We start from the raw sequence: 288,358 nt of genomic DNA, 5'->3' as shown, positions 1-288,358 counted from the left end.
CTCTGCTCTATTTATAAGCATACTTTGATCAGGTTTCTGTTACTCAGTTTTTTGTTGAAATCCATTAACTGCCAATGGGCCCCTATTTGTTGTAGATTTACACTTTTTAAACTTTTTTACCTTTTGAATGGAATCTTGGATGGGAGGGCATACATACTTGTGGGCCCAGTCCCCCATCTGGAACTGAAACTTATTAAAAAGATTATAAACTCTTTAATTAGAGAGTTTACTGCATTTATTTTGTATTATTCCTTTCTTATATGGTCTTCATCAATGTTCATTAACTAACACAACGACTTCTTAGCCCTTTTCCCACTTCTAATTCTAGCTCTTCAGACTAGTATGCTTAATTCCTAACTGCCTACCATCTGTAATGACATGTTTTTCCCTGGGGATATTTTGGATAGATCATCCTCAAAATTAGTATTTTGGTCTTAGAGAACTGCTGCCAATACCGGAGCCTCTTCTGCATTAACTTTGCCCAGCTTGTTACACTAATCCAGCTTCTGAGGTCCCCTGATATACTCATTGCTCTTTGTATGTTTAGGTACTTTAGATTGATTGCTGAGCGGGGCAGTTTTGTGAGCCTTCATCTGAAGCCTTCAGTTCACCCCTCTTCACAGGCCTCAGCTTTGAAGAATGGAGTCTTTGCACTTACACACACTCTTCCTGTTCTGCCTTGACCTATGCCGGGATAAGCAGAGATCTCATCAATTAGCTCTTCTCTGCAAGGTCTTCCACTACTTCTGTCTGTCTTCCATATCAAGCCTGGATGCAGCTGCTGCTGCTTAGAGCAGAGATGAAGAAAGTGTTCTGCATAAGTGGCTTCCTGAATGATGAGGGCCAGAATAAAGGTTTTCGATCAACCTCAGTCTAGTGTGTTTTATAATCTCGCTTTTGTTCCTACCCTGTGACTGCAGAGTCACCATACCTGGTCACAGACCTTCCTGATCTTCCGTGCCAGCCATTCTAACCTGCAGTCCTTTCATTAATTTTGTTCTTTTGTTTTTCCAGCACATCACCAGAAAGTGGTTCCAGAATTTATGGAACACCACTTGCCCTCAGGAGTTCAAATAAATATGGTCCTAGATTGAAAGCCAGTTAAATTTTTTTTAAGTTTTATTTATTGACATATCCACATACTCTATATTTCACCAATTTAAAGTGTATTTAGTATATTCACAAATAGGTACACCAATCACCACAGTCGATTTTAGAACATTTTCATATGAATGGAATCATGTAACAATGTGGTCTATTGTGTCTGGGTTTTTTCACTTTGATAATGTTTTTAAGGATTATCCATGCTGTATAGCATGTACTAGTACCTCATTTAAAAAAATTGTGGTAAATTGTACGTAAAGTAAAATTTACTTTTGTAGCAATTTTTAAGCATATAGTTCAGTGGCATTAAGTGCATTCACACTGTTGTGCAACTAACACCATCATCCATCTCCAGAACTTTAAAAATCTTCCCAAGCTGAAACTTCATACTCATTAAATAATCATTCCTCATTCCCTACATCGTGCAGTCCCTGGGTAAATTTTGGTTTGGAGGAAAGGTGTGGGTGACATCACAGGAAGGAGGCAGAGCACCTGGAAAGTAGCAGTTAAGGAAAGCAGCAGGAAGCCTTGGACCGTGGTTCTTAAGTATTACTGGGTCATGGACCATTTTTAAAATAGTCCATGGGATTTGCTCCCTAGAATGATGCACAGATGTTCAGTACTGTAACATTTAAAAAATAAGCTTTATTTTGGAGTAATACTAGATTTGCAGAAGACTTGCAAAGGTAGTAGAGAGAAGTCTTATATGCCCCTTACCTAGTTTCCCCATTGTTAACAACGTTACCAAGTACATTTGTCACAACGGAGAAACTGACATTTATAGGTTACTGTTAACTACAGTCTATTTGGATTTCACCATTTTCTTCATTAATATTCCTTTTCTATTCCCAGATCCAGTCCATGTAACTATATCATATTTACTTGTCATGTTGTCCCAGTCTTCACTGGTCTATGGCAGTTTCTTAGTCTTTCCTCATTTTTCATGACCTTGACAGCCTGAGTAGTGCTGGCTGGGTATTCTGTAGGATCTCCCTAACTGGGGATTGTCTTGTTTTTCTTGTAATTAGTTCTATAACGTTGCATATGATTTTGAGCATGAAACAGACCCCAGAGGCCCTTCTGTAGGCCTCCTATTATCATTGCCAATGGGAATTTAAAAGGACATCGTGGTCCATTTTCAAGATAAACTTCAGATTACAGTTTGCAGCTCAGTGGGGTGTGAAATCAAAGTGTGTTGCCACTAGCATTTTGAAGTAACAATGTTGAATTTAGTCAAGGTAAGTGTTGTAATTGTTTCATTTACACGTGTGTACATTAGGTTATTGTGTAAAATGTATATGGTAGGCAGAAAGGGAGGCCCCTATCACCTTCACCCTCTGGTGTTATGCCCCTGAATATGTTACATTACATGGCAGAAGAGATTTTGCAGGTATAAGTCATGTTACTAATCTGTTGACCTTCAAGTAGATTATACTGGATTGTTTGTGCAGGCCAGAGTAATTACGTGAGCTCTTAAAAACAGCTTTCCCCCAGCTGAGGGCGGAAGGGGCTGTCAGATTTAAGGCATGAAAAGGACAAGGCCTGTTGCTGGCTTTGAAGATGGAGTGGGGCATAAGGCAGGAAATGTGGGCAGATTTAGACACTGAGAGTGATGATCAACAGTGAGGAAACAGCCTCAGTCCCACAACCGCATGGAATGGAATTCTGCCAGTAGTCTGTCCAGTTGAATGTGGATTTTCCCCTCAAGCCTCCTCATAACAGCCGGGCTAGCTGACATATTCTGACACATTTGCTTTGGCCTTGTGAAACCCTGAGCAGAGAATCTAGTTAAGCCATACTGGACCTCTGGCCTGCAGAACTCTGAGGTAAATAAGTGTCTAAGCTGCTGAATTTGTCGTAAGTTATTATGGCAGCAATAGAAAACTAATATACTTCTTACTGAAAGTCAAGGTAAAAAAAAATCAGAAATACTGCTGTAGTGGAAAGGATCCTGGACGGGGGCCAGGAGACACCGGTTCTCATCCTGCTACTCATTACCTCCTATGATGTGTTAATCACTTACCCTTCCTGAGCTTTCTCTTACCAATTGAGTTATTTTAAAGTTTTTTCCACAGGACATATTTTTCTTTTGTGAACTTTATTTTTTTCAGCAAAATTTACCTATTTTAGTGTACAGCTCTGAACTTTAATAAATAACTAAAATCACCATCACAAGGTATAGAACAGTTACATCACCATAAAATTCCCTCATGCCACACCTTTGTAGTCAACCCATCCCACCAATAATGTCCCTGGAAACCAGTAATCTATTGTCCCTGTGATTTTGCCACCTCCAGAATGTCATATAAATCAAATCACACAGTATGTAGCTTTTTGAGTCTGGCTTCAATTTAGCATAAGGCATTTAAGGTTCATCCATGTTGCATGTTATCAGTAGTGTGTTCCTTTATATTGTTGAATAGTGTTTTGTTGTATGGGATGTAAGTACCACAATCTGTTTATCTGCCAATTGAAGGGCATTTGAGTTACTTCCGGTTTTTAGTGATTATGAATAATGCTACTGTAACATTTGCATATAGGTTTTTGTGTGAACATCACTTTTCGTTGTCTCTTGGGTATATAGGAGTGGGATTGCTGGATCTTATTGTAAGTGTATGTTTAATTATTAAAGAAAATGCCAACTGTTTTCCAAAGTGGCTGTACCATTTTGTACTTATACCAGCAGTGTTTAAGAATTTCAGTTGTTTTGCATCCATGTCAGCAGTTGGTATTAAAAATTTTAGCCATTATAATAGGTGTGTAGTGGTATCTCATTGTGGTTTTAATTTGCATTTACCAGATATGTATTATGTAAATATTTTCTCCCAGTTCCACACGACATTAAATTTTGAAAAAATCTTATACATGGTTCTTAGCTGCACTCAGCTCTGTTGGTGAGATGACTCAAATGAGGCACCTGTGCCTTCCAGGGGACGCCTCATTTTTCCACCTTTTGTATAAGCCCCTGTGGAGAAGCAGGGCTTCCTTTGTGGTCACCAACTCCTGTGCCCTTCTCTTGCCTCAGTGTCTATCAGTCATGGGCTAATGGATCAGAAAGAGACCAGGCATTCCCAGTATATCTGGCTGGGAGCACTAAAGTGGAATTTCCTGGTGGTATAGATCATGATTGGAGATGGGAAAAAGTAAGCTATTGAAATCTGATATTAACAGTATGAAGGACTAATATTCAAAAAGAATCAGAAAAAATTAGCTAAAAAATAGAAAACTGTACTATTTATTTATTTTGAGATGGAGTCTTGCTCTGTCGCCCAGGCTGGAGTGCAGTGGCATGATCTCAGCTCCTGCAACCTCCGCCTCCTGGGTTCAAGTGATTCTCCTGCCTCAGCCTCCCGAGTACCTAGGATTACAGGCGTGTGCCACCACACCCGGCTAATTTTTTGTATTTTTGGTAGAGACAGGGTTTCACCATGTTGGCCAGGCTGGTCTCAAACTCCTGACCTCAAGTGATCCACCTGCCTTGGCCTCCCAAAGTGTTGGGATTACAGACGTGAGCCACTGCGCTTGACCTAGGAAATTTAAAATGTGTTCTTGATTTCTTCGTTGTATCTGAACCAGGGATCTGACATTCCTCATTCAAGGCTTCATATCTCTGGACATCTTAACACTTAAAGCATTTTTTCTTTTTTTTCCCTAATTAGCTCAGAATGTTCTCTGTACCATCTTGTATTTTTTATACTGTTTAAAGTTTTGTGTTTCTTCCTCCTTCCTTTCCTGTAGGAATCTAGTTTCCCTCATCAGATCTACAAAATCTAGCTAACTTGGAATCTTCAAGAACAATGGATATGCTGTATGCATATCTGGATCAGGATGGTGAAGTAGATATGTCTCACAGTCTCTCTAATGCCTAATTTAATATATGAGAAATCCCCTCTCCCTCTCCCTCTCGCCCTCTCTCCCCCTCCCCCCTTCTTTCTTCGGTCTCCCTCTCCTTCTTTCTTTGGTCTCCCTCTGTTGCCGAGACTGGACTGCACTGCCGTGATCTCCGCTCGCTGCAACCTCCCTGCCTCGGGCTCCTGTGATTCTCCTGCCTCGGCCTGCCGAGTGCCTGGGATTGCAGGCGCGCGCTGCCACGCCTGACTGGTTTTTGTATTTTTGGTGGAGACGGGGTTTCGCCGTGTTGACCGGGCTGGTCTCCAGCTCCTGGCCTCGAATGATCTGCCCGCCTCGGCCTCCCGAGGTGCTGGGATTGCAGACGGAGTCTCGCTCACTCAGTGCTCAATGTTGCCCAGGCTGGAGTGCAGTGGCGTGATCTCAGCTCGCTACAACCTCCACCTCCCAGCCGCCTGCCTTGGCCTCTCAAAGTGCTAAGACTACAGCCTCTGCCCGGCCGCCACCCCGTCTAGGAAGTGAGGAGTGTCTCTGCCTGGCCGTCCATCATCTGGGATGTGAGGAGCCCCTCTGCCCGGCCGCCCCGTCTGGGAAGTGAGGAGCGCCTCTGCCCGGCCGCCATCCCCTATAGGAAGTGAGGAGCGTCTCTGCCTGGCCGCACATCGTCTGGGATGTGAGGAGGGCCTCTGCCCGGCTGCCCCGTCTGGGAGGTGAGGAGCGCCTAGGCCCAGCCACCCCATCTGGGAAGTGAGAAGCGCCTCTGCCCGGCTGCCACCCCGTCTGGGAGGAAGTGAGGAGCGCCTCTGCCTGGCTGCCCCGTCTGGGAAGTGAGGAGAGCCTCCACCTCGCCGCCCCGTCTGGGAAGTGAGGAGCGCCTCCGCCTGGCTGCCCCGTCTGGGAAGTGAGGAGCGCCTCTGCCCGGCCGCCCCGTCTGGGAGGTGAGGAGCGCCTCTGCCCGGCCGCCCAGTCTGGGAGGTGAGGAGCGCCGCTGCCCGGCCGCCACCCCGTCTGGGAGGAAGTGAGGAGCGCCTCTGCCCAGCCGCCCCATCTGGGAAGTGAGGAGCGCCTCTGCCCGGCCACCTCCTCTGGGAGGTGAGGAGAGCCTCTGCCCGGCCGCCACCCCGTCTGGGAGGAAGTGAGGAGCGCCTCTGCCCCGCTGCCCTGTCTGGGAGGTGTACCCAATAGCTCGGAAGAGACAGCGACCATCGAGAACGGGCCATGATGACGATGGCGGTTTTGTTGAAAAGAAAAGGGGGAAATTTGGGGAAAAGAAAGAGAGATCAGATTGTTACTGTGTCTGTGTAGAAAGAAGTAGGCATAGGAGACTCCATTTTGTTCTGTACTAGGAGAAATTCTTCTGCCTTGGGATGCTGTTGATCTATGGACTTGCCCCCAGCCCCCTGCTCTCTGAAACATGTGCTGTGTCAACTCAGGGTTAAATGGATTATGGGTGGTACAAGATGTGCTTTGTTAAACAGATGCTTGAAGGCAGCATGCTTGTTAAGAGTCATCACCACTCCCTAGTCTCAAGTACCCAGGGGCACAAACACTGCGGAAGGCTGCAGGGACCTCTGCCTAGGAAAACCAGAGACCTTTCTTCATGTGTTTATCTGCTGACCTTCTCTCCACTATTGTCCTATGACCCTGCCACATCCCTCTGTCCGAGAAACACCCAAGAACGATCAATAAATACTTAAAAAAAAAAAAAAGAGCAATCCCCGCCCCCCCCACCAAGTTCATACAAATTAGCGAAATATTTTGCTCCAGCAATCAAACAAGGAATGGGGCACGTTGCAGTACCACAGGCTTGAACAAGTGAATAAGGAATGACATGGAAGATTCTAGAATTGAGAGGAAGTGCATGACACAGAAAGGTTTCTAAACCCATCTGCCAGAAGTCATAACTATGAGTCACCCAAATCTTGAGCGTTTTTATACTCTCAGTCAGGAGGAAATTAAACCAAAGGGTTGGTAGCTTTTCCCTTTTTTGACTGTGGAGAAGTGGAAAGGGTTCCTGGGGAGAAATGGGTGAAGCAGATGGAGATGAACTCTTCAGTGGATGTGAGGGCTATAGGCTAAGCTAGAGGATGCATCTAGAGCTAAGGGGATGGAATGTAGCTCCAAGTAGGTGGAGTAAATCCTAGTACTGTGTGTTAAACCTCCAAGATGGCACACCTTCTAAGCTGAATCATCCCTCTCCACTCACCATACCTTCAGGCCAGGTATATAGAAATACATAGAAGCACCCTCAAACTGTAGCTCAGTTGAGAGCACTAATTGACCTCAGGTATAGTGGAAAGTAAAGTGGCTAAGAAAATGGATGATGGAGCCAGAATCCCTAGTTTCTTATCTGCTACTTAGGAGGCATTCGAGAAAGGAGACTGTGAGACATATCCACTTCACCATCAAGAGATTAAGTTACCGCCGGGCGCGGTGGATCACGCCCGTAATCCCAGCACTTTGGGAGGCCGAGGTGGGCGGATCACGAGGTCGGGATATTGAGACCAGTCTGGCCAATATGGTGAAACCCCGTCTCTACTAAAAATGCAAAAAATTAGCCGGGCGTGGTTGCGGGCGCCTGTAGTCCCAGCCACTCAGGAGGCTGAGGCAGGAGAATGGCGTGCACCCAGGAGGCGGAGCTTGCAGTGAGCCGAGATAGCGCCACTGCACTCCAGCCTGGGTGACAGAGCGAGACTCTGTGTCAAAAAAAAAAAAAAAGATTAAGTTACTTGAACAAGTTACTTAATTTCTTTGTGCTGAAACTTTCCAATCTGTAAAATGGGAATAGTGATAATACCTCAGGTTTCTTGTGAGGATTAAATGAGTTAATATATGGAAAGCTCTTAGAACAGCACCTGGCACATAGTAAGTGCCATATAGTTGTGTCAGGTAATATTGTTATTATTATATCACAGCAAAATGGAAAGACTGCCCAAACATGAGCAGAGTGAAAAGAAATAGCACAACTACATAATAAGCAAGAGCAAAACCAAAAAGTGTCCAAAAGGCAAGGAGCCCAGTCTAGAAGAAAGCATAGTCCAAGGTACAGAAGAAAATTCCTTCTGAGTGTTTGAATTACAGAATAGTAACATCATAAACTCAATGAAACGAGCCCAAAAGCTAACTATTACGTAAAGAAATGAAGGGGAGGTTGCAGACCTCACTTTTCATTGCCAGTCAATTTATACTCTCTAAAATGGAAACATGATTAAAAAAAAAGCTTGAATTTCTTTTTTTTCTTTTTCTGTTTTCTTTTTTTTTTGAGACGGAGTCTCGCTCTGTCACCAGGCTGTAGTGCAGTGGTGCAATCTCAGCTCACTACAACCACTGCCTCCCGGGTTTAAGCGATTCTCCTGCCTCAGCCTCCCGAGTAGCTGGGATTATGGGCACACACCACTATGCCCAGCTAATTTTTGTATTTTTATTAGAGACGGCGTTTCACCATGTTGGCCAGAATGGTCTCAATCTCTTGAACTTGTGATCCACCCGCCTCGGCCTCCTGAAGTGCTGCGATTACAGGCATGAGCCACCACGCCTGGCCTTAAAAATAGCTCGAATTTCTTAAATTTTTATAGTCTCTTAACCTTCAAGGAGTGTGTTCAGAAATCATTTTTCTCATGCCGAAGAAACATTCGAAGTCCAGCATGAAGTTCATTTTCACTTGGAGTTTTTCCTTCTGTTAAATTTTCGTAAAGGCAACTTTAGTGTTTTGTAATTAAAATAGCAGGTGTTGTATTATTTTATATAAATATTTCTGTTTACCTGTCTGCTCATTCTACCCATCTTTCTCCCATGGAAGTATGTGTAAAGTGATTTTTACTTAATCATGGTTATTTCTAGGTGATGCAATTTTTTTTAATCCTTTGTCTGTATTTTTTTCTGCATTGCTTAGTATATGATGCACATTGTCGTGATGTGAGGAGGGACCAGAAGAACTAGGAGGAGATTGGAAAAGTTTTGTGATACTGGTCTGGGACTAAACAGTAAATCTCTGAGCTGGCCCTGAGATTGCTTGTCCCAGTGTTGCCTATTGGTTTCCCAAAAGCGATCAAATCTCCCAATTTTCTGGAAGCCAGGTTACACTTTTTTTTCTCTGTGTTCTCTGGGACGTGGGAGGTGATAGCTCCTCTTGGACAATGATCCCTGTTCCATTACAGGAGTTAGAGCCCCAAAGGCAACAAGGATCTCACTTGTAGAGTGCTACAATATGCCAGGCATTCTCATGATGCGTTATTATTCCCACATCACAGAAGAGGAAGTAGGCTTGGAGATATTAAAAGAGTGAGCTTGAATGCTCACAAGTGCAACTTCCTCTTAAATGGTTCAGAATAAAAATTTCAGTGATAATATAGTATAGGTAATAAACAGAGTGAGAAATTAAGTGGTGGAGCCTAGCCTGAACTGTAATTCCATGATTCTACCCCCCTCATTCTCTAGGAATGACCTGCGTTCAGCCACAAATGTCTTCTAGGTTTTCTGCACAGACTGCATTGGGCCTAGATAGGTTGGGGAAAGTTGCCTTTTTGAGCCCGTAGCCTCATTGAAGAAGGCAGCATGCTGAGGCAGAAGGGGCATGGATTTGGAGTCAACAGACCAAAGTTAACTCTCACTCTGCTCTTTCCTAGCTGTTTAGCACTGGTGGGACACTCTGCTTTCTTGGTCCACTGTTTCTCTAAAACGAGGATGTAGACATGATAACGATAGAGGGTGTACTTGGAGCATCCATTGTTTTGGGCCCTGTGTTAAGCACTTGAGGTGCAAGATCTCATTTAAGTTTCCTGACAGCTCTGTGCAGAAGGTACTATTGTCTCCATTGTACAAATGAGAAAACTGAGGCTTAGACCTAAGGTCACATAGCAATTAGAGTTAGAGCTGGGATTTGAATCCAGCCAATGTGATTCCAGGGCTTATATTTTCAGCAAGCTACACTGTGATGGTCTCTAAGATCCCTGAAAGCTGTCAAAATGACGTTTCCAGACACGAGTAGGACTGACTGTGTGGGTGGTGCTGTGAGGGCTTACCACAAGGCAATATTGGACCACCTCTTCAATCCTTCATTGGTGGCAGTGGAGGAAGCAGCTAGCAGCCTGCTGGCCATACCTACTCCTTGATTTCTCTCCCCGGTTAGCAAATAACTTGAGGCCTTCAATTTAATTTCCTCTGAAGTCAGACTTCCTAAAAACAAAATCCACCCATTATCCCAGATCTCCATTTCTCCATGGAAAGTTACAAACATACAGAACTGGATAGTGGCCAATAATTAATCATGCTAATGACATGTCCTCTTTAGAGAGTGTGTGCATGTAAGTGTAAATACCTTTGTGTGTCTTGTCCATCCTCACCTAACCTTGTCCAAGGATGTGATGTACATGTTTTCATGTGTTAAAGACAACATTTGAAATGTTACTGCAATAAAACTAAACATCACCTATCCTATAAACCAGCAATTGCCTTAAGCACTTACTTAAGGAACATGAAAACATATATCCACTAAAAGAGTTATACATGGGCAGGGCACGGTGGCACAAACCTATAATCCCAGCACCTTGGGAGGCCGAGGCAGGAGGATCACTTGAGGCCAGGAGTTCAAGACCAGCCTGGGCAACGTGGTGAAACCCCATTTCTACTAAAAATACAAAAATTAGCCAGGCATGGTGGCACTCACCTGTAATCCCAGCTACTTGGGAGAGAGCCTGTGAGGCTAGAGGCAAGATGGAGTCAACCATGCCATATTTGTCTCACTGTTATAATATTTGCAAAGGCGATTTCAAAATCACGGTTAGGCTGTGATGATTTTAGAAATTTCCCCTGAGTTTTCTGAGAAATGACAATTACACTTTTCAATGGATTCTGGCCCAGAAGCCTCCCAGACTTTCTTCAAGCCACGTACAGAGTTTAATACACAGAGTTCTCATGTATCATTCACTACAAGGTATCTGAACCTCAGAAATGTATTGTCCCTGCTTGAAAAATTTCTTGTAGTGCAAAGGAAATGAGTGAGCATCTGCTCAGAATACCATAATCAAGAGCCTTCTGCTTCTAATAATATGCTCTAGTATGTAAGCTGTGGTGGGCTTTCCCCAAGAATTTGGAAGAAGAGGTAGGAAGATTGTCCCTTGAGAGTAGAACATTAAAATAAAGTGATTCAGCCTCAGACTCAACTTGACCTGATCAAATATATCTAAAAGAAGGCATCAGTAGTAGGGGACACTGGTCAGTGATGAAAGTGAGGAAGGAGTCCCAGAGACAAATGTTGCTAGGGCCTGTTCTGCACTACATGGGGTCGCTAGAGCCTTAGCCAGTGCCTCTGTGTATAGTGCTATGGTCCCATTGGCAAGACAGACATGTCAGCCTGTCCCATTCAGGTACCTTTAAACACTGCAACCATATATCCAACTTCCTTTGTTCTGAGCCCACCTTTCCCAAGCAACAGTTTGATGCTGACTTGGCTTCCCACGTAGCTCTGTCTGTAGGGAGAGAAGGTGCTTGTTATGGGAAGTTGGACTATTTGCATTCACTATGACATTGATTTCTCTTTGTGAATGAATGGGGCCATTTCTGGCTGTGATTTTTCAATCCTTGTTGCTTCACTGTGGGGAGATGAGAGGATGTGGTGGCCATATATACTTGGAATATTTCAGTCCTCATGAGTGATTCCACTTGTAGATTGCTGACTCGCCAAGCCACGGACAAGCAAGGGATACAGGCAAGGAATATGTTCTTAGAAAATTCTATACTACCAGAAAACACATACGTTAAAAGAAAATTTCCCACAGGAAGTGATATAGGAAGGAATTGAGGCATTTTGGTCACTCACACTTGGGAGACTGCAGACTGCATTATGCCCATATTCATAAAATTCTATAAATATTTCGATGCTTCAGATGAGTTGGGGGAGGAAGAAAGAGAAAGGAAAAGCTGTAGAATCAGGAGGAGATGATCTGGCCACATTGAGGGTGCGGGGCATCGTGGACCAGGTCCAAAATAATTGAAACACAAATGTCCAGTCTCAACACAAGACGGACAGCACTGCCACTCACTGGCTGTTGTGCTGAATTACCTGGCAATGACAGGGACGGTTTTCTGTATTAGTGTAAAGATTAATTTGTTGTAACAAATATGCCTAGAACATACTGGCTTAAATAAAGTAGAAGTTTATTTCTCTTCCATGTAACACTTCAACTGATCTAGACTAGCAGGGCAGCTCTGTTCCATGGGGTTATTCCGGGACCCAGGCTCTTTTCATCTTACTGCTTTGTCTTTCCTTACTATAGCACTGTCCAATAGAATTTTCTGTGATGATGGAAATGTTCTACATCCATGGTGTATAATATGACAGTCAGCAGCTACATCTGGCTGTTGAGCAGTTGAAATGTGGCTAGTGTGACTGAACCAATGTGATTAGTTCAAAATAAAAATTGAACTAAAATTTTAATATTAATTGATTTTAATTAATTTAAATGTAAATAGCTGCAGGTGGCTAGTGGCTACTGTACTTAAAAGAGCAACTCTAGCTCAAAGGTGGGAGGTCTCCAAGTCTAGATCTAGTTCACAGGAAGAGGAAGGAGAGTGTTAGTAGGACAAGGTGCTTATTTTTCAGTTGGCAATGACCCAGAAGTTGCACACATTATTTTAGTTCAAATCTCATTGACCACACTTAGTTAACTGGCCAATCCCTACTTCAAAAACAGCTAGGAAATACAGTATCTGGCCAGGAGGCCGTGTGCCCAGGTACAACTCTATTATTATGGTCAAGTGACAGATAGATTTTAGTGGACATCCAGAAGCCTAAGCCACAGCATCTCATCTTTGCAACTTTTAACTGTGTGACTGTGTAGAATGCTCACATGAGCATTTCTAAGCCTGCTTTATAATACCCATCAAATTTCATGAGGTTATTGTGGGGGTCGCCATGAGATAACACTACTAAAACTCTCAGCACAGTGCTTGGCACATCATGTTCAGTCAACATTAGACATTGCTATCGTAGCTTTTCTTACCTATAATCTTGGCCTTCAGTAATGCATACTGAGCCTACCAGACTTTCCTGTTCTGAGTGTGGGTTGCCTATGGTAACAAAAGCTCTAAATAAGTAATGAGGGCTATTTCAAAGACGCATAAGGGAAACACCAGACATGTACATCAGACACTGAGCTTGGCTAATGAGAGTATGTTTCTGAGAAAAAGGTTCATTTGATGTGCTGACAATCCCAGGTTTCTTGGCCTGAGAAATATTCACTGAGATTATTAATGTTACCATGAAGGGGCTCTTTGGAGACAGCTGGAGAGCTGGACAGCCAAAGACAGACAACATGTCCCTTGCACTCCCCACTCCCTAATAGAGTGCAGGATAGCAAAAGGAGAAAGACATGCTTTTAAAAAGATGTCTGTGCTGGTCAGCTTGTGGTGTTTCTTGATGAGCCGATAATGAGCGCATCTCTACCTTATTAGAAAAGATAAATAGAGACTGACTAGGGCGCTGTGGGGCAGTGACAGCTGTATAAATTATCTGCTCTCATCTCAGGGATGTCACACCAGTGTCACAAAACAGAGATCAACATTTAGCTTTTAAAATTACCTGAGTAAAGATAATGAATTCACTAGAGACTGTCAATGCATTTTAAAGAAATGTGTCATTTCAGAATAAGCATCTGTGAAACTGTATTTCAAAACATTGCGTGACAGTATTTCTTATTTGTCTTACCTGCTAAAAAGAAACTTTGTGCCTTCTGTGTTTAGAAATAATAAAATACTAATCTGGTGAATGCTGGATGAAAATTTTAGGGATAATTTCTAGATTCCTCCTCTTTAAATTGTTACTATATGGCGCATGTTAAAAACGAAAGCTGAATTGGGTTTTCGTTTTCTCTTAATGTCCCTCATAATCATGAATGACATGAAATGCAGTGATTTCATGACATAGTTTGTAAAAGTGAGAAGGTCTGTAATTCAGAATAAGTATCCTAGTAGAGAAAAATGTCAGACATAACCGAACTGGGGAGAGAAGATTCCCAAGAGAGCTTGTGATCTACCGCTGAATAGACCTGTGGAGGATTTGACAAGGGAATTCCACTGCACTCACCTTCTGTAAAGGGCAAGATTTCTCCCAGGGTCTGATTCTCACAATTTTATATAGCTAGTGGTTTAGGAATGACGGTGTAGTCAGTCCTGAAGGAAAGTATCTATTTAAGTTAGCCTTGAGAGCCAGGATTCAAAAGCTGGGGACAGATGGATGGAGGGTCCCCTTTCAGTTGAAGCTAGGAAAACACTACGCAGTAGTTTAAAAGAGAATTTTGCAGTTGTGAGACACTGAGAATAAGCATGCTTGCTTCACAGCTGATGAAATCTGGTGGAGAAAAGACAGCTAAGGGATCATTCTAAAGGGAATGCAGTCCTCCTGTGACTGCCCTCAGGCCCTCGGGTAAGGTCCAGACTGCTTAGTAAGACTTCAAAAAGTCTTTGTGATGGGACCTTGCCCACCTCTCTATGCTGATTTTCCCCTCTCCCCTCCCTGTGCTTCAGCCACTTCGGAGTTCCTGAGGAAGCCCTGGTCTGAGGCTTCACTGATGCTGTTCACTCTGCCTGGTGTACTTTCTGCCTCTTCACCTCTCCCCTGTTTGCCTGCCTAACTCCTATTCACTGTTTAAGTCTGAGGCCAGGAAGGTTTTCCTGTCCACCCTCTAGAGGCAGGTAAATGCCCTTACTCTGGGATCCCATATCCCTCTCTCTTCCCATCACAGGGCTCACCACACTGTTGAGTAACTGTCTGTTTCCCAGTCTGAGCCTCCCATTGGATCGCCAGCTCCATTAGGGAATGATGGGGTCTGTCTGTTTTGTCATTACAGCCTCAGTGTCCCCACTCAGGGTCTGCTGTAAGACAAATAGAAGATTGATCTCAAAAATCTCATTACGATGCTTTTGGTTTAAAAGAGTAGTAGGTAAATCTATGATTACTATGGAAAATTAAAACCACAGAAGATAGATTTAAAAATGTAAGTTCTTTTTACTCCCACTCCACAGTCAATCTCACCATCCCCATAGGTAATAACTGTTACCAGTTTGCTGTGTTAAACTTCCAACCTTTTTGTATGCAAATTTCATATTCATAGATATATAATTTTAAGGCAAAAAGCAAGCCATATAATGGTACGTATGTGAAACACACACACATGTTAACACACCCAATTTATGTTAAAAATATATGTGTGTAGTTAACATTCTAAGTTGTCAGCAACAAATGAACCGTTGATTTTAAACAGAAAAATAATTTAATGTAAAGTAGCTCATAAAATAAGCAGGAAGGCTAAATAAACAGATTTGAAAAATGGGCAGGAAGAACAGGAAGCTGGACAGCCAGCAGCACAGCTACACTTCCCCACAGAGCAGGTCCCATGAGGACCCTGCAGCTGTCCTGCAAGCCCTGAACTCGTCGGGGGCACCCGACTGTCTCCAGCAGGGCAGCTTACTGCTGACTAGCAAATGCTGATTTATGCTGCCGCTAGTGTTATGATGAAGTCCAGTCCACCCCGACCCCCAGCGATCTTTGCACTGTTAATTTTTGACTCAAAAGACCAGTCAAAGGACTGCAACCAGCTGCAGAGGGACTGAACACACAGGTGCCTGGAGACAGGTGGCCTCTCCTTCCTACGAGTTCTCCTTCCTCCCAAGCTTTCCTTTTTCAATATTCTTTTGTTTTCTTTTAATGTTTAAATTTTGGATCCATCTGGGATTAATTGTGTCCCATAGAGTGACATAGGGATCCAACTTTACTGATTTTCTGAGTACTCAGTTTTCCATATGTCATTTTATTTTTTATTCTTTTTTTTGAGACAGATTCTTACTCCATTGTACAGGCTGGAGTGCAGTGGCGTGATCTCAGCTTACTGTGACCTCCACCTGCCAGGTTCAAGCGATTCTCCTACCTCAGCCTCCCGAGTAGCTGTGATTATAGGTGCCTGCCACTACACCCAGCTAAGTTTTGTATTTTTTTAGTAGAGACGGTCAGGCTGGTCTCGAACTCCTGACCTCAAGTGATCTGCCTGCCTCGGCCTCACAAAGTGCTGGGATTACAGGTGTGAGCCACAGGGCCTGGCTTCAATATACCATTTTAAAAGTAACCCATTCCCTAAATTCCTTGACACATACACCCTCCCAAGACTAATCCAGGAAGAAGTTGAATCTCTAATAGACCAATAACAGGCTCTGAAATTGAGGCAATAATTAATAGCCTACCAACCAAAAGAAGTCCAGGACCAGATGGATTCACAGCCGAATTCTACCAGAGGTACAAAGAGGAGCTGGTACCATTCTTTTTGAAACAATTCCAATCAATAGAAAAAGAGGGCATCCTCCCTAACTCATTTTATGAGGCCAGCATCATCCTGATGCCAAAGCCTGGTGGAGACACAACAAAAAAAGAGAATTTTAGACCAATATCCCTGATGAACATTCATGCGAAAATCCTCAATAAAATACTGGCAAACCGAATCCAGCAGCACATCAAAAAGCTTATCCACCACAATCAAGTTGGCTTCATCCCTGGGATGCAAGGCTGATTCAACATACGCAAATCAGTAAACATAATCCATCACGTAAACAGAACCAATGACAAAAACCACATTATTATCTCAATAGATGCAGAAAAGCCCTTCGACAAAATTCAACAGCGCTTCATGCTAAAAACTAGGTATTGATGGAGCGTATCTCAAAATAATAAGAGCTATTTGTGACAAACCCACAGCCAATATCATACTGAATGGGCAAAAACTGGAAGCATTCTCTTTGAAAACCGGCACAAGACAAGGATGCCCCCTCTCACCACTCATATTCAAAATAGTGTTGGAAGTTCTGGCCAGGGCAATCAGGCAAGAGAAAGAAATAAAGCGTATTCAATTAGGAAAAGAGGAAGTCAAATTGTCCCTGTTTGCAGATGACATGATTGTATGTTTAGAAAACCCCATTGTCTCAGCCCGAAATCTTAAGCTGATAAGCAACTTCAGCAAAGTCTCAGGATACAAAATCAATGTGCAAAAATCACAAGCATTCCTATACACCAATAACAGACAAACAGCCAAATCATGAGTGAACTCCCATTCACAATTGCTTCAAAGAGAATAAAATACCTAGGAATCCAACTTACAAGGGATGTGAAGGACCTCTTCAAGAAGAACTATAGACCACTGCTCAAGGAAATAAAAGAGGACACAAACAAATGGAAGAAAATTCCATGCTCATGGATAGGAAAAATTAATATCATGAAAATGGCCATACTGCCCAAGGTAATTTACAGATTCAATGCCATCCCCATCAAGCTACCAATGACTTTCTTCACAGAATCGGAAAAAACTACTTTAAAGTTCATATGGAACCAAAAAAGAGCCTGCATTGCCAAGACAATCCTAAGACAAAAGAAAAAAGCTGGAGGCATCATGCTACCTGACTTCAAACTACACTACAAGCCTACAGTAACCAAAACAGCATGGTACTGGTACCAAAACAGCAATATAGACCAATGGAATGGAACAGAGGCCTCAGAAATAACACCACACCTACAACCATCTGGTCTTTGACAAACCTGACAAAAATAAGAAATGGGAAAAGGATTCCCTATTTAATAAATGGTGCTGGGAAAACTGGCTAGCCATATGGAGAAAGCTGAAACTGGATCCCTTCCTTACACCTTATACAAAAATTAATTCACGATGGATTAAAGACTTAAATGTTAGACCTAAAACCATAAAAAACCCTAGAAGAAAACCCAGGCAATACCATTCAGGACATAGGAATGGGCAAGGACTTCATGACTAAAACACCAAAAGCAGTGGCAACAAAAGCCAAAATAGACAAATGGGATCTAATTAAACTAAAGAGCTTCTGCATGGCAAAAGAAACTACCATCAGAATGAACAGGCAACCTACAGAATGGGAGAAAATTTTTGCAATCTACCCATCTGACAAAGGGCTAATATGCAGAATCTACAAAGAACTCAAACAAATTTACAAGAAAAAAACAAACAACCCCATCAAAAAATGGGCAAAGGATATGAACAGACACTTCTCAAAAGAAGACATTTATGCAGTCAACAGACACATGAAAAAGTGCTCATCTTCACTGGTCATCAGAGAAATGCAAATCAAAACCACAATGAGATACCATCTCATGCCAGTTAGAATGGTGATCATAAAAAAGTCAGGAAACAACAGATGCTGGAGAGGATGTGGAGAAATAGTAACGCTTTTACACTGTTATTGGGAGTGTAAATTAGTTCAACCATTGTGGAAGACAGTGTGACGATTCCTCAAGGATCTAGAACTAGCAATACCATTTGACCCAGCGATCCCATTACTCGGCATATACCCAAAGGATTGTAAATCATGCTACTATAAAGACACATGCACACATATGTTTATTGCAGCACTATTCACAATAGCAAAGACTTGGAACTAACCCAAATGTTCATCAATGATGGACTGGATTAAGAAAATGTGGCACGTATACACCATGTAATACTATGCAGCCATAGAAAAGGGTGAGTTCATGTCCTTTGCAGGGACATGGATGAAGTTGGAAACCATTAGTTTCAGCGAACTATCACAAGCACAGAAAACCAAACACCACATGTTCTCACTCATAGGTGGGAATTGAACAATAAGAACACTTGGACACAGGGTGGGGAACATCACACACCTGGGCCTATCGGGGGGTGGGGGGCTGGGAGAGGGATAGCATTAGAAGAAATACCTAATGTAAATGATGAGTTGATGGGTACAGCAAACCAACATGACACATGTATACCTATGTATCAAACTTGCACATTGTGCACATGTACACTAGAATTTAAAGTATAATTAAAAAAACATAAAAAATAAATAAAAGTAATCCTTTCCCACCCTGCCCTTGGTACACGATGTTTTGCAATGCCACCCTTTTACTGTATTAAATCTCTGTGTGCTTGAATATATGTATTCATGGATTTTCTATTCTCTTACACTGATCTGTCTATTCATGGACTAGTACCAAACTGTTTACTTTTAATTTCAAAATAATCAATATATATTTTTTGAAACTTTATACTTTGAAATAACTCCAAACTTGAGTTGCAAAATTAGTACAAAGAATTTCTATCATCTAGATTCATATTTGCTTAATTTCTCACTCTCTTTATTACCTATACTATATTATCACTGAAATTTTCATTCTGAACCATTTAAGAGGAAGTTGCAGACATGATGTCCTTTTATGCCTACTTTAGTAACTATTTCCTCAGAACAAGGACATTCACTTAGATCACCACAGTACCATGCTCAAAATTGGGAGATTTATCATTGTTACAATGCTATTATTTAAGGAATTTATTCAGATTCTCTCAGTTGTCTGAATAATGTCCTTTACAGTAATTTTCAGTCTTTTTTTTTCTGGTTCAATTGCAATCCAGGATCACTCCATTTATTTAGTTTTTATGTCTTTTTCTTTTTGTCTTCTTTAAAGTAGATGAGATCTTCAGAGTTTGTTTCCCATGATTTTGACTTTTTTGTTTTTTAAGAAAACAGGCTATTAATTTTTTTTAGACTATAACTTGAGTTTGTACAATATTTTAAAAAATCACACAATGTGATATGTATCTGCCAGAGTCCTGGCAGAAAACACAGGCACTGAGGCCATTCAAGAGACTTTAGTAAAGAGACGATTTTCAGAGATGTGGGCAGAATTAAGGAATGCAATAGGGATGGTGAGGTGCTCAGGTGAGGGCAACAGCAGAAGCCAATCTCATTTCTAGGCCTGAAGGGGTAAGGGGAGTGGACACAGGACAAACGCCCGAAGAGATCCAGAGCTTGGAGAAGAAATGAAGCCCCGCCTGGGAGCTCTGCTCAGTGCAGGATGTCGCAGGAGCCCCTCTCCCTCCTTCTACCCCTTTATCTCTGTCGTGCCTCCCATTGGGTGAATTCAACCAGGCCCCAGGGGCAACAGAGCAGCAAGGTCAGCTTCCTGGGGCCCAGGGCAGGGCGGAGGAGGGCAGAGTAGATGGGGAAATGGACAGTGGAAGCGCAGGGCAAAGCCACAACACTGGGCACCATGCTAACAGCATCAAATGAGGAACACACTGTCCACCCCTACCCAGTCCTGCTCCTCAGAGACAACCACCTCCAGCTGTTCTAGTTCATTTCCATCGTGTTCTACTGAGCCCTTGCATATTTCTAAACAATATACTGCTAGTTTTCAATTTATCAATTGACTTCCTTCTCCTATTTTCCCTTCCTCTACTCCCACCACAGTTACATATTTTGTTGTTGTTAAATCAATAGTCAGTGTTTACATTATTATGACTGCAAAGATTGTTTAAGCCACGGGCTTCATGATGGTTGAGCTTCCTTTCTTTTTAAATTCCTTTTTTCTGGAGTAATAAGCACATTGTTTTTTAATTTGTCTAGTTTTTTAAAAACTTCTTGCTAAGCTCATCTAAACTCTCTGGAAATATTTTTCATATGCTCTGACATATCTGTTCCTTTTATTTTATATTCCTGTCAGCCCACTCCAATTGGGATTGGTCGGGTCCTAGACCTTCTACCTGCTGTTATCTGGAAGTTTCCTTTTGCTGTTGTGGTAGGCAGAATTCTAAAGATGTTCTTTAAGATTCCATCTACTGGTTCTTCAGTCAGCCGCTGGTCTAGTTTCTACTGTGGGACACTTTGTAGATGTTAGAAAGGTTACTAATCAGCTGACCTTAAAATACGAGGATTATCCTGGTGAGCCCAGTGTAATCACATGAGCCCTTAGAAGCAGAAGAGGAAGGCAGAAAAATCAGTCAGGGAGATGTAGCTGGAAAGATGAGGTGGAGGGAGAGGTGAGAGAGATTTGAAGCATGAGAAAGCCTGACTTGCTGTTGCTAGCTTTGATGATGGAGGAAGGGAATCATGAGCTAGGACTGGAGTGGCCTCTAGAAGCTGCTGAGACTGACCCCAAGGAAAGAAGGACCTCCATCCTACTGAAACGGGCCAACCCCAAAATTGGGGCTCAGCAAGGGAAGATTCTTGGCTTCACTCAGGAAAGAATTCAAGAGGGAGCTGACAGTGAAAGAAAACAAATTTATTAGAGCAACAGTGTACAGCAAAATGGTTGCTCCATAGAGGGCGCAGGGCTATCTCATAGGGTGGCACAGAGGGGCACTCATGGATTGCTTGGTAGCTATATTTATACCCACTCTTACTTGCATGCTACATAAGAGGCAGATTATTCACAACCTTTTTGGAAAAGAGGCAGGGAGTTCCTAGAACCATATAAAGTAACTTCCCGGTCATTGCCATGGCATTTGTAAGCTGCCATGCTGCTGGTGGGAGTGTCTTATGCAAATGTGTTATGATTCCTAGCCCTAGCTGGTCTTGGCTGGTTTAAATCAGCTCCTGTTTTGTTCAGTGGGGTCTTGTGATCAGTGCTCGGAAGACGAGTCTTGCTGATCTCCTACCTTACCACAACTGTATGGAACTGAATTCCACGAACAACCTGAATGAGCTTGGAAGCAGACTTAACCGCAAAGCCTCCAGAAAGGAATGTGCCCTATCAACATCTTGATATAGTGTGAGGCTATAAGCAGGGAATCAGCTAAGCCACTCTGTGCCTGGGTTTCTGGCCTGTAGAAACTGTGAGGTAATAAACTTGAGTTGTTTTAAGCCATTACGTGATAATTTGTTACATCAGCCAGAGAAAGCCAATACAGCTGTTGTCATGGTTTCTCTCTTCTGTTTTCTGTATTGGAGTCCCTATTTTCTAGGTCCTTTATCTTCCTCCTGGACCATATTCTCTAGTACAGCTGTTCTTAAACATCGTGGTCTGAGGATCCTTTTACATTCTTAAAAATTATTTAGGACCCCAAAGAATTTTTGTCGATGTGGTTGTCTTTATTGACATTTATTTGCCATCCTAGAAATTGAAACTGAGAGATCATTAAAACATTTATTAATTTCAAAATAATAATAAAACACATTACATATTAACATAAGTAACATTCTTTATGAAAAACAACTATATTTTTAAAGACAAAAAAATTACTGAGAAGAGAGGCATTGCTTTACATGTTTGTGAATCTCTTTAATGTCTGCCTTATTAGAAGACAGCTGTAGGGGTTCAGCATACATCACATTCCAAAAAAAAAAAAAAGAAAAAGAAGACATCTAGATGCTCAGATCTGGTTTGATGTATCGTTTTGATCAAGGTATGTGAAGAAAATCTGTTATCACACAGATACGTAGTTGGAAAAGTGAAGACCTCGCTGATTCCTGAAAGGGTCTCTGAGCCTCCAGTGGTCTCCGGACCACACTTCGAAAACTGCTGCTGTAGTATCTTGCTGCTCAAAGTGTAGCTCAGGGACTAGCAGCAACAATATCATCTGAGATCTGTAGAAATGTGGAATCTCAGACCTTCGGAATCAGAATGCACAGTTTATAAGATCCTCAGGTGACTCCTGTGCTCATGGAAGTTTGGGAGGCACTTCTTCAGTAGCTTCTAGCCAGGATAGTATTCTGGGGACCTTATATGTCTGAAAATTCCTTTCTTCTAGCCTCATGCTGGCTTGGTAGTTTGGCTGGGTATAAGCTAGATGCTAGGTGGATAATCATTATAGTTTCCTGTTTTTGTTTCCCCAGAGAATAAATCAATGGTATCGAGTGGGAGAGTTGGGGACATTATTTACTTGGCAGAGTTGGGGAAAAGACAAGGGGTTTCTCAGTGCCCTGTAAATAGACTTCCCAGCTGTCTTCCTGTTTTCAGCGCCTTGCCTCATTCCTGCCTCCCTCAGAACATTGTCCTGATACTTTCTGGGTGTCTGAAGGGGAATTGTGATCTTGTCCTCATTGTTTTATCATCTTCTACTCTGAATAAAGTCCTTTACAGTAATTTCATAGTAATCTTTTCTTTCTGGTTCAATTGCAATCCAGGATCACACCATTTATTTAGGTTTTATGTCTTTTTTAATTTAGATTAGATCTTCAGACTTTTGTTTCCCATGATTTTGACATTTTGAAAAGAAAACAGGTCATTAATATTTTTTAAGACTATAACTTGGATACCCTTTATTTCCTTCTCCTGCCTAATTGCCCTGGCCAGAACTTCCAACACTATGTTGAATAGGAGTGGTGAGAGAGGGCATCCCTGTCTTGTGCCAGTTTTCAAAGGGAATGCTTCCAGTTTTTGCCCATTCAGTATGATATTGGCTGTGGGTTTGTCATAGATAGCTCTTATTATTTTGAGATACATCCCATCAATACCTAATTTATTGAGAGTTTTTAGCATGAAGTGTTGTTGAATTTTGTCAAAGGCCTTTTCTGCATCTATTGAGATAATCATGTGGTTTTTGTCTTTGGTTCTGTTTATATGCTGGATTACATTTATTGATTTGCATATATTGAACCAGCCTTGCATCCCAGGGATGAAGCCCACTTGATCGTGGTGGATAAGCTTTTTGATGTGCTGCTGGATTTGGTTTGCCAGTATTTTATTGAAGATTTTTGCATCAATGTTCATCAAGGATATTGGTCTAAAATTCTCTTTTTTGGTTGTGTCTCTGCCTGGTTTTGGTATCAGGATGATGCTGGCCTCATAAAATGAGTTAGGGAGGATTCCCTCTTTTTCTATTGATTGGAATAGTTTCAGAAGGAATGGTACCAGTTCCTCCTTGTACCTCTGGTAGAATTCGGCTGTGAATCCATCTGGTCCTGGACTCTTTTTGGTTGGTAAGCTATTGATTATTGCCACAATTTCAGAGCCTGTTATTGGTCTATTAGAGATTCAACTTCTTCCTGGTTTAGTCTTGGGAGGGTGTATGTGTTGAGGAATTTATCCATTTCTTCTAGATTTTCTAGTTTATTTGCGTAGTGGTGTTTGTAGTATTCTCTGATGGTAGTTTGTATTTCTGTGGGATCGGTGGTGATATCCCCTTTATCATTTTTATTGCGTCTATTTGATTCTTCTCTCTTTTGTCCCTGTTTGCAGATGACGTGATTGGATATCTAGAAAACCCCATTATCTCAGCCCAAAATCTCCTTAAGCTGATAAGCAACTTCAGCAAAGTCTCAGGATACAAAATCAATGTACAAAAATCACAAGCATTCTTATACACCAATAACAGACAAACAGAGAGCCAAATCATGAGTGAACTCCCATTCACAATTGCTTCAAAGCAAATAAAATACCTAGGAATCCAACTTACAAGGGACGTGAAGGACCTCTTCAAGGAGAACTACAAACCACTGCTCAATGAAATAAAAGAGGATACAAACAAATGGAAGAACATTCCATGCTCATGGGTAGGAAGAATCAATATCATGAAAATGGCCATACTGCCCAAGGTAATTTATAGATTCAATGCCCCATCAAGCTACCAATGACTTTCTTCACAGAATTGGAAAAAACTACTTTAAAGTTCATATGGAACCAAAAAAGAGCCCGCATCGCCAAGTCAATTCTAAGCCAAAAAGAACAAAGCTGGAGGCATCACACTACCTGACTTCAAACTATACTACAAGGCTACAGTAACCAAAACAGCACGGTACTGGTACCAAAACAGAGATATAGATCAATGGAACAGAACAGAGCCCTCAGAAATAACGCTGCATATCTATAACTATCTGATCTTTGACAAACCTGAGAAAAACAAGCAATGGAGAAAGGATTCCCTATTTAACAAATGGTGCTGGGAAAACTGGCTAGCCATATGTAGAAAGCTGAAACTGGATCCCTTCCTTACACCTTATACAAAAATTAATTCAAGATTGATAAAGACTTAAATGTTAGACCTAAAACCATAAAAATCCTAGAAGAAAACCTAGGCATTACCATTCAGGACATAGGCATGGGCAAGGACTTCATGTCTAAACACCAAAAGCAATGGCAACAAAAGCCAAAATAGACACATGGGATCTAATTAAACTAAGGAGTTTCTGCACAGCAAAAGAAACTATCATCAGAGTGAACAGGCAACCTACAAAATGGGAGAAAATTTTTGCAACCTACTCATCTGACAAAGGGCTAATATCCAGCATCTACAATGAACTCAAACAAATTTACAAGAAAAAAACAAACAACCCCATCAAAAAGTGGGTGAAGGACATGAACAGACACTTCTCAAAAGAAGACATTTATGCAGCCAAAAAACACATGAAAAAATGCTCACCATCACTGGCCATCAGAGAAATGCAAATCAAAACCACAATGAGGTACCATCTCACACCAGTTAGAATGGCAATCATTAAAAAGTCAGGAAACAACAGATGTTGGAGAGGATGTGGAGAAATAGGAACACTTTTACACTGCTGGTGGGACTGTAAACTAGTTCAACCGTTGTGGAAGTCAGTGTGGCGATTCCTCAGGGATCTAGAACTAGAAATACCATTTGAACCAGCCATCCCATTACTGGGTATACACCCAAAGGACTATAAATCATGCTGCTATAAAGACACATGCACACATATGGTTATTGCGGCACTATTCACAATAGCAAAGACTTGGAACCAACCCAAATGTCCAACAATGATGGACTAGATTAAGAAAATATACACCATGGAATACTATGCAGCCATAAAAAATGATGAGTTCATGTCCTTTGTAGGGACATGGATGAAATTGGAAATCATCATTCTCAGTAAACTATCGCAAGAACAAAAAACCAAACACCACGTATTCTCACTTATAGGTGGGAATTGAACAATGAGAACACATGGGCACAGGAAGGGGAACATCACACTCTGGGGACTGTTGTGGGGTGGAGGGAAGGGGGAGGGATAGCTTTAGGAGATATACCTAATACTAAATGACGAGTTAATGGGTGCAGCACACCAGCATGGCACATGTATACATATGTAACTAACCTGCACATTGTGCACATGTACCCTAAAACTTAAAGTATATAAAAAAAAAAAGACTATAACTTGGGTTTGTACAAGGTTTTAAAAAGTCACACAGTGTTATTTGTATCAACAAGCGTCCTGGCAGGAAACGCAGGCACTCAGACCATTCAGGAGACTTTAGTAAAGAGTCAATTTTTGGAGGTGTGGGCAGAATTAAGGAAGGCAATAGGGATGGTGAGGTGCACCATCCTTACTGCCTTCCTTAATTAGGAATAAAGGGTATAAAGGCACCTCATTTATAGCTTCCTCTGCCCCTCCCCTTCTCTTTGGATTTTTGGTTTTCCCTTTTATTATTTCACTGTCCTTTTAATGATGTTTCAATGGTTGTGTTTGCCCAGGAGTGCCCCAAATGGTTTTAATTACCAGAACACTACAAAATGTTCTGCTCTCTGCTGGAGCTAAAAGAGTTTTTCTGGCCCATCTTTTATTTTTATTTTTTCATAGAAACTTGTATAGGTTCCCCTCCCCTCAATCTATTGGCATTTTTATTGAGATCATATTAAATTTATAGTTTAATTTAGGGGAGAATTGACATCTTTAAATTACTGAGTCTTTCAAAGACAGGGTATGTTTTTTCATTTATTCAATTATCTTTTATGTCCCTCAGTAGAATTTTAAAATTTACTTCTTGTAGATTTTGCCAATGTTTTGAATTTTATCTCTTTGATTGTTGTTGTAAATGCAATCATTTGTTCCCATATACTTTGTAACTGGTGTTTCACTTACCATCCTATCAATGAAGTCTTTTGATCTTGTTGTATATAAATCTCCCTCATACCTTAAAACGTATTCACTAGATGTTGGTTTAGTTTTAAAAGTAATACATGATATTATAAACAAAACTAACAAATGAAAAGTAAAATTTCCTCTCATCTTGGTCCCCATTTCACCCCTAGAGTTTATCACTGTGGGTTATTTCTTGTATAATTTTTCCAGAGCTTTTTTTTTTTTTTTTACTTATACATGGGTATATGTGTATGTAACAAGATATTCTTTCTTGTTGAAATGATATTCTTTCTCCCTTTTGGGTGAGGCCCAATAGCCTGGACACACAATAAAGGCCTTATACTTCCATGGGTTCAACCACCTTTGTAGTCTGTGCTAAGAGATTTTAAGTGAGGGTTGTCTGCATTAGAAAGCTTCCCTCTCGCCAATGAGAGTAGGGAGTGTAGAGGCCGACAGGTTTATTTGGAGTTTTCTTCTCTGTCTTTTCTTCTAAGAGTTCTTTAGATGCAAAGTCAGGGCCTCTTTCTTCCTTCTTCTGGGCCAGGTAAAGTGCTGCTGATTAAAGCCTGCCTTGGATTGAATGAGCTTCCTTCTCATGGCTTCCCTGTTGTCGCTGGCTTTTGTCTGAGTCACCTTCACAAAGAATCAGCTTTCTAGCTGGTTTGAAGAAACCACCTCGGCCAGGCACGGTGGCTCACACCTGTAATCCAGCACTTTGTGGGGCTGAGGTTGGCGGATCACTTGAGGTCAGGAGTTCGAGACCAGCCTGGCCAACATGGTGAAACCCTGTCTCTACTAAATTACAAAAATTCACTGGGCGTGGTGGTGCTTGAACCTGGGAGGTGGAGGTTGAAGTGAGCTGAGATTGTGCCACTGCACTCCAGCCTGGACGACAGAGCAAGACTCTGTCTCAAAAAAAAAAAAAAGAAACTACTTCAAAATTACTTGATAGAATAGAAAAATCCAGGCTCTGTAAACACATGAAGCTTTGTGCATCCTGTTGGCCATTCCCTTAAATAATAGATGAGAGAGTTATGAATCCGATGACAAGAATGGTCACAGTGCCTGCCTCCACCAAAGTTGGTTAAGTGAAAATGGACCAGGGGTGATGAAGGGTGATTTTAAGTGTCACTCAGGGCTCCAGTCAAAAATTTGGGGGGTTACTCTTCTAGGGATTTTCATATTGAACATCACCAGAAATTTTCTTTAAAAGATAACCAGAAGTTTATCCTTCTTCATGTTTTACAAGCATAGAGCAAGAATTCTTTTAGGTGAGCACACACTAAGGGTGAAGAACATAAACAAAGAAAATTCTCCATAACCCATTTATCTTGCTGGACTTAGAAAGGCTGAGTGACAGTTACAAATGAAAGGCCTCCTAGGTATTTTATTTCCAGTGGTAGTTTAAGGAGGAAATGTGTTTCTGGGAATATTTGCATAACAATAATAAAGCTGTGCCCAACTTCGGATGACAACAACTTGAGTTGATTAAAATATTTTTAAAAATGTGAATTGGATTGGAAAGTGTTGTTTAAATACTTTCTGTTCTGTATTGACATTCAAGAGGACAGAAGTTGAGGAGAGAGGAAGGAATGTAGGTGCTCAGGTTAGAGCCCCAGAAGTGCATCAGTTCCACGGTTGGGTCTTTGCTTTGTGTGCCAGAAATTCAGAGACAGTCTCACAAAAACCACATTCATAGGAGACTTATGCATATGGATACTCCATACCCTGCAGGTGAGGCACCATGGAGATCACCCCTGTGTGGGGCTGTTGGTGAGAAGAATGAGCAGCAGATGCAGTCTGTTTCCCATTGCTGTGGCCTTTGGTGCACCCCTCCTTGGACCATCTGTGGCTTCCTCTGGCTGGGGGTCTGTCACTGAGCTATCTGAAGTACCTACCTCTCCCACTTCATCTCAAACTTCTGTAGCCAACATTGCCTAAGTTCCTCATCAGAATACCCTCTGTACCCCATGCCAAAGATTGCAGATAAACATGCTGCCTAGGGGAAGATGTTTTCAGATACATGTATATACAGAAGTGCCCCCCATTATGTTAGGACTTTACAATTGATCTGGTACTAGGCTTGAGTTCCAGCTGAGCAGGTGCTCCCTTCTGAGCTTGAGGCCAAGACCCTTGGTAAGTCACCTACACTTACTCCTGGCAGCTGCTAGCCAAGATATGGCAAGGTGTGGGAGCTTCCTGGTTAGCCAAAGTTATTTCAGTGATTCCCAGATGGGCTTCATGAAAATTACTGGTGTTCGCTTCTCTTCACATTCCACCCTCTCTTCTCTTTAACCAGCATCTTTAAGAAAGAAATAGGAGGGGAGGAGGGGTGGGATTAGGGTTGGGTTTTGCAGTTGCAGAATTTTAGTGGTCAAGGCAACTAAAAACATTATATAGATCCTCACTAATCCTGGTGTCCCTGACTCCACTTAGGCTTACAAGGTCAAGGCCAATGCCCACTGCGCAGCACTGGGAGTCATATTATAAGATGACCTCAGCTTTAGCAAATCTCTGTACTGTCTTGGGAGCTGGTTCTGGTAGAGGCCAACCATCTAGTTTGGGAATGGGAGTTGCTCACTACCAAGCTTGCTTCCAGCTTTCAAAGAATCTGTGTTGAGGTTACCTGAACCATGGCAACTGGGAGAGCCATGCTGGCTCCAGAAGCTCAGGTCAGGCCAGTCATGCAGAATAAAATGTTTAGTTTCTTGAGTTCACTTTTTGTTAAGTGTGTGTGTTATGTGTGTGTCTATGTGTGTGTATATATGTGTGTGTATATATGTGTGTATGTATATAAATATGTGTATATGTGTGTATATAGCTACAAATATATATTAGATTTAACATATAGCATATAGTGTATATATCTACATATATATATGAGATTTAACGTATAGCATATATGTTATATATATATTTTGTGGATGGTGAGGTTGTATAGGAGAATGCAGTAGACTCTGTTTATGTGCTATCATCTTACCTGGAAGTCAAGGATATGTAATCTGAATTTGCTTAATCTATTAATTCATTAATTCACAGCTTACTGACTGGCCTCAGTGACTTTCAATGGTTATCCGAAGCCTAAAAGTATATAACACTATGCCAAGAATGAAGAAAGGTTAAAAAAAAAGTTGTGTGCCCTGTCTTCAAGAAGCTCAGGATCTTTGGGGGAGACAGGCATGTAATTCATTACATTTTACATCTGACAGAAATTAAGTGTTAAAAGAGAAGTATACAGCCAGTAACGTGGAAGCTCTGATGAGAAAAGAATCAATTCTGTCTGTGAGGATTATGGACCAGATCCTGAGAAGATAATCTTTGAAGTACCCTTGGGACATAAATGGAATTTCACTTTAAAGGTTATAAAATAATTAGTCTTGGCTGCAATTTTTTTTTTTTTTTGGAGATGGAGTTTTGCGTTTGTTGCCCAGGCTGGAGTGTAATGGCGTGATCTTGGCTCACGGCAACTTCCACCTCCCAGGTTCAAGCGATTCTCCTGCCTCAGCCTCCTGAGTAGCTGGGATTACAGGCACCTGCCACCACACCCAGCTAATTTTTTGTATTTTTAGTAGATATAGGGTTTCACCATGTTGGCCAGGCTGGTTTTAAACTCCTGACCTCAGGAGATCCACCCACCTCGGCCTCCCAAAGTGCTGGGATTACAGGTGTGAGCCACTGTTCCCGGCCTGCTGTGAGACTTTTAACTTATGTTTGTATGGCAGTCCCACTGACTGAGAAGCCTCTCACGCTTTGTCTTGTTTAATTGGAATAATAATTTTGCAAGGTTAGGTAAGAGGGTAATTTTTTTTTCAGGTAAGATTGAAATTTAGAGAGCCTTAATGACTCCCCCTAAGGTGATCTAGTTATTTGGGTGAGGGAGGGATGTAGATGTGGAGCTAGTATCGTCTATCTGTCTCCAAGTACTGCGAGAGCCCTTTCTCAGCCCTTGCTTTTAACAGGCTAACCAGAGGTGCATTTCAGGAGTTTGCAAATTTTGATCATTCATAGCTTAATGATACAGGAATTTTTGCTCCTTAGTTCAGCTAAAATCCGTGTTCTTGTCTCACAACCAAGAAAAATTAGGCACATGGACACATTGAAAGGTGAGGAGGACAGATTCATTAGGCAAAAAGAAAGCTCTCAGCAAAGAAAAACGGGAGTCCTCTCAACAAACTCCCACTTCACAGCTTGAATACCAGGCCACCACACACGAGCTGAAGAGGACCGACTCTTCCTCCTGCGTAGGGTGTGAATTCCTGGTGGTTCCATCCCATTTCCCTAGTGCATGTGGGCCTGCTGCAGGCATGCCCAGGCAAGACCTTGTGCAGGTTCCCTCATCTGCACAAAAACATCTGGCGCAAACACTTGTGGGGCAGGTTGGAGATTTTCCAGGGACACTGCCTTATCTGCCTCCTGCATCTATCATTGCTAACTAGCCTCAGTGACCATCAGTAGTTCTCCAAGTGTAGTCCCCAGACCAGCAGCCTCAACATCACCTGGAAACTTGTTAGAAATATAAGTGCTCAGACCCCAGTCTGCACCTGCTGAATCAGAAGTGGTGGGGCGGGGTCCAGCAGGCTGTGTTTGAACAAGCCCTTCAGGGGATTCCGATGCAGGCTTAAGTGTGCAAATTTCTGGTGTAGATGATCTGAGTAACACAGTTTCGAGGATTCTCTTAAATTAAAATAGATGATATGAAAACATGAGAACTGACTCTAAAAAAGCCTCCGACAACCCAAGTAATCCTTTTAGTATCAGCACCTAGGTTAAATCATGCTTTCTTTTCCTTGTCTGAGGACACTTATCGAGCAGGACGATGTGCCATAGGGCTGGAATAAATTTGGTATTTAAACTGCATGTACTTATTTCTCTTTGAGAAAACACAAATATATTCATAGTCACAGAAAACAGGGACCTAGAATGCAAAGTCAAGTTCTCCCATAACTAAAATGCAAGGTTATATGTTGCTTCAGAACACAAAGAGATGGATTTCTGATGAGGGTTACCCACCAAAGAGACCCCAATCCTGAAAACGTCCAGATCGCACCCGAGAACATGCAGTTCCCAAAGAAATTCAACAGAAAGATGGGAGAGATCCTAGTGTCACGGCATTTCATTCTCTTGAATAGTTGGTGAGAAAAAAACAAGAGATCGGATGAGGGGATTCTGTTACCATGACAACGTGGAGAGGCCTGGCTGGTACCCTGGAGCTGACAAAGCTGGGCATCCCGATTCTACAATAGAGAAACAGGGCTGTTGAGGCCTGGGGATTGGGTAGAAATGAATATTCTTCTATTCCTGTACACTTCTGCCACACTGCCTGATTTTTAAAAAATTGATGCAATTAAACAGCATGCACAGTGACTGTGGCTGATGAACATCTTTTCATGCATTTCCCCTACCTGGAAGGCACTCCCTTCCTTTTCTGTCTACTTTCTATTCATCTCTCACTCAATAGCTCCAAACCTGCTTCCTCAGGGACGATTCCTCATTCACTGGTACTCAGCAAACCACAGCATTCAAAGGCTCTTCCACTGAGTCCTGCTTTACAACAGTTTTTTTTTTTTTTTTTTTTTTTTTTTTTTTTTTAATACACATAAACTATGTCCTTCAGGGGAGAAAAACAATAACTTTTACTTCCTTGTGCCTTCAGGATGGAAAAACAAAGCTGTCCATAATCTTTTTTCCTCCTTTCTTTTAAAATAAAAAAAGCTAACAATGATGTTTGCTCCACCTGACCTATTAGAATGGTAGAAGAGCAGTGTCACCTGAGGGCTTGTTAAAAATGCAAATTTTGGGGCTTTGCCCCAGGTCTGCTCAATTAAAAACTTTTTAGAGGGTGGGGCCAAGGAATCTCTTTTTAATAAGCCCTTCAGATGATTCTGATGCACATCGAGTTTGTGGATGACTGTACTGGACACATCTGAGTGTTTCATAATTTTTTCTATTTAATTTTCACAACCACTCTTAATTTAGGAACTATTATTATCCTCCAAACAGATGGTGGAACTGAGGAGCAGAGAGTATGAGTAAATTGTTTAAGGTCCCTGTGGTGTATTGCTTCCAAAGATGTGGGCAGCAATCCCTCCTCCTTTTTCAATGTGACTTTGCCAATTTTCTCCATCAAAAGGTGCAGTCTATTTCCATCCTCTTTGAACTGTACTAGTCTATGACTTTCTTTGACCAGTAAAACACAAGTAAAGTGACATGGTACAACTTCCAATGCTAGGCCTAAGAGGCCCTGCAGATTCTGTTTTCACTTTCTTAGTCCTCTCACTCTCCAAGAAAAGTCTAGGCTATCCTGTTGGAGATGAGCCACATGGTAATAGGGATCCTGGAGAACGGGCAACAGGACCACGTGGAGAGAGGGGCCATGTGGAGAAGAATCAGTGTGTGCCAGCTGACAGCTGGCACCAAGCCCTAGTCATGTGACAAGGCCATCTTGAACCTTCAGCCCAGCCTCATCAGCAGCTGACTCCAGACTCATGAGCCTTGCTAAAGCCACAGGAGAAGAGGGTTGCTAAGCCCTGCCCAAACTCCCAACCCACAAAATTCTGTGCAATAAAATGGCATTGTTTGAAGCAACTGAGTGTTGGAATAGTTTGTTACGCAGCAGAGGAGAACTGAAACAGTCATATATTCGTCAAAAATAAATCAATAAAATAAAATGAGAATTGTTATTTTTTTAACGTATTGGCTTTAAGCCCAAATTCCAATGCAAGGAATTTGGTAAGTTGTGGTACCGTGTACTATATATAGTACTTATTTTTTTCCGCCTAAGCTAGGTAATAAGAATGTTAGCTAATGCTTATATGGTACTTCTAATGTACCAGGCAGTAAGTGCTTTGAATATATTTTAATTTGTTGATTTTTAAATAATTTTTGAAATATATACTAAGATAATTTATTTTCAGCCTTTTTTCTAATGCAAGTTCTTAAAGCTCTACATTTTCCTCTAAATACTACATTAGCTGCATCCTAAACTATGTCATATTCTAATTAAGTTCAGAATAATTATGATTTCTTCTTGAACCCAAGAGTTTTTTTTCCCAGAAGTATATTGCTTAATTTTAAGATTTTTCTAATTATCTTTTTATTACTTTTTTTCTAAAATAATTCCACTGTAGTTAGAAAATAATATTCTGCATGTTTCAAACATTTGAAATTGATTGGGACTTATTTTGTGGCCTAATATATTTTTAATTTTGGCAAATGTTTCACGTGTACTTGAAAAAAAAAGCATATACTATAGTTGATGACTGGCTTCCATAAACTTTTGATGTTGTTGTTAATTAAGGGATAATTATTCCTTTAAGGTAAAGGACCTCTCCAAACAGAAAAAGATTGTGCACCCTTAAGAGGCCTGGAGGCCCACGATTGGAATTACAGTAACGTAACCATTTTTGAATGCTTTTTTAAATTTTAATATTAATAGTTTACATCAATTGTGCTTTTGGCTCAGTAATATATCTGTGTTTACTTTGAGATAAAATAATTTTTCCAACAACACACACCAGGAAAACACCAGCTCCTAGACTGATATCTGACACATAGGAGACACACAATAAATATTTGTAGGACCAGTGAATAAATGAATTGGTTGGCTTTGCAGGCTGTCTTAGCCACAGGATCCTCTTCAAGGATGCTGCAGGCTCACTAGTCAGTTGAGGTCAGCACATCTTCCTCAAGAGACTTCCCTGACATCTGATGGAAAACTTGTAACAAATATGCAAACTATGATATCTTGAATGCAAACGGGGCCCCCAGAATTGTGTAATATCCAGCATGCTCAAACGTGCTTGTGGTTTCAGCTGGGGCCCAAGTAGACTAATTTCATCCTCCTGGCTCATCGTTCCCCCACATAAAGCGAACTGCTAGGAAAGCTATATTCAGGCCCAACCTGACAGTGGTCTCTCTTTAGCTCAGCTGGAATCTAAGCTGAGGTCTTGGGTCCCAGTGGGTGTTGCAACTTGCATTGTGCTTCCACGGGGCAAGCCTTGGCCAACAAGTTGTATATAATTGTGTTTCATGCAAGGAACAGTAAAGGAGGTACTGTGACATATCTTCATAGATGCAGAGATCATTTTTTCCAGTGGAATAAAATCACTAGCCGTGCATTTGTGAATAAATTGAATATATAGTTATAAACATCCCCACAAAGAAAACTCCATGCCCACATTTTTTCGCTGGTGATTTCTAGCAAACATTTAAGGAAGAAAGAATATCAATTGTATATATAAACTCTCTCAGAAATTAGATGAGAGAATATTTTCCAACTTATTTTATAAGGCCAGCATTACTCTGATATCAAAATCAGACTGACATTACAAGAAAAAAAGATAGCTACAGATCAATATCCTTCTGAACATAGCCACAAAAATTCTTGACAATTAGCAAATCAAATCCAACAACATAAAAAAAGATAAAACAACATGACCAAAATGGGGTTTAATTCCAGATATGTGAGTCTGGTTTAACATTTAAAAAATCAATGCAACAATCACATTAACAGATTAAGAGAGAAAAATCAAATTATCATCTCAGTAGATGCAGAAAAAGCATTTGACAAAATTCAACACTGATTTGTGATAAAAGTTCTCAGTTAACTCCAAATAGAAGGGAATTTCTTTAACCCAGTAAAAGGCATCTTCAACAAACCAAATGAATACAATCTCCTCACTCTTTGCTCACAGATCTAGGATATCAGATCTGCATCTGTTAGGTACAGACACCAGTACCAAATATCTTTTGAATGCTTACTCTGTGCCAGACTATAACCCAAATTCTATACTGGTATTATTCTTTGATTATCTTAATAACCCTATGAGATATAGACTATTATTCTCATTTTGAAGATAATAAAATGATTCACAGAGACATCAACTACCTTAAGATTACCCACACTGCTAGTAAGGGGAGGAGCTGAAACAGTCTGATTCTAGGGCCCATGCCCTTAGCCACTGCATGATATGCCCATTTTCTTATCTGAGGTTTGACTTTGAGGCTTAAACCAAAGGGCAAGCATCCAAGGCCAAGGGTGAACTCTGGTCATGCAGTAAAAAAAACCTGTACAGTTTTCAAAAGCCACACGTGTCTGCCAGACCATGCCCTATGGTTGCATCAGTTATACACAGTGGTGGTGGACCTACCTTTTAGATTCCCAACCTCTGAGATTTTGATTCTGTGTCATGAGGGTGGGCCAGGGCACCTGAATTTTTTTAAAAAAGCTCCACAACTGGAAGGAGAACCACTATACAAAATGTTCTCCTTGCCTGACCCTGGACTGGGCACCTTGGTCCTCAGAAGCTTTACCTCTTAGTACAGCTTTTACCAAGGTGTTACTGTCTTAATCGCACCTTGTGAAGTCTCAATTTCTCATGCATGCTCCCATTTACACATTCTGTGCTCAGTGCCTATGCAATGTTTATTATTTAATTCTTTCTAAGAAAATGCTGATTTTGCTCAGAATGGCAATATGCCCAGCTAGTAAACTACATTTCCCAGTTGTTCTTGCAGCTAAGGGTGGCAGTGTGACACAGTTCTGGCCAATGAGATATAAGTAGAAGTTGGCAAGGATATTTTAGAAAGTTTTTCCTTCATGATATAGACAGAGCTCCTTTAATCCTTGCCACATTCTTCTTTTTCCTCCTTTCTGGAATGGAGAGCAGACACGAGGCAACCTGAGATGACCAAGCTCAAAGAAGAGAAGGAGAAACATAGACAGTACCTGGGGCATTGATGTCACAGTAGCACTGATGCAGCAGCCTTGGACCTCCAACCTCCAGTCTTAGTATGTGAGGAAAAATAATTCCCACAAGTTTATGTTTGTGCCACGGTTACAGGCAGCCTAATACAACCTCTAATTCATATGCTTTCAATACACATTTATTGAGTGCATGACTTTGTTAGCTGCCAGGGATATAATGATGACTAAGCCAGGCTCCTTTTTTCAGGAAGCCTACAGTCTGGGTAAGAGGGCACGTATATAAAAACAAGAGTAATACAGTGTGATAATAGCTACTGGAGAGATGAGCACTGATGGCCAGTGAAGATCAACTCTCAATGGGCTGAGAAGACCACTAAGAAAGTGATGTTTGCATTTAGTCTTAGAAAATGAGTTGAAATTTGCTAACTGGATTTAGGATGGGGTGGGTGAATGGGCATTGCTGACTGATAGAAGGGCGTATGTGAATATATGGAGTCCTAAAACAGCACAGCATGCTCAGTCAGCTCAATGTGGTTGACCTATATGTAGGCTGAGGGTAACAGGTAGTGTGCAGTGGGAGGTAGACCAGCTCATACATGTATAAAAAATACACATATGCCATGTGTAAAAAATACTTTTTCTATCAGGTGCCTGTCCTTGGGAGTCAGCAAATTATTTTTAGGAGGGAAGTGATTTGATGAGATTCATGTTTTTAAAATCTACTCTGGCAGGTGTGTGGAGAATGGACTGGAAAGTGCTGCAGGAGAAAGACTTGTGAGAAAGCTAAAATCAGCAAGAGATGTTGAGAGCTTATGCCAAGGCAGTGGCAATGGGGCTGGGCAGGAAGGGGTGGAGAGGATTTTGATGGCCATTTCAATTTCATAAAATGACCTTTTTGGACCTTGTAGGACCAAAAAATCATTGGGATTCTATATTTCTTCATATTATCAAATTTTTATTTTATTATTTTATTTTATTCTATTTTGAGACAGAGTCTTGCTTTGTCATCCAGGCTGGAGTGCAGTGGTGCGATCTCGGCTCACTGCAACCTCAGCCTCCCAGTTTCAAGTGATTCTCGTGCCTCAGCCTCCCGAGTAGCTGGGATTACAGGTGCCTGCCACTATGCCCAGCTAATTTTTTGTATTGTTAGTAGAGATGGGGTTTCACCATGTTGGCCATGCTGGTCTCAAACTCCTGACTTCAGGTGATCCACCCGCCTCAGCCTCCCAAAGTGCTGAGATTACAAGTGTGAGCCACTGTGCCTGGCCATATTATCATATTTTTTATTTTTATTGGAACATTCCCTTTGATCTTATTTTATTTTCTTTTAGGCATGTGCTATAATAATAGTTTCTCTGTCCACATGATGATGGTTGAATGCCTTTGTCTCGTTGAGTTTTCTTCCTGAGTCCTACAAAAGACTTTCTCAGCACCTCTTGATCTTCATGTCTGCTCTCAAGGGAAGGCTCAAGATTGACTTGCATTAGTAGATCACAGGTGAGACGTACAGCAGAATCTTCCTCCCGATAGAGATTATTCCAGCACCAGCACCAGCTCTCAAGAATTGCTGAAAATATTGTTAGCTGTTTCTATGTTTCTCTGACAGGAAGCCTACAATCTTAAGGCATGTTCTCTATTATGTACAGCAGATGATGGGCACTTGGGAAGTTCAGCTTAGAGAGAACCCCAATATAATGAACTCAGATTATATTTTAGAGAGTACTCAGAAAACACTAAGCCTCCCAATATGCTCCTTAAGAGGGAGGAAGAGGAAGGATTCATAAAAATATTGCAGCAACTCATTTTATGTCACCTACCCTTAGATTAAAGTTGTTCAAAATGATTGACATTGCTCCTCCCCCAGGTTCCCTGTGTTTTTCATCTACAGGTATGCATAGGTGCACGCAGATGTGTTACGAGTTTGAACTGGGACTCACTGGATGTAACCCTGTTTTTGGTTGCTGCTGTAACAAATTACCACAAACTTAATGGCTTGATACCATACCAATTTATTATTTTACAGTTTTGGGGCTCAGATGTCTAAAACGTATCTTATGGGGCTAAAATTAAGGTGTCAGCAGAAATGTGTTCCTTGTGGAGGTTACAGGAGAGAATCTGTTCCTGGCCTTTTCCAGCTTCTAAATGCTGCCCACAGCCCTTGGCTTGAGGCTGCATCACTCTGACCTCTGCTTCTACCATAACATCTCTCCCTTTGACCCTTCTGCCTCTCTCATAAGGACTCATGTGTGATTACACTGGGCCCACCCAGATAATCCAGGATCACCTCCCCATCTCAAGATCCTTAACTTCATCACATATGCAAAGTCCCTTTTGCGATGTAAGGTAATGTTTCACAGGTTCTAGGAACTAGGGCATGCATGTCTTAGGCGGGGGAGATTATTCTGCCTGCTACCCCAGATTCAAACTGGAGGACCTGGTCTGAAACAGGTGGCTTAGGAAACCACCCTGCGGCCACAATGAAAGATGAATGTAATGAGTGATGGAGGCTACCTTACCTTCTAATCTCAATGAGATTTTGTTTCATAAGCCCCAGCTTTTCATTCATAGTGATCAGAGCAATTTTAGATCACATATTTAGGGGTTGTTTCTTGTCTGTCTTATTCACTGAACTGTAAGCTCCGTGAAGGCAGAGACTATGCCTATCTTATTCATCACTATCTCCCTCATGCCTGGCTGTGGCAAACACTAGAGGTAGCCTCCTACCAGCTATTTCTACCTCCCCCCCCCCTTTTTTTTTTTTTTTTTGAAATGGAGTCTCACTCTGTTGCCCATGCTGGAGTACAATGGCGCCATCTTGGCTCACTGCAACTTCTGCCTTCTGGGTTCAAGTGATTCTCCTGCCTCAGCCACCCAAGTAGCTAGGATTACAGGTGCGCACCACGGTGCCCAGCTAATTTTTGGATTTAGTGGAGAGGGTGTTTCACCATGTTGGCCAGGGTGGTCTCAAACTCCTGACCTCAGGTGATCCTCCCTCCTCGGCCTCCCAAAGTGCTGGGATTACAGGCATGAGTCACTACGCCAGGCATCTACCTCCTCTTTAATGATTGAATCTCAGTTCTGTTCTCAGGATATTGTGCTCATCTTCAAGGAATGAACCACAGTGGTCTAAGCCAAGGAAGTAATTCTATCTTCCTTTGCCAGTGATTGATGTACAGATGGCCATGTGATCCAGCCCTAGTCTTTTGAGGGCTTCTGGAAAGATCTAATCTCTTGGTGAAAAGAGAAGTCCATGTGAGTGGAAACTCTTGTCTCTGATCCTTTTCTCCCTCCTTAGGAGGTTGTATAAGGTTGTGATGCTTGGGGCTGTGGAAGGCATTGGAATACATGGCTTACTCACTGAGAGGAGTAGAGGGGGGAGATGGGAAGATCTTGGGCTCCTGCTGCCATGGTTGAGCTGCTATAACAATTCTGGCACTATGTCCAGACTTTGGGTTCTGTGAGATAATTAAATATCTTCATCATTTAAGCCTTGTTAGCCAGAGATTTTGTTACTCATATCCAAATTCACTTAAACTGATAAACTGTCGCAGTGTCTGGGGTATGGCAGAGATGTCTAATGAGTAAATACTTCACTTGACAGATATGCCCTCACCACAACCTCAAAATTTCCTAAAAGAAAAGAAATCCACCTTACAAGCTAAGCTCTTGCATATGAAGAAGAAGCCCCTGAAGACTAGGAATAGCTAAGAAAATCTCTGCTGTTTTGACTTTCACCATGAGGAGGGGAATGATTGCATTATGGGTGACTTGGGTGCTTCAGAGCAAATTATCCTATTTAATGCCAACCACTTCTTCCTGGCTGATTAGCTTTCTCTGTCCAATTCCCACTGGAGTGCTCACCAGCTGGGAACTGTGTACCATCTGCTGAGTTTCAGGCAGGCCAAACCAATAGGCAGATGCTCCAACCTAGAAAGAGAGAGCAAGGCAACTTGTTTCTGGGAAATTCCTCACAAACCTCCTACCTACAACTACAGAACTGGGACACGTAAGCACCCCAGAATCAATCAAGGAGGTTCCAGGCCTCCTGGGGTACTTTAGGAGTGCCTGTCTAAGGCCAGAGTGGGTGGCTCCGTGTGTTGGTGTGCAAGGGTCACACCTATATGCGTTATCTGGGTCCTAACCAAAGTGTGGCCCCTCAGGTCACTGAGTGGTGCTCTTCCTCTGACACTCAAGACATTGCCTGCCTTGACCTCTGCCCCCAAGATCAGGCCAGGCTCAGGCAACCAAGGGATGGTATATATTCATGAATATTTCAGAACTCCCCTGGAACAATACCTTACCAAAACGTCATGGTCATGCTCCCTCATCTCCACATAGGCACACAGGCATGCAGCCACACTCTGTGTTGGGGATGTGGTGGCTTTGGAAGGGGCCACACTGCTCAGTTGCACACCTGCCCCTGCTCCACCCCATCCTCACCAGCCACATCTGGAGCTCTTTGGCTTCCATGTTTTCCCAGGGACTCTGGTTTCAGGCTGGGGCCCCTGGTCTGAATCCCAGTGGGACCTCAGCCCAAACCCTGCACATCTGCATCCACCTCTGATGACCTGCAGACTGAAGCCAGAGGTAGCATACTGCCTGGGCACTGGAGGGAAGCTGCTGCTGCTACAAATTCCCTCTCCATCTTCACCCTGAATGTCCTTCTTACTGAATCTTCTAATCCCATCGTGTCCTTGCACCCTTAGCATTGGGGTCAACATGACTGTGGCACTCTACTCCCCATTAGGCAAGCTCCTCCCTTTTCCATCTACTCATGTTTCTACTCCTCAATCTTTAGCTCCCTGGCTCTCCATCTTACCAGGTTACCAAATCAAGAACTCCTGTTTCTCTCCATCTCTTCACATTGATTGACTCAGTTATGAACTGTTTCCCTTGCTCAGGTTCTTTTTGGAACACAATGTCTCAAATTTATACATTATCCCCATGCTCTAATCATTAACAAAAAAAATCACCACTTTGCCTGGATTTGGTTTGGGCAAATCTACCTTTTTTTTTGTGGCTTTCCCATAGTGCTGGAGATCAGGCAAAATTGACTTTTGGGACTTGCAAGGGTAAGTGTCTGTTCCTGGATCCTGGAGATCCCACTAAGGTGTTACTGGGTGAGGAGGCCTTGTTCACCTGCTCCCTTGTTCATGTCTCTCTTCCTCTGGAATTTAGTCCAGCAAAAATAAAACTGTGTTATGAGCAGCAGGAGCATCCATGAGACTGAAATGCTGTCCACAGCTGTCCTGTTTACACGATTAATGAGAGAGCCTGTGCCTGGCTGGATATGATGAGAATTCAGGATTGGTATGGAAAAGGAAGCTGTAACAACAAAGAGAGGCAAGGGATGGTCTATGTCTGGAGAGCAATTATTTTAGAAAAAATAGTACATGAAAATAAAGCTATATGCTCACTGCCTTCCCCTTCGGGTCAAGTAGCCTGAGGGAGTTGACCATTCTTGATTTTAAATTCTTTAGATAACTAGGCACATACACCTGGAGAATAACAAATGTCCTTTTTAAAATGCCACTACTGGCCAGGCATGGTGGCTCACACCTGTAATCCCGGCACTTTGGGAGGCAGAGGCGGTTGGATCACGAGGCCAGGAGATCGAGACCATCCTGACTAACATGGAGAAACCCCGTCTCTACTAAAAAAAAAAAAAAAAAAAAATACAAAAAATTAGCCGGGTGTGGTGGCACACGGCTGTAGTCCCAGCTACTCGGGAGACTGAGGCAGGAGAATTGCTTGAACCCGGGAGGCGGAGGTTGCAGTGAGCTGAGACTGCACCACTGCACTCCCTCCTGGGCGACAGAGCAAGACTCCATCTCAAAAAAAAAAAAAAAAAAAGCCACTACTTCCTCTCGGTCACTACTGGTGGCAGTGGACACTGCTGGAAATGCTTTGGGAGGCAACTAGGCCAAATGCACCAGGAGCTCAAAAAATATTTACAGTTTGTGACACAGATATTTCACTTCCAGGAGTAAGTCAGAAGGAAATAGTCCCAAATAAGGGGAAAAAAGTAATAAACACAAAATTGTTTACTGCAAGCCCATTCTATCATAGGAAAACATTGGAACCAACCTAACTACTCAATGATAGAAGGATGATTAACTCATATTGCATTCCCCTGATCAAATATTATGAAGTCAGGAAAATTTTAATTACAGAGTTGACAGCAACATAGCGATGTAATGATATAAAATTTCACGCACACTTAGCTGTAGTGCCCTAAAAATATATGCTCATGTAATCAAAGATACATAAAATGGGAAATAGCTGTGTTAAGGTGGTAGAATTACTGGTAATTTTTTCTTTTTATATCCACCCAATGTAAAGTTATTATATGTCCCTTATAATACATAATAAACACATAAAATGCAAATGGTTAATAAATGGGGCAAAAACTAGCATTAAGGGGCTATTATGTTTCAGGTATTATTTATATACGTATTATCTAACATAATTTTTATTTCTCTCCTAAGCAATGTCTCTTTTTGAATTTTTATATATGGGGAACTGAGGTTGAGAGAAGCTGATTGAGGGTGAATAGGAGGTGGAAAGAAAGCAGATAAACATTTAGCATGATTCGGAATTTGTCCAGCAGCAGGACAATTAAGAAGTAGCAGGGATTAGAGAGTCCATTCTACTCACTGGCAACATGAGATGGTGAGGGCAAGTTCTTTCCTCAGCTGTTTTTCTCGTGCTGCTGTCCTGGCAGGGAATTGAGGGGTGAACTATTGTAGTATCTAATGGATCCAGGATTGCTGCCCATCTCTGCGTAATCTAGAGGTCCTCCTTCCCAAATGGGTGACATCCTGTTGGGCATCATTTCAACACTTGGGGAATAGGATGTGGTTGTGAAGCCCACCTGAAGATTCTCAAACACACATTTCTTGGGGATGCCCAGAAGAGGTGAGGCAATAGGTATCCTAAAATGCCTAACCAGGGGTTCATGGAGTGTCAGTTATGGGGTCCAATGTAAGAAGGGAAAAGAGTGAGCAGAGTAGGGAACTGAGGAGGTGATGACAGAGAGAAATGGAAGGACCCAGTCAGAGAGCAGATGCAGTGAGAATAAGGGCACTGGAGAGCTTGCAGGACAGGAAATCATGGCTGGTGTTAACGTTTCCAGAAAAATGACATGTTCCAGGGTGTACTTTGGAAGTGTGTGCCTGTTATGGACTGAATAGCAATCCCTGCCGAATTCATATGTCAAAGCCCTATACCATCCAATGTGAGTGTATTTGGATATTGGGCCGTTAAGGAGGTAGTTAAGGTTAAATGAGGTCAGTTAACCCCAATAACGGTCCCTCCTTATTGTGTCTTTAAGGAGGTTCTTAAGGTTAATTTAAAGGGTGAGATGCTAATTAAATAAGGCTCTAATGGGAAAACATAAAGGTTTTTTTTTTTTTTGAGACGGAGTCTAGCTCTGCTGCCCAGGCTGGAGCGCAGTGGTGCAATCTCGGCTCACTGCAAGCTCCGCCTCCCGGGTTCACGCCATTCTCCTGCCTCAGCCTCCCGAGTAGCTGGGACTACAGGCGCCCGCCCCCATGCCCGGCTAATTTTTTTTGTATTTCTAGTAAAGATGGGTTTCACCGTGTTAGTCAGGATGGTCTCGATCTGCTGACTTCGTGATCTGCCTGCCTTGGCCTCCCAAAGTGCTGGGATTACAAGCGTGAGCCACTGCTCCTGGCTTGGAAACATAAAGTTCTTATAGAGAAAGAGACACTCAAGAGCTCTCTCTCTCTCTCCCCACATGCACAGAGGAAAGGCCATACAAGGACAAAGAGAGAAGATGGCCAGTCATAAGTCAGGAAGTGAGCCTTCACCAGAAACCGAATTGGTTCGCATCTTGATCATGGACTTCTAGCCTCCAGAGCTGTGGGCAAATAAGTGTCTGTTGTTTAAGCCACTCAATCTGTGGTATTTTGTTATGGCAGCCTAATCAGAGTGGGGTGGGGGAATCTATAGAGCTAAGATAGTCAAACTGTAAGGCTGATGTGTGGAATGGTTCACCTATGTGAATGATAAAAATGCCCATGAAGGCTGGGCACAGTGGCTCATGTCTGTAATCCTAGCACTTTGGGAGGCCGAGGAGGGTGGATCACCTGAGGTCAGGAGTTCGGGACCAACCTGGCCAACATGGTGAAACCCTGTCTCCACTAAAAATACAAAAAATTAGCCGGGTGTGGTGGTGCATACCTGTAATCCCAGCTACTCTGGAGGCTGAGGCAGGAGAATTGCTTGAACCCAGGAGGTGAAGGTTGCAGTGAGCCGAGATCGTGCTACCGCACTCGAGCCTGGGTGACAGAGCCAGACTCCATCTCAAACAAAACAAAACAAAACAAACAAAACAAAACCACCCATGAAGATGATTAGAAAATGAACCACAATGTTAGCTAAACTTACTGGGCACTTGTGGGCCAGGAAATTAAAGTACTTTAAATGCATTAACTCCTCTACCAGTCCCATGATATAGGTGTTACTATTTCATACCCACTACATGTGTGAAGGCACTGAGGCAGAGAGAGGTGAAGTAGCATATCTAAAGCCACAGAGCTTGTCAGAGGTGGGGCTCGAACCACACACATAGGCTGGAGAGCCCACACCCTTAACCACTTTTCTGTATTCGGATGTGGGAAATGTTACAAATCAAGGGCCAAAAAAGGATGTACTCAGAGAGGTGAAAGAAGAAAGGTTTGCCAAAGTAATCGGTCAGATCAGCTGACAACTCTGGATGCTCAGTGGGTGAGAGATGTCAGAAGATGATCTCCTTGCCTCACATCCAGAGGGAGATGAAAACCTGTGGTGTGAGCTTTAAGGAATATAGGGTTTTTGTATGGGAATGGAAGAGAAATAGTGTGGCATTAAGAATGGGGTACTGGGCTCTGTGGCTATGTTCAAACCTAGCAAGCTGCATCCACCTGAAAAGGTTGTGATGTGGCAGAAGGTCCGTGTTAAAAGTAGGTGCTGACTAGAGAGGGTGCCTTCAGGATCTGCTGCTGCCTGCAGAACTGGAATTTCCTCCTGACCCACCTCTCAGGGATAGCCTGAGTCTCCAGCCCTCCCCAGTTCTTAGGAAAAGATGTTAGTGAAGTTGTTCTTAGTTGTAGCAGTTTAGATCAAATCAAGTGATGTAAAACACAGTAGCTTAAACAGAAGCTTAATATGAGAATTATTAAATATGATAAAAAGAGGCTGGGCACAGTGGCTTGCATCTGTAATCCCAGTACTTTGGCAGGCCGAGGTAGGTGGATCACTTGAGGTCAGGAGTTTGAGACCAGCCTGGCCAACATGATGAAACTCCATCTCTACTAAAAATACAAAAATTAGCTGTGAGGCGCACACCTCTTGTCCCAGTTACTGGGGAGGCTGAGAGAGGAGAATCGCTTGAACGCAGGAGGCAATGAGCTGAGATTATGTCACTGCACTCCAGCCTGGGTGACAGAGTGAAAAAAAAAAGAATCACTATAAGATATAAGGAAACTTATATATAAGATATAAGGAAACCCTAGGGCTGAGAGAGAGTACCCAAGAAAAAATTAAATTGGAAAGGTTTCAGATGTGATTGAAGAAAGTGTGATTTAGTCCACCTGACAGGAGAAATGTGTACTGCCTTTCCCAGTCTGAAGTTGGTCTGGAGTTGCTGAGTGAGCAACAGGCCACCTTCTGAAATGCAAGTGCAGGAGCAGGCAATTAGCAACTGGTGGCAAAGCCATGCAGTGGGAGTCTGGGCACTGACAGGCAGGAGGGCTTTGGAGAATGCGGCATTCTCTGAAATTTACATAATTTGCTCCTCATCTCATCATCTTCTGAGGGCTGGGATTGGGGAATTCATGTGGACATCCTAGAGATATTTTGTGATAAAAATGTGAGAGTGTGGAATCTTGCACTGCTCACAAACGGGTTGCACCTTACAAGGGGTCAACAAGATTTCCAATGGAGATGATTTGATCATGAGAGGAAAATCCAAGGACCAACATTTCCAAATGGGGGGGGACACAGACTCTTAATTTTGGCATTCCTCCTTTATGGTTCTCTGATAGCACCCTGCCACCCTCCCTATTTGTTACAGGGTTAAGTGATGGAAGCAGGGACAGACCAGGAGGCGGCTGTGCTCTGTGAACAAAGGCACAACCTTGTAAATTTAAATAAAATAAAACCAACTCTGAGTCACCATCCTGTTGGATGAGAGGGGAATTGTACTGTAGGGCTTTCTCCTTCAGCCCTTCTTTGCCTCAGAATGGTATAAAGGTTACAGGGGCTTTATGAAGAATAAAATATTTGAGGAGGATTATGAGGGTTTTGGCTACTGTTGTGTGCTGTGGGTTTTTTTTCTCTCTCTTTTCCTTTTTAATAAGTAGATAAATGGGGGAAGAAAAGGCTAAACTAATAAGAAAGAATAAAGTGTTTCACAATTGTTTTGAGGGTATTTCTCACAGTCTATTTGCCTAGAAAGCAGAACCCAAGGTAAACGTTTATGGTGTAACTGATAAACTGAATTCAACAACACCTTAAAAGGATCTTACACCATGAACAAGTGGGATTTATTCCAAGCATGTAAGAATGGTTTAACATATGCAAATTAATAAATGTGATACACCATATTAACAAAATGAAGGATAAAAATCATATGATCATCTAAATAGAGACAGCAAAAACATTCAACAAAATTCAGCATCCTTTTATGATAAAAACGTTCAATAAAGGAGATGTAGAATAAACGTGCCTCAACATAATAAAGGCCATATATGACAACCCCACAGCTAACACCATACACAACAGTAAAAAGCTGAAAGCCTTTCCTCTAAGATCAGGAAAAAGATAATGATGCCCACTTTGGTCACATCTTCTTTAACGTAGTATTGAAGTCCTAACCAGAGCATTTAGGCAAGAAAAAGAAATAAAAGGCATCCAAATTGGAAAAGAAAAACTAAAATTTTCTCTGCTTGCAGACGGCATGATCTTATACCTAGAAAACCCAAAAAAGCTCTACTCCCAAGCTACTAGAACTAACAAACAAATTAAGTAAAGTGGCAGAATACAAAATTAACATACAAAAAATTAGTAGCTATACATGAACTATACATTAGTTTCTATATACTAACAAGGAACTAGCCCTTGAAAGAAATTAAGAAAATGATTCCATTTATAAGAGCATAAAAAAACTTTGGAATAAATTTAACCAAGCAGGTGAAAGCTCTATACATTGAAAACTATAAAGAACTGATGACAGAAACCCAAGAGGTCACAAATAAATGGAAAAATATCCTATGTTCATGAATTGGAAGAATTAATATTGTTAAAGTATCTATATTACCCAAAGCAATCTACAGATTTAATGCAATCCCTATCAAAGTTCTAATGACAATTTTCACAGAAATAGAAAAAACAATACTAAAGTTTATATGGAGCCACAAAAAGCCAAGAATAGCCAAAGCAATCTTGAACATAAAGAACAAAAGTGGAAGCATCACACTACTTGATTTCAAAATATACAACAAAGCTATAGTAATCAAAAAAGCGTGGTACCGGCATAAAAACAGATGCATAAGTCAGTGGAACAGAACAGAAAGCCAAGCCCAGAAATAAACTCACATGGTTATGATTCATTGATCTTTGACACAGGTGTCAGGAACATGCATGGGGAAAGGATAGTTTCTTCAATAAATGGTTTTGGGAAAACTGGATCTCCCCATGCAGAAGAATGAAATTGGACCCTTATCTCATACCATTTACAAAATTCAATTCAAAATGGATTAAGACTTAAACATAAGACCCAAAACTGTAAAACTAGCAGAAAAAAACAGGACTTCTTGACATTGGTCTTAGAAATGATTTTTTGGATGTGATTATATCCAAATGGGATTACTTCAAACCAAAAACTTCTTCTGTACAGGAAATGAAACAATCAACTAAGTGAAGAGACAACCTATGAATGGGAGAAGATATTTGTAAGCCATGCATCTGATAAGGGGTTAATATCGAAAATACTTAAGGAACTTACAGAATTCAATAGCAAAGAAACAAATAACCTGATTAAAAATGGGCAAAGGACCCAAATAAACATTTTTCCAAAGAAAACATAAAAATGGCCAACAGTTATATGAAAAGGTGCTCAATGTCACTAAGCATCAGAGAAACGCAAATCAAAATGACAATGGGATATCACCTCAAACATGTTAGAATGGCTGTTATCAAAAAGACAAAAGATAACAGGTCTTGATGAGAATGTGGAGAAAAGGGAACCCTTGTACACAGTTGGTGGCAAAGCAAATTAGTACAGCTATTATGAAAAACAATATGGAAGTGCCTCAAAATTTAAACATATAATACCATATGATCCAGCAATCCCACTTCTATGGTATTTCAAAGAAAATGAAATCAGTATCTCAATGAGATATCTGTGCTTCCATATTTATTGCAGCATTACTCACAATAACCAAGATGTGGAATCAGCCGAAGTGTCCATCAATGGATGAATGGATTAAGAAACTGTACATGTATACCTACAGTGGAATATTCTTCAGCCTTAAAAAATAAGACAATTCTGCCATTGTGACAATATGAATGAACCTGGAGTACATTAAGCTAAGTTAAATAAGCCAGGCACAGAAAGACAAATGCTGTATGATCTCATGGTTATGTAGAATCTAAAAAAGTCAAACTTACAGAAGCAAAGAGTAGAATGGTGGTTTCCAGGGGGCTGGGAGTTGGGAGAAACGCAGAGATGTTGGTCAAGGGTACAAAGTTTTAGTTAGGCAGGATGAATAGTTCTGGAGGTCTAATGCATAGTACAGTGACTCTAGTAACTAATGCTGCATTGTATACTTGAAATTTGCTGAAAGAGTAATCTTAAATGTTGTTACACACAATAATAACTAAGATAATGTATATGTTAATTAGCGTGATAGTGGTGGTAATCATTCCACAATGTATATACATATCAAAGCATCACGTTGTATACCTTAAATATATATAGCTTTATTTACTTATTTTTTGAGACAGGGTCTTGCTCTATTGCCAGCTATGCTGGAGAGCAGTGGTATGATCGTGACTCATTGCAGCCTCGACCTTCTGGGCTCAAGTGATCCTCCTGCCTCAGCCTTCTGAGTAGCTGGGACTACAGGCACCCATCACGAACTGGCTCATTTTTAAATTTTTTGTAGAGATGAAGTCTCACTATATTGCACAGTCTGGTCTCGAATTCTGGGCCTCAAGTGATCCTCCCACCTTGGCCTCCCAATGTACTGGGATTACAGGCATGAGCCCCTGCACCTAGCCTACATATAATTTTTATTTGTTAATTTTACCTAAATAAAGCTGGAGAAGAAACGCTTATGGCTTAATATTTTGTTTAAGAATGCAAATCAGTGGTGTGCTAGAGCTAGCCTGAACTGCCTCACAAAAGCTGATCATTTAATTTTCAGAGATTGTTGTTAAACACAGCCATTTAATTTTTAATAATTAAATTACGTAAATGTACAATTAGAAGAAATTATATTAAAAACAAAAGCAATAAATACCCAAAACTCATCACTTCCTAATTATTTGACTATATTTTTCTATTATCTATGCTTTTGAGGTTATTTACATTTATTATGGATACACCAAAAAAATGTGTTATCAGAGCAACTCCACTTCCAGTAACATTATGTTGTTAGGTTGAAATCAGACATTTTGAGAGTACTGTACATCACAGATAGAGGCAAAGGGTACAAATCAGGGCTCGATTTGTCTTGTTGATTGTATAGAGTTAAGAAAGTAAAGAAGAAATTGTTAATACAAATTAAACTTAAAAGCATGTCATGTTTGGAGCCATTATATTACGAATACTATGTAAAATTGAGATATTCTTCCAGAATGTGAAAACTGTTGTCCAATACAACAAAGAAATTGCTCATGCCATGACAAGTACAGTTCAGACATATGTCTTTGTACTTTCCCTTTCATCTTACTTATTAATTTAAATGAAAATATCAGCCAACATTTACATTGGAACTACACTTGAGAGCCAGATATTAAACATTCACCAGCACATTACTGGCACAGGCCCCAGGCACCAGGAGTGAGGGAAAAAGGAAGTAAGGCAGGGAAAGAAACAGTGCAAATATAAGGAGGTGTGGGTTAACATTCAAAGGAATTGAAAACAGGGTCACAAAGAGATATTTGCACACCCATGTTCATTGCAGCATTATTCACAACAGCCAAGAGATGGAAGCAAACTACAGGTCCATTGATGGAAAAATGAATAAAGAAAATGTGATATATATACACAATGGAATACTATTCAGCCTTAAAAAAGAAGAAAATTATGTGATAGGCAAAAACACAGATGAACCCTTGAGAACATTAAGGACATTGGCTAAGTGAAATAAGCCAATCACAAAGACAAATACATACAGCATGATTCCACTTATTTGAGGTATCTAAAGTAGTCAAACAGAAGTGGAAACAGAAAGCAGAATGGTGGTTGCCAGGAACTATAGGGAGGGGGATAGAGCAGTTGCTGTTCAGTGGGAACAGAGTTTCAGTTCTGCAAGATGCAAAAGTCCTAGAGATCTGTTGCACATGATATGTGCGTAGATGACACTAATGTATTATAAACATTTAGAAATAGTTAAGATGGCAAATTTTATGCCACTTAACTATATGTATTATATATATATTTATACATGTATTATATGCATTTTACCACATAACATACAGAAAAGAGAAAAAAAGAAAAGAAATACAAGGAGGCATATTATTGATCTGGTCTCAGAGTCTTAAGTGCAGCTAATTGTGTGGTTTTATAGCATACCTTCTGAGTTTCCAAATAGTCCACCTGGAGAAGAAAGGGAAAAGAAGTTATCTCCCAGCTCCAACCCCACTTTGTCTACCAGTGATCAAAGTCACTCTAGCGGATGTAACCTCACTGTACCCTTGGCTACGTCACCAGAAGTTGGCAGGTTTGCAGGTGCAGCAATCTTTCTTAGTCTGCTCTGTGCATGGGGCTTCTCAACCTGTGGCTGTGGTGGCAGCAGCAGTGACCTGGCTCCATGATCATAAGCTACTTCTAGGGCCAGAAAGCAAGGCATGTGCATAGACCTGAGTGGCATAGACACTGAGCTTGGTACAGTGATTCCCTGGGCTCTACATTTAAGCTGAAATCAGGGAAGGAGTTTTATGGGGACACTATTGTTTGTCACCAGAAATAGGGAGGAAAACATATAATTGCAAATTGGCATGTAAGAGTTTTATTTATTTATTTATTTTGAGGCAAAGTCTCGCTCTTGCCTCCCAGGCTGGATTACAATGGCGTGATCTCAGCTCGCTGCAACCTCCGCCTCCTGGGTTCAAGCGATTCTCCTGCCTCAGTCTCCCTAGTAGCTGGGATTACAGGCACCTGCCACCAAGCCCAGCTAATTTTTGTGTTTTTAGTAGAGATGGGGTTTCACCATGTTGGCCAGGCTGGTCTCGAACTCCTGACCTCAAGTGATCTGCCCGCCTTGGCCTCCCAAAGTGCTGGGATTATAGGCGTGAGGCACCGTGCCTGGCAGCATGTTAGGGTTTTAGTTGAGGAAGCCATTTGTCAAAAAAGGTGACAATGATCTAGGTAATATATTTTCTGCAGAGGAAAAGAATTTTCATAGTATCTACTCAGAGTTCCATACGGCAAAATAAAGGCCAGTACTATTGGTGACTGTTGTACTGTGGCTGTAGTAAGTAGTTTATAAAACTCAGCTAATGAATGGGAGGAAGCTACATTTATTAAAAGATCATTATATTGACAAGAATGCATTTTAATTTTCAAGATATCATTTCAGAGAGTGAATTTATCTGCATAAAGAGGTGACTGGAACGTAGATTTTATTATTCTCCACTATTGGGAAATTGGCAATGACAAATAGGGTCAAATACCTTTTATTTATATTGCATTTATGTTGTGCTTTGGAGAACAGATTGTCACATTAATTAAGCTGAACAAATTCTTGTGAGGAGGACTTACTTTTATTAGCGAGCACTTATTAATCACAAGGCTTTCCTTTCATCTAATCAGTTGTTACAACTACTCTCCTGGGGAAGCAGTTTTTATTCCCCTTCCTATTCAGCAGTGAAGAAATTGACTCAAGGTCATCCAGATAGAACGACACATAGAAGACATGACATTTTTCTTAACAATCGTTTAGGATCTTGTAACAAGGGGACTCCCTAGAAGAGGAAAGCAATTATTAAGACAATAAAATTGTCATGAAGGTGCAATTTGTCTCCTCTGTGCTTTCTGTTCCCCAGTCCATCTCAACTCCCTAAAGTTTGAATCCCTTTAGCAACACCCCCAGGGACCTCTGACATCTCCTCACTTTACTACCCTCAGCCCTTGCTCCCACACACGCAGCTTGACTATCTCTGGACAGCGTCCACGGTCAGACACAACCTGTGCTCCTTCTTTGTTGCACATCCGGATGATGTGTCTCTGATGATGAGAGTATAGTAGGTCATGGGTTAACCCTAGAAAAAAGTCCCTTTTATATCTCTCAGAAAGCAAATTAGCCCATAAATAACTCCAGGCACGTTCTCAAGCCTGGGTGAGATATTTATGGCTGGTTGAAGAGAAGAACATCCAATGCCCCTATAATGGCTGCCAGGGCACTCCCCATCCCATCGCTCTCCGCTGCTGTCTTATCCCCTCGCCTTTACCACTTACTGCACCCTGGTCTAACATCTGACTGCCAGCGCCTGCATTTCTGAAACTGTGGGCTTTTCCTGTGGAAGCTGCAGGCCAGCAGAGCCCCTACTCTCAGCAGCCTTCCACTGATTTACAGGAGTGGGTTTATGTGAATACCCCAACCGCTCACCCTGGGGGTGGGACAACCCTGAGGCCCACACTCTACATTGGTCTCGGAGTTCCACAGCAGAATCAAGCTCCAGTTGCTTATGTATTAGCTTGCTTGATGATAATCCTTTCACTGACTTCCTTCCTTCCTCATCTCACTTCCCTACTCGCCTAATGGTGCTATCTGCGATTGCCTCCCCAATAAAATACTTTGCTTAGGGATTCTTGCCTCAAGATTGGCCTCTGGAAGGAACCCAAATAAGCAGACTCCAAAATTGTAGGACAAATTTGAACTGAATATAAGACCAACCTTTACAAAAGAGCCCTGGAAGACGGGGTATGAAGTTTGGCTGAGCTTTTTCTATGCTTGTTGCATGACTTTGGTTTGCCTGGAGCTGAAGGGACCTGGGTGTTCCAGTTCTCCACACCTCATTAGTCTTTCAAAGTTGTTTCAAAAAGCCAGTAGTTCTCTATTTTTATCTATGTTAGCTCTTTTTTGAGATAAAGTTTAATTAATGTATTAGATTCTGTGAGAGAAGCAATAAGCCTGAAATTTAATGAGTTAATCTTTTTTCTCCCTTTCTTTTCTCTAATAATGGGAGCGTGTTGGCATTTGGCTAAGTTCCATACAGTTTGATACGTAGTTGTAAATACAAAAATAGATGAACTAAGTACCTAGCTCCCCAAGTTAGAAGAGATGATGGCAAAATACATTTAAGGAAAGTAGGAGGAAAACACAATAAATATAAAAACAGTGATTATTGAATTAAAACCCACAAAAAGTATAGCATTGATAAATCAAAGGGCAGGCTCTTAAAAAAGCAATAAGTTATATAAACTTCTGGCAAGTCTATTCAGGAGAAAAAAGAAAACACAAGCAGATTTACCTATATACTGTACATCACATTAATGAATCAAAGGATGCCTTTTTATCACAGCTATTTTTCAGCATTGTTTAGGAAACTGTGCAGAATTACCCTAACTTCAATCCAGTAACGCAGGTTTTCCAAGCAGTGGTGGCTGTGGAAGGTCTGGGTAGGAAAGGATAAGAGAATACAGGCTGTGGCATGGGGGTGTTGGAGACACGACTGCCATTGTCCTGACGCATATTAGTGGATATTTTGCATATTAGTGGATGTATAGTAGTGATGAAAGGTTGAATAAGTTTAGCTAGGATTCTTTATCACATGACTTTTCAAAGCCCTCAACACTCAAATGTAAGTAGAGAACCTACGAAAGGGAGATAAAGGATCCAGCATTTTTCAAATTCATGGGATGCTAGGGCCCTGTGGACTGTGGATTACACAACACTGTGCTAGGGGCTGCGGTGAAGTAAGAATTGAAAAGCAGCACAAAAAGAACTATAAATTTATTTACAAAAATAGATCATTATTTTTGTTTGCTAGAGAATATGATCGTTTCTCTAGGAAGTGTAATAAAATTAATTGAAAACCTACATGACCAGCCACAACATAACTATGTACAAAGTAATAGCTTTTCAACATGCCAACAAACACCAGGTACACATAAAATAGAAAAAAATATTATATTTAAATACCATGAAACTATAAAATACTTAGGAAGAAAATTGACAAGAAATACACTGGAGCTATATGAAAAAAGTCAAAAAGTGTTCCTGAAAAACATAAAACAACAAATGAGGAGCTTTTTCTATGTTTTGAAGATATTGGTTTCCCAAATTAATCTGTGGATATCATATAGACACAATTAGAATAGTGATAGAAATTTAAAAGGAATTTAAACAATTATCTAAAGTTAACTAAAAGCTTTCTACTTTCATGTTATATTTTTGAAATAAAAATTCGTATTTATTATTTTTGCAATGAGATAAAAATTATTAAAACATGAGAAATACTCTCAAAATATTTAAGCAAGAAGTAATATAGGAAGGGCTTACCTTACTAGATGTGAATATAATATATGAAAAGACTATAAAAATGTAACAAAGTTTCATGGTACTGAATTAAGACAAGAATAGATGCACACTCTAGAAGACTAAATAGCTTAAAATGTAGCAAATGAGTCATCACAAATCTATTACAAAGACATGAATTGTTTAAAACTGGTGTTGAGAAAATTGGCTATTTTCAAAAGCAGTTAACTGAGAACCTCACTTAAAAGTGTATGCAAAGCTTTAAAAAAAACTTGAAAAAAACCAGCAAGGAAGAGATTATATATTTAATCTCTAAATAGGTAAAAAAAAATCCCCCAGTAGAAAACGGAAGGAATTACGAAGAAAAAAACACATAGAATTGATTACATAAAGTTTTAAATTTTCCACTCTTCAAAAACGATGTAAAAATGAAAAGGAAAACAACAAATGGGGATTATAATTTTTAATCATTTAAGCCCTCATAAAAGTGATTTAAAAAATTCTGAGATCTCAATGAACAAAGAACAAGAAGATGGAAAATTCAGAAAGGAGAAATTATAAATGACTAATACATATATTATAAAGCTTTATTCATTTTTTATTAGAGACTGGGGGGAGTAGGGGGAGCAAGGGTTTGCTATATTGCCCAGGATGGTTTCGAACTCCTGGCCGCAAGTGATCCTCCTGCCTCTGCCTCCCAAAGTGCTGGGATTACAGGTGTGAATGACTGGGGCTGGCCCTAAAACATTTTATATATCGCCTGTATTCCCAGCACTTTGGGAGGCCAAGCTGGGCGGATCACCTGAGGTCAGGAGTTTGAGACCAGCCTGGCCAACATGGTGAAACACCATCTCTACTAAAAATACAAAAATTAGTTGCGTGTGGTGGTAGATGCCTGTAATTCCAGCTACTCAGGAGGCTGAGGCGGGAGAATCGCTTGCACCCAGGAGGCAAAGGTTGCAGTGAGCCGAGATCATGCCATTCCACTCCAGACTGGGCGCCAAGAGTGAAACTCAGACTCAAAAACAAAAGAAAAGAAAAGAAAAACAAAACAAAACACATTTTATATATCAACTTTAGTGTTAATCAAATAAATGCATAATAAAGCACAGTGGATTGCCAACTCTGGTTGAAAATTGGAAGCTGTATCCTCTCTGAGACAGAGATGGCCTGCTTGCTCCAAGCATCATGCTGGGAAGTGCTGAGCAGCCATGGACCACATTTCCCATAAAGTCAGGTGCCACCCTGTGCCTGCGTTCTAGCCAATGGAGAGTTGGTGGAACTGATATAAGCCTTTTCTGGACTGGGCCCCTAAAAGCCTCCCGCATAGAAATATATCATGTTTTTTGTTCCTTCTGGCTGGCCAGAATAGAAGGCAACCCCAGGATAACCTTGAAGCCAAGCGTTGAAAAAGCAAAGCCTTGTCAATTCTGGGTCCCTGAAAGACCCAGATAGATTGGAGCCTGCTTGTTATTCCCATATCCACTACTGTAATGAGAACAAGAATAAATTCCTGTTGTGTATGAGCCACCATCCGCTTTGGGGTCTATTTGTTACAGCAGTTAGTCTACCATACCAATACTGCATCCCAGGATGCTTTGGCCCAGTCTCACTCTAACAAACTGGGTGCTGCCAACACATGGGGCTTTGTGGGCCATATGGTCTCTATGGCAACCACTCAACTTCACCATTGCAGAGGAAAGCAGTCTCAGACATACTTAAATGAATGGCTGTGGCAATGCTTCAATAAAGCTTTACTTACAGAAACAGGCAGCTGGTAAGATTTGTTCCAGGTGGCTGCCAGGTCTCTGCTGTATCCCTTTACCCTGTTTTATTTTCTTTCACAGAACTTACTGCTACATGACATATTCTAAATTGAAGCTCCCTGAGAAAAGAGACGTGTTTTGTCTCATTTATCGCCATATCCCCCGCATGTAGAATAATGATAGTTCATGATAGACCTTTGATAAACATTTGTTGAATAAATGATCATAAGGTTTTGGTGAAATCGGTTCATTCATCCACTGCTGCTATAATTGTTAATTTTAGTATTTTATTTCTGCAAAACAATATGGCAGAACTTATCGAAAATGGTATTCATTAATTTTAACTTTTTCACTTCTAGGAAATAACCAGGAATGCAAAGAGCTTATCACCTCATTATTTACAACAGTGAAAATGGAAAAAGTAAGCCTAAATAGGGTGATAGTTAATAAAATTACAGTAGACACCTCTAGATATATTTTGAAAATATAAAAATTATTATACAGAATTTTTAATGACAACAGAAAAATGTTAATTTTAACTGAAAAAGAAAGAAAAACAAAACCATAGTGTGTTTCTGAAATGTATATATAAAAAGTGTTGCATCAAATGAGCCTTACACCACTCAAGCAGTGGATACAAAATTAGCAATAAGTTTTATCTGGTTTACGAGTGTTAAATGGGGTATTCCTCCCTCTTCTGAGCTAAATCTTGGGGAGGTAAAATGAGAATACATCTCTTAATTTTTACTCTTTCTCTTTCTTCCCCTCCCCACAATGCCTAGGGCCCTGTGAGAGGCAGATGCCTCCCTCCTTCTTCCTGTGCAGATCTTTATGGCCCAGTTAGTCAAGTCTTGCTCTTGATCTGAACTTTAGGATAATGATGCCTAATCAGCTTTAAGTGGCTACTAGTTCTGTGCTGTGAGGTTATCCCCACCATTATTCCTTTTAGTAAAAGTCTGAGGATGCTGCAGTGGTGTGTTAGTGTTTTGGGGGTGGGTATGTGCATGGGGGATATACATAAGATGGGAAGGTGGTGAGCCTCGGGTTCTGAGCTTTGATCAGGAGCAAAGTGTGCTGATCAGAAATCCAGAGTTGGAGGCCCAGGTTCAGAGTCAGGGAACAGCAGAGCCAGATCTAGCTTGGGTTGCCTCAGCAGTGGACATGAGCTAAACCTCTACTTCTCCCGAAGACATAGTTCTAGGAAAAAGTGAACCCCTAAGGATGTTGAGGAAGGTGAGCAAGATCATGTGTTTATGTGAGATAGAGGGCTGGTCATTTTATTTTGATATTTCATGGGGATATCTGGGTTACACTCGCATTTCCATACACTTGTACATATTGTTAGCCTGCCTGGAATGTCCATGGACAGGTAGTATAGAATAGTATTTAGGCATGAGGACTTCAGAACCAGACTGTATGGATTCCAAGCCCAGATTTATCACTTACAGAACTTGAACAAATTTGACTCTTTCAAGTCTCAGTGTTCTCATCTGTAATATGGGGATGGTAAATAGCTCTTGCTCTATGTAGTTGCTGTGGGGGCTAAATGCAATAATGGGATGATGGTGTGAGTGCTTAGTGTACAGCCTGATGCAGAGTAGGAGTTCAATAAGTGCCAACTACTGCTATTATCATTCATTTGTCTTTTCCTTCTTTTTCACTTATGGGATCCTGCTCATCCTTTAGGCTCAGCTCAGATGCCAGCCTTGCAGTTGTCCTTTCTTTCTATTATTACCTGCCTTGTGATCTCACAAGTTCTGTGGCTTTAAATACCATCTATAGACTGATGCTAAGTCATCTTCGTGCTGACCTCTGTCTGGACCATAGGTTCCTACAACTAACTGCCTATGTGATGCTTCCACTTGGATGACTATAGGCATCTCTAATTTGAAAGGCCTCAAAGAGAATTTTTGATCTCCTGATCCCAATATGCCTGTTCTGCAGCCTTCTCTATCTCAGAGGACGGTAGCTCCATTCCCCAGTTACTCAGTCCCCAAATCCTGCAGTCATTATTGACTCCTCCCTCTCTCTCACACCAACCTGCAGTCCTCTTGGTTACAAATCCTCTTGGAGGGTTTGCAAATCCCTTGGTTCTGCCTTCAAAATACAGCTGGAAACAGACCACTTCTCTCCACCTCTGTACGTCCCCCTGGTCCAAGCCCCATCGTTCTCACTGGGTTATTGCAGGAGCCTCCTGACTGGTCTCCCTGCTTCTGCCATTGTGGGTCTACCAGCTATTCTCACATTTCAGTCAGAACCGTCATTTAGAAGTATAAATTGTAGGGCATCGCACCATTGCTCAAAAAACACCCTGGCTTTCCATCTTGCTTGAAGTAAAGACTCAAGTCCTTAGATTGGCCTGCAAGGCCATATATATATATATGTATATTTTTGTTGTTGTTGTTGTTGTTGTTGTTGTTTGTTTTTGTTTTGAGACACAGTTTCACTCTGTTACCAAGGCTGGAGTGCAGTGGCGCAAACTCAGCTCACTGCAATCTCTGCCTCCCGGGTTCAAGCAATTCTCATGCCTCAGCCTCCCTAGTAGCTGGGATTACAGATGCCTGCCACCAAGCCCAGCGAATTTTTGTATTATTGGTAGAGTTGGGGTTTTACCATGTTGGCCAGGCTGGTCTCAAACTCCTGACCTCAGGTGGTTTGCCCGCCTTGGCCTCCCGAAGTGCTGGGATTATAGGCGTAAGCCATTGCGCCTGGCCCAAGGCCTTATATATTCTAACAGTAGTACGTCCCCCCAGCAACATGGATGACTCTCACAAATATAACGACTGAAAAAAGCCAAACACAAACAAGTGCATACTGTCTGCTTTTATTTATACAAAGTTGAAATTAGGCAGAACTTATTTATGGTGTTTGAAGTCAGGATAGTAGTTCCCCTTGGGAGGAGAGATGTTGAAGTGATTGGCAGAGGGTGAGGGGAGGTCCTAGGTGTTGGTAATACTCTATTTCTTGATTTGAGTGGCTGTGTGGTCATTTTGTGATAATTCACAAGCTGTGGCCTTACAATCTGTATACCTTCCTGTAGGTTTGTTATAGTTCAAGAAAGAAGCTTAAAGGTGCAAAATTGGGTTTGCAGATCTATAGGTAGAAAGACTCCTCTTTTTGTAAATTCCCAATGAGGCACTTGAAACTCTGCCCTGGTGACTTCTGGGCATCAGCCTGTAGGTTAGGATTGGCAAGTACATGTGGCATGCCAACTCCAATCAGTTAGTGGTGGCTGCCTGGAATGCTGCATTGTGAGGAGTTTTGGGTCAGTTTCTGGGCTCTGCAACAGCAGAGTGCTATGATTGAGAAGAGATATCTGTCATGGTGGAAGGAGAGAGAACTGGCTATGCTGTGCCTAGTACTAGCCAGTCCTGTTGATGGTATTGTCACGTACCAGCTACTTTCTTGCTTATAAAACACCCTATTTTGTACAAACACAGGATGGACCTGAGGTTTCAGAAGCATTACCATGTGCCATAGACACTCCTTTGCACCTCTCTGCCTATGGTTTCTTTGGTGATCCATCATGTTCTAAACCCCATCTTCCTCACTCATCTCAAGCAGCACCTTCCATCCTCTAAGAACTGTGAGGTTCTGGCAGCACCACCCTGATTGGCAGGCATTTACCATCTCATTGTCTCTGCATCAAGCCAGCCTCCAGCTGCCATACCTGCTGCCCACAGTCAGGCCCCTGACCTCACATCAGCTGCCATCACAGCCTGGGTCAGCCAGGGGGCTCTGGCAGTGCCACCAGAGACAGTGGTAGATGGCCACCTGTGGACCCAGAGGACAGCAGTGGGTAGACGTCTACAGGTGGTCTGAGCCCCAGTGGCCTGTTCTACCATAGTTGTCCTTAAGCCTCTTTTCACCTCAAGTCAGGGTGAAATGGATGCTGACATTGTCTTTCTTTCTGTCCTGCAAACACAAGAACCACGTTTCTATCGCTGTGTTTTTACACTTGCTGCTCCCTTTGCATGGATCATTTTACACATGGCCATCTCCTTCTCATTAGGTTTCAGCCTTAAAGTTGCTTTCTCAGACAGGCCTTCTCTGACCACTCTTAGTCACTCATTTTCACATTTATTCACTCAACAAATATTTGTCGAGCATCTACTCAGCGCCATGTGCTGTCCTCAGTGCAATGGTGCAGCCATGAACAAAGATGAAACCCCTCTTCTCTATGGACTGTCCCCATCAGGTCAGGCGGAGTCAGATAGTTCAAAAGTAAAAAAATAAGTATACAATGCATCAGGTAGTGACAAATACTATGAATTAAATAAAAGCAGAATCAGGGGAGAGGAAATAAGAGCAGGAATTGGAGCCAGGGCTATTTTAATAGGGTTGTTAGAGGAAGCTACCTTGATAAGATGACAGTTGAGTAGGAACTGGGTAAGACAAGAGAGTGAGCAAAGGGAATGTCTGGGAAATGGTGTTCCCAGAGAGGGAACAGCTGGTACCAAGGCCCTGAACTGGGAGTGCTCCTCTCCTGAGATACCCTCTGTCGTATCGTCCTGTTTATTTTCTTCCTAGTACCTTTTACTGTTTGAAATTATTCATTTATTCATTGACTTACTGTTTTTGTGTTACATTAGGGAGGCTCTATGAAAACAGGGATCTTAGTGAGTGTTCACTGCTTCATCCCCTAAGTCTAGTATAAAAATACGCTCAATAAATGGGAGTCACTTGTTGACTTCCCATGTCAATTAGTGCAAGCCACAGGAACTTGCAAAGAAAAACAAAAGAAAACCGAAAGAAAGTTTTGGAATGAGGTGAGAGCTCACAGAATTATAGGCAAAGCTGGAGAATAGACAGCCAAGCCTTGGAAAGGAAAGGGCAGAGGCCAAGTGGTCCTGGGGATCTGGTTGCAGGAATGAGTGGATGTCTCTGCAGAGCTGTGTGCAGGAGGTGACTTAGCTTCCCTGTTTTCCCCACTGTGGCTCTCCTGTCAAGAATCCAACAGGCTAACCAGGGCTGACTTCAGGGGTGTGTACCTGTCTTCAAAAGGCCCCTGCTTAGTTTAACGTTGTGCATTAAACTTGAAACTCTTAATAATTGAAACTCTTAATAATTGAAACTCTTAATAATTCTTGAACAAGTGCCCTTAATTTTTTTTGAAATTCTTGAAGCTCTTAATAATTGTTGAGCAAGTGTCCTTAATTTTTTTTTTTTTGCACTGCAAATTGTGTCCTGGGGCCAGCTTGGCTCATGTACCTTCTCCCTTCCCCCCAAAATCTCCCCAAAGGAAAATGGAGAAGAGCTAGCTGGATTGGGGTGGGGAAATGGCAAATATAGCAGCCATCCCAGAATTCTGTTAAGCATTGGGTTTGTTGGGAGATGGGGTAAGTGGAATTGGCCATCCATTTCTAACTCAGGAGGCGAATCTCATGCCTGTTTCCATTCTCACCCACAAATGCTGTTTACACCATGAAGAAATAATTGTACTTGTGCGCAAGGAGCAAATAACCTACATATTTACCCAGACGGGGGTGATTAAATCATTTGTGAAGTCTTGATGTTATGTGGCAATTAAAAAGTGATAAATCTGTTTGTACTGATAAAAAAATATATTTTAGACATATTGTTTAGTGAAAGGGCCACATGATAAAATTCAAATAGGATGTTTCTATTTACGCAAAAAAGCCAACCCATTTATATATTTAAATGTAGAAGTAGAGAAGTATATATATGCTTGTATTTAAATATACATGTATCCATAGACATGTGTGTATACATTTAAAGTATATATCTGTATTTTAAAAGCAGAAGTAGATAAGTATATATATTTAAATACTTTATATATACATAGCTTATATATGTATGTATAATATATACCATGTGTATGTGTATATATATATATATATTATATATGTATTTAAGTGTAGAGTAGGGAGGACTGCACAGGGACCTGTTACTAGTGTTACCTCTGAGGTGGGGGTATTGGTAATGTGCATGAAGGGTAGTATTTAATTTAACATATTCTCCTTTCTTTAAATTTCCACAGGTATATGTTCATGTATATGAAAACCTCATGTGCAGATCATGCACCAGATCATGCATACATGGCCCTGGGTCTTCATGGAGGCCTAGGCCCTGCACCCAGCTCAGGTCCTAGCTGTACAGCTCTCAGAGTCAGAGTAGGAAACCCACTTGCTTCCTCTGAGATGATCCATTTGTGAGACTGGCATTTTGTACTCATTCATACTTGTGGTCAATGTACCGTGTATTTTTTGAGCACTAGCTATGGGCCAGGCCCTTTTCTAGCTGGAGGATAACAGCAATTATAAGACTGGCAAGATACCTAGGTATATACTGGAGCTTTTTTTCCTGCTGGAAGAAGAGAATAAAAAGTAAGACAATTTCATGTCATAATAAGTGCTAGGGAAGCTGGGATGGGGGAGCTCCTACTTTGGTTGGGTCTGGGAGTACTCCCCAGAGAGCTAATGGGGAGCTGAGAGGGAACCCACTACCCACATATGGGGATCTGGGAGAAGTACACCCCATAGTGAGTGGGGGTTGGACAGAAGAGAGTGTGGGGTGAGTGGCTGAAAGATTGGTCAAAGGCAGGGCAGAGCCCAGATCTACAGCACCTTGTGGGTTGTGGCTGAGAGTTTGGATTTTATTCTGAGAGCAGTGGGAAACCACTAAAGGCCTTTAAGCAAGGCAATCAAAACATGACCTGATTGATATTTGCAGAGGTGTGTTGAGAATGGATTGTAGAGCTGGAAAGCAATCAGGGAGACCATAAAGAGCTGTTACAAGTTCATGGTGATTCTCCCTTCTTTTTTGGGGGTCTTGACAGAAAGAGTTGAGGATTGGGGGTTACAAGATCACATCAACTAGAAAGAGATTCCAGGGATGAGTGTGAGTCTGAGACACACGATAACCCTCTTCCTTCCACACCAGCATCCTGCTGTCCTCTATCTCAACAAATGGCTCCACACAGCCACCTCGGCCAGAAAACTGGCTTGCCAGATATCTTCCATTACCTCTCCAGAGCCTCTCTCTGTTTATCCTCTTCTGCATCCAGGTGGGTGCTGTATGGACCACACCAAAGGACTCCCTTGCTTTCTGGCTTCTGGGAGGGGTCAGCCAATGGGGAGTCCTATAAAGAAACAAGAAGAAGGGAGGAGAGTGAGAACTGGATATTTTTCCCGCAGACTCATGCTGCTGGTTTGCCTCTCTTTGGCTGTGTTGTTCAACCAGAGGTCACTGTTTCTCTCATGGCAGCCCTTGTTACACAACACTGTCTTTCTAGGTCAAGTAACTGCTGCTTTCGCTTGTGCCTTCAGGCCTATGGGTGGTATAAGCTCCACCTCTGGGGACTGCTTGATCTCTGCGGCTCCCCTACACCCTGCCCACACTTCTGTCAACAATGCCTTTATTAATCCTCTTGATGTTCTAATTTGAGTTTCTGTTTTAGGCCCTGTCTCATATATGTGAGCATCATCCCTGATTCTTCTCTCATCATTTTTCTTTCGCTAATCTATCACCAAAGTATAAATAAAATTTGTTTGTCTTTTTATTCCAACCTCAGAACTAGTGTCCTAACTCAGGCCATTATCATCTTTTACTGGGATTTCTGAAAAAGTTTTCTAACTAGTCTCCTTGCCTTCAATCTTGTCTTTGTTCAGAAATTGTTTCCATTGTTGCTAACAGATCTTTCTAAGATGAAAATCTGTACTGGGCATGGTGGTTTAGGTCTGTAATCCTAGTGCTTTGGTAGGCCGAGGCAGGAGGATCACTTGAGCTCAGGAGTTTGAGGTTGCGGTGAGTTATGATCACTTTGCTGCATTCCAGCCTGGGCAAAAGACTGGGGCCCTGTCTCAAATAAATAAATAAATAAATAAATAAATACATAAGTCAAATGAAAGCCTGATCATATTTCTCTGTTAAAAACCTTTGAATGGTTCCTCATTGCTCTTAAATAAAATTCAAACCCCTAAGTGAGGATTTCTAGGACTTGTACTACCTGGTCTCTGCTTGTGTCCTGGCTTATTACTTCCCATCTCATACATTTTGACCTAGCCCCTTAAACTGCTTTCAGACCTCAAAACTTCTGTGCCTTCTCTTATCCATGGGCCTTGTTTAACTTGCAACCGGGAAGTGCCAAGGCAAAGAAGACAATGCTAAGTCTGGGGCCAATGCACAAGAGGCTTTTGCCACCCAGGGAGGCTGTATTGCTTTTGAATAAACTCATCTTTCAAATTAGAACTGCCATTTTCACCTTAGGTGCAGCCCTCACTCTAAAGATAGTCATCTTGGGTGATCTCACATCCTGACATTCACAGATTTCTGTAACACTCAAAAGTTATTGGACAGAATTTCTTCAAGGAAACAGTGAGACCCTCTAGACCTACACTGTTCGATACAGCAGCCACTAGCCACATGTGAGCACTGAGCACTTGAAATGTGGTTAGTGTAGTTTAAGATGTGCTGTAAATGTAAAATACCATTGTGATTTGAACATGTTCCCAAAGTTTGTGTGGTAGCAACTTAATCCCCAGTGCAACAGTGTTGGGAGATGGGGCTAATAAGAAATGATTGTCATGACAACTCTGCCCTCATGAATGGAGCAATGTCATTATTACAGGAGTGAGTTTGTTATGAAAGTTTGGCCCTCTCCTGTCTCTCACCCTCTCTCATCCTTCCACCTTTTGTCGTGGGATGACACAGCATGAAGGCCCTTGCCAGATGCTGGTGCCATCCTTTTGGATTTCTCAGACTCCAACACTGTGAGCCAAATAAATTTCTGTTTATTATAAATTATCTAGTCTGTGATATTCTGTTACAGAAACATAAAATGGACTAAGACAAATCCACACTGGACTTTGAAGATTTAGAATGAAAAAAAATGTAAATATATCATTAATAATGTTTATATTGATTACATGTTGAAATAATATTTTGATATGTTAGGCTAAATAAACATATTGTTAAATTGTTTCTGCCTACTTCTTCTTAATTTTTTAATGTGGCTACTAGTAAATTTACAGTTGCATGTGTTGTGCAGTGCTCCAGATACTACAGCTCCTCACTTTTCTAAGTGTGGTCTGTGAGGCAGCTCCAGCAGCATCACCTGGGAGCTGTTAGAAAATCACATCTCAGGTCCCATCCCGAATCTACTGAATCAGATGTTGCAGTTTAACCAGATGTTTGGGTTATTTACACACACACTGAAGTTGAGAAATGCTGTTCTATAGAGAAGGGGTGGGATGAACAGAGCCTTACTCATTCTTTCTGGATGCAGATACTTCTTACACCTCCTAAACCAAAGGCTACAGGTGTGCCTTTTGCTTTAAGGAGAGGAATTAAAAAGAAAAGAAAGAAAAAGAATGAAAATCTGGAGTATTTTGTTAGATTAAAAAATTCTTTAAACCAGATACAAATTCCTAGATCCTAATCAAGCATTCTGAGCACAGAGGTTTAAGAGGAAGTAAATTGAACAAACTGAGAGTTTTTTTTCTTAAATTACAAGTTCATAATAAATCATCCTCATCAGTTGAAGCATAAACTTTTAAGGAAGTAATTAAAACTCCTTTGGACCTCTAATAAAGTCCAAGATTCTGAGCCATCAAAATTTAGATTGCAAGCACCATTGCTGAGGATGGCTAGAACCATTAGAGTGATAAAGGGGCTGACGTCATTCTGAGTTCTAGGTCTGCATGGAACTACAGCAGGAATTGGCTAAGAAAAGTCTAATGAGAGACACAGAAAGAAGTGCAATTACTTTGTGTTTAAAATTTCTTTTTTGATGAAATTCAATTAGTAAATGATATTTGTTATTAAGCTTTAAACCACATGTCCCAAGAAATTCTAAGTGTCATATGACCATATTTCTGTGGTCACCATAGCTGCTAAAATGCAATACTTGGCCGGGCACAGTGGCTCACACCTGTAATCCCAGCACTTTGGGAGGCAGAGGTGGGTGGATCAGCTGAGATCGGGAGTTCAAGACCAGCCTGGCCAGAGTGGTGAAACCCCATCTGTACTAAAAATACAAAAAATCAGCTGGGTGTTGTGGTTCACACCTGTAATCCTAGCTACTTGGGAGGCTGAGGCAGGAGATTCGCTTGAGCCTCGAAGGTGGAGGCTGTAGTGAGCCAAGATCGTGCTACTGCACTCTAGCCTGGGCAACAGAGTGAGACTTTATCTCAAAAAATAAATAAAATAAAATATTTGGCACTTCTAGATCCATTGCTTGAAGCCCACTGACAATATCATATCCCATTAGATAAAAGAGTTGTAATAAACCTTTTTATTCTGAATACATTATTATTATTATTATTTTCTTATATGTTGACTCTTATGAGCAGCTGTACTCATTTGCCAGAGGAAACAGAGTGCGATAGTTGCATAACTCTTTGTTCCTCTGACCCCTAGCAACACATGCATGCTTAAGGTTAAAATATTTTATAAATATAATACTTCCCTTAAATAATGTATTCATATTACAGCAAAGGGAACTGAATAGGTGCATATGTACTAAGATAGCTGCTTCTGGGACGATTTCTTTTTTTTTTTTCTTTTTTTTTTTTGAGACAGAGTTTCACTCTGTCACCCAAGCTGGAGTGCAATGGCATGATCTCAGCTCACTGCAACTTCTGCCTCCTGGGTTCAAGCGGTTCTCCCACCTCAGCCTCCTGAGTAGCTGGGACTACAGGCATGTGCCACCACACCTGGCTAATTTTTGTATTTTTAGTAGAGACGGGGTTTCACTATGTTGGCCGCGCTGGTCTCGAACTCCTGACCTCGTGATCCACCCGCCTCGGCCTCCCAAAGTGCTGGGATTACGAGCGTGAGCTACCGCGCCCAGCCAATGATTTCTATAATAGCAGAAATTCCACCTCCTTTAAAGACCTCTGATATTCTGGCCAAGAGCTTTACTGTAGATCTCAGGGCTCCCCCCAGATGAGAGTCAATAACTCTATTCTCATTAAAACATACAAATAGCCATCATATCCTGGAAGCTCCAGGAAAAGACATTTTACTTCCCAAATTGTTTCAAACTTGTCCCAAGTGATGGGGCTGTCGTTCTCAATCTCCATTTACTGATTCCTCAGGTGTAATGCTCTTAGGATAAAGTCAAAGTGTGTATTTTTTGTGTGTTTAATTAAATTTATTTCTGCTTTTCCTCTTTCCAAAAAGTTCTGAGGCAATTATTAGCAAGAATATATGCAACAAAGCAAATAAAATGAAAATGGAGTCAGACAAAGATAAATACATGGAAACAAGTATACTAATGATAAGATAACACCAGTCTGTGTGAGACTCAAAATTCTATTGTGAAGTTTCTGGAATCTAGGGATAAAAGACATGCAATGAATGTTACACAACTCAAGATCAGGAAGGAGGAAGTACAGCGGTTTCCCAGTAGAGTCAAAATTTTCTTGACAGTAAACTTCAAAAAAAATTCTCATGCAGAGATTATTTAAGGAGTGTGGTGTGACATTGTGGCTAAATGGACTTATAATAGCACCTTCTTCCTTAGGGATATATGAAGATTAAACAAAGCAGAACATGCTGAATGCTTAGACTTGTGATTGACACATAGTAAACTCAAATAAACATTAACTATTATCATCAGCATGATCTAAAATTACATATATATTACATAGTTAAATTAATAATTATTAATGTTTTTAATAATTTAATAATGGTTAAGGTCCTCAATAATGTAATAATTATTAATGTAATTAATAATTACATTATTTAAAAACAATTTAATAATTATTAATGTAATTAATACATTGATGCATTAATAAACACTAATAATATTCACAATAACTGTTTTATAGCAAATGCAGAAGCAGATTGTATTTAGTTGTTTTTAGCCAAGAGCATAGTGAAGGTGTCCAACAGGACCCACAGCTAATGTGGTCCAAGTATGGGGCTGCCTCATAGGATCAAGTAACAGAGCAGAGGGGACCTAGAGGAATGGCTGGATTGCACAACTCCTAGACAACCCATCTCAGATATGGTTCTTGGCCATGAAGTAAGCCATAAGGATCCATCAGTTGAGGAGGGAACTAATTTAAAAAATACAAATTAATTAAGGGCAAATATGTGCAATTCTAGAGACTTTCAGTAAGTTGCTTACCAGTAACTACTAAGTGAAATATTAAGGGTTACTAAAATTTGGTGTTCAAAAAACTCACATTAACATTATACTAAAATTTGCTGAGGATCCTAATTCAGCATTCTGCCAAGAAGTCTGGCTACTCCACAGTGCTTGATAATACTGCAAAGATCAGAGAATGGGAGGGCTTCTTATCAGTTCATCAATAGCAGTACCCTGAGTTTATTGGACTTTTCCTTGGAAACTGTGCTTGATTTTTAACGTATTAATTTATTTTTCTGAAGTTCGTTTGGCTAGCCCCACAATGGGCTATGATGTATATTTGCATTAACAGTATTGCTGAAGTTACTGTTTGTATGATCTTCTCAAAACGTCTTTGTTCCAAGGTGTTGTCCTCATGGAATTTTGTCTATTGGAATAGCTTTCTCTGACTAAGTGACCAGTCAAAAAAATTTGAGAGCCACTGCCTTAGATTTTCTTTTCTGGGTATCACATCTCTCAGCTAGACTGACTAGCGCTTGGAGGGCTATCACTACATGTTGCTCTGGAAACCAGCAAGGATGGTGTAGGGTTGACTTCCTAATGTATATGTGGACCCTGGGATGTTCCAAATGACTCGATGTAGTTTATACAGATTTATTAAAGTTGAAAGCCTCTCTCCAGTATCATTCCCAGACGGAAGTGGGGAAGTCAGCCTGCTTCTATACAGAAATGAGCCATGGAGATAATTTCAAAAAATGCCAGATTTGTTTTCTTTCTTAGGAAGAAGTTTGATCTATTGATCTACTCTAACTTTGTTTGTTTGTTTGTTTGTTTTTAAGACGGAGTCTCACTCTGTCACCCAGGCTGGAGTTCAGTGGTCTGATCTCAGTTCAGTGGTCTGAACCTCCGCCTCCTGGGTTCAAGCAATTCTCCTGCCTTAGCCTCCTGAGTAGCTGGAATTACAGGTATGCGCCACCATGCCTGGCTAATTTTTGTATTTTTAGTAGAGACAGGGTTTCCCCATGTTGGCCAGGCTGGTCTCAAACTCCTGACCTCAAGTGATCCACCCACCTCGGCTTCCCAAATTGTTAGGATTACAGGCACGAGCCACCATACCTGGCCTGATCTACTCTAACTCTTGAATGAAGTCCTTGATTCAGTTACCAAGGGTTATATTATCAAACATGGCAGAGAAGATGGTGACTTAGAAAACTTTCAGCACTTCAGTACCATGTCTGTAATAGTGTACTACAACTGGTCTGTACCACCTTGTGAGAGCCAATTGTCCATTTTTTTAGAAATTTAGTGAGATGGTTATTAAATCATTGGTAGTTTGAAATTGGCCACAGTGGTAATATTTACACTGGGAAAACCAGCAACTGTTACAAAAATATTTTTTTCCAGAGAGCCAGTTATTAAATATTTACCAGCATATCACTATCTGTGAACCATCTAATATTAAGCAATATAGTCTCCTTGTGTACCTTGAAAACTCAAAATGGGGTTTACCCATCTTCAAAAAGGGATAACTAATTATTTTTTCCTAATCATAGAGCTATTTCTCTACAAGTAATATTTAAACCTTCTGCTAGCTTCACTCTAGAGACATATTTCAGATTTGGATCTCTTAATTGAATATTTAGTATGAAGAAAAATTAGATTTCAAACACAGCTATAATATTATCAGCCCCTATTAAACTTCATTCTATCTCAATTATTTATTCACTCATTTACTGTATTTACTCAAAAGATATTTATTAAGCTAATCTAATCTAAAATCAGCACTTTGTGCCTAATACCATGCTAAGAAATGGGTGTACATTGTAAAGCAAAACTAAATTCCTTGCCATAGGATTTACAGTCTAATAGATATTACATACTTTAAAAAATTCATACAAATAATTTATATTAGAAATTGTGATAGTGCCATGAAGGAAGAGGACAGGATGATATAAGAGACAATAAATGTGGGGATCTATTTGGAATGGGACTGAGGGTGATGGGAAACATTTCCAAGAAAGTAACATTTGATCTAGGATTTGAAGGATAAACGGCAGTTAACCAAGCAAAGATGAGGGGAAGTTCATTAAGAAGATGACCAAAAACCAAGTAAGACCCTTTGTAGAGTTCATTAATCTATCCTCAGGCTTCAAATTCATGGACAGAAATTATTTTTGTATCAAGATGTATAATCTTGACATAGTTACAATGCTTTTGTAAAACTTGTACAGTTATTCTTTCAAAATTAAGCTGGGTGAAGTTGGTGTTGATCTATCTTTTTGTGCATACTCATGTATCATTACCCTGAAATTCTCATAGATAAATTAGATAAGGATTAGTGTTGTAACTCATGGTAATTCTGGGGATGGAAGGGTTGAGTGGAACATGGTTGAGTGGAACATGGACAAAATATAATCCTGGTCTCTAAGTCTGATCCAGCTAGTAAGAAAAATACCATAACTTGAATAACAGACATTTTTTTTTCTCACAGTTCAGGAGGGTGGGAAGTCCAAGATCAAGGCAACAGCAGATTCAGTGTTTGGTGAGGACTCTCTTCCCTGTTCATAGACAGTTGTCTTCTTGCTGTGTCCTCACATGACAAAGGGGAACAAAGACCTCTCTGGAGTCTCTTTTATACAGATCTAGGCTCATTCATGAGAGCTTCATCCTCAAGATCTAATTTCCCAAAGGACCCTCTTCCAAGTACCATCACATTGGTGATTAGGTTTCAGCCCATGAATTTTGGAGGTGGGGGCACAAACCTTCAGGTCATTGCATCTTGTTATTAGAACAAGGACCTAAATTCAGAATAAAAGACTAGTTTGGGTTAATATTGAGTGCCTTGGAACTGAATTAAGATCTATTACATTTCCCATAAGGTCAAGAATGGCTCCAGAGCTGCTTTGGTCAAACAATTCCCTGGAATTGTGTACTCCAGTATGATCTTTTTGGAAACATCTATTTCTTCTGCTCTTGATGGTGGGTTTCACATGAGGTCAGAAAAAGGAACATGTCTTGAAACTCTTGGCCAGTGTTTCTCAAAGCCTGGTCCCTGTATCAGAATCAGCTGTGTGATTTGTTTAAAATGCTGATTTGGAGGCACTGCCCCAGAACTACTAAATCACAGTTTCTAGGGAATCTTCAATGATTATTTGAAATCTTCTGTATGCTTATAGCCCTGTTCCACAACTTCCTGCCTCCTTCCTAGTAGAAGACCTTGCTTTCTGCATCTCAGAGAAAATTGAAACCATCAGCCAGAAGAATTTCTCTGATATCCAACCATTGAGTCGGCTAGACTGCCTTCCCCCTTTGTCTGCCATCTTCCTGCTGTGCTCTACTTTCCACTGTCCTGCATTCTCAGAAATTGTCCAGTAATAATTCTCTGTTTTCTCTCCTGTATATTCAGCTATGCCTTCTCAAAAGGATTATCCTTCGAGGCAGGAAATTATGTTCAAGTCTATTTTCTTGAACAACCAATACAAATTTAAAATATCTCCCTTGGTCTCATACTACCTCTAGCTACCATCTTCTCTGCCCTCTACTTCTAAACTAGCCTTTTAGAAGGAGTTCTGTAGGTTTGCATTTCAATTTCTTTCTTCATCATGTGTTCATTCTTCAGCTCACTGTGATCTGCTTTTAACTCGTGACTCCTTTCAAACGCTCTTGGTAAGGCCACCACTGATCTTTTTATCATTAAACGTACCAGGCATTTTCTATTCCCCTCTTTCTCTACTAATTCTCAGTGTTCAACATCACAGAAATCTTTTCTTGGAATATTCTCTTTCATTGGCCTCCAAGACACCACATTCCCTGTTTTCTTTTCTTCTCTCTGGGCACAATCTGACTCCTCTTCTACTCAGCTATTAAAAGTTGCAGTTGATTACCCAGTGCTATCACACTTGGCAAGTTTATTCATGCCCATAGCATCGACTGCCATCTGTAATTGAATTGCAAATTTATATTCTCAGCCCAACTGCTTAGTTGATGCCTTCTTTGACGTCTAAAAGTTATCTCACATAGCATGTTTAAATCAAACCCATAATATTTCTGCTTCTCTCCTCTCCCAAGCTCGGTATCCCAATGTTCTTTGTTTCAATAAATGGTGGCACCATTCAACTAGTTACATAAGAAAAGCCAAATTCACCCTTGAAACCTCCCCTCTTCTTACAACCAGTGCCATCACCAAACAAAAGTTTCTCATATAGTTTCTAAACACTTCTAAAATTCATCCATTTCCTACCCATCCACACCCACCAACTTAGCCCAAGACCCCATCTCTTCTTCCTTGAATGATAGCAATTGTCTTTTAATTTAGCTTCCCTTCAGCTGAAGTGATCTTTTCCAAAAGCAGATTGATCCTATCACTTCCTAAATCTTTTGGTGACTTCCTTTGCTAATTCTTATCATGGCCTACAAGGTTCTCCAACACTCTCTGCCCCTCTCTTTTCCAGCCTCACCTACTACGCTCTCCTCCCTCTTCCAAGCAGGCACATTCTTCTTATTTTTTCAGTACCTCAAAAATGCTATATTCTCTTTAGTCAGGACTTTCTCCACACCAGTTCTTGGAAAAGTCTTTCCCTTCTCTGTCTAATGAACTCTTGCTCTTCTTCAGGGTCTCACTTTCTCAGGGAAGATTTTCCTGACCTCAAGTTGTGGATCCAGTTTTTTTGTTATTGTTACAGGCTCTCATAAAAGAGCCTTTCTTCCGTTAATCATCTTTATCTCAGCTGTTAATTATACTCTCATTAGTGGGGTGATTTGATTAGCATACATTTCCATAAGCCTGAAAGCTGTTTTCTAGTGGGAACCATGTCTGTTTTTACTCCTGTTGCATCCTGATGCCAGCACTGGGCCTGGTGTGTTGCAGGAGATCAAAGAGTGAATGAATGAAGAGCTAGGTGCCCTGGCTCGAAGGATGTTTTATATTTCTTGTCACAGGGGTCATCAAAGATTATTTCTGGTGTATCAAAGCACCAACATTGCCCTCCGTCCATGGGAATGAGTTGTATTCTGTGAAGAAATATTTCTAGGGTTTTGGTAAATATGTGTTGAAAGAATGGGTTTTGGGAAATCTCACAATTAGCCTTTCTCTTATTATGTAGCCAAAAAGGAATATGCAGATACTGTGTACCCAGCTCCTAACCACATGCTGGAGGCTGTTCCTGTCATCATGATATATCATGGAACCCAGTACTGTTATCTAAAGATGGATAAAACTGGGAAGAGTTGTGGGTTATAGCTTTTTTATTATTATTATTTTTTACTTGTTAGAAGAGAAAAATCTATCTGACTTCTGCTGTTTTTGTCTCAGTTGCTTTTCGATTTCCTTCTCGCTCTTTCCCACTGCCCACATAAACAATATTGCTCTATTATATAGACTTCTTTCCTTGCTTGGATATGAATCTGAGTGGAGCATAAAAGGGAAGCTGTAAGTAATCAACAAAGCCATAAAATTGGGTTGAATGTTAGGATTGTATAAAAATATTTTCCCATAAAATGCTCTGGGAATTGTTTTAGAATTTAGGAAACACAAACAATTCCACTCTGAGTTGAACACCACTCAAGATTAGCGCCTCCCAGAAGTCAGCTGCTATGTCATATGTCTGAAAATCTAGAAAGTGAAAGTGTTAGATTTCAGTTTTGATTTGACAGATTTCCGTAAAGGAAGACTAAAACCTGGAGTAGTAGATGGAGGATAGTGAGCTTCCTTCCTTCAGAGGAATAGAATTAAAATTTTGGAAAAAATAACACTGGGAATGTCCAGATAGGGCAAAGTTGAGAAGTGGATTGGGTGGTAACCCCACCTCCCTACAGCTCCTCTCACTGTCTCTCTTCCCTCTGGTGGTGCTGACCCTGCATCCATGCACCCAGTCAGCTTCTCATGCCCAGTCCTTTGAGAGGCTACCTTGACCATGTGAGGCAAGCCTGCATGTTAGGAATCCCCTCCGTTCACCTGCTCATACTTCATTCTTTCCTGTCAAAGCCCCTCCTCATCTACTTTCCAGCCCATTTTCTGTTTCTATTTTGCCTACTCTGGTGGTGTCATGGGCCATCTGCACTATAATCACTGATATGCTTGTTAAAATGCAGATTCCTTGGCCTAGCCAGCACTCAGGATCTCTGGGATTGAGGCCAGAATCCAGAATCCAGATTTTGGCAAACTTACTAAGTAAATTATGCACATTAGGGTTTGAAAACAATTCACTTGGTCCCTTTAGTTTTCAAATTCCTGGTTCCTTTGCTTGGGTACTGAGCTTACCTTTCTTTCCTGAATCAGCAATCCTGTGGGCAGCCTTTTAGATAATTTTCTGGCTCATCTTAGCCTCAGGACACCCTCATTTTCTCAGGCAATCAAGCAGTCCCACTCCACACTCCTGACCCCAATATCCAGGTGAGTTTGGCCTTATGGGCAGGACAGGGATATCTAACTTGTTAGTTGTAAACATGAGATATTATCCTGCCCAATGACATTTGTCTTTCTAAAATAAGACTTTATTCTCCAAAGAAACAGATATCTGGGGAATTTTGTGCACTCAAGACTAAATGTACCGAGATTAATTTCAGCGGGAAATCTTGACAAGCACTCTTCAAATCATAGTTAGAGTCTGGCTGCACATCTTACCTAATCGTAGGGATGACTATAGTGACTGTGAAGACAATTTACTCTTTGAAATATTTGTCCAGTGATCTAATGGGTTTACGGAAGCTTGCTGCTCCTTGAAATACTACCATATCAACTAGCTTCCTGGCAATGTGTGTAGGGAGGTCATGCCAGCCTGGGTTGGGGCATCTTTAAGAAAAGGATAGAGGTCCAGGAATATGATAAATAAAAGAGACAGAAGAGGATCTTTCTTAAGACCTTGGGCTTTTGGAATTGGTCATCACTGAGATTCACTTCTGGCAAAGAAATTTCAGAGAAGTTACTTCAACTATGCCCCATTGTTCTCAAATTAAATTAAGGACAATGATACTGATTTCACGGAGTATGAAGATTAAATGTGATAATGCACATACAGTGCTTGGCAGAAGATCTACAGAGTAATGCCTGTTGTTATCGTAGTCATTATCATAACATTTGAAATGGGGAGAGGGAAGGAAGCAGTTTTGTTCTTCCACTTTTCAGAGCTTCAAACTTTTGGGAGCACACATTTCTATTTTCACTCATGTGCCCTTTTCCTCTATCAAGCAAGGACCTTGGGGGTATCTTGCACTGTGTGCCTTTTCCCATCCCATTTAGTATACAGATGAACATCCAGGCCAAAGAGCTCTGCAGCAAGAGGGGAACACACAGGAAAGGCAAGGGCCGCCTGCTCGTGGTGATCACTGGGGATGAGCTCTGAGGTCCTGTATGCTGGTGTAGAACAGCTGTAGTGCCTTTGTCTGTTCACCTGCTTCTTTTTAGTGTTGGGACCAACTTGAGCATCCTGCTGTGAAAGCCATCTCAGTTTGGGAAAATGGGTGAGAGGGTTAGGGAATAAAGGGAGAGTGTGGGTGGGTGACTACATATGATGGGTGAGGGGCTTTGGATAGATGGGTAACGGGAATTTGTGAGTAGGGATGGATAGATTCTCATTGTCCTAGGTAGCTGGGGCTGCTATAACAGAATGCCATAGACTGAGTAGCATAAACAATAGAAATTTATTTCCTACAGTTCTGGAAGCTAGAAGTCCAAGGTCGCTGTGTCAAAATGGTCAGTTTCTGGTCAGGGCACTCTTGCCAGTTTGCTGATGGCCATATTTTTACCTTGTCCTTCCTATGGCAGAGAGAAGAGAGAGAGATACAAGCTCTCTTGTGTCTCTTATAAAGGATTAATCCCATCATGAGGGCACCTCCCTCTGACCTAATTACTTCCCAAAGCCCTCAACTCATCACATTGGGTGATGGTTTCAGCATTTGAATTTGGGGAAGGACACAAAGCTGCAGTCTATAACACATACCAAGTCTTATATTAATTAGTGCATCAGTAAAGCATCTAGAGTAGTGAGATAAAACCTAGAGATTTCAGCATAGAGAGCGCTGGGAGGAGAGGGCTTCCAGGGTTGGGAGCAGTGTCAGATGAAAGAGTAGAAAACAAACAGAAACTGGAAGTAAAAAGAAGAAAGAAAGGAAGGAAAGAAGGTGGAAGAGAGAGCAAGAGAGAGAGAGATACACAAAATGTAGGGAACCTAGTTTTGAATCTGTATGAAAATCTCTGCAGCAACTGGAATATGTACAGCTAACATGCCATCAGATAGTGACTGCAACAGTGCAGCTGGCCCTTAGGGTTCATGTCGTTGCTGATGTTTTTTAGTCACTTGTTTCTAATTGTCAGTCTTTCCCCCTTGCAAGGTGCCCAGCTTGAGAGAGAAGCCAGGACCAAAGCATGCAACTCCTTGATGCTGAATTTGGCGCTTGTGAGATATGAGGCTCCATGGCCTCTGTCCTCTTCCTCTGTTTTCCTGAACTGGGTAGAAATAAATAACAGTGTCTCAGAGCATTGCCTGTGGGGTTCAGAGAAGCAATTTCTACAATCGGATGCTCCTTTCACCTTTGAAGATGAAGGAGAAGAACATTCTTGGTGTGTCCCCACCATACCCACTGTGCTGGGAGCTGTGAGTGAAATACTGCTCTTGGATTCTGAGCTCAGGAGCTCCATTAGAGAGTATTACTAAAGCCAGTTGTGGTGCCCAAGGCTGAGCACTTTCACTGTGCAGGCAGGCCACACATGCCTAGGAATAAGTGAAAACGACTTTGCCTCTGCACGGGAATGTCTGCGCTCCGCATCCTGTGTTATTTCTTGATTTATAATTTCTTCAATTCATAGTCTTCCCTCAGCTAACAAGTGAAGAGTGAGCATATCCCTTCATCATGAATTTGGCGTTTTTACTGCCACAAATATTTTAAATGACATTCTACAGCTTTAACTCATCTGAGTATCTGAGGTGAGCTATGATTTTATTCCAAAGCTGTTTCTAGCTTCCCAGCAACCATTCTGGTTCTCCTGGGGCTCATCTGCCTCTCACCGCTCTGAAAGTCCCCAGTTCTTGCCACTCTTTTATAAACAATTTAAATTGTCTTCTCCTCCTGGGGAGCACAGGGTGAATGATTTCTTTTGAGAAGATTCAGCTTTAATCGCACCTCTTATTAAACACACACAATTTTTGACATATGATTTGTGGGGATCTTGGAGGGGACTTGTGGATTCCTTAAAGCGTATCCACATACCCCTGTTGAAGATGCCTCAATTTAAATAAAACATCTTTATTACTTGTTTCTGATACTAACTGTGTTGGATAGTCTATATTCTCAAAACTCCCTCTTTCAGTGCCTTTGCAGTTGTTGCCACTACAAGTCTGTTACCAGCTGCTTATTGTTCTTTTGATGGAGCTGCCAGGGGTGAGGTGGCACAGAGGACAGGCAACCCAAGGTGTAGGAGGCAGACTGCCAGGGCTCACAGGGATTATCACTGATGTTTCAAAGCCTGCCACAGGTTTCCTGTCATGTTTTCAAACACAGGGGGCTGGATCAAAGCTTGGGTGGTAGTTGTGGAGGTACATGGCTCAGATCCCTCTTTGAGGAAGAATGGCAGGGCACTTGGCTGACAGCCTCCAGCTGCAGGGCTTCAGCAACCACCATGGTGTTCAAACACAGAACACTTTCCCTAGAGAGCCCCAGCCAGTGGCTGAGCACAGCAGGGCATCAGGCCTGGCCATTCTGCTAACGTGCAATGTCTCTCTGGGCAATCTTTGTGAGTGTTGGGCTGGGAGCTGCACCACAGTCTGAGACTCTTCCTAACCACCCCTTTTCTCCCAGGTGTCAGATTGGCATGGTGGTCTGAAGGCTGTCCCTGAGTACTTCTGCTTTCTTTCCCCTTTGTCTTTCTCAGATGTTATTCCCCCCAACCCCCAGTCCTACGAAAACTCTTGTGCTTATAACTCTGTTGTGTCTGCATCCTGACACAGCTCTATTCATAGGCAACATCACTGGTATTTCACATAATCCCACCTCCCTTCCCAGATCTCAACCTGGGAACTGTTCCCACATCTTCCCAACCCATTTCATCACAGAGTTGAGAGTTTGCTGAACATTGATTCCATCCTTCTAGCTATGCAAGTTATTAGGGTTCCTAGTACCATCCCATTTAGTGTCCTATAGGATGTTTAGGACCCCTAGAGAAGAGACAGAGGCACGAGAGAGTGAAATACATACTTTATTTCTGTATAAAGATTCTTTCCAGGAGACCAGGCTGGAAAACATGGAAACCTCAGGAATGGCCCCTCTCCACTTATACTCTTCTCCCCACAAATCAGGCCAGTGAGGTCAGTTCCTGAGTCCCTTTTCTCCAGGATTCCACTCAGTCTTTATCTCAGCATTCTGTTGGGGGCTAAGGAGGAGAAGGACTCTTGTTCTCTAGCTTCTCCGATAAAGGCCCTACCACCACCTCTCAATTACTGTGGTCTGGGAACTGTGAGTTAATGATATACATCAGGGCTCCTCCCTGAGAAAGCATGAGGAGGAAGAGGAGGAAGAGATTGGCACAATACAAATATCATAGTGACAGCAATGAGATCTCATATTTTGGAAGTCACGTAACAAAGATGGTTCCTTGATATTTCATATTCTATTACTACTGGACAGTACACCAAGGAAACACACTTGGATAAACACAGGGTGACGCATTTCTAGAATAAGAATGTGACCCATGCACAGTACAAATCATGGTGTTTATCACATGTGGGAGTTGATGACATTTTTATAAGTTAGTGGACATTGGAGACTGGGTCAGAAGAAGGCTTGCTGGCACTCTCCAAGCAGATGCTTTGCCATACTGGAAACTGCCCGGACCACCCAACATTCCCTCTTACTATGCACAGAAATGATGCTGTTCAACCATATTCCTTTAGGTCCCCTGGACTGACTGCCAGCTCCCTTTGGAAGTACCCCAGAGAACCCTCATTCCAGAGGCTCTCCAAAGGTCCCAGTCTTTGGCTTGACTGCCCATGTTGATTGTGGGTTTTTAGAATGCTGCAGAGAATCTGTCCTCTCAGATGCCGCCAAGACTGCTGGGCAGCTTAGACTCACTAGGACTGGTGAGTTAGTTAGTAATGGCCAATAAGGTAGGCTCCTCAAGAGCTGCAGGGTCTGTGTGTTCCCAGCTCAGGGCAAAGTCCAGAGCAGGCACTCAGTTAATCCTCATTGAGCTCAACTCTAACCTTCACTTCCATAGATGGGATGTCCCCAACTTCTTGACACCGTCTTCTCAGGTACTTCTCATAATCATGTTAGCTCTTTACGTTCTTCCAAAGTGAGTAATCCATACACAGCAAGATTCTCTATTGGAAGTATGACTAATGCTTAGGGCCCTAACTTTTGTTGCTGCTAAATTTTGTCTTCCATTTGTATATCTGCAGTGATCTGGCTTCACTTAGTTTATTTAATACTTTCCATGCTGCTTTAGAGAATGTGGTTCTCAAGGTTTTCTGGCTTATACTGTTGCTTCTTCCCTCAGGCCTGTGGATGCCCTGGTAGAATTAGAGCCAGCAGGGCTGGCAAAGGCTGTAAACCGTGCATTGTTCTCCCCTTATGCTATGGATGTGGCACATGTGCATCCATTATGCAAACTACCAGGAGTACATTCATGGATGTTACATGAAGCTTCTGCTTCCAGCCATAACTGGAAAAAACACAGATCTGAGAGACAGAAAAAAAAAAAAAAAAAAAAAAAAAAGAAAACTGCATGCTCACCTTCTGGAAACTCTAAATCTAAATTAGGATATAAAGCATTCAGTTCATGGCTCTTGGAAGACTGACTGTCTTTTAGGGTTGATGAGTCATTCTATCCCTTAGAGACAGGAAGCTGGCAAAGCCATGGAGCAGGGAGGAGACATTCAGAGAGTCTGAAGGGAAGATGCAAGATGCCCTCTTCCCAGAAGTGCAGCTGCAAAGTGCAGCCTTCTTGCTTGTCGCACATATGAGCACGATGCTAGTGTAAAACTAAGGATGAAGGTTAGGGCCCCACACTAAAATACCCAAAAGGTTAAAGCAGGAAGCCCACATTTGTCTTCTCTGACAGTGTTCTGCAGCTATGAAATTCTGCCTGCTAAAGCTGGATGGATGCAGGCCTTGGCATGAAGTTCTCTGCTCTGTCAAAGGCCAAAACCTTCCAGGAGAGGAATGTACTCAGGATTTTAAGATAAATCGGAGAATGTCTGAGATGGATAGTTACAGATGGCCTTAGCAGTTGCTACATCTCCAGGAACTGGGTATTAGTTACGAGACCACTGCTCCTATTCTTTTATTCTTCGTTTTGTTTTTTTTGTAAAACAAACAAAAAACTCGTACAATCCTTGAACCACGGGATGTTAAGAATTGAAGGAACACTTAGATTATCTAGTTCAGTCACCTTGTTTACAAGTAGGAAAAGAGGGTCAGCTACACATTAAATGTAGTGCAAGTCTCCCAATTCCTGGTCTGTAAGAGACATTAGCAGGTATCAGTGGACATATTCTGCTTGCGTTGGCTGCTCAGGACAGTCATGGGGACATAATGTGGAAACCCGAGGTTCTCAATCTCATGATGTATAAATATATTGAAATACTGAGATGCCAAAAAGGGGAATACATATGTTTCTTTTCACAGATGCTTAGAAGACAGGGCTAAATTTTTCATTTAGATGTTATGTGGTGCCTTCTTTTGTTCACCCTGTCAAGTGTAGGCTGGGGTGATAGGAGCCTCCAGCTGCAGGAGGCTGATCTGAGATAACTTTATTGAAGTAACACGGGGCTCCAGGAAAATGAGTCTTCTGGGTCTGCAGCTGTGCTGCAGAATTCATCCTGAAATGAGCACTCACATGCAGCCAAAGTCACTTCCAGAATCATGGAATGAATGGGCTTTTGGGAAAAGCTGGTCCGACCTTTTATTTTACAGGCTCAGCAAAGTTCAGTGATTTGGTTTGAGTCACACAGCATGAGGGTAGCAAAGATAGGGAAGAACTGAGATATTTTGACTTGAGGATGGAATGTTTTCCCTAAGCCATACTGACCCTTTTTGCAAGCCCCAATGTGAGGGTGTTTCTGATGGTTCCAGATGAAGGGAATTTCCATGCATGAAGGGAGGCAGGTCAAAGGCAGTGGGGGCTGCACCTGCCAAAGGCCCTGTGGCCTAGGAGAGTACATTGGAGGAGAAGCTGAAGCTCTCTGTCATGGTCTTGGAGTCACTTCGCGAAGAACAGTTGGAGGTCAGGTCCAGGGACGAGGGTGTGGCCTTGGGGCCGTCCTCTGGCTCCTCCTCGTGGGCCCCCACCACTGTGGAGATGGTGGTCTCCAGGCGGCTGACTTTGTACACACTGCCCTGGGTCTGGAGATACCGGGTGGATTTCATTTCCAGCCCCTCATAGTCGCCGGCGCTGATGAAGGGGCAGCACCGGAAGGCATGCTTGAAGCCCAGACGGAACCTGGAGAGTGAGCAGATGAAGAGGTGACCCTTTGGGACGGCCTGCTCAGAGGGCTGCCCACCACTGCATCAGCTTGTTAACACATGGACATACCCAAGCGTGATTCTGTTATTGTTTTTAAAATTAAATGACAGCTGGAGATGCTGAGGCCAAAAAGGCTTAAGGGTCAGTCAACAAGGTCAAATCCAAGACTAGAAAAAAACTCCAACACTGGAACAATCTTTATGTGAAATACATCTTTACTGGGGGTGGCCCTGAACTATGCTGTCTCCCCTCACATGGGGTCAGCAGACTTTGGGTCAATTCGACCTCACAAAACGCATTCACCAAGTATTTACTATGTGCACAGCACTGTGCTAGTTACTGGGTGGTAAAAACACATATCCTTCCCCCGAGTAGCCTGTTAACTGAAGGAGGACTCTCTGCCAATCATGTTCCTTCAGTGTGCCTCAGTTTCTCTGGTTGTTAAATAGGAAGAATTAACCTTTACTTAAAGGCATGCTGCTAGCCTTAACCTAAAAAAAGTGTAGGTGGGTCATGAAACTCTTAGAAATAAGGGTGAATGTGTGAGTTAGACTAACAGAGACCCTTTGGTCAAGTTGAAGAGAATGTCTTTCCCCAAATTCCTAGTACCTGAGTGTCTAATTCACAGCAGGCACCTTACAGGCTGAGGACTGATGGATATAAAGATGGTAACAAGCATTTTATTCCTCTCCCGCCTCCTTCCCCATCCAGAGGCTGGTGGTGCTCTGGATGACAGACTGTGCTGCAGCCACTATGTGTCCTTGCCTGCTTTTGGGAGCCCTCTGCACCCCATGGTGAATTCCCTACTGCTGACCACCATTCTTGATGGGCTCTGCCTTCTCTTACTTCTCTGATGTTGGCTTCTGCTGCAGGATGGCTCTCCCCAACCTGTTTGATTAAGTGAGGGTAGGAATCAGGCCTCTGGGGTCACAATTCCTTTTTGCCTTACCTTGTCCTGCTGGAACTGCTGGAAGAAAATGGGTAAAGCTGCTTAGATCATAAGATGGAATGGAAAGAAGACAGTGAGAGATCAGAGAGGGTGAATGTGCTCTGTGGGGGGCTGAAATTCTCTTTCTGTATGCATAGCCCGCTGCGTACTGGATCCATAGAGCAGAGTGAACAAATTCACAGGCCATGGCCTGGAGCCTGGATCCAGCTTGCAGACCTGCCTTACAAGTATTAACCACAGAAATTTTTAATTCCCCCACTAGTTGCCAGTATTTACGAATCAGAAGACTTTGGACAATAATATGGATTTCTAGTTCCCCTTGGAAAAGAAAAAAAGAAAATCAGTCCACTCCGGGCTCCCATTCCTGGATGGTGATAATCAGCCAGGCTGAGTTGTGTGACGAAAAGTTAGCTGCAGTCCCCACTTGTCCCTCTTGTCTCACAGCTGGGTTTACTCATTTAGGATGGCCTCTTGGCCACTGTGTATGTAGATGGTCTTGTGGCCCCTGGAGAGCTCACGGGGTTGGGATTCTCACCTGTCATTGAGGCAGCAGTAGATGATGGGGTTGTACATAGTGGAGCTCATGGCCAGCCACATGATGGCCAGGTAGACCTGCTGGATAAACTTCTTCAGGTAGAGATCTGGGTTGATGTAGGGCAGGAGGAAGAAGATGTGGAAGGGCAGCCAGCAGATGGCGAAGGTGCACACCACGACGATCATCATTTTGACCACCTGGCAAGAGGGTGAGACAGGTGAGACCACCAGCATATCCCCCTCTCTCACGGCTGCTTCCTCTCTCCTCCCACGCCCTCACCGTGCACAGTATGGGATGAAGCGGGAAGTATTTCAAAGAAGCCCCTTCAAGGAGGAGAAAGAATCTTTACTATGTGGTGCTACAGGACTTCGGTTATGTCAGCTGTTCTCAGAGTGTGGTCCCAGAACCAGCATCATCACCATCCCCTCGGAACTTGTTAGAAATGCAAATTCTTGGACCCTGTTTCAGACTTACTAAATCAGAAACTCTGGGGATAGGACCCCAAATTCTGAGTGTGACAAACCCTTCAGATGATTCTGATGCATGCTCACACTTGGGGACTACTGTGTTACATTATTCTTCATGACTGGAGGAACACAGGGAGACAATGAGCAAAAGTGAAAGGGTGTTCAGGAGGAAAAGGCCTGGAGCAGCAGGCTGCGTGGGCGGGCACAGCAGAAGGGGTGGGACAAGGGGAGATGTAGTGAGCTAGGGCAAGCTGCTTGGTTTTGAGACTGAAGGGGAGGGAAGGAGAAGGGCAAAGGTTTGACTAGCTGCAGTCAGAGAGTGCCAGATGTTTAAAAGCGATTTAAAAGGTTTTGTGAATACTGGATACTATGATCTGAATGTTTGTGTCACTTCAAATTTATATGTTGAAATCCTAACCCCTAAGGTGATGGTATTAGGAGGTGGCCTTTAGGAACTAATTAGGTCTTCAGGTCAGAGCCCTCATCAATTAAATTAGTGCCCTTATAAAATAGGCCTGAGAAAGACCCCTCGCCCCTTCCACCATCTGAGGACTTAGAAAGTGCCGTCCATGAACCAGGAAGCAATCCCTCTGAAACACCAAATCTGTCTGTGCTTTGATCTTGGGCCTTTCAGCCACTAGAGCTGTGAGAAATCAATTTCTATTTTTTATAAACTCCCAGTCAAAGGCATTTTGTTACAGCAGCCCAAATGGACTAAGACACCATGCGATGTAACCCCTTCCCAAGACATCTTTAGCAAAGAACTCTACAGCATTCATGCAATGCTATGCAGAGAAGTACCAACAGAGAATACTATGCAAAGAAGTACCAAAGAAAAGAAAAGGAATGAGAAAGCTCTTTATATACTGATTTTCAAAAATCTTGTCAATTTTAAGTGAAATAAGTGAGAACAGTGTGTATTTACTATTTGTGTAAAGAAGAAGAGAAAATAATATATATTTACTTATTTATAAGTGCCAATAGCTAGAAGGGTTAAGAAACAGATAACAGTGGTTACCATTGCATGCATATCTGTGTGTGTGTGTGTGCATGTGTGCGTGCAAGCTTGGGACCTGGGTAGATGACAGATCTAGAAGGGAGAGAGGCTTTCCATGATAAGAATTAAATTTTTTTTAATGTTTCATTTTGAACTAATTGAAGGCCCTCGAGAAGTTGCAAAAGTGGTGCAAAGCAGTTCCAGGTACTCTTCACCTAGCCTCCTCCAATGAGATCATCTTACATAACCATACCACATTATCAAAACCAGGACACTGACCATTCATCAAACTACTGACTATATTTGGGTTTTTGCCAGTTTTTACATGCACTGTGTTTTTGGTGTATGGATTTATGAAATTTCATCACAGTTATAGATGAAAACACCACCACAGTCAGGATACAGAGCTGCTCCATCACTGCAAAGAAACTCACTCATGCTCTCACTTTGTAGGCCACTCCTCCCAAGCCCCCCCAAACACTGACTCCTGGAAACCCCTGATCCGTTCTTCATCAGTATAATTTTGTTCCTTTGAATGCTTTTTGATGTTTGAACCACGTGAATGCATTATCTTGTCAAACTTTAAATAAATAATAAGAAGAGGACCAAATCACTCTTCACTGATTTTTTATTTAAGTGTGTGTGTGTGTGTGTTTTAATGGATCAGGAGGTTGCAATTACTCTTTAAGAGCAAGCGAAGTGGCTCATGCCTGTCCAGCCAGATCTGGGTTCCAAAGACACTGAAGAAAGATTCCTTTCCTCCTCTCTGTTGCTCCCCATACCTAGGGATATTTTGTGCTTGCTGCCTCTGGAGCTCACAAGTGTGCCATCCCTTCTCGACAGCCTGTTGTCTGTGCCAGGGTGGGTTAGTTCTGCCTGTCCCCTGCTCACCTTGCGCTTGGCAGAGACTTGCTCGTGGTAGCGGTCAGAGGAGTCCCCAGGGATCTCACTGGCCCATAGTGTGATTCCCACTACGGTGTATGCATAGCCAATCACCAGCAGGGGGAGGAAGTAGATCAGCACAGTCACACAGATGTGGTACCTACAGCAAGGTAAACGGGAAAGGTCAGTATAAGATACTTATTATTTTAGGTTTTTAATTTTTGTTATTGTTATTGCAGGGGCAGTCAAGGTTTGGCAGCTATCTCTCTCAGCATTTGCCATTAATAAGCTTGGGCTATAAAGCCCACTCCAGGGAGACTTGTCACCTGCATAGGGTGGATAGGTGATACTAATCAATACACTACAGAAAACAAATCTTTTCAATTTATGTTTTTCTTGTGGACTTTTTCCATAATGAATACTCCTGTTCAGATTGAAGAAAAAGAAAACATTGATGACAGGGCACTGAATCTGTTGTATGCCCATAGTGATTTCAGTTGATGACCAGTTCGGTGTCACTTGCCCCACATCACTCCCCAAAACAAGGATGAAAACTCAGGCTGCATTAATAGAAGTATAGTCTCTGAATGAAGGAGGTAATTATACCACTCAATTCATGCCTGCCAGACTACACTTATGCTCAACTTAGTGCAGGGTTGTAGACCAACTAGTACATTCAGTTGAGAACTACCATGATGGTTGATAAGGCCCAGTTTATGCTATGTGATAAGTGGATTTATCGGTATCAGAATAATTAGCCTGAATGAGAGAGATAAGACTAATCTCAGAACTAGGATTAGTGGGTGGGTGAAAGCCACATAGCATAAGCCATTTCTAAGCCTGGGCTTTAAGAATATATCTTCAGATAGAAGCTGCCTGGGTCCCTGAATTACCCATTGGAGGACAGGCGCCAACTGACTCACATTTGACTGGGACACGAGCAAGAAATAACCCTTTGTGGTGTTAAGCCACTGAGATGTTGAGGTTTGTTACAGCAGCACAATTCATGCTTTTCTGTTAAAGGGAAGGCTCCTTTTAAGTAGAAGACTTAAATAAGGTTTTTGAATTTTGGGAAAATATATTTTTCTTGGGGGTTTGGGGGTCCTTGGTTTGTCTGGTTAGTTACAGCTCTTTTCTTAGATGTGAGTATAATGAGATACTCAGAATTCCCAATAATGATGATAATAATAATAATAATAATAATAATAATAATAATACTAGGAAGAACAGCTAATATTTGGGGGCACTTACTCTAGGTCACTGTGCTAATAATAATGCTAATGATAGTATTAATAGCAGAAATGGTAGTTAAATTTGAGTGTTGATGAAAAGCACAAAGCCAAACGTTTTACTAGCATTATCTTATTTAATCCTTAAGCAAATGACTGGATAGGTACTATCAATCCCATTTTGTAGACGAGGAAACCAAATTTAGAATTTAATTAATTTTCCCAAATTCACAGCTGGTAAAGGGAGGAGCTGAGATTAGAATCCAGGTCTGTGATGTCAGAAAACCAGCCTTTTGTCAATGGAGAATAGCCACCCAATGATTTTTTTCTTCCACTCTGTTTACCATTCATGCTTATTTTATGCAATGATTTTCTTCCAATGAGGAAAACCCACTTATTCACTCAATTTCTCCTTTGTAGATACTCTGTTTGCTTTTAATCACTTCTTTGTAAAGCCCCACAGTTTTTGCTACTTATTCAGTCCCTCTGCATATCAAATTTGCATCTGAAGATACTCAAAGACTGCTTAAGTGACAAATCACAGATTGCACCAAGCAGGGTGTGAGTGCATGTGTTCTGTGCAGACAGGCTGCTCCAGTCTCCCTGGCTTTCAAAGATCTCTGAATTGTCGTCTCCTTTGGGAGCCTGAGGGCTCTCCAACCACTATGGCAGGGACTGCATATTGTGTTTCCTAGCTAATCTCAGTCCCTCCTGGTTGCTCTAATGGCACTGCTTGTAAGCAAAATGTTTGGAGACTACAGGGGCAGGGAGAATCTGAAAACCTCCAAATTGCACTGACTTCTCTTACCTGAAAGAACAGCCCCGCCTCATGCAGACTAATAGTTTGTGACCAAAACATGTTAGCTGAGCTTTGCTGAGACATTGCTACAGGGCACTGAGCGGGACTGGGTTGGAGTGTGATGGGAGGGACACTATGGCCAACTCGACGATGCTCCTTACCCTGGACCAGTGGCCCTCAAACTCGAGTGGGCTTCAGTATCACTTGGAGGGCTTCTACAACCCCACAGGGCTGGGTCCCACCCAGAGTTTCTGACTCAGCAGGGCTGGGGTGGGCCTGAGAATTTGCATTTCTAACAAGTTCTCAAGAGATGCTGATGTTGCTGTTTGTGGTTCAGACTTTGAGAAACATTGTCTTAGGCCAGCGGTTCTCAATCCCAAATGTACAAGAGAATCACCAGGGAAACTTATAAAATGATCAGTGCCCAAAGGTATTCATTCAATTGACTTGAGGGTGGGAGCAGGAAATTACATTTTAGAAACTTCCCCCAAGTTATTGTAATAGACATCTAGCACTGAGAACTGTTTCAGACCTTAGGTATGAAGTCTATTGGGACTCCATTGTTGTCCGTGATTTAATGACTTTATTAAAGTGTGCATTAACTGTGTTTTCTGGTTCTGTATCTGATGCTTTGGCTTCTGGGTCCCTGCAGCTCAGGGAGGGACTGACTGTTTCAGGCAGAGCTAATTCCTTTGGAAAACAAAAACTTTCCACTTGGATGCCTTTCATATGCAAACTAACCGAAACAAAGCCCATACTTCCACTTGCTTGCTTTCTTGGGCTCTTACAGGGTAGGACACTATTTTCCTGCCCTAATCACCCAAAGGCAGGCATCAGACAACTAGGGGCAGCTCCTACACCCCAGAGCCTGCTGAAGTTATTCAAACCAGCCAATCTTAAACCTGTTTACCCGGCCTTGCCTGCTCCTTCCAGAGAAAACCCCAATAAAGGCTTTCCTGTGGGGCATGGCTTGGTGTGGGGCCGTGGCCCTTCAGCTTGGGAACTGTGAATAATAAAGTGTCTTTCAGTGGCAACCATATCCTGATCTGTTGGCCGCACCATACCTGAATACAAAATACAATCTGCTCTTTCCCTTTGTGAAATCACAGATCTGATCATTATGAACATGCAAAGACAAATACATAAACATAATTTATCAGCCTTTAAAAAATCCTTCCCTTTTTAAAGAAGCAAAAGTAATTGTTATTTATCTGAAAACAACAAAAAAAAATGGGCTTAATTTCAGCTAAAAGGTGTTACAGTCAGGAGCATTGGTTTTTCCATGTTCCTATAGGGATAATTGAATACAACATAGAAATAGGATCCAGCAATTCTATTTTTAGGTATAGACACCAAAAATTGAAAGCCAGGACTCAAACAGACATTATTTGAATCTGCACACAACATCATTCACAACAGCTAAAAGGTGGAAACAACCCGAATGTCCACCAATAGATGAATGGACAAATAAAATGTGGCTTATACATGCAATGGAATATCATTCTGTCAGGCCTCTGAGCCCAAGCTAAGCCATCATATCGCCTCTGACCTGCACGTATACAGCCAGATGGCCTGAAGTAACTGAAGAATCACAAAAGTGAAAATGGCCTGTCCCTGCATTAACTGATGACATTACCTTGTGAAATACCTTCTCCTGGCTCATCCTGGCTCAAAAGTTCCCCTACTGAGCACCTTGTGTCCCCCGCCCCTGCCCACCAGAGAACAACAACCTTTGACTGTAATTTTCCTCTACCTATCCAAATCCTATAAAATGGCCCCACCCCATCTCCCTTCGCTGACTGTTTTTTCGGACTCAGCCCGCCTGCACCTAGGTGAAATAAACAGCCTTGTTGCTCACACAAAGCCTGTTTGGTAGTCTCTTCACACGGACGAGAGTGAAACATTCAACTTGAAAAAAGAAGGACATTATGACATGTGCGACAACATGGATGAAGCCTGCAAACATTCTGCTAACTGAATACGTCAGACAGAAAATGAAATGCATTGCAGGATTCCATTTATACGATCTATATAGAATAGGCAAATTCATGGAGACAGAAAGTAGATGAGAGGTTTACCATGAGTTGGAGGGAGGAGATGGGAGTTATTGTCTAATGGGTACAGAATCTGTTTGAGATAAAGACGTGGATGATTTTGTTTAGGGTTGGGTGGGTAGAAAATTTCAGCTGTTACAGAAAGGTCGAAATAAAGAAGTAGCTCTGGAAATGGATGGTGGTGATGGTTGTACAACATTGTGAATTTACTTAATGTCACTGAATTGTACACTATAAAATGGCAAATTTTATTATACATATTTTATCACAATAAAATTTAGTAATAAATTATGTAAGAAAAATTGAGCTAAGCTGGCATTCTAGGTTTCCAGATTCGCAGTCTTTTGCTCCCCGCAGGCACTTGACAACTACACCTTCCCCGTGCCACATCCCCACTGAAAAACAAAAGGCAGATTTGATCCTTGGATGAGATAAAAGGTTAAACACATCCTTCTAAATATTGCTCAGATAAACCCCATTTACACAGAAATTACAAATGCTCAATCCAAACAGTGCCCAACTTATCAACAATTATAAATGAATGTAGGTCAAATCAATGAAATTCCATTATTAGAAAACATAAAATTAAATACATTTTTTCACCTTGATGTCTTTTTAGAAAAGTATTTTTTTACCATATCTTGTAGTTAACTGGAGATATGTCTATTTATATGTATATATTTGTTAAAGTCATTATTTTAGAGAGCTGGTCAATGAGCCAGCACAATCTTATTTTGTGTGGCTCTATGCTTGCTTTGGCTTTCATTCTGCTATTTCCTAGATTTCTGCCAGTTAGGATTTTATCAGCTCTCAGAATTAATATCGCCTTGGGAGAAGAGATCTGGGATTAAGGATGCACTGTAAGTGAACATAACAGCAACAGCAAGAGACAGCAACAGAAGAGACTGGCTGGCCCCCACCTGGTGAGATATGTGCTAGGTTGTCATAGACATGAGAGAACCCAGTACCATGATTTTGATCATTAAATCCTGCTGATGGGCTTATCGGAACTTTCAGAAGGAAGGTTCAAGCAACTTCATGACTTTGTTCATCCCTGTAAGCAGTGAATGAGGCTTGACACATTTTACAGGATAAGCTTGCTGAATGCAGACCATGTAGCCTCAAATCCTGCAGATTCCCTTGTCCTTAATGCCATAATATCTTAGTGCTCATTAATCTAGGTTTCCTTATATCTCACTAGTGGGATCCTTGTTGAAAACAAGAACAGTTTCAGTTTCTGAAATAATCCTCAGCATTTGAAATCAAGGTTGATAGGCTTATTAAATAATAACTAGGTGTCTTCATAATGTACTTGGTGGAGGCTCTAGGTGCCTTAAGGTAGGGGAAGAAGGCAGCCAAGAGGGCACAGCTCTGGGTTCTCCATCTTTATTCTAATGAGATAGTTCTGCTTTGCTGGGTTTACATATTGGCTTTCTGTGGATGATATTGTTTGGGAGTGGGTGGGTAGAAAATTTCAGCTGTTACAGAAAGGTCGAAGAGCATTGACATAATCCCAACCCTGATCCAGTGCATTGCCATTCTTTGCAATATCCATACCACATAATCATCCAGAATCTTCTTGAATACCCCTTGTGACATGCCGCTCACTACTTCTAAAGCTGAGCTACATCAGCGACCCTTGGAAGGTTATTACAGATGCAGACTTTCAGGCTCCATCTCGGAGGGACAAAATCAGAATATGCATTTTAACAAGACTACCCAGTAATTCCTGTGTTTGTTCAAGTTGGAAGCACACAGCTCTTGGTCTTGGTTGCACATTGGAATTGCCTAGGGAGCATTGAAAAATTCCAATGTGTAGATCCCACTCTAGAGCTTCTGATTTAATTGGCCTGCAGTGCAGCTTTCGGCACCAGAGATCTAGAAGCTCCCCAGGTGATACTCCTGTGCAGCTGGGGCTGAGAATCATTGGCGTTGAGACTTCTGATGCTGGTAGCTGCGACTGATGCAGTTCCTCCTTAAACCCAGTGAAAAACCTGTGGTCACGTAGCTTTCACACTTTATCCTATGTCACAAGCAAACCTGAATCTGCAGACCTCCTGGAATGGTCCTGCAAACACAAGGTGACCATGAACCTGCTGTTCCCCAGAGCCCCCTTTGCATTGAGGGCTTTTGAGGCCATCTCTCATTTGATACAAGCTAAGCAGCCTTGTTCCTCCTGCTCTTCCTCAAATGTCCCTCAGGCTCTCTCTCCTTCTCACAGCATGGTGCTAGATGCTTGACTTTTTACTTCCTGGAAAAAAATTGCAGGTCCATGTGGCTTCTTGATAGTAAAACAAAGCAATACTCATGTATTTATTGGTTCACTCACAACTGGATGTTAGAGCCAAATTCCAAAGACCTTTGAAAGTTCTCTTGAAGGCAGACAAAAATTGCAACTGGTTAATCGATAAATTCAGCAAAGATTTATTCAGCACCTGTTCTATATCTGGTCCTGTGCTAGGGGCTGGGGACACTGAGGAGAGTTCTAGTCGTTGTTTTCTTCTTCTGGAGCTCACAGTCTGCAGGGTAGTAGTGCCAAAGAGTGTGCCATGGGAAGTGGCTGACAGTGGTTACCTCTTCAAGGGGAGTGGAGACATTAAGGAAGGGCATGAGTGAGCCTTTTTCAAATACAGATACAATGTAAAAATTAAAAATAAGCCTAAATACAATGGTCCAGTGTTTTGTGCATGTGCGTTAGTGCGTGATGCATTGGTGAGATATTCAACCAAGCTGGTCAGGGAAGCTTCCTGGAGGAGGAGTTGCATGGCTAAGCCCTGATATACAAGTAGGAGGTAGGCAGGTGAGGTGGGCACTATAGGGAGGGGAGGCAGCAAGTGCAAAGGCATGGGGGAGGAGCCTGGCATGAGGCAGGTACTAAGATGCCATTAGAATTGAACAGGACATGGCTGTGTGAGGAAGTGCCACAAGACTTGGCTGGAAAGAAAGACAGAAGCAAATCACAAAGGGCCTTTTATGACAGGCTGGAGAGTTGTGATTTATTTTGAAGTTGGTGGAAAACCATGAGGTGGCTTTAAACAGAGAATGAACATGGTCAGATACTTGTGCTCTGGCAATAGTGGAGCACGGATGGAGGTGGAAAAGTCCAGAGGCAGTGAGTCTTTGGGGTGCTCTGCGGGCCTGGCAGGAAGTGGCACTGGCCTGAGTGAGGGCTGTGGCAGGATGGATGGATGATATGAGGGGAGAGATTCAGGAAGCACTGTGGCTTGGGGGAAGAGCTGGTGGACTTGGCTGTGGATGGCAGAGTTTACCTGAATTTCTGGCCTGGGTTAATGGGGGAGGGAAGGTGACTGTCACTAGTGTGGGGACCCAGAGAACAGGAACAGGCTTGTCGGGGGAAGTTGGTAGATTGCCTTTTGGATATGTTGACTTTGAGGGCCAGCAGTTAGATGTCTGTATCTGGATTTGGGCTGATATTAGATTTGGGAGTCCTCATGTGTCCAAAAACCATAAGAAGACAAGCGGATGCAAGATGGCCATGAGAAGAGAGGAGGTCCACATCTTGGGGTTGGGGGCAACTCCAGGGGAGAGGCTGGAGGGGAGAGGGAGGGGCAGGAGGGAGAGAGACTCCAGGGGTGGGTAGAGCCTGCCTCTGAGGGGAGGGAGGATGAGGGTGGGAACTTACTCTCTGCTTTGGACATCAGAGACCCAGGGCAGATTCGATTTTAGTGGCATCGTCAGAGAAGGTGATGATGGACCAGGTGAGTTGAGTGGGAAGTGAGGAAGTGGAAGCAATAGGTGTAGATTCCATTCTTAATACACTTGGCCATGAAAGGGATGGGAGAGAGCAGTCGTTAAATGGGGCCAAGGGCCGAAGGAAGCTGTCTGTGTGTTTGGTTGAAAGGATAGGGGATATGAAGCCCTCCGTACCTCTCTGACACATCACCCAGTCTTCCCTGGGTTATAGCGACACGAGTACATGTCCCATCTTTCTGCAGAGACAGGCCAGGACCAAGCCTCCATCAACTGCATCCAGACATAAGCTCTGGGCAGGAATGTCCCAGAGTTGCCCTGTCTCGCGATGGGGTGACTGATCAAGGCAGATGCTCAAGTGCATGCATTTAATTCATGGAAGAACTGGCATCACAGGATCCCCATGCTCAAATGCTGCTGCCTCCTGGTGGAGTCAATTCCAATGGGGCAGCTCCTCAGAGGGAAGGCCACACTGACACCTACCCATGAACAAGACAGGGAAGGAAGCAAATTCTTACTGCAGTCTCTGCTCAAATTGCACAAGTCAGAATTTCGTTGTGTTGTTCTCCAGGTTACTTTTTATATACAACTATTTCATCTGCTTGATTAGATTAAATGTTCCTTCTAGGCAGCGCCCATGTGGTGCTTCTCTATTTTCATCACAAAATAGGCACCAAGGAAATACTTCATAGAAAAATATCATCTTGGGTTTCAAAAAACATTAGAATTCTCACCAGATTTGTCCCCCTCATTCAGCAAGAAGCCCTCTTGACAGCATCCTCCTCAGAAATTGGCCCAGCATCTGCTTGAATGAGAGCCTTCAGGCAAAGAGCCTGAGTGCCTGAGCTTTTCTTACCTCTTTCTTCTTTAATAGATAGGTTTCTCACTACAAGTACTATATACTCATTGTCGAATTGAAAATACAGACAAACATTGAAAAAAACTTCAAAGGTTTTTCTAATTATATCATCTAGAAATAAATTCTGAGAAAATGGATAGATATCTTCCTATATCTTCCTGATATCTTCCTACACACACTCATATTTGTACACACATAAGCATACTGTTAGATTACTTTAAAAACAACACTATGTCACAATCATCTTTTTATGGCAATAAATATTTCTATAACAACATTTTTAATAGCTGCAATAATGTTCTATTGCGTGGAGGTACCATAGTTATTTAGCTAGTCTCTTATTTCTTCTATTTGGGACATTTGAGTTATTTACAATGTTCTAATATTTAAGTGATACAATGTTCTAATATTTAAGTGATACTTTAATTAACATATTCAAATATGTGTTGTTGCTCCCATTTTTATTTCCCAAGGTTAAAGTCACCAGAACTAAGTTAAAGGGTTTTTTAAAGGTTTGATATATACTGTCATCTTCCAGAAAATATGTGCCAATCTGTACCAGTTTATGAGATTACCCTTTCATTTGCACAGCTGCACTGGGCATTATCATGTATCATAGTGTTTGCCAACATGATAGGTCACACATGGTTCTCTACTTTAATTATAATTCTTAACTCATTGTAAATTAAAATTTTATAATTGTATTAGTCTGTTTTCATGCTGCTGATAAAGACATACCTAAGACTAGGCAATTTCCAAAAGAAAGAGTTTTATTGGACTTACAGTTCCACATGGGTGGGGAGGCCTCATAATCATGGCAGAAGGTGAAAGGCACATCTCACATGGTGGCAGACAAGAGAAAAACTTGTGCAGGGAAACTCCTCTTTTTAAAACTATCAGATCTTGTGAGACTTATTCACTATCACGAGAACAGCACGGGAAAGACCTGCTCCCATGACTCAATTACCTCTCACTGGGTCCTTTTCACAATACATGGGAATTCAAGATGAGATTTGAGTGGGGACACAGCCAAACCATATCAATAGTTATGCTTTTTAATCATTTTCATTTCTTCTTTTGTGAACTGACCACTTGTATAATTTACTCTATTGTATATTGGGGTGCTCATATTGTCTTTCCTAATTTGGAAAGAACTCTTTATGGCTTCTATTGTATTATACTTAGAAGGACCTTCTCCATTCCAAAATCACAAAAACATTTACCGATATTTATTTATTTGTTTATTTGCATTATAACTATTCAGCCCATTAAGGATTTATTTTGTTGAGTATTATGAGAAGAAACTCCAAATATTTTTTTCTCCAACATTGCTTACACTTTTCCCAGGACCACTTATTGGATACTCTATCATTTTCCTGATGATTTGAATTTGCACTTGGATCACATACCACTCACTATATTCTTGGCTCTGTTTCTGGGTTTTTGTTCTGTTTCCTTCATCTATCCCTCCTTACTGGTGTCAGCTCTGCAACATCTCAAGTTTTATGACTTTGTAATACATCCTTTATCTATGGCAGTACAAATCTCCTCTTATTTCTGGGATAGAAACCGACCTGGATTACTCTGGTCTGAACTCAGAACACGAAGGACTTTAATCGTTGAACAAATGAACCCTTAATAGTGGCTACACCATTAGAATGTCCTGAATTTTACTTAGTTTTTAAAATAAAATATCTTCATACCTGCACATTTCTTATGAAGAAGGTTAGAGAATGGTCTCAGTTATTTACAGCTAGGTTGGCAGCTTCTCAGAAGAGACCAGGTTGTAAATCCACTGGCCCTTCCCAGCATGACATGCATGATGAAGTGTAGTGGTGAATGCTGTTGGTCTGCCTTGGACCTCATGGCCCCATTACAGATTCTTTCTTGGGCAGCAGTCTTAGGAAAAAAAAAAAAAGGTTCTGAAAAGGGTGTGTTGCTAGGAATGGCTCAAGAGTCTGGGAATGCTCTAACGAGAGGTATTGAAACACAGACTCATGCAGGAAGAAGCTGAGCTCCCTCACCCACACTCCTCCTCCCTCCAGTCTGCTTAGGGAGAGGAGGGAGGGCAGTAATGGTGTTTGAGGAGGCAAGTGGCTGATAGTCCTGCCTGAAATTTCAACTGGTGGGATATGTTAAGAAAAACAAACAAAACTTGAATTCTAAAGCTTCTGCAGGCTTTGAATTGCTGAGAGAGAACAAGTTAGATGGTCTTTGGGTTGGCTGGGGACCTTATTGTATTTTGGGATAGGAAAAAATAGGGCAGAAGCCTAATTTAGGGGGAGAGTGAAAATGCTAAATTGATCTCTGTGGGAAAAAAAATATCAAGAGTATAGGTAACAAGAAAAAGGGAGAAAGCTACCATATTAAGCATGACAGAAAGAGGGGCGAGAAAGAGTGTGAGTGCACCTGAGCCCCATGGTTGGAAGAGGGACTTGCAAAAGGACACAGCCAGCAAGACATTTCCTGCAGGGATGGCTGCTCAATGCATTGCAAAGAACAGTGGTATCTGAGTGCGAATTCAAGAAAACACAATTTTGTTCTAGGCTGTAATTCCCCGATTCATCTCCTCAAATCTTTAGTAAAATGTGCCTCATCCAAAAATTCCATGGTAGTGGGGCTTTGAGGAAATAAAGGAGAGTGACTGTTTCCCAGAGTGGAGCCAAATGGGCAGGCCAGGGCTGGTGGCGACCACAAAGCTCCTAGTGGTAAGTTAAGGTTCTTACTTAGGGTGGAGAAGAGGATGTGGTGGAGAGGGAGAACCTGCCTCAGGCAGCAGGGAGACAGAAGGGGACCTCCTGAATCTGTATTATGCTTCCTGGTCAGCCTTCCCAGCCTGGCAAGATGATATCAGTCATCTGAAGAGTCCTGGAATCTCTGAGGATGTTCTGCAAGTCCCCCAGCCCCAGATACAGAAATGTGAGGCAGGTAACTGCCACCAGGTGGCGCCAATCTGCAGCCGGCACCTGGACCAACCAGTATTCATTAGGCATTTCAGTAACTCAGCAAGAAGGCAGCATGCATTTTATGAGGTCGAGTTCATTACACGCCACACAGTGCCCACCTCCCAACCCCTACATTCCTTACCGTGTCATGGTGCAGTTTTCCAGTATGTGGGGTGTTTTGTTTTAAACCACTGTAGCATGAGTTTTGCAAATCCTCTTGGAATATTGCAACCCTATTGAGGACAAGACTGCATTTTATATGTGACATTTGCTCTGATACATGTTTTGCTGATATAATCCACCCACTTTCAAACCCTCTAGATGGGTCTTAACTCTATTGTGTTGTGCTCTGCCTGAGGTTGAGTTAGCTGACTATCGCATCACTGCAATGGAAGGCTTTTTGCTGGGTGGGTAGGCAGGGACAGATCTGGGATGAGCTTCTCTCACAGCAGCAGCTGGAATGAACTCTGAGCTGGGGGTAGGGGTTGTGGGAGACGGATTGGATACATGCAGAAGAAGTGAAGCTTGTACTTTATCATTCTGTCAAGCACTCCAAATAAGCTTATTTTTGGTGGGACATTGTTTAGAAACTGCTTCAATTGGTGCCAACGGATATGAGTAAACATTTCTTGATATAGGGAAGTTACACCATAAATGCGGGTGTTGGTTGGTATTTTACACTTCCTCTCATCTCTCTGGAGTTTGAAAAAGCACTTAAAATAATCAAAACAGTTTTAGTCCCAATAGCCTGTGACTAATAGCCATCCATGTCTCTAAGTCTGGACTAAGTGTCCAGACTCATAGCCCTGATGCTAAGTGCCCATTCTCTTTGCTGTGCCCTGAAAATATGTACTCTCAACAAGACAAATCTTAATACAGCCACTACTAACAATTGGCCAGGAACCTTTTCTTCTGAGGAAATTTATTATCAAGTGCAATACAATATAAATAGCTATCGGCTTGTAGAAGATGTAGAAATTTCATATTTTCTACCTGCAGTAGTTTCATTGTAAAGGTGTTTCTGGAGAGTGGATTCCACTTCATCTCATTACCTCTGGGACTTTGGGTAAAAGACAGATATTGCTAACCCCATTTTAAAAGGAAAAATTAAGGTATAGGGAAGGTAATTGCCTTGTTCAAGTCACTCAGGGTTGAAATGGGAATAGAAAACAGATCAGTCCTTGTCTCATTTCAACCCTGTGCATTTCTTTCTCTTTCTGCTCGGATGAGCTAAGAAGACGAATGGATAAATGTCACTCAGAGCGGGGAAACCACAGTTTTTCAAGAATGAACAAATACATCAAGCACAAAAATTATCTGCAGCATTTTATAATGGCAGATAATTTATTGAAAAATTGTGTAGCTTAAAAAAGCAGGCCCAGGATTGAAATTCATCTAGACGGGTGACTGGAATGCGGCCAAGTCTTCGATTCCATTTCATGTCTGGATTCATTCTTGTATTTCCACAGCCTGTTCCTGTCTTGAACCCTGAGCTCAGAGAGACTCTCAGTTGACTGAAATATGTGGGAAAGACAAACACCCTACTTTCTTTTCTTAGCCAAAAGTTTCTCAGCATAGACAATAGACCATTATGCCATGAGGAACATAGGCTGCCAGTCTACAGTTTCCATTAACACATTGGGCAATGCAATTTATGTGTCTCACAAGAAATTATCAAGGATACTACATTAATCAATTTGAAGTCTGTTGTGAATTGTATGTGAGAGGACAAACATTTAATGTGGGAGTGTTGACAGATTTTTCTACCTCCCCAAGGCAGCCAAAGAGAATCTAATAATTTCTGGACTATTTTTTATGCAACCTCCTCCTCTTACAAAAAAAAGGTCTTTATTGCTGGAAGAGAAGCTAAGCTAATCTATGCAATTGAGACAGAAAGTCTAGCAGATTGCATGAGGGAGAGGAGGTTTTGATTGGAGAGGGTCCGAGGGGAGCAGTGGGTGATTATGAGAACAGGAGGTTAGCTAAGACAGGGACTTTTTTTTAATAGGTACTGTGGTGGACAGTTGTTTGGGGCACTTTTTAATGGAATTTCTATTTTATCACTTTTGCTAATTAAGCCAGGCTTCCTCAACTTGACAGTTCTTAGATGCTGAATCATGCAGATTTAGGCTTTATGAAGGCTTCATATATATTGTTAGCAAAGTCACCTGTTCAGGTTTGGGGCCAACCGTGTGTTGAGGTAGCATCTTCAGTTATGGGCGAGGAACATGGGAAGAGGAGGCTGCATAGTTGCTGCTAGGCGCCATGGGTTCAGCCACCCGATTGTTCATGAACCCTCTATTTTGTACTAGGTGCTGAGGATATAATGGTGAATAGAAATGACATGGTCCCTGCCTTTGAGATGCTTAAAGTATAGCGGGGGAGACAGATAATAAACAGATATATCAGCAAATAAATATAAAATCATAAATGTTGCTAAGTGAGTAGAGGAGCCAAACAAGGGGAGTGGTAGAGAGTACTAGGGGTGTGCACACAAAGGACTCTGATAAGGTAATGTTTAACAGAGACCTGAAGGTCAAAGCTGCGACGTGAAGGGTGCAATGGTGGGTGCCCCATGCAGAGACAAGAGCAGGCACAGAGGCCCTAAGGTCCAAATGTGCTGGGCACATTGGAGAAGCTAACAGAATGCCTCTGTGGCTTGAGTGGAGGGGTTCAGGGGTGAGGGCCGTGCGACGTGGTGGGGGCCACAGCCTCTAGGGTCCTATAGGCCATGCTGTCAGGAGCTGGGCCTGCAAAGTGCCAAGTCAAGTCACTGAAGGGGTTAGGCAGGGTGGGATATGATCTGGCTTTGATTTGGTTAGACATGCAAGCCTGGGCCCTGGTGAGAGGCTGCACTTTCATCTGGGCAAGATATGATGAAGACTGGGACTGGAAGGGTGTATCAGTCAGGGTTCTCTGCAGAAACAGAGCCAATGGGAGATATCTATGTCTATGTCTCTAAGTAGCTATTTATCTAACTATTGAGATTTATTTGTTTTAAGAAATTGGCTTACACAACTGTGGGGGTTGGCAAGTTTAACATTTGCAAGGCAGGCTGGCAGGCTGGGAACTCAGGTAAGAGTTGATGTGGTCTTGAGGCAGAATTCCTTTCTTTCTAGAAAATCTCAGCATTTGCCCTTAAAGCCTTCAACTGATTGCATGAGGATCCCTCACACCATGGAGGGTAAGCTGCCTTAGTTAAAACCAACTCATCGTAAATGTTAATCGCATTTACAAATACCTTCACGGCAACATATGGATTGGTGTTTAACAAGTAGCCTTGCCAAGGTGACATGTAAAATTAACCATCATAAGGGCACAGCTGGATGGAAAGAGCTGGGAAAACTCAGGGCATGATTTGGAAGCATTCTAGTAACAATAATAATAACTGCCACTACTACCACCATAAACATATTAATAGCTGACACTGATACAGTGTCTCCTATATGCCAGGCTCTCTTTTAAATGCTTTACATATATAACCTCATTCAGTTCTCCCAACAGCAATCTCTGTTTTACAGATGGTAAAACTTAGGTACGAAGATTGCAAAGTGCTTACAGACTTCACATAGCATAACTCAGGACACCATTCACAGAGACTACTGGGTAAATAGCACCCTCTTGAGTTGTGCAATCCAGTTGACCCTGAGAGACAGTTTAAGTAACTGGCCCAAGAATTCTCCATTGTAGAGATTAGTGTTGTCCAGGATGGAAAGAATTATAAAACTATATGGGAAGGAATGCCATCAGTACGGTATACATACTTTTTTTTATTGTATGTATATGATACAGTTTGGCTGTGTCCCCACCCAAGTCTCATTTTGAATTGTAGCTCCCATAATTCCCACTTGTCATGGAGGGTACCTGGTGGAAGATAATTGAATCATGGGGGTGAGTCTTTCCTGTGCTGTTCTCATGAAAGTGAATAAGTCTCATGAGATGTGATGGTTTTATAAGAGGGAGTTCCCCTGCACCAGCTCTCTTGTCTACCACCATGTAAGATGTGACTTTGCTACTCCTTTGCTTTCTGCCATGATTGTGAGGACTCCTCAGGCATGTGGAACTGTAAGTCCATTAAACATCTTTCCTCTATAAATTACCCAGTCTTGGGTATGTCTTTAATAGCAGTGTGAGAACAGACTAATACAGTAAATAAATATATATGTATATCTACATATGTATATATTTATTTATTAATATAGTGAGTTTTAAAAAATAACAATTTTATTTTAGAATAATTTAGATTTACAGAAAAGGTGCAAAGATAAAACAGAGTTTCACAGTGGCTATTCCACAGCCAGTGCCCCCTTTTACTAACATGTTATTAGTGTAGTACATTTGTCACAATTTATGAATTAATATTGGCATAGTATTAACTAAAAGTCCACACTTTACTCAGATATCCTTTTTTATATGTTTTTATATGGCTTGCAAATTAAGAATGGTTTTTATATTTTTAAATGACCAGGGAAAAAAACCCAAAGAAGAATATTGTTTTATGGAATGTAAAAATTATAAAATTCAAATGTCAATATTTGTAAATAAAATGTCCTTGGAACACAGTCATGCCCGTTCACACTAAGTATTGTCTGTGGCTGTTTTCATGCTCTGGTGGCTGAGTGGAGTAGCTGTGGAAGAGACTGTAGGACCTGCCAAGCATCAAATAGTTACTACTTGGCCTCTTAGAAAAATGTGTTGATCACTGCTGTAAGGGAAAAATCTAAAGTCATCCACTTAAAACTGTAAAGGGAAGGGGCTGAATTACAACCATTATAGAGGAAAGCAGCCTAGGCCGGGCCCAACTCTTGCCAACGCTGTGCTTTCACTGGCCTTATTTCAGCTATTGAGATGCCCTCCCTTCTCTGGCACCAATCCAAATCTTATCCTTCTCCAAGGTCCATCTTGTGCTGCTGGGAACTTCTCTGGACCAGTATGGTCTTCCTAATCCCTCCCCGTTCTCATCTCCCAGAGCATTCAACATCGACGTATGTTTTGATTAACTGATGCCTTGTGCAGTTCTTCATTTCGTGCACATTAGCTTTACTTCCAAGTGCTCTGCAGGCTCCTACAAACCAGAGACCTCACATATCTTTCTTCTCCACTCCCTATGTTATCAACCACAGATTAAGTTTTCTAAAACCCTGCTCTGATCATTGATACAAATGACCTTCCTGTCCAGGCTTCCAATTGCCTATGAAATTAAGCACAAACTCCTTAGCACGACAGTTAAAACTTTCCATAATGTAATTCCCAACCTTAATTCTTACTACTTAGTGCACAGATTAATGCTTGGCATAGAGTGCCTGCTCCATCAGTGCTCCCTCCTGCTCTCCCTCTCTTTGCTATCTCTCACGCCCTTGCCAAACTGGAAGAGAGAACTGAGAACAAACCACTGGGTTTGACAATTATCAGGTCACTCATGAGCAATTTCAATGTCAGGATGGAGACAAAAGCCAGATAGCAGGAACTGAAGGAGTACGTACGTCATGAAAAAAATAACTGCAGCAAGCATAGCATAGATGTATGTTTGTGCTAAGGAGGGACTGGAGGAGTGGCAGCCAGGAGGCCAGTGTTTAGTCTAGGGGGAGCACAGAGTGGATTTGTGGGTGAAAGACAAGGAGTCAATGGCACCGTGAAGTGGGAGTTAGTCAGGGTCAGCTCAGGAGGAGCAGGAAGAGGGATCCAGGGCACAGAGGGAGAGAAGGGAAGGAAAGAAAGAAAGGATCCAGTTTCTGTCTTCTCAGTGAGGCTGATGTGAGTCGTCTGCCAGGTCAAGGATGCAGGACAGGATTAGTGATCTGAGACCAGCCACAGGAAGGCAGCTGATGGCATCAGTAAGAGAAGTGCTGAAATATCGCCAAGTATCATGAATCAATATGGCCACAATTGGCTTGGTTTCCCGTCTTTTGCTGGCATTCCTTGGAGACCCAGGTGCGAGAGGGAAGAAAATATAGGGAAAATATAGGGCAGAAAAGTTGAGGTTGGAGATTGTCCATGAGAACATGAAAAGCCCAACTCTAACCCTAACCCTAACCCTAAGCCTAACCCAAACTGGGCATTGGCATTGGCCAGAGTAGTAGGGTTGCAGATCACAATCAGATATGGCACCTGGAGGGTTCTTTGGTTGATTCCAGGGCTTCCTGGCATCAGACTCTGATAGCCTGAAGGGCATGTGCACTCCACTCCACAGTGAGGATCTGAGTGTCAGGAGGATGGCTATGCTTGCCCTGAGGGCACCTAGCTCTGCTGCCCTTGCACAGCGCCCGGCACACAGCTGGTGTCCTGGAGGTGACTTAGGAGGATGAGACCAACTTCAGGACTTTTTTCCTCAAATCATCAAGGTCTATGGTTCCAAGTTTTCTGCATTTTATGGAAAATGTTTAAACAAAATTTGAGGATTGATGTAGATTTTTTTCAGTCTCTTATTCTGCCAAATAAAAACATTAAAAAACTAAGCTAAGCTAAGCTAAACTAAACTAGACTAAACAACTATTGTCATCATCACCACATTCATTAAATGCTATCTCAACACCAGAAAACAAATAATCTCAGCAAAAAAGGCAGATTTTTAAATATAGAAACCTCTCTATATTAAGAGGAAAAACTCACTACTCACAGGAATAGAGACCGGGTGTTTGGAAACCCCTGAGAATCTATAGTCACCTTCCAGAAGAGCTACAGCACAGCTGACTTCATTTCCACCTACTCACAATCACCTTGACTGGAGCTTTAGGTGTTCCTAAACCCAGCAGTCTAATTTTTACAGAGAAGCTCCATTTTAAAGACAGCTCCCACATCCTTTGTGTGTGGACACTCTCAGTGGAATTCTCACACAGTCACTTTATTTCTAAGAGGAGAAGAGTGGAGTAGTAGATGGTGACTACCTGGTGACCAGGGCTTAGAGCCAACTTCTTTGGACTGACATCCCCCTTCAAGGGAGTAAGTGTGTGTGGCAAGGGGACCATACATGAGGTTGGAATTGGCTGGTAAGGTAAGGCAAGGCAGCAACTGGTTTGAGCCCTGTAACTAAGTGGCACCAATGCCAAAGAGGGAAAGAAAACAAGAGGAAATAAAGGAAGAGAAGATGGTGTGTGCTCACAGGTGAAGGTCAGGCTTTTCCTGGCTGGTGTCAGGTGGGCACCCACTGAGGCTGGTCTGGCAGGAGGGGGCAGTGGGTCTGGGGGGAGGTGGGAGCTGACACGAGGCTCCTCTGTCTGGAGACCAGGCACAGAGAAGAAAATCCTCCTGCCATTTGCCGGGAAACTCACTCACTCTTCTGGCCCGTGATGAGGCCCTGGGCAGATTCTCCTTCCTATAGCCTCACATAGGAATGGCCACTTCTCACCAGAAGGGCTATTTCTGCTGGATAGGGTGAGGCATTACTTTTAGACATTTACAGAATATGTTCTCCTCGGCATAGCTGCGAGGTCCTTTCCTACTCAAGGGCTGTGAACCTGAAGGCAACTCCTCAACCCCTGAAGTAGATCTGTGGTGGTACCCACCCCTCTCATTCTGTGCATTGCCCAAATAAAAAATGTGTCTTGATATTATATAGTATGGTTAGTGCCTGAGATAAAGCATACATACCAGAATTTATGTTTCTACTTATTTTTAAAAAATACTTGTTATGTAATACTATTTACCAAATGGAAATGAAAAATCAAAATATTTTCACAAGCGGGGCAAGCTGTAACCTGTGCTCCTGGATGCCAGCTCTACTCACCAGGAGCACCAAGCTCATTAGCAGGGTGAGGAACTGAGGCAAGTGGCAAGTGTTGGCTGTGCAGTTGTGACTTGTTGCAAAGGAGAGTAATTGACAACAGGGGTTCCTGTCACTTTAATTCCCTGAAACTTCAGCCTCTAGCAAGAGCTCTGTTAAACCTGCTTTTAGAAATAGGCATCTATCCAGAGCCCCTGGGTCTTGTAGGGAAGGCAGAGCTCAGATTTCATGTGCGTATAACATGGACCTACAGCATGTGGCTCATTCTCCCAGGAAGATTGGCCCTAGAGCTTGTTGTGTCAGCTTTGAAATGTGTTGTTAAGATGTCACATTTCCCCAGACTGGCGAAATAGAAACTTTAAGAAGAGCAGCTAGTGAGGAATACACTATAATAAAAAGTAATATGACCCAGATTTTTCTTTTAAAGTGAGAAAATTCTTTCACTCATCTTAGCCATTAAGGAATGGCCCCTGAAGGCAGGGATTTTTTTTTTTTTCCGGCAAGAAGGTGGCTTCAGATCATAGTCTATAGGCTGCCTTCTGCCATGGAGAAGGCAGTTGTGTTTGGGTTGTGTGTGTGCACGAGGATTAGGCTCTGTGCATGGAATAAAGCATTTTAGTACTAACAGGGTCAGGGAACATCTATGTGTGTAGCGTGAGTTGGTAACCAACTGGTCTTGATTTACCTGGGGTTTTCCCAGTTTCAAAACTAAAAGCCCTACTTCTAGGGAAACCCCTCTGTTCCAGACAAACCAGGATGGTTGGTCACTTTAGATGTGGAAGCACTGAGAACCTGATGTCGTTTTCCCTCACTGGCATGTGACAGGGCTTATCATCCACTATTTAAGATCTATTCTTTTGAGTCCAGGAGTTGTCCCATATTAAAATGCAGGCAGCTTTAAGAAGGGTGACCCGTTAAACCATTAAAGCTGAGAAGCGGCATTCTACACAGCTGATTATTCCCTCCTGCTTAACTGTCTCTTTCCTCAGGGATATACAAATTAAGACCACAATAGGATAGCATTTTACATTTACTAGCTAGGGAAGAAATAAAAAGTCTGACAATACCAGGTGTTGGTAAGGACATGCTACAACAGGAACTCTTATTTACTGCTGGTGGATGTGTAAATTGGTGCACCTACTTTGGAAAACAATTATCTTATAAAGTTGAACATGTGCAAACCCAAATGAATTTCACTTTAAAACATATGTTGGAGAGAAGCTCTTGTACTTGGGCCTCAGGAATCACATGAAGAGAGGGATTCTATGACCTAATAATGCTTTAGTTCACAAGATGTGTGTTAGGATTACATGTTTCAAATTATTACTATGTCCTATACTTACATATACGCTATATACATTCATTCATAAAAATAAAAATATATGATAACTATTTTAGGAAAATAAGGCAGAATATATCAAAATATGTCAATGTTCACAATAAATGTAAAAACTCTAAATTCGTCCGTTAAAGGACAAGGATGGTAAGAATGTGTTTAAACAGCAACAACAACAAGAAGAACAAATTCAGCTAATTGCTGTTTATTAGAGACATATGTGAAATGTAAAGACTCAGATTAAAAGTAAAAGGACAGAAGAAGATATTTTAAGCTAGAAGTAAATATGTTAACATCAGACAAATGACGTTAAAGCAAAAATAGGAATATATAATATCTTAATGTCCAACATTAGGAATTCATAGTTTTTACAAAATCACTGTAAAGCTATAACTTGTTTGAATCTACATAACATGTCTTCAGTGTGTATAAAGCAAATCCAAACAGAATTAAAAGAAGAATTGGACAAATTCACAACCATAGTGGGAGATTTAAACACAGCATATGAATGGCAGGTTTGTGCTTTGATCTGCCTTTGCTGCCTGTTCTGTCTTTCCTTATTTTCTACTGGACTTTAAGCAAGTCTCTTCCTTTGGTTAGACTTTAGTTTCTCATACCCGAAAAGAGGGAATTGGACCAGGTGGGTGAGGACTCCATGAAATAACCGTACTCCCATGCCAGTCAGTGCCTGGAAAAAGCCTTGTCACATGATGGATGCTTCTGAGACCAGTGGCAGCTGGTGCTCTTTACTCAGCATGTCCCAGGAGAATCCATCACCTGTTGTCTTTCCTGAAAACGCCACTCTCAAATCCTCCTTACCGACCGCAGGCAGCTTTGCACACACAGAAGCTTATAAACCTCTTTGACAGCTCAAGGGCCAACAGAGTGAAAGCTCATAGACCCAGCTTCTTGGAGCTACATGTTTGGTTTGTCTCTCAAAGTCAATTAGGAGGTGAGAGAGGAAGTCAGTATAGACTGATTCCACTGGCAGGCTGACACTAACAGGACATGCATGCTTGGAAAAACGGAAGGGGCCATCTGTGAAAGCTTGGAGTACAGCTTCCCTAAATGGTAATTTCAAATGCAGCATAAAAAGATGAACTGGGAAATGCTAGTTTGGTAATATGAGCCCAAGACCAGGAGTCAGGAGCCTGGGGCTGGTTTTCTGGACCTGACAATCACTGGGGCAACATTAGCCAAGGTGCTACTTGTCTCTACATCTCTTCCTCATTTCTGAAGTGATGGGATTGTGTTCTAACTTCTGAGGCCTTCGCATCTTTGGTAGGGCCTGAGAACTCTAAGTTTTGGTAGGATATCTCTTTTGTTAATTGACTTTTTTATTCAGTAGGAAGGAGGAAGTGAACTAAAATTTACCAGGTGCCTACTAGCTTCTGCTTTACCCAGGTAATTTCATATAATTTTCACCACACGTCTATTATTATTATTATTATTATTATTATTATTATTATTTTTATTTGAGACAGAGTTTCAGTCTTGTTGCCCAGGCTGGAGTGCAATGGCGCAATCTTGGCTCACCGTAACTTCCACCTTCTGGGTTCAAGTGAATCTCCTGCTTCAGCCTCCTGAGTAGCTTGGATTACAGGCATGTGCTACCATGCCCGGCTAATTTTGTATTTTTAGTAGAGATGGGGTTTCTCCATGTTGGTCAGGCTGGTCTCGAACTCCTGACCTCAGGTGATCCACCCACCTTGGCCTCCCAAAGTGCTGGGATTACAGGTGTGAGCCACCACACCCGGCCTATTATTTTAATTTTACTGATGAGAACGGAGGTTCAGAGAGAAAATACTTTGGATAGCGGTGATTTGAACTCAGGTCTTTTGAAACTAAGGACTGCACTGTTTGTACTATAACCACCTTCTCCAGTGGTTGGGACACCTTCAGTAAGAAGTTAGATGGACCTACTGTGAATTTTCTTTCCTGTAAGGTAGACTCCTCCAGAAGAAGCTGAGAGGAGAGGTTGTTGGTAAAATCCACAAGTATCTGATAATTGATGTGGGAAGAACACAAATACACAAACATCCTGGTAAACGATGCTTAGCAGGCTATCCTGAGGCAGAACCCTGCAGGTAACAGGTCAGTGTCTGCATTCATTAATTCCTGTGTCCATTTATTGAATTTTTTTGGTGTTTACTGTGGATCAGGCCTGAGATGCTGGGGTAACAGTGATGAACAACACAGACCAACCCTCCTGTCTTGTACTTCAAATCTACTGAGAATTTAGGGGCATCCTTGGGAGTATGGAGCTGTACCCCTCCCTAGATAAGAGGTATAAGGGAAGGCCCCCAGGAACATAACCCATTAATGATCTTTTCCTCTTCCCTTTGTCCTCCAATTTCCCAATTTTAGTCAGTCCAAGCTCTGTGTTCATCTCATTTTCTTCCTGTAATCAAACTTGAAACAGTGAGCTCAAGTTGGAAAGCTCATTCATATCTATTGCATTACCTCTTCTGGAGAATCTGCATTTTAACCTAGGACTCCTGAGATTGAATTAACCACTTCTCTACTGGTGTAACTGCTATTAATACAGCAGGACAATGTTTCAAATCAAGAATGAGGGGGTGTTCCCCAGATCACCGAGGTAGGTCTCTACTACCATCATGGAGGTCTAGAACAGTGGCACAGAGCTTACCTGAAGGAGCTGTGAAGTGTGATGATTTTGACTACAATCTTGTTAGCTGAATTATGAGCCCAGTTCAGTGCCCCCATTCAGATTCTATTTGGGCTCTTGTCTCTTTTGAACTTGGAGTTTTGCATGTTTTTTTTTAAGTTGCATGACCTTGAGTGATTTCTAAACTCTCTGAATCTCAATTTATGTATCTGTAGAGAAGAGATTATAGCTCTCCTCACAGGAGGTTGTGAGGATCAAATGAGATGATTCATTTAAAGTGCCTAGCACCGTACCTGCCTCATGGCAGGAGCTAGATAAAAACTTAAAATTATTTAAAATAATAAGAGTTTAATTTCTATTAGTCTCTACCTTGTCTCTATTTTATTATTTTTTTCTTTGTATGAAGATACTCTTCTTCTAGCCAGTATATCCAATGGCATCTTTGTTTGCTTTCCCATGTTCCACCTCAACCTGCTCCAGTCACATCATTTGTGCCATTTCCAACATCATGGGGGTAGAACAAACATGAAACTGTGCCCTTGTAGGAGTGTATTCAGGGAAACTAAGGATTTTCTTTGCATCAGAAGAGCAAATAGTAATTCTTAGTGGTTTTCAAACGATGGATATTCCAGGTTTATTTATTCCTTTTCTGATAATCATTCTGTATGCAAAATGCTGAGCACCATGATCCATCTTTTGTAGGTTCTGGGTGAAGAGAGATTTCGTTGCTTTAGACCCCCTTTTCCTACTCACTCTCCATCTAGTCACAAATCCTGAAGAGTCTCAGTATTTTAAGGGAAAAATGTGACAAAATATTCTCAAGTTCAGGTAAAGTAAACATACACTCTGGCAAACACATCGAAACATCAAAATCCTGACTGTACTTGAGGTCCTAGCAGTGCTGGGGAGCTCACCACCTCACCAGCCAGCCTATACCATTAATGTCCAGGAGTAATTATTCCTGAAGTTGCCTTTACATAGAAGCCACATGATACGCCTTCACATCCCTTCCATTCGTTTGTCCTAATTTTGCTCTCTGGAGCAACCCAAAGTATGTCCCATGCCTCTTCCATGTGACAGCTTTTCACTCTCTTTCATATACTTCCCTTCCTGTCCAACACAAGGCCGCTGCTGTAGGGTTGCTATCATTTTGAATGGGCTACTGTAATAAGTTTCCTGAGCATGTCTCTCTGTGTGTAGTCTTTCTCCCTTCCAACCCATCTTCCCTATTCGTGCCAGATTTCTATTCCCCAAACCCAGTTACTTTCTACTGGTTAAAGTGTTAAATTTGGCACTTGGGCCAGTGCTGCTGCCTGTGGTGTCCTCCCTGCTGTCCACTGGTAGCCCCACCATGCCCAGTCTGTCTTTCTTGATTCCCTTCCTAATGTACCCCTACACCAGTGGTACCCAGTGCTATCTCCAGGCACCACGGACAATTTGTTGCCAAAAATACCGTGTGATTTTCTGCCTCCTTGATTTCACTTGTTCCATATTTATTCTTTCTCTGGAAGGTTCCCCCACTTCACCCTCTGTGTTCAAACTCGATTCATTTACATCTCAGGAAAAGTCCAAACTGTGCATCTAAACCTAACGCTTTTTTTTTTTTTTTTTTTTTTTTTTTTTTGGTCTCACTCTGGAATGAGTCATTTCCATTCATCCTCTGAGAGATTGCTCTGCAGGGGGTTAACCCAGTTGTAACAATGTTCTGGAGTATTGATCCCATGTTGGTCTTTGGAGTTATCTGGGGAAGAAAGAAAGACTGCAGGTGGAGAAATCACTGTACTGCATCAGCAGCTGTGTCACCCTGGGCAGGTTGCTGCATCACAAGGTACAGAGAAGGTTGGCAGAAACTAATTTTGAAATAATTAAGTTGTTCTGTCCACAGATCATAGCACTAGAAGCAGTTATTCTTGCTCCAATCTTGCAAAAGGTTATTATATATCTATTACTTATACTTCAAGATAGTAAGATTGAGATAAGGTTAATTGTTACTGAAATTAGAAATCTAAATGCAATTAGGACTTTCTAATTAAGTTGGTATAAATATTTAAAAGAGTATAATGCACATTTCAAAGGGCTGAATGCTAAATGTCCCTTTGAAATGTGCTGAGGAAGAGAAATGTAGTGCTCAGTCACTCTGTCCTGAAAAAAGGTTGGCTCTTCAAGAGGCTGAACTCACGCAGAGCACATGCATGACAACACACATGCACACACACCTGCAGGCATACACACACAACTATTTTCTCTTCACTTGAGCATCTATCGCCATTGGTATGCTCAAAAATAACTATTTATCTGGATTTTTTATTCCCACAATCACTGTCCCATTGGGTCAGTTATAGTTAGATTTTATAGTCTTCCTAGATTAGAACTTTGGAAACATATTGAATTGCCCACTATATAAGAGCATTATTGGCTGGCTTAGGAACCTGATGTCTAGAGCCATCACTTGGTTTAGGGGGAAATCACCTAACTACAGAGGACAGAAGATCAGAGCCTTCATTCAAGCTCTTCTATTCACCAATCTCATGAGCTTGAATAAGTCTTTTATCCTTTCCTATTTCCAGACAGGGTTAGCAGATCCATTCCCTACTTCCCAGGCCTGTTATGAGGATATATAGAAATAACTGGTGTGAAAATACTTAGGAAAGTTAAAAAATGCACCCAAATATTATTGTTGTTGATGTAATTATTACTCAATTATTACCCTATTAGCTGATAGATTAGCACACACAAAAGAAATAGTTCTTAAACCATCTCCACCTGGGATGGGGATAATTGGAAGGAAGGAAGCCATGGGTAGAAACCAGATAAGGAAATAGAAAAGACAGAATGAGAATGGATGAACGAGTCAGGAAGAGTGAGGGAAGGATTATCTTTATAAAACCAACTGGGAAATTGCTATAATTCCAGGCCATATGGCAGATTGCTCGAGAGAACAATGGGCATGCCAATCAATGCATCAGCCTCTCAATTCACCACACCAGAGGTGCTAGGAGGAATACAAAAGAAGAGCCAGGCCTGCCCTAGGGGAAATCACTTTGAATATAGAAACACAATGTAAATTAGTAAACAAAACAAGACTGTATAATAATTAACAAAAAATTGTGTAATGGGCATGTATTAGTGCTGCCAGGCCTACCTTTATATGAAGGCAAGAGGGGTTCCTGTCCTTGGTCCTGTGATACAGGGGTCCCACGAAGGCTCGTTCATGACCAGCCCACCACCATATGGTGAAAAATCTGCAAGACCAAGAACCCTCTACCCTCATTATGCTGTTGGACAGGGGATGCTGAAATTCCCTGGAGCCTCTTCTAGGGCCTGTGTGAGCCTCTTCCATTGGATTGGTCTCTCCAAGGGTGGACTATCCTGCTCTTTTTGCCTTAGGGGTAGCCAAAGGGTGAAAATAACCTGGATGTAGAGATTGGGGTGTCACATGTATAAGACCCCTCTAGGTTGGGGGCAGAGTCAGGGAGGGGTGGAAAAGAAAGTGGGCCAGGATGAGAGCTATGGGCTGCATTGTCCTGCAAGGACAAGTTTCCACAAAAAATTCCAAGGAGTCCAGGGGTTCAAATCTGGCCTCCAGGTCCACATTAACGCATATTTTTCAAGGTAAGGGATAGAGATTTTAATTCATCATTTATTAGCATGATCTATAACTTAAATATTTAGAGATGATATGCAGACTGTGCTCTTGTTTCTGCCTTGCAAATGTTAGTTATAGGTCTGAGTGCTACAGTAGCTTGGAGAGGGGAGAAACCAACATTTCTTTTTTTTAATATATATATATTTTATTATACTTTAAATTCTAGGGTACATGTGCACAACGTGCAGGTTTGTTACATATGTATACATGTGCCATGTTGGTGTGCTGCACCCATTAACTCGTCATTTACATTAGGTATATCTCCTAATGTTATCCCTCCCCCATTCCCCCACCCCACAACATGCTCCAGTGTGTGATGTTTCCCTTCCTGTGTCCAAGTGTTCTCATTGTTCAATTCCCATCTATGAGTGAGAACATGCAGTGTTTGGTTTTTTGTCCTTGCGATAGTTTGCTGAGAGTGATGGTTTCCAGCTTCATCCATGTCCCTACAAAGGACATGAACTCATCATTTTTTATGGCTGCATAGTATTCCATGGTGTATATGTGCCACATTTCCTTAATCCAGTCTATCATTGTTGGACATTTGGGTTGGTTCCAAGTCTTTGCTATTGTGAGTAGTGCCACAATAAACATATGTGTGCATGTGTCTTTATAGCAGCATGATTTATATTCCTTTGGGTATATACCTAGTAATGGGATGGCTGGGTCAAATGGTATTTCTAGTTCTAGATCCCTGAGGAATCACCACATTGTCTTCCACAATGGTTGAACTAGTTTACAGTAGTCCCACCAACAGTGTAAAAGTGTTCCTATTTCTCCACATCCTCTCCAGCAACTGTTGTTTCCTGACTTTTTAATGATTGCCATTCTAACTGTTGTGAGATGATATCTCATTGTGGTTTTGATTTGCATTTCTCTGATGGCCAGTGATGATGAGCATTTTTTCATGTGTCTTTTGGCTGCATAAATGTCTTCTTTTGAGAAGTGTCTGTTCATATCCTTCATGCACTTTTTGATGGGGTTGTTTGTTTTTTTCTTGTAAATTTGTTTGAGTTCATTGTAGATTCTGGATATTAGCCCTTTGTCAGATGAGTAGATTGCAAAAATTTTCTCCCATTCTTTAGGTTGCCTGTTCACTCTGATGGTAGTTTCTTTTGCTGTGCAGAAACTCTTTAGTTTAATGAGTTCCCATTTGTCAATTTTGGCTTTTGTTGCCATTGCTTTTGGTGTTTTAGTCATGAAGTCCTTGCCCATGCCTATGTCCTGAATGGTATGGCCTAGGTTTTCTTCTAGGGTTTTTATGGTTTTAGGTCTAACATTTAAGTCTTTAATTCATCTTGAATTAATTTTTGTATAAGGTGTAAGGAAGGGATCCAGTTTCAGCTTTCTACATATGGCTAGCCAGTTTTCCCAGCACCATTTGTTAAATAGGGAATCCTTTTCTCATTTCATGTTTTTGTCAGGTTTGTCAAAGATCAGAGGGTTGTAGATGTGTGGTATTATTTCTGAGGGCTCTGTTCTGTTCCATTGATCTATATCTCTGTTTTGGTACCAGTACCATGCTGTTTTGGTTACTGTAGCCTTGTAGTATAGTTTGAAGTCAGGTAGCATGATGCCTCCAGCTTTGTTCTTTTGGCTTAGGATTGACTTGGCAATGCGGGCTCTTTTTTGGTTCCATATGAACTTTAAAGTAGTTTTTTTCCAATTCTGTGAAGAAAGTCATTGGTAGCTTGATGGGAATGGCATTGAATCTGTAAATTACCTTGGGCAGTATGGCCATTTTCATGATATTGATTCTTTCTATCCATGAGCATGGAACGTTCTTTCATTTGTTTGTGTCCTCTTTTATTTTGTTGAGCACTGGTTTGTAGTTCTCCTTGAAGAGGTCCTTCACATCCCTGTAAGTTAGATTCCTAGGTATTTTATTCTCTTTGAAGCAATTGTGAATGGGAGTTTACTCATGATTTGGCTCTCTGTTTGTCTGTTATTGGTGTATAAGAATGCTTGTGATTTTTGCACATTGATTTTGCATCCTGAGACTTTGCTGAAGTTGCTTATCAGCTTAAGGAGATTTTGGGCTGAGACCATGGGGTTTTCCAGATATACAATCATGTCATCTGCAAACAGGGACAATTTGACTTCCTCTTTTCCTAATTGAATACCCTTTATTTCTTTCTCCTGCCTGATTGCCCCGGCCAGAACTTCCAACACTATGTTGAATAGGAGTGGTGAGAGAGGGCATCCCTGTCTTGTGCCAGTTTTCAAAGGGAATGCTTCTAGTTTTTGCCCATTCAGTATGATATTGGCTGTGGGTTTGTCATAAATAGCTGTTATTATTTTGAGATACGTCCCATCAATACCTAATTTATTGAGAGTTTTTAGCATGAAGGGCTGTTGAATTTTGTCAAAGGCCTTTTCTGCATCTATTGAGATAATCATGTGGTTTTTGTCTTTGGTTCCGTTTATATGTTGGATTACATTTATTGATTTGTGTATATTGAACCAGCCTTGCATCCCAGGGATGAAGCCCACTTGATCATGGTGGATAAGCTTTTTGATGTGCTGCTGGATTCTGTTTGCCAGTATTTTATTGAGGATTTTCGCATGAATGTTCATCAGGGATATTGGTCTAAAATTCTCTTTTTTTGTTGTGTCTCTGCCAGGCTTTGGTATCAGGATGATGCTGGCCTCATAAAATGAGTTAGGGAGGATTCCCTCTTTTTCTATTGTTTGGAATAGTTTCAGAAGGAATGGTATCAGCTCCTCCTTCTACCTCTGGTAGAATTCGGCTGTGAATCCGTCTGGTCCTGGAGTTTTTTTGGTTGGTAAGCTATTAATTATTGCCTTAATTTCAGAGCCTGTTATTGGTCTATTAAAAGATTCAACTTCTTCCTGGTTTAGTCTTGGGAGGTTGTATGTGTTGAGGAATTTATCCATTTCTTCTAGATTTTCTAGTTTATTTGCGTAGAGGTATTTATAGTATTCTCTGATGGTAGTTTGTATTTCTGTGGGATCGGTGGTGATATCCCCTTTATCATTTTTTTATTGGGTCTATTTGATTCTTCTCTCTTTTCTTCTTTATTAGTTTTGCTAGTGGTCTATCAATTTTGTCGATCTTTTCAGAAAACCAGCTCCTGGATTCATTGATTTTTTGAAGGGTTTTTTGTGTCTCTATCTCCTTCAGTTCTGCTCTGATCTTAGTTGTTTCTTGCCTTCTGCTAGCTTTTGAATGTGTTTGCTCTTGCTTCTCTAGTTCTTTTAATTGTGATGTTATGGTGTCAATTTTAGATCTTTCCTGCTTTCTCTTGTGGGCATTTAGTGCTATAAATTTCCCTCTACACACTGCTTTAAATGTGTCCCAGAGATTCTGGTGTGTTGTGTCTTTGTTCTCGTTGGGAGAAACCAACATTTCTCAAGCCGAGGCATCACCTTGAGCAGTTGCTGCATCACAAGGTCCAAAGAAGGTTGTCTGTTGGAAGCTGATTTTATCCCCCTTACTCCAACCAATCAACACCCCCAATTTTCCAGCCCCTTACCCTCCATGATCTCCTAAAAAACCCAGCCCAGAAATCCTTGGGGAGATAAATTTGAGGGTCTTCTCCCATTTCCTCACTTGGTGTCCTGCAATCATTTCTCTTTCTCTGCCACTTCTGTCTCAGTGGAATTGGTCTGTTACTGCACAATGGGCATATAAACCCATTGGTCCTAGCACAATCGCACTGGAGGAAGTAGTTACTCTCCAATCTTGCAAAAGATTGTTGCATATTTATTACTTATACTTCAGAATATTAAGATTGGGAGAAAGTTAATTCTTACTGAAATTAACTGCAAATATCATGGAGGATTTGAGGAGGTGGGATCTGACTTTTGCCTTGAGCTAGCTGTTAGGTTGGGAAGGAATTCCAAGGCATGTGAATGACTGAGCAATGTCTAGGAGATAATGAGGGTAATAATGGTGACCTGGCTGGAGTCAGTCACTTTTGATTCCTTCCAGTCCCAACCACTCTCCCTACTCTTCCCTGGGGTTAAATTCCCACCCTTTTTTCATATCTTATTGAAACTCTACTCACTTGTTGGAACATTTTCAGATTTCTTCATTCCATAAACTCATCCTCTTTCTCTGATCACCTCTGGAATTCTTTATCTACACCACTAGTATGCACCAGCATTTTCAGAGAAGCTATTGTATGTGACACCGTAGATTAGTTGGCATTACCCAGTATAGAATTTAATTATGAAAGTAATAATTTCTGGAGTATTAATTTCATGTTCTTAGAAGTTCCCAGAGATCAAGAGCTCTTCAGTTAAACCCAAAGTGACTATGAAACTGGGCTGTAACAAGTTCATCTTAACAGTTCTGTGATGTTCGGGTTGAGGAGAGAGAAAATGGAAGAGGAGGAGCAGTTATTGGTCTTCTCAAACTTTTCCAGGAAAGTTGCTCCTCACAGCAGAGGAACTGGGAATGTATATCCTCTGGGGAGACTGACAGCATAGCCCTAGGCTATGCATGTCAAGTCTAGACATTTATATAAAATCTCTTGTTTTATCTAAAAACTTCATGCAGATTTTATATTCTAGTCCATGATACGTTTTTGCATTTCTTAAAATAGAATTTTAAATTACTTATCACTGAGATAAAACAACTCTCTTGTAAGATTTATCATGCTGTTTTATAAAGTGCAAATTATTCTCAGGTCCAAGTGCAGCACTTGGCACACAGTGGACACTCAATAAATATTTACTGACTGACTGACTGAATGAATGAACCAGGTTGGGGAGTCTCATACACCCAGTCCATTGTACTATATCTCCAGGAGGAAGCAAGCCTGATTTTGCGAAATGGGGGATTATGATGCTATTTCAGTGGTCCATATGTGAGGAAAAGGGCCTGGTCAAGGTTTTGGCAGTGTAGGGGAAGGATGGATATGAGAGACACTTCAAAGGAATAATAAAAGGGACTAAATTATTGCAAATGGAATCCAAAAATAAGGATGATAATCAGAAATGGGGAAGTTTCAAAAGAGAGAGAATGTTTAATTCAACTTTGGCCTCTGAGTTTGTGATGACAGTGGCAGATTCAGGTACTCTTAGGTCATCTTTCCTAGCAGTGGGGATTTTGAGAGTCATTGTCAATGTGACAATGACTTTCACCTTTCAATAAAATGTTAAATCTTCAATCTGGTAAGAGAAATCATCACTGTTTAGATCCATCTTGCCCAATATGGTAGCCACATGTGGCCAATGAGCCTTGAAATGTGGCTGGACCAATTGACCTGTGCTGTAATTATAAAATACACATTGAATGTTGAAGACAGTACACACCCACACTCACACCTATACCCAAAGAATAGAAAATATGTCATTCATACTTTTTGTATGGGTAATATGTTGAAATGATACTACTATGGATATATAGGCTCAACAATATATACTCTTAAAATTTGTTTCACTTATTTGTTTGTATGTTAAGTAATGTGGCTACTAGAAAATTTAAAATTCCATTTGCATCTTGCATTTGTAGTTTGCATGTTATTTATATTGACAGTGCTGGTCTAGAATGTTGAAGTAAGATGACCTGGTAACAGATCCAGGAGAAGATATCCCAGTAGTTCTTCCCCAAAGACTACCAGTGATAAGCTTCTGCAAACCTCCCTTTGCAAAAAGTGCTTTTCTCTCTGGAGTGTTTGGAAGACACAATTAATAGGTAGTTGCAAAGAACAATCATCATTCACCATGCACATTTGACAGAACTTACTGTTAAGAAAGGCTGTAGAAGTGTAAACTTGAAACTAATTAAAACCCTTGCCTAAGGAAGCCCCACCAATCCCAAGCAACTTTAAGCAGAAATCTGTGATTAACAGATTTTTTGTTAATTATTTTTGTTAATTTTGTGCTAGTTAACATTTCCCCAGCTGTATCTCCACATTGTCAGTGACTCCCCTCACCTCTTGCCATTTGAAACAGTAAATAATTGGATTTCTGTTCACTTCCTTGCCATTCTTAATCACTTTTCCCCTGCTGAAGTCCAGTCATTTAGACATAACTAGTCTATCCCCTTGGAAAAATTGAAATGTTTTTGATACTGAGACTTAAACATCTGTCACAGCTGCAGCAGGTTCAGGAGTCTCATTGCCTCTTTGCTGTTAGTGGTATTTGGCAAAGTGCTACATAGCGTTACATAAATAACTACTCACTGATGACGAACTCAACCTCCAGTGGCAGGCATGCAGGGATTGTTTTTTGAATCCTTCTAAGGAAAGCTCTCCTTTGTGGTGGAATGAACTTCCCTCATCTGTAGTCCCCCCATGTCTCGGTCCTCATTTCTCTAGCTGATGTCTACCTTGCAGTTGGATCTTGTTAGCTGAAAACTCCAACCTACTTTTGAGTTAAAGACTCAAACCATCCATGTAGCCAGTGATGCTTTGCCTGACCTGCTCCTGCTCCTTCTGTGGCCACACTCAGCCCACTCTCCTCTGCACCCTGCTCCAGCCACCTTGGCTAGCCCTGGCTCTTGTCCTTGATCAGGTCCTGCTGTCCACACTTATGTCCTGGCCCTGCAGTGCTCTTTGCCTGGAATACACCCTCCTTCCTTCCCTCTCCACGCAGCTGACTCTTCAAAGCTTAGCTCCTGAAATCTCCAGCCTTTTTATTTGCTGTCATGAGGGCCTGAACTTTTCTATCAAAGTGCTTATCACAGCTAATGATATATAGTCAACATGGTTATATAATAATATAAAGTCTGTGTTTACTACTTGGTTTTAAGTAGCTAGAGGGATAATGTTTATTTTGTTCACTGTTGTATCCCAGGGTTAGAGACTCAATAAATATTCACTGAATGAGTGTATAAATGTGTTTGTTATGTTCCTCCTGCAGACTGCTGGAGGCCTCCTGCAGGTGCTGTCTGCATGGCAGGGGGCACTCCTCTGTCCTCTCCTCCTTCTAGCAGGTGGAGGAGACCCCTGTGCTTTAGGCCATAATCACCATGTGTGCGGTGATGGGGGTTTAGGTGGATCGGTGACAAGGAAGTCCAGCATGGGCATATGGTAAAGATATGAGTTATGGCATCCCCTTCACCCCTGAATCTTGAATCATTCTTCCCTTCTTTATTCCCTTGGCTTGGGTTGATTCTCCTCACTCCCTGCAATTTCCTTCTCTCTAATTTCACATCTTCTCCCTCTTCCCCATAGCTCATCTGCTTTAGCTGCCTGTGGTTCTCTTCCTTCCCTTTCCACATGCTGCCCCCACCCTCCTGTGAGTTTGGCAGTTTCCCACAGAGAGCATCAAGCTCTCTTGGGATGCATGTAGGCACTTTTCCATCTGATTATAGTGATTTCTAGTTTTAACGCACCCTGAGTGAATCACACAGGTTCAATTAACTTCACCACATGTGCTGCCCCTTGGCCTAGAACTCAGGGCTGCAAGGCAGGTACAGAGCTCTAAATGAGTCCACTGGTAGAGAATTCTTCATCTCCTGGAGATCACAGCTGCCATGACCTTATATAGTAGCTACAGAATGACTTGCCTTTTGCATAAATGAGAGCTTTCTTTCATTGGTAAAATCTTCTAGCTCTCCCTTCAAAGATATACCAAGAAGAATAGCACTTCTCACCACCTCCACTGGCAGCCCCTGCCCTCACCTCCTCCAGGACTCTGCTCAAACTTGATCTGCTAAATGTGTGGACCTAATGTCTTTCTCCTAACTTTTCATTGGACTCCTCCTGGGTTTTACTCTGAAAACAGAAAGACAAACCATTGAGATTACAGTTAAACATGAGCAGGTTAAGAGCACCCTTTAGGGACTCATCACTCTTGCTTGAAAGTATCTGATGACTTAAAAGAGACCTTAGAGACTAAGGCAATGGTTTCAAACTTGAAAAAAAAAATAAGTGGAGCCCTTTCATTAAATGAAGTCATATGTAGAAGACTTTACTTCTGCATGTTTTAGAGAAATGAGATGTTTGGCCATGTGGACACATTGCTGAGTCACATGGTGCACTGCTGGCAGAGGCTGTAAGTACCTTAGGTGAGAGGTGAGGAAAGTGAGGCCGAGAGAGTTTAAATTCTTAATGTAGATACTGGGAGCAGTGAAGCAGAACCTGGGTTTGAAGGTCTTGGCTTTGTCACCACTACCACCCTATGTCCTCTTAACCCAGCCAAACCATAGTACATTACAAAGGTTTTACAAATCTCAAACAAACAAATTTCTGGAAAGCACCACCTGGACTGAAATAAATGCACCAGCAGCTCATTACCAACTTAATCTTCATTAAAATCATCATCATCACCATTCAACTAACTGCCTGTATTTCATTGTTTTGCCAATAAGAAGAGTGTTAGGACTTACCACATACATTTGCTAAAACAAATATACTCCCCACCTCCTTCAAGTCTGCTCAAAGGTCACTTCTCAATGACATGACCATCTTGCTGGGGTGTGCAGTTCCCTGCTGTGCCCTCCCCCGAATGTCCATCCTCCTATCCTGTTCTGCTTTTTCTTTTCTTTCCATAGCACTTTTCACTTTCTAACATATGATATAATTTACTTTGTAAACCAAAAATAAAATTCTAAGGCCCCCCCAACCATCTAAACAGACTTCCTCCTCAGCCAGGGCTCTTAAAATTTAATCTGAAAGACTGGTTCAGGCCATGAAGGGAAGTGGGGTCAAACCGGCCTCATCATACCTCTATGGGGCATTAACATCAAGACGGACTTTAAACATTTCACAGCCTGTTCTCTCTGAAGCCTGCTAGCTAAAAGCTGCACCTGCATGACAAAACTTTGGTCTCCATAACCTCTTATTGCACCAAACATTCCTTTCTATTGATCCCAAGTCTTTAGACAGACTCAACCAATTGTCAACCAAAAAATGTTTAAATTTACCTATAGCCTGGAAACTGTAGGTAAGAAACTAAGTGCAAGTTTCTCACATAATAAGCAACAAATGTCAGCAAGTAGTTGTTATCCCATCCCCAATCACCGCTCTCTTAATCTCTATGCTCTCTTAAACCTTTTGAGAATTAGGACAAAAATTTCCCAAGGAAGAGTGGTGACCATTCCCCATCAGACCCATGGTGTCACCAAGTATGTGTCCTTCATGATCCCAAAATCATCCTCTCTGAAGAGTAGAGTGTGTGGTCCAGGTTCAGAAGTGTTCCCAAGTAACTTGTGCTTATAACTCAGGACACTTCTGAACTTGGACCATACAGGTCTCCCTGCTTCTGTTATGTCTCAGACTGGTCTGTTCTTAGTCACATTGTGGAAATGGGGCCACCTAGCTAAGCTTCCAGCACTTCTCACCTTATCTGAAAAGGCAGCCACTCTCTGTCCATTAGCATTCTACTCTTCCTTCAAGTTCCAATCAAGATATAACCTTCATTCTTGGCTTTGGTTTGCGTCAATTTTACCTCTTCCTGATTGCTTATGGAGTAAATTTTTTTTTATCTCACACATTTTAGTGCTTCACAGAACTTCTTCCTGTAGTCTTCAATTTCTTATGGGCTCGTAGGTCCAAAAAAAAAAAAAAAAAAAAAAAAAAAAAGATCTCCCCTGAATTTCCAGTCCTAACTCTACCATAACTCATGGTGAACTTGGGAAATTACTCAACCACTCTGGATCTCATTTACTCCATTTTACAGATAAGGAGTTGAATTGGATGATGCTCAAGCCCTCCTCAGATTTCACATTCTAGGAGATTACGGGCAGTTTAACAGCATGGTTCACGACTAATAATAACATGACTGTTCTCATTCACAAGGGCCTGGTAGACCCTTCAACTGTGTCATTTCCAATCTTTTCCATAATCCTATAAGGGAGGTACTATAATACCCATTTTAAAGATGAGAAACACTAACGTTCATAACTGTTATAAAGCCCAACTTGCTTAAGTGAGTCTGTTAGTACAACAGGGCTGGGATTCTACCCTGAGTCACAGCCTGTGTTCCTTTCTCCTTTCTGATCTGTCCTGTGTCTTATACTTTTTCATATCACTCTTAGCCATGACCGACACACCTAGGCACAACAAATGACCTGACGTGAACTCTAGAAGTGGGTTCCAAAACTTAAGAAGAGGGATTCACTCACATTCTCTTGGTTGGCTCTGTGACTTATCTGCTGTGTGGGCTGCACCATGCACTCTTGGGGCTCCTTGATGCTGGAAGTTGGGCAAAAGGCAGCCCACATGGGGAAGAAGCAGTTCTTCCACTCACTAATTTATGGCTGTGGACAGGTTATGTAAGTTCTGTAAGCCTCAGTTTACAAACTATCTTCATCTATTAAATAAGGACAATGATATCTATCTCCAAAGATTGTGAGGAGAACTTTATATGAGGAAATGAACATAACATCAGTGTGAGGTGTTTGTTTTCGTTTCAAACAAATCTGAATGCAGAACTCAGCATGCTTTTCAGTTCTCTCAAAAGCACACAAACACACTAGTGAGCAGCAGAGGGTGATGATCTTGTAGGGTGACAGAAGAGAGGGTTTATATCACATACACTGTAGCAAACAACTTAATATTCACATTCTGAGTTGCCTTTCCTCACACGGTGCTAAGCCTCACTGGTTCCATCCCTCCCCCAATTTTAAAAACTTCCCTGCTTGATTATGCAGAATGCAACACCACCAGCTTTAATTTCCGAACTCATGACCCTTAATGCATTGTGGTGCTCAGAAAACCAAGTCCCTGCCAGTTAATAGGACTTACTCTCTTTGGGCAGTCATTGGGGTTATAAAAAAAGATTTTTTTCCTTGTACATTATCATCATCATTTTCATCAACAAAAACTTTACTTGGTAACTTAGAATGATTCAGAGAGATGCTAGAAAATGGAAAATGGGGACATTGTAGCACAATTTTCAAAAGATTTATAGATGGATCAAGAAAATCCAGCACTGGATAAAGTAGCTCTGGAATGAGTCTCCTATGGTCAGAATAACTGAACCAACTGTGTCCAGCCACCAAAGCTCACCTGTCACTCTACACTGGTTGAGTGTAGACTGAGACCCAGAGCCCCACTGGATTCTCACAGCTACTCCATCTGTGAAAGCTCTTGGGAGAGGGAGAGGGGTAAGGCGGCCTCCAAAGACCACTTGGAATTGCCTCACCCAGAAGATCAGAACCCTACTTTCTGGGCAGATACATGGGATCCTCTATAATCTGGTTCATTAGACCAATCTCACTGATCACTATTCAGTGAGAGCTGCAAAGATATGGAGAAATGGAATTTCTTATCAAAATAAGAAATTTCTTATCAAAATAAGAAAATTCCTGATCAAAAGTTTTCAACTACTTATCTACAGGAAAAGTTATTTTATGTGTAGTAAACTAAATTCATTTACAATGTCTTCATGAGCTGTTAATCATCCACCAATGGGAGGCAGGCAACAGGAGAAACAGGCTGTGTATCTGAGAGTGGGACCCCTGAAGAGTGCAAAGGAGAAGCGGAGAGGAGAGAAGGTGACAATATGTTGCAGTTTCATTATTACAATTTACAACAGCCTACACATGTTTAATCCTGATTTTCTTCTTCTTCACAAATCAATTCTCCTGTATGACTTTCCACAGAGCAGAAAATGACTATACCTGAACACTAAAGATTTAAAATTTTCCATCTTTGCATAGCATCTATTCAGCAAAAGTTTCACAGATCTCAGGAATTAGAGGCTGGGCAATGAAAGGAAGCAGAAGGCTTGTCAGTGACAGCTGTAAGCCTTGCTCTCTTAGCTAGATTTTCTCCATCAGTCAACTTGGAGCAGAATGAGTCTGATCTACTGCTAATCTCCCGTGTGGAATTCTCAACAAACTCCAGGCTGCACAGGTTATAGACACAATGAAACGTTATGGGTGGGCATTGAGGACAAAGGCTTTAACATCTGTGAAGTAGACAGGAGTCTGCAGCCCCTGAGCCCACCCATCTGCGTAGACTGCAGGAGCTCTCTGCCTTGTATTTGGTTGGGTGCTGTTCTAAGTCTTTGTGGGGTTATAACTAGCACATTCTGTTTGATTTGTAACACTTCAGCAACCAACCATATAGGCTGTTTGGCAGATAGTCATTTATAAATAAGAATAATATATATTATTCTTATTAAGCATAAGAATGCTGTTAGGCATTTTAAACGGAAAAGTTTCATGGCTATTCCATTTGATAACTGGATTTACCTGTGGGATAACAAGACAAAACTGAGTGTTTTTTCCTTAGAATCCTGGGGTATTAGAATTGATGTCGTTTAAGAGGCTCTCTCTTTCTACATGTGAGGAAACATGCCCACAGAGAAGCGCAGATGTACTCAGGTCACACAGCATGTTAGAGGCAAAGCCAGGACTAGAAGCTGAGTCTTTGAACTCTGAACAGTTTAGTGCTCTCACCTGACACCATGTTTTCATAGTTTTGTTTAAGATACTCTGTCCCATGTGCAGATAGCACCACATGCAAATAGCTCTTGAAAACATATTTGTGAGTGGATGATGACAATGCTGTTAGTGCTGATTTAATTATAGGATGCTATGGGGAAAAAAGCTCTACAGTTTTCTAAATGGAAGCGATAAAGTTGAATAAAGAAGAGAGCTAAAGCATTGTTCCAGGTCCAGATTAAATGTTCCATTTATACTCTTTGAATTAAAATAAAGAGAAGTAGGTAGGCTATGGAATTTCGTCGAGTAAGGTATTAAGAAAACAGAACCAAAGCTTCATTTCCTTGATTTTTCCAGGAGCCATGAAATTGTTTATCACTAGGAGGGGTATTCACTGTAGTCCAGGGACTACAGTGGTCTTTGAAGTCTCCCTGCATGGTAGCTGGCCTCTTAAAGCAAACAACATTTACAGAACGTCAAGTCTACATAGTTTGTGATTCCCAAACCCTTCTGTAGTGAGGGTTCTCCAAGACAGTGAGTTGTGGTGCTTGTGGTGATAATGGCAGTAGTTGCATTGGTGGTAGTGATGGTGGTAGTGGTGGAGATGCACGTGATGGTGGTGGTGATGATGATGGTGGTGACAGAGGTGGAGGTGAGGAAGTGGTGGAAATGGTGGTAGTGATGGTGGTGGTAGCAGTGAAGGTAGTGGCAGTGGTAGTGATGAAAGATGTGCCATTTGCATTCAGCATTCAAGGATGGGCAAGAATTTCAATATGCAGAGTTTGTGGGAATGGAAATTCCAAGCTAAGGATTTTTTTTTTTTTTTTTTTTTTTTTGCCCAAGATGGCAAAGAGAACAGCTAGAATATGACTGGAATCATTCAAATTAGCAATGATCAGGAATTCACTCACAGCAGTAGCCTTTAGGATAGAGAAGCTACAGTAAGTATGAGAGTCCTCTAAGGATCAACAGAACTTGACCACTGACTGGGAGTGAGGATGGAGTGAGAGTCATGCTCTGTGATCCTCTCCATGAGGGCAAGGGCGGGGAATTGTGTCCCTTGGTTCTTCCATAGGGTCTGTTCCTGTGTTTAGTACATGGTAAGCTTTCTGAAAATGTCTGGTGTCTGTTTAACTGCTCTGAGTCACCCTAGCTGAGGAACTGGACATGTGGCTGGATTTCACCCTTTTCTTGTTCCTTCACTCTCCCTGAGGGTGCACACTTGGGTGGTGGCACACCCGCACATGATTTTAATTTTCGTGGCTGTCACCCAGTTCATATTTTGGTCAGGCTTCAGGTAATCAGCCAGAGATGCTAGCATTGTATACTGCTTTCTTTCCACAGCCTCCATCAGAGGAGGGAATTCACTGAAGGGTAAGGAGTCTGGACAACCTCACAGAAGAGGTGATATTGATCTAAATCTTGGAGAAGGGTAGGGTTGGATCAGCAGGGAGGGAGGGCGTTTTGAGAGGGAAGAAAGCAGGGGCTGAGGTTTAAGCACTGGCACGAATGGATCAGTTTGGCAAAAGTGGGCACTGTTGGATGGACTCATTCTGTCAAAGTAGGAAAGGCCTTAAATGCTTAGGTAAAGTAGCTGGGCTTACCCTCAGGACAGGGGCTTTTGGGTCAGTAGAATTAGCGCTCGCCTAATATCCAGGAGCTCTCCCTCATGACTGGTCTTCATTGTAGTCAGTTGACTGACTCTGGCAAGTGGGTATGTGAGCAGAAGTGAGGCATCACTTCCAGTCAAGTCCTCTTAGGATGCCTCGTCCATCCCCCTGTTCCTTCTGTGTGCCCTTCTAGATGCTCCAGGTGGTACAGCTACAAGATGGCAGAGCCTCCATCACCCAAGTTCCTAAGGAGAAAGATTCTCCTGTCCTGGGTGGGACTTACACTGTGAGTGAGAAATAAAGTTTTGTTGTGATAAGGATCTGGGGTTTTGGATTATTTTGTTAGAGCAACTATCTTGACAGCCTCTACGGCTTAGGGTCAAGGTGAGAAATAGTGGAGGCAGTGAGGGGCAACTTTGTACAAAAGGGGACATGTACAAAGTCAAGTCCTCTTCATCTGTGAAGCAATCAGATTATGCAGTGCTCTTCTGGGCACTGGGGAGAGCAGTTGATTGTAAAACTCATGAAATCCCTCTCCTTTCCTCTGGACACCAGCCTTTGGCCTGTGCTGCTCTTTGAACATCTTGGAGTGGTTGGGTTAACATGCTTGAAAAGAAGAGCTATACTCAAGTGGAAGCAGGGCCCCTCTGCTCTCCCTAAACATCAGCCAGTCCCAGTGGAGGCTCCTCAGAACTCCCCATGCAACTCAGAGTCCAGTTTGAAAATGCCCTGGTAGCATGAAAGGGTGCCAGATTTGGATTTGGAAGATCTGGATTTAAATCCTGGCATCACCAGTTGTGTGACGGATAAATTTAATTGCGTGAATTGGGGTAAATTTCTTGATCACTTTGTGTTGTATTCTTAATATAAGATTGGATATGATAATTGCACTTTATATTGTACAGGGCTATTGTGCAAATAGAGAGCAGATGTGTAAATGATGCTTTGGTACATATTTAGAACTTTGCAAATATCTGGATTTTGTTTGTTATCATGAATGCATAGCTGCAAAACTGGTTCAGCTGGGGCCTTACTACACCCTCTCATGTTGTTTATGGTGTACATTCCAGAACCTTCTCACTTCTTTCTGTCAGTGACCTTGCCTCCCACTTCACTGAGAATATCGAGAGCTTCCAACATAGGTATCTCAACTTCTCTCTTTACCTCTGCACATCCACTCATTCTTCTCTCTTGCTTCAGTGGAAGACGAGATCCTCCTCAGACCCAGGGCCAAACCCTCCATGTGGGCTCACACCCCATTCTATTACACCTCTTTCAGGACTTTGCTCCAACAGTCAACCCCTATCTCTCTTGTATCTTCCAGTACTTCAGTCAGGTAATGTGTTCAAGTCTCTTGTATCCTGGAAAATGACATTACTTTAGCATGTTGCCTCATAAAGTTAAGTGTTATTTTTCTCTCCTCTTTACCACATGCACTTCTGAAAGAATAGCCCAAGTTCCCCATTTCCTTGTGCATTTGGTGGGAAGAATAGATGTAGGTGCCTTCTGACCACAATTAAACAGTCAATTAATTTTTCATGGGAGTGATAAATATGGGCAAATAAAGACAGGGAAGTGTTTTTTTCAGTCTTTTGTTCTGAGTAGTACACAGTACTTAAAAAATGTTCTACAACAAAGGAACTAGGTGAAATAACTTGCTAACATTTCTTTGATCCTTTCCCACTCTGTTTTCAGCAACACCATTGCTTCATTAATTTTTTTTTTCCTACTGTAGGTGGTGAAACTGTTTCTGTTCTGTGAAGTACATAAGTATTTGGAGACTTGACCTAAACATTCTCTTACCTAATAAATGGCACATTCAGGATTAGAGACAACCTGGATCTTTTTAAATAGATGGCAAAATCATGGGGCTCAGCATATTAAAAGTAATGACAGTGACAGATCATCACAGAAGAGTCAGGACTGTGGGAGGCTAAGCCAGTCTCAGGCACCCTTCCTATTCTCAGTCTTGGGGTGAGCATCTGACCACTGTCCATGCCCAGCGTCACCCAAACCTGAGGCAACTATTATTTACTCTTTAAATCCAAGAGAGATTTTGTTTTTTTCTCTTGCTCAGCTGAAATGTGAACAAGTGATTTCTCTCCTCCCTAGGGATCTGCATTAAGGTAAGGACAAACGGGGCATTTGGTCTCTCCAATCCTTGCCTGTTCCTGGTGGTAGTACAAGGCCAGTGGTATGCTGGTAACACTTGGCTCTTTGAAAAGAAAAACATCCCCAGCTTGTAGCATTCTGTGGTGTCAATACTTCTGCTACAGCTAATTACAATTTCCAAATACAATGTGATGTCACTGAACATGGAGTTGGGAAGAGATGTGCACAGTTGGCTTTTGCCAGCTGGCTCTGGCACACATTCTGAATATGCCACACATTCTGTTAAAAATAATACACATACCATAGAAAATCTGAAGATCATAGAAGTGCAGGGCAGATGCAGAGAGAAAAAAAGTACTAGGAGACAGATTCATTCTCCAAAAAGACTTAATAATTTGATATATTCCATTCTCAAGAAAGAAAGACAATTCTATGCATAGATTGCTTTTAGTGCTTAGTTTTTACATCATTGTCATTACTATACTGCAGTTCTGTTTCCTTTTTTTACCCAAACATAACATGAGCATTTTCTCATGTTATCACAAATTTGTCCTAAACATTTTCATTTTAGAATATAGAATATTCTAATGCATAATCAAACCAGACCATATCATGGCACATTGGGTTTGTTTCTAGTTTTTCATAGAAAATGATCTTTTTTTACCTTAAAATTCATTCTCAAATATCCCAGAAATATTTCTTGGAGATGCCTGAGGGAGCAGCTGTCTGATGAGAAAGATGAAGAGAGACCTCTGGGAATAGCTGCCTCAATATTGGCCAATTCTTGAGGACCACAAAGCCTTGAAGTGAGCGACTCTCATCTGTTAAGAGACTTCCAGGCTTCAGTCCCTGAAACCCACATCCCTACCAGCCTTGCTCACCACCACATCCAGCTTGCTCTAGGAGTGGATTCTCATCCCCCAACTTCTGGGTTGGTCCCATTAGCTAACCCAGTCTCTCCCACTTTCAAACTCTCCTGCTCTGCCTTTAGGCTCCTGCTTTGTGGCAGGCAGTCTCCTGTCAATACTTGAAATTTTAGGAATGTTCTTTTTAATTCCAGCCTTAATAGGACTCTGGCTGCTTCCTCAGAATATGTGTTCTCTGTAGTTCTTGCAAATTAAGGCTTTTTTCTTCTTCTTTTCTTGCTCTCACATTTATTCCCCTCAGAACCAGCAGGTGGAGTGAGGGTTCTCCTGTTCCTCCATACCACTTCCAGACCACTTCCCCTTGTGTCCTGTCAGATGCCACCCCTCTGAGGAGCACATATCCTGCCACATCTTCTTTTTCACTTGCTGCTGTCACTCTCCAGCCTCCTGGTCACTCTTCCCTGATCACTGAGGACCTCAGCTCTGGCTCGGAGCCTCCCTCACTATCCCAGCCTCTGTCTCACCCCAGTGACTTCATCCTCCCTGAGGAGGACCACCCAGCACTCTGGCATCTCAGTGCTGAGACTCCTCATCTCCAGTGAGCTCCCTCTCTCTTTTGCCTCAGTTATCTGCATCCTGGCCACACCTGGGATATGCATGACTTTTTAAAACATCCTGTCCATAAATACCATGTCCATCCTCCCAAGTCACTCGCCTGAATACCTCTGCTGTTACAGTTCTCTCTGTGGAAACTCACATTCACTGAACCTGACACTTTCTTCCTATTCCTCAGCCTCTTCATGTTCTCTTTCCTTCCTTGTCCATCAATCTAATCACTCCTATACAAGTCACCTCTAATTCCCTTACTCTTTCCTCCTTCTATGATACTCATCTGATAAAAATCTCAGGCTGAGATGAATCCAGCCACCCACATTCTTGCCCACAGCTGCCCCAGAGGCTGAACCCAGCGAGAAGTTTGCGCGGCCAGGTTGACTGATGTGACTGTAGATTCTTGGGCCCCTTTCCTTGCATTCTCAGACACCACACCTCTAGTTTCCCTCCTACCCTGCTGGCCACTGGCTCACAGCCCCCTTTATCAAGTCCTCCTTTTCTATTGACTTCCTCAGGGCTTTTTCTAGACCTTCTTCAGCCAGATCTCCCCAGATGATTAATCTGTCCCCAGGGTTGTAAATCCATTTATGAGCTTATGACTCACGTTTTCATATCCATACCTCAGACCTCACAGAACACATATGTCCACTGGGATGCATTTCACGGGCGTTTCATGACCACCCTCTTCTTCCAGCATTTATTCCCCATTATTGTTAGAATAAAGCATAAACTCAATGATCCTACAATACTCTTTATGATTTCCAGCCTGGGATCTCTTCCCTTATTCCCATTCTTCCTCACCTACCATGCCACTCACACCCCCACACACATCACACACTCCACATAACCATGCTGAGTTTTTCCAGAGAGGCAGGATGACGTAGTAGCTAATGAGTGAGCTCCAAAGACAGACTCCCTTAGTTCAGATTCTGGTTTTGCCACATACTCGCTGGAGCATCTTGGACAATTTGCCTACCACATTGAGCTGCTGAGGAGATGAAATGAGATGATGCATGCAAAGTTCTTGGCAGAGTGCCTGGAACATCATAGGTGCATAATGAATGTTAGCAATTATTATTTTTAAATTTAGTTTCTTTGGCATAAATTATAACCTCTCTTTCAAATCTCTGTGCATGTGGTTGTCTCAATTTGGAATTCTTTTATCCAACAAACTCTGCCTACTGATTTGCTTCCCCTTATCCCTCAAATGCCATATGACTAATTCATATCTAAACTCCAGGACTCAGCTGATTACTGTCTTGGTCTGTTGAGCATTTCATGACTCTGTGGTAATGAACGGCACTGTGGATTTATTGCAGCACTAGCTACTGTATCCACATGCTTGCCTACCTGTCTGAGTGTCCAGTAGACTCTAAGAGCTTTAAGGTGAGGGATGTGTTAGGTCATTGTTTTATCTCTAGCATAGTACATACTATAAAGTAAGGGTTCATAAATAGTTGCAAGTGAATGAATAAAATGATAAATCACATTGCAGAGCCATAGCTCTCTCATTGTGCGAATAAGTCAAAAAATAATGTTCTTGGTAACTATAAGGAAATTTTGTGGTTCAGAAGAATGCAAACTTCAATTCACTGAATATTGTTGGTAACATAAACGTGTCCCCTGAAATAGATTACTATAAGAAAAAAATACTGTTGAAATAGATAATTTATGTACTTAATAACGTCTGTCTTCAAGAAACAAAAGGAGACTTCCATGAAATGAGTTCCAATGTCTATACCCAGACAACCATGATGAAAAATGTGGTTGCTGTATTTAAAAAAAGAAAAAGAATGATGAATAATATGTTGGACACGGCAGAAAATTGAATTAGTCAGGCAGAGGACAAGTTGATTATTCACTGAGAATATTTTAGAAAAAGGAAAACAAGGTGAAAATAAAGATAAGAATATAATAGAAATAGAAGTGAGATTCTCAGCAATCCTAGCTTCTAATAAGAAGATTTTCTGAAAGAGATAAAAATAATAGAGATGAAGCAAAAAATAAAAATGATGTAAGTATCTTTTTAATAAGTCCTCTCATTAATGATACTTCAAGACTTTCCATGTTAGTAGTACTAATAAGTAAAGCATCTTAAAGGTAGATGAATGATCACTGTGTACCAGACACTGTGCTAAGGGTTTTATATACAATATTTTATCTAATCCTCACAATAACTCATGATGTAGGTACTATTATTCTTCCTAATTTTCAGATTGAGGAAACTGAGGCTCAGAGGAGTAAAAAGTAACTTGCCAAAGTCACATAGCTCATGAGTGATAGCCCCACTGTAGATTACTTTGGGAGTGAGCTCTTGACTCACATTGGGCAAATCATCATCATGATTCTGGAACTGCACCTGAGAAATAAATGCTAGGTTCTTTTTGGCAATTGAAAATAAAGGCCGGGCACAGTGGCTCACACCTGTAATCCCAGCACTTTGGGAGGCCAAGGCAGATGGATCATTTGGGGTCAGGAGTTCAAGACCAGCCTGACCAATATGGTGAAACTTCATCTCTACTGAAAATACAAAAATTAGCTCTACTGAAAATACAAAAAAATACAAAAAAAAAAAAAAAGGTAGCACAGGCCTGTAGTTCCAACTACTTAGGAGGCTGAGCCACATTGCTTGAACCCTGGAGGTGGAGGTTGCAGTGAACCGAGATCGTGTCACTGCACTCCAGGCTGGGTGATGGAGTGAGACTCTGTCTCTCCAAAAAAATAAATAGTAAATAAATAAATAAATAAATAAATAAAAATAAAAATAAAATAAAGACATGCCATATGGGTTACTTGACTAGTGGCATGCTGGCATATGTGAGACAAGCAGAGCCTCAAAAAGCATTAGTGCAATGGGGTTTGTCCTCTCTTCCTGCTTTTAAACTCAGGCCACCATAAAGAAGCTTAAACTTGCCTGTTGGATAATGAGAAACACATGGTTCAGTTACCTCTGTCATCCTGGTTGACAATCTTCCAAGTACAAGATAAGTGAATAAGGCTTCCTAGGTTATCCAGCAGCCACATGACCCATAGGTGACTGCAGACATATGAGACACTGCCACAGAATTCAGTTGAGCTGGCACAAACCAGAGCAGCCAGCAATCCACAAAATCATGACCTAAATGGACAGTTGTTACTTTAAACCACTAAGTTTCGGAATGGTTTGTTACGCAGCAGGAACTAACTGATACACGATCTTATTTCTATTATTTGAAGCCAAAGGTTCTAACTGTAATAGAGTAAAATTTTTTTTTTTCATATCTAAAATATATCTTGGTCTGAACATTGACAGTAAGTGTTAGGTTGTGGGAAGACTTACTATTTAAATCCTGTTTGGATTTTCTAGATTAACATATAATCATACAAGTATCTTGGGGGTACATTTTAGGTTATCCACAAAAGAAGATATCACTTTGCCTTCAAACAACAAAGGAGCAATCTCTCCTGAGCTTAAAAGAAAAAAAATAAATTTATTTATATATTTATAAATCGTGATATTCCCACAATTTATACCCAATCAAGCAGCCATTGGTAAGTATATGCCAAATAAAGGTATTATCAAATATGTAAGAAAGTACTATTTTCTGCAGAGAAACTACCAAAAGACATGATTCAGAATGATGGATGATGGATCAAAACTGAAAATTCAAAATAATGAGGCCATAGAACTAATAAACTGGTGATTATTAGTAAAATAAAAATATATAGAGATGACAGTAAATCATTGTTTGTGGACCATAATTATGAAATGGAATAGAAAACATTTTTAAGAGAGCAGATCTCTATCACTTGTTCCCAACTTATTTGGTCTTGGTATTTCTTTACACTAACAAAAATAATTGAGGACTCTGAAATAACTTTTGTTCATATGCATCATATCTATCAATACTTACTACATTAGAAACAAAAGCGGAGAACCATTTGACAGTGTTTGTTAAGTTGTTTAAAAATAATAATAATATACCTAGAGCCCAGGTGTTGGTTTCTAATATAATTCCCTAATAAAAGAAACCAGGGCTTCTTAGAGAAGTGGTTGATTGTAGAACTGGGGCAGGAAATATACAAGATGAGCCTGGAGCATCCTGTAGTAGCACAAAGTAAGAAAGTCCTCAAAACACACAACACAACACAAAAAGCACAAAACTAGAAACTAAAAACAAAACAAAACCCTCAAATCCCTGTAAGTATGGAATATATCATAATGGAGTATTTCAAAGAGATACAGGGGCAATCTGAAAGTGGCCCCAATGGCCAAAACTGGAACAATTTGGGCAATAAAATAAATTGAGTAACTAAAAGAAATTATACCCTGAGACCAAAATAAATACCCATGAGTCCATACTAATATAAATAAATGATTGAATAAATAAATAAATAAATACGTAAATGGTGGAGAAGGGACAAATCTTCAGTGCATAAAAATTGCAAAGAATTTATGTAGCTACTCTGCAGTAAAGCAGTAGGAACGTTCCTCTCCACTCCTTAAGGATAGCCTTCACACAGTAACTTCCTTCCAAAGACTAGAGTATGGGAAAGAGGGGAAAAATAATAATTTTAGTATTTGTGGAGAAATCTGACAAAGATGGTGGAGTAGGGGATACAAGCCTAAGTTGTTATCAGTTTAAATAGACTGTTATAACTGTCAGATATTTTACATAAGCCTCATGGTAACCACAAAGCAGAAACATATAGTAGATACATAAAAGATAAAGAGAAAGGAATCAAAGCATACCATTACAGAAAATAGTCAAATCACAAAGGAGGAAAGCAAGGGAGGAAGAAAGGAACAAAGAATCTACAAAACAACCAGAAAATAATTGTCCAAATGGCAGTAGTATGTACCTATCCATAATTACCTTGAAAACAGAAAATAAGTGAATTAAATTCTCAAATCAAAGGACACAGAGCGCTTAATGGGTTGAAAAATTAAGACTAAAGTATATTCTGCCTGTAAGAGACTCATTTTGGCTTTAAGGACACACAAAGACTGAAAGTGAAGGGGTAGGAAAAGATACGCCATCCAAACGAAAAATGAGCAGATGTAGAAGTACTTGTATCAGACTTTAAGTCAAAACTGTAAAAAGAGACAACCAATATAATTATACAATGATAAAGGGGTCAATTCATCAAGAGGATATAACAATTGTAAATATATACGCACCCAACTATATAAAACAAATATTAATTTAATGGGTCTTAAGGGAGAGATAGACAGCAACGTAATAATAGTAGGTGACTTTAATAAGCCACTTCAACAATGGATAAATCATCTAGACAGAAAATTAGTAAGGAAACATAGGACTTGAAACATACTTTAGACCAAATGTACCTGACAGACATACATGCACATTCCATCCAATAGCAGAAGAATACACATTCCTTTCAAGCACACACAGAATACTCTCCAAAACAGATAACATATTAGCATGTAAAACAAGTCTTATCAAATTTAAGAAGACCGAAATCATATCAAGTATCTTTTTTGACCACAATGATATGAAACTAGAAATCAATAACAGGAGGAAAAATTCTCAAAATACGACATACAAATGGCTTTCAGGTATATGAGAAAAACGCTCAGCAGCACTAATCATCAGGGAAATACAAGTTAAAACCACAATGAGCTATCACCTCAGACCTGTTACGATGGATATTACTAAAAAGACAAGAGATAACAAGTGTTGGAGAGGGTGTAGAGAAAAGGGAATACTTGTGCATGGTTGATGGGAATGTAGAATATTACAGCCATTGTGGAAAACCATATGGAAGTTCCTAAAAAAATTAAAAATAGAAATATCATATGGTTCAGCAAACCTACTTGTGGGTATATATCTGAAAGAAATGAAATCAGTATGTTGACAAGATATTTGCACTTCCATGTTTATTGCAGCATTATTCACACAACCAAGATATAGAATCAACCTGTGTTCATCAATGGATGAATAGATAAAGAAAATGTGATAAATATACACAATGGAATATGATTCAGCTTTAAAAAAGAAGAGGATGCTGTCATGTGTGACAACATGGATGAACCTGGAGGACATTATGCTAAGTAAAATAAGCTAAGCACAGAAAGACAAATACTGCATGATCTCATTGACATGTGGACTCTAAAACAGTTGAATTCATAAAAACAGGGAGTAGAATGGTAGTTTCTAGGGGCTGGAGGTGGAGGGGAATGGAGATGTTGGTCAAAGGACACAAAGTGTCAGTTAGGATGAATAAGTTGCAGTGATCTATTGTACAACATAGTGACTATAGTTAATAATAATGCACCATACACTTGAAAATTGCTAAGAGAGTAAGTCTTAAATGTTCTCACCATGAAAGAAATGATAAGTACTGAAGTTATAAATATTTTAATCAGCTTGGTTTAATCATTTCCCAATGTATGAAAACATCATATTGTATACCATAAATGCACATACTTTTTATGAGTCAAATATACTTCAATAAAGCTGAAAAAAGATTAACATCAATAGTAATAAGTCATATTGATAGCATATATCCTCTAATGAGGTGACAAGAATGGAACTCTACCTCTATGTTTTGTTTTCCTAAAACATATTACCCCTGTGTAATCATGAAAAAAATGTCAAAAAAATTCCAGCTGAGGGATCTGCCACAAAAAACCTGATTACTATGCCTTGAAACTATCAAAGACATCACAAACAAGGAAAGTCTGAGAAACTGTCACAACCAAGAGAAGCCTAAAGAGACATGAATGTAATGTGGCGTCCTGGATGGGATGCTGGAACAGGAAAAAGACACTAAAGAAAAACTGGGAAAATCTGAATGAAGTGTGGATTTTAGTTATGTATTATTTATAAATATTAAGTTTATTAATTGTGAAAAATGTACTATAATAATCAGATGTTAATACTGAGAAAAACTGTGTGTGGAGTATCTGGAAATTTTTTGTACTATCTTTGCAACTTTTCTGTAAATCTAAAACTGTTCTAAAATATAACTTTATTAAAAATGGCAATGATAAACTCATTGAAAGTTAACATAAATAATACATGAATTAAAAATTATTCTATTTATTTCAAAAAAATTATTAAAGAGAGGGGCATTGTTTTGCATTTTTGCAAATCCCTTTAATATCTAGGTTGATAGACATCTGGATTCTTATGTCTGCTTCTATATTCAGTGTGTTGTGATATCAGAAATCATGGAACCTCTGAAAAACTCTACTGTAGACTCATGAAAGAATGAGTATGAAGAAGGTAAATAATGTCTTCCTGTCTTTATATAAGTAATTTTAACCTCATATACCTCTTAAATGTATCGCAGGAGTTTTGTCACTACACTTTGAGAATGCTGACTTATATTATAGAACACACAGGTTATAAACCCCAGGATATTAACAGAAAAACTGGCAAGGGAATATGAGAATAGAAAGTGACAAATTTCCTTTTCCTATAAATGGAAGTAAAAAATGAATACTGTTATTAAAATTATGTCAATAGTTGTCAATATAATGCCAAGTGACATTATAAATATTATAAATGTTAATAGCTGTGGAAGTAGGGAACATTTTTAAAAAAACTTTAAGAAAACTATTTATATAATGAAATAAAACATATGTATCTTTGAATTACCAAAAATTATAGTCAACAAAACCATCTATAAAGGAAAAATAGAAAAAAGAGGAAACAAAAACCAGAAAGTATTAAACCAAATGATGAAAGAAGACCAACTATAATAATATATACAGATAAAGACAATGAGTGTGGAAATGTTCAACTAGCCTATTAAAAGAAAAAAGAATCTTAAGTTATGAACCAATATCAAAATATACTGTATGTAAGAGGAATTCTCACAACAAAATGATAGAGGAAAACTAAATATGTGGAAAAAACTAAAACAAAATGATGAAAAAGTATAAGTAAACAAATCAGAGGTGTTGCTATTAATACTACAGGAAGTAGTGTTAATGGCAAAAAAGCGCTAAATAGAGATATAAATATATTTTCTGTTACTAAAAGTATAATCTGTAGTGAAAACAAACATATCTTCAGCACATGTAAGACAAAGCTTTTAAAAATATAAAGAGAATTTAGCAGAAGAACAATTACAATGAAAGATTTTAAGGTATCACTCTCACTCTATGATTGGATAAGTTATCAAAAATTCATAACAGCAACAATTTGAATAAAACAATAAGATGATTCACTAAGCAACTTTGAATCCTCATCTGTCTCCATATTTCAGGCCATAAGAAGCATTCTAATAAGTCCCAAAAGGTAACCCTTGGTATATGCCATAGTCTGTTTCGCATAAGAAAGGAAGGAAAGAGGGAATGGAGGCAAGGATCAAAGAAGGAAGGGGGAAGGGAGGAAGCAAGGAAAGAAGAAAGGAAGGAAGAAAGGAAGCAGAAAAGAAAGAAAGAAAACTTGAAATACCTTGGACTTAAAATTTTTCTAAATATCTATCGAGTCAATAAAAAAATTTATGTAGTGGTAGATTGTTTAAAAAGCAAAGAATACGAGAGCACTATATATCAGCGTTTATGGAATGGAGACAAAATGAATTTTATTGGTAGATGTTTTCACTATTTGACAAGTGAAAATAAATAAACTGAGTATTAAAATAAAAAATCCAGAAAATGTGCATTTAAATGAACGTAGGTAGGGGGAGAAAAATAAAAATAAAAGATACATTAAAGAATGAAAGGCAATAGAACTGGTAAATAAACTATTTTGGCAAGTATTTTGGAATAAAAATAGAGGAAGTAGAAATTAAAAATGTGAAAAGATGATGTATAATTGTATGTTATTGAATTAAAAAGTCACTATGAAATAGATTTTTTTCTTAAAAACATAAATTAACAAATTGAAAAAGCAGAAAAACTAAAAGTGGCAGTGATGAAATAAAATGTATTATAGAGTTTCTTTCACAAAGGGCTCAAGGGTGAGCTGGTTTTATGGGTAAGTTCCTTTGCTAATTCCAATGCTATTTTGGAAAACAAAGACAGTTTTTAAAAGCATCCCTAACCTTGATGCCAAAATCTGATGAAGACAGCACACAGAAAATCAAACAAATATTACTTTTTGATATTGATATAAAAATCCTATGTAACAAAACTAGTCAGTATATCAAAAGCATAACTTACCATGACCAACTAATAAGAGACACAGGGAATAGAATTAAAATGATTTGCATACATGGGGTACATTAAAAAATACTTTTCTCAAAAGATGCTGATATATTTTTACAAAACTGTCATACTAGGAATAGTATAATGCTTGTTAAAATAATAAAATGTGTGACTATTGATAAACAGTCTTCTCAGCAGTTCATTGAACATTGAACTTAATTGTGAAACCAGTAACCCAAAACCTACTTAATGGTAAAGTATTGTAGGTGTTTCCAGAAAAGTAAGAAAGTTAACAAAATTGTTATTACTTAATACTGTGAGAGTTACCGTCATTACAATACAACATGAAGCAGAAATAAGAGGCATAACCCCTAGAAAGATGGAGACAAAATCATTATTTATAGATGATATGATTGTATTCCTAGAAAAAAACAGCTTAATCATTATTAGAATCAATAAATTGGCTAGATAAAAGATAAGCTCACAAAACTAAGTTACTTTGATATATCACCAGTTGGAAAATATAAAATAAATCATTTCAAAATTTGTACATAATACTCAAATTTAAGCTCCATGTAGTTAATTCCTTTTCCCTCTGAAATGGTTCCTGAGATTATCAAAGGAATGTAAAAATTCGTCTCAGCTCTGGAAACAAGTGCAGGAGGTCACCCACTGGCTAGAGTAAATTTCTTCAGTTACTGAGCAGCTGAGACCAAATTGAAGGAGGATCTGGGCAGCTGCAGGAAGAACAACCTGTTTGGGAAAACAGTTGTAAGGAACTTGCTGCAGTGCTGAAGGCTGCAAGGTGGAGCTGAGGAAGGGCTTGAGAGAAGCGGTGAGGTCAAACCTTGAACCTTCTGTCATCTTTGGGATGTGCAGTCGGCATCGGGGTAAGAAACTGACAGCTCGCAGGCCAATGTGCACTTCCCATTGGCTTGAACATCTGGAGACACGAACTGTAATGACTAATGAGGGAGAGGGCAGGGCTCTGAATATCCTCAGGCTGCTCCTGTACAGTGTTGAAGCAGCTGGGAAGGGCAGAACCACAGCAAAGCCACACGTACTCCTTTTTAAATCTGGAATTGAAAGACTTGAGTAGAGACCGCTTTAATTTGGAATCTATTTTAACTCTCCATACCGGACTACAGTTATTAGAATGAACAAAAAGAGAAAATGGTTGGATGTTTGCTGAAGCTAATGTGGGAAGAAAAGTAAATGTCTCTTTGTGAGATATCTTACTTCAAGAAACAGGTGGAAATTCAAAGTAATTCCATATTTGTTTTTAAATGAGATTTGAGAGGCTGTTGCACCTATGAGAAGGGCAGAAAATACTTCTTTCAAATGAAAACATGATTACAGAATTAAAAATGCTGTTGCACTTATGAAAAGGGCAGAAAATACTGCTTTCAAATAAAAACAGGATTACAACATTAAAAATGCAGAGGAAGCCGTGAAGAGCAGATAATCTCTTCATCTTACAGTTTCATCAGAAATGCCTAAGAATTCACCCAGAAACTATAAAATGATGAAAGAAATAATCAAGTTAGTAAAATAGTAAGGGACATGGAAAGTACACAATTTATGTGTAGCAATAACTCTGAAAGGAGAGCAGAAAAGAGGGCAGGCCATTAAAAAACGTGTTTTTAAAGGAGAATTTCCCTGAACTAGAGATCTGACTTTAGATTAAAAGATCTCAGCAATGACAGAAAATGACAAAATCCTCTACATATACATGTCTTCTGGTGTGGCTTTTGAAAATACAATACGAAATGAAAAATCTTAAATGTATGCAGGCAGAAATCACAAATTATGTAAAATGGGAAAAAAATCAGATGGTATCAGATTTCTTCACTTAAGTAAATATTGGAAGACCATGGAACAGTGTCTTAAGAATTCAGAGAGAAAATGATTGTGGTCTATTTTTCATACATTCATTTTATTTCATCTTTTTATTTCTTGGTGATTTTTTTCAAGTGATAATATTTTTATTCTAGAAGTAGATGTCTCAAAAATTTCACATTACTTAATTTAAAAATGCTGTCAAGGCAATAATTTATTTTCAGTATAGATGAATTATTTTAAATTGCAGAAAAGCTAAAGTAAAAATTTTAGATGACCTATAATTCCACATCAAAGGCAAAAACATTGCATATTAAATTTTGCTGCATAATTTTCCAGACTTTTTACCTATAATCCATAAGTGCATGAATACACTTTATAAAACATACAAGGGGCACTAACTGCACATATTAGCTTGAAGCCTGCTTTATTTACTGATTATAATATTATGATAAATAATATGATCACAATATATGATCAGTATTAATATTTTCACATTAATTAATGTGCTTGTATAATGCCATTTTAACAGCTGTATAGTTTTTTGTATGAATGATCCATCATTTCTTTAATCAATCTTTATGATTTGATATTTGTTTCTAATTTTACAGCTCTATAAACAATGCTGACATAAAATCTTACATAATATAATTGCTGTTAAGACTTTCTAAGAATGTAATTGCTGATTCAAATCAACTATACATTTGAAAACTTTGACAGATATTGTCAAACTCTGCTCCTGAAAACAGCTCCCACCTTCGCCATAACCTCATTGATACTTAACATTTTCATTAAGTTTAACATGTGCCACTGAAATAAAGGAAAAATTGTATACATTATTTGGAATATAATTTTTCATATTCTTTTATGAGCTGTAGTTTTTTGAGGGTTGCTTTACTCTTATTGATAAGCTGGAGTCCTCTATGTTAGTTTTTCTCATATATTATAATTTTTTTCTCTTTTTGTCACATGCAGAAGTTCTTCATGGAGTTTCCTGATATATAGAATTTAACAAACACATCTATAACTATATCAGTATATGTTTATCTACTTAAATATGCAAACCAGCAATCTTTCATTTTGGCTTCTGCCTTGAGGGTTATGCTTTGAAAGCCTCTACTCCATCCCCATTTATTTGGAATTTATATTGGTTTTAAGTTGTGAGAAAGGAATCCAGTTTTATGGTTAGTCCAGAGTTTCTCCAGAATATGTTTTATGGATAATACTTCTGTGTGATGTTTACAGGATTAATCAAAAGAAGGATTCCACAATCAAATAAGTTTGAGAAGCACAAGGTTTAAGCAAAACCACTGGATTTCTTCACTGCAATACTTACTAGGATGGAGACTAGTCTTTGTAATAGAATTTGAAGTGGCAAAACATTAGACACAATGCAAATATATGTCAATATCATACTGGATAAGTAAATTATGGTTTCTCCATATAAAGAATACTATGCAGCTGTAAAGAAAAGATGTGAGAATGCTTGCAATACTGATGGGAAAGGATGTCCAAGATTGTTAACAGAAAAAGTCAGAATAGGGTATACTGTATATTATATTGTCCATTAAGAAAGGAGACAGTAAGAATATATGCTTACACTTTCTTAGATGGCATAAAGAAATGTTAGAAGGTTCATTAGAAACCAGGAATGGTGATTATCCATAAAGTGGTAGGGGTAGAAAGAGGGCGAGTATGTGAGAGAGAGAGAGAGAAAGCTTTTCCTAATTACATTTTTACACTTCCTGATTTTTAAACCACACAAATATAGTATGTATACATTTTTTAAAAAAAATTTAAAAAGGAAACCCTCTCAAAGGCTCCAATATGCTATTATATATTGTGACTCTCCAAGTTGTGGGCAGCGGTAGAATAGAGAGTAATCTACAAACTCATTCAAGTACAGAATTCTAGAATTTTAGGTTATTCAGGTTTCCAAAAATAGTTATGGAATAATCCTTACAAATTTGACATGCTATCTTTAGCATATACTAAACACAACATTTTATACGTTTGAGTTTTTGTGTGTGCATGTGTAATTTCTAGTCTGCTTCTATTAAATGATTCTACCCCTAGTACTGAGTATTTTGATATCTCAAATGGCAAGTCATTTATTATCATTCTCTTAAAAGTTATTTTGCTGATATCAAAATTAATTCTTCTTGTTTATTATTTTCTTGAATGAGTTTTGTCCATTAACTCTTTCAGATGATTCACTTTATCAAACTGCCTAAATATACTCTTAGGAATAGTTTGAGAAGAGCTGATATCCTTAGGAATTATATAAAGAATAGAAGGGAAACTGTTTTCTATATATCCTTAAACACTTTCTGTGTTTTGAATCATGTGGAATGTAGTTCTTAAATATTTTCATATACCATCCAGTAAAGTCTAAATTAGCATGATATTATTCATTTTCCTCACATAAATTCTGGCTATTTCTTAATTATTCTAAGGGTTTTCACTTTTGTTTTGAAAAGGAAATCCATTTTTCATTTTATTTTGTCAAGGATTATTGCTGAATAATTATTGCTGAAATGAGCTACTTTTTTCTTCAACACTTACTACATTTTAACAAATTTAATTTTGGCATTTCTTGAGACAAATATATGATGCTCGCCTTTAACAAATTAATTTGAAGAAATATAATAACAGATTTCCTGATAATTTATTTGCTGGTATTATTTGCTGGAAAAAGTCATGCTCAAAACCGTAACATTGCTGTTTCAATATAATTTTTATTTTTTTGGTGAATGTTTTAATTGGGATGTTTGCATCTATATTTGTAAATGGAGTTGGTCTGAAGGTTTGTTTTTGGAGTTGTCTTTGTTAGCTTTCTATATTTAGGTTTTACCAAATCTCCATAATAAATGAGCAAGATTTCCATATTGTTCTGTACTCTTGAAGAGCTTATAAGAGCATTTGAAAGATTTTTCCCTGCACAGATTTTGATCCCAGTGCCTTTTGTAAATGTAATTTTTGAACAGTAGTTTCATTCCCCTTTACCTCCAAGCTGTATCAATTTGATAATTTATGGTTTTGTGGAAAATCATCCATTTAATCTTATTGTGAATTATGCTCTCTGGCCTCTGTGCTTTCTCTTTCTCCATCTGAGGGCAGCTGCCTCCAGAAGTTGATGGCAGCACCCCAAAGGAGTCCTAAATTGGGTGGACCCATCTTTCTCAAGGCTTGAAGGCTCACACTTTCACCTCCTAATTAGAAGCTACCGGTATGTAGAGGCCGTAATAGCCCTTGGTGGCTGCCTCCTGTTTGGCTCTATCTGCACAATGTCAACCAGAAATGTAGTAAAATTTCTGGCATTTGCGTGGCAACCTTCCTAGTTTCTGCAGTAACGTTGGCTTTCCTCCTTTCTTCTTCTTCCTCTTTTTTTTTTTTTTTTGCTTTGTTCACTCTGATTTCTGTCTGGGAGTCAAGGTTAAGGGCATGTTTTTATGCTAGCATGTTCCCCTGCAGTGTCAATGCACTTTTCCCTCTCAGTTTAATTGCTTTTCATCAACCAAAGCGATAATACTAGGGGCTCTGGGTTGTATTTATAAGTGTAGTGGGTGTCAGGGGAATAGATTAATCACAACAGCTAGCACAAACAATCAATCCTGGAAACACAAATATGTTGACACCCCTTTGGCCAAGGCCTAGAGCAGCTTGCCAAAGGATCCACTTTTTTTTTTTAATTTGTAAAATAATCAAGAAGATGGAAAATTTGAGAAGTAGTGCTGTAGGTATATTTTTAAATATTCCTCTCTTACTCCCTGTTAATGAGGTGATTTTCAATTTTTATTATTGTGAACGAAAGTAAAGAATACATATAGATATAAAAATTTCGGCTGATTTTTGATAATGAATCATAACATACAAAAGATGAAGTGCTGTAAATAATGACAATGACATATTTTTGTAGTCTGCTGTTACAGTTGGTACCTGTAGAGAATTATATTAGAGCTAACATATTCATATTCACTCACATTTCCACAAAATATCCAGTTTATTAAATGAACGATTCTGTTTTCTAACATAGCCTCCTCTCCCACTGTTATTGGTAATATTTAGAATTCAGAATAGGAATGTCTTACTTCTTGCTAAAACTCTACCATAAAATTATGTACATAGAAATTTAATTATCAGAAAATGACATATGACCAATATTAATAAATGACTCAGGGAAGCAGAAATTCCCAGCTTGTCTAAATCTCATTTTTTTGGATGCCTTTTTCATTTTTCATCCTCATTACAGATTTTTTTCTTGGCCTTGGTTGTGGGTTCTCTGATGAAGAAATGTTGGCTCATTCATCTTCCTTGTCCTCAGGGGGCATTGCCCTAGTACCTTCTGAGACCATTGCCACCCTACAGCTCACATAACAACTACAAGAGTGGGCTTAGTTCTGATTAACTTTGAAACCTACTGCATGCTCCTCATAGTTTTTATAGAAAAAAAGAAAGGGTCAATGCATTTTGCAAAGCCAAATTTTTCTTCTTTATACATTCACCGTTCTTTCTCTGTGCTTTCTTCTCCAATGGGAAGAGTCACCTTTGATTACATGTAAAATCTTTATCACCTGTCAGTCATCTCCACCTTCCTAGAACTTCCTGTGTAGTGTCATAGTTTTGCCAGAGCAGCCATGCTAAACTGCTGGGTTGTTAATTATTGCAGGACTTAATTACAAATTATGATAATATTATATTAATGATGAGCCTAACTCCCCATTTTCAAGAATGTTATAATGTTAGCATAATTATCTATAACTGTGAATTGTAAACACAGACAGGGAATGGCAGATAAAACTGAACCAGTTCCCCCAGAGATCTAGGAATATAGCTAGAAGCAGCTAACTTTGAAGCTGGTGGTTTATCTTACTAGTTAGTTAAGAGAAACCACTGAAGTAATAAATTTTCAAAGGAGGGGATTTGTTAACATATGCGTGTGTGTGTGTCTTCACATCATGTCATAGAAACAATTTTAATAACATAGAAATTGTTTATGATATGGTAAATGAAATAAGCAGATTATAAAATATATATATACAAATGACTATTAAATTATAAAAAGATGTTCGTCCCCACTCCTAAAAGGGAAATGAGCATCTTAACTATGAGATCCCATTCTCATTTTTTTTCCCCCATCAGATGGGTAAAAATCTAAAAGCTTGATGATATACTTTGCTGGTGAGGCTGTGGAGAAACAGGAAGTCTCACACGTTGTAGGTGAGAATGTAAATTAGTACAATCTTGTATGGAGGGCAAATATCAAAATTAAGATGATATAGTCTATTTTTGAGATTTTATGCTGTAGGTGTTCTTGCATGATATATATAAATGTTATTCATGGTGGCACTCTGTAATAGCAAACCGTTGAAGACAATCTAAAGTCCACCAATAAATGATTGGTTAAATAATAGCATACATTAAAAAAGTGGAATACTAAGAAAAGAACAGAGAAGGGGTCGGGCGCCGTGGCTCACGCCTGTAATCCCAGCACTTTGGGAGGCTGAGGTGGGCAGATCACAAGGTCAGGAGATCAAGACCATCCTGGCTAACACGGTGAAACCCCGTCTCTGCTAAAAATACAAAAAAATTAGCCGGGCGTGGTGGCGGGTGCCTGTAGTCCCAGCTAATCAGGAGGCTGAGGCAGGAGAATGGCGTGAACCCAGGAGGTGGAGCTTGCAGTGAGCCGAGATGGCGCCACTGCACTCCAGCCTGGGTGACAGAGCGAGACTCCGCCCCCCCCCCAAAAAAAAAGAAAAAAAAGAGAAGCTCTTTATGAAAAATATGGAAATATCTCTAAGACATACTGAGTTTAAAAAAACAAGGTGCTTAACAGTGTGCATAATAGGCTATGTTTTGTGTGATAAAGAGGGAAACAATCTATATTTGTGTTGACTTGTACTTATATAAGGCACTTTAAATTTTTATAAGACACCACATTTTTTTTCTTCTTCTTTGAGACAGGGTTTCACTCAGTCACCCAGGCTGGAGTGCAGTGGAGTGACCTCAGCTCCCTGCAACCTCTGCCTTCCAGGCTCAAGTGATCCTCCCACCTCAGCCTCCCAAGTATCTGGGACCACGGGTGAACTTGCCACCACGCAGAGCTAATTTATTTGTAGAGACGGGGTTTCACCATGTTGCCCAGGCTGGTCTTAAACTCCTGAGCTTAAGCGATCCACCTGCCTGGGCCTCCCAAAGTGCTGGCATAACAGGCATGAGCCACTGCAGTGGGCTGCACAATTTTTTTTTTCCATTCTAGTGATGATGGATATTTGAAACATCTCCAGTTTGGGGGGTATTAAGAGCAATGCTGATGGGAACATTATGTTTGATGTAATTGAGTGCATATGTGCATGGGTTTTTTTTAGGGTAATTACCTGCAAGTGAAATTTCTGAGTTATAGGGTATGCATCGCTTCTTCTTTTCTAGACACTATAAAAGTATTTTCTGGGCTGGGCGCGGTGGCTTATGCCTGTAATCCCAGCACTTTGGGAGGCCGAGGCCGTCGGATTACCTGAGGTCAGGAGTTCAAGACCAACCTGGCCAACGTGGTGAAACCCTGTCTCTAGTAAAAATACAAAAAATTAGCTGGGCATGGTGATGGGCGCCTGTAATCCCAGCTACTCTGGAGGCTGAGGCAGGAGAATCGCTTGAACCCAGGAGGTGGAGGTTCCACTGAGCTGAGATAGTGCCATTGCACTCTAGCCTGGGAAACAAGAGTAAAACTCCGTCTCAAAAAAAAAAAAAAGTATTTTCCAATGTAATTATCAATTTATACTTCTTCTAGCAGTTGACAAATGTTCTTATTGCTCAGTTTGAAACACTTAGTTTTGTCAGATTTCTTAATATTTTCTAGTTTGATGGCTGTGTAGTAAGATCTCATTATCGCTTTAATTTGCATTTCACTGGTAACAAATGAAGTTGTGTGCCTCCTCATAATATTTATTGGCTTTGTGGATTGTGTGTGTGTGTGTGTGTGAAGCCCATGTTCAAAACCTTTGCCCATTCTTTTATTGGATTTCCTGTCTTTAACAGTGCTTAATTTAATTGATGTTTTAGTAAACGTTAGTTTAACTGTATTCACAAATGTTAGTAAATAGTTCGAATGAATGATCATGGTTGAAGGTCCTCCATACAGCCAGAAGGCAGATGCAGCAACCTGAGATTTTTCACAAAACATTTTATGTAATTAGCTTACACAAATTATTCATCAATTAAATTGGGTCTAAGCATCTGCCCATCACACTGTCTGCTGCCAGTCATCTTCCAGTGAACCCAGATTAATGAATGATGCTAACGTTGGTAGTTAACATTCACTAGACCCTTACCCCTATGCAGGGCACTAGGCTGAGGACTTCATGTAGGTTATTTTTACTTACATCTCTCAATGTTTCTTTGTGGAATGTACAGCTGCTCCTCGACTTACAATAGGGTTAGATCCAGATAAACCCATCATAAATTGAAAATATTTTAAGTTGAAAATGCACTTACCACACCTAACCTACCAAACATCATAGTTTAGCCCAGCCTACCTTACATGTGCTCAGAACACTTACATTAGCCTACAGTTGGGCAAAATCATCTAACACAGAGCCTATTTTATAATAAAGTGTTGACTATCTCATGTAATTTATTGAAAATTATACTGAAAATGAAAAACAGAGTGGTGGTATGAATACTCAAATTACAGTTTATACCGAATGCGTATCACTTTCCCACCATTATAAAGTTGAAAAATTGCAGGTTGAACCTTCGCAAATGGGGGATGTCTGTACTATTAGGCTCAGAGCCTTAAATTACTTGACCATTATGACTCAGCTAGAGAGTGATGGGACTGGGAGCTGATTGCTCATCTAACTCCAGAGCACACGCTCTTCTAATTATTATACTGCCTCAAAACAAGTTTCCATCTAGATTCAAATTTGGGATTGTTGTGTACTGTGAAAGTGGCAATCATTTCTTCTAAAAGAAGATAATATAATTAATTAGTTTGTTAGACATGGTAAAATTGAAATTGTCTAGAAAAATATTATAATGTATTATGAAGGATACTGACAAAAAGAAAATAGGTTTGAATAAAGCTATGCTATGCACTTATGTTTCCATCACTGTCATTAAGTGAATGACAAATATACTATTTTGATTTACTATTGTATCAATAAACATGTTACACTTCATGAATAGATAACGTTAGATGCTCTTAAGCCAAGCTTATTTTTTAGGTTAAAATGATGAAATAAACAACAATGACAAACATAACTGTACATCCAGTAGCAGCTACCCTAAATTCTCAAAGCAAGGAAATAAGACAATCCAACACATCATGTTGAGTCTCAAAGAGATTTTTCTAGTCATTCATAAGCATAAAACACCAAAATGTTCAAAATTAAGACCCCCCCAAAATATTATTCTTTTTTGGAAAAGATCCCAGAGATCTGTAGGAAAATTAGTCTTTATTTCCAAGTTAAACTTTGAATTTGTTGTAAGATTAAAGAACTGTGAGTATTTTGAAACAAAAGTTGTAGAAAGTGATCAGATTTTGAAAAGACCATGAAAACTAAGAGCTGAGCTACAGCCCATGGAAACGATGGGAGATATTTCTGAAAGTTTATATAACGAGCTTTAATTTGGAGATCTTTTTTTTTTTTCCCTTTTGAGGAAACCTTCTGGCTTGAACATGTTCACAGGTTATGTATGGCTTGTAAAGCTGTGTTCTTTCTCCCTCTGGGAACTTGCTCAGGCTTGTAGTTTCATTTGAAAGAATAATTTTCGATATTTCCTAGGCTGAGCATTAATCCCTCCATTGCTTGATCGATTAAATCCCACTGTCTGTGTCTGGAAGGCGATGTCTGAGCTTTATGTATTGCTTTCCGGCAAGCTGCATTTCCATGCTCATGGAACAGATGCAGCAGGGTAACTGTGTGCAACAGGCTTTCAGCCCTCGAAGCTTGGGGGAAATGACAGGTATGGTGTCTCATTTTAACTTAAGTTTAAAGGTCTCATAATTATACTGCTATCTGATGAATTTGGTTCACACCTTTTGTATGGCATTTAACAGCTTATAAGGTGAGAATACATTATCTCTTTTGATCCTCACAAGAATTGTTTATAGGAAACAGAGCTCTATTATCTCTCATTTTAATAACGAGGAGAGGCTGTGACCCTTGCCCAGGGTCACATGGCCAGTAACTGGCAATCTTGTAATTAAAATTCAGATCTTTTGATTCTAACACCAGTGTTCTTTTATGATTCACATAAAAAACCTGAGATTGCAGAATTATAGAGGGCTTTCAAAAAGATCCACATTATCCATGTGCTCTGAGTCCAGAAAACTAACTGTAATATAAATGTCACATTGCGGCTCACTTGAGCAGAACAAAACAAAGAATATGCCATGTCAGTGTTGCTTCAAGGATAAGAAGTCTTGGAGAAAATTGCTGGGATACTTCGAAAAACCCTAAATGTGATCAGGCAGGCCCCTAGAAGATAAGTATGTCTGCCCTGCAAGGGACCTGTAACTCATAAGTTCTCAATGCCTGGCCTGACCTTCCCATGTGTTTCACCTGCATATATTCTATTTCTCCAGCTGTAAAATCCTGGGTGTAGGTGTATTGTTTTGGTCTTCCGCAAAGGGGAATCCTTATCTCAAGATTTTCAAGTGCAAGTACCTTATTTGGGAGAAGAAACACCAGTAGGAAAAGGGAGCAGTGGTATAGGGAAGACGCAGTCGCCAATAAAGAGTACATTACCCAGGCAGCTACCCGTGGAGATTAATCCCACAGGGAAAGCTCGGACATGATGTAAAACACAAACCACAGAGACACACTCCCCTGAGGGGTGAGAGATGGGTGTTCAGATGCCAGCTCCCCTCAGGCATTGTTCTTTTGTTTTTGCAGTGCAGAGTGAAAGCAAGTTTATAAAGAAGGTAAAGGTATAAAAGGATGGCTACTCCCTAGACAGAGCAGCCCCTCAGTCATTGTTGAGAGCTACTGGGAGTGGGAGGTAATTCCCCACCTTCCCACATCCTGTGCGGGAGAGAAGAGTGGCATTCTATAGCTTAGGAAAAAGTTCCTATGCAAAGAAAGGCAGATCCCGGCAGGGTAATATCTCTGGTAAAAGACCCGAGGGATATGGCTCTGCTATAATAGGATCTAGATCTTACACTTCAAAAATTATCTTTCAATGCTCAGAATAGTATTTGGGATACTGTAGTCCCCTGATAACTGTGGACACATCAACCTGATATGAAGGTATATGTGAGAAATGCTTGCAGATACACATTAAATCTGTACCAACAAAAGAATATGGAAAGAAAGAAAGAACAAGAAGGGGCCAGGAAGGCACCCTGCACCATCGTTTCTTTGGCATGGGGAGTCATCTCTACTCACACTTTCTCATAAATCTTGTTAGGATGCTCTGGCCATTCGATCATGCACACGACTCTGCTGGGCATGGTCTCTGTGGTTGAGTAGTAGCCCTGGGGGAAGGCCAGCAGGAGAGCCAGGACCCAGATGACACAGATGACCACTTTGGTGGCTGTGGCTGACAGCCGGGGCTGGAGGGGATGGATGATGGCCATGTACCTGGAACAGAGAAGAAAGAACAAAGTTCTGATTTGGTCACCAAAATCTGCATCAGAGAGTCCATATTTTTCCTGCCAATAAGAAAATTCATGGAAACTGGGGACTGTTGTGGGGTGGGGGGAGGGGGGAGGGATAGCATTAGGAGATATACCTAATGCTAAATGACGAGTTAATGGGTGCAGCACACCAGCATGGCACATGTATATGTATGTAACTAACCTGCACATTGTGCACATGTACCCTAAAACTTAAAGTATAATAAAAAAAAAAAAAGAAAATTCATGGAAACCCTTTGATTCCTGATGATTTGTACAATTATTTTCCGATTCCTTTTCCATATTCTATCCTTAAGCTTTATGACATGCCATACAATGCCAACACGCATAAGAAAAGCCAGCTAGATTTTTCAGTATTTCAGAACCCATCTAGCAACATTCAAGGAGAGACATTTTCGTCATTGAAATGCTCGTGCTGGGGACAGGACAGCCAAGTACAGGTAAGTGAAATTAGAAAAATAAGAACAATGTTGTACATTTATTCAATGTAAAGACTGACTTTCATTCTTTCTAGATTAAGGGATAATGGTGATCAGAATAGTACTTTTTTCAGTCCTTATGTGATATTATAAAAGATTAGCAGTCCTACCTCGGTCCATACGATTTGAGGGGAAGTAAACATGTCTCTGTGACAAAGCATTGGTCTCTGTGACAAAACAACAGCTCCTGGAGAAATCTTCATCAATTCTTTGAGCATCTAGGAGTCAGTGTATGGCTAACTATACATACTTCATGAAGAGAAAGACGGTCTCCACCTGCTGAGGCAGACAGACTAGAGTGCACAAAGGACCAGTGCGGATGATGACACTTCATTGCAGGAAGAGGGGAGCACAGCAAATGATGACTTCATGTCTGGAGCCATTCCTCCATCTTCTCATTCCTGGGCTCTGGCACTAAACAGTGTCATCTGAATGAATGTGTCCACATGTTTGAGTTTGTGCACAGCCCCTGAGATGTTGCAGAGATTTGAAGGATAAGTATTTCATATCAGCCTTTCATATCAGCGATAAGCACATCAATTCTGCCTCTTTCATTTTAAAAGACATCTCTCTATGCATATTTTTCTTGCAAAGTTTATAGCTCTATACCTTAAAATATGCATTTTTTAAAAGAGAAGGAATGATATCTTATAGGGCCTTTGGCGTTTAAATATTATCTGACAAAACCTCAGAATCACACGTTGATTCTCTGACAGTCAGGTGTTTCTGACGTCCATGGGACAGAATGGTCAACGGAGACTTCAAAAATCTGCAAAGAGCAGCAGAGCTGTCAGCTGGCTCCACATCATTCCACATAATTCTTTTACTGTATTCTTTGGACTCCTAGGATCTCTAGACCAGAATTAGGACCAGGGTTACAAGTAAAGCAATTTTATTCAGTATGCGCTCAATAAATTCCCTCTGGACACCTGCCACACGTAGAGCACAGCATTTCCTTCTGGGCTATAAGCTTGTAATTTCTCCAGGGAGAAAAGGTGCATCAATAAGCAGCTCAAAACACAGCAGTAGGATAAGTGACCTCAAGTGGTAACTGGATCAATACCTTAGAGTCTTAGGGGAGCTGCGGAGACACTCAAGCCCTGGAATGGCAGGTGATCTACCAGAGGGGCTTCGAGAGGTGTGCTGGATTTGGGGTGAGCCTGCTGAGCATCCTGCTCCAACGGGAGGAAGTGTTTGGAGCTTTCTTCTTTCTCCATGTTAGGATTAGGCTCTGTTTGCATGAAGGCTTCCTTGAGCATCCTCTTATCACTGTAAACTTTAGAAACTTTTCTCTGCATTTTTGTGCTAGGGACCTGGGATTTCCCTCTCTGGTCTGTAAGGGCCACTGAAGGTGTTTAGTATATAGAGTCTGTCTACTAGGAGGACACTTCATGCCAACCTTTATATCAGAAGTCATGACGACTCCCAGGAAGGCAACTCCTAGAAACTCTTCCTTCTGCCTCTTTTAGAAAGTGGGTAGGTGGTCTTAAAGTCAGGAGAGAGTGGAATTATAGGAACGGACTTGGAAAAGATACGATGTTGGGGGTGTGTACTAATCTATAAATCTCTGGGCAAGTTTCCCTGGTTCTGTTGATACTGTAAAACCTATCACTCAAATGCTGTCTGAAGGTCATCAAAAGGGCAAAAACAACTCTCAATATGTTACAAATCAAACATTGTCTGTTTTCTTTAGGTTACCCCAAAAAGGCCACGACTACTGCCAAGGCAGGTCCAGGACACCATAGACTAGATGACCTTCCATCTCTGGGGTAGTCCCCTGAAAAGGACCCTGAGAAGTGTTGATTTCTCCCCTAGACCTCTGTCTTCCTTGATGCCTGACAGTGGTGGAGCCCTGTATCCTCTTCAATCACGGGGTGCGGTGGGTAGGGGAAACTCAGAATCAGAGCCAACATATGTGGGCCTGTTCAACCATTATCGTTGCCGTCTTTCCAATTCAGTGAAGGGCTGGACCCAGTTGGTCATGGCCAGAACCTCTTTGAGTGTTTGTATTAAAACCATAGGATTGCTTGTTGGATTATTTCCCAAACGCAAATTGTTTTCCCCCTACAAAGCTGGAAATACAGCCGTGACGATGCCTTATCTCACCTCCAGCACTGCATAGTTCCTACCCTCACTGGCAGCTGTGCACTCTCAAGCTTCACAGGAGTTTGAGGAGGATGCTCAGGAGAGAATGTGGTAATTACATTGCCCTCTTTTAATATTACCTCAAATGCAAGATTTTAATTTGTTTCTCATTCAGGATAAATGCTCAGTCTTAAATAAACAAATCCTAACACCACTCCCCATGCTCGAATTGGCGATACATCATTCAGAATCTAATGTGACTGGGCTTATGGGGGATTGCACCAGCGTATTGGCACTGTAACTCCAAATGGGTGGCAGAAAGCCATATTTATCCTTATTGCAAAAATTGCAATTTGGGAACCCATTTCAGTTAACTCTCTACCGTTCTTTAGTGTAGGAGCCATTTTAGTGACAGATGAAAGTATTACCCACGTAAAGCCAGAGAGAATAAAAAAGATTGGCTTTAAAAAATGTATATATGTTGATTTGTTGAAAACAAAGGTATTTATAAATCTCCCTCCCTCCTTCCTTCCCTCCTTTCCTCTTTCCTCCTTTCTTCTAGCCCTCTCTTGCAATCCTCATTTCTGGGGCTCATTTAACATGTTTTTTTCTTATTTACCCAAAAGCTAGTACCATTTGAATAACCTGTACACAGATGGATGAATATTTTCTTTCCTACTCCCTACTTCTAGCTTGGATCCATTAACATACATTTATATATTTATCTGGAACCAGCCTGAGCAATTCTTGCTTATTTGGTTATAAGATATTACTGAGCAAGTGCTGCAAGCCCAAGGAAAATACATTCAATAAATATTTATTGACTGCACCGTGCTCACGGGACTCTAAGGCAGTCAATGAAACGTCTTTCTGGTGTAAGCATTAATCATCAGGCTGCCAGATACAGGGATCTGGAGGCATGTGGGATATGGATTATGTTCTCTACTTCAGGTGGTTCCAGTCCCACTGAGGGCCATCAGCTCTGATTTGAATTGTATGTGTCCTCCCAGCTGAAAAACTCGAGATGTAGCCTTCCTCTTGCATGATGACGCTTTATAAAAAGAACTCTCTGCTGCACGTTTGTTTTTTCTTGTAGGCAGAGTGAAACAATCTTATTGTGAAAAAGAATTTCAATCCTCTGACAAATGGCAGTATCTTCATAACTTCCTCCTACACCAGTCCGAAATCACTCAGCAGAGAGAATGTCTTTCCTCTACTACGAGATTTGTCCAGTGGGGCCCTTCTTCCACAGTCTTTCTCATCCAATTCCAGTTTCTGCCCTCGCTTCTCCCACTCACTCCTGGGGTGTTACAGGTTTCCTTTAAGGGACCATATCTTCCTGAGTTCAGATAACCAGGGTGGTAATAGCTGAGAGTATGGCTGCTATAGTATAGCTCAAGGGTTGGCAGTTCTTTTCTGGGAAAGACAGATATTACATATTTTGAGTTTTGTGGTCCATAGAGTTTCAGTTGTAATTATCAAACTCTATCTTTGTAGTGTGAAAACAGCCACAGACAGCAAAGAAACTACTGGGCATGACTGTATGATAATAACATTTTATTTACAAAAACAGAGGTAGGCTGCATTTGGTCCCTGGCCCATAGCTTGCCGTCCCCTGGTCTAGTTTACGGGAAGCGAAGAGCAGGAGGAATTAGAACCATAGGAGAAGATGGTGTAATATTCAGAAACACTCTTTACCTTTGGCAGATGGGAACTCATTGGATAGATAACTCCTGTGTCCCGCAAGCAGTCAGTAAGGTGGTCTACAGCCAGTCATGACCCAGAATCAGATAAGACCCTGGTTCTTATGTGAGCACAGTGGTCAATCTGGGATGTTTTTCCTCCTCAATCCCTTCCTGACTGCCCTGTTTATTTTCACAACTTGGCCCAGTCATCACGTCCTTGTGGCTGTGTTTGGTGCCTGCCTTTACTGCTGTGAAGATCTCTAAACCTTGTGCTGACCATGCTTCACTTTATTTTCTATTTTCCTTTCTTTCTTTCTTTTTTTTGATTTGAGATGGAGTCTCACTCTGTCGCCCAGACTGGAGTGCAGTGGTGTGATCTCGGCTCACTGCAGCCTCTGCCTCCCAGGTTCCAGCGATTCTCATGCCTCAGTGTCCCAAGTAGCTGGGATTACAGGCACCCGCCACCATGCCTAGCTAATTTTTTTGCATTTTTAGTACAGAAAGGGTTTCACCATGTTTGCCAGGCTGGTCTTGAATTCCTAACTTAAGTGATTCGCTCTCCTCGGCCTCCCAAAGTGCTGGGATTACAGGCATGAGCCACCGCGCCAGGCCTTTATTTTTCTATTTGCATATCCTTCTTTTCTCTTTTCACCCTCTACAGGTCCTTGGCCTGCCCAGGTGCCGAGGATGTAGTAAATACTCGATGAAAGTTTGGTTGCATAAATGATATCTTGGCACATAGCAGTGGCTCCATAAATGCTTGTTGAGAGAAAATAAATGTAAAAGGAGAAAAACATACATGTTATACCTTTATTCCTCCCAGTCTCAACACATGTAAGACTGTTATGTGAGAATAATTATTGCTCAAATTTTTTTCTGTCCTATAGACACCCAGGATCATCCTGCAGGAGTGACCTCACTGGAACTGGCTCTTCAGAATTTTTATCTCTTGACATTAAGCCCTTAAATAAAGCCTCAATACCTACTTGTTGACTAACTTTTGTGTTGACTATATGTTGGGAACTGTGCAGGATTCAGTCTTTTTTAGTTTTTTATAGCTTTGATTTTAGGTTCAGGGGTACATGTGCCAGGTTTGTTCTATAGATAAACTCATGTTACAGGGGTTTGTTGCACAGATTATTTCATGACCCATGTTAAGCCTAGTACCCAATAGTTATTTTTTCTGCTTCTCTCCCTCCTCCCACTCTCCACCCTGAAGTAGAGCCCAGTGTCTGTTGTTTCCTTCTTTGTGTTTGTCAGTTCTCATCATTTAGTTCCCAATTATAAGTGGGAACATGTGGTATTTGATTTTGTGTTCCTGTGTTAGTTTGCTAAGGATAATAGCCTCCGATTCCATTCATGTTCCCGTAAAATACATGATTTCATTCTTTTTTATGAAAGAATTTTATATATAGTATTCCACGGTGTATCTGTACCACATTTAAAAATCCAATCTGTCATTGATGGGCATTTAGGCTGATTCCATGTCTTTGCTATTGTGAATAGTACTGCAATGAACATATGCATGCATGTATCCTCATAATAAAATGATTTATATTCCTCTGGGTATACACCCAGTAATGGGATTACTGGGTCAAATGGTAGTTCTGATTTTAGCTCCTGAAGGAATAAAGACTTGAATGTGAAACCCAAAGCTATAAAAGCCCTGGAAGACAACCTAGGCGACACCCTCCTGGACAAAGGAAGGGGCAAAGATTTCATAACAAGGACACCAAAAGCAATTGCAACAAAAGCAAAAGTTGACAAATGGGATCTAATTAAACTTAAGGGCTTCTGCACAGCAAAAGAAACTATCAACAGAGCATACAGACAGCCTACAGAATGGGAGGAAATATTTGTAAACTATCCATCTGACAACGGTCTAATATCCAGCATCTGTAAGAGACTTAAACTAATTTATAAGAGAAAAACAAATAACCCCATTAAAAAGTGGGCAAAGGACATGAACAGACACTTTTTCAAAGAAGACCTACCTGTGGCCACAAGCATAGGAAAAAAATCTCAATATCATTGATCCTTAGAGAAATGCAAATCAAAACCTCAATGAGATAACATCTCATACCAGTCAGAATGGCTATTTTGAAAAGTCAAAAAATAACAGATGCTGGTAAGGTTGTGGAGAAAAGGGAACATTTATATACTGTTGACAGAAGTAAATTTGGATTCTGTCTTTCTATATGGCATCACCCTCTGGCTCTTCTCCTGAACAAATTGCTCCATCCATTCTCCTTCCATCCTCCCTCCATTTCAGGGAGCACACAGTCTTTTTACCTGACATCACTAACATTCCATCAGTTGAGATTTTCTTCCAGGATATTTTTTTATCATCGAAATTCAGGGATGTTATTTAAGCATATCACTCGACCAGCATCCTTATGTATTCACTCAAGCTCACAAAGCTGCAACCAAAGAGGCCTTTAGCAGCCTGCAGAGATGACACAAAGTTCACACACCACTAAATCATTTTTATTATTAATTAATTATAGTTTATTAATCTTAGCAGCAGAGTCCTTTGTGTCCTCACTACTATGTTGTGCACAATTCTAAAAAGCACGAAGTTTTGATCTCCATGCCCAGTGCAGATTCACAGCATCATCAGTGGACCCACTTCAAAAGGTGCCAGCTGACAGCAAGGGCGCCATCAACAAGACCATAAAAAATGGGTGAAAAGTCAGATGGATTTGAAGGCCTACAACAGTTTAGGGTGAAGTGAAGGAGGGGATGCAGTTGACTGTTGTTTGAGCTGTCCTGTCTCGTGTGTGATCAAATAATGACCCGTATTGTTCAAAGAAGATTCAGAAATTGAGTCCTTGGGCTATTAGGAAACAAAGTACCTGATGTAGGAGCTCATGAGAGGAGGTGATTCCAGACCCTGGGAGCCTTCCAGTTTTGTCTAGATTCTACTTCCTATCTCACTACCATCTGTAGAAATTTTATTTATCCTTTAAATGTGGATCAGAACTCATCTCTTTCAGGAAAACTTTTTCGATTGTTCAAAAATCTCATGGAGATAATCATAACCACATTCTATTGAATACTCTCCCATACTCCTGTTAGCTGTCCTCCCTTATGGAACCATCTCATTTTATTTTATAGCAGAACAATCTGTGCTCCTGTTCTATCCCATCACTGGACAGTAAGCTTCCTGAGGGCAGGGGTTGTGTTCACATATATTTTTATCTTTTGGGAAACTTACCAAAGAGCCTTACACAACTGGAAAAAGTTTGCCTGGATGTGCCAGCTGATGTTTGACCAAAGAACTCCATCTTCATTCAGCAGTTGCAAGCTGGCGGCTCCACTTAGGGCATTCAGACTAGTCTTAAAAGACAAGCTTACAAAGGGACAGATACAATTCTGGAATATTCTTTCCACAGTGAACTCCTTAATGCTATTTTGGAATGTTAGGCACTAAGCCAGGATTGATAAAGCACCCTAGTTGGGCATAGATAGAAGGTGTCCCCTAAGCAGCCCAGGTTAAGCCCTTTGATTTTTGCAGAGCAAGGGCTACCATAAAAATACGTATCACTAAGGTCTGATGTGAACTAAGGGGAAAAGACAGTGAAGGTCCAAGTTATGTATAATATTCTGAGTGTTTCTGCCAGCAGGTGGGCCAGACAGTAAGCATTGGGAATGAGCAACACTAGGAGTATCAGTCAGCTAATCACTGGGATCCTGCCATTCACAATAAAATGCTACCCCTCAGGGGTGGGACTGGGTGTGGGAGTGGCTGGGGTGAAGCAGGAAGACAGAGCGTGCATTTTTTTCTCCCTGAAAAGAGAAATGGTAGCAAGTTTGTAACACAATGGAAGGTAAGTAAAGTAATGTACCATTTCATTTCCAGCTTGAGGGCTCCTGTCAAGGATTGGCAGAAGCTACTTGCTAGCTAGCTCACAACATTTGTAACTACTGTTTTCTTCCTATATGGAATCTCATGCTTGCATTTGGGACTCCACCCCTGAGGCTGTGCTGACATATGTAAGACAGACACACACAGCAATAGCTATCCTCTGGGCAAAAGGCTGATGCTATTGGGACAAACTAGATCCTTTGCGACATTGACCTGTTTGCGATTTAGAGCTAAAACTTGGGTAGGAGGTGTGTGGTGACATACGGGAGACTCAGGTTTATAGAAATTTGACTGGGGAGGTGATAATAGGACCACATTAGCTCCAGCAGCAGAGTAAGAAAAAAAGAAAGAAGAGAATAGTTTGGATTGTAATGTCTTTGAGATTTTAATTACTGTAAGGGAAAGGGGAATTGCACTGATTGAACTTCATGATTTTAGTGGAAACTCAATAATGGAAAGAAGTTCAAATTTAGGGCATCTTTAAAATTGTTGACACTGCGCTTTTTGGCCTCTGCTGTCACTGCAGTATTGAGTAGTCCTCTCTGGTAAGCTAGTTAGGAAAATGTAGTTGGCCATAATCTTAGAATTGTATTTTCATCTTATGCAGTGTGGCCTTGATATTAAGTTATTAAATAATTAATGCTCTCTTCTGACCAATTTTGAGGTTTTTGTGAACAACATCAAAGATGCATTTCTTTTAGCTATTTGAAAATACAAAATAAATTGTTGTTGAATGGATTTTGAATGTTCCCAACCTCCCAAAATACTAAATGTTTGAGGTGATGGATATGCTAATTACCCTGATATGACCATTACACATTGTATAGATGTATCAAAATATCACACTGCACCTCACAACTATGTACAATTATTACTTGTCAATTAAAACAAATAAACAATTTTTTGAAATCTTAAGAAAATGATGCATTTTTTGGAGGGCTGAATCATCCATTCCATTGGGCCTGGCAGGCTATGTAAAAACTGCTGCAGTCACTCACAAGTATATTTAGAGTTTCCCTGATTCTCTAGCATCCTCTTTCCCCAAGTGGTAAGCATGTTTTCTGGGTGACCATAGGCTTGACTTTTAATTTTGGCAGCAGAAAACTTAAAGCAGAGACACTTGGGGCCAAAGGAAGGGCTAGGAGGGAGAATGATATTTCCTTGCCTCCTCCTCACTCAGGGTAGCCTCTCTTCTCCCACAGATCTCTTTTATTCGACCCACAAAGGCAGAATCTGTGGGCTGGGATTGGAGTGAGGTGAGTGAGGCACTCACAGTGCAAGTGAAGAATTAAATCCTGTCTTTATTTAAAATTTTGATATTTTGTTAATCATAGATTTTTGTGCATTAAGTTTGATATCTTAATGTATTGCATTAAAATGTCATTTGTCTTGATTACTGAATTTTTGGGGTCCCCTTAAATTTTGCACCCCAGGCAAATGCTACACTTGCCTCACCCTAATCCCAGCCTTGAAAATGTCTCCTACTGAAGTATAGCAGGTAAGACAATCACTAATCAAATGAAGTGTACTCAGACTCAGGTGCTCAGCATTATTCAGTGCTGCTGCCCCTGCCAGGTACCTGATGTACCAGTCTGTTGTGCTGTGTCCTGTGCCTGCAGCCACCAGATGGGGTGGCAGGCTCAGCAGGAAGCCCCTAACAGTTTAAGTAACATGAACAGGAAAGATGCTGAGTAATCCTTCTCTGGAGAGTATGAAGATTATTTGGGCACCCTTGCTACAGTGATTTTGCTTTTTCTTATATAGTGTAAATCCACAACTGTTTATTTATTTTTGATAGTGCTTTGTTAGTTAAAAAAATCTTTGACAGCAATAAGTTATAATTTCAAAGAAGCACACATCAAATGAAAAGTTTAGTGCCGGATTTCTGCTTTTCATAAAAGTTGATGATGAATGTGTAACTTGCACAAAATGCTTTTAGACATTTACCTTTTATCACACCAAAGCGTTAATCACTGAACCTGTGAAAACCAAAAGACACACATCTGCTGAAGCAGCAGCAGCATCTACACCAAAAGTTAGTAGTTATTTTAAGACAACCGTGCTCAAAGACAATTATTTAACCTATGCAGGGAAAATGGTGCATTTGCTTATTATTCTGTGAAGCATGACTTCTCGCTTAGATTAAACGACCGTTCTTCTAAATTAACTTCACTCTTTTTCAATTCCAGTGTTTCTTGTGCATGTACAAAAGGTTGAGTAATAGCTATTAATATGTTGGCTCAGTTATCAGAAGAATTTGGCAAATAGCTAAACGATTCTAATTTTCTATCAGTGTCATCAGAGTTTTCAAATAGAAAATCAGTTAATATCAATAATGAGCCAATTTTTTTTTTTTTTGAGACAGAGTCTCTCTCTGTCACCCAGGCTGGAGTGTAGTGGCGCTATCTTGGCTCACTGCAAGCTCCACCTCCTGGGTCACGTCATTCTCCTGCCTCAGCCTCCCAAGTAGCTGGGACTACAGGCACCCGCCACCATGCTTGGCTAATTTTTTGTATTTTTAGCAGAGACCAGGTTTCACTGTGTTAGCCAGGATGGTCTCGATCTCCTGACCTCGTGATCTGTCCGCCTTGGCATCCCAAAGTGCTGGGATTACAGGCATGAGCCCCCGCGCCCTGCCAATAATGAGCCAATTTAAAAAAAATTCAATTCATAGATTCAAAATTTTTGGAAGGTGAAAGAATGGACAATGTTGTGAATGTTATCATGAGTCCATTTCAAAGTTCAGCAGTGAAGATAAATTAATTTGTTTTAGTACTAATACAAATACACTATGGTAAAAATAATGCACTTACTAAATTAAGAAACCCATGGAACAGAAATGTACTTGTAATAGGTTGTGATACACATAATTTGCAACTATGCACAAATAAACTGTGATATCTTACTAATTGAAATAGAAGCAGTAGTTGAAATTTATAAAAAGTTTTGTAGGTATACAGTAACTGAAATAATTTATTTTGGGTGTGTTTTTGTATGATGAATACAAAAGTATACTACATAGTATTTTAAAAGTGTTTGAGCCTTTGACTGTTTTATGAATTAACCTAAGTAACAGTACCAAACTTTTTGTAAATGAGTTCTCAAAGTTTTGGTTATATTTTGTTTAAAATTAGTTGAAACTTGTAAATCAAAATATTTTCAACGGAGTACTCCTACATTTTTAACTTCAGAAGCTTTTGGCAAGTTGCAATTTCTCAGTACAAATCTGGCAAACAAAAAGACATTGAAATTGGTTTCTATAAAAGCCAGAGACAAACTGCATGAAATAAAAACTGAAAGCTCCTATGGGGTGCACAATTGAATTTTGAAATTCTTGATTGGCTCTTAGGAATATTTTGATTAGAGGAAAGAATCTTTTGATGGATTTCTTGTTTTTTTAGTAAATTGTTAATATTCTTTATCAAAATAAAATATAAAATTGAGAAAATTTTGTTTCTCACAATTATAGTGATTAAATTTGGCAAAACACTAAAATGAAACAAGCTGTCAACTAAGACAACTTAGTTTTGTCTTCTTAGTTTTATCTCTTAAATTTAACCTTCTGTACCTCTGTGCTGCATTCTGGCTAATTTTTTTGGATCTTCCAGTTCACTGACTCTCTTCAGCAAGTCTAATCTGCTATTAGATTCGTCCACTGAGTTTTACATTTCAACTGTTATTATTGTTCATTTTTAGAATTTTGATTGCATATTTTAAAAAATGTTAGTCATTCTTTATAATTTTTACTCACTCCTCATATTGTCAGGCTTCTTTTTATTTCATTATACATAATAAACATAATTTATATTTAGTGTCTCTGTTAACTCTAATAGCTTAACTCTCTGGGTTTGCTTCTGCAGGTTCTCACTCATGGTGACCTCTTCCATTATCTGTTTTATGCTCACTGCATACTGCTTATTTTCTTTGGAACTTTATTTTTGAGAATTTGTTGATGCCTGTGTTGAAGGTGGGTTCCTTCAGAGATGATATACAATTGTTTTTGCCAGAAACCTGGGAATACTTCCAGACTGGGACTACTGTAAACTGGATTTCAGAGTGAGGTTTGTTTTAGACCAACCAACTTAAATGAATTTGGTCTGCATCCCCATGTGAGGATACTTTTTCTGCTATGAACTCTCAGAAGAGATTTTTTTTTTTTGTTTTCTGTCTATAGCACCAAGGTTGGAGATGGGCAAGTTTCCTGCAGCTGTTGGCAGGCTAGGCATTCATTTCTAGTTCTCTTTTACGCTGAGGATATGGCTTTTTGGTTTCCAACTTTAAGGGAAGGTGGCCTATTAGACAACCCACCTTGGGCAGGTCCTAGGCTTTGTTTCTTGTCCCCATACTCTGTGAGTCAAGGTCAAGGTCAAAAGCCCTTAAGACAAAAGCCAGCTTCATTGCTGTCAATATGTAGAATTCCTGCCATTATTTAAATTTTGACTTGAGCATTTTTTACTTTCTTGCAAGACAATGAATGATTTAAGAAGAAATTTTTTGTGTGTGGTATCTTATTCGGCATTTTTGATTTAATTTCAAGAGCAGCAATCAGGATATCTAGTCTGTCACTTTGCTGCTATCTTATTTTTCATTTTTCTTTTGTCTAATTGTTCCAAGTAAAAATTTAAAGAATACAAGAAGATATAAAAGGAACGCTTCTCTTTGACTGCAGTCCTTAGGAGTAACACATAGTTAACATACCAAGGACACTCCATTCTATGTGCTTTCTTTGCATTAATTCATTTCATCTTTCACTAACTCTTTGAGGCAGGCTAATGTTATGACCTCCATTTTCCAGATGAGAAAATTGAGGCACAGAGAAGTTAAGTAACTCATCCACCAAGTGTTGGGCCTGGGTTTAAACTTGGCAGTCTGGCTTCGGCGCCTTTGGTTTGCTTTTTATCAAGGCACTATCCAGGATCCTCACACTCACTGTCAACAATGAGTGCAACCTTCTTTTCTCTGAACATATAAACATATATATTTGTCAGGGACATCTGAACCAGAGTAACTCCATCTTGAATAGGAGCTGTGTAAAATGAGGCTGAAACCTACTGGGCTGCCTTCCCAGATGGTTAGGCATTCTAAATCACAGGGTGAGATAAGAGGTAGGCAGAAGATACAAGATACAGTTCATTAAGACCTTGCTGATAAAACAGTTTGCAGTAAAGAAGCTGGCCAAACCCCACCAAAACCAAGATGGCGAAGAGAGTGACTTCTGGTCTCACTGTTACACTCCCACCAGTGCCATGACAGTTTACAAATGCCATGGCAACATCAGGAAGTTACCCTGCATGGTCTAAAAAGGGGAGGCATGAATAATCCACCCCTTGTTTAGCATGTAACTAGAAATAATCATAAAAATAAGCAACCAGCAGCCCTTGGGGCTGCTCTGCCTATGGAGTAGCCATTCTTTATTCCTTTACTTTCTAAATAAACTTGCTTTCACTTTATGGACTTGCCCTGAATTCTTTCTTGCATGAGATCCAAGAACCCTCTCTTGGGGCCTGGATCGGGATGCCTTTATGGTAACATATCCATACTTTTTCCTTTCCTGCTTTTTAACTCACTCATTCAATAAGCCTTATTTAACGCCCTTTCTATATGTCAGAGAAGGGCTCAGTATATTCACGTTCTGAAGGAGTGGTTGTCTCTGGAGAAGGACACACATGATAATGAAGACGCAATTTGCTGTGTGCTCCAGAGAACTTACAATGCATTAGAAGCATGAGCAGACAGGAGGACATTTACGCCTGGGCAGGGAGGTTGGGGGAGTTTCTCAGTGGAGGTGACATTTGAATTTGACCTGAAAGGTTGAGCTGGCATGCACAATCTATGGAAAGCTGTGTGCAACCTACTTTCTAGGAGAAGGCCACAGCATATACAGAGGCCCAGAGAAGCAAAAATAAATGGCTATTTATAATGTTTCAACATTTCATTAGATGCTTATCAGGAGTCAGTATTGCATCTTCTATTTCATTGAATCCCCATGGCACCTGACCAGGCACAAGAAAGCTCCTTAGTAACTACCAGCTGATTAACTTAACGATCCCCTTCTTCTTTCTATTAAGCAGGCAGAGATGTTGACTCTCAGATGTTGATGAAGAAACAAGGATAGAGGATTGAGTGAGGAAGGAGAAGGTCTCGCAGACCTCTGCTGGTGAAGTGCTCAGAGAGAATTCTAGCTTTCAAAGGAATACGTGAAAGTTGCTGGGACCAGGGCTGCCAAACACAGAGCAAGAGAGAAATAGGCTCTCCAGAAAGTAAACACTTCCTAGATATGTGTTTACAGACCACCCTGTGGCCTGTCTTACTGGTGATATAGGACTTCCTTAGTTTGGATTATCTGGCAGTGGAACCCCTGCTGCCTGAATTATGACTTTCCTCTTCCCATGCGGCCCCCAGCACAGGACATATCTCTTTCCCTCTCCCCATTGCTCTTACTTATTGCTTTTTCAGCTACTTAATATTTCTTAAAGTGATTTCTTAGAATCTCAGTTTGTCATTCTGAAATAAGGATTGCTAGTATTTACTGGGCAGTGATGCTGGATAAGATAATATGCATGAAGGGAATAGACAAAGTCTGGTGCGTAGTAGGCACCCAACACTTGTTCACATTCCCTTTCCTATCTTTGTAACTTCCAGAGGCCATGTGGTCTCTTTCCAGAGATTCAGTGCCTAGCTGAAACCCAGGGTACCCAGGACACCAGACACTTGAACTATCCATGCTACTGGCTGGATCCAGGGCCAGGCGCCCAAAGATACTCAAAACAGCAAAAGGCCAATGAGGCAGTGGCGTCAGCTTAATAGCTGCTGTCAAGGATGGAAATACTCAATTTGTAACTTAAATAGTATTTCATGGGAGAAAGTAAATTGGAGTAGAATTATTCATCCCTGTAGTCCCCACATGCTAATTCCACAGAGACACTTAAGCATGATGATTGCTGAAACTGCACACTGGTAAAGGGGGCACTAACACCCAGCAGCTGCATATTGGACCTCCTCCAGAGTTTGCTGGAATGAATTGCTTCCTTGCAGGGGGACCTTAAGACCTAGCTTTCCTGTGGAGGAGGAGCCTGATTCACCCTCTCTCACCTCCCCTATATTCTCCCCTCTCCATTTCACATTCTGTTTCACCATCTTTTGCAAATCTCACTTCTGAGAATGGTTGTTAGAGGCTCACTAGGGACACCAGGAACTAGTGTGTCATTGCCAGAGGATGAAGCAGCACAGATTGTGAATGTCAGGATTGCGCAGACAGAGAAAAGCACCTCCCCAAGCAAGAAGGAAGCACATGGGGGTGGGCAGGGGTTGGTGGAACTTGGGCCTTGTAGAAAGAAACCCAGGCACATCATCTCACAGGGCACAGCCCAGCCTCTTCATTTCCAGAACCCTCTGTACAGCCCTCACTCCAGCCTTCCTTCCTGCTCTGTGCTGTGGCTGCTTCCTTGGGAGACATGAGTAAGAAGTCCAAGGGGCTTGGCCCTCACTTCTTCATCCTTATCAGCTCACAGCAGAGGGCATGCTAAAGACGTGCTTATTAGTGCAGTGTATTAACAAAAACAAAAACTCATCTGCAAAGCCACCTGAGTCAGAAAGAACAGAGTTCTAGTTTTTCGTTTTTCTGCCACTGACAGGTATGCACTTTTGGCAAATCACCTCTTCATTGAGTCTTAGTTTTCTTCTTGGTGAACAGTTTCTGCAGATGTTCTGTAAGGTCCGTGAATGAGTCTAGGGCCTGAATGAAGGTGGAACTGGGCTGCCTTCCCCCTGCTCCAGCAAAGCCTATCCCCTCTGTGATTCCTGCCTCATCTTACAGCATCCTTGAGCCAGCATCTCTCAAAGTCCCTTTACTCTCATCAGAAATGGTCAAAGTCATAACAGGCGCTTTAACTTTTCCATCGCACCTGATTATTGTGAAGATCAAATAAGACAAAAGTTAAGAAATTGTAATTGTTATCTGAGGCATTGTTAGGAGTCTCACCAAACAGACATTTAGGCACAGGAAAGATAGGAAGAAAGGCAACTCCTGATGGTGTATCAGGCCACATTCAGATCTCCAGGAAGATCATAGACAGCTGGGGGTGGATGATGGCAGAGCAGAATGCCTGGTAGACTACCTAGGAGATCTGTGATGCCTACAACTGGCTTAGGCCGGGGTCTCAATCAGATGAGGATATTCTAATTATCAGTTTGTATGGTCTCTTGGCCTGGACTTCAAGGAGAAATTGTTAGGTCAATGGTATCTCACCAGGCCAGAAGCAGCTTGAGTCAGGGATTGGGGTTAGCATGAGTGTTCCTTGTATACTCACGGCGCATGGGACCTCAGTGAGTATGTAGGCTGTTAGGATGGGGAGGGGGATTGAAGGCTGTTTGTTTCAGTCCCCTCACTAGACATATGAAGACAGTGGGGCCCAGAGAGGCAGTATGGATGCTTAAGATGGAATCTGGGGCCAGGCTGTGCTTGAAGTTGGGAGTGGCTCCAGAATTTCTATATTAGAAGGGCTGGGGAAGAAATCAAGCTGAAGGAATGGGGGAACGTTGTCTTGAAGCTGCTTTTGCATAACACTTTACATAAAACTGCAGAAGTGTCAACTGTCCATGTCAGAAAATAGGAGGAAAGAGCTGAGGCAGATGGGAGAGAACTAAAGCTACGTTTGGTACCAACGCAGCTTGAGGCCCTGGGACTCTCCTGCTCTTCCCCACTAGGTTTGACCATCTGAACACTTTTAGGTAAAGGGGAAGGAGAGCAAGTCCTCCTTGGTCCACACAGCAACGAGCCCACCATCTGGCCTTAGGCAGCCCCAACCTTGCCTCTGCCAGGCTCCTGTGGAAGCAGAAGGGAGGAGCAGTGCTGGGGCCTGCCTGGGCCGTGAATGTTCCTTCACTACAGAGAGGCACCTGCCTGCACCTCCATCTCACACACAGACTTAGAAGCTCAGGAAAGTGATTTCTAGCAACAAACTGATTAACACCAACCTCTATTCCCACAAAAAACAATTTGGAGGGCTGATGGAATTTATTAAAATCGGATTCTACTTATAAGAATAACTACACACAGAAAAGATCATTATTTATGCCCAGCTTTAAAATGCCCTCTGAGGGGATCATGAAAGGACACCCTCTCCTACTGTGTCATGAAGGCCTCTGACATTGCAGTGCCCTTTCTGTGCCTTGGTGACAGGTGTCACAGATTAAAGACATTTGTTTGAACAGCTTCAGTGGCTTTGTTTCTGTTTCATGGCTACCCAGAGGCTTTGAGGCCTCCCAACAGTTTCTTTCTTTCTTTTTGACTATTTGCTCCAAGTGGTTGCAGGCTTCCTAGGTGACTAGGCCAACTGACAGAGGTGGCTGTGGGCCATTTCAGGAGCTATTGTCTTAAAAGGAGCTGGATAGTTCATATTCCAGTGGCTCCTGAAATTTCACCTGGCCCTGCCACTGAGTCGGATACCTCGCCTGACATGAAGCAGGATGGTTTGATTCAACAGATTTGATATGGCCTTTTTTAACTGAGTGGGGTCAACATGTCTCACGCCTGTAATCCCAGCACTTTGGGAGGCCGAGGCGGGCAGATCACGAGGTCAGGAGATCGAGACCATCCCGGCTAACACGGTGAAACCCCGTCTCTACTAAAAATACAAAAAATTAGCCGGGCGTGGTGGCAGGCACCTGTAGTCCCAGCTACTTGGGAGGCTGAGGCAGGAGAATGGCGTGAACCCGGGAGGCAGAGCTTGCAGTGAGCAGAGATTGCGCCACTGCACTCCAGCCTGGGCGACAAAGTGAGACTCTGTCTCAAAAAAAAAAAAAAAAAGAAAGAAATAATTTTCTGATTTCCAGTAATGTGCAGAAAATTACTTCTCCATCCTTCAGACTTTCCTCTTTGTTACTCTTACTTCACTAAGGTCCATCCTTAAGAAATGATTGGGAATGAAGTGGGATGGGAGATGGGATGGGGCCCAGGAAGGGGATGGAGGAGTCTAGTGAATCACCCGGAATAGCAGAGGTTCAACTTCCAGCTGCATCAGCATGCATTTTCTGTCAAGTCTGATTCACCTGCTTTCATGTACTTCTGAGTATCCGGTGGGGTCAGTGACCATCCACCCACCCCCATCCAGAAAGCAATGCCTCCCTCAAATTCTCTGATGCTTTTTATATCAGATGTGCATTCACCATTCTCAGAAAGGCTATCTAATCACTGTCTAGAGCACAGCCAGCTGGTGGCCCAACTCAACTTTTGTTCTCTCCTCTTTCTCAGTAATGAGACCCTAATTTGAATCAGATAAATTTTGAAAATTGTTCTTGTACCAAAAAAGAAGTAATAAAGTAATATAAACAGTGGCTGTACACCTGCACCCTTAGAAGGAGCTAAGATTGCAGTCCTGTCCTACTAAGGTAGTGAGCTCAAGTTTTGGCCTGCATACCAACCTCCAAACACCTCTGGTGTTTTAGGGGACACTGAATCTCCCTGCGGCCACTGGACTTCAGGCAAACCCAGAATTTGCATGTTTCCGACTTCCTTAGGATTTCAAACAACACATTCCAGGTCTTTACAGAGCATAATAAAAAGGCCATATTTTCTAATAAAAAGAACAGCTTATTTTATTTCACTTCTACAAGTTATTTAAAATTAGTATTTATGAAATAGAGTTTTTATAAACAGAATCCTAGACATATAGGTAGAGTGGTCACACATGGTGCGCCCTCCAATCCCCTGAATCTTCTAGGTCCAAGAGAAAATATTCCTTAGAAATCCAGCTGTCGGCAGGGCATGGTGGCTCATGCCTGTAGTCCCAGCACTTTGGGAGGCCAAGGTGGGCAGATCACGTGGTCAGGAGATCGAGACCATCCTGGCTAACACAGTGAAAACCCATCTCTACTAAAAATACAAAATCAAACTTAGCCGGGCATGGTGGCGGGTGACTGTTGTCCCAGCTACTCGGAAGGCTGAGACAGGAGAATGGCATGAACCTGGGAGGCGGAGCTTGCAGTGAGCCAAGATCACACCACTGCCCTCCAGCCTGGGCGACAGAGAGAGACTTTGTCTCGAAAAAAAAAAAAGAAAAGAAATCCAGCTGCCCAGGAAGACTCTTTGGCCCCTAGGATCTTCCAGTGCTTGAGATATTTAGAAAGTCTTTGTCGTTCCTATACTCATCTACTTTCTCTATACTCTTAGATCTTTATTGTGTTTCTTTATGATGGGATCTTTGGCATAAGACATTCTAGAGTATTAAGCATATAGTGGCAGGCTTCATCAGTGCTACCCAGGACCTTTTTACATCCAAGACAGCTTAATAGCTTCAATGGATAAAACAGCACTGAGTCCGAATGCCAGTAGTGAGGTGTACTGGGAAAGATAAACATTTACCATCACATTGTCCCTTGACAACAGGTGAGGAAACTGTGGTTCGTGGATATGCAGCGGTTACATAGTAGAGATGGGACCCCCACCCATCAGTTCTGCCTGATTTGAATTCCCCACTTTGAAGAGGGTATGTGAGTGTTCCATAGCGCAGAGGCCCAGCAGGAAGACAGGGGACTGGGAATGGCTCAGTCACAGATTTTAGCATTGCTGCTGGCAATTATTTATCTTCACCACCTCCTATGTGCCAGGTGCTGTGTACCATGAGATGGTTCCACTTTGGGCAGATTAATGCTTGAATAAACTCATTGAAACTTTGCTTTTGACCCATGAATAAAACTACCTAGCCTGGACTCTTGCCTTCTTCCCAAGGAAGGTAGTGGCTACTCAAGTATTGTAGAAATACACTACAGGGCTGAATTGGTTCTTTCCATGAAGAAGTTCCATTTTCTTGACTCAAAACTGAGGAAATGTTTGAACAGGCCCATCCAGGTGGGAGTGTCACCCAGTTGATGTGGTTGTGTTCTGATGAAGGCTTGGACTGTGGTAAGTCATTACATACCATGGTAAACAAACTTCTGCTGGGCGGTCGTCATGTCAAGGACTGGGGGATCTGCCTCTCCTGGCTCTGTCCTCATTGGTCACATCTGTAGTCTTGACCCATGGCTGGGTGGTAGCCTGGAGACTCATCTACTCATTCATTCATTCATTCATTCAAATACTAACTGAGTACCTATCAGAGCCAGGCACTATGGCAGGAGCTGGGACACAGAGGAAGAGATCATAAATACCACCCCTCCTCTCAGGAAGCTCCAGTTTTATGAGAGTGATGGATAGCAATTAACTAAACCTACAAATACATGTGCAATTACACTGTGGTAAGTCTTATGAAAAAGAACGGTCATGAGAACATGCAACAAGGGGATCTATTTTATTTATTATAAAATAAATTAAATAAATAAAGGATGGATGGATTTGATCTGCTGGCCATAGTTTACTGAGCTCTGTACTAAATAGTTAAGGTATTAATTAAGGCTTCTAAAGGAAAGGGAAATGAAATTAACATTTGTTTAAGCATTCAATATAGGATATTTAACCAATAGGGCTGTCCAGGCATCATGTAGACTCTTCATAGCTATCATTTCTTATGAACTGCTCCATCGGTCAGGTATTAGCATCCATATTTCACCCCTAAGAAAACGGAGGCACAAAGCAATTAAGTCATTTGCCTAAGGTCACACTGCTAGCAAGGAATTTGGGCAGAGGAGGAATCTGAACAGGCCTCTCAGGCTAGGATCAGAGATCAGACAGGATTTGAGTCCAGGCTATCTGACTATAGCATCTGCAATTTTTTGACTAAAATGAGAGCAGCAGAGGAGAATCTATGCTGGCCGGTTTCCCCACTGTAGCCATGAATGTATAGCTATGCACATGGTCAGCTCCGTTGGAACACTGGCTTAGCTGTCCTTTCTTTGCTGCTCAGGAGACAGTGGCATCTTTCTATGCCCTTAAGCCACTAGGTCTCTCCATAGAGAATTAGGAACTGTTGTATAGGGAATAGAATATGTCAGAGCTTTATTTTCCCAACATATAAACATGTAAATCATCAGTGTTCAATATTCTGGTAATAAAGTAATCTCCTTCCTGTTGAGCTGAAGATAAGGGATTTGAGAGGCTCTGTTGGGGAGAAATAAAAATCCGACTTGTAAGTTTATTTGAGACAAAGCCAAAATACTAACATCTCATTCAGAAGGGGGAAAACAGTGAGGGGAGGCGTGAGGGGAACACTGGAAAGATTAGACATCAGGTAATGCAACAGCCCTGGTCAGCCTCTTTAGCAAAATAGAAATAAAAACGTAGCTCATTAATTCTAGATGCACATCCAGGTTGTTAACGGAGAGAGGAGACATAGTTCAGAAATCTGCTTTTCTTTCTTTTAAATGAACATGTTTCTGTTAAAATGGAAATCAAAGCCTCATCATATGAAGCAGTCATTTTCTGGGTACTATATGATTATCTCTATCTTTCCTGGCCACAATGAGAATGGAAATACTCACATTCATCCATTAGCCTTTGGAAGTTATAACTCTGAAATTCTCGAAGTAGCCTCCTTTCCTTAGCATTGAATGTAGACAGTATTTTTAGGGGCAGCAGGCTGGGTGGATGTAAGTGCACACCTCCTTCCCACTCAAGTTAATTCAGAAAGGCAATGGGCAAATGAAAATGAGGGTGGAATGCTGGAAGTGGCAGAAAAGTTTTGTTTTACTTTTTGAAAAAAAAGCAAAGGCAGGTAAATGTACATTTGGAAAAATGGTTTTTAAGGTCAGTATGAGGAAAAAGGAAATCAAATTTGCCTGCAAAGTTTACACAAGCAGATCATGTGAGGCATGTGCTTAAAATGAGCAGCGAATGGAGTTGCTTTTGTCTTGGGTAGTTCCTGGTTTGTCTGTTTCAAGAGGTGCTGTCAGGGAGTTCTTGAAAAGGCTGTTCCTGGGATTCTGCCAAACCAAATACTGTCATCTCCCTCTGAAGACTCAACTCAGGGTGGCCCCTTAAGAAGCCCTCCTTGAGGCCTTTCTCTAATCTTCTCCATCATCATTCTCTGTTGAAATTAAAATGTATCCTGAAGGCATGCTGCCCAGTGGCTTTATATCTTGTCTGCACAATGAGATTGTAAGCTCCTTGAGGAAAAGCACCAGGTTGTGTGTGAATTATGCATTCCTTGTGGTGTCTTGAATAACATCAAGTTCAGAAGACTCAGGTTATCACTTGAGATGTCTCTTTCTGGCCCCTCCAATGGTCTGAATAAATTTGACTCAAACTCCCAGTTTAATAATCTTGATGAAGCCCGAAGCCCTATCCATGATATGTGAGAATTCTTATTGTCTTTCTTTTGATGGCTCCCATTGTGACTAGTTCAAAATACCGTAGACTATGTCTTTTTTCCTTCTCATTAACATGGTTACAAAACTCTCTCTTTTATAGACTTCCATAAAAGCTGGTGAGTCTAGTAAGAACTGGGAATTTAGAGACCTCAGGAGGGTCTCATTGGGAAACTCATATAATCTTTTCAGCTCTCTCTCTTCCTCTTTTATCTCCCTCTAGTATTACCTCAGAAGCTAGAAGCCATTCTTCCTTTAGTATTTAAGATCTTCTAGCTCTTCCAGTTTGCAAATCCACATTTATATGGTCTCAGCAGAACAAAGCCAACTCATAACAGGACCCACCATCCTCAGAAAATAGCTGGAGTTTTAAATGTTAACTTTTCCCTATTCGATTGAACAGAACTTCCTGCATCTCCAAGATAAAACCCTCCCTAATGAAAGCGCTTTACAACACTTATAACTTTATTTAACAACAGAAAGCTCAAAGTTGCCATGCAGAGGGAAGCTATGTAGACTCTGGAAGCCTTGAAGCTTAGGAGCATAGGAATTACAGTTCTGTCTGGTTGGCTTAACCACATCCAGTCATGGAGGCAAGGAAAAAAAAAAGAAACTCAAAGATTTGTTTGGAGGATGGCACTAGAAAAGAACTAGGAAACTAGGGAGAGAAGGTACCAAGCTATGCCTTTGTCCACCCACTATTCAATTTACAAATATTTCTTGGTCCTATATCAGGCGCTCTATTGGGCACTAGGAATAAATATACAGATGAATGAAGCATGGCTCTTTCCCCAAAAAGAACTTATATGTGCTCAAAATGTATTACAGAAATCCCATGAGGATTCTTTGATATTCCAAGAGGGTCAAATTTCATTGCTCTGTTTTTCATACCTGGGACTGGGCTTTAGTAGACTCTCTCTGGTTTCCTGAAGCTGCATACCCCACATCTCCCCTACTGTGAGAGTCCAACCCCAGGGCTCTAGCTGGCTTCTCTCAACTGTTCTACAATTTTCTAGGCCACAGCTTGAGATGTGACAGAAAGGAGAAAGGAAACATTTATTGCACTCTACTTGATCTTTCATGTACACTATTTCAAACGATTCTGTGACAATCTGCTTTCAGCCCTCTTTTATGGAGGAGGACACAGAGTTCAGGGTAGTTAATGCCTTGCCTAAAGTAAACCAACTGGAGGGGAGGCAGTGAGTGGAGAGGAGATGAGGCTCAATCCTAGAACCTCCAGCCTCTGCTTCCACCTTCTGGCTAGCTTGCCACTAAGTCCTTTTAAGGTGTTGGCTCACACTTTCTGAGTGTTCTATTTTCTCATTCCTTGTGCCAATTCTCGTGCCAGGATTAAAGTTGCCAAATATTTAAGTCTCAGGAGAAAGTTGTTACACAATAGCCTCTCTTATCCCCTGGGCCTCCTTTCTCAAGAAGGCAGAAGGTTCACAGTAAGTTTGGCAAACAAGTCTAGTGTATGTTGCCAAACCAGAAACAATTATTCCTGTCTCTCTTACAAGCTCTTCAGTTAAGTCTCTGAAAATCAAATGTGGTGGATAAAAGCAATGAATAATAATGATAGAAACACCTAATCCACTGGAGGGAAGAGGTGATTCAGTTATTCATGCGTTTATGAACACATTTTTGAGTGCCAGGAACTGTGCAAGGTGCTGGAGACATAAGACAGATAAGACAAATAAGGAATTTACAGCCGGTTAGAGAGTAGGATGTGCTAACAAGAGGGGAGTGCCGGTTACCAGAGGAGAGGTCAGATTAACCAGCTGGGAGGGAAGGTTACCAGAGGACAGGGCAATCAAATCAGAGGGTGTGTGTTACTAACTCAAGTTCGGTTGATTCTCAAAATCATCCCAGTTGTTTTATAAATATATGGATTCCTGGGCTCTACCCATGGCCTAATGAATTGGAATCTTCCAGAGCCATTGTCTATACTTTTAATAAGCTCCCTTATTGATTGAAACAATCATGATAGTTGTGGAGTAAAGCCTCACAGACACAGTATAGAGAACTTTGCTCTGGGTGCAGGGTGGATGCCAAGGAGAGGTCAACTGATGTGATTCTGGACTTTGTAGAGGGGGCAATATCTGAAGTGAGCCCTCAGAATTACAGACAAGCAAGTTAGGTGCATGGGGTGCTAACAAGGGAGGGAGGAAGGACTTTCCACTTGGAAGGCCTCACCTGAGCAGAGGCCCTGTGGTGTGAGCTGCCACAATGAACCCAGGAGGTTTGGTTGGGCTATAGTCTGAGGTGCAAGCGAGGACAGGGTTAGAGAAAAGGTAGAAAGCAGGCTGGATCCTGATTGGCCTTGCTGATACTGCCAACAAGTTTGAATTTTACTTTTTCTTGGCATATTTTCATTTCAAACATTTTTGACAATGTTTTCTTTTCAAAAACATTACTTTAGAACTTCTGGAACAAGATGGAAATATGACTCTTCCAGCTTTAACTCTTGTCTTCCTAAGAGCCCATTGAAGTGTCCAAAGAAATGTATAAAAAAAGAAAACATCAGGGAAGGATGCCTTCTTTGAACCAGAAGTATTGGCACTGTTTTGCATTGGTTAACATTGATCGAGCATTACTGTGTGTAGGCACTGTCTGAAATGTTCAGCATCTATTAGCTAATTGAGTTTTCATGGTATTCCATGAAGGAGGTGCTGTCACTAGCCGCACTGATGAGCTATTATTGTCCTCCTGTTACAGATGAAGAAACTATGGCACAGGGAAGATTACTAACTCCAATGGTCTCATGGCTAGTGATATTAGGTTGGTGCAAAATAAATGCAAATTGGCAAAAACCGCAATTACTTTTGCACTAACCTTGGACCCAAGGAGACTGGCTCTGGAGACTGGACGCTTACTCACAGCATTGCATTGCCTGATATATTGTGAAATGTGGTGCTAGTGGCCTGGATTGACTGATGAGCCCACTGCCTCCAATTCTGTGCATATGAAGGAAAAGTTGATTCAGGCAGTGGGTGAACAGGGTACATAGTGTAACCTCCCTAACTTCCAAGCGTGTAGAGGGAATATTCTAATGCTGGTACATAGAACAAGAGAAGAGGATCAATTCCTCACCTGCTTAGCAGTGAAGCTCCCTGCCACAGGACTGTTTTCCTTGGTAATTATTTTCCTAGTTTCCATGATCATGGGGAAATTTAACTTAGCACAAATGTTCCTAACTTTCAGTAGTAGGGTCCAGACTCCATGGGGCCACTACTGGGACAATAAGTTTGGTCTTACATAAGTATACAGAAGTACAGTGGGAGCTGATCGATGGAGCTCCCTGGACTGGAGAAGTGTGATAATTAAAGCGTGGGCACAGCCTGTGGGCTTCTGAGATAAAGTGGACTTCACGATAGACTGGAAGGAATCCTTCAGCACAACGTGAGTTCTCTTTGGTGCAGATGCCTCTCACTGTGGCCTCTTCCTGCTCCTCACAGCCAACTATGTCGCCACAAACTGAAGCTGCAAATTTATCTTTTTCTTTTTCTTGGATGTAAGATTTGAATAAGCATCCCCACAGCCTCCAAGAGAAATGATCCTAACTTGGAACCATAGACATACAGTGCTTTCTCAGGAAAGATGGATAAACAGAAAAATCCCCGGGTCTATGAAATGATTTAGCAGTTTGAAGAAACTCATCCGAAGAATCAGGCAAATGTTTTCTACTAAAAGAAGCTTATTCCAAAAAGTGAGACACAACCAAAAAGAAAACTGATTCATATTATCAGTGAGACTTGAGATTCAAGCACTCATTCTATCCACAACTAACAAACTGATATCAGAAATATTACTGTTAAACATTTTAAAAATTAAATGTGAATTTATCTTATAAATTTGTAAATTCAAATTTTAAATTTCAAATTTTTAACTGGAAGTGGTAGCAATGAATAACAGATTGGATAGCACAGAAAATGACACTGATGATTTGAAAGTCCACTTTGAGGAGTTCCCCAAAGACCAAGAAGCAAAAGATAGAGATGAATATAATATGTAAAATATAGGAGATATGAGGGGTAGGTTTAGGAGATAAAATAGAGTATAGTAGGAATTTTAGAAAGAAATACAATAATCAATACATTTGGAATGTATTAACACAGCCTGAGCTGAATAAGATTTTAAGTTAAATGGATCCTTTCTAGAAAAAGCATTACCATAAAGATGATTCACTGTTAATATCATTTATCATATGATTAGATCAAAAGAGAAAAAAATTATAATCATTTCTTTGGATGACTAAAAGACATTTAATAAAAATGTATCATCACTTCTAATTTAAGATAGAAATAGAATAATATGTCTTTAATTAAATAAAGTGTATATATTTTATTTAATGGTGAAAATATCTTAAATGCAATGATGAAAAATAGAAGTGGTCTGTCTGTGAGTCAGAAACTACAGTAATGACCATTATTATTAGTAGTAACATTGTTCTAGGAACCCGAGTCAATGCAACTAAGACAAGAAAAAGGAATAAGATATAAATAGTGTAAAGTAGGAGATAAGTATAATTATTGTAGATGATAGCTTATCTAAAAAACCAAAGAAAATCAACTGAAAAACAAGACAAATTCTATTTCAGAATGCTGCTGGTTTCAAAACAAATGTGTTAAAGATCAATAACTTTTCTATATAACAGCATAGCCGTTTACAAAATATAATGGAAATAAGATCACAATGGTCATGAGAATATATAATGTCTAGACATAAACACATACTGAAATATGTGGGACTTTTATGAATAAAACTGTCAAATATTCCTTTACTAAAAGAAATTTTAGAAATTTGAGTAAGCAAAGAAGCATTACATGCTGCTGAATGGGCAGACCTAATACTGCACTGTTGGAATACTCTAGTACAGTCACTTTTAGGTGTGTGGAACTTGAGGTTCTTATTGCAGATCCAGGTGGAGAGGTACAGAAAGTAGATGGGATATATATTTTGAATTCAGTAGGGAGATCTGAATTACAGATCCAGTGACAGAGATGTGGGAGTTACTATTGTAGAGTGAGTGGTTGGAACCATAAGATCCCCCAGAACACTGTGGGGAATGCAAAGAGAAAGTGGCCAAAGATCAAATCCTAGAGAATATTAACATTCACAAGGAATGCCGGGACAGAGCGGGCAGTAAAGGAGGGGTGGTATAAGACATAGGAGGAAGGCATAAAACCAGGAGAGAGAAGCAGCTTTTTAAATTTTTTAAAAAATTTTTTGAGATGGTGTCTCTCTCTGTCGCCCAATCTGGAGTGCAGTGGCGAAATCTTGGCTCGCTGCAACCTCCACATCCCAGGTTCAAGCAATTCTCCCATCTCAGCCTCTCGAGTAGCTGGGATTACAGGCATGTGCCACTATGCCTGGCTAATTTTTGTATTTTTAGTATACACAGTGTTTCACCATGTTGGCCAGGCTAGTCTTGAACTCTGACCTCAGGCGATCTGCCGGCCTTGGCCTCCCAAAGTGCTGGAATTACAGGCATGAGCCACCATGCCCTGCCAGCAGCATCTTAGAAACCGAAGAAGACAGCCTCAAAAGGTAGGGAGTAGCCCATGTGGTCATTTGTTACAGAGGAATCAGGCAAGATAAGGATGAAGAAGAGTCCACTGTATTTGGCTTCTAGGAGATTACTGGTCACAATGGCAAGAATAGCTTTAATTCATTGCAGCTGTGGGGGTGCCAAAGTGGAGATGAGGATTATTGTGTTACTTGTGATGCTAATAACCACAGAGGAGCCAGTACATGTGGAATCTACTAGTCACTGAGTGAAGTCACCAAACCCTAATGAGTCTCAATTTCCTCATCTATAAAACAGAGTTGCAGTTGCAGTAATAAAGTGTGATAATGATTGTAAAATGCTTTTTAAACTATAAACCACTATACAAACAGATGGCATTATTTTTGGTTCTGGTGATCTTCCAGGCAATATTTTAACATGAAATGTGCTAATGATGATGGCACTGAAATAATGGCCTTGAACAATTTCCCCATCACCTCTTCTGTGGTCCCAGAGTTTCATTCCAGGATGGGTTCTGTAACCCTTTTAACACAGAAACACAATCTGCTGTGTGCATTTACACTGACGCAAACTAAGCTGCTGGGGGAAGTCAACTGATCTGAAATGTTTTGCAATATTGTGCATTGTTTCAGCCATCAGATGGTGAGTAGCATTCCAGTTCCAGTCAAGTTAGGTGGCAGAATATTTTCCTGTTTGTCTAAGCAGATGCCAGCACTTAAATAAACACCATGTTCCTTCCCAGAATTTAGCTGGAAAATGCCCCCACCAAAGAGAACCGTGAGATACTTGGCACATGGCCAAAACCAGCTGACATTTCAATTTTCCTTTACTCCTATTGTGTGGCCATAGGGCTGATATTTCCCCAGAACCTCAGTGGGAACATTCCAGTGACAACTATCAAGTGGTCATAACATAATGGGTTTATCCCCACATTCCTTTCATCCTTTATCCATCCCTATAAAGTGAATTTTTTAAAATTTTTATTGTACTTTAAGTTCTGGGATACATGTGCAGAATGTGCTGGTTCGTATACGCGTGCCATGGTGGTTTGCTGCACCTATCAACCTGCCATCTAGGTTTTAAGACCCGCACGCATCAGCTATTCGTTTTAATGCTCTTGCTCCCCTCCTGCTCCACAGGCCCCAGCGTGTGTTGTTCCCCTCCCTGTGTCCATGTGTTTTCATTGTTCAACTCCCACTTATGAGTGAGAAAATGTGGTGTTTGGTTTTCTGTTCCTGTGTTAGTTTGTTGAGGATGACGGCTTTCAGCTTCATCCAAGTCCCTGCAAAGGACATGATCTCATTCCTTTATTTATTATTTTTTTTTTTGAGACAGAGTCTCGCTCTGTGGGCCAGGCTGGAGTGCAGTGGCACAATCTTGGCTCACTGCAACCTCTGCCTCCCCAGGTTCAAGCGATTCTCCTGCCTCAGCCTCAGGAGTAGCTGGGAGTACAGGCATGTGCCACCACACCCGGCTAATTTTTTGTATTTTTTTTAGTAGAGATGGGGTTTCAACGTGTTAGCCAGGATGGTCTTGATCTCCTGACCTCATGATCCACCCGTCTCGGCCTCCCAAAGTGCTGCGATTACAGGTGTCAGCCACCACACCTGGCCGATCTCATTCCTTTTAATGGCTGCATAGTATTCCATGGTGTATATATACCACCTTTTTTTAATCCAGTTATCATTGATGGGCATTTGGGTTGGTTCCATGTCTTTGCTACTGTAAATAGTGCTGCAATAAACATACATATGCATGTATCTTTATAGTAGAATGATTTATATTCCTTTGGGTATATACCCAGTAATGGGATTGCTGGGTCAAATGGTTTTTCTGGTTCTAGATCCTTGAGGAGTCACCACACTGTCTTCCACAATGGTTGAATCAATTTACATTCCCACCAACAATGTAAAAGCATTCCTATTTCTCCACAGCCTCTCCAGCATCTGTTGTTTCTTGATTTTATAATAATCACCATTCTGACTGACCTGAGATGGTACCTCATTGTGGTTTTTGATTTGCATTTCTCTAATGATCAATGATGTTAAGCTGTTTTTCATATGTTTGCTGACTGCATAAATGTCCTCTTTTGAGAAGTGTATGTTTATATCCTTTGCCCACTTTTTGATGGAGTTGTTGTTTTTTTATTGTAAATCTGTTTAAGTTCCTTGTAAATTCTGGATATTAGATCTTTGTCTATGGGTAGATTGCAAAAATTTTCTCCCATTCTGTAGGTTGCCTGTTCATTCTGATGATAGTTTCTTTTGCTGTGCAGAAGCTCTTTATTTTAATTAGCTCCCATTTGTCAATTGCAGCTTTAGTTGCAATTGCTTTTGGTATTTTCATCATGAAATCTTTGCCCATGCCTATGTCCTGAATGATACTGCCTAGGTTTTCTTCTAGGGTTTTTATGGTTTTGGGTTTTACATTTAAGTCTTTAATCCATCTTGAGTTATTTTTTGTATAAGGTGTAAAGAAGGGGTCCAGTTTCAATTTTCTGCATATGGCTAGCCCATTTTCCCAGCACCATTTATTAGATAGGGAATCCTTTCTCCATTGCTTGTTCTTGTCAAGTTTGTCAAAGATCAGATAGTTTTAGATGTGTAGTGTTATTTCTGAGGTCCCTGTTCTGTTCCATTGGTCTATGTGTTTGATTTGTTACCAGTACCATGCTGTTTTGGTTACTGTAGCCTTGTAGTATAGTATGAAGTCAGGTAGCATGATGCCTCCAGCCTTGTAGTATAGTTTGAAGTCAGGTAGCATGATGCCTCCAGCCCTTAGCTATACGGGCTCTTTTTTGGTTCCATATGAAATTTAAAGTATTTTTTTCTAATTCTGTGAAGAATGTCAATGGTAGTTTGATGGGAATAGCATAGAATCTATAAATTACTTTGGGCAGTATGACCATTTTCACAATATTGATTCTTCCTACCCATGAGGATGGTATGTTTTTCCATTTGTTTGTGTCCTGTCTTATTTCCTTGAGCAGTGGTTTGTAGTTCTCCTTGAAGAGATCTTTCATGTCCCTTGTTAGCTGTATTCCTGGGTATTTGATTCTCTTTGTAGCAATTGTGAATGGGAGTTCACTCATGATTTGGCTCTCTGCTTGTCTGTTGTTGGTGTATAGGAACACTTGTGATTTTTGCACATTGATTTTTTATCCTGGGACTTTGCTGAAGTAGCTTGTCAGCTTAAGCAGTTTTTGGGCTGAGATGTTGGGGTTTTCTAAATATACAATCATGTCATCTGCAAACAGAGACAATTTGACTTCCTCTTCTCCTGTTTGAATACCCTTTATTTCTTTCTCTTGCCTGATTGCCCTGGCCAGAACTTTCAATACTATGTTGAATAGGAGTGGTGAGAGAGGGCATCCTTGTCTTGCGCCGATTTTCAAAGGGAATGTTTCCAGCTTTTGCCCATTCAGTATGATATTAGCTGTGGGTGTGCCATAAATAGCTGTTATTATTTCGAGATATGTTCCATCAATACCTAGTTTACTGAGAGTTTTTAAGCATGAAGTGGTGTTGAATTTTATCGAAGGCCTTTTCTGCATCTATTGAGTTAATCATAAGTTTTTGTCACTGGTTCTGTTTATGTGATGGATTATGCTTTTATTGATTTGCATATGTTGAACCAGCCTTGCATCCCAGAGATGAAGCAGACTTGATAATGATGGATAAGCTTTTTGATGTGCTGGTGAATTCATTACGAACTCTATTTGTTAAGCATTATGACACACCAGACACTGCCAGGAATAAGGCTTAAAAAGGTGAATGACATTGAATTGCCCTTGAAAAGCTCAGAATTTAGTGAAAAAGAGAAACATGCTATAATTTAATTACAATTTGGTGAGGTAGGAACTTTAATAAGCATATGCTCTAATATGGTTTGGCTGTGTCCCCATGCAAATCTCAACTTGAATTGTATCTCCCATAATTTCCATATGTTGTGGGAGGGACCCGGGGGAGGTAATTGAATCATAGGGGCCTTTCTTTCCCATGCTTTTCTTGTGATAGTGAATGAGTCTCATGAGATCTGATGAGTTTATCAGGGGTTTCTGCTTTTGCTTCTTCCTCATTTTCTTTTGCTGACACCATATATGAAGTGGTACCAGTGAATCTCCTGCCATGATTGTGAGGCCTCCCCAGCCATGTAGAACTGTAAGTCCAATTAAACTGCTTTTTCTTCCCAGTCTTGGGTATGTTTTTTATAAGCAGTGTGAAAATGAACTAATACAATAAATTGGTACCAGTAGAGTGGGGCATTGCTGAAAAGATACCTGAAAATGTGGAAGCGACTTTGGAACTGGGTAACAGGTAGAGATTGGAATAGTTTGGGAGGGCTCAGAAGAAGACAGAAAAATGTGGGAAAGTTTGGAACTTCCTAGAGACTTGTTGAATGGTTTTTCCCAAAATGTTGATAGCAATATGGACAATAAAATCCAGGCTAAGGTGGTCTCAGATGGAGATGAGGAACTTCTTGGGAACTGGAGCAAAGGTGACTCTTGTTATGTTTTAGCAAACAGATTGGTGGCATTTTGCCCCTGCCCTAGAGATTTGTGGAACTTTGAACTTGAAAGAGCTGATTTAGGGTATCTGGCAGAAGAAATTTCTAAGCAGCAAAGTAATCAAGAGGTGACTTGGATGCTGTTAAAGGCATTCAGTTTTATAAGGGAAGCAGAGCATAAATGTTTGGAAAATTCGTAGTCTGACTATGTGATAGAAAAGAAAAACTCATTTTCCGGGGAGAAATTCAAGCTGGCTGCAGAAGTTTGCATAAGTAGCAAAGAGCCTAATGTTAATCCCCAAGACCATGGGGAAAATGTCCCCAGGTCATGTCAGAGACCTTCGTGGCAGCCCCTCCGATCACAGGCCCAGGGGCCCAGAAGGAAAAAGTGTTTTTGTGGATCTGGCCCAGGGTCCCTGTGCTGTGTGTAGCCTAGGGACTTGGTGCCCTGTGTCCCAGCTGCTCCAGCTGTGGCTGAAAGGGGCCAATGTACAGCTTGGGCTGTGACTTCAGAGGATGCAAGCCCCAAGCCTTGGCAGCTTCCACATGCTGTTGAGCCTGCAGGTGCACAGAAGTCAAGAATTGAGATTTGGGAACCTTTGCCTAGATTTAGGAAGACGTATGGAAGTACCTGGATGCCCAGTCAAAAGTTTGCTGCAGGGGTGGGGCCCTCATGAAGAAACTCTGCTAGGGCAGTGTGGAAGGGAAATGTGGGGTTGGAGCCCCCACACAGAGTTCCTACTGGGACACTGCCTGGTGGAGCTGTGAGAAGAGGGCCACCATCCTCCAGACCCCAGAATAGTAGATGCACCAACAGCTTGCACCATGCACCTGGAAAAGGCTGTAGACACTCAACACCAGCCTGTGAAAGCAGCTGGGAGGGAGGCTGTACCCTGCAAAGCCACAGGGGTGGAGCTGCCCAAGACCATGGGAACCTACCTCTTGCATCATTGTGACCTCGATGTGAGACCTGGAGTCAAAGGAGATCATTCTGGAACTTTAAAATTTGACTGTCCATTGGATTTCAGACTTGCATGAGCCCTGTATTGTTTTGGCCAATTTCTCGCATTCGGAATGGCTGTATTTACCCAATACCTGTACCCCCATTGTATCTAGGAAGTAACTAGCTTGCTTTTGATTTTACAGGATCATAGGTAGAAGGGACTTGTCTTGCCTCAGATGAGACTTTGGACTGTGGGTTAATGGGTTAATGATGAAATGAGTTAAGACTTTGGGGGACTGTTGGAAATGCATGATTGGTTTTGAAATGTGAGAACATGAGATTTGTAGGGCCCAGGGGCTGAATGATATGGTTTGGCTGTTTCCCCACCCAAATCTCAACTTGATTTGTATCTCCCATAATTCCCACGTGTTGTGGGAGGAACCCAGGGGGAGGTAATTGAATCATGGGGGCCAGTGTTTCCCATGCTATTCTCATGATAGTGAATAAGTCTCATGAGATCTGATGGGTTTATCAGGGGTTTCTGCTTTTCCTTCTTCCTCATTTTCTTTTGCTGCTGCCAAGTAAGAAGTGTCTTTCGCCTCCCCCCATGATCCTGAGGTCTCCTAGCCATGTGGAACTGTAAGTCCAATTAAACTTCTTTTTCTTCCCAGTCTCAGTTATGTCTTTATCAGCGTGTGAAAATGGACTAATACGTGCTCCAAGGCTGAGAGTTAAAGTGTCAGATGTCTGATTCCTTCTAAATCTGAAAACAGGAAGCTTAGCAGTTGGTACATAGTAGATGCTCAATTAATGCTTAATAAATGATTGATAAATATCACTAAACAGATGTATAGATCACAGCTCTCTTAGTCACCCCAATGCATTCCCATTAGAGAAATTCACTCCTAAGGGGTTGTTCCTTAGGAGAATAGACTGTACACCTCACTCTACCATTTCTAGTGGGTGGATCAAAAGCTATTAATTCCAAAGAAAGATGGGGCCAAGATTTCTTTTTTGTTTGTTTGTTTGGTATTTTGTGAGGCAGAGTCTCACTCTGTCACCAGGCTGGAGTGCAGTAGCGCGATCTCGGCTCACTGCAACCTCTGCCTCCTGGGTTCCAGTGATTCTCCTGTTTCAGCCTCCCGAGTAGCTGGGACTACAGGCGTGCACCACCACGCCTGGCTAATTTTTGTATTTTTTAGTAGAGATGGGGTTTCACCATATTGGCCAGGCTGGTCTTGAACTCCTGACTTTGTGATCTGCCCACCTTGGCCTCCCAAAGTGCTGGGATTACAGGCGTGAGCCACCGCACCAGCCTAAGATTTCTTATAAGAGTTCTTTTAGGCAAAAGCTCAGCAGAGGGCAGGATAGGAACAATACACAATCACCTTGACTGAGTCTAACAAGATGCTATGGCAAGAAAGCACAGGAATTGTCAGAAATCTTTTCTGAAGGCATCCAAGCCTCAGTGAGAAGCAGAAAGACTGCTTCTCGGAAGATAGTCCTGACACCTAAGTGGGGTGACTGAGCTAGAACCAGCTATTCACTTGCTGAGAATTACTGACCTCTCTTGTGAAATGTCAATATTGACTGACTGCACTCTGAGCTGTGCTGTTAAACGCATTCAGTTTTACAAGGGAAGCAGAGCATAAGGTCTGATGTCTCTTCCAGATCTAATGACCTAAGATTTGTTTTTAGGATCAGAAAAAAAACCATTAAAATATATCTCTTAATTCTTAGAGTATTATTGAAATTGTGTACAACTTGGAGAGAAGCAATGGCAAAACTTCTGAAATTCACCTGGCACATTCTCTATTTCCTTCCATTTGGCTGCTAACCCTTTTAACTTGTGAAGACAGAGGATCCAGGTGGACCAACCAGGGATGCAAAAAGGAGGAGGTGGTTTTAACTCCTATGTGCAAGGATTTAATTCCTCAAGTATCCTCTCTTCCTATTCAAGCTAATTCCAGGTCATCAGTGTACTCTAAGTATTCTAATCAGATTCATTAATTTTTTTTTCCTGGAATCACTGATTGTGGGCAGCACTATTGAGCTTTATTCAGGGTGTGGGACTGAGGTCTCTCCATGAGGCCATTCACTTTTGATAAGGAAACTGGCCTCACTGTAGGAGTTCAGTAAAGGCCCAGCTTGCTGGCTCACTGATTAATTGAAGGGCGGAGGTGTGGGGCTTGCTGTGCACAACTAAAGTTCACTTGGATGCCCCTTCTCACTGCCCAAAGCAATGCTTGATCCACAGGAAGCTGAGCCTGCTGCTGCATTCCTCCCGGCTCCTGGCTCCCTCAGGATCTGAACACTCAGGGTCATGCTGTTGCTGCCCAAGCAGGAAAATCCTGTTTCTGAAAATCCCAAACAACAAACAGCTCCCCTACAGGGCTCATGGGGGAGTAGTCAGAACCTCCAGACTGAGCATGTCACAAGGAAGGACTGCTTTGCTGAAGCCACTCACTCTGGGAGATTTATAATTGGAAGTTTGGCTCAGGGAGATAATCAGCCAAGCGTGCGCGCGCGCGCACACACACACACACACACACACACACACACACACTCTGAAGAAACCCAGTGGAGATTCAGCACTAACCCAGCACAGGTGAGTGAGAAATGACAACCTGTCAGCCAATGAACCATGGTGATTCCCTCCGAAGAGGGTTTCCCAGCTATCATTCCCTTTCATCGCCACTGTAAGTTAGGCCCTCGTGCATGTTGCCTGGACTGTGGCTGGAGTCTCCTAACTGTCTTGTCTTCTCCTCTGGGTTTTCTGGCCCCAGGTGTCTCCCTGTCTATCTACCCTGCATTCCTGCTGCTGTTGGAGGAGTCCCCTAAAGACCTTCTCCACAGCACTGCTTAGCTCCTGGTACTCCCTTATCCCTCCTTTCAGCCCAGCCTCTGCCACTGGCTTCCAAGTTCGCATTTGGCCTGCTCCCTACCTTAGTCCTGGGCAGTGTTGCAGGAAGCTGCCTTTCTCCTCCAGATGAGTCTGTGCTCTGCCTCTCTCCTTTGTGTCTCCAAATTCACACTGGGCATAAACATCTCTGACCTCACCTTTTCAAACCAAAGGAAAGGGCTGCATAAGGACAACTTAGTTTATTTTGGAAGGCTGTTACACTTTGACCTCCATTTAAAAAACAAACAAAAAAACCTAAAAACCCCAAAACGTTGAGGGACTGTTCCCAAGCCCCAGCGTCTTTGCCCATCCTCAAGCCTTCCGGGACCCTCTCTCCATTCTTGGGATTGCAGCTTCTAACGTAGTTCTCCTCTTCAGCTCAACGACAATTCTAACTGTCCTCTTGCCTGGTATGGCTTAATGAGCCTCAAGCTCACTTAGCATCATCTGGATTTAATTTCCTCTCTTGCCGTGAGCAACCTTGGCTCATCTTTCTGCCTCTCTTCTCCTCTCCTCTTTTTCCTGTCTCCCCCTCCCTTTGCTTATGTGCCCTTCTTCCCCCTTTCTCTCCTCTCTCTATCTCTACCTCTCTAATGTCCACAAGTGCCTCACAACTGCCCCATTCAACCCCCACCTGTGTATCACCAGCTCTTCTGGTCCAGCTCACCTGTAAAATCTCTATTCCGTCCAGAGAGGCCACCATCTCCTGTTCTAAGGGTCATGTAGCTCAGATACAGACAAACAAGGTCAGGACAACCACTCTCCTGCCTTGGAAAATCACCAATTACCCTCCATTATTATATTTCTTGTGAAGCTACATTTAAATTTTATCATATCCACATAACAAGAGAGAGTTTTAAAAAGGAGAGTGGTCAAATGTATGTCAAGAGACATAGAAACACTTAGAATAATGTAGACAGAACAGATAGCTGGAGTCATTAGAAGGTTATTGGAGACCATCAAAAAGGAATCAAGATGGTTTAGGATATATTCTATCATTCTAACTCAGGATGGGTAAATTATGGCCCATAGGCCAAAGCTGGCCTGCTGCCTATTTTTTTATATGGCTTCTGAGTGAAGAACAATTTTTACATTTTTAAATGATTGAAAAAAATAAAAAGAAGAATATTTCACAAGTAAAAATTCTATGAAATCCAAATTTCAGTGTCCGTAAGTTAAGATATCCTGGAACACAGTCACACTATTTGTTTACATATTGTCTATGGCTGCTTTTGTGCTATAACACAGAGTTGAATAGTGTGACAAATATCATATTGTGCATACAAATTATTGTGGTGGGTCCTCGATATGATAACAAGTATTCTTGTAAGCGATAGAAGAGAAGAAACACACAGAGGACAAGGCCATGTCACAACAAGTGGAGACGGTAATTATGCAGCCACAAGCCAAGGAACCTCTGGAACCACCAGAAGCTGGAAATGGCAGGGAAGAATTTTACCCAAGAGGCCAGGCGCGGTGGCTCATGCCTGTAATCCCAGCACTTTGGGAGGCCGGGGTGGGCGAATCACAAGGTTGGGAGATCGAGACCATCCTTACCAAAAATACACACACACACAAAAATTAGCTGGGCATGGTGGCGGGCGCCTGTGGTCCCAGCTACTCGGGAGGCTGAGGCAGGAGAATGGCGTGAACCTGGGAGGCAGAGCTTGCAGTGAGTGGAGATCATGCCACTGCACTCCAGCCTGGGTGACAGAGCGAGACTCTGTCTCAAAAAAAAAAAAAAAAAAGAATTCTACCCAAGAGTGTCTGGAGGCAGCACAGCCCTGCCAACACCTTGATTTTGGACTTCTGGTCTACATAACAGTGAGAAAATAATTTTCTTTTGTTTCAAGCCACCCAGTTTGTGGTAATTTGTTACAGCAGCCCTAGGAAATGAATATACTGGTCTTTCATACAAAGTTTACCAAACCCTGTTTCAATCTGTCTTTCTACATTGGATTTGGGTATGCTCATTAGTGTCTAGTTTTCTTCTAAATGAAGTAAAGAGGTAGTGAAATGTAGGGATACAATGCATTTCCATTAAAATGACTAAGAGAATGAGAAAGAACGCTCAGCACTATGAAGCTGACAGCTCTTCTCCTCCCATGATGGAGATGGGAGTCGGGGCTGAGTGCTCCATCTGTTTCTCCAAAGGATTCACATCTCCCATGCATTCCAGCTGCTGACCTGGATCAATGGTTTTCAGAAACAGAGGCTGGATGGGATTATCTCCTCAGCTTGTATTCGGGTCTGTGGTAGTGGCAGGGCAGGGGTTGGGGGATTCATAAGGAGGAGGATGAAGAAGGAAAGGCACCACCTTGGAGCAAACTGGTAACTGAGACTTGGAGGAAAGCTAGACCCCTCTCCTCCAAGTCTAAACAAATTCCCTTTCCTTTCATTTTCCTTCCTACCATCTGCCCACTGTAGTCCTCCTCACCCACCTATGGAAGCAAGGCTTACCCAGTGACTTGGGTAGGTACTCACACTTCTCCCTCCTACTCTCCCAAAAGAGAGGACTCAGGTCCTGACAAATAAGCATCATAACGACCTACGAAGACAGGATTTGACATAGGAAAATCAGAGGTGGCATTGTTAAGAGTTAAGAAGGGGGATTGTACCCACCTTGTTCCTCCACCTGTTCACAAACAATGTGTCAAAGAAGGGGCAGGTAAGTGGCCAGGCAGCCCTGAAATAGCCTGGGGCCAGGACTGTGACAAATGCTCACTGGAAGCATCCCCCACCTAAGGGCTGAAGTCAGGAAGAGGAGTGCCCTGTCCTTACACTAGATGGAACTGTTCGTCTATAAAAAAGAAGAAGAAATAAAACCCAATACATGTATTAATCTTATTCAGGGAGATGTAGATTTTAAGCAATTCAAATATTTCATTCTGTTCTTTCAGTTCTGCCTACTGGCCATTATCAAGAAGATGTGGGAAATAGACTGAAAGAAAATCTTCTGATTATTGAAACAGAATTTACAACAGCAAAACAATTTGCAGTGTTTCTACCTAGAGACAGGGAAGTAAGAGAATCTGAGTCCAAGTCCCCACCAAAAAGAGCTTTAGTTTAGAGCCTGTTTCTCAAGAAACTTGCATATGCACACATGAGTTTGGGCAATTCTCATTGTTACCTCATAGGTTAGGTCTAAACCTTATTTTAAGACTAAGAAAATGGAAACCTAGCTGTGTAAAGAATACATCAAAGATCATAGAGATGGTTAAGGGCAGAGAGAATACAAGAATCCAGCTATGACCCACTGGGTCCTCCAACACTTTTTACTATCTTTGGATCTGATTCACTTAGGGTAAATGTCTCCTGAGATCTTCCTATGGATGAAGATCGAGCATTTATGGGAAAAGCATTACTCTAGGCAACTACGTAATCAGTAGAATTTTAATTTGACCAAGTGGACATGGAGAGATTTCCACGGCTTATTAACTTTCCTTTGCTCTCTGCCTTTTTCCCAGGCAGAAAATGCATATTATGTATTCCCAGTGTCTGGCTTAATAAGAGGGATTATTATAAAAGGCAGCAATAGAACATCTATTTTCTAAAATATCAAAAAATATGTATTTATTTTGATAAATAGCAAAAATTAAATTGGTCCTGGGGGAAGAGTGCTCTATCGCAGGCCTCAGGCAAAGTTCTAACCTTAGAATCTGTTAGTATTTAGCAGCAGGGTTAAAAGTTTTTATCAGCTCTGGGTGATTGCCATATATTTTAATCAATTAATTTTTGTTGAAATGCCTGCTGAGTATGTGATGTTGTGTAGGGAGACAGTTGAATGTTTGCAACATAATCTAATTTGGCAGCTGGGACCTGAAAGCTGAGTATTCCTCAAATCAATATGCCCAGTGTCGCAAAGGAAGCAGAGCTGAAAAGAGAGGAATGGGTGGTTGGGTGAGATGCTTGCAGTGTGGTGATTTAGCTGGAGTTGGGCCTCTGTTCCGAACTCAGACGGTCCCATGTCCCAGGCCTGGCTCTGCCACCAACCAGCTGTGCAGCTTCCAGCAAGTTATCTCAACCTCAAGCATCTGCTTCTTTATCTGTAAATGGAGCTAGTAATTGTACCAACTTTGGAAGACTGTTGTGTTAAGTGCTTTAGAAGTATTATCTCATTTAATTCTTACCACAACCACTACCTGGTAAAATAATTTTTTATTGGTACCTTTTTTTTTTTTAAATGTTTTAGAGAGGTAAACAATGTAGCTAATTTTGTAGGAAAGGCCAAAGTAGCTAATTTTGTAGGGAACCTGATTTTTAGTCCAGCTTGGCTGGCAACTAATTTTAGGTCTGTAAAGGTTCAGAAAGCATATCCTGAGCACAAGCCCTCCTCAGTTACATTATATAAAGTGTTAAATACTCAAGCCAACTGAAACACAAACCAAAGTAAATAATTTAGATAAGAAAGACATGTGAAAAGGAGGCTACTGGTAAGTATAGAACTCAGTTAAATATAAATAATTATGAATTAATTGTATTATCTTTTTATTTAAAAATCTAATAAATTCTGATTTTTCTTTCCCCAACTTCCTGTGAAATAACTAAGAAAAAACAAAGAGAAACTAGTTGCTGTAAAACTGGAAACTCCGAGAATTCCTCAGTGATATGCCAGGAAACAGGAAGAATTTCCACTAGCCAAAGTTCTGAGGAAGTTACAGGCAGGAAAAAAGATAAGGTTACCATCTTTTTTTTACTCAATAAAGCTATGCCCACTCTAGATACTTTCCTTAGAAACATGGAGTCTTCCCAGCAGAGAAAGGAAAGCTAGCCCCAATTTGACTTCTAGAATAATAGAGCCATTTTCACCACATTTTCCCTAATATTAGTTACTGTTTTCTTGCACTGGCTTGAGACTACAATTACCCATAAAATGCTGTGTGACTAGGAGTGCTTATACCTAGAGGGTCTGGGTGGCAGCTAGAAAGAGCTGAGTCTGACAGAGTCGTAGTGCATTCTGGGAGTTATATTGAATCCTGGAGAAACTATTTACCGAGCATTTACTACGTGTCAATAGAGGTACCATTCACTGGATCAGGCACATAAAGAATCGGGAACAAGGTCTGACTCTACAGGAATCAATACCACTCATGAAAAGATAGGCAGTGGGACTCGATATCTCCCCATGGCAATACATTCACACTACATATAAGACTTTAAGACAGCAAAAGATGGGCTGGAAAGTAAGAATATCAAACAACACTTGTTCATAAAATCTGAGAAAAGAATCATACCAGCAGTTATGTGGATAGCCAGGGGAACAAAATTAAAAACATACATTGGGAGTTTTGGGAGTTTACAGGAAAATCTCTCCTGAGCAGACCTTTGCACTTTAAAGAATGAGTAAATAGAAAAAAAAAATGAACTTGATGACAATGAATTATGAGTACGTATTATAAAAAGAGGGGAACGTAATGCTCAAAAGGCAGAAAAAAAACAGTTTTGAAAGAAGATTTAGAACAGTTTTCCAAAATAAATTAGAAAATATGGTAGTTTTGGACTTTAAAAGCTATTCATAACATGGACACTGTGGAAGAGTTCTGATTGGAAATCAAAGGAATAGAAGCTGAAATAAAAAGGAACTTGCTGGGGACAAAAAGGCGGGAATAAAGAATGATTGAGATGAGAAACAATTCTGAAAGAGTTAAAAATGCAGTTACAAAATCGGATTCAGCATCAGAACAGGTAAATTGCAAAAAAGCAAATTAGAAATGAAAGAACCAGCTTTAGAAGTTGCTCCAGAATGAAAAGGAAAAGAACAATAAGATAAAAAATATTGAGGAAATAGGGATTCCTGGACAGGAGAACTAAACAATTTGAACAGAAGTAATGATTTAAGACATAACAGAAAAAAAAGTTCCTTAATTGAATAAAAGTTGGGATCTGCTTACACTAAGCAAAATCAATATATGTGAGAGAGGGGATACATATCCAGAGATATTCTGATGTATTTTCTTATTTCAATGGTAAAGAAAGAATTCTACCAGCCATCCAAGAAGGTAAACATTTTGCCTATAAAGGAAAAATATCAGGCTGGGCTCTAATCTTCTCCTATTATAATGCCAGAAAATAACGGAGCCACATTTACAAAATTATGACATGAGAAATCTTATAGAGTGATAATTGTCTACCTAAGTTGTGCTAAGGTAACAGAAAGAACTTCTCATGGATATAAGAGATCAGGAAGTATATTCACAATACCCCCCTGGAAAAATAAACAAAAACCAAACCCCCCAAAACAAACAAAAACAACACTACTCAAAGACATTAGGGAAAATGGTTCAGAAGAATGTTAAAAAAGGAAAACTGTTTACTAAAAGAATTATGGCAAATCTTGCAAACATTTAAATTGAAAATTAAAGCTTAATAATAGTTATAATATTGTTATGAGGCTTATTATAAATGTCAAAAATAGCTCTTTAAGGAGAAAATATACAGCATAATATTTAATAGTAAGAATATGAGTTAACATTCCATAAAAAACTGGGACAGTGAGAGAAAAGAAAAGGGAATTAGAAATACATACTAAAATGTTAATCTTTCACAGAGGTACAATAAATACAGTTTTATTTTTGGCATTGATACGAAGAAAAGAATAGTTTCAAGTAAGTTATTTTTAATGTAAACTACTAGGAAAATAACAACAGAATGCGCAACTTTCAAGTCATGAGACAAAACAAAGTCAAAGAAAATAGTCCATTTAGTAAAGGAGGTATAAAAATGAAAACAGTAAAGAGAACAACAAATCACCTAAAATAGAAGCAGAAGTAGACACGGCATAGTCACTATTACATGAAAAATTAATGGTTAAAACACTTTTATGAAACGAAAATGACTCTAAAAGGTCAGAAGCATGTGAAAAACCATATGGACTTCCTAAAAAAACTATTACTCAGGAAAAGTTACAAACTAAAAGATGGACAACTTGTGCACAAATATGGCTTATGGAGATTGAGCTATATCTTCTCATCAGTTCTGTAGAGAGAAACAGATGGGCAATATTGAGTCTAGGTCAGTGAGTGTATCAGGTAATCACTAATCCAGAGGGAATATTAGATGAATTTGTCAAAATTGAAGGAGAAGACCAATTGAGATGCTAACAAGTACTGACTCTTCCAGAAAAAAAAAAAAAAAAAAAAAAAGGAGTGAGTGTGTGGTGTTGGGGGGAAATGTTGGAAACCTTCCAATTAATATCACTCAGGAGCGTATTGAAAATCCATTTGCAGAAGGTAAGCCAAAGAATGTTCTGAAAGTGCATTTTAGAACAAAATGTTATTGCTTTGTGACACTTACAAATTCAAAAGAATACAGCCATCCAATTAAAAGTTTACATAATCAGATTTATGAAAGTCAAAGGCATCCTAAAGTATTGCATGCTTTCATTACCCCACCTAAATATTTCTTTAAGCCAAATGACAGAATCTTTAAAAAATGTGTTAGAGGCACACAGTGTTTTGTTCCCTAACTAATTCTAGCCAATGGCCAATGGTTCTGGATCTCCAAATAGTACTGGAAGAGTGCCAGTGCCTTCATATGAAAGTTTACAATATTTAGGTCTTCTATTTTAGGAAAGAGAACCTTGGGACTAGAATAAAACATGCCAGTGAAAACTGAGAAGCTCCAGCTAGAAGTGAAAAATATATCAAAGGAAATAGATCTATTTGAGTTCTGTTTATCTCAGACATACTTAATTATATTTCATGACTTTCTTGGTTAGGAACACAGTTCCCTGTAATTGAAGGTCAATATGATTATATTTTTAGCAATTTTTTGTGCATTATTTTTTGTCTGACAGACACTCAAGATTCCAACTTTTTTCTGTTTAAAATCATTTTGCACATTAATTGTATATTACCATTTCATTGAAAGATAGATGACTCAAAAATTTTGTTGATGTTTCAAGGCTGTTAAAATTCCATGCTAGAATCCCAGTTACAATCTGCTATACTTGAGTATGAAGAACTATGCATTTATCAGGCATGGAAGAGACTACTGGGCCTACCTCATATTTTCCCTGTCCTGGTCCCATAAGAGATTATACTTCCCAGTCCCTTTGCAACTAGGCAAGGCTGTATGAATAAGTCTAACCAACAAAATGTGAGTGAAAGTGATGTGTGCCACTTCCTAGCTAAGGCAGTTAAGAGCTGACTGACACTTCCACTTCCCTCTTACTCAGTCATGGCAATCTTGGAAGTCATGTGTTGAAATGACAGTGTCACAGAATGGAGGGAAATTTGATCCCTGAGTCAGCAGATGGTGGAGAGCCCCCATTGACTCACAGGAGACTTTGGGAGCGCAAGCACCAAACTGTTGTGCTAACTAGAGAAGCCAGTGTTTGTCTATGGCAACTTTTATCAATTATTTACCCTTACATAAGCTTTTTTGTGCTTTACTTTTGGGCTCAAGTTCTTTAGGACCTAAGAATATTTATTTGCCTTGAATGAAAATGCGAATCAGTTCACAGCAGCTAAAATGTACAAACTCTAAAATAAAGGCATTTACATAAGTCTTAATAACAAGTTTTGTGTTTCATAGGCATATATTCTATTAAATGCAATTCTAAATTGATTGCTTGGCAGGGCAAAGGTAAATGTTGCCAGATTTCTTATAATTTTTAAATTAAATCTTTATCAGATAAATGAGATAAAAGTTGAAATAGGAACAGTGAACTCTGAACTTCTTCCCTAATGACTTATTCTACAAAGTTGGTGCACAGGTGTGTTAAGAATATGATATTCAACTTTGTTTTCATTAGAAGTATTTTATGACTTATTTTGAAGAAAATAATCAATTCAATATAAAAATGTAGATGTCTTAGTAGTAAGGGAAGAGAGCAAAGGAGAGGGAGAATGATTTGTATCCCAATATTGCATTATTACTCTTCATGGATTTAGTCATTTGATTCAATGAAATTTAAAATGACTCATTTAAGTTTCTTCATGTTAGTTAACCAGTCTATATTTTGCACAAAGTCATTCTTCTATTTCTTTGGAGTATTTCATGAAGCGATATAAAATTATCACCCTTGTCTTGAAAAAAAAATCTCCTAAAAAAGTAAACAAATGGAGGTACAAAAACAATCAAGCAAATACAAACTAAAAAAGCAGGAGTGGGCCGGGCGCAGTGGCTCACGTCTGTAATCCCAGCACTTTGGGAGGCCGAGGCGGATGGATCACGAGGTCAGGAGATTGAGACCATCCTGCCTAACACGGTGAAACCCCGTCTCTACTAAAACTACAAAAAATTAGCCAGGAGTGGTGGCAGGCACCTGTGATCCCAGCTAATCGGGAGGCTGAGGCAGGAGAATGGCGTGAACCCAGGAGGCAGAGCTTGCAGTGAGCCGAGATCATGCCACTGCACTTCGGCCCCAGCGACAGAGCAAGACTCTATCTTAAAATAAAAAAAGCAGGAGTGACAATATTTATATTGTACAAAATAAAAATAATAGAAAAATACTTATGACTAAATGAATTATCTTGTAAGAATTAAAGACATTATATAAAAAGGTATAACAATAATGAAAATTGAATGCAGTACGTGAAATAGATAATTTTCTGGCAAAATGCAAATGACCCAATCCAACTGAAGCATAAACTGATAATCTAAATAGAACAATAGTCTTGGAAGAAAATGAAAAATAATCTGTTGAATGACTTTGGGCTCAGGCAGTTTGAAAGGTAAACTTAAAAAAATAAATTATGTGATATATAAACTATTCCTGTACAAAGAAAAATGGGTAAAACCACTGAATTGATTTCATGAAGCAGAATTAATTTTTTATGACTATAGCTGCTCTGGCTCCGAGGGCTCCTAGAAGGCTCTGTCATTTGGGCTTCTGTCTCACCATGCCCACTGCTGATTGGTCCAGCTCAAGCCTTAACTTGGCCTCTGCAGATGGTGCTAACAATGCTCAGTCCCAAGTTCCATTAACACTTTATGAAAATAATTAGTTATAAGAAGCCATAGATAGAGCAAAGTCAAGGCATGAAGTTGGATCCATGACCATGTGACACTGAACTTGTCCCAATCCTCCTGAATTTTATGATTCATCCTATATTGTAGAGGATGTGTGGAAGTGTGGATGCATGGGACCCAGCATGAGCAGGAGCATTGGATCAACCACCTGAGCATCCATGTTAGTCTTACTATCTTCCCAAAGGGCTTGTCAGAAGCTAGACGAGGGTTTGGATTAGATTCCTATAATGAAAACCACTAAGATAAAATACCTCAGCATAACTGGTCACAACTCCCACTTCTGGCCTTAATCCCTTTTTGAACGAAAGATCCTGAAAGAATGAGAGGAAGGAGGATCTATCTGCTCACTACAACCTCCTTAAATTAAGGAAACTCAAGGGACGATACCCACTTGGGGCTGGTGTCCCATCTTCCATTCTTTTTTATTTTATTTTATTTTATTTTTTGAGACAGAGTCTCGCTCTGTCACCCAGGCTGGAGTGCAGTGGCGCGATCTAGGCTCACTGCAAGCTCGCCTCCTGGGTTCACACCATTCTCCTGCCTCAGCCTCCTGAGTAGCTGGGACTACAGGTGCCGCCACCACGCCCAGCTAATTTTTTGTATTTTTAGTAGAGATGGGGTTTCACTGTGTTAGGCAGGATGGTCTCGATCTCCTGACCTTATGATCCCCCTGCCTCAGCCTCCCAAAGTGCTGGGATTACAGGCGTGAGCCACCGTGCCCGGCCCCATCTTCCATTCTTCAGGTCAGAGCATTGGGCCACTGGAGTAGTCTGGGAGGGGCCTCTGACTTCTCTGCCCCAAAAGTGAGTTCTCATAAAATATGGTGTGCCCAGGCTAACGTTGGTACTCATCATGGCAAATCCTTTAGCTTCAGGTCCCTACTCTTTTTGTCCTCTGCTTCTGATATGACAAATGCCCAAGAGTGGAGGCAGGAAGACAGCCCACCTTCTGTCAGAGCCTACTTCCCAGCTCATGTTTCTCTGTCCCTCCGTTGTATAGCAAACTCTTGCCAAGCCTTTTGAAATGACTTTTTAACAAGAAAACTCCCATATTTTAATGGGCTGATTCAAACAACTAACATCTGTTAAAGAAGCACACAAATATCCTTTAAGTCCTTAACCTTATTTAAAAAGTCATGCAAATGTACATTTCCTAAAGGGATACTTTTCCGCTCACTGTGATTAGAGAGGAATGAGACTCTAGAACAATCCAAAACATGCAATCATATAGGCACATTGCTCTACTAAAACAAAAATGATTTAATATTAAAACATTCATTAATAATAAAATGTCACATCATTAGGTTAGGGGAGAAAAACATGTGGCCATTTGGAGAGAGACTAGAAATTGATTCAGTAAAATTCAACATCCATTCTTGATAAAATCTCAGAAACTAGGGCAAATCTTTTCTTTACAGGATGAAAAGTATCACAAATCAACAAACATAGAATGATGAAATTGTAAAAGCATTCCCATTATATTTGGAATGTTCACTATTTAAATATTAAACATATTTTAATGTGTCTTAATATTAAGGCTGCTTTAAGAAATTCAATAAAATAATATAATCAACCGACTTGAACATTCCAGAGGATAGTGATGAAAACTTAGTCGTTGACCAATCAATCAGTGCTCCTTCTCTCTTACCACTCCCCAAACCCCACTCCCACACACCTTTAATGGTCTTTGGCCTTGGGGCTCTCACTGACTCCTCCAGAGATAGCAATCAATCTGGCCAATAGTCTCGAGATATTTTCAAAGAGAGCAAGAGTGAGAGAATGAGAGCACAGCAAGTGAGTGGGCTAGAGATTGTGGGCGGCTGGGGTTGCAAAATGTAAAACTTGGATGCTATTAGAGGTTACATCCTCTTTTATTTGGTTCAGGTTATCTGAGGAAAACTGTTTGTTGGAAGAGAGAAGGATGGAGCAGACATACAGAGAAGCGCAAAGATAGGAAAGTCTAGTTCTAGGTCATTCTGAGATGCAGCTGCTGTGCTGCATTTGAGTTATAGATGCCTTAGTGTTCTTATAATAAAATGTGCTTTTGGCTTATGGTAGTTTGAATTGAGCTAATACCAAGAGGCAGTTAGTTACTAAATAGATAGCAAACACTGGATTTTTAAAAAATATGCTCACAATAGCAATAAATAAGACTACATATGATGATAAACAAAAAGATAAACTTAACAACAAAAAGATAAATGACAGGAACAATGAAACTAAAATGTGCAGGACATTTGTATGAGAAATACATTCAGTGCTTGTCAGAGGTAAAATGGAAAACTTAAAAATGGAAGGCTTATAATTGAAAGGAAATTAATTATCCCCCAATGTTTTTATATTTTAATGCAATTCCAATAAAATCACAGTGAAATTCTTCTTGGACCATGACTTAATGATTCTAAAGTTCACCTAGGAAAATAAACTGGCCAATGGGCCCAATAGATCAGAAACAGAGAGTAGCATGGTGTATATAGGAGGGTGGCAGAAGGTACCAGCTTGCCTTGTCAGATATCAGAATAAAGTCCTAATAATTAAAACATTGTGGTATCAACACGAGGATTGAAAGATGGATCAAATAACTGTAATAAAATGCCCAGAAACAAACCCTACTACATACAAGAATTTAATATAAAGTACCATGACGTTATAAATTTATGGAAAAGAGAAACATTTGCCAAGATATTCTTCTGGCACAATTGGTAAACTATTTGGAAAAAAATTTCATTATCTCACTCATACAAAAACTACAAAGAAATAGAGGCAAATATCTTGGGGTGACAGAGAACTTTTTAAAATAAAAATCAGTAGTGAACAAATAAATGCTTGGTATATTATGCAGAACTCTGAATGTCAAAAAGATCTCAGAAAAATTAAGAAAAAATAACAAACCTGAAGTATATTTGTATCTTATAGTAAAGAGTTAATATTCTTAACACAGCGACAACTCTTACAAACCAATTTAAGAAATAAGCCAATAAATTCAAATAGAAAAATGATACCATTGTTCACTCATCAAATTGTCAAATATATAAAAAAAAAATTGAAGCAGATACATGGTCCCCAGTTGCCAAGAAGCAAAATTGGGCATTTTCATACACCACTGGAGAAAGATGAGTTCAGAACTTTCAAGAAGTAAATTCACCAACATGTCAAGAGTTTTGGTATTTAAAAAAATAATCTTTGACTTGAAATTCCAATTTTAGAAGTTTGCCCTGTGGAAATACTCAGTTTTCACAGACTATATAGAAGAATATTTGTTGTTTATTATTTTAAAAATCTTGAAACAAATGTCAAACATAGGAGAATTGGTTAAATGAGCTATGACCATATAACAATGGGATAGGCAGAATAGTGCCCCTCCACTCCCAAAAGTTTAAACTCTAATCCCAGGAGTCTGTGATTATGTTACCTGGCATGGCACAAAGGACTTTGCAGATGTGATTAAGTTAAGGGCCTCGAGATAAGGGGATCATCCTGGTTAATTAGGTCTGCCCAATCTAATCAGGTGGGGCCTTAAAAGGCAGAGAATCTTTCTTAGCTGTGGTCCTAGAGAGGCATGGTAGCAGCTGAATGGTCACAAAGATGCTGTGTTACTGGCTTTGAAGATGGAGGAAGGGGGCAGTGAGCCAAGGAATGCCTTTGGCCTCTAGAAGCTAGAAAAGGCAAAGAAACATTCACCCCTACAGTGTCAGGAAAGAACACAGCTCTGCCAACGCCTTGATCTCAGCTCACTGAGATCTGTGGCAGACTTCTCCCCAACTGTAAGATAATACATTTGGGTTGTTTCAAGCCATTAAATTTATGGTAATTTGTTACAGTAGCAATGGAAAACTGATACAAATGGGCTGATTTGCTATCAGTAATTAAAAATCATTTTGGTTAAGAACCTATTTAGTTACATGTAAAAAGCAGATTACAAAATTGTTTAAGTACGGCAGCCTAGTTCCAATGATGAAATGTGAATATAGTAGCAATGATTATTTCTGGGTGTGGTAATTACCAGAGACCTTTTCCCCTACTTGATTTTCTATTTTCCAAAATAAACACATCTTCCCTTTGTAATCAGAAAAAAATAGAAAAAAAATTAGGTAAAATACACTTTAATCTACATTTCTCTAATTATCAAATCAGAATAACCTAATTTACAATCGCTTTATTTCTTAAGGCAAATACTTATTTCTACCTTCCCAACCCTAATTAAATCTTTATCTAATACTTTCTGAAAAGTATTGTTGTTTTTAATAAAATATAAATCTCTTTCAAGGCTTATTTTCTTAAATTTCATTTTTTGGTTTCAATTTAATTACATATAACAACTGAGTGGAAATCATGTTTGATAGATTACAATTCTCATAATCACTTCTTTTGTATCATTTCTTCCTCCTTTGAGTCCTCAATTTTGATTCATTTATTCACTAGTTATAGTATGTCTTTGTATTGGTTTAGTTTTTAATCTAAGAAAAGGATGTGATGGTTCTACTCTCAAAACCTTGCATATCTGAGAATATCTTTCATGCAGGAATAACAGTGAGTAACAATGTGGCTAAGTATATAAGGTCATAATATTTTCTGCTAAAAATTCTATATGGATTTTGCTCAATTACTGTCTGACATTTATTGCCATCTATCAGAAGACTGAGATCAGAATAATTTTTGTTTCCTTTTAGTTATCTTTTATTTTTCTTGCTGGGATAGATGAAGACATTTTACAATTTAAACCTGGAATTCAAAATTTTACCATAAAGTGAAAGGAATATTAATGGGTATAGATTTTTTTCCATTGATGTTACTTTGAATATGTGAGCCCATTTTATATTGATTCTGGAAAGTAGATTCTGCTCAGGAAAGTTTTATTCTATTGTAATTTTATGATAGCTATTCAACTTATGCTGGCTTCTTTTTCAAGAATAAGTAGTATGTGGAGTTGGATTTCTGGCTTGTCTTTTTCATAACTAATGATTTTTCTCTCTAGTTTTCATTTTTTCTTCCCCTTTCTTCTCTGTTCTAGAGCTTGAATTTTTCTTCTACATGACAAATTTGGGTTTTCTGTTTCCGTTACTACCTTCAATGCAATTTTATTTCCAAAATTGCATTTTTAGATTTCTTTTGTTTTTTCCTTTCTCTTAGCCAGACCCTTTTGATTTTCTTATCATCTGACTTTTCCATTTGAGAGAGGAAACATTTTCTTGTATATTCAGAGAACCTAATGCAGTGATATGGTTTGGTTGTGTCCCCACCCAAATCCCATTTTGAATTGTAGCTTTCATAATTGCCACGTGTCATGGGAGGGACCTGTTGGGAGGTAATTGAATCATGGGGGTGGGTCTTTCCCATGCTGTTCTTGTGATAGTGAATAAGTCTCAGGAGATCTGATGGTTTTATAAAGAGGAATTCCCCTACCTAAGCTCTCTTGCCTATTGCCATGTAAGACTTTGCTACTCATTTGTCTTCAGCCAAGATTGTGAGGCCTCCCCAGCCATGTGGAACTGTGAGTCAATTAAACCTCTTTCCTTTATAAATTACCCAATCCTGAATATGTCTTTATTAGCAGCATGAGAACAGACTAATACAGTAAATTGGTACTGGTAGAGTGGGGTGCTGCTGTAAAGATACCTGAAAGTGTGGAAGCCACTTTGGAACTGGGTAACAGGTAAAGGTTGGAACAGTTTGGAGGGCTCAAAAGACAGGAAGATGTGGGAAAGTTTGGAACTTCCTAGAGACTTGTTGAATGGCTTTGACCCCAAAATGCTGATGGTGATATGGACAATAAAGTCCAGGCTGAGGTGGTCTCAGATGGAGATGAGGAACTTGCTGGGAACTGGAGCAAAAGTGGCTCTTATTATGTTTTAGCAAAGAGACTGGCAGCATTTTGCCCCTGCCCTAGAGACTTGTGGAACTTTGAACTTGAGAGAGATGATTTAGAGCATCTGGCAGAAGAAATTTCTAAGCAGCAAAGTGTTCAAGAGGTGAATTGGGTACTGTTCAAAGGATTCAGTTTTATGTATTCACAAAGATATGGTTTGGAATTGGAACTTACGTTTAAAAGAGAAGCAGACCATAAAAATTCAGAAAATTTGCAGCCTGATGATGCAATAGAAAAGAAAACCCCATTTTATGAGGAGAAATTCAAGCCAGCTGCAGAAATTTGCATAAGTAATGAGGAGCCAAATGTTAATCTCCTGGACAATGGGGAAAATGTCTCCAGGGCATGTCAGAAGTCTTCACTGCAGCCCCTCTCATCACAAGCCAGGAAACCTAGGAGGAAAAAATGGTTTCATGGGCTGGGCCAGGGGCTTGCTGCTTTGTGCAGTCTCTGGAGGTGGTGCCCTGTGTTCCAGCTGTGGCTAAAAGGGGCCAATGTATAACTCGGGCTGTTGCTTCAGAGGGTGCAAGCCCCATGCCTTGGCAGCTTACACGTGGTGTTGGGTCTGTGGGTGCACAAAAGTCAAGAATTGATGTTTGGGAACCTCTGCCTAGATTTCAGAGGATGTATGAAAATGCCTGGATGTCCAGGCCAAGGTGTGCTGCAGGGGTGAGCCCTCATAGAGAACCTCTACTAGGGCAGTGCAGAGGGAAATGTGGGGGTGATCCCCTACACAGAGTTCCCACTGGGGCACTGCCTAGTGGAGCTGTCAGAAGAGGGCCACCATCCTTCAGACCCCAGAGTAGATCCACTGACCACTTGCACCATGTGCCTGGAAAAGCCACAGACAATGCCAGCCCCTGAAAGCAGCCAGGAGGGGGGCTGTACCCTGCAAAGCCACAGGAGCAGAGCTGCCCAAGACCATGGGAGCCCTCCTCTTGCATCAGCGTGACCTGGATGTGAGACATGGACTTTAAGATTTGACTGCCCTGCTGGATTTTGGACTTGCATGTGGCCTGTAGCCCTTTTGTTTTGGCCAATTTCTCCCACTTGGAATGGGTTTATTTACCCAATGCCTTTACCCTGTTGTATCTAGGAAGTAACTAACTTGCTTTTGATTTTACAGGCTCATAGGCAGAAGGGACTTGCCTTGTCTCAGATGAGACTTTGGACTGTGGTTTTTTGAGCTAATGTTGAAGTGGGCGAAGACTTTGGGGGAATATTGGGAAGGCATGATTGGTTTGGAAATGTGAGGACATGAGAGGGACCATGGGTGGAATTCAGTATTTTTTCATAGCAGTATGAAAATGGACTAATACATGCAGATATTTTGATTGTTTTCTCTTTCTTGTGCTAGATTATTGAAAAGAATGCCTTTTCTAATTCATCAGAAGAATGCTCTCCTCATCTTGTGCTATAGAATCTTCCTTATAAACCCCACTGTTTTCTTGAATGGAGAACCAGCCAAACCTGGGTTTGACAAACAGGGGCCATTGAACATCTGATCACTAGCAGAATCCTTTCTAGCATCTAAATCTGGAAGGCACCCTGAACAGCCCCAGCCCAAGTTTTTGAACCTAGAAAGTGTTAATTTTGTGTACTTTTGCTGAACTGAGGTGGAAATTACTCTTTTTCCAAATGCCTGTTTCTCTGTAAGAAAGAATAGTCACATAATTCTTTAATCTGAGAAGGAATATGAGAAAAAAAAGTTCCTTAGACACTTTTCTTTCAGGGCTGTCCCCCGTCTAGGCAGCCCCCTTCCACGTCTTCCCTAAGGGGCGTGAACACACATCTCAGGTATCTCAGATGTGTCCCTTCCCTGTCTCCTCCTTGCTCTGTGGTACCCTAGAAGTTGTAGCTCCCCAGGACAAGAGGCTCTTAAGTGGGAAAGAGAATGGAACGAATACATTCTTCTGGTCACATCAGAAAATTGTGACTTGCCCCAGAATCTGCAATACTTGCTTCCCCCTATTAACAGCAGAAAGTACTTGCATTTTTTTGAAAAATAGAAATTTATTTATAGTTTTGGAGGCTAGAAGTCCAAGATCCAGAAATTGGCAGGGTTGGTTCCTTCAGAGGGTTATACAGGGAAGGATTTGTTCAGATCTTTTTCCTTGGCTTGCAGATGGCCACCTTCTCCCCATATCTCTTCATATTGCCTTTCTTCTATGTGTCCAAACTTCCTTTTTTTTTTTTAAATCAGGATACTGGTCATACTGAATTGGTGCCTACCCTAATGATCTCATTTTAACTTATTACTTCTAAAAATCCTATCAGCAAATAAGGCCACATTCTAAGACACTGGGGATTAGAACTTCAACTTATGAATCTTGGGGTGGGGAGTGAGGAGTGGACATGATTCAACCCATAACAGTGCTGGCAAATGAGTCCTCCATCTTTAATCCTGGAGGAGGTACAACTCCAGGTAAGGGGTCAGGAGATGGATAGGCTTGGTAAACTTCTTGCAATCCAGTAAAAATTGCCCCCATTCACTGGCATAAATTCAGCTGTTAACCTTAGTACCCAATGTGGTCGTAGGTTTCCATAATTTTTTCTACTTTGCTGAGTATTACATTGCAAGAATAAAGCCTGAATGCCAGATTAATCTGGAAGTTCCAGTCATGAAATATTTGTTTATAAATAAGTGATTTTTTTGAGCCTGCTTTACTGTAACTATACTATACCTCATCACTGCCAATTGTATTAATGACTTTTGGGGTTATTTATCAAATCACGAATAATAATTAGGGGTCATTTTCCATCAAGGAAGTTGGTTTTTGATCTACTTGACAAATAAGTCTTGTTAAACTAAAGAAGAAACATCAAAAATGAAGGAAGAATGGAAACGACTGGAGGAATTTAGCAGCTGCCATCTCTACAATGAAGCTGGGGAAAAAGGAGGAAACAGCTCCTTCCCTAACCTTCCTGCAGGGGTGAGCCTTCAACCAATCCTAAATTGAAGTTTTGTCTAATTACACAACAATTATCTACTCTTAACTTGAAAGAATATTCATCATACTTTTCTCTCATCAGAAAAACATCCTTTGACTTGGTAATGATCAAGCTATATTCTTAAGTCAAGAGAAAGGCAGAAATGAGATCTTCCTGTTCTTATGCAAAGAACAGTTCTGTAATGAGGTGTCTTACTCTGCTCCATTTTTTCTGAGCCACTTGGCCTTCCCAGAGGACAGACAGCCTGATGTGCTAAACACCAGTCTCCCTGGTGAGGGCTAATTACAACACTGCAGCTCAGGAACAAAACAATCATTCTCTTTGCTTCACTCCTCTCACACTCTCCTGCCTCACTCCCAAACCTAGGGACATTCCTGACTTGGCTCCCAATCTGCACATTACCATCTCCGAATTCTGTGGTCCTTTCTCTTGATATGATACCCCAAATCCCCCACTGAACCCTCAAGTAGTATCATTGTTATGACATCCACTGCAACACCGATGACTATTCTGTATTGTTTTCTATTATTTTCTACTGAAAGCAGTTGCTAAGAATACAACAGCTTTGCAGATAGAGTAGTCTCCTCTTACCTGCAGGGGTTGCGTTCCAAGACCCACAGCAGATGCCTGAAACCATGGATAGTACTGAACCCTATATATATAGACTAAATTATGTTTTTTGATCTGATAACCAACAGGGCTATTAAGTGACTAACAGTAGGTAGCATAGACAGTAGATACACTGGGACAAAGTGATGATTTACATCCTGGGTGGGCTGGAGTGGGACAGTGTGAAATTTCATCAGGCTACTCAAAATGGTGCACAAAGTAAAACTCATGAATTGTTTATTTGTAAAATTTTCCATTTAATATTTTCAAACCCTGGTTGACCATGGGTAACTGAAACTGCAGAAACTGAAACCGTGGATAAGGGGGGACTATTGTAATAACAAATGGTTGCTGACAGAGGAAGAGGTGTGATGTAAAAGAAGTTTCTTTTTTTCCTCTCTTCTTAATCCATAGCAATGGAGAGCGAAAGGAGAATCACTTCTATTTCCATTTCAATTGTATTAATTCTCCCTGGTGAGAATTTGTATAATAGTCGGGGATTTCATTAAAGATATCTCCCTAGGAAACTAGATAGCTATGGATTTTGATGACTTCTATTACCAAAGAGAGATTCTGTTCTCAGGCCCAATTTCAGGGGCAGAGGATGATGAGGGGCTGAGCACAGGCTTTTAAGAAATCAATTCAGGAGTCTTTATAGATTGATCAGAATCCCAGTAGTTTATTGATTTTTACTCTGAAATAATGTCTCTTTTGAGGCTACTGAGTTCCAAGTAACTAAAGGCTAATGAAAGTATCTTTGACACTGTTTCTAGCTCACAAAAGTCCTCAGATATGAATTCCCTCAAATCCCTTTGCTTCTAGATGGTGAGTACTTCCTTTTGCAAATTGGATATTTGTGGGAAGTGTGTTTTGTCACAATGACTCAGGGGAGCTGCTGGCATTTTGTTGTGGGAACCAGGAATGCTAGATGTCCTGCAGTGAGTGGTATTGGTCCTGCACAAGGAAATATTGTCCCATGCCCCAAATGATTTTTGAATGTCCCTCCAGATATTCATGCAGTTGAAAAATCTTATAATTACCCAAACCTAGAACTTATCTCTGATTTTAATATAAATAAAGTGAATAGTTCCTATTGCTGCTCAAAACAACACAAATTTCTTCACACAGTTCTGGGGTTCAGAAATCCAAAATGAGTTTTGCTGGCTTAAAATAAAGATGTCCTTTCAGAGACTCTAGGAGAATAACTTTGACCCTTCTTTTTTCAGATTCTAGAGGCTGCCTTTATTTCTTTGCTCATGGCCTTTTCCTCCGTTTTCAAAGCCAGCAGCATAGCATCTTCAAATCTCTCTCTGACTTTGACCCTCCTGCTGACTTTGATCTTCCTGCTCCTACTTTCACTGCAAGGCTGCTTGTGATTACATTGAGCCCACCCAGAATGCCCAGGGAAACTTCCCTATCTCAATATCCTTAGCTTAATCACATCTGTAAAGTCCTCTGTGCTGTGTAAAGTGACATAGTCACACATTCTAGGAATTACAATGTAGACATCCTTGGGAAGGCATTATTCTGCCTATCATAGAAAACATACATTTTGAACTTTGAAAACAGATATCCTGGATTTTCTCAGAAGCTAACTACCATACACATCAAAGAAGATTTTTTCTTTTATTACCGATAATTAATCCTCATTTCAGAAATCACATTACTGACTGTAGCATGGCTCACTGTATTTGAGCTGTCCAAAAAAAAAGAAAACAGGAAAAAGAAACCCCACTCTTGTATCTGCCATCCATTGCTATTACATTCTTTTTATTTTAAATAACAGTGTAAGCCTAGCAGATTAATTCTCTAGCCTAACGTTGTGTGTCTGATGTTCAATTTCCATATTGAAAAGCAGAGTATTTTATTATCAACTGCTTTCTTCTCATTCTCTTTTATAATACAGTTAGGACATTATATTGATTTTTTTCCTTGAAATTGCATATATAGGTAGATTGTAATATCTATAAATTTTTTTCATTATAGTAAAGGAGACATTATACTTTTTTTTTTTTTTTTTTTTTTTTTAAAGTACAGCATTAAGTCAGCTATGGGCATCTCAGATTCCAGGTGCCTCTCTCGGTTGGAGAGTCTTCTCCAGGCCAACACTATGCATTGTGTTTCACTCCCTTCAATCTCCTTTAAAACTTCAATCTCCTTTAAAACTCCTCTGAACCTAACCTTGCTGAGCTCATCAAGCAATTCCCTCATAATAGATTCTATAGTTCTGGTGGCATTCCACTCCCCAAATGAACTTTCCCAGAAGATTTCTGGGGGAGGCCGCTAGCCCTCTGAGACTCTTCATCTAGACTGCTGTTCCACAGCAGGACTTTGGGGACTCTGATGGAGCCCCAAGTAGTCGCAGCAAGGCCTCTACCTTGTCCTCCCTGCACCACCTGCCTTATCACAAGATGTCCCAGCGTCTAATGTCAAGTAGGAAACTCTAATTAGGAAGATTATGGGCCTTCCTCTTAATGACCTCCAGGACCAATCTCATCATTCCTTACTTCCCTGACCACCATCAGAGGCCTGGGCTTCTCCAGTTAACGGTGACTAGGCTTTTATCTCCAATATGGCTCCAAACATTTTCCTACACTGATGTAGTCTCCTGCCCTCCCTGACCCCCAAGGAACACTGTCTTCAGCAAAATCCTCATCCTCTTCTTCAAAGGTTTCCTTCACCTTTTCACTACTTCAAACTTGGCTGTTCCAGGAAACCACTTCCAACACTGCAGTCATCTCAGATGGTGGCTGTTCCTCCTCCACAGTCCACCCACCACAGAGCCGGGACCACGAGTACTTGCTGCCCCCCACCACCACTTCCGGACTTTTACTCCCTCTTTCTCTTTCAGACCCCACCCCCTCTGAAGCACATGACTACACCATCTGCCTGCTGCACCATGTTGAAGCCATTTCTTGACTCATTTATTGTTCATTCCCTCTCGTTCGTTGGACCTTTTCACCCCTGGCTCATTGTCTTCATCCCCACCACTGTTCCTGTCTTCACGTCTGGTGACGATAGTATCCACATACATGATTAATTCAGCTCCCTGACTCAGTTTCTTGTTGTCCTCACTTCCAATATAGTTTTCTCCACTTGCCTCTAGCCTTCCACTTTCATGTTAAATCATTATCTGGACTTTGTTATCAACAATAACTACATCATTTTCAAACTGTCTATTTTAAGCCTCTCACTGTCTGAGCATTGCCTCCTATCTTTCCAGTTCATGCACTTTTCAGTTGAAGTCCAACAATTCTTAATACTCATCAGGATCTCTAGCCCATTGATTGCACCACTTTTATCTTCTATCTCCCACCCATGTCCTTGCTTCTCTGTTTACCTCACTTAGATTCCACCCACCACCCTACAGTCACTCCTCACATATGCCCTTGACTCCACTTTACTCCTCTCACAAAACCCCTATGCTAATAATTCTCTGCCTGCTCTATGCCTACATGATAGGAAGCCGTACATTATGTTGACTGATTTCTAAATTCTCCCATTAATTCACAAATCTCAAGGGACGCTTCAACATTGCTTGATAATCCCCAAATATTTCTCTAGTCACCTCACCCTCCAGCTCCACAACATGACGATTTCACTTTTCCTCTCCTCTCAACCTCTAACACCTCCTTCCTCACCTTCATCTATGACCTTATTTTTTATTTCTTTGGGAAAACAGAAGCAATAAAAATGAGCTGTCGTTTTATCACAAAATCTACCAGTCTATTTTCACCTTTACCCATATGTCCACCTTCCCTCTAGATCCAGAAGATCTACTTCACTTTGAAGGACAACCTGGACTTATATGCTCACTTAAAACCTTTGCTCCTGCATTCATTCATTCCTCACTAGCATCATACATTTCTTTCAATTTCTCATTTTTTTTTTTTGAGACAGATGTTCGCTTTTTGTTGCCCAGGCTGGAGTGCAGTGGTGTCATCTCGGCTCACTGCAACCTCCGCCTCCTGGGTTCAAGAGATCCTCCTGTCTCAGCCTCCCAAGTAGCTGGGATTGCAGGCACCCGCCACCACACCTGGCTAATTTTTGTATTTTTAGTAGAGACAGGGTTTCACCATGTTGGCCAGGCTGGTCTCAAACTCCTGACCTCAGGTGATCTGCCTGCCTCAGCTTCCCAAAGTGCTGGGATTACAGGTGTGAGCCACTGCACCTGACAATTTCCCCATTCTTATTTCTAAACATGCTACAATACCTTTCCCCATTAAAAACAACAACAACAACAACAACAAAAAACTCCCTTAAATCAATGACCTTTCTACCTAATATACTTTCTCTTTTCTCCCACTTATAACTCCAATTCTCCCCTCACATTCTTCTGTTAGCTCACCACTTTAATGAAGCCACTCTTGAGTGAGTAATGATCTCGTCTTGTCAAATCTAGTGGTCCAGTCTTGGTCCTCATTTTACTTAACTTCTCAGCAGTTCATGACACGTAGGTACTTCCTTCTTCCTGAAATGCTTTCTTATTTAACTTCTAGAATACCTGACCTATTAGTTCTCTTAACTCATTGGCTATTATTCCTTGTTGGTCATATTTGCTAGTTCCATCTCATCATCCTGATTTTCTAAATTTAGAGTTCGCCAGGGCTCAGGCAGGGAAAATGTCTCTATCTCCCTCTTTCTCCTGGGTGATTGTATACAGTCCTATGGTTTTAGTTATATGTCAAGAAGTCTCACATCTGTATCCCAGACATTATTGCTCCCCTGAACTCCAGGTTTAAAAATCAACTGCTTATTCATGCAGTATCTCTACTTGTCTATCTACTGCCTATCTCAAACTTCCTGGGACCAAAATGACTCCTCATTTCTGTTCTTGAACCATTTCTTTTCCAGTCTTTCCCATCTCTGTAAATGAAATCAGCATTCTCCCAGTTGCTCAGCATCAAACCTAGGAGTCATTCTTGACTGCTTTTTTCTCTTCTATTTCACATATATTCCATCAGCAAATCCTTTGACTTTACTTTCAAAATGTCTCCCAAATCTGATCACTTCTCACCATGTCTACCACCGGACCCTGGTTTTAGCTACCATAATCTCATTCCTGGGGTCACCACAGGAGAACTTCTAACTGGTTTTCCTGCTTCCACTTTTGGCCCCTTACCGTCCATTTGCCACACATCAGCCAAATGATCTTTTAAAACTGTAGATAAGATCATGTCCCTTCCCTGCTAATAATCCTCAAATTGCTTCTTATCATGCATAGAATGAAATCTAAGCTTATCTTGTGGTGGCAGAGACTTTTAATGCTCACTAAATATTCATAGGCTTGCCCACATTTTCCAGAGCCCTTGAAGTTGGCCTGGCCTTGTGACTAGCTCTTGGTAATGGACTACGAAGAGAAGTGATGTGTATTGCTTCTGGACTGGGACAGGTTAAACCTCCTGTGCAATTCTCAGTTCTTTCCGCCTTTAATGTAGCAACCAAGGACTCAGGATGAGATGGCTGAGCCACATGACAGAAACAACCTGCAACCAAGTAATGTTTTCAGGGAGGTTCTCAGGACAGAAATTGTGCCTACAGTAGAGTAGACTTAGACTGAGTGATGAATAAGCTGCATGATAAAGCCATTGAGATTTGGGGGTTTGCCAGTTACTCCAGCATATCATAGCCTGCCCTGACTAATAATTGTGGTCTACATATGACCTTCTTCCCTAGCCTCTACCCTGACTCACTCCAGTCCAACCACTCAGGCTTTATTGCCAATATCATTCCTGCTTTGGCGTCTTTTATTCTAGCTGTCCCTTCTACCTGGAAAGTCCTTCACTAAGATCATCACATGGCAGGTTCCAGGTCTTTGTTCAAGTATCATCTCTTCAGAAAAGGCTTCTGTAATCTCCCTATTTTAAATAGCTTCCTTCTACTTTCTATGACTCTCTATCCTCTTACCCTTGTCAGTACTCAAAATTGCATATTTTATAGTTTATTACTTGGTGTCTGTCACTCTAAACGGAGAATAAGGGCTTTTATTGTTCTTTGCTGTATCCTTAGACTCTAGAACAATACTGGCATATAGTTGATGTGTGTATTAATTACATTAATGGTCCCAACTATTTATCCCTCTCTGTATACTTGCCCTTTTCTATGAGTGTTTGCAGTTCTTGTCGCTGAAGAGGTAGAATATAGCTCCCCTACATTAAATCTGGTCTGGTTGTAGCACTTGCTTTGGCCAGTGGGAGGTATTAGATATGACACAAGCATAGACTTGAGAAGGTGTTTGCATGTGTCTGTGTGCCTTTTGCACTTTTCAAATCCAAAATTATCCTGCTGTGATAGGATAACCATGACAGCATACCTTAGCTAGCCTGTGGAAGCATGAACTGCATGTGGAGCAGAGCCGAGTGGCCCCAGTCATCCCTCCAGGACCCAGATAATATCAGTTGGCAGCTGGTTGGCCCCAGGCATGTGAGTGAGCCCAGAGAAGATTCAGACAAGCACAGCCCAAATTCACTGAATGCTCCAAACTAATGAACTAAATAATAGTTCACTGTATACCGCTGAGGTCATGTGGTTGTTTGTTACACAACGTTATTGTGGCAATATATAACTGATACAGCAGAGGCTCAATAAATTACTGTTGAATTTCTACAGTGGATATTGTAGACATTTTACAGTGAATATGTAGATGCTTTTTTACAACCTGCTCCATGTTCCTGATTTAACCATCTGTCCAGCAGTCTGCCAAGTTGGTAAACTGGGAGAAGCTTTAACTTTTCTCACATTCTCATTTCTAACTCTTTACTCCCTTGCAAACATCTAATGGCCTACTAAATCATCCAATTCCACCCCCAAATCTCTGGAATCTTGTTTCCCCAGTCCTATGTTTTGAATAATATTTTGCCTCAATATCATAATAACTTCCTATTTGGAATCACTACCAATTGTTTCTCCCCCACTCTTCAACATTCTCCCACTCCTCTTAATTTTATTAGCCTCAAAAACAAATATGAATTTAAAAATTGAGCGGTCATTTTGAAAAGCTTCTTTCCAAAATTTCCTTTAAAAACATCTAGAAAATAATTTAAAAAGAAAAAAAGGGAACATAATCTGAGCAAGTTCATTAAGGGAGAAAAAAAATGACAAAGAAAACATACTCCAGACCATGGGTTCTTAACTGTCTGATGTTAAAATTAATTTATCTTTCCCCATATAAAGTGAGATATTAGAATTATTTTTAAAAACCATAGTGGATTAAACATTATCCCTATGGTCATGTCACTCTCATTCATTTGCTTTTCTGAGTATGAAATAAATGATGAATTCATAGTGTCAAATTCCAATAATGCTCAGACTATCTAGTTGAACTCCAGCTTGCAGTGAGTTTCTGTTACTGAGGCTCCATTAATAGTTGGTGTGGTAATGAATTACCATAGTGCTTATAAGTTGTGATTTTATGTTTCTTCCCTTTTTGTTTTAATTTTATTCATGGATAAATTTTTAATGTAAGAGATGGAAAGTATAAATAAAAAGTATTTGATCCTCCAAGGAGTCATGCTTCCTCCTGCCCAGGGTTTTCATAAATGCAGTTAACTTGTTTACAATTCTTTCCTCCCAACCTGATCTCACTCCTCTTAATTAGCTGAGACTGTATTTGGTTACAAATAACAGAACATCTGTTTATCAAGCACTCAAAGAACTAGAGGTTTCATTGCTTTTCTTAACAAGAAGCCCAGAGCTAGTCAGTTTAGAGCTGGTCTGTGGATCAGTGATGTACTCAAGGGAATTCCAGGTACTTTCTAACTTTCTGATCCACAATCCTTAGCTTGGGCTAAGGATTAGACAGGGCTTGTTCTCATAGATGAAACCTGGTGTTCTTCTCCAGGCCTCTCGCCTGTGTTTCAGACAGCAAGAAGGGGGAAAGCTAAGAGTGAAAAAGCATTTCTCCTTGTGGCTGTTGCCTTTTTATTCAGGAAGAGACGCTCAACCTAGGGACTTCTCCTGTACTCCCATTGCCCCAAAATTTGTCTCATGGCCTGTGCTCCCTGCAAGGAAGCCTGGGATGTGGACAGCATCACTAGTAGGGGACGGCAAAGGGGAGGCAATGGTAAATGGCTTGTATGTGGTCAATCTATAGCATCTGCCACAATGCCCACCCCTGACACTCTCACCCTGAACTCCCGCTCTTCCTTTAGATTTCAGCCCTGAACCATACTGACAGTGTGAATTTTCATATACAGCCATGTGCCACAAAACAATGTTTCAGTCAATAACAGACTAAGTATATGATGGTGGTTCCATGAGTTTATAATGGAGCTGAAAGATTGTTATTGCCTAGTGATGTCGTAGCACAACACGTTACCTTTTCTATGGGATGGTATGTTTGGATAGACAAAAACTTAACATTGTGTTCCAAATTGCCTACAGTATTTAGTACAATTACATGCTGTACAGGTTTGTAGTCAAGGAGTAACAGGGTATTCCGTATATAGCCTAAGTGTATCGTAGGCTATACCATCTAGATTTGTGTAAGTTCTTACATATTGTTCTTGATGTTTGCACAATGACAAAATCACCCAATGACACATTTCTCAGAACGTATCCCCTTTGTTAAGCGACGTATTTCTGTACTCTCATAGCATTAATGTTCTTTACTAGCTCTTAAGACAGTTCATAATTATACAATGATGTGAATAATCATTGGATTAATGTCTTATTAATACTTATTTCTCCCAATTGACTGTAAGCTCCTGGAGGGCAGAAATCATGTCTGATTCTTGCTATTGTATCCCTGAAGCTCAGGTATATATGATGTAGGAGCTCTATAAATATTTAGATCTACATTTACAAGCGTGAGCGTGTTCAATGTCAGTAGAAGATAACAACAAAGCAAAGTCATGATAAAAAGAAAATGTGCCAAACCTGACTTGTATTAAAAATAACGTTAGAAGCCAATAACTTATATGCAATAAGAACACATTGGAGGCACAAAGTAAGATTTATTTCTATTTCTTCTTCAATAGTATCTACTTGCTTGTCTTACTTGTATAGTTTATGGGAAGAGAGAGCCTGGAAAAAATGAAACTTAGTGTTTTAAAAGAAAAGTTTAATTTTTAAACATTGCAACATTTATCTATGTTTTTTCTCTAAAAAAGTTAATTATTGAGATCCTTAAATCAACAGCTATATTAATCACAGTCTTGTCAAATGTCTTACAAAATGCACAGCCAAGTGAAAAATCTGCATTGCTATACTTTGCTTATCTGTTATGTTTCCCTGGGATTTGTCAAAATCTGTGCCCATAAGGATGTGTCTCCTGGGAAAACCGTGTACTACGGCAGGAAAAAGATGGAGCACTGAAGTTCTGCTCACTGAGAACCGCTGCAGTAGTCCCTCCCCTGCTCTGTCTGAAGCTGGGTTTTGCCTTGATCACCCCAGAAAGGAGTACACAGCTGGGTTTCTTTCTCTGAGTTTATATCATTTTCTGGCAGAGCCCTTAAGCTGAGGCGGTAAAATCCTCAAACTACTGTGAAGACTCCATTCCCATTAGTTTTCTGTGTCAATAATGTATTGTGTTATTTCTTTTATTCTTTTGCTTCACCTGAAAGGCTCAGCAAAAGTCCTGTGCTACTGCGTGATGAGTAAACAGAGAAAAATAAGGAATTGATATTATTTAGGAAATTGGTTGGAAGAAAAGCTTCTCACTGAAGTTCGCTTATTTCAGCCAACAGAATTTTAGAAAATACTTATTTCACTTATTCATGGCCCTAAACCTAAACTTGAAAAGACAGCATTAAAAAGTTAAAGCTTATGTGAGTTGTATTTTATAGCAAGGATGCAAAAACGTAAATGAAATGTTAGCAAGTAAATCTAGTAGTGTGCTAAAAGGACAAAGCACAAGATCAGGTATTGTTTATTCTAGGAGTTCTAGAACAGTTGAAGATTAGCAAAGTAGGCAATAGGAAAAAATGTATTAATAGATGCCAAAAACACAATTGGCAAATTAAGTATCTAGATTTGATTAAATCTCTTAGTAAACTAGAAATTAAATGATGTAATTTTAAAATGTCTGTCTTAAGCCAATGGGCAACATATTTAACAATTATATTAAGAGAAACATTACCATCACAGGTTAAAAAAAGGTGCTTATGATCATGAATTTTAATTAACTTGTTCTAAAAGATCTAATAAAAAAAGTAAAGGACACAGACACTAGATGTAAGATTAAAGGTGATAATGATTTATAGACTATGCCATTATCTGAGGAAAACCTGAGAAAAAAAAACAGAAAAATCATTAGAACTTCAACTGAATTACAGGGCTTATTAAGATAGCTGCTTTCAAAATAAGTATTAAAAAATCAATAGCCTTCTAGTACACCAATAATAATCCATTAGAAAAAAAACCAAGGGGAAATATTGTATTTTTGTTAGCAACCAAAAATGTTAAATTTATATATATAATTTATATACAACATATGTGGTAATATGATATATATTAGGTTCTACATTATGTATTATGCAATATATAATAAAACTTTTTAAAAAATGTGTGGGATCTATAGAAGAAAAATGTAAAAAACTATAAAGAAAGGATATTAAAAGCTCAACTACATAGACTATGCATCATGTTCATACACTGAAAAAAACTTGATATGCTAATAATTCTTTCCAAAGCTAATTTCTAAATTTAATGCATCTATTGTATTTCCAGTAAAAATTTCAACAGGACTTATCCATAAGGGTGTTTTAGATTATGAATCCAGAATTTATCAGGAAGCATATATGCATGTTGATACGATTAAAGAAATAGTCAACAAAGTAGATAGAGCAGAGAAAGCCTAAATATAAATAAAATTCATGGTAGGACAAAGTAATATTTCTAATCTGTAGGGAAATGATCAATCAATAAATGGTGTTTGAACAATAGGATAAACTTACATGACATTTAAAAAAGAGGTAACTAATTACATTAAATTATTGGAGTGGAATATTAAACAACAACTAAATTATAAAAGTACAGTAAATGAAATTATTTATGCATATTTGCCTACTTTTGAGTTGAGGAAGATCTTTTTAAGCATAATAACAAAGGGAGAAAGCACAAAAGAAAAGGCAGATAGACATAACAACACAAAATAATATAAAATAATCACCGAAAAAGAAATGAACATTTTAACCTGAAATATAAAAAATTTTTACATCACATGACCATCAAAAGGTTATAGCCTTTAATATAGCCTAACATTTAGTTTCTGCAATTCAATATGGAATTTAAAAATTAAGATTTAAATTTAAAACTCTATTAATTCACAAATACAAAGGAATAACAAATATATTAGAATATACTCACTAGTAAGAAGTGCAAACATAACTAACATTTTAATCTTTTAAATTGGAAAAGATTTTTGTAAAATTGTTAGGAATATGGATAAAGGAACACTCCAATATGTTGGATCTATATATTCTGTTTCACACTGCAAATTACTAAAGCTTTCTGAAGAGTGGCTTAACAGAATGAAGCAAAAGGCTTAAGATGGCTAACACTCTGAACAAACAACTTTTCTTCTAAGAATATATCCTAATAATCATCCATGTGTGCTAGTTTTGCTAAAACATATTGATGACAAATTATATGTTGTAGCAAAATCTCAAAACACCCCCCAGCGTTTAAGCATGAGGGTTTATTTAAATTACGATACTTTGTAACCACTTGGCATGATCTTATAAAGTTTATTACATAAAATATACTTACTTTATTATGTAAAACAAAAATAAAATTGTATATGCTATAGGACTATAATTATGAAGATTCTATGCATAGAAAGAAAGTCTTGGGCCGGGCACAGTGGCTCACGCCTGTAATCCCAGCACTTTGGGAGGCTGAGGCAGGTGGATCACGAGGTCAAGAGATCAACATCATCCTGGCTAACATTGTGAAACTCCGTCTCTACTAAAAATACAAAAATTAGCTGGGTTTGGTGGCTCGCGCCTGTAATCCCAGCTACTCAGGAGGCTGAGGCAGGAGAAATGCTTGAACCTGGGAGGTGGAGGTTGCAGTGAGCTGAGATCATGCCATTTTACTCCAATCTGGGCAACAGAGCAAGACTCTGTCTCAAAAAAAAAAAAAAAAAAAAAGAAAGAAAGAAAGAAAGTCTTGGCATGAAATAATTCCTAAGAACTGACAATAGTGGTGCTTGGGCAGTGAGATGAGCATTGATTTTACATTTATCTTTCTTCAAACTATTTTTTTGTAAGTTGCTAATTCTCTTTAATAAGTATGTAATATTTTATGATTTATTTATAATTTAACTATATTAAACTAAATTTAAACTAAAATGTGATCAGAAAAACATTGGAGTTGTGCAGGTAATATTCAATAGTAAGTTATTTTTCTTAAAAAAAAAAAAAGGTGGCTTAAGTTCTTACCTAAATGAACAGCCTCAAGAATCTTTTCGGGATCCTTCTGGGCTCATCTGCTTAATCAGAATGTTAGTAATTTGCATTTTTTTCTATTGCTGTACTCATCAACTGTTTTATATACAGCAGTTTTTGTTTTCATCTGTTTCATCTCCATTTTTCAGTCATGGACATTTATTGAAGCTGTGCTATTTTCAAAATGCTGAGGAAGGATTGGGAGGAAATGAAGCAAGGAATTTTTATCCAGGTGTACAGAGAAAAAAAGAAAGGAAAGATGCAGACAAAGGAAAAAGGATGAAAGCTTCCAGATGACATGTGGGTCCAGACAGACCCTGGCAGAAAGCCCAGCTCTTGGAAAACTGGCCCTCGCCCCAGGATTTGTAAACAGCACAAATTCATTGATGAAGATGCAGGAGAGGTGAAGAATCTGCTTTGGCCATCTCAGTAGCACTGCCCTGCTGCCCTTAACCCCAACCCACTGGACTGGCTGAGAATATATTCCACTCGGAATATATTCCAAGTCCCTTCTTAACATCCTTCCAGGTTGTAAAGATGTTACATATTTATCAAGACAATTAGTGACTTATAAGAAGTCTGAAGAAGACAGAAGCAAATACGCAAACAAATGTAGAGTGCACTAGCACCTCAGGGCAGAGATAATTCTGCCTGTGACAGGAAAAGATCTTTCAACAGCAGTTTGACAGCTCGTGGTGACAGATCCCCACCCCAGTATCCTCCAGCAGACCCCTTGGTGGATACCTGGGACTATTTTTTGAAAGCCAAATTCTGGATACTTCTGTATTACCTAAACTCCGGCACCTCTTACATTCCATATTGGCACAGTTCCGAGGTCTAAGTTAGTTTTAATCCTCTACAATCTTTCCTGTTCAAGGAGTAGGTAACTAGAATGAACACATTCCCATTTTAAGATACAAATGGGACCTTGGAGGTAGAAAGACGTCCATATTGTTCCTACCTTAGTGTGATTTTAATTAGCTGCTCTTCTCTTGGTTCAACTCAACTTAGTAAATTGGATTGGCTGTGAAGGGAATGGAGCAGTAATTTGGGTTCATGCATTTGTGAAGCAGGATTGGGGATTGCCTCAATGCAGACTCTAGCTGGTTATAGCATTACTGGAGGGAAACCAACAAAAACGAAGGAAATAGTGTCCGCGCCTTCTTTGCATTCTGCCTAAAGTCTTAGGATCACAGTGTCCTAATTGGATCATTGAAAACCTATGATGGCTTTGATTTGGCAGGTAATCTAGCTGAATCTTTAACACATTAACTTCCAGACCCCCTCATCATTCCAGCTGGGAAGAGAAAAGAACTTCAGGAACAAATTTAAAAAATGAAATTTGTTAAATCACGAAAATTCCAATGAAGTTTTCTCTTTTATCTTCCTAGCTCATGTTTGAAGAGCCCAGCTAAGTTGTTGAGCTAACTCGTTGTATTTCAAGCTCAGGGCTGCATTCATTTTGGTTCCCATCACGAATTCTAAAGGCATTTGAAATTTCCCCTTGGCTCCCTGGGACTATTTAGAAGAGTATCTCAGTTGTTTGTAGGGTTTTCTTTTGTTTAAACATTTTCAGAGTCAGACAAATTCTTTTATGAAAACATATTAACTATTCAAGTGGATGTTTCTCCACAGTAAAATAAAATTAATAAATCATACAAAGTGGGTATTTAAGCTTATGCTCCTAATCTCCTCACATGCCACTCAATGTGCACATGAGGTTTTTAAAAATTAGTGTCTCAATTATATTCTATGATAGAGAGAACAGAGGTGTTGCTAGCATGACTGCTCAGCACTCTCCCCTCATGAGCTCAGGCAGCTGTGTGATTTGTGAAGGTGGCTGCTCATCAGTCCATCTGTGGCTAAGGGCACTGGGCTGAGCTGTAAAGGCAGAGTATCATTGCAGATTATTTTTTATTATCTGAAATAATGGCAATAAAGTGGAAGGGAAGGTGAAGAAACCCAGCACTCCTAGGGCTATGAAAAAGCCATAAGGCTCTGGCCTCAAGGGGAAACCCAGTTAATTTAAAGAAGGAATCTCTAATCATCCAATTGGAGGATTCAAGGATACTAGGTGGTTTTCAGGCTCCAGGAAGAAGGTCCCTGCCACTGACGACCTCATGCCAAGAGGAAAGAAAGCTGCTCTGTAGACCTTCTTTATAAGAGTACAGGTTGGAACCATACTGAGAGCCTGGCTTTGTTAAACCCAACACATACTACAATATTTTTGATGATTTATGTGGGTAAATAGGATACATCCAGAAAAAATCTGGCACATATTTTTCATGACCTCAGAATCTCAAAAAGGCAACTTAAGGACCAGGTCTTGTGGTGATTCTTTTTTCTTTTTGGTCATTTTTTTCATGTCAATAAAAAGGTAAAATGTAGAATGTAGTTAACTTTAATCAGGTAGATAAAGGATGCAAACTAGGGGTGGGATGAGGCTGTGTGTGATTCCATCTATGCAAATCAGTCAAGGATTTACACTGGAACTACAAAACTTGATTCCAGTGGAAAAGCATGAGTGGACTCTGTAGGCACCAGGCAGGCAGAGCTCCACCGTGAGAGGGGCTCAGGTATTGGGATGCAGCTCTGGGCAAGACCCCTGTGAGGCATAGCCAGATTTGGGTCTCCAACTCAACCCCTGATTCCAGAACCTCGGCTGCCTCTTACAGAGAAGATGATTCTGCCACTTTTGTTTGTATGACTTTGTAACTCTAAGACAGCATTTTTAAAAAGTAGGCAATAAAGAAATGGTACTTCTATGTAAGTAGCGCATGTGTAGTAGTGAGTTTTGTGATCAATATACATTGCTTTGTATGTGATTTGCTTTTAAGATGTTGGAAATGATAATCTGATATATTAGAGAATTTGACTTACAAGATTTGCAATTTTAATTGTAACACCTAGGAGGATTTAATGAATTAATTTTGTAGTCAATGTTTGGATGCTCAGGAGAACCTGAATTTATCAGTTTAATTCTCAGGAGGTTGAAATGCTTTAAGAGAATTTGTATGCTAAATTTAGAAGTTTTGATTTATTAGTCTTACAAGAACTAAGTAAGTCCTGAGAAAGATTTTGTTTCTTCTATTTGTAAGTCTTCCTGTTAGGGATTTGAAGATTTTAACAAAGCCAGATGTATCAAATTTGTGAGTATAGTTTGAAATGCTTAGAGGAATTTAATTAATCAAGTTTATAAATACTGTTTACATTTTTAAAGATTATTTGATTTGTTAAGCTTATAAAAATTGTGACTAATAAAAATATGTAAGATTGATTTCATTAAGTTTGAAAATGGTATTCAAATATTTAGTTGGAAGTATTCTATCTCATGTTTAAAGATTTATTGAGCTTTAGTCAAAGAACAAAGGCAAATGAATGTTTCATACTTTAATGCACACAAACTAGATTTATAAGAAAACTTCCATGATTTATAAAATATGTTCAAAGGCTAAAAAGCACTGTAACTTCAACAAATTGAATATCAATTAAAACTCATGCAGCTATAAGAGCTTTTAGCAATGAACACATTCTCATTCAGATATTAAACAATGATGCTCACTCCATATAAGGGTGGTGACTTTGCGACATAAAGGATTGGAAATGAATGCTTAGGGGATGGTGTAAAAGAAAACATTTGGGTTTTCTGGACCATGATATACAATATCCAAATGATGGACTACTGGTAGACTGTGTGTACATTTCCAAAGATGGAAAGAAGGTTGAAAAGCATTTAGCAAGAGATTTGCTGACCCAGTCAGGACAGTTTTAAACTACCATCTTTAGGGGGAAGAACATAAATGTTTTACCCTGTAGCTATTGTACTTGATGTAGAAGGAATCCAGGAGGAGGCTGAGACAAGAATGGACACGTATAATGGATATGATTGTGTGTCAGAGTTTACTAGAAAGCATAATATTAATTACTATTAATTGGTATTTTAGTGGTATTTAGTGGATGTCAGGCTTTTCAAATCTTTCCCTCTCTTCTTACCTTCTACAAGGTAAGTTTCATTATATCCATTTTATCAGTTGAGGAAACTGGGGGCCCAGATAGGTTAAATACCTTGCATATGTACACATAGCTAGTAAGTGGTAGAACCAGCACTGGAACCCATCACCTGGGCTCTTTCCTAACCATTCTACTGCCAAAGGCTAGGAGTAAGTTTATTAAAGGGTGCGCTCATACAAAAGACATGAAAGGCACTCAACGGGGAATCTCAAATATTAAACATAGTGATAAAGCTGAACTGGAAAGTAGATTAAGAACTATACAAGAGAAGGGCAGGGGATCAGGCCCAGGGCTGCTTAGACAAATTTCCTTGAGCAGTTCATATGTAGCATTAAAACTCATGCCGATTAGTATGTCTCCAGGTCATCATAAAGCACCTCTTCATCTTTGGTGCTCCTCATCCAGAGAGCTTCATATTTCCCCTTCCACTGAGGTGGAATTGAAGTCTCTCAAGGTGGCAAAAGAGAAGTTTGGGGCAATGTAAGCCAGTTCCCCAGTCAGTCTCACATACATGGGACTTCACATGCACCACTTCATGCTGGAATTTTCCTGTGTCTATCGTATTTTAATATGGTGTGAGCAATCAGATAACTACTGTGGATGCAGAAGTTGGAGGGCTGGGTGGAGGGTAGGTTTCTCCTGGTTTCACCTCAGCAAGGACAAGTAGAGGGGAGAGTGCACCTGCTGCTAGTGGGGGATGTTAGAGAAAAATCCAGGGGGTTTACAGCAGTTAGGCCAGAGAAGTGTCCATAAGATGGAGGAGGTGCTTATCATTTTCATCTCTCTGAGTTTCTGGTATGCCTGGGTAGACAGCAGGTAAGATGGAAATGATAAGCACCTCCTCCAATCGGAAGTCTTTTCCTGGGGCACAATACCTGTTGAGGGTGGCAAGGTGTGGGTCAGGTATCCTGTGGGGCTCAGTCAACTGGAGTGTGGAAGAAGTAAGTGTGAGTTAGAAGCCATGGTTATTATAGAACGGGGGTTCTGAATCAAAAGCATTCTGTTTTGTAACAAACCTTTATGGTAGGCAGAAATTTGGCCAAGTTTTTATTTTGCATCAAGGCATAGCATCGTAAGTGTGCTGTACGGTCTGCTTGAGGCATCGGGTCTGGTTTTCAGATTTTGGCTGATGTGAGCAGAAGAGAAGCATGGTCAGTTTGCTCATGATGCACACATTTTAATGAGTACCTACTCTGTGCCAGGCACTTGGATAGGTGCTGGGAACAGGAAACAAAATAAGGGATCCCTGTTTTCATGGAGTTTGCAATCTAGTAAGCAGGGAGGTGTGGGAGAGATAGACAAGGTACAGACAGTTGCAACACCATGGGATAAACGCTGTGGAAATATAAGGACACCTCAGCTAGACTTGCAGGTCAAGGACAGCATCTTAGTATAAGCACTGAGCTAAGTCAAAGACGACAGCAAGGTCACTAGGGAGGATGCCAGTCCTAGGTGTCTAGGTGATGCTAGACAGAGTGATGGTAGTAAGGTAACTCCGTTCTGGTCATCTCCTTTTAAGAGGGCCGTTAACAAATGGAAATAACCAATAGAGACTAATGACGATGATGTAAAGTTGGAGGAATCAGGGACAGTTAACCAGAGCTGGGGATGCTTCAAGATAAATGGAAGCTTAATACCTTATCCTTATACTTACTGGAAAGCCTGCTACATGGAAGAGGCCTGAGACAAGTAGGAATAGTCTAAAACCAAAGAGGCAAATTTCATTTCAAGAAAAGGAAGAATTTTGTGATGATTTAATAATTTATTGAATTTAGCAAATGGGAAAAATAGAGTAGAATATTTAAGCAGAGTTTGGTACTCTTACAATGGCCCTGTTTGGAAAGTTGTGCAGTTGAACTTTTATTTGGGTGGAAAATTGTCAAAAAGGCCTCTCATATTTTCTCTTGTGTGATAGGACTCTTACATTGCTTTTCTGCCTCCAATGACAGTTTTCCTTAAATGAGGTATCATCCAAAAGCCACCAAGTGCAGGAGCATGTAGGCAGATGTCTAAGGCACATAAAAGCAAATTGCATGGGTCTTCAAGCTGTGAGGGGGTGGAGAGTGGGAGGACAATGCTAAAAGAAATTGTTTCTAATCGCTCTTCTAGGTTGAAACAGAATCCTCATTGGCATCATGAAGATTAAATGAGACAATGGACTGGAGGGAACATAAATAAAAGATATCATTATCAATTTTATTAACACAAAACTTCCTTTCTAGTTTCCAAATGATGGATATTAATAAATTATTATGAGTATTCTCAATCCAGTGCTCTTGAAGCTAATTAAAAAACAAAACTCCACATTCATTTCACTGTGCCTTGCTGCACCTCTTCCTCTTTGTCGTTTTCCTCCTCTTCTTTCTCTTCATTCTCTTTCATTCTGTCTCCTCCTTCTCTTTTCTCTCCCCTCCCTCCTCTCTCCTCTATTGCCCTCCCTCTCCTTCTCCTTCTCCTTTTACCAGGAAGTCTTTCCCATATCCCCAAGGGTAGTTCTTTGCTTTGACTCTGCTCCCTCTGCATGGCATTGATTGCATTGGGTTATATGCTGTTCATGACCTTGTTAATATCCAAAGACTGAGAACACAATGGCAAAGGCAATGTCTTACTGCCTCAGAATATGGCACACAGTAAGTGCTCAATAGTGGTTTGATGGATGGATGGATGAGGAAAGAGGCCATTTCCTTCATTGCCATCTAATTTTATTTCCTCTTACCATTCTGTGCTGATACTGTCTCTTTGATCCCTGGCTTGTCATTCTCTAGCCTCACTTCTCAAGTTTCTTGTCGGGCAGTCTAACTAATCATTATATTTTCACGTCAAATTCAACATAGAGTATTCTCATTTTCTTCCGGGCAACTCCTCAATTCATTCCCTGATTCACCTGTGAATTCACTTCAGTTGAATCAGTCTGTCGTTGACCTGAGGCACTTTGCAACACTTGACTTCCATGCTTCTGTCATACAGCTTCTTTTACCTGAAAGGTCATTTCTTTTTTTTTTTTTTTTTATCATCTTCTCTAAAAATCTTATCTAATCTTCATGGCCCAACTCAATTGCCCTATCTTGAGGTCTTCCTTGATCATTCATCACTGCTGGGCAGGATGTCCCTCTTCTTGTCTCCTATAGAATATATCTGTACAACCCATATGAAACATTTTACTTAATAACTTATATTTTAGTTACCTCTAAATCAGTCTTATTTGCCTTCATATATAGCCCTTTGAGGGAAGAAACAAGGCTGTGAGTTAGGAAACATCACCTTACCTTGATGGCATCAACACTTGATAGACTGAATATCTTTATCTAAGTGTGATGGTGTTTCTGTCTCATGATCCTCATTCTAATTCAGCAACAATAATAGTAACAGTGTTTTGTGCTTGTACTATGTGCTTTTATGTTGAGAATTATTCTTATTTGCCTTCAATTCAAACTATGATTTCTTCCAGTTTTTTAAAAGTAACACCCTTGACTATTCAGGACACTGCAGGCTCCCAGGAGTAGGGAGAGAGTGTGGCGAGTGCAACGGAGCAGCTCCAGAGAGGAGGTGGGCATTGAACCTCCTGAAGAAAGGCCCTGAAATCTAAATGACCCATCTGAGAATTAACAAACTCCATTTTGATCCACATCAATGCTGACATTGGAAAAGACAGGGCCAGTTGTGGCCAATGAGCTTCTAGTGAATGGCCATTCACAGCATCACAGCAGTGCATGGTAATGGGTTTCCAGGGCCATCCAAATTAGTGCAAAGGATCCTGGAATTTAATTCCCCCTCCAGGTGGGGTGAGGAAAGACTGCTTTGAGATAAACAATGAGATTGCAGTTCAACCAACAAGGTAAAGTTCAAGGACAGAGTGCAGGTCTAATAGAGACCTGGAAAGCAGGATATTTAAATTGGTAGCTGAGTATGGCTGGGACAGAGTGTGTAGACACGAGTTCAGTGGACAAAGTTTTTGTGATTTATTCATGTTTTAGTTCTAGGTTCCTCTTTTACATTATCAGCTCCCTCAGAGAGCTCAATTCCTCTTTTGCCTTCAACCATTACTCTCTCTGGGCAACTATATTTTTTGGTCTCAGAGAGACCATCTTTATTTGGAGTCTGAGTGAGCAACTGTTACCTTTCAGTTTGCTGAAATTATGCTTGCCCCTACCAGGTAGAGAAGCAGTGATACCAGGCCAGTGTTTGTCTGGACCTCCCTGTTGCTCCTGTTGCTATGTGCGTGGTTTCAAATCAGGTTATCTGTTGCCCATTCCCCAGCTCCCTGCAGGGCTTGGAGATTGCCTCCCTTCCTCTACTCCTTTCTTAGATTCTGCTCCACAGTACTTGCCAGAGCATCATAATAGAACCAGTAATTGTCACCAACTCCTGAAAATGGGGGTTAGGGGAACGGGGGTGTTGAGGGGGGAGTCATCACCTCTCTGTGTCCCCCATCTTCAAATTTCATGAAACATCGTACATACATTTTAGTTTTATAGTTGTAAAGAATTTTTAAATTCTAAGTCAGAGAAATTATAGAGTTTCAATAGCTAAAATCCCTGGTATTTGTTGGAGTTTAGATAGAGGTAAACCTGATCTTATTTAGCTATATTTGTCTCTAAAACATTTTTAAATTCTAGGTAACCACTGCCTTCAAAAAATAAAATTCTTTCTAATGGAGATATTTCTTCCCTCCCCTCCTCTCCTATCCCCTTCCCACCTCCCACTTTTCTTCCCTCTCCCCTCCCTCTCCTATCTTCCCTTCCTTTCCCCCGCTCCCTTTTTTTCCTTCCCTGACCCCACCCCACCTTTCCTGTAGAAAGACTACAGGAAACATTTAAATTAGTACTGCAATCTGCAGCTGAAGTTTTTTCTCTGCATATATCTTGGTTCTAACAGGAAATTTGACAAAGTTTACCAAGACAGTTTGACTCAGCAATTCCTTTAAAAATCCTTTAAAATGAGAAGATATAGCTTTTTAAAAATTCATTTTATTTGATGTAGTAACTCTACTTATTGGGATCTATCCTAAGAAAATAATCAAGAAGGCAAAACAAAATTATCATATATAAATATTCCTTAGATTATTAATTATAATAGCAAAAATCTAGAAATCACCTAAATACACAATAGTAGAGAAATGACTATGTAAATAATAATAGCATATTCACAGAATAGAATAGTATGAAGCCATTAAGATTATGTTTCTGAAAACTTTTGAATAACACAGGAAGGTGTTATTAATGTCTTTCATTAATACCAATGGAAAAATGTAGGCTACAAAATTATATAGAATCTAACCTCAATTATGTAGTGTAATAGTCATAAAAGAGAAATTCAAATGTTAGCAGCTGTTGCTTCTGGTCGGTTAGGTAAGGGGGATTGGATTTTTGTGCTCTTCATATTTCCCAAGTCTTCTGCAGTGAACAGGTTTAATTTTACAATCAGGAAAACCACATTGCTGTTATTTTTAAAGACTTGATTCAAAGGTTGTCTGTTAAAAATTCAAGGAATACACAAACAGCTGATTTAATATTTCCTCGAAGTCTGCATTTCCATGCTGGAGAAAAGGGAGATAACTTACAGGGAGAGGACTTAAAGCCTCCTTTCTTTCCAATACATTCTTGGGAGAGAAGGGATGACCACACATGCAGGAAATACATTCATTGGAAGGCCTGAGGGGGTGAGTTTATAGTGTGTTCACCAGGCTGAGCAAGAAAAAACAGAAGGAGCACTTGGCAGACATGGAGACAGAGACCTGAAGTCTCATCCCTAATGCTACGTTGAACTCTAATCTTAGGCATGCCATTGATAACCTCCCTGGGCTGTATCCGCATGTTGGAAACCTGGTGACATTCCCTGTTGCTGTCATTTCCTAAAGCTCTGGCACCCGAGACCTTTTGGTCTCACTGAGCAGGTATCACAGAGGGTCAGGGCTCTGCGATGGTTTACCTAGAGAAAAACAACAACGGAGCTGAAATCTGGCTCCCTGCTCAATCCACTGTGTGGACTCTGATTCTTATCCCCACCCCTAATCTTCTAAGTTCCAGAGGAAAGATCAGCGCTGCTGAACATGTTTCTGTGTAAGCCAGAAGAGAGAGCTGTCTGCTGGTGCTCCATCAGCTACTGAATGCTCCAGCTCACACTGACTGACAGGTCTTCCTAGAGCTTGTGCAAAGCCCCAGTGCAGAAAAAGCAAACAAAACCCCCCAAAAAACTTCCCGTCTAATTTAGGGGGCATCAAGAGAGTGTTTGTAAGGCTGAAATGGCATCAGGTTTCACTACCCTGATATTCACTTATATATCATGCTATTGACTTTTTTAAGTTTAAGGAAGCTGTTATGAGATTAAAGGAGCATGTCAATGCAGAAAGATTTACAGGTGTACCTCACTTTCAGCAAACTGAATATCTGAAAACCAGTGTAGTACAAAAGATAAATTTGCAAAATAATTCATTTCACTCCCACTTTGAGTAATTGGTTTACCATCTACATTTAAAATACAAACTGATTTTCCACAATTTGTTTTACATAAAACATAGTAAGCACATAGGAGCTGCATATAGAGAGATGTACATGGAACTAACAAATCAGTATTTGGACACCACTGCAAAGGATGGAAATGAAGATTTCCCTGATTTTAAAAGTGTTCATTGACTACTGGAGCTAAAAAAGACTTCTAATAAATTGCAAGTTATAAACAATCTTTATGCAAAGAGGGTTAGTAGTTTGGAATTTTTTTTGAAGTTTTCTCCTAGCTCCTTCTTTGGGTTTCTCACGTTTAGTTATCTCAGGAAGGACATCAAAATAATCCATTTTAAAATCACAGTGGTAGGTGTTTTAAGCATACTTTCACATCCCAGGTAAACATTTAACACCTGTGCACACATAGACATACACATTGGAGACCTAGGATACTCACAAAGGAGACAATACCAATAGAGCTGTGCTCCAATAATCAATTTTCCATCATGCTACCTGAAGAGCCATTCATTCCAGAATACCAGCCCCAGTGTTTGAAATGCCAACCTTTTCACTTTCAATCAGCTTTGGGAACCCTAACCTGTTGGTTGCAGGAACGGAAGAGCTCTCAAATGCCTTTGCCAAGCATGTTTCTCTGTGGATAGAGACAGGCTAAATACATACATTTTACATTGCAGGAGACATTTAGAACACCTCTTGGGTAAGCTTCCTGGATCCCTATCCGTGGAGTTTCTTAAGGATAGCATAACTGTCTCTCATTCCTGAATGAGAATTCCTAGCATTACAGAGTAAACTGCATTAGAATTCTGAGTATCTTATGATACTGATGAAATGCTCTTTCACATCCAAAACAAACAAACAAACAAACAAAAACCAACGAACCAACCAAACAACAACAACAACTACAACAACAAACTGAAGAGTTGCAGTGGGAGCAGAAAGTCCCAGAATCCTCTAGGTGTACTTAAAACAGGAAGGCAACAAGAGGCTGTCTGACAGAAAAACAGGCCTGGAGGAATTTGCAAAGCCCCATCCAGGGTCTAGTCCTTTGACCAAACCCTAGGTATTGTTTGCAGCCTGAAAGGGTAAAGGGGAGAAGGAATATATGGAAAGGAGCAAAGCAGAAGTTGAAAGTGTCAGGAAGATGAGTGGAGAAGAGTTGAAGAAAGGGGAGTTAAATGAAGAAAAGGGGGATGTGTGTTGAAAGGAAGAGAGATAGTGATGGGTAAAAAAGAGGAGAAAAAAGTTGAAATAGATAAGATGAAGTTCCCCATCAACAAATGACTCAGTTGATCAGTAAAAAAACCTTCAGAGCATGGGTGACAAATCTTCCCCTTGACCCATACCCCATCCAGCCCCAAACCTCATAGCAATGCCATGGTCCTCTATGAGTACTTTCTCGCCTTTTCACAAAGGCTAATCTCACCTATCAAAGGCCACAGCCGTCATGGAGTAGATACTGGCAAAGACAGCAGCGATGGGGAAGAAGTTGTGGAACTTGCAGTAGAACAGGCCGTAGTACCATTCGTTGTGGACAGCATAGGTGAAGTTCACCACTGTATTGAATGCAGCCATGGAGGCCTCCGCGAAGGCCAGGTTCACCAGGAAATAGTTGGTCACTGTCCTCATTCTTTTGTGGGCTAAGATGATCCACATCACTACCACGTTGCCCACCACAGAGGTCACCACAATGACCGTGTAGGCCGCTGCCCAAAGGACAATTTGCCAGGCTGGTTGCACGAACTGATTGGGTTCCGAGGTGTTAGTGGAGATGTTTGGGGAGAGGTCTGAGTCCACCGGGAGGACGTTATCCATTTCGAAGCTAGGCGGTAAAGCCCTACTATCTGTACACAACCCCCCTCTGCAGCAGAGTCCTGTGGCTGGCGCCTGGGGCTCAGGGTCCTTCTAAAGCCAGACAGGAGGGTGGAAGGCTCTTTCTGGGCAGCACTCTTTTTGAAAGCTGAACTGGCGCTCAGAATATAAACGCTTCTGGATGCACTGCCTGCCTGCCCGCGGTGGCTCTGAATTCCTCCACTTTCAAGCTTCAGGAGACATTTGAGTTCAGAAGTCTGGAGACAGCATCTCTCGCGTTAAACTGAAAAAGGGTAAGAAATTCCACCGGTCACAGTTCTAGGAAGCAAGAGATCCCCCGCCTTTATGCACCTGCTGCTGCCTGCAACTCTTATTTCGCCTTCCTCCGCAGGGAAAGGCAAAGCCCTGTGCTGCGTGAGGACTTAGGAGCGAAGTGGAGGCCCATTGCAGCGCGACCTGTAAAAGTTCTGAGCCTATGGCCAGGATTCTGGAGCTCCGTATCCAGCTGGAGATTTTTCCTTCGCTTTTGCTGCCGCTGCCGCCGCCGCCGCCGCCTGCAGTTTCGCGGGCACCTCTGGGTTCGGGTTGCTTAGCTCGAGAGTTAGCTGCGCACGAGGCTTTTATAACCCCCTGCAGAGACGTCACTGGGAAGGGGCAGTACCTGGGCTGCGTACTCGCCAGTCCCGGTGCGCAGCGCGGCAGCTGCGCCAGCTGTTGACAACTGTCTCATTCCACCGCCGCAGCTACCACGCCTTTTGCTGCTTGCTACTTGCCATGGGAGTCTGCGAGCCGGGAGCCCCACGCACTCCGCGAGGGGGCAGTAGGTGGCTTGGAAGTAACTGACACAGATGCGGTCCGCAACTGGAATCGTGGTTGCACTAGGGGTGCTGGGAGGAAGGAAGGATTTGGGAAATAGCTGGAGTGGAGGACAATCAACTTCCAGGGAATGAAGCCCAGAGCCCTGCGACAGCTCTGCAGAGGCGGCCTGCCTGTGGCAATGGGAAACGGGCATGTGTGGGGGCGATGTGCCAGCGCCGCGCTCCGGGCCGCTCTCCAGCTACCGAGAAGCCAGAGGCGACGACTCCCTGGTCCAGGTGTCCCGAAAACAACTTTCCTGAGGCTGTGTTTAGGAAACACCCTCACAAAATATCTAGCTCCATTACCTGGCTAGCTGATTCACCTGGGAAGTGACAGACTCTAAGCTTTGAGGACACTTTCCTCAGCCACCCTGGTGACTTGGCCCCTCGTTCCAGGAGAAGCTCCATTTGAGCCCTCCACCTGACCCCTCTGGATGAGCCTCTGCTCAATCACTGGGGACAGGGCTGAGCTCCCTGCGAATCTTGGTGAGCGCAGGAGCCACACTCATAGGCAGCTTGTCGCTCAGACGCGCGGCTCTGGGCTCTCCGCCAGCAATCACTGCGGCGCTGCGTTTGCCTCCCGGGGACCTGGCAGCCTCCGCCTCCGCGCCTGCCAAGCCTGCAGGTCAGAGCCAGGCCCGGGGTGGCATCGGTGGTCCCTCTCCCTGTTCCCCTTCCAGGTTTGCATAGGGGCTGGAGGACAGGTCAGCCAGCCTTCTCTCCCCACCTCCATCCTGCCCTGCCCTCTTCTGACTTTGAGGCCTCGTATCCCAGTCCAAGACCATTTCAAACGGTAGAACTGGTGCCAGACACTTGGAGGAGGCAGGGGAAAGACTTGCCAGTCCGTATGAACCCTTTTGGAGAAGCCAAGATGGGATGAGCTCCGCAGCACGTTCCCGCCAGACTGCTGCAGGCAGAGTTCTGCGGAAAACTGAACCCCGGGAGTCATCAGGGGCCCATCTACCCCGGTGCACCGCCCGCTCCTTTCACTGCGGGGACTCGGAGCTGTGGGACTGGAGCGCGCACCAGCAGACTTGCGCGCAGGTTGGAGTTGGCGCACACCCGCGCCAGCCGGGGAGCGGCGTTTACGCACTGATACCGCGAGCGCTCAAAGCATCTCTCGGGAAGTGCTTTCAGGCTGGGAAATTTACTACACACTTATGCCGGGCAAAAATTGGATCCCACGCCGGGGAGGACAATCTGCTGTTTCACTCTGTATTTTTTCGGATCCTGGGATTTTAGCGTATATAGGAACCGCACATTGCTTTGCCAGGTTCTCCTAGGCACCCGTAAACACTGCATAGAAAACTCTAGAGATGCCTTGAAGAGAACAGCGTCCCTTTATTTAGAGCGGCTGCACAGGAGGTCTTCTTTGTGGAAGGGAATGCCTCCTCCACCTTGGATCTCTCCTTGAGGCTTCCACCATCTCAAAGAGCTGACAGAGAGAGGGAGGAAAAGGGAGAGGGAAGGGGATGCGGAGGGTGGGGGGCGGGGTGAACCTTCTCTATCTTTAATTTTCCTTCCAAGCTGTTTAAAGTTATCTTTTCTTTTTTCTCCCTGTCCATTGGAGCCAGACTGAAGTTTTCAAAAGGAACTTTACTCAGTGGTTAGGGGAGAAAAAGAAAGCTAATCGAATAAAATCTAAATATGTAATAAGAGCTAAATATAAAATAAATATGAAATAGCTAAAAAGTAAACATTAATCCATTTATCCTCCATTAGTACAGCAAGTTGATATTTTGAAGCAGGTACTGTGCTGGGCACTGGGGCTGGGGGTGAACAAGCACTTACAGTATGGAGAAAGAGAAACAAGAAGCAATTAACTATACAAAATGGGCGGTATTATGATGACCAAAGGTACTAAGCCCTGAGTGAGGAGAGAAGAGGGAGGCCACCTATCCTAAACAGTGAGGGGTATCGTACAGATGGAAGAAAATCTCATCCATGAAGAAGCCTGAAGAATGAATTAGGATGGGAAGAGGTTGAGGGTGGAAAAAAGGCGAATATTTCAGGCTGAAGTTTTATAAATCAAACCTTGTCACTCGCTTAAAGTCTCACAATGACTGCCCACCTATCAGCCTGCAGGTCAGAGCCGGGCCCGGGGTGGCATCAGGGGTTCTTCTCCCTGCTCACCTTCCAGGTTTGCATAGGGACTGGAGCGCAGGTCAGCCCGCCTTCTCTCCCTGCCTCCATCCTGCCTAGCCCTCGGCTAACTTTGAGGCTTCTTATGCCAGTCCAAAGCCACCTCAAATGGTGGAACTGGTGCCAGGCACTGGGACACCTACATTCCTTACCCTGGCCTTCAACTCTGGTGTGTTGATGAGTCTGGCTTAGGGTTGCTTTTCTTTCTACTCCGGGATTTTCATGGCTGGTAGCCATATCTTAGGAATCCTTATGACTTGCTAAAGTTAGTTTCTCTTCTTAAAAAAAAAAAGCATATTCATGATGGGTTCACAATTGAGGGAAAAAAAAGCCTCAGCTATACAGTAGCAGAAGTAGTTTTTGGTTCATACCCATGATATGAGGAGACACTTTATCTAGCATCACCCATCTGTAAAGTAATGAATTTTCCCCCTACAGCTTTGCACAAATATATAGATAAAATTCTATAAATGCTATTTCCCTCCAAGAGCTGATATTCTTGTTTTCTTATCCTTTTCCCCCCTTGGTTCCTCTTTCCACTGAACATCTTCCTTGACACTCAACACAGGATCACCCATCTTAAAGTAAACCCTGTTAACAATGTAGTATAAATCCTTCCTTATTTGTCCAGACTCTTTAATACTATCTAGATGGAAATACAAACATACATAATATTCACACATGTAAACGCAAATATAGGACTTTCATTGTTGTCTGTATTTTGTTTTTCCCACTTTAAACTTTGCCCAACTGTTTCAGAGTCAACAGGTATAGATTTAACTCATTTTTCAGTGGCTAAATATTATTTCTATGTTATGGATACACCATAATTTATACATTCGATTCCCTATTCATGAAAATTCACTTTTTTTCGAGTTTTTGTCACTAAAGGCAATTAACAATAAACATTCTCTACATCCTGGTGTTTTCTTTCTATGGGGGTAGAGTCAAAGTGGAATTGCTGGGAAGTAGATCATATTTATATTCCTATGCATATGCATATATATGTTGTGAGTTTCTATTCATATTTGTTTATTTTTAAAAGTTTTAAATAAAGTTTTGTTTCTTTGAATTATTTACTATATTTTATACAAATAACTAAGAGTCTATACCAACTTCATATATTACTTTTTAAAGCGAAAACATGAATTATTTGCAATTTGCCCATATATTTGCACGTACACAGACACCAGCATGGTTTTTAAAAAACTTTTATTTTGGGTTCAGGAGTAACATGTGCAGGTTTGTTATATAGATAAATTGTGTGTTACAGGGGTTTGGTGGACAGATTATTTTGTCACCCAGGTAATAAACATAGTATCTGATAGGTAGTTTTTTGATCCTCACCCTCCTCCCACCCTCCAGCCACAAGTAGGCCCCAGTGTCTGTTGTCCTTTCTATGTGTCCATACACACTCAGCATTTAGCTCTCACTTATAAGTGAGAATATGCAGTATTTTGTTTTCTGTTCCTGCTTCAGTTTGCTTAGAATAATGGCCTCCAGATCCATCCATGTTGCTGCGAAGTACATGATCTTGTTCTTTTTTATGGCTGTGTAGTATTCCATTTACATATATATATATATATATATATCACATTTATATATGTGGTATATATACAAATACATACCACATTTTCTTTATGCAGTGTACCATTCATGGGCATTTAGGTTGAGTCCATGTCTTTTCTATTGTGAATAGTTGCTGCAATAAACATATCAGTGCATGTGTCTTTATGGTAGAACAATTTGTATCCCTTTGGGTATATACTCTATAATGAGACTGCTGGGTCAAATGGTAATTCTGTTTTAAGTTCTTTGAGAAATTGCCACACTGCTTTCTACAATGGCTGAACTAATTTACATTCCCACCAGCAGTATACAAGTGTTCCCTTTTCTTTGAAACCTTACCAGCATCTGTTATTTTTTACTTTTTAATAATAGCAATTCTGACTGATATGGGATGGTATCTCATTGAAGTTTTGATATGCATTTCTCTAATAATTAATGATGGTGAGCAATTTTTCATATGCTTGTTGGCCATGGGTATGTCTTCTTTTGAAAAGTGTTCATGTCCTTTGCTTACTTTTTAATGATGCTGTTTATTTTTTGCTTGTAAATTTAAGTTCTTTACAGATTCTGGATATTAGACCTTTGTTAGATGCATAGTTTGCAAGTATTTTTTTCCCATTTTATATGTTGTCCATTTGCTTTGTTGATAATTTCTTCTGCTGTGCAGAAGCTCTTTAGTTTAATTAGGTCCTATTTGTCAATTTTTGTTTGTGTTGCAATTGCTTTTGGCATCTTTATCATGAAATCTTTGCCAGGGCCTATGTGCAGAATGATATATCCTAGGTTATCTTCCAGGGTTTTTACAGTTTTACATTTAAGTCTTTAATACATCTTGAGTTAATTTTTGGATATGGTATAAGGAAGTGGTTCAGTTTCAGTATTCTGCATATGGCTAGCCAGTTATCCCAGCGCCATTTATTGAATAGGAAGTTCTTTCTCCATTGCTTGTTTTGGGGTTGGCTTTGTCAAAGATCAAATAATTATAGGTGTATGACATTATTTCTGGGCTCTCTATTCTGTTCTAATGGTCCATGTGTCTGTTTTTGTACCAGTAGTATGCTGTTTTGGTTACTGTAACCTTGTAGTATAGTTTGAAGTTGGATATGTGATGTCTCTAGCTTTGTTCATTTTGTTTAGAATTGCCTTGGCTATTCAGGCTATTTTTTGATTGCATAGGAATTTTAAAATTGTTTTTCTAATTTTGTGAAGAATGTCATTGGTTGTTTGATAGGAATAACATTGAATCTGTAAATTGCTTTGGGTAGTTTGGCCATTTTAGCAATACTGATTCTTCATATCTAAGAGCATAGAATGCTGTTTCGTTTGTTTGTGTCATCTCTGATTTCTTTGAGCAGTGTTTTGTTGTAGAGATTCTTGTTGTAGAGATCTTTCATTTTCCTGGTTAGTTGTATTCCTAGGTATTTTATTCATTTTTTTTGGCTATTCTTGATGAGATTGAATTCTTGATTTGGCTCTCAGCTTTAATGTGGTTGGTATGTAGAAATGCTACTGATTTTGTACATTGGTTTTGTATCCCAATACTTTGCTGAATTTATCAGATCTAGGTGCTTTTGGGCAGAGACTGTGGGGTTTTATAGGTATCATCTGCAAACAGAGATAGTTTGACTTTCTCTTTTCCTATTTGAATGTCTTTTATTTATTTCTCTTGCCTGGTAGCTCTGGCTAGGACATTCAGTGCTATGTTGAATAGGAGTGGTAACATTGGGCATCTTTGCCTTGTTCTGGTTCTCTAGGGGAATGTTTCCAGTTTTTCCCCATTCAGAATGATATTGGCTGTGGGTTTGTCATAGATGCCTCTTATTGTTTTGAGGTATGTTCCTTCAATACCTAGTTTGCTGAGGGGTTTTAACATGAAAGGATGTTGAATTTTATCAAAAGCCTTTTCTTCATCTATTGAGACGATCATGGGTTTTCATTTTTAGTTTTCTTTATGTGATGAATCACATTTATTGATTTGCATAGTTGAACCAACTTCACATCCGAGGGATAAAGCTTACTTGATCATGGTGGATTAGTTTTGCTGCTGGATTGGGTTTGCTGGTATTTTGTTGAGGATTTTTGCATCAATGTTCATCAAGGACATTAGTCTGAAGTTTTCTTCTTTGTTGTGTCTCTGCCAGGTTTTAGTATCTGAATTATGCTGGCATCAAGGAATGAATTAGGAAGTCCCTCCTCCTCAATTTTTGAGAATAGTTTCAGGAGGAATGGTACCAGCCCTTCTTTACACATCTGGTAGGATTTGGCTATGAATCCATCTGGTCCTAGGCTTTTTCTGATTGATAGGCTTTTTATTGCTGATTCAGTTTCAGAACCCATTGGTCTGTTTAGCGATTCAGTTTCTTCCTGGTTCAATCTTGGAAGGCTGTATGTTTCCAGGAATTTATTCATTTTGTCTAGGTTTTCTAGTTTGTATGCATAGAGGTGTTCATAGTAGTCTCTAAAGGTTTTTAAAAATTTTTATTTCTGTAGGGTTAGTGGTAACATCTCCTTTGTCATTTCTGATTGTGTGGGGGGTTTTTTTTTTTTGATCTTCTCTCTTTTTTTCTTTGTTAGTCTGGATAGTATTCTACCCATGTTACTTATTCTTTCAAAGAACCAACTCCTGGACTCAATCTTTTGTATGATTTTTCACATCTCAATTTCCTTCAGTTCAGCTCTGGTTTTGGCTATTTCTTGTCTTCTGCTAGTTTGGAGGTTGGTTTGCTAGTTTCTCTAGGTGTGATGTTAGGTTGGTAATTTGAGATCTTTCTAACTTTTTCATGTGAGTGTTTAGTGGTATAAACTTCCCTTTTAACACTGCTTTAGCTGTGCTCAGAGATTCTGCTATGTTGTATCTTTATTCTTTCTGGTTTTAAAGAATTTCTTGATTGCTGCCTTAATTTCATTGTCATTGTACCAAATGACAATTGTACATTGTCATTTTCATTGTACCCAAAGTCATTCAGAGGCAGGTTGTTTAATTTCCATGTAATTGTATGGTTTTGAGCAATTTTTAAAGTATTGATTTCTATTTTTATTGAGCTGTGGTCCAAGAATGTGGTTGGTATAATTTTGTTTTTGTTTTTTAATTTGCTGAGGGTTGTTTTATTGCTGATTGTGTGATCAGTTTTAGAGTATGTGCCATGTACAGTTAAGAAGAATGTGAATTCTGTTGTTTTGGGATGAAGAGTTCTGTTAGTTCCTATTGATCAAGTGTTGAGTTCAGGTCCCAAATATCTTCATTAGTTTTCATCCTTGATGATCTGTCTTATACTGACAGTGGGGTGTTGAAGTCTCCCACCATTATTGTGTGACTATCTAAATCTTTCACAGGTTTCTGAGAACTTGATTTATGAATCTGGGTGTTCATATGTATATATATATACATATGAACAAGAAGATCTAACTATCCTATATATTTATATTTAAAGAGATTATTTATATATATACAGGACATATAAGGTGAGATATATATCTATATCTATCTATATATAGGATAGTTAGGTCTTCTTGTTCAGTTGAACTCCCTTTACCATTACGTAATGCCCTACTTTGTCTTTTTTTTAATTTAATTTAATTTTATATTTTTTTAATTTTTTAATTTTTTTATTTTTTTAATTTATGAAGTATTTATTGATCATTCTTGGGTGTTTCTTGGAGAGGGGGATATGGCAAGGTCATGGGATAATAGTGGAGAGAAGGTCGGGAGATAAACACATGAACAAACGTCTCTGGTTTTCCTAGGCAGAGGTCCCTGCGGCCTTCTGCAGTGTTTGTGTCCCTGGGTACTTGAGATTAGGGAGTGGTGATGACTCTTAAAGAGCATGCTGCCTTCAAGCATCTGTTTAACAAAGCACATCTTGCACCGCCCTTAATCCATTTAACCCTGAGTTGACACAGCATATGTTTCAGAGAGCACGGGCCTGGGGGAAAGGCCATAGATCAACAGCATCCCAAGGCAGAAGAATTTCTCCTAGTCAGAACAAAATGGAGTCTCCTATGCCGACCTCTTTCTACACAGACACAGCAACAATCTGATCTCTCCTTCTTTTCCCCACACTTCCTCCCCTTCTCTTCAACAAAACCGCCATCGTCCTCATGGCCCGCTCCCGATGGTCGCTGTCTCTCCGGAGCTGTTGGGTACACCTCCCAGACAGGGCAGCCGGGCAGAGGCGCTCCTCACCTCCCAGACGGGGCGGCCGGGCAGAGGCGCTCCTCACTTCCCAGACGGGGCCGCCCGGGCAGAGGCGCTCCTCACCTCCCAGATGGGGCCGCCCGGGCAGAGGCGCTCCTGGCTTCCCAGACGGGGCCGCCCGGGCAGAGGCGCTCCTCACTTCCTCCCAGACTGGGTGGCAGCCGGGCAGAGGCGCTCCTCATCTCCCAGACGGGGCGGCCGGGCAGAGGCGCTCCTCACTTCCCAGACGGGGCGGCCGAGCAGAGGCGCTCCTCACTTCCCAGAGGGGGCGGCCAGGCAGAGGCGCTCCTCACTTCCCAGACTGGGTGGCCGGGCAGAGGCGCTCCTCACCTCCTAGACAGGGTGGCCGGGCAGAGGCGCTCCTCACTTCCCAGACGGTGTGGCGGCTGGGCAGAGGCGCTCCTCCCTTCCCAGATGGGGCAGCCAGGCAGAGGCGCTCCTCACTTCCTCCCAGACGGGGTGGCGGCCAGGCAGAGGCGCTCCTCACTTCCCAGAGGGGGCGGCCGGGCAGAGGTGCTCCTCACTTCCTCCCAGACGGGGTGGCTGCCGGGCAGAGGCGCTCCTCACTTCCCAGATGGGGCAGCCGGGCAGAGGCGCTCCTCACTTCCTCCCAGACGGGGTGGCGGCCAGGCAGAGGCGCTCCTCACCTCCCAGACGGGGCAGCCGGGCAGAGGCGCTCCTCCCTTCCCAGACGGAGCGGCCAGGCAGAGGCGCTCCTCACCTCCCAGAGTGGGCGGCCGGGCAGAGGCGCTCCTCACTTCCCAGAGTGGGCGGCCGGGCAGAGGCGCTCCTCACTTCCCAGAGTGGGCGGCCGGGCAGAGGCGCTCCTCACTTCCCATAGGGGGTGGCAGCCGGGCAGAGGCGCTCCTCACTTCCCAGATGGGGCAGCTGGGCAGAGGTGCTCCTCACTTCCTCCCAGACGGGGTGGCGGCCAGGCAGAGGCGCTCCTCACCTCCCAGACGGGGCGGCCGGGCAGAGGCGCTCCTCACCTCCCAGACGGGGCGGCTGGGCAGAGGCGCTCCTCACCTCCCAGAAGGGGTGGCTGGGCAGAGGCGCTCCTCACTTCCCATATGGGGTGGCGGCCGGGCAGAGGCGCTCCTCACTTCACAGACGGGGTGGCGGCGAGGCAGAGGCGCTCCTCACTTCCCAGATGGGGCAGCCGGGCAGAGGTGCTCCTCACTTCCTCCCAGATGGGGTGGCGGCCAGGCAGAGGCGCTCCTCACCTCCCAGACGGGGCGGCCGGGCAGAGGTGCTCCTCATCTCCCAGACGGGGCAGCCGGGCAGAGGCGCTCCTCACTTCCTCCCAGACAGGGTGGCAGCCGGGCAGAGGCGCTCCTCACATCCCAGACGATGGGTGGCCGGGCAGAGGCGCTCCTCACTTCCCAGTTAGGGCGGCCGGGCAGAGGGGCTCCTCACATCCCAGACGATGGGCGGCCAGGCAGAGATGCTCCTCACTTCCTAGACGGGGTGGCGGCGGGGCAGAGGCTGTAATCTTAGCACTTTAAGAGGCCAAGGCAGGAGGCTGGTAGGTGGAGGTTGCAGCGAGCCGAGATCACACAACTGCACTCCAGCCTGAGCACCATTGAGCATTGAGTTAGCGAGACTCCGTCTGCAATCCCAGCACCTCGGGAGGCCGAGGCAGGCAGATCACTCGAGGCCAGGAGCTGGAGACCAGCCCGGTCAACACCGCGAAACCCTGTCTCCACCAAAAATACAAAAACCATTCAGGCGTGGTGGCGTGCGCCTGCAATCCCAGGCACTGGGCAGGCCGAGGCAGGAGAGTCACAGGAGCCCGAGGCAGGGAGGTTGCAGCGAGCTGAGATCACGGCAGTACAGTCCAGCTTCGACAACAGCGGGAGACCGAAAAAAGAAGGAGAGGGAGACCGAAGAAAGGGGAGAGGGAGAGGGAGAGGGGGAGGGGGAGGGGGAGGGGGAGGGGGAGGGAGAGGGAGAGGGAGAGGGAGAGGGAGAGGCCGAGGCCTTTGTCTTTTTGATTGTTGTTGCTTTAAAGTATTTTGTCTGAATTTAGGATAGCAATCCTTGCTTTTTTTCTGTTTTCCTTTGCTTGGTAGATTTTTCTCCATCCCTTTACTTTGAGCCTATGGGTGTCGTTGCATGTGAGATGGGCCTCTAGTAGACGTTGGTTTTCCATTCCTGAGTTACGTCACTTAGAATAATGGTCTCCAATCCCATCCGGGTTACTGCAAATGCAGTATTCCATCTCATATATATATATGAGTAGTATTCCATCTCATATATATATATATATATATATATATATATATATATATATACCACAGTTTCTTTATTCATTCATTGATGATGGGCATTTGTTCTGGTTTTGTATTTTTTCATTTGCAAAAATTTTTCGTATATTAACTTCTTTTCCTCTGGGTAGATATCCAGTAATGGGATTGCTGGATCAAATGGTAAATCTACTTTTAGTTCTTTAAGGAATGTCCACACTGTTTTCCACAGTGGTTTACATTCCCACCAGCAGTGTAAAAGTGGTCCCTTTCTGCCCCATCCATGCCAACATCTCTTATTATTATTTTTGGAGACAGAGTCTTGCTCTGTTGCCCAGGCTGGAGTGCAGTGGCATGATCTCAGCTCACTGCAACCTCTGACTCCTGAGTTCAAGCGATTCTCCTGCCTCAGCCTCCCAAGTAGCTGGGACTACAGGCACGTGCCACCACACCTGGGTAATTTATGTATTTTTAGAAGAGATAGGGTTTCACCATGTGGCCAGGCTGGTCTCGAACTCCTGACCTCTGGTGATCCGCCTGCCTTGGGCTCCCAAAATGTTGGGATTACAGGTGTGAGCCACTGCGCCTGGCCCAACATCTATAATTTTTTGATTATGGACATTCTTGCGGGAGTAAGGTGATATTACATTGTGGTTTTGATTTGCATTTCCCTGATAATTAGTGATGTTGAGCATTTTTTCATGTTTGTTGGCCATTTGTATATCTTCTATTGAGAATTGTCTATTCATGTCCTTAACCCACTTGTTGATGAGATTATTATTATTTTTTTCTTGCTGATTTGTTTGAATTACATGTAGATTCTGGATACTAGTCCTTTGTTTGATGCACAGTTTGCGAAGATTTTCTCCCACTCTATGGGTTGTCTTTTTACTCTGCTGATTATTTCTTTCTCTGTGCAGAAGCTTTTTAGTTTAATTAAGTCCCCCAATTTATCTTTGTTTTTGTTGCATTTGCTTTTGGGTTCTTGGTCATGAAGTCTTTGCCTAAGCCAATGTCTAGAACAGTTTTTCCTATGATATCTTCTAGAATTTTTATGGTTTTAAGTCTTAGATTTAAGTCTTTAATCAATTTTGAGTTGATTTTTGTATAATGTGAGAGATTAGGATCCAGTTTCATTCTTCTATGTATGGCTTGCCAGTGATCCCAGCATCATTTGTTGAATAGGGTGTCCTTTCCCCACTCTATGTTTTTGTTTGTCTTGTCAAATATCAGTCGGTGCTAAGTATTTGGGTTTACTTCTGGGTTCTTTACTCTGTTCCATTGGTCTATGTGCCTATTTTTATTACAAGTCAATACTGTTTTGATGACTATGGACTTAATAGCATAGTTCGAAGTCTGGTAATGCGAGGTCTCCAGATTCGCTCTTTTCGCTTAGTCTTGCTTTAGCAATGCAGGCTCTTTTTTGGTTTCATATGAATTTGAGGATTGTTTTTTCTAGTTCTGTGAAGAATGATGGTGATATTTTGATGAGAATTGCATAGAATCTGAAGATTGCTTCTGGCAGTATGGTCATTTTCACAATTGATTCTACCCACCCATGAGCATGGGATGTGTTTCTATTCAACATAGTATTGGAAGTTCTGGCCAGGGCAATCAGACAAGTGACAGGTCTCACACAATTCTCACACAGCCTGCAAGGCCATTCTCACTCCTATCATGCCCCTGCGACAGCACTAAGTTTATTTCTAGGCAGTCAGAAGCAGGGCTGAGATGTTGCCCCAGGCCACAAGGCTTCCCTCTGAAAAAGCAAACAGGGCTTTCAGGTTTTGCACCTCCCCACCTGCTGCGGCTTCTGTGCTTGTATCTGCATTCCGCATTTACCCCCTTCCCCAGATTCCGTCCAGGAAACTTCATGTTTAGTCAAAATTATTACAAAGTTCACCTGGAAGTTTTCTTTTCTCTGTGGTGTTTCCTCAATTACACTGGCAGCCCTCCCCAAAGACCTGGGAGACAAAGTCAGAAACTGCTTCCCTGGGGACCGAGAGTGCCCACAGGGCTCTTCTCACTGCTTCCTCTCCCTGCATTTTTTGCTCAGCTTTCTAATTCTGCTTCAGCCCCAGGTGAGGTCAAATACTCCTGCTATGATCTGGACTTTCAGTTTTCCCTATGAGGATGTATGTTTGGGGGTGGATGTTTTCCCTTACACACTACAGACACTCACAGTTTTTCAGCTGTCCCATGGGGCCTGCAGTGGTAAGCTGCCTCTTTCAAAGAGGTCTGTGGATTCTCTTGGATTTCCTGGTGTGTTCCTGCAGTAGTTCTTGGAGCAAAAGTTAATTGCATGAGTCTCCACACACGCTGTGTCCATCCAAGAGGGAGTTGCATGTTAGTCCTGCCTCCTATCTGCCAGTTTCCTCAACCCTGTAGAATCTGATGACTATGTATCTTGGTGATGGTAACCTTGTATAGTATCTCACAGGGGTTCTCTGCATTCTCTGAATTTGAATGCTGGCCTCTCTGCCAAGGTTGAGGAAATTTTTATGAATGATATCCTCAGATATGTTTTCCAAGTTGCTTGCTTTCTCTCTCTCTTTTGAGGATGCCAATAAATTGTAGATTTGGTCTCTTTACATAACCCCATATTTCTTGGGGGTTTTGTCCATTCTTCCATATTCTTTTTTCTTTATTTTGTCTGACTGAGTTATTTTGGAGAATCAGTCTTCAAGCTCTGAAGTTTTTTCCTCAGCATGGTCAGTTCTGCTGTTAATTCTTATGATTGTTCTGTGAAATTCTTGCAGTGAGCTTTTCAGTTCTATCAGATCAGTTTGGTTCTTTCTTAAAATGGCCATATAATCTTTCACGTTGTCTTATTGTATTCCTTAGATTCATTGGATTGGGTTTCAACTTTCTCCTGAATCTCCACGATCTATGTTCCTATCCATATTCTGAATTATATTTCTGTCATTTCAGTCTGGTTAAGAACAATTTCTGGGAAACTAGTGCCGTCATTGTTTGGAGGTAAGAAGACACTGGCTTTTTGATTTGTCAGAGTTCTTGTGCTGGTTCTTTCTCATCTGTGTGAGCTGACGTTTCTTCAGTCTTTGAAGCTGCTATCCTTTGGATGAGTTATTTTGCTTTTCTTTTCTATGATGCCCTTGAAGGTTTGATTTTGGTGTAACGTGGGTTCAGTCTACTGGATTCATTTCTGGACGATTTTAGGAAACTAAGGCTCAGCTCAGCACTCCTGGGCTGCATTCTCTAATTCTGTATGGCTGGTAGCAGTCTTCTGGCTTTGTTCTCTGGTCACTTAAGGTTAAGAACCTTCTGCACTGGAGGGGCTGAGTTGTTCTCAGTCCATTGGCCACAACACTCTGATGAGTGGTGCTGGCTAAAGCGCTTCACTGGGGACATGGCAGTGGGATCCAGGCTTACTCGCATATGCCAGCAGCTACAGCAGTGTGGCAGGGTGCACATGTATAGGCTGAGGCAGGATACCAGAGGGAGCGGGGTTGTAGTGTTCCTGTGTGTGCTCATGCCAGTGGCAGTGGCAGTGTGGCAGGACTCTATTTGTATTTAAATGATTGCCTTTCAAAAAGGCAATCTGTATATTTTACTAGCAGCTAAGATTATCCTTTCCCCACATCTACTCCAGTTACTGGGCTTGTTAGTTTGATCAGTCTGTTGGCTATAAAATATTGTAACACTGTTATGATAGAGTGTACATTTTCCAGACTACTACAGAATTTGAACTTCTTTAGGTTTTTTTTGTCGTTGTTATTTTGTTTTCGGTTATTTGGATTTTCTTATCTATAGATTGTTTATTCACATCTCTTGCCCCTTGTCTGTTGAATTGCTTTCTAATCATTTTTTTCTTAGTGTTCTCTGTATATTTACAGATATAAACACTTTTCCTTTCATAAATATTTCAAATATTTATTTCTAATGCTATTATTTCTCTCTTGAATTGATATGTTTGTCACAAAAACTTACACAATTTTTATGTAGTCATATTTGCTTTAATAGTATTTAGCTTTTCCAGTATGGCTTTTTTTACATAGTGTCCCAGATTTTCTTGGTGGTTTCTTATTTTTTGCATATAGGTCTTTAATTCACCTGGAGTTTTATTATTGTATATGATTAAAAGGAAGCAAAAATATTTACTTTCATTTTCTTTCACGTGGTTAGCTGGTTTTGACAGCTGCATTCATTTTCTTAGTGAATTAAACCATTATTATTGTCAAAGATTAAGTTTTCAAACATATGTGATTTAATATTTATATTCTCCAGTCATCCTACTGATCCATTTGTCTATTCCTATGGCATTGCTATATATACCACATAATTTCCTACTTTTCCTATCACTTGCAATCAGGCAGAGCCATGTGACTAATTTAGTCCAATATATTGTGAGTGGAAATGATGTATGTCACTTCTAGTCTGAAGCATAAAAATGTGTGTGTGTGTGTATGTGAGAGAGAGGGAGAGAGAGAAAGAGAGAGAGAAAGAGAGAAAGAGAGAAAGACAGACTACTTCATGTATTCTCTTTCCACTACCAAGTCCCCTTGTTCCAAATGATCCAGCTACAAGATGGAAGGTCTCTATCACCTTGAATTGCCAAGTGACTGTGTAGCACAGTCCCCTGTCAAATCATTACGGACATGTAGCATGAGCAAGAAATAAACTTTTGTTGTGTTAAGGCACCAGAGCTTTGGATTAATTTGTTACTCACCATGCAATAACTCATCCTGACTATTACAGGAATAAAGATTCTGATATTTGGTAAGACAAGTTCACCTGAATGGTCATTGAATGCTTTTCTTATTTATTTCTGGGAACCACATTGAAACTTGAATATTTTTTATTCAATTAAACACCCCATGCCAGTTGACTGGCTTCATTTCTGGAAGATTTTAGGGGACTAAACTGCAGTAGAATTAGTATTCTAATTGAAACCGTCTGAAATTTACCTGTTAATTTTGACAATATTTATATTTTTGATATTACATTTTTTCATCCAGGAACATGATATGCCTTTCTGTTTCTTTAGGTCTTATTTTATATCTTTCAAAAATGATTTTATAATGTTGGCTAAAATAATTTTAGTCTTTTGATTAACTTCATTTCCATGTATTTTGTTGGTTCTGTTTCTATTGTAAATGAAATAAATTTTTCCATTTCTTTGTTAGATCAAACCTATTGACTTCTGTGTGTGTGTGTGTTTATGCATGTATGTATATGCTGTATATCCTAGCCATTTTACTAATTTTTAAATTTATTCTAGTGGTTTATTGAGTTTCCTTAGTTTTCAAGCACATAACTAGCATTTTCTTGTCTCACTGAATTTCCTTTACCTACAAAGACAATGTTAAATTCAAAATAATACCAAGGGCTGGGCATGGTGGCTCACGCCTGTAATCTCAGCATTTTGGAAGGCTGAGGCAGGCAGATCACCTGAGGTCAGGAGTTCGAGACCAGCCCAGCCAACATGGTGAAACCCTGTCTCTACAAACATAAAACAAGAGCGAAACTCCATCTCCAAAAAAAAAAAAAGATACCAGGTATTTCTGTATAGGTTCCAAATTTAAATTAATGTTGCTTTAGTTTTTTTTTTTTACCATTTAGAATAATATTTCTTATTAAATTTGCTAAATAATCTTTATGTTTATATAGTTTATTTCTACTTTATTTTTTACTTTGAAGTATTAATAGAAATGGCTTATTTCTTTTATTTTTAAATGGCTTTTTCAGAATCTGTTGATGATTGTGTAAGTTTTTCCACTAACTTGTTGACATACTGGATTAAGTGGATATACTTCCCAACGCTGTCCCTAATACTGACCCGCCATTGCATTCCTGGCATAAGTTCTGCTTGGTCAGAGGCTAAGTCATTCCTTTGATATATTGCTAGATTTAACTTGCTAATGCTTTATTTTGAATTTTTGCACCTATTTCTCCACGTGAGATTGTGTATAGATTTTTTTCTTTACTTTTCTCTCTTGATCAGGTTTTAGAATTAGTGTTTTGTATTAAAAAATGAAGTTAGAAGCATCTCATCTTTAACTATAGCCAGAAATAATTTCAGTCCTAGTCCCTGAACTAGCAGCACTGGCGTCACCAGGAATTAGTTGCAAATTCTTGAACAGATCCAGGACTACTCAACCAGAATCTGCATTCTATTGATTTATATGCACATTAAGGTTGGAGGAACTTAAAATAGGTCCAATGTTTTCCAAATTATCAGATGATATGAAGCTCTTGAGGTGATTATTAAATAAACATTATTATGTTCCCTTGAAAATTCTGATTTAGTTTGTCTGGGCTGGAGTTCAGCAATCTGTGTTTTTAACAAGTCCCCTGAATAAGTCTTATCTTCAAGTAAGTTTGGAAATATGTGAATCTTTTATTTTAAATCCAGCATGAAACTAGGTGAGTCCTTTCTTCATCTCAAAGCAATATTCCTTTAGTATTTTTTGAAATTACTACCTCTTCTTCTTCGGTCCTTTTTTTCTCCTTTGGGAATTTTATTGCTGGTATGCTATGTCTCCTGCGTTCATTCTCTGAATGTTTTAAAAACTATTCCTGACCTCTTGGTGGTGACTAGCACTTAAAAAAATAAGATAGCACAGACTAGAAAATATCAGAATGCGTAATAGATACAGTAAGGGTAATTATCGTTTTGTAAATCTTTTATTTTCATTACTTTCCTCTGTGTACAGGGTTTCAGTGTAAACTCTATTTCTTGAAACATAGGTTGCCATAAAAAATATTGAAAGCAATTCTATAAGTGTCAAAAATTTTCTCATGGTTTCTATCTTTTTTTATGTTTCTGCTTTGTGCTCAAAGATATTTATTGCGTTTGATCTTCTAAGCCATTCCTTTGGGTCTTTCAATACAGCTACTGAATGTTTTAGCCAAAAGTTATTGTTTAGCTTCTGAAGATCATGTTTTACTTTTACTGTACTTGAATCTCCTTAAAGATACATCATTATTGTTATGTTTTACTCAGGTGTTCTTTGAGCTCTTTCAGGAGCTCTCTTTTAGGAGGTACCCTTGCTTACGTTGCTATTTTCTTTCCTTTTTTTTTTGTTTTCATTGTATTTTTTATTGTATATATTTTTGGGGTACAATGTGATGATGTTTTGATACATGCATACATTGTGCAGTAATTAAACCAAACTAATTAACATATTAATTGCCTCATATATTTATCATTTTTTTCATGGTGAGAACGTTTAAGGTCTCCTCTCTTAGCAATTTTCAAGTGTATAGTATGTTATTATTAACTATAGTTACCATGTCGTGCAATAGATCTTCAGAACTTATGACTCTTATCTAACTGAAACTTTGCAGCCTTTGACCAACATCTCTCCATGCCCTCTTCCCCCTAGACCCTGGTAACCACCACTCTTCTCTCTATTTCTGTGAATTCAACTTTTTTAGATTCTACATATAAGTGAGATCATGTGTGATATGGTTCGGCTCTGTGTCCCCACCCAAATCTCATCTTGAATTGTATTCCCATAATTCCCACGTGTCACGGGAGGGACCCAGAGGGAGATACTTGAATCATGGAGGCAGTTTCCCCCATACTGTTCTTGTGGTAGTGAATAAGTCCCATGAGATTTGATGGTTTTATCAGGGGTTTCCACTTTTGTGTCTTCCTCATTCTCTCTTTGCCTGCTGCCATCCATGTAAGACGGGACGTGCTCCTCATTGCTTTCTGCCATGATTGTGAGGCTTCCCCAGCCACGTGGAACTGTAAGTCCGATTAAAGCTCTTTATTTTGTAAATTGCCCAGCCTCAGGTATGTCTTTATCAGCAGCATGAAAACGGACTAATACAATGTGATAGTTTTCTTTCTGTGCTCGGTTTATTTCACTTAACACGATGTCCTCCAACATCCATGTCGTTGCAAGTGACAGGATTTCTTTCTTTTTAAGGGCAGAATAACATTCCATTCCATTTTGTGTATGTACACACATACATACATACACATGCACACACACAAAATGGAGTGGGATTATATATATAATTATATTATATAATTGTGTATATAAAATTATATATTTATATAAAAATTACATATATAATTTTCTTTATTCATTCATTCATTGATGGACAATTAGGTTGATTCCATATCTTGACAATTGTGATTAAAAGGGAATCCTTGTGCACTATTGATGAGAATATAAATAGTACAGTGCTTATGAAAAACAGTATGGAGGTTTCTCAAAAAATTAAAAAGTAGAACTACCATATGATCCAGCAATTTTGTCTCTGGATGTTTATCCAAATAAATGAGATCAGTATGTTGAAGACATAGCTGTATTTCCATGTTTATTGCAGCATTATGCATAATTAAGATATGGTTACTATTTTCTTTACTGGGTCACCAGGGCTGACGTCTGGTGGTTGGTGTACCCTAAACAGTGGGCATTAAGGGATTCCCTAGGTTATTAAAAAAGTGGGGGGATTAATGTTAGGGTTAGTTCCTTCCCTTCCTTTCACTTACTTGAATCAAGAAGCTGGCAGGTTATCAGAGCTCTGCTGGGATACCTCCAGAAAGCCTCCCTGCCTTTCATTTTGCTGCCTCAGGGCCAGAGAGACCTAGATCATTCTTCCTTCCCCCTCTAGGCCTTTTGGGTAGTAAGGAATCAGTGGTCCACCATGGGACAGATGGCCACTCCGATTCTCAGATGTTTTTAAAATTTTCCCTCAATTTTATTTTATTTATTTGTTATTGTCTTTTTTAATGTTTGTGGGTACATAGTAGGTGTATATATGTATGGGGTACATGACACATTTTGAGTGCCACATCCTACCCAGGCTCCTCTGTCTTGGTCCTCCCTCTGGGTCTCCATCCTGATCTCCCATCAATGCCCAGCCTGCCAGAGGAAACCCCGCCCAGTTCTGTCATTCTCTCAGCCCAACTCTCCAACAGAGCTCTCAAGGCCCACTTACGTTCAGCTACCCTGAAGTTCTGAAGCCACTTGGCTGATGAAAGACAACATTGGCAGGGAGAGTGATGGCAGCTATGTGCAGGTCCTCATAAGCCGGATGTGGAGGCATTCCCTTCTTTCGTCTGCAGAGTTGATGAGTTACTATTAGTCACTGGCTCCCTTACTTAGCCATCCTTTCATAAGGTGAACTGTCTAGTGTGCATTATGTCTCTTTCAAATTAGATTGTAGCTCCCTGAGAGCAGGAACCATGTTATTCTACTGTTCATTTTCTAGCACCTCCTTCCATACAGTGCTTTACTCAAGTGGATGAACAATACATACATATTAAACTGGATTGATTTGCATAAAAATAATTGGTTTTAGGAAGGTAGTATGAGGTGGGATGGCAGCAACAGAACAAAAATCATCATACTGTAAATCTTCCCAATACAAAACAGGAATAAAAATTAATAGTAATAACAAGAAGCCAGGGGAAGAAGAGAAGGGCAGCTGGCACTTATACAGTGTCTATATATGCCAGAACTGCTCTACCTGCTTTATGTGTAGGCACCCTGTTTGACCTTTCATCAGCACTTCTAACTTATAACATGAGTATTGACTGAGATTATAACTGTATGTGAATGTTATTCCTCTCACTAAGCAACATTTATCTCACTCCAGCCATTTTCCACACAGATGTTTACATACTGAGCAGTGAGACCCCTCTCTACTGGAGGTGGTGTGGACGGCAGTGTGGTCTGCTCAGCCAGCGTAGGGACAGAGGCTATGATCTGTCTGAAGAGCTGCTACACAAAGGCTTTGTTTATTCGAGGGCCAGAGAGGCATCAGCATGCCTTTAGGGAGTAAATGACCTAGGGATTGTCTGCGTTAGTTTTAGAGAACAAAGTTGTCACCAACAGCCTTAAATAAATTATTTTATTTTAGCTGAACTGATTGAGAGTTGCCATTTAAGTGACAATTGGAAGAAAACAAGCTGTTATTAGGATGGGGGCAGGGGTGGAGCACAAGAGCAAGCAGATGCTCTAGATCCACTGACATCTGTATTGGGTTGCGGGTACTGTGAGTTTCTGAGATGGAAACTGATATCAGCATGAGTGGAGGATAATAGCATTTTAGTGTATCTATCTGACAAAGAAGAGTATATATGAAAAGTTGAGGAAGATGCAGAGTGAGCATAAGAGTCTGAATGTTTCTTTGCAAAGTGGAAGAGAAAGGAGGAATAAAATAAAAAAATAGGCATGCCTCTTAAAGACTAAGATTCTAGCTAATGAATACAGGGTAGATGAAACATTAATAAATATATTAATTATGGTTTTGTTTTCGCTTCTATTTCCCAGGATTTATAGCTCCAGTGTGATGTCTTCCCTAGATTAGAGCTATGAACATACATATTTAAATGTGTCTCTGTTTCACATATATTACATTTGGAAGAACTCAGATTAACCAATATTTTCATATGCTGTCATCTCTTTTAAAACACAGAGTATTAAATAAATAAATTGGCTCAATTAGAGTTCTTTTAGAAACAAAATTTATTAACTCAATAATTGTTCTTCTCTTCCAAAAACATAAAAAATTTAAATTTACTCTAAAGATGGTTCTGTTTAAAAATGTCACTTATTATATAAAGAATTAAAATTTTTGAAATAAAACTTCCGATTAAAATTTTAAGAAATAAACACAAAATTCAAATAAACAAAAAACTATGTCTATAAACAGAAACAGACACCTGCAGTAACAGGATTTAAAAAATAAGAGAAAACTGCATAATACCGAGTATAACAACTTACGCTGATAAATTTTAAACACTTGATTTGTGGTCTTGTCTCTTTGTATCTTGTTTCCTGATACAAAGAAATTAATGGCTGGAAACCAATATCCTCAAATCCTGAACCAATCACCTATTGGATCCCATGTTACTGAATGACAGATGTATATATATGGGACCCTAGGCAGACGGACGTTATTACTAGGGCTTTGGCATCAAATCCTTGCTGGCAAAGGTATAAATTGACTTAAACTCTCTGGAGGATAATATGACATAAGGTATTAAAAGTCTTAAAACAACACTTATCCCTTTGATCCAGTGACTTTATTTCTAGGTTTTTATTCTCAATAAAAACCAGGGATTTTTGTTTAGGAAGGCTAACTGCAGTTTTATGTGTAATACCAAATAATAAAAATAAATTATTTAATTTATTTTCAATAATAATTTATGTTCAATAATAGAAGCTTGGGGTTGGTTAATTCATGGCATATGCTTATAATGAAACATAAACCATCCATTAAAAATCATATTTTCAACCTTAATGATGTGGCAAAGATGTTTGAGAGTGGCAGGGTACCAAATAGTGTCTGTAATTTGATTCATATTCTGTAAAAATAAGTACATATATTACTTCCGAGAGAAAAGACTGAAAAGAGACCCACTAAAAATTAGCAGGGTAACATGAAACAATTAAAATGTTCTTTTCTCTACTTTTCAGTATTTTCCAAATCTTTAATGATTAACATTTTTAATATTAAAAAAGTAAAATTTTAAAAGTGACATTCTCTAAAATTATTAAAGAAAATCAGGGATACATTCTGGTGGCCTGTACTATAAAAATCGATGTGGCTGAAGTGATTCCCTTAACTCATGAAACTATCTTCTGGAAAATGGCAGAACTATCCTGTTGCAAAATCCCTCTGTACAAAACTGGTTTCACTCTTGATAATTGTTAGTTTGTTCCTTTGTTTTGGCTCCTGGATGTGACATGTGGCAGGCCTGAGCATCATGCCTTTTGAGGTCTCTGGGCAAATTGAGTTTCAGGCAACCAGTGGCTCAGGGAAGTGGTTAACCTTGTCACATGAAGCCATCTTCTGAGCCATATCCAGTCGGAGTGATGTCTCAGATCCTGGATGTTATAAAGACTCTTTAGGATGGCTACATGTTTTGGCGCTTTGCCATCTTCTCAAGTTTTGCAGATGCAGCTATTTATAGGGCATTGCTGTTAAACTCATTCATCCCTCAGCACTGGAGGCACCACACTAGGATCTGGGAAGACATTTAAACCTGTCAGAAACCATCGGTTCCCACTTTAGAACAACTGTGAAGAGGCTCTGCTATACATCTATTCATGCTGGACACCAGTTTTTGACTTGGAAGGATGGTAATTAGGTCTGCCTGGTTCAGATGCTGCTCCATAACATGAACTGGAAAAAATTTAATCTTAAAATTGTATCCATTTCATTTATTATCAAAGTAATTCATAATAATTTTTTAAATTACATATGGAAAAGGGCAATAACAGGAAAAATAATCACCCTGCCAACAGTGCTGCCTTTGGATGGCCCTCCAGCCAGTTGCTAGCTGAGGGATTCCCCTTTGCATCACTCCACATGCTCCTCTACCCTAATGGGAGGATACCTGATCAAGCTCATGCAAATTCTGGAGCCCCAGACCAGACCTACTGAATCAGAAACAGCGTTGAAGGAGAAGGTGCTAGTATAGGGGAGGGACACAATTTGTGTTTTAATAAACCCTTCAGGTGATTGTGATATATGCTTAAGTTTAAGATCCAGTTTGGGGTATGGTGGCAAATGCCTGTAGCCCCAGCTACTTAGGAGGCTGAGGTGAGAGGATCACTTGAACCCAGGAGGTGGAAGCTGCGGTGAGCTATGATTGCAACACTGCATTCCAGCCTTGGGGACGAAGTGAGACTCTGGCTCTAAAAAACAAAAAATGTTTAAGATCCATCATCCTAAAGTCAAAGACGTTCTCTTATACAACGAAAATAACATTGTCATATTGTCATGTATTTAACACTAACACAACAGTCTATTATCTATTATCTAATTGATGGTGTACTTTTAATTTTTCCAGTCATTCTAAAATGTTTTTTTTAGCTTTTTTTTTCGTGATGCAGATCCAATTGTGTACCATACGCTGCATTCATTTGATTGTCATGTTACTTTATTTTCTCTAATCTTGAATACCCCTCTGCCTTTATTATTATTTGAAAAAAAAAATTTCAGTGAATTTGGTATTTTTTTTGTTTGTTTTTTTGAGAAAGGTCTTGCTCTGTTGCCCAGGCTGGAGTGCAGTGGGACAATCACAGCTCACTGTAGCCTTGACTTCCCAGGCTTAAGAGATCTCCTACCTCAGCCTCCCAAGTAGCTGGGACTACAGGTGCATGTCACCACATTCAGCTATTTTTTAAAATTTTTATAGAGACAAGGTCTCACTATGTTTCCCAGGCTGGTTTCAAACTCCTGGGCTCAAGGGATTCTCCTGCCTTAGCCTCTCAAACTGTTGTGATTACAGGTGTGAGCCACACTTAATAAAATGTTTCTTAATGCAATCATGATGTAACAATCAAACAGTTCCAGACTGTAAGACATGTATGAGACTACTGGCATGGACTTTTCAAAAAATACTAACTTGGTATTTTTTGAAAAGTCTAACTTGGTGTTTTCAAAAATACCAAGTTATTATTTTTTGAAAATACTAACTAAAATACAATACTAACTTGGCATTTTTTGAAAAGTTTAACTTGTATTTTCAAAAAGTTTTTTGAAAAGTTGCCAGGCATGGTGGCTCACACCTGTAATCCCAGCTCTTTGGGAGGCTGAGGTGGGTGGATCGCTTGAGGCCAGGAGTTTGAGATTAGCCTGGCCAACATGGCAAAAACCTGTCTCTACTAAAAATACACAAATTAGCTGGGCGTGGTGGCATGCCTGTAATCCCAGCTGAGGCATGAGAATCGCTTGAACCCAGGAGGTAGAGGTTGCAGTGAGCCGAGATAGCACCACTGCACCTCAGCCTGGGCAAAGGAGTGAGACTATGTCTCAAAAAAAAAAAAAAAAAAAAAAAAAAAAAGAAAAGTCTATGCCAGTAGTTTTGTAGAATATCTTACAATCTGGAAGTGTCTGATTGTTACATCATGATTGCATTAAGAAATATTTTATCCAGAACATTACGAAGGGGATTCTGCATATATCCCATTGCATTGTATCAGGAGGTGCTTAATGTCAGTTGCTTTCAATTTTGGTTAATCATCTTAAGGCAATGTCCTCAGAATCTCACCATTGTGAAAAGATCTTCTTGGTAATTAATAAGTAACCTGTTGTTGACATTTTGAGAACATGTGAATATCTTGTTCTCCAACAATCTTACACCTAAACCATTTAGCGTCCATTGATGATCTTTGCCTGAATCAGTTACTACTGTGGTAGCTGCAAAATGCGATTGTTTTAGCCTAGATTTCCTCCAAAGCCTAGAGAGAGGATCTTGCTCGCAGGTAATTTATGCTGGGAAGTGATTCCAAAAAGCAGAGTCTGGCAAGAGGAAAACAGGGAAAGAAGGAAAGTCAATTTAAGTGAGTGGATTACTGAAGATTATCTCTGAAGGAAATTATCATTCTTTTTAGTAGAAAATTGTAATGAAGAGCCAAAATCAGGGTGCTAGACATGTTCATTGTTGCTGAGGTGTAATGTTAACTGTGTCTTAGCTTCTAAAACTATAGATTCGATTTGCCTGTTTTTGAACTTTAAATTAATGGAATCATACCTGTCTGGCCTCTTTCACCCTACAGTACAATTGTGAGATTCATTTATGTTGTTGTAACAAGAGTTTGCTTGTTTTCATTGCCATGTAGCATTCCATTTTTTTTGAAAATTCTCCTTTATTCATTTATTGATGGACACTTGATTTGTTTTTTTTTTTTTTTGGCAATAGGAATAATGTTACTCTGTCTTTTTAACATGTTTATGTGTTTTTGTTGGATATATGCCTGGGGGAACAATTGCCAGGTCACAGGATTTGCATATGCTCAGCTTTAGTAGATACTTACCAACATGTAATTGCTTGTGCTAATTACACTCCTACAGCAGCACATGAATTTTATGACTGTTCACTTCCTTACCAATGAGTGATATTGTCAGTCTTTTTAATTTATGCCACTCTGCTGGGTGAGATACCTATAATAAATCCTACTGTGGTTTTAATTTGCATTTCTCTGATGAATGAGAACATGCAGTTGAGCATCTTTTCATATTATATTAGTAGTGTTTGTTCCGGTTATTTGTCCAATTTTTAAAGTTGGTTGGTTTCTTTTATTGATTTGTAAGACTTTCTTATATATAATAAAAATGGATTCTTTGTCAGTTACATGTATTGCAAATCTTTCTGTACTCTGGTTTGCCTTTGTCTCTCAACAGTGTGAAATTCCTTATTTTAATAAATCTCAATTTATTTATTTTTTGGTTGTGCTTTGTTTGAGAAATCTTTGCTGCCCCAAGGATATAAAGATGTTCTCATGTTATCTTCCATTAACTTGATTATTTTAACTTTACTTCCAGATCTATAATCTACTTGAAATTGATAAATATGAATAGTATGAAGTTGAGGGTTAAGAGTCATCTTCATCCTCATAGATATTTAATTGTCCTAGAACAATTTACTTAAAAGAATATCTTTTTCTAGTGTCTTCAGTGCAACCTCTTCCATAAATCAGGTATCCCTGTATAAGAAGTTCTACTTTTGGATTATCTCTTCTGTTCCATTGACCTACTTGTATATTCTTGCCTCAATACCACTTTAGCTCTATAATAACCTGTTTTATTATCTAGCAATATAAATCCTTATTTTTTTTCAAGATTGCCTTGGCTTTTCTTATCCTTTTGCATTTCCACACACATTTTACAATTAACTAACCAATTTTTATTTTAAAAAGGACCAAACCAAACCAAAACCAACAAAACTCTGCTGTAAATTAAATTGGGATTGTTTTGAATCTATAGCTTGCATATCTCTGCGTATTTAGGTTTTCTTAATGTTTCTCGATTGTTTTGTAGTTTTCAATATGGAGGTCTTGCACATCTTTCATTACATACATTACTAGATATTTGATAATTTTGTTGTAAGTGGTAATTTTTCAAATTTTACTAAGTGTTGTTATATATAGATATATTATTGATCTTTGTAGTTTGACCCTATATTTGAGACTTTGGTAAATTCACTTTTTAATTTTCATGACTTAGTTTTAGGTTCCTTCTGGAATTTCCATGTATATAATTGTTGAAAGGAATAAAGACATTTTAATTCTGTTAGGTTTTGCTTTGTAAATTTGGACACGCTTATGTTTATACAGAGTTTATATATGTATCAGTTGAGTTCATCCTTTTATCATTATAAAATGTGCCTCTTCATCTCCAGTTGTATCTCCTGCTTTGAAAACTACTTTTTCTGATGTTGCTATTGCTACTTTACTTTTTTTCGTTAGTATTTGCAGTGCATGTTTTATGTTTTAGTTCCAGAATTTTCTTTTACTTCTTATAAAGTTTCCAGTTCTGTGCAGACATTTTTCATCTTGTTACTTATTTTCTTAAACACATTAATTATATTTTCATTAATGTCCATGCTTGATAATTCCAATATCTGAATTTTTTTTTTTTGAGATGGAGTTTCACTCTTGTTGCCCAGGCTGGATTGCAATTGCGCAATCTCAGCTCACTGCAACCTCCGCCTCCCGGGTTCAAGCGATTCTCCTGCCTCAGCTTCCTGAGTAGCTGGGATTACAGGTGCCCGCCATCATGACCGGCTAATTTTTGTGTTTTTAGTAGAGACAGAGTTTCACCATGTTGGTCAGGCTGGTTTTGAACTCCTGACCTCAGGTGATCTACCCGCCTCAGCCTCCCAAAGTTCTGGGATTACAGGCCTGAGACACTGTGCCCAGCCCAATATCTGAATATCTTATGGGTTTGTTTCTATTATCTATTTTTCTCTTGATTTTCATCCATCATTGTCTTTGTGCATACTTAATTTATTTTCGTCTTATGACAGAAAGGTGTCTGAAAAATTATAGGATAATTTGAGGCACAGGATGATGTTTTATTTCCTCAGAGAGGAGTTATTTCTGCTCCTGGCATGTGGTTAGGATGACTTTAATCCAATCAAGGTGTGGAAAAAACTCAGTATTTATGAGGCCTGGTCTATTTTCAGTTCACCATTACTCCTAGGGTAATGTTCTTTGGGAGCCCCAGGTGACAAACCTGGACATTGATAAGGATCCTTCCTTCCTCATGATCACCAAACTCCATTTTTTGGGTATTTTCAGCCCAATGAGACTATTGAAATATCTGCTCAGTTTCTTAGTCTTTTACTAAGCACCTAGAAAAGGCAAAGCCTGAAGGGGACAGGGGCCAGTGATTGGCCGGGGTGAGAGACAGCTAAGGGATGTGGGCTGCACCTATTTATTAACAAGTATGGAATTGTTTCAATATATTTTTAATGAATAGACTTTATTTTTTAGAGCAGTTTTAGGTTTATAGAAAAAGTGAGCAGAAAATATAGAAGTTCCTCCATACCCCCTCCACTGCCCCCAGTTTCCCTATTACAATGTGCACCAGCTGAATAATGCTCTGATTTAATGCCCGTTTCTACTTCTAGTGGGAGATGAGCCCAGAGAAACTTAATGTCTTGTGGTCTTGATCTTTTCCCACTCTGATCACCTTGGCTTCTACCTGGCTCTCTGAGGTGACAAGCTGGCACTAGTAAGCACACAGGTATGGGATATTTTGTCAGCAAATATCTATGAAGGAAATTGATCACCCACTTCAGAGCCAAAATTCTATCCTTATAGACAAAGTGTTCAATCATGCTATTTGACAGCTGTTTTCTGGCAAAATCATGGGCTTTTTACTCCTTTCATCTTCCTAATATAGTTTTACTGGCAATAGTTAAAAAAACAAAACAAAACAAAACAAAACCTCAAAACAACAAGAGAAAGCTTGTGAGGGTCAGCTAATGCCTTCACTGGAGTCTGAACCAAGCAGACCAGCAAAGCTTTGAAAGCCTTCTCGTATTCCTTTTCCTACCAACCTCCAAAGAGAAAACATTCCTGACTTTATTTTCTAACCATTGCCCCAGCTTGGGCTTGATACTCTGGTGTCAGATTTTTAAAAAAATTTATGATGTTAAAATGTTTTACAAATTTTCTTACAGTTAAAATTCTACAAAGTTCTTTAATTCTTCTGTAGAACTGTGCATAGTTCTTTAATTCTCAATAGATGTTGTGACATGGTCCGAAGGTAAGAGCAGAAATCTTTTCTGAGCCAGTGCTCATTCTTACCTACAATACTATACACCTAATATATTTTATAAAGTTTCAATAAGGCTGGCATTGGCCAGGGATAATTTCAAAGAAGATTCAACCAGGTGACTTAGGACTTTTGCCTCTCTAATGTCTTTTTATGTATGTGAGCATCTTCAACTAGTTTTTTCATCTGCAACCTTCTCTATTTAAGCATTAAAATTAAAAAGGGCTCTGGAAATCTTTTGAGGCACTTTTCGAAATGGATAAAAGCTTTCCAGGCAGATAAAGGCTGTTTTTCTTTATCTCTTCAGGAGCCATTGGCATATGGTATATCTACTCTGAAATAGTAAAATAGTGAACTGCCGACTTCCTATCAAGTAATCCGACATGTCTTTTACTTGGGGTGCTGTGTAATCATCAATATTAATCAGATAATTGAGAGTATGCTACATCACACATATTCAAATGTTTCCAGACATTTTTCTCATAACCACAATGGGGAAAGCATATGGACTATGGATCTTGGTAATGGTCCAGTTAAACACCAGTTCTGTAATATGATTCTTTATGTCATTGATTGTCAATAGATCTTTTCTCGAATGCTCTTGAGTCATTTAGCTTCAGGATGCTCAGGTTGCTTTGACACACCCCATAACACATTCTGTAGAGAAAACTGTGTTGCTCCCGCTGCACTTTCAGTCTCTCCTTCATGTCTCAGAAACTGAAAAGTCATCAAAGTTAAATTTGCCTAAACTCAGCTTACGGAATTTTCTAGAACAGTGCTGGGGATGAAAATGGTTTGGGAGTTATTTTGTTTTCTACTTTTCTCTACGTTCTGGTTGGAAGTCTGCCACGATTAATGGAGAACATAATTAAATATTTGTTATCAGCCACAACCTTTAATGGGGTAGTGTTTGCCCAATCAAGGGTTTTTCCCTCCTACTATTTCCATGGGATATCAACAGTCACAACAGCTGTCTCTACCCTTCTATAATCTGTTCAGTGCATTTCAACCTCAACAGTATAAGATTAGTAATCATTATCGGTTCATTCAACAAATATTCAAGTGCCAGATTCTGTGCTACACATACAGTAAATAAGTATGATTCCTGTTCCGAACAAGGGAGACATATAAAAAGGCAAGTACAATATAGCATGATACATGTAATATTAGGGGAAGCATGGAGCACATAAGGAGAACCTGGCCCTGAGCTGGAGAGTCAGGGCAGGCTTCACAATGGGGTGACATCTGAGCTGACTATGCCATGCTGCAGTAACAAACAGCCCCCACATCCCAGTGGCTTAACTAATGGAGGTTCATTTCTTGCTTCTGTAAGAAGCTTTCTAATTACAGTTCCTTGGTCAGAACTAGTCACATGGTCCCCCTGAGCTGCAAGGAGCTTAGGAAGGGTGATTGTCATGAGCTCAGAAAGGAGGACTGTGAAACAGAATTTTGAATGGCATTGTCTCTGCCTCAATCCATCTTTCTGGCTACCAGATACCCATTTTATTCTCTCTTCCACACATAGAATACAGTCAATTCAGTATCTCAGCCAGTTACAGTACCAAATTCAAAGTCCAGGATTTCTGGATAAATTAGATGATTAAGAATATGGTACAGCATGCATATTTAAATGTTTCTAGGTATGAATATATTGACAGATTCTCATATGAACTAAAAATAGATGAGTATCTGTTCTTCCACCCTACACCAAATACGCAATTGTAAAATAAGACAGGGGAAATCACAATAAACATTCTTGTTTAGAAGGGAGAAGGATAGGAAATACATAGCAGTCACTAGTCCATGGCAATTCTGAAATCCTCCTGGGCAGACTTTATGGGATGCCTTTCACCTAAAGCAGTGGTTCCCAGCCAGGGACAATTTTGTCCCTTAGGGGACATTTGGCAATGTCTCCAGACATTTCTTTTTGTCACAACTGGGGAAGAGAATCTACTGGCATCTAGTGGGTAGAAGTAAGGGATGCTGCTAAACATCCTGCAATGCACAGGACAGCCCCCATCCCTTAACAAAAAAATTACTGAGTCTAAAAGTTCAATAAAGCCAAGGCTGAGAACGCTGAGCTTAGGATAAGAAGGATTCCTTGAGTAGACCCTGATCTTGCTTCTTCATCCACTGTGGCTTTGGGTCTTAGTTCTTACTTTTTGGAGCCTTGTTCTTTTCCCCCCATTTTTCTTCATGGTCACATCTAAATGGAGCATTGAGGAGTATTTCTCCTTGAGTGTAGCACAGATGTTACCTCTGTAAAATGAGGGACCCAAGTGTCATTTAAAAGTCTTGAACAGTCATAATTTTCTTTTTTTTCCTAATTCTTGGTTTCTTTGACAGCTTAACTGTTTCAAAAATATATCTGTTTATTTCTTCTCCGTGTCTTGTGTCCGTACTCATACCCAAAGTTCTTTACAAGACATGTGTATTAGCCAGGATTCCCAAGAGGGACAGAACTAGTTGGATAGATGTGTATATGAAGGGAGTTTATTAAGGATTATTGACTCACACAATCACAAAGTGAAGTCCCAAAATAAGACATTTGCAAGCTGAAGAGCTAGGAAGCCAGTCTGAGTCCCAAAACCTCAAAAGTAGGGAAGCTGACAGTGCAGCCTTAAGTCTGTCGCTGAAGGTCTGAAAGCCACTGACAAACCACTGGTGTAAGTTCAAGAGTCCAAAATCTGAAGAACTTGGAGTCTGATGTTCAAAGGCAGGAAGCATCCATCATGGGAGAAAGATGAAGGCTGGAAGACTCAGCAAGTAGGCCTCTCCCACCTTCTTCTGCCTGCTTTATTCTAGCCACCCAGATTGAGGGTGGGTCTGTGTCTCCCAGTTCACTGACTCAAATGTTAATCTCCTTTGGCAACACCCTCACAGACACATCCAGGAACAGTACTTTGCATCCTTCGAGCCAATCAAGTTGACTCTTAATATTAACCATCACAACACGCTTCTCATACGTGTTCTCTTTTTTTGCTTTACCATCCCCCCAAGCTGTCTTAATGGAGAAGGTCTTGAGTGTCTATTGAAAGGCTTCACATTTAGCCTCATCTCTGACCCAAGACTGAATTTTAACAGGCTTTTGCCACCACTCAAAGACATTTTTTTTTTAACATTGTTATCTCTTCCTATTTGAGGAATAAAAGAAATTGGCTTTTCCAGTCCTTCAAAGATACGAATTTCTAAGCTGTCTGTTCTTCATTTCTGCTTAATTTCCTGATTCCAACTCTTTTTGTAATTTCTTGCCAAATGCAGCAAATAACAAATAACACAGATTATTAAATTTCTTCTTTCCACTGTCTTCCATTAGAGCTGAACAACTTCACTAGGGAAGTCGTTTCCAAGTATTCACAAACAACAATTTTACTAAATATTTTACAACTTTATAACATGGATTAATGTTTTTCCAGCATTGAATATCTATTTTCTTACCTTTGCTACCCATCTGCTAAGCCAATGCCACATATATTAGTTTTTACTGTGGTAGTATCCGACTCCTGACACCATTTTCTGTATTAGTCAGAAAATAATAGGCCATGCTATGGTCAGGAATATTTCCAAAGCTTAGTGGGTTAACAACAACAACAACAACAACAACAAAACCTCTTGTTTTTTGCTCACACAAAGCCTGCGGTCGGCTTGGATGACTCTGACTCCTTTTTTTTGTAGTCACTCAGAGATGCTGCCCCTTCAGGCTTAAGGCTCTGCCTTCCCAACTTGAGACCTCTGAGTTTGCAATAGCAGGTGAAGCAAGACATGAGAATCACGCAGAAGCTTTCATTGCCGCAGGCTGGAAATGACACACATCACTTCTGATCACATTTCATTGGTAAAAGTTAGTGATATAGCTTTCCCTAATATCACAAGGGCTGAGAAGTGTACTTTTCCATGTGCCCAAGAAAGGGAAATATTAAACAAGATTTTATAAACATAAAATACTGTTTCTACTTAGCCAAAACCCCAAAGGGTTGTAAGGAGTTAATGAGATAAAAGGAATGGAAAGGGAGAAAGAGTATTCCAGGCAGAGAGGATTATGTATGTGAAAGCCTGGAGACTAAAAAGAATGTGGATCATTGAAGGAATTGACAGAAGTGTTCTGTGGCTGAAATGCTGTGAGGGCAACGTTGGGAGAAGGAAGTAAGAGAAGAGAGTAAAGAAAACCCAGATAGGGGCTCTCATTGTGATGAGCTTTGTTAATTCATATTAAGGAGAAAGGAATTCATTCAATGTCAAAGTGGGCATTTTAAGCAGGAGAGTGATAACTTCACAGATATATATTAGAAAAATTGTTCTGGCTTCTTAGAGTCCAGAATGGATTGGAGTGGGCAAGACAGGAGGCAGGGATCCAGTTAAGAGATTCTTGCAAGGGACTGCCTGAACTTGAGTAGTTTTAGAGAGGATAGAGTGACATGGATGAGTTTGACAGAGTCATGGGAGGCAGAGTCAATAGAAACTGATGAGTTATTAGCTATAAACAGGTGGTAGAGTCAGAGACGAGACCTGAGTTTCTGATTGTGCTATTCAGTGGACTGTGGCATCATTTGCTGATGAAAAACACAGGCAGAAGTGCCAGCACTCAAACACAGGCACCCCATCTTGTCAGTTTTTATAGTAGAAAGCTGGCCTGTTGTTGATGACAGAAAGACTTGACAATTACATTAGCCACTGAGCATCAGGAGTCAAGGCCTTATTTCAAAACCCCCACTCCTCTGGGAGTTTTGGGGGGCTACTTATTCTATAGGAATAAAATAGGGTGCTTATCAGTGTTAACCATATCCTAATGAGAAGTTGAAGATCCTCACCCATAATGACTCTATGTTAGTACAGTCACTTTGGAAAATAGTCTTACTTACAAAAGTTGAACATATACGATGATAATTAATTTTATATCTCAGTTTGGCTGGACCATGCTGTTCAAATATGTGGTCAAACATTATTCTGGATATTTCTGTAAGGGTGTTTTGGATGAGATTAACATTTAAATAGGTGGACATTGCAGCTGATGGTCTTTGGACCTGAACTCTATGCTTGGCTCTTTCCTGAGTCTCCAGCCTGCTGGCGCATCCTGTAGATTCCGAACTTGCCAGCCTCCATAATTACAAAAGCAAATGTCTTAAAACAAATATTTTTATAACTGTATAGACACACATCCTACCAGTTCTATTTTTCTGAATAACTTGGTCTAATACGTATGCTAACTATACAACCCAGTAATTCCACCCTTGGGTAGGTACCATGGAGAAAGTGGAGAAGATGAATAGCAGATGCACAGACAAAAATGTTAACAGCAACATTGTTCATAGTTGTCCCAGTAACTACACAAATATCCATCAGCAATGGTATATATAGACACATTGTGCTATGGCCATACAATGGAATAATATACAGCAATGAGAATGAATCAACTAGAATAACACACAAAAACATGAATGAATCTTATGAACATAATGCTGAATGGAAAAAAAGCAAGCTATAGAAGGCTATGCACAATAAATTTCCTCTATATAAATTCAACAACATAAAAAAGTAAACTATAATTTTAAGGATGCATATTTAATTGTAATAATTTAAAGAAAAAAAAGTAAGCAATTACCAAAAAAATTCTGGGTAGTATTTATTTTTAGGGTGTATGAAAAGGAACATATAGGAGATTTGCAATGTTCTATTTCTTGTCCCGTGTGGTGGTTATGTGAGTCTTCACTTATACTTATCCAACATACTACTCATTTATATTTAAGATACTTTAGGTGTTTTCTTTCATAATGTAAAAAAGAAATATACTTTTCTGATATTCCCTCTAATTTTTTTTCAGTCAGAGGATGGTTTATCCCAACCATTGGAACTGATAAATTATTCCCATCCTCTTCCCTGCAGAATAATGTGTGTGTGTGTATGTGTTTGTGTGTGTGTGTTGGGGGTGGTTCTCTGCTAACAGAGATAAGACCTTGCCTTGTCTACCCCCTGAAAGCATTAATGACCTCAACATGATCTCAAATTGCTGGGCCATATTTGCTTTGACTCCTACTACTAAAGCCTGAAGCAGGGTTTCTGTGTCTTGTGCTTTTTCTTCTGTTCATTTGCTTCTCCTGATTAACAGTGACAGTGAAAATCTAAAGAGGCCTGGAGACTTTAAAGCAGTTTGAGTAACCACAGTAGCATGTCACTGTTTATAGTGTCTGTTGTCACAAGTTCCCAATAGGCCTGCCTTAGCCAGTCTTCAAATCTACTGGACCTTCTTCACTATTTTTTGTAATGATTACTTTTGGTATAGGTCCAGCTGGGGGTGACTTTGCCTGGACTGCGATGCCATGTTAAATCCCCACCTGCTTTTTAGCAGTCTGTCACTTCAAGGCTCCAATGACCTCTAATGGAAGAAACACTGACTTTGTGATTTTTGTTCTCTTCCTTGCCTCAGGGACCTGCCATTATGGCACTGTCTTAGTCTGTTTGGGATGCTACAGAACAATACCATAATCTGGGCAGCCTACAAACTGAAGCTTGTCTCTCCAAGTTGTGGAGGCTGAGAAGTCCAAATCAAGGCACCAGCTGACTTGATGTCTGGCGAGGGCCTACTTCTTGGTTCATAGATGGCAACCTCTTGCTGTGTCCTTGCATGGTGGAAGGAATAAGGCAGCTTTCTGGGACCTCTTTTATAAAAGCACTAAATGCCATTCATGAGAGTTCTGCCCTCATTACCTAATCACCTCCCAAAGGCCCCACCTTCTAATACCAACACATTGGTAATTAGGTTTCATCAGATTAATTCTGGGGGTACACAAACATTCAGAACATGGCAGGCACCATCTCAGCAGTGCATTCTAACCCAAGTTCGAAATCTTCTTCTGCATGAACTGGGAGTCACTGAGTCTCCAAACATGTCCATCTGGTGTACCGTTTGCTTCTCCTCCAGGCGTCACTGCTTTCCCTCTTGCCTGTCACAGAAGCTCATCCCAGGGGATTCGAAGGGCATTTGAATTGATCCAAATTTACTTGCTGTCATAAGTCTTTTCTCCAGCTCCAGGAAAGACCCCATTAAAAATAATTTCATAAATTTGGTTTCTTTTGATACTGGCTTCTAGGACTTCTCTTCATTTAATGATTTTCCCTCTTAAAGCTATTCACAAATTTGTGAAGGTCCAACTCTGTGTCTGCCATATCAAGCCCAATCAGTGTTCTCCCCCAGGAAGTTAACTAGCTTCATTTTTTTCCTTCCTTGGGGAAAAAAGGCAGCCTAATCTTTGAACATTGGCATGTATTTCAAGGCATGACTCTGCCAGTGGTCAGGCAGCCATGATGCAGATGCCCTCCTGGATTTATTCTATGATTGTTTTATTCTGCAAATGGGCACCATGTCAGAATTCATCAAAAACCTTGGGTTAGATCCTCCAATGTCTCTGTTCACAGAGACCACACTTTATTTCAGGGTCATATTAACTACAATAATCTGATTACACTGGATCCTGGCCTCTCCTTTCTTAAAAGGACCTCTAGACCCTGAAAACTCCCAGTTATTTCCAGAGACTCTCTCATCAGGGCTTATTAACAAATCCTTCTGGCTACCACATGGCACTTGCTATTTTCTTTACCCTTCTCTAGCCTTCTTTAATGAGGCCTGTGTAGTTCTCTGTCCCAGCTACCCACCAATGAGCTGCCACCCTCAAGACTCTCTGACCATAAGAGTAAGAAGAAATTGGGGGCATTATCCATCTTCCTCTTGTGTGACCCTCTTTGCACCCCAGTGTCTGAGTCTTTCAGTGAAATAGTGCCTTCCATTTCTGTCTGCAGCCGCTTTCTCCTCAGGACTCACACGGGAGTCGCCACAGAAGTTAATTTCTATTCTTCGTCATAGCCTTCTTCTTTCTCATCATTCACCAACTCCCATAAGTTCTAAAATCAGCCCTTTGGACATGAGACTTGTATTTTACTTTAAAGCTTTTTCTACGTTAAGCTGCTCCTTCACGAGGAGAGGAAATTGAAACACTACGACAATAACAGGAAGAAGAAGAGAAATCTCTAGGATCCAAGTAATCCTCCTAATAGCAATGCATTAATCTTGTCTGGCCATTTGAAAGTTTCCAGTTCTGGCTTGAGGAAAATGTTTGGCAAATAATTTAAGAAATCGATTGGACGAAGGTTTCATGAATGATCCATGTTCTCTTCAGATATAAAATTAACACAGAGCTGTATTGTGGAGAGAAAGGGCAGGAAGCCATGGTGGTAATCAGTGGACATAGAAAGTGACTGTCTGAGGAAGAATATAATTACGCAGGAATAGCAACGACAAGACATCACTGCCGGTGATCATAATTGAGTTCCCTCCATTTGCCAAAATAGAGAGTGTTGTCAGAAGGAAAGTAGGTTGGACAGGCATGAGCTACAGGGATTTCTGTAAAGTGAGAGGTGAAGAAATTGCAGTTTAGACAGCTAGGGAGGCTTGGTTCAGGCTGGGGGTGCCTGTGTAGTAAGACAGTTGCGGTTCTTCAGGTTAGCAACAGCAAGAGCAGGGCCTGAGGGCTTGCTCTGTCCCTGGGCTGACCTAAGGGCTCTCCCTGTCCCTGGTGGTGGGAGTAGGTAGAATGGACGAGGTATCAGAGCATCCATGGCCTTTCCCAACTGAGATGCCAGAAGGTTCTGTGTGGCCTGCTGTGGGTTGGCGTCAGGTCCTCTCGTGAGGATGCATCATTTCCTGCACTCATGAGGAACAAATAGTTTGCCTTTTGTGCTCCTTCTTTCTCTAGCATTGCTTTTAGATGACCCTTTCTTTTTACTCAAATTTCTATCTCATCATGCCCCTACTTTTGGCAAAAACTCGACTGAATGTGTGTTTGCCTGAACAATGGATGACACAATGCCATTTAGAGCAGTTTCCAAAGGTGGCAATCATAAATTAATGCTTCTTGGTCACTGTGGAAATATAGGGCTTTACCTCTGCTTGACAGAAGGTTAGAGTCTAAAGGAATCTTAGAGATCATCTTCTTCTGTTTGATGCCCTGTAGTTTAAAGTGTATCAATCCAATCATTATTTATTGACCTTCTACCATGTGCCAGGTAATATGCTAGATGTTGGGGACAGAGATAAACAAGACAGAAATAATTCCTCCACTAATGAGATTTATAGACAACAGGTGGGGGCAACATAGGGTGCTATGGGATTTCACCAAGCCTTGTCTTGGGGGATCAGGGAAGATTTCTCAGAGCCAGTGATATATGAGCTAAGACCTGAAGAATGAGAAGTGGCAGGCAAGCAAACGGAAGACAGGAAGCCACAGCCCAGGAGAAATAAGTGGCTTTTTAAGGGGAGAGCCAGGACTGTTTCTCAAACCTTCAAACTCCCAGTTCCTTGTTTTTTCTTATTCTGGACATATCCTAAGCAGTAGAATTAACAAGAAGAAATCACATCACCTCCCTTCAATAATTCCATGGTCTAATAGAGAGACTGATACATAAATTAACACAACACAATAAGTGCCATGATAGCTTTCAGCACAGGGAGCACCTCAGTGCATGCAAGGGTGACACTTAATTCAAGCTGGAGTAGAGAAGGGGAATCAGACACAACTTTCCTGAGGCGGTGACTCTGAACCTGAATTTTCAGTAAAAAGTAGGTGGTTACCAGGTAAAGAAACTGAGGAGAGCAATTTAGGTAGATTTTGTTGGGAAGACCCAGAAGCATCTAATCCCATGGCATATTTAAGGAATTACGAGTCATTCAATATGAGTGGAGTGTGCATATCCATGAAAAATGGGAGGGAATTAAGGAATGGAACCGGCGGCAAGAGCCACATTCGGGAGGATTTGCAGTGGATTGTGTTAAACAGTTAGAAGTTATCCTTGAGACAGTAGGGGCTAATGGATGACTTAATTTGGGGCTAATCAGATTAATATCCCTGAAAGAGCATCTTATTAATAATATGGAAAATGTATGGTAAAGAGTAAGATTAGGAGCGGGGAGACTAGAGCAAGAGCCACTGGAGGAATTCTAACCTGAGACTGTGGTTGTCTGAGTTAAAGCAGTGGGGATGATGGGAAGTGGAGGGTTTTGAGAAATACTTAAGGGTGGAGTTAAGGTGACCAGCTTGTCCCAGTTTGTCTTGGATCCTCCTTTTTTTAGCACTGAAATTCCAAAATCCTGGGAACCCTTCAGTCCTGGGCAAACTGGAATGATTAGTCATCCTCGTGAAATCAACCAAACCCCTAAGAGACAGGGAGAGGTAGAAAGCGAAGTCAAAGATGACTTACTTCCAGGACTTTAAATTGGAAACCTTGACCAATGGTGGCACCATTGATTTATTTATATGTTATTTATTCATATGCTATTTTTATTTTACTTTTAGATTCAGGGTGTACATGTGCAGGTGTGTTACATGGTATATTGCATGATGCTGAGGTTTGGATTTCTAATGATCCTATCGCCCAAGTAGTGAACATAGTACACAATAGGTAGTTTTTAAACCCATACCTGATCCTCCCCTTTTTAGGAGTCCCCAGTGTCTATTGTTCCTATCTTTGTGTCCATGTGTACTCAATGTTTAGCTCCCACTTATAAGTGAGAATAAACAGTGTTTGCTTTATTGTTACTGTATTAATTTGCTTAGGATAATAGCTCCCAGGTGCATCCATGTTGCTGTAAAGGATATGTTTTCATTCTTTTTTATGGCTGTGTAGTATTCCATGGTTATATGTACCATATTTTATTCATCCAATCCACTGTTGATGGACACCTGGGTTGATTCCATGTCATTGCTATTGTGAAGGGTGCTGCAATAAACATACAAGTGCATGTATTTTTCTGGTAGAATTGTTCACTTCCGTTGGGTATATACAAAGCAATGGGACTGCTGAGTTGAATAGTAATTATATTTTTAGTTCTTTGATAAATTGCCAAACTTTTTCCCACAGAGCTAAACTAATCTGCATTTTCACCATCAGTCATAAGCATTCCCTTTCTCCACAGCCCCACCAACATCTATTATTTTTTGACTTTTTAATAGCCATTCTGGCTTGTGTGAAGCAATATCTCATTGTGATTTTGATTGGCATCTCTCTGATGATTAGTGATGTTGAGCATTTTTTCATATGTTTTTTAGCTGATTGTAAGTCTTCTTTTGAGAAGTGTCTGTTCATGACCTTTGCCCAGTTTTCAATGGGAGTTTCTTCTTGATTTCTTTAAGTTCTTTATAGATTCCGGATATTAGTCCTTGGTCCAATGCATAGTTTACTCACGGCAATGGTGAGGTGCAGCTCAGAATTAAACTCTCAAAAGGATGTCTTGGGCTTACATCCAGGGAGAATGGGGCAATGCTCTGGCAAGCAGTATGGGCAAGAAGCTGTGGGGAGTGTGGTTCACTCACATCTCAGTCAGTTTCACAGCAGCCTGTTGCAGAGCAGTGAGTATTGTCCTAGATATGAGTAGCATGACCTGGTCTCCCCGTCCCTCCTTAGCCAGGCAGTGGTTGCAGCTGCATCAGCCTGAGCTCAGACTGAAGATGGGGGACAGTCCAGAGTTAAACTCTCAAAATAGAATCTTGGGCTTGGGACCAGAGAGAGCCAGGGACCACCCAGGCTGGCAGCATGAGCAAGAAGCTGTGGGAAGTGTGGTCCACTTGAGTCTCAGTCTCAACAGATGATTGTAGCAGGGGAGCAAGTCCCTGCCTGAGTGTGCATGAGTGCACCCATTCTCCTTTCTCCCTCCTTGGAGCAGTGCAATGGCTGCAACAATGTCTGTAAATCTCCACTATCTGGGGTCAAAATGGCACCCAGCTGAGGCTGCTCCAGGCTCAGATGCCTGCGGAATTCTGTGTGGTTTCTGTTTCTGGAGCAATATCTCTGTGCAATCTTTAGGCAGCTCCACATGTGCCCTTGCACTTCCTACTTTTGGAGAGACCTGTAGAGTCAACTGTCACATCCTAATCTTGTGTCCTATATAGTCAAGGAGAAGATCAATTGCCAGTGATGGCAATTATAAGCTAGTTGAAAAAAGTGATGTGAGGCAATAGGGACACAATTAGACTTTCTGGTTTATAAGAGCATAAATTTGAAACAATGCTTATCTTTCACTCAGCTCTACCAGAAGTGCCTCATTACACACCCTCATTCTCAGGACCAAATCTATTTTGATTAACTTTTAACTAAGAAAAAGAGCTGCCAACATGATCCTTAAAATTATTTGTGTCTCTAAAAGACAGCTGGATTGGTGTTTTGAGGTCTGAGCCAAGATGGCCGAATAGGAACAGCTCCGGTCTACAGCTCCCAGCATGAGCGACGCAGAAGATGGGTGATTTCTGCATTTCCATCTGAGGTACTGTGTTCATCTCACTAGGGAGTGCCAGACAGTGGGCGCAGGTCAGTGGGTGAGTGCACCGTGCACCAGCCGAAGCAGGGGCGAGGCATTGCCTCACTCGGGAAGCGCAAGGGGTCAGGGAGTTCCCTTTCCAGGGGTGACAGATGGCACCTGGAAAATCGGGCCACTCCCACCCGAATACTGTGCTTTTCCGACGGGCTTAGGAAACGGTGCCCCAGGAGATTATAGCCCGCACCTGGCTCAGAGGGTCCTACGCCCATGGAGTCTCACTGATTGCTAGCACAGCAGTCTGAGATCAAACAGCAAGTTGGCAGCGAGGCTGGGGGAGGGGCGCCCGCCATTGCCCGGGCTCGCTTAGGTAAACAAAGCAGCCGGGAAGCTCCAACTGGGTGGAGCCCACCACAGCTCAAGGAGGCCTGCCTGCCTCTGTAGGCTCCACCTCTGGGGGCAGGGCACAGACAAACAGAAAGACAGCAGTAACCTCTGCAGACTTAAATATCCCTGTCTGACAGCTTTGAGGAGAGCAGTGGTTCTCCCAGCAGGCAGCTGGAGATCTGAGAACAGGCAGACTGCCTCCTCAAGTGGGTCCCTGACCCCTGACCCCCAAGCAGCCTAACTGGGAGGCAGCCCCCAGCAGGGGCAGACTGACACCTCACACGGCCGGCCAGGTACTCCAACAGACCTGCAGCTGAGGGTCCTGTCTGTTAGAAGGAAAACTAACAGAAAGGACATCCACACCAAAAACCCATCTGTACATCACCATCATCAAAGACCAAAAGTAGATAAAACCACAAAGATGGGGAAAAAACAGAGCAGAAAAACTGGAAACTCTAAAAAGCAGAGTGCCTCTCCTCCTCCAAAGGAACGCAGTTCCTCACCAGCAACGGAACAAAGCTGGACGGAGAATGACTTTGACGAGCTGAGAGAAGAAGGCTTCAGACGATCAAATTACTCCGAGCTACGGGAGGATATTCAAACCAAAGGCAAAGAAGTTGAAAACTTTGAAAAAAATTTAGAAGAATGTATAACTAGAATAACCAATACAGAGAAGTGCTTAAAGGAGCTGATGGAGCTGAAAACCAAGGCTCGAGAACTACGTGAAGAATGCAGAAGCCTCAGGAGCCAATGCGATCAAATGGAAGAAAGGGTATCAGCCCTGGAAGATGAAATGAATGAAATGAAGCAACAAGGGAAGTTTAGAGAAAAAAGAATAAAAAGAAATGAGCAAAGCCTCCAAGAAATGTGGGACTATGTGAAAAGACCAAATCTACCTCTGATTGGTGTACCTGAAAGTGACGGGGAGAATGGAAACAAGTTGGAAAACACTCTGCAGGATATTATCCAGGAGAACTTCCCCAACCTAGCAAGGCAGGCCAACATTCAGATTCAGGAAATACAGAGAACGCCACAAAGATACTCCTCGAGAAGAGCAACTCCAAGGCACATAATTGTCAGATTCACCAAAGTTGAAATGAAGGAAAAAATGTTAAGGGCAGCCAGAGAGAAAGGTCGGGTTACCATCAAAGGGAAGCCCATCAGACTAACAGCAGATCTCTCAGCAGAAACCCTACAAGCCAGAAGAGAGTGGGGGCCAAATATTCAACATTCTTAAAGAAAAGAATTTTCAACCCAGAATTTCATATCCAGCCAAACTAAGCTTCATAAGTGAAGGAGAAAGAAAATACTTTTCAGACAAGCAAATGCTGAGAGATTTTGTCACCACCAGGCCTGCCCTAAAAGAGCTCCTGTAGGAAGCGCTAAACATGGAAAGGAACAACTGGTACCAGCCGCTGCAAAATCATGCCAAAATGTAAAGACCATCGAGACTAGGAAGAGACTGCATCAACTAACGAGCAAAATAACCAGCTAACATCATAATGACAGGATCAAATTCACACATAACAATATTAACTTTAAATGTAAATGGACTAAATGCTCCAATTAAAAGACACAGACTGGCAAACTGGATAAAGACTCAAGACCCATCAGTGTGCTGTATTCAGGAAACCCATCTCACGTGCAGAGACACACATAGGCTCAAAGTAAAAGGATGGAGGAAGATCTACCAAGCAAATGGAAAACAAAACAAGGCAGGGGTTTCAATCCTAGTCTCTGATAAAACAGACTTTAAACCAACAAAGATCAAAAGAGACAAAGAAGGTCATTACATAATGGTAAAGGGATCAATTCTACAAGAAGAGCTAACTATCCTAAATATATATGCACCCAATACAGGAGCACCCAGATCCATAAAGCAAGTCCTGGGCGACCTACAAAGAGACTTAGATTCCCACACACTAATAATGGGAGACTTTAACACCCCACTGTCAACATTAGACAGATCAACAAGACAGAAAGTCAACAAGGATACCCAGGAATTGAACTCAGCTCTGCACCAAGCGGACCTGATAGACATCTACAGAACTCTCTACCCCAAATCAACAGAATATACATTTTTTTCAGCACCACACCACACCTATTCCAAAATTGACCACATACTTGGAAGTAAAGCTCTCCTCAGCAAATGTAAATGAACAGAAATTGTAACAAACTATCTCTCAGATAACAGTGCAATCAAGCTAGAACTCAGGATTAAAAATCTCACTCAAAACCGCTCAACTACATGGAAACTGAACAACCTGCTCCTGAATGACTACTGGGTACATAATGAAATGAAGGCAGAAATAAAGATGTTCTTAGAAACCAATGAGAACCAAGACACAACATACCAGAATCTCTGGGATGCATTCAAAGCAGTGTGTAGAGGGAAATTTATAGCACTAAATGCCCACAAGAGAAAGCAGGAAAGATCCAATATTGACACCCTAACATCACCATTAAAAGAACTAGAAAAGCAAGAGCAAACACATTCAAAAGCTAGCAGAAGGCAAGAAATAACTAAAATCAGAGCAGAACTGAAGGAAACAGAGACACAAAAAACCCTTCAAAAAATTAATGAATCCAGGAGCTAGTTTTTGGAAAGGATCAACAAAATTGATAGACCACTGGCAAGATTAATAAAGAAAAAAAGAGAGAAGAATCAAATAGATGCAATAAAAAATGATAAAGGGGATATCACCACCGATCCCACAGAAATACAAACTACCATCAGAGAATACTACAAACACCTCTACGCAAATAAACTAGAAAATCTAGAAGAAATGGATAAATTCCTCAACACATACACCCTCCCAAGACTAAACCAGGAAGAAGTTGAATCTCTGAATAGACCAATAACAGGAGCTGAAATTGTGGCAATAATCAATAGCTTACCAACCAAAAAAAGTCCAGGACCAGATGGGTTCACAGCCGAATTTTACCAGAGGTACAAGGAGGAAGTGGTACCATTCCTTCTGAAACTATTCCAATCAATAGAAAAAGAGGGAATCCTCCCTAACTCATTTTATGAGGCCAGCATCATCCTGATACCAAAGCCTGGCAGAGACACAACAAAAAAAGAGAATTTTAGACCAATATCCTTGATGAACATTGATGCAAAAATCCTCAATAAAATACTGGCAAACAGAATCCAGCAGCACATCAAAAAGCTTATCCACCATGATCAAGTGGGCTTCATCCCTGGGATGCAAGGCTGGTTCAATATATGCAAATCAATAAATGTAATCCAGCATATAAACAGAACCAAAGACAAAAACCACATGATTATCTCAATAGATGCAGAAAAGGCCTTTGACAAAATTCAACAGCCCTTCATGCTAAAAACTCTCAATAAATTAGGTATTGATGGGACGTATCTCAAAATAATAAGAGCTATCTATGACAAACCCACAGCCAATATCATACTGAATGGGCAAAAACTGGAAGCATTCCCTTTGAAAACTGGCACAAGACAGGGATGCCCTCTCTCACCACTTCTATTCAACATAGTGTTGGAAGTTCTGGCCAGGGCAATTAGGCAGGAGAAGGAAACAAAGGGTATTCAATTAGGAAAAGAGGAAGTCAAATTGTCCCTGTTTGCAGATGACATGATTGTATATCTAGAAAACCCCATTGTCTCAGCCCAAAATCTCCTTAAGCTGATAAGCAACTTCAGCAAAGTCTCAGGATACAAAATCAATGTACAAAAATCACAAGCATTCTTATACATCAATAACAGACAAACACAGAGCCAAATCATGAGTGAACTCCCATTCACAATTGCTTCAAAGAGAATAAAATACCTAGGAATCCAACTTACAAGGGGTGTGAAGGACCTCTTCAAGGAGAACTACACACCACTGCTCAAGGACATAAAAGAGGATACAAACAAATGGAAGAACATTCCATGCTCATGGGTAGGAAGAATCAATATCGTGAAAATGGCCATACTGCCCAAGGTAATTTACAGATTCAATGCCATCCCCATCAAGCTACCAATGACTTTCTTCACAGAATTGGAAAAAACTACTTTAAAGTTCATATGGAACCAAAAAAGAGCCCGCATTGCCAAGTCAATCCTAAGCCAAAAGAACAAAGCTGGAGGCATCACACTACCTGACTTCAAACTATACTACAAGGCTACAGTAACCAAAACAGCATGGTACTGGTACCAAAACAGAGATATAGATCAATGGAACAGAACAGAGCCGTCAGAAATAATGCCACATATCTACAACTATCTGATCTTTGACAAACCTGAGAAAAACAAGAAATGGGGAAAGGATTCCCTATTTAATAAATGGTGCTGGGAAAACTGGCTAGCCATATGTAGAAAGCTGAAACTGGATCCCTTCCTTACACCTTACACAAAAATCAATTCAAGATGGATTAAAGACTTAAATGTTAGACCTAAAACCATAAAAACCCTAGAAGAAAACCTAGGCATTACCATTCAGGACATAGGCATGGGCAAGGACTTCATGTCTAAAACAGCAAAAGCAAAGGCAATAAAAGCCAAAATTGACAAATGGGATCTAATTAAACTAAAGAGCTTCTGCACAGCAAAAGAAACTACCATCAGAGTGAACAGGCAACCTACAAAATGGGAGAAAATTTTCGCAACCTACTCATCTGACAAAGGGCTAATATCCAGAATCTACAATGAACTTCAACAAATTTACAAGAAAAAAACAAACAACCCCATCAAAAAGTGGGCGAAGGACATGAACAGACACTTCTCAAAAGAAGACATTTATGCAGCCAAAAAACACATGAAAAAATGCTCACCATCACTGGCCATCAGAGAAATGCAAATCAAAACCACAATGAGATACCATCTCACACCAGTTAGAATGGCAATCATTCAAAAGTCAGGAAATAACAGGTGCTGGAGAGGATGTGGAGAAATAGGAACACTTTTACACTGTTGGTGGGACTGTAAACTAGTTCAACCCTTGTGGAAGTCAGTGTGGCAATTCCTCAGGGATCTAGAACTAGAAATTCCATTCGACCCAGCCATCCCATTACTGGGTATATACCCAAAGGACTATAAATCATGCTGCTATAAAGACACATGCACACGTATGTTTATTGCCGCATTATTCACAATAGCAAAGACTTGGAACCAACCCAAATGTCCAACAATGATAGACTGGATTAAGAAAATGTGGCACATATACACCATGGAATACTATGCAGCCATAAAAAATGATGAGTTCATGTCCTTTGTAGGGACATGGATGAAATTGGAAATCATCATTCTCAGTAAACTATCGCAAGAACAAAAAACCAAACACCGCATATTCTCACTCATAGGTGGGAATTGAACAATGAGAACAGATGGACACAGGAAGGGGAACATCACACTTCGGGGACTGTTGTGGGGTGGGGGGAGGGGGGAGGGATAGCATTTGGAGATATACCTAATGCTAGAAGACGAGTTAGTGGGTGCAGCGCACCAGCATGGCACATGTATACATATGTAACTTACCTGCACATTGTGCACATGTACCATAAAACCTAAAGTTTAATAATAATAATAATTAAAAATAAAATAAAATAAAGTAAAAGACAGCTGAACTGTAGTAAATATTTAATAGTAAAAGCACAAAATGGACAAATGTTCAAATTAATAAATTTTTCTTCTGACTCTCATTAAAGAAAATAATAAATCCAGAATTTATGAAGCAAGTTTTGTTTAAGCATCCTTCAAAAATACACTGTAGATGCTTTACTTTATTTTTCTAAATTTTGCATTAAAAATTTTTTTAAAACTATAGAAATAGTGAAAGAATAGTGTAATGAACTACATATTTTTAACTTACACTTATTGGTTATTAATATTTTGTCACCATTACTTATTTACCTATGTCATCTATCTACAGATATATATATATTTTTGGCCAAATTGTTTGAAAGTTAAGTGCAGACATCAAAACAGTTCATATCTAAATACTTCAACCCATATCTCATAAGAACAAAGCGATGCTTACACATGTGCTATCTTTACTAGATATTTTTCAAGATTGTTGAAAGGATAGAATGATATAATATGTTTAAAAGTATCTTTTAATAAAGTTTACTTTATTAAACTTTAGGAGCTCAACCACCACAAACATTATTCTGAGCTTTATAGACCCCAGTTTACCTTATCAGCAAACTGTTTTTAAGTCTCACATAATTTTCTTACTGCTTGATGATTTTATTTTTAACTCTGAAAAACCTTGACTTTATTCTGGAGTATAGTGTGACAGATATAAACATTGTCATATTTCAAGTAACACATCAATTGTCTCAGCATCTCTTACACAATATTCCTCCTTTTCTTTTGACCCTGAATTATAGCAGTCTCTTGCGTGTGCACACACACACACAAACTCCTCACTTGACATGGTTCCGAGATGCATGGATTTTTGTTACCATGGTTTGATTAAATGACACCAGTCTCCTAACAACATAATTAAATTTCATATCATGGTGTATCGTGAGTGGTTGTATAAGGTACAAATTTCAGCCCGCAAATTACTACATTAAAAAAAAGTGTGCATCATCATCCATGACCAGCCACATTCTTTTAAATTCTGTCTATGACTAGTCACTGTTATTCAGTCTATGTACACACAGAAAAGTGTGAAGTTTTAGTCCTTCCTTGTCTCACAATGATAAATAGGTGATGTTTTACAAAAGATGAATAATAAAAAGAAGAAATTCACCAGCAAAACTGAAAGCGCAACAAAGAAAGTGATAAACTAGATGTAGAGGTAGATTTGAACATAAATGGAGTTATAAAAGAAACAAATGACCATAAAAACGTCGACACTGCTGTCACTGGAGAAATTCTAGATAAGTAGCCAGAAGGAACTTAGCAAAAGTCTACTTAATGGTGTAAATAAGGAAAGTGGTTCTGATGAAAAGAATGAAGATGTCCTTGAGGAAGCGCTGCCAGGAATAAACTCAGCATTAAAAGAATTCTCAGAGACATTTTACAGCATTGAAAGTGGAAAGGGCAAAATAATGTAAACGGATCCAAACTTAAGAAGGAATATGACAAGTTGCCAAGATATAGCAAAGAAGCTTGCTTCCTATCATAAGATATACCATGAGAAGAAGGTAAGCAATGTTAAAATGACTCTTGGTGAGTTTTTTTGCAGATAAATGTAGCACTTTAATTATCAATGTTTCTAAAATTTCAGCGTGCTAAATAAACATTAGTTTTGCCATTTTCCACATTTTTCTATGCATTTGTAACTAACCACAGGAGGATTTTTAAAAAATGTATGAAAGATTATAATTTTCCTATTGATTATTAAAATTGTTTTGCATGGTATTGGCTTGCATGGTCATTTTCACGGTTTCTATTCTGTTTAATTCAGACGTCTGTATTTTATTTTAGTGTTGCCAAAAGTATACTGTCTTGAGTATCATAGCTTTTAAAATCTGTTTTATTATGTGTCAGAGCATGCTCTCCACCCTTATTATTTTCACTATTAAAAATTCTTTACTATTCTCTCTCTGTAGGTAAATTTCAAACTAATTTTGTCAAATTCCACCTCTCATGGAGGTTTGATTAAAATTATGTTAAATACAATACTCATTTGGAAAAATTATCATGTTTATAATACTGCCTTCTCCCTTCAAGAATATAATTGTTGGCTGGGCATGGTGGCTGACGCCTGTAATCCCAGCACTTTGGGAGGCTGAGGCGAGCAGATCACCTAAGGTCAGGAGTTTGAGAACAGCCTGACTAATATGGTGAAACCCCATCTCTACTAAAAATACAAAAATGAGCCAGGTGTGGTGGCGGGCACCTGTAGTCCCAGCTACTCAGGAGGCTGAGACAGGAGAATTGCTTGAACCTGAGGGGCAGAGGTTGCAGTGAGCTGAGATAGTGCCACTGTACTCCAGCCTGGGCGACAGAGCGAGATTCTGTCTCAAAAAATAAAAATAAAAAAATTGTTGATCCTTCTCTTGCAGACTCCTGAGTGGCACCCTCCTGCTGCCAGTGCCTGAGCTGACGGTGGGGACAGCATGCCTGTGCCCACTGTTTGAAAAAGCCAGAGCCCCATTCCCCAACCTGGACACTCATGCCGGCATGCTCATGCTCTGCATGGCTGTAGCCCTTGTGGTTGGTGGCAACTTGGAGCCCCTGGGCACGAAGCAGCTCATGCTGCAGAGATTGGCAGTTGTCTTCAGAGGGGATAAGATGGCTCACTAGATGCATCCAGGAAGCACTGCTTCCACTGAGAGAGACTGAAGTATTGCACATACTTTGAGCAGACCTTCAGAGAGAAAACACCAACAGTTATTGGAAAGGTGATACAGACACTGAGGGTGAAGAGGGAAAAAGCTAGGAACCCTGTGCAGGATACATGAATGCCAGGGCTAGTTCATGGCCCTGAATGGATCATGGGGAAGGAGTGAGTAAAGAGACAGAGGGACAGCTTACTTTCACCATGGCCCTCTGTGATCTTAGCTATAGGAGACCCCACATGCCCCATGGATGTTTGAATTGGCAGGGGGATCTTCCCCGAGAGTAGGCAGAGACAGGGCTTCAACTGGAGCGAGCCTAGGAGCTTTTGTGCCTGGGGCAGCTGCATTGCAGTACAGCCATAGGCGCCCATAGGGCTCTCTATCTTCTTCCAAGTAACTCTAGCCCCAGCTGACCACCAGACCAGGAGAGAACAGGGCTGGTGCTTCCCCATGGGACTAGGTTGCATCTTTTCTGCAGACCCACCTGCCTGCCAGCCCTTCCCAGGACCCCTGCCTGGCCATCCTGCAGGAGTATGAGCACAGCACAGCCTCTGCTGCTTAGCCTGGGTCCTTCGCTCCATCTGAGTAGTTTCCCAGTGGCCTGGGAGCACATCAGATCCCCCAGCACAGCTGGAACCCAACCCAGTGGTCCAGGGGATGAAGCTGCTGGCTGGTCCCTGTGCCCTGGGGTTGTGGCATAGAGCTTGAGAGTGTTGAGCTGAGATCTGTGGCTGGTACTGGAGCTGGGGAGGAGTCCCCATACTCAGATCACTGAAAGGGGTGAGACATATCGGTTTATGGGTTGGTGTGGGAGCAGGGTGTTCCTCCCTCCACAGGGCCAGTTTGGAAAGAATGTGGCCTATCACCCTGCCATAGCCTCTGCCTGAGGGAGTCGCATGGCCCAGAACACCTAATAAAGGAAATGCAGACAGAACACCAGTGATCAGAGGGGCCTCCCCCAAGGCCTAGAAATGGACCTGGTGAGGGAGTCAGCTCTCCCTCCTCCACCACAGAGGACAGCTGCAAATGTGAGGAAATACAATAAAGCCCTGCAGATAAGCACTTATCTTCTGGCTATAATTCTTTAGTGCCATCTATTGAATCACAGCCTAAACTACAATTCCAAAAATATTCTGTCACTGTGAAATGAAGTGCAAGAATCCAGCCACAAATAAAGATACTATACAGAGTCTTGGCCCTCTGAAAGCACCTAGAAATGAAACCAATTGACTATATTCAACTTACACAACAGTTAAAGGAACATACGCCCTCTCAGATGAGAAAGAATCAACACAAGAATTCCGACAATTCAAAAAGCTAGAATGTCCACTTATCTCCAAACAAACCCACTGGCTCCCAAGCAATGATTCTTAAACAGACTAAAATGACTGAAATGACAGATGTAGAATTCAGAATCTGGATGTCAAGGAATCTCATCAAGATTTGGGAGACAGTTGAAACCTAATCCAAGGAATCCGGTAAAATAGTCAAAGAGCTGAAAGATAAAATAGTAATTTTAAGAAAGAACCAAACTGAACTTCTGGAACCAAAAAATTCATTACAAGAATTTCATAATACAATTGGAAGTATTAACAGCATAATACCTAACAAAGGAAATGCAGACACAACACCAGTGTCATGCAGCTGAGAAACAGCATGAGACCAAGCTGAGGAATCTCAGAGCTTGAAGAAAAGTTCTTCATATCAAATCAGTCAGATAAAAATAAGGAAAAAAAAAGGATTTAAAAATGAATACAACTTCTGAGAAATATGGGATTATGTAAAGACATCAAACTTACCACTCATTGGAATTCCTGAGAGGAGAGAGAGTAAGCAACTTGGAAAATATATTTAAAGACATAGTCCATGAAAATTTTCCTAAATAAGCTAGAGAGGTTGACATGAAAATTCAAGAAATACAGAGAACTCCTGCTAGGTATCATTCAAAACACCATCCCCAAGGCACATATTTGTCAGATTCACTGAGGTCAACATGAAATAATCTAAAAGGCAGCTAGAGAGAAGAGTCAGTTCATGTATCAGGCCAGCAGCAGACATATCAGCAAAAACCTTATAAGTCAGGAGAGGTTGAAAGCCTATTTTCAGCATCCTTAAAGAAAAAGAAATTCCAACCAAGAATTCACTACACTGCCATATTAAGCTTCATAAGCAAACAAAAAATAAAATCTCTCTCAGACAAGCAAGTACTGAGGGAACTCGTTACAACTAGACCAGCTTTACTTATGGCTGGGTGTGGTGGCTCACGCCTGTCATCCCAGCACTTTGAGAGGCCGAGGTGGGCAGATCATGAGGTCAGGAGATTGAGACCATCCTGGCTAACACGGTGAAACCCCATCTCTACTAAAAAAAGAAAATACAAAAAATTAGCAAGTTATGGTGGCACGTGCCTGTAATCCCAGTTACTCAGGAGGCTGAGGAAGGAGAATCGTTTGAACCCAGGAGGTGGTGGTTGCAGTGAGCCAAGATTGATTGCACCACTGCACTCCAGCCTGGGTGACAGAGTGAGAATGTGAACCCCGGGGGACGGAGCCTGCAGTGAGCCAAGATTGCGCCACTGCACTCCAGTCTGGGCTACAGTGAGACTCCGTCTCAAAAAAAAAAAAAAAAAAAGCACTTAAAAGAGACCAAATATGAAAACGAAAGAAAGACAGCTGCTATCACAAAAACACAGTTAAATACATAGCCCACAGACACGATAAAGCAACTAAACAATCATGTCTGCAAAATAATCAGCTAACAACAGATGGCAGGATCAAAATCTCACATATCAGTACTAACCCTGAATATAAATAGTCTCAATGGCCCACTTAAAAGACAGAGTGGCAAGCTGCTATCTTTAAGTGGCAAGTTTGCTGTCTTCAAGAGACCCATCTCAATGTTAGATAGGTCTCAACAGAGCAGATTCCCTTTTAATTCATCCACAAAATTATGTAATTTGAAATTATGTTTTCTACCTTCAGAAATTCCTTTTTGTTTTCATTTCAATTTCCTTTAGTACTCTATTATTTTTTAATGAGGTTTTTACTTTTGTCTTCCTGTTATTCTTATTTTACTTGCATATCTTCTTTGATCCTTGGTTGCCCTTTTCTGACTTCTTTCAGGTTAATTGAAAAAAAATTTAATATACCACTTAATTTCTTCTATTTGCTTCTTGCTACAACTCTTTTATTATTTTTAGGGGTTGCTTTAGGACTAACAACATGTATCCTAATTTATCAAAGTTTACTTAGAGTTCATATTGTAAGACCTGACTTCACACTTCATGGACACCTCTTATTTTCTGCTTTCCCTTTCAAAAATGTAACAACACTACAATGGTAAAATATTATTCATTCATATTCATTCTATCATTTGTGCTATTATCATATTTTTTTCTTCACTTATTTTAAACCCCACCTACCCTACAGTGTTGGTCTTTTTGTTTTGCCTTGTTTTGCTTTAAACACCAGTTGTCCTATAAGAAAATTATGAAAAGAGAAAAATTAGATTATATTTATATTTACTCACTTCCTGCTTCTGGTATTCTGCATTTCTTCCTTTAAATCTGAGTTTCTGTCTGGTATTATTTCCCTTCAGCCTGAGAAACATTCTTTAGCACTTTGCATAGTGTAGACTTGCTGATGACAAATTTTCTTCATTTTTATCTCTTTGAAAATTATCTTTATTTTTATACTTGCCTTTGAAGAATATGTTTACTTGACATGGTATTCTGGGTAGGCTATTTAAGAATTTTAAATATAGCATTCTTTTGTCTTTTGGCCTCCATTGTTTTTTATGGTAAGTCTGTAGTAATTTTTATTTTTAATTCCTAGTAGGTGATCTCTGGTTCCTTTCAGTTTACTCATCATCTTTTATTTTTTTGTAAGTGATTTGACTACAATATATCTTGATGTTGCTTTCTTTGCATCTATACTGCCTGGAGTTCACTAAGCTTACTGTATTGAAGTCAATGTTTTTCATCAAGTTTGGAAAATATTTTATCATTATGTCTTCAATTATTTTTCATTGCCTTATGCTCACTCTGTGTGTTTCTGGGAGTCCAGCATTAGTTACGTTAGTCTGATATTATCTTAAAGGTTCCTGAGACTCTGGTCATTTGTCTTTAGTCTTCTTTTTTGCTCTGATTTGATCATTTATATTGGTCTTCAAGTTCACTGACCCTTTCTTACAATTTTTCTAATCTGCTGTTAAGCCCAGTGAGTGATTTTTAAATGTTATTTATTGTACTTCTCAGTTCTAGAATTTTGATTTGGTTGTTTTCTGAAAAATAAATTCTATTTCTCTTCTGAGATCCCTTGTCTGTTCACTCACCAAGACTGTATTTTTCTCTAAGTCCTTTAAGATATTTTAAGAAGACATTTTAATGTCTTTGCTAAGTCCAACCTCAGGCTCACTTTTGAGACTCTTTCTATTGGCTTTTATCCTCTTGACTCTGGATGACATTGTCTTATTTCTTAGCATGTCTGGTAATTTTTTGTTTATAATTTATAATACTGGATATTATAAATAATACATTGTAGAGTCTCTGAGTGCTGTTCCTATGAAGAATGTTATTTTTGTTCTAGCTGTCAGTTTGATTGATTGATCATTTTGAATTTGTATTGTTTGGTTTTATGCTTTTTAAGGACAAATCTCGACATTTCTAAGGTGTTTTCCAAGCTTATATTACTGGCTGAGACTCAGCCTTCAAACCCACTTTTTATGTGGATCTTGTCAAAGCTTGATTTTAGAAGTCACTAGGACAGGACTAGTCTTGGTCTTACACTAGGGCAAGGGTCAGCAAACCATGGTCTATTTACAAAATATGACCCACTGCATTTTTTGTAAAATGTATTAGAACAAGCCCTTTTTTCATATTTTGTATAGCTGCTTTCACACTAAAATGGCAGAATTGAGTAGCTGCAACAGAGACTGTATGGCCCTCAAAAGCTAAAATACTATTATTAGATCCTTTATGGAAAAAGTTTGCCACCCCTGCTTTATGGCATGGTTGTATTGTCATGGTTGAATATGAAAACTCCACTGGGTATATCTTCCCACCCCCACCCTCCCCGTTTTCCCTCTCTTTGGCTCCTCTGTCCCATTAGGTGGGTAGGCTCACCAGGGCTCAGGGCTAGCCACTAGAATACCCTATACCACAAGAATTCTGTAGCTTCTGGAAGGTCTGTTCTGTAGAAGCAGACTGTCAGCGCTCTGCTGAGGAAGCTTCCCTGCTCCCTGGTCTCTATGTATTCTTGAGGCCTCTGAGGCAAGAAGACTCAGTCCATGCAGATCCTTCTTAGTCTTTTATGAGTTGTGTGACCAGTATGCTTATGTGAGGACAAGGTCAAATCTCTTTTCCTACTCCAGGTCTCTGAGTACCAAGGTTTTTCCAAGATCCTCTGCTTTCTGATTCTCATCTCCAGGTTGTGATGCTCTTGGGGAGAAAGACACACATAATTCTCTTTGCTGAGATTCCTAAAAGTGTCTAAATTCTTATACTCAGTACCTGTTGGTTTGAGCAGCCCTTTGGCTCAAGACAAGAAAATAGCTTAGAATTGGAAATTAGGAAGAAAATAAATAAATTATTTTCAGTACTCCTTGTTTGCAGAATCTTCATTTATTTATTCAACAAATATTTACTGAGCACCTACTATGTTCCTGGCATTCTTCTAGACAATAGAAACAAATGGTGAGCCAAACAGGCATGGTACCTGTTTCAAGGAAGCTAGTGAGAAGGACAGACATTAAACAATGATCCCATTAATAAATTCATAATTATGAATCATTATAACTGCTTTGAAGGAAGACTCTGGGGTAGCACGAGAGAGAGCACAGTGGGGAGCTGACTTAGACACAAACGCATGATCATGAACTGATGATTAATGCTTAAATTTCTCAGCTTTCCCACTGTAATTGCTCCCTGATAATATTTTTGAATTAGCAATGTCATTTTCCCAATAGAAGCATCTTCTGCCCTGG

The 288,358-nt window shown here is 40.6% G+C and overlaps 2 protein-coding genes across 3 annotated transcripts in view; one reads left to right on the top strand and one right to left on the bottom strand.

Annotated features, from left to right (window-relative positions):
* The window catches only part of POLE4 (DNA polymerase epsilon 4, accessory subunit), an 11,840-nt gene extending 10,969 nt beyond the window's left edge, over positions 1–871 (top strand). The window contains exon 4 of one of the 2 annotated variants that reach the window (XM_054476268.2): positions 624–871. In XM_054476268.2, coding sequence (XP_054332243.1) covers positions 624–718 — 95 coding nt within the window. In that variant the 3' untranslated portion in view covers positions 719–871. Of the gene's footprint in view, positions 1–547 lie in introns of both variants that reach the window. The other variant, XM_054476269.2, reaches the window with a different exon arrangement.
* Positions 872–78,990: 78,119 nt separating this feature from the next.
* Positions 78,991–233,025, bottom strand: TACR1 (tachykinin receptor 1). Its single transcript, XM_054476537.1, has 5 exons — positions 232,044–233,025; positions 151,875–152,069; positions 86,113–86,263; positions 83,758–83,954; positions 78,991–82,249 (listed from the first exon to the last, which is right to left on the bottom strand). Exons 1-5 carry the CDS (start codon positions 232,430–232,432, stop codon positions 81,958–81,960), a joined length of 1,224 nt encoding a protein of 407 aa, XP_054332512.1. The 5' UTR covers positions 232,433–233,025; the 3' UTR covers positions 78,991–81,957.
* Between the last annotated feature and the right edge of the window lie 55,333 nt (positions 233,026–288,358).

Source organism: Pongo pygmaeus, chromosome 12 (genome assembly GCF_028885625.2).
Source record: "Pongo pygmaeus isolate AG05252 chromosome 12, NHGRI_mPonPyg2-v2.0_pri, whole genome shotgun sequence".
NCBI classification, from domain to species: Eukaryota; Metazoa; Chordata; class Mammalia; order Primates; family Hominidae; genus Pongo; species Pongo pygmaeus.
This window is presented reverse-complemented; position numbering and strand designations above follow the sequence as displayed.

Excerpts from the sequence above, each read along its gene's own strand:
- TACR1 (XM_054476537.1), bottom strand. The coding sequence starts at position 232,432 with ATGGATAACGTCCTCCCGGTGGACTCAGACCTCTCCCCAAACATCTCC. Across the intron at positions 83,955-86,112 it reads AAGTCTCTGCCAAGCGCAAG|GTGGTCAAAATGATGATCGT; the intron begins GTGAGCAGGGGA and ends CCCTCTTGCCAG. Across the intron at positions 82,250-83,757 it reads TACTGCTGCCTCAATGACAG|GTTCCGTCTGGGCTTCAAGC; the intron begins GTGAGAATCCCA and ends CTCACTCTCCAG.